The sequence below is a fragment of the Drosophila ficusphila genome, unplaced genomic scaffold (assembly GCF_018152265.1).
Source record: "Drosophila ficusphila isolate 14025-0441.05 unplaced genomic scaffold, ASM1815226v1 contig_286, whole genome shotgun sequence".
Classification (NCBI taxonomy): domain Eukaryota; kingdom Metazoa; phylum Arthropoda; class Insecta; order Diptera; family Drosophilidae; genus Drosophila; species Drosophila ficusphila.
Window position 1 is genome coordinate 7,091,813 of NW_025064189.1, and position 263,580 is coordinate 7,355,392.

The 263,580-nt window shown below is 42.7% G+C and overlaps 6 protein-coding genes across 13 annotated transcripts; 3 read left to right on the forward strand and 3 right to left on the reverse strand.

The window, feature by feature from the left end:
• The first annotated feature begins 319 nt into the window (after positions 1 to 319).
• LOC108100386 (glucose transporter type 1) lies at positions 320 to 77,555 on the forward strand. The gene is given in 17 exon segments (XM_017204241.2): positions 320 to 1,734; positions 31,086 to 31,272; positions 48,823 to 49,139; positions 54,549 to 54,707; positions 56,100 to 56,219; positions 56,510 to 56,672; positions 61,978 to 62,143; positions 62,676 to 62,813; positions 63,541 to 63,797; positions 63,887 to 64,011; positions 64,076 to 64,354; positions 64,465 to 64,742; positions 64,875 to 64,997; positions 66,612 to 66,815; positions 67,339 to 67,478; positions 69,211 to 69,314; positions 72,033 to 77,555. Coding segments are annotated over 15 exon segments (4,794 nt in total). The 5' UTR covers positions 320 to 1,734; positions 31,086 to 31,272; positions 48,823 to 49,129; the 3' UTR covers positions 74,561 to 77,555.
• A 222-nt stretch (positions 77,556 to 77,777) lies between these two features.
• On the forward strand, positions 77,778 to 79,518 carry LOC108100192 (divergent protein kinase domain 1C). The gene is made up of 5 exons (XM_017203964.1): positions 77,778 to 78,004; positions 78,071 to 78,223; positions 78,284 to 78,421; positions 78,556 to 78,764; positions 78,826 to 79,518. The coding sequence occupies exons 1-5, from the start codon at positions 77,855 to 77,857 to the stop codon at positions 79,400 to 79,402; spliced, it is 1,227 nt and encodes a 408-aa protein (XP_017059453.1). The 5' UTR covers positions 77,778 to 77,854; the 3' UTR covers positions 79,403 to 79,518.
• Positions 79,519 to 81,005: 1,487 nt separating this feature from the next.
• LOC108100350 (kalirin) lies at positions 81,006 to 122,751 on the reverse strand. 5 transcript variants are annotated; one of them, XM_017204177.1, is made up of 17 exons: positions 122,613 to 122,751; positions 121,515 to 121,944; positions 116,562 to 117,105; positions 113,674 to 115,779; positions 111,718 to 113,610; positions 111,404 to 111,607; positions 93,958 to 94,252; positions 93,832 to 93,889; positions 87,806 to 87,899; positions 87,476 to 87,727; positions 83,389 to 83,454; positions 83,222 to 83,317; positions 83,039 to 83,154; positions 82,859 to 82,975; positions 82,604 to 82,793; positions 82,156 to 82,536; positions 81,006 to 82,088 (listed from the first exon to the last, which is right to left on the reverse strand). In XM_017204177.1, exons 2-17 carry the CDS (start codon positions 121,691 to 121,693, stop codon positions 81,882 to 81,884), a joined length of 6,798 nt encoding a protein of 2,265 aa, XP_017059666.1. In that variant the 5' UTR covers positions 121,694 to 121,944; positions 122,613 to 122,751; the 3' UTR covers positions 81,006 to 81,881. The 5 variants fall into 5 exon arrangements, with proteins under 5 accessions (XP_017059666.1, XP_017059667.1, XP_017059668.1 ...); XM_017204178.1 differs by lacking the exon at positions 122,613 to 122,751 and adding an exon at positions 122,455 to 122,552; XM_017204179.2 differs by lacking the exons at positions 111,404 to 111,607; positions 111,718 to 113,610; positions 113,674 to 115,779; ... (1 more) ...; positions 121,515 to 121,944; positions 122,613 to 122,751 and adding an exon at positions 104,959 to 105,660.
• A 506-nt stretch (positions 122,752 to 123,257) lies between these two features.
• On the forward strand, positions 123,258 to 124,660 carry LOC108100660 (oxysterol-binding protein-related protein 11). Of its 2 annotated transcripts, none has more exons than XM_017204671.2 (3): positions 123,258 to 123,630; positions 123,864 to 124,260; positions 124,379 to 124,484. In XM_017204671.2, the coding sequence occupies exons 1-3, from the start codon at positions 123,543 to 123,545 to the stop codon at positions 124,380 to 124,382; spliced, it is 489 nt and encodes a 162-aa protein (XP_017060160.1). In that variant the 5' UTR covers positions 123,258 to 123,542; the 3' UTR covers positions 124,383 to 124,484. The 2 variants fall into 2 exon arrangements, with proteins under 2 accessions (XP_017060160.1, XP_017060159.1); XM_017204670.2 differs by having other exon boundaries at positions 123,260 to 123,630; positions 124,404 to 124,660.
• A 78-nt stretch (positions 124,661 to 124,738) lies between these two features.
• Positions 124,739 to 185,328, reverse strand: LOC108100129 (protein bric-a-brac 1). Its single transcript, XM_043207773.1, has 6 exons — positions 183,135 to 185,328; positions 128,525 to 128,582; positions 128,038 to 128,465; positions 127,379 to 127,652; positions 127,135 to 127,250; positions 124,739 to 127,070 (listed from the first exon to the last, which is right to left on the reverse strand). Exons 1-6 carry the CDS (start codon positions 184,692 to 184,694, stop codon positions 126,618 to 126,620), a joined length of 2,889 nt encoding a protein of 962 aa, XP_043063708.1. The 5' UTR covers positions 184,695 to 185,328; the 3' UTR covers positions 124,739 to 126,617.
• Positions 185,329 to 228,245: 42,917 nt separating this feature from the next.
• On the reverse strand, positions 228,246 to 257,162 carry LOC108100450 (protein bric-a-brac 2). Of its 3 annotated transcripts, none has more exons than XM_017204377.2 (5): positions 256,819 to 257,162; positions 252,325 to 254,222; positions 231,517 to 231,595; positions 231,019 to 231,446; positions 228,246 to 230,562 (listed from the first exon to the last, which is right to left on the reverse strand). In XM_017204377.2, exons 2-5 carry the CDS (start codon positions 254,110 to 254,112, stop codon positions 229,585 to 229,587), a joined length of 3,273 nt encoding a protein of 1,090 aa, XP_017059866.1. In that variant the 5' UTR covers positions 254,113 to 254,222; positions 256,819 to 257,162; the 3' UTR covers positions 228,246 to 229,584. The 3 variants fall into 3 exon arrangements, with proteins under 3 accessions (XP_017059866.1, XP_017059863.1, XP_017059864.1); XM_017204374.2 differs by having other exon boundaries at positions 231,019 to 231,449; XM_017204375.2 differs by having other exon boundaries at positions 231,019 to 231,449; positions 256,808 to 257,162.
• Positions 257,163 to 263,580: the final 6,418 nt, after the last annotated feature.

Below are 263,580 nucleotides of genomic sequence, written 5' to 3' on the forward strand. Positions count from 1 at the left end.
AGAGCCAAAACAAGTTGTTAAATCGCTGGGAAATCGAGGAAAAACCACACAGAAAAGCGTTCGCTCGAAACTCAGCATGTGCTTTGGCCCCCGGGGGGTGGTGGGTGTTGGGTGGTGGACAGGGCGGGTGTTTCTGGGGGATGTCCTGCCACAGAAAGAGAGAGAGAGAGAGAGAGAGAGAGAGCAGCTCGACTTATTGATTGAGCTTTCCGCCGCTCCGAAGAATACTGGTACTTTTTGGGGAGCGCGGACGAGCTTTTCGGTTTTCCCGCTGCCACTGCTGCTTGCCTTGGGTGAATTTTTCAGCAATTTTCATTTTCAGTTTTTCTCCCGACTGTTTTAGGGCGGTTCCGCAAGCAGCAGCGACTCCTGCGATTCAAGCACACTCCTCTCGAACGCGTATGAAAATTCCGCCTCGCTCAGAAACACAATAAACTCATCTCAAATGAATTAAATCAAGCCAAGCCGACCATCAACAAAACACAGATCCTTTGCCGAACAACTAAAGAACTTAAAAACAGTGTGGAATATGAAAGTCAAAACTTGCTGGATAATATGAAAATATTATGACAAAAAGTGTTGTTATTGTTCGAGTGTGTGGCCTGCTTCCATCCGTGTGCGTATGTGTGTGTGAGTTTGGCTCCTTTGTGTGCCAGTGTGGTTGTAAAATTCAATAAAATGCGAAGGATTGCAATTGCCAAAATGGCAAATTACAACAAAATGCGCACATACACATGGAAATTTGTCAGAAATTTCGTCTGTGTGTGTGCGTAGTTTTGATTTTCTCTGCGGGCTCTGTGGCTTACTCTCCTCTGTATTGGTGTGTGTGTGGGCCTCTGTCTTTGTGTCTGTGTCTGTGTCTGTGTGTGGCTCTCCGAGTCCTGTGTGGCTGTGCGTCTGTGTGCGTCCGTTAGCGTATCTGTGTGAATGTCCTTCGCTGCTTACGTACGCAGACTGAGTGACTCGATTGAGGCGGCTGCCTGAATGGCTGGCAGGTCCTGTGCTCCTTTTTCCTTTGTGAAATGAATGCGTATTCAATGAGCAATGAAATCCGTGACACATTCGCGCCTTCTCTCCGTCCGTCTGCCCTTCGTCCTTCGTCCTTCGTCCATCCATCCATCTTGCCGTCTCTTTCGCCCTAGGACTCTCTGTGCATTTTCCATTTAATTTATTTTTTATTACTCGACCCGCCTTTGTTCTTCGTCCGATATCCGTTTTAAATAAAAGCGACATTAACACCATAACCTCTGACATTTATCTGTCTCTCGGTCTTAAATGCTCACTCAGACATGGCCGAAATGCCAGAGAGAAACAGAAACTTGCCACATGTGCGTCCTTTGTGCCCCGCTTTGCGTCCTTTGTGCTGCCTCGAACATTCCTTCGGCCTATTCGCCTGCGAATTCCTGCATACCCATTGTGTTAATTTCAGCTCGAAAGTTAACCCATTAATTGGCTGGCAAAGTGCTAAGATTCCCCGGGCGTTCGCGTGAGTGAGCCGCAATAATATCAATAAATTCCTTAACAATAACTATGCCACCAACTGCAGCACGGTGCCTCGTTCGCTCTAAACTAAACTAAACTAAACGAAACGAAACTAATCCAAACTAAACCAAGCCAGAGACCAAACAAAATAGAGAAAAACTTGTTGAAATACTTGATTGATGTGTGTGCCCAATTGGCTGCCGAATTGAGCGAGCAAAAAACGAGAAGGAGTCTCCGCTGCCTGGCAAAAAGGTGAGTCAACCGACTGTCTGTTTATATTAAGATTGGGGAAAGCTTGGGGAAAACTAAGCTGGCAAAATAGCTGGCTTTTTCTGCTTTGCAGCAGTTTGAGTGCAGCCAAACCGACTTTTCAAGATTTAAGTCAAAAAAATAACGAAATAAGTTTTTTGAGGTGATATCATAATGGATTGCTTTCTAAATGAACCAACCGAAGTTTTCATTTATCAAAGTATCTCCATCATTGAGGTTTTATTTATTTAAAAAAATGCATGTTAAAACAAATTTTATATAATTTTATTTAGGATTAAATAAAAGTACAATTTAACTTCCCAATGAAATAAATACTTTGGGAGCTCATTAATCAGAACAAATTTAAAACAATTTTTTGAACCCTAAATCACTTAATCAGAATGTAAGGCCACCGCAGAACGGGTTCTTTTGATGAGACCCCATATAGAAAGAAATATAGACCTCATTTCACCCGCCCACCGAAAGCCAAACACAAGAATTAATTACTCACTTCCCAGGACCATCACTCCGGACCAAAAGTGAACCCGAATTTGGGTCTCCGTTCGGTTTTCAATCAGCAATCAGCGGGAATAAAAAGTTGTGAACTCCCCGACCATTTCGTTCCCCCTTTCCCTTTCCCCTGTAAAAATATCCATTTGCGGATTAGGCATACAGAGAGCTGAATCCTCGCCTCCTCGCCAGCAACTTATCCTTTATAAACAGCCGCTGGACCAGCACACACACACACACAGAAGCGTGGAAAAGGGTTTTCCGAGCATGTAGCATAATTTGAAGTGCACACTTCCGTCGGCCGAAAATATTGTTTGGCATTTCACAAAAAGTCTATTAATAAAAATAAGCAAAAATCACTGGGCGTCCGAAATTGACCCGGCCAAAAGGCGGGGAAATAAGAAAAGCCAGCGAGCAATTTCCCAGCCAGCAAACTTCGTCGAATCAACTTGGCCAAGAAGCGTTTTTGCCTTCCCCGAGTGCGTTTACTTAAGCAATCAACTCGACCTCAAACACACACACAAACACACACACTCGCTGGCTTAGTCCTGTTTATATATATTTTTTCGTTATATTATAACAACTAAAGGAGGCCGCAAAGTTTGTGTGCACACAAAACAAGGGAGGAGGTCGGGAAGAAAGCGAAGGGAAAACCCTTTGCTATCGAAACGAATTTGGAGCAGAAATCGCAGTGCATTTGTGGGTATCTCCCTGACATCTTCGCATGTGTGTGTGTGTGCTGTTTGTTTGTGTGCGGCAGACAAATAAAACATTTGCTCGCTGGCAAAGTTTGTTTAGTTTTTCAATTCTTGCTTTCGGTTTGGAAAATGGAATCAGAATCCGGCGAAACATTTACACGCGTGCATAACAAAGGACGTGCAAATTCTCACGTCAACACACATAAACCACTCGCAGCACACACACACGCAAATACGCTACGCACACACACGCACTCACGCGGGCAATGTCAACATGTGTAGCATACTTTTTGGGGCCTGGCATTATTTGCACCTTTCGCCTTTCGCTTCTGTTGTTATCTGCCGCTCGTCGCTATCCTTCGCCATCCTTATTTTTTTCTTCTTTTTCGCAGTATCCTTTTCGGGCTTTCCCAGCAACCTCAATGCCTTATTCTGCACGGCAAGAAATCAAAACTTTAATGCAAATATAGTTCTTAAAGTTTACCCAAGAAGTTTTTTTTAATACTTTAAATAATACTTTCTCAACTCTTTGCTTCTGCAAATAAATAAATATACCTATTTGATAAATTATTCTTAATATTATTTGTTATGTAAAATTTCTCCGTGTGTACGACTCCTTTTTGTTGTAATTTAGTGCCTTCGCCGGTGGCCTTTATGCTTGCTCCTGCTTTTGCTCAACCTTCTGCCTTTTGCCTTCTTTTGGTTCTATATGCTTTTGGGGTCTACGATTTGTATCTGGCTATCTGCGAGATACTCGCCATCTGAATCCGTGTCCTTTCTGTCCCACCACCAATTTCGCCCCACCACTTTGCTGCAGTCATCCGCTTTTGGTGCCCCTTTGCGGTTCCTTTATGATGGGCGCATAAAATATTTGTCATACATTCTTGACAAAAATCTGCTGGCGGCCCAACGAATGGCCTCCATTAATGTTTGCCTGCAATCCTTTTAGGCCTCGGATTTTGGGGCCACGCCCCAGCGTGCATAATCCACGGATCCGTACCGAAAAACGGAACCCCCTTTTGCCATCTGCCGCATCCATCTACGAGTATCTATCTATCTATCTATCTATCTTTGTATCTAGCGTCTCGATGTCGCGTTTAACGAACTGTGTCATTTACACTTTTTGACAATAAAGTCGAGTTGCCGGGAGATCGGGACGCGGACCCACGAATCCCGAATCCCCGATTCCGGATCCCTTTTCGCCGTGTCAAAGTAAAAATATTTGCCTTCAATTCGCTTGACTGCATGCACGTTCCATCCACAGGCTGCAGGCACTCCAAGCTCCCAGCACCCAGCTCCCAGCTCCAAGCTCCGCACTCCACATTTTACTTTCGACCCACTGGGCCACTTCTGCTGGCGCGGATTGGGTCTCCTTTTCTCCGCTGTTGACTTTCGGTCGGGACGCTTTGACGTCGATTACGCAAAGCCAATAATGAAATGACTTTGGGGTTTTGATTGGCAAAACATTGCGGGCTATAAATGCGCACACACAAAGTCCTCCGGTACGTGTGTGTGTGGGTGTGTGTGGGGATGGTGTGTGTGTGTTTGCGCTAAAATTCACGCTCTATTAATGGCGCTTTGTGCCGCCCCGAAACATCCAGGCCGCCACAGGACTCGCAGGACTCTCCATTGTGACTGTACTGTGTCAACATTTGCTCGGCCGCGGCCTTTGATTTGCCGTTTTAATTAGCCACCAATCAAGTGACCAAGTGTCCACTCCTGCGAGGTAATGTGAAGGCAAATATGGGTGTTCAGGATGGGCAAGATACTATTCAGGATTGGCGAGAAACTCAAGAGACTATTTAATATACCAACATACCTTTATGTATAGCAAAATCTTTTGGGTATTTTTATGCATATTTAAATAAATTATTTAAGTACTTATCTTTTAAAAATAACTCTTTTTATGCTTCTCAGTTTTAAGTAGAAGTTGTTGTCGTAAACGCTTTTTTCCCAAGTGTAACCTTTACCTTCTTGACCATAAATAAATATTCCATGTTTGCTTCTTGAATCCGTTTAAATTGTCTCATTATTTATGTGTTTTGCACAAGGTGCGTTCGCTACTCGCATCCTTTTCTTCTCTTCTTCTTTTACCCCCTTCTACCTCCTTTTCTTGGCCAGAATCGCTTTTGGCCATAAACAAGCCTTCTTTACCGAGTCTCTGCGACTGGGCGCTTAATAAATATATCTCAATCGCTTAAACGCGGCAAACGGCGCCTGTCCCGCCCTCAACCTGCCACGCCCTCTCCCCCCCACCGTTCTTTTTTATTTATATACATATATATATGAATACATATATATCTATGCATGGCATGCCTGCTCATTGCTGGCAAGCGATCCGATGCCCTGAATGTTTACATAACGCCGTGGCACAAAAGCTGTAAGCCAAAACCAAAAGTCGAATGCCTGAATGGTCGCCGTCTGAGTTTGTCTGTATTTGTGTCTGTCTGTGTGGCCATCTGTGCGGGTGTGTGGGTGTGCGGCATATTTAGTTACCTATATGAGCGAGCATGATTTGATATCGCATGAATTTTATATAAAAATAAATATAAATATAAACATAAATCGCAATTGGCTTGCACACAAAAGTCCAACGATTGGCGGGCTCAGCACTTCTTTAGCCCCTTTGCAATTTGTTTAACTGGTAATTTTCGAGGAAGAGGGTATTTCAGATTGTTGGTGATCTAAGTAAAATAAAATAAAAAATTATAAAAGAACATATGCAAACATTTATCATACAGGAGATAATTTATGTGGTGTTGAATTTTAAGTAATTTAAACTAATTAAAAACTAAATCGTTCTTATTATTTTGCAAATACTGGGTACCATATAGTCGAGGTATGTTCCGCTCCTGCTCCCTCCATATTCGCCTGGATTTTATAAATAACATTTATTTGGCTCATTTGGCTGTTTATGGGCAAAAACATCTCCGAGCTCCTGGCCGACTCGCTTATCGTAATTACAATCTCATGTAAGCGATTCGCGCGATGCTGTTGCACAACGCTGAGGTCATAAAGTCGGGCTACTTTTTGGCCAGATATAGATATGGATATATGGCAATTGGTTGGAGCAAGGACCGCACAATGCAGCAGGCAACTAAATTAGACGGCATTTGAATGCGGCTCGTCCTCAACTTGGCCCGAAAGTTGCTCTAGCTCCGTTATTTTTCGACATTTTTTTTTTGGGGTTAGTTGTTGGTCAAACGCTTGGGGAATAATAAATAAGTGTGTGTATGGGTGTGCGGTCTTTGTGTCAGAGCGGGAAAATAGAAAATAGAAAAAAATATGCATGTTGTCCCGGCCATTTTCATAGTTCATTTGGGCAGTGGACACAGCCTCCTTTCGCACAGGTCAGTCAAGCGTGTTTTTGGGTTGCAGATTGTGTTTCGGTTGCTTCGGTTGCTTCGGGATCCCCAGTGCTCTCGTCGATGAAGTGTGACGTTTATTAAACTCAATTTAAAAGAATAGCGGCTCATTTATTTTATTACTGCTCCTGTCAAGTGCGGCTAAAGTTACCAGCGAGTGAGAGTCTCGGAAAAGGCAAATGTTGATAGTGGCCCATTTTCCGGTCCCGAAATTAGTAAGCCGACCCGTGTGAGTGTGTCGGTTTTTCCTCTCTTTTTTTTTTTTTTTTTTGGTTTTTTTTGCCCCTCTCATGTGTGTGTTTGTTCGAGGCATAACAACCATTTGTTATTGATATTGACAGCTGCAAATAAATGAGCAATTTACCGGGGGCCATTTTCTTTGCTTGCCTCTGCTAAATTTAGCATTCTTCAAGCTGAATTTTTATGCCCACTACGCTTGGAGTGCAAGGGTATTTTGTGTTTGCGAGCAGCTTACCCGTAAACAGTAAATATTTTGCTATCAAAATTGATAGCCATTCAGGGGCGTTTCCGAAAAATCAATAAGTTCAACTAAATTATTTATGGGCTGGAATTGGGCCGAATGGAAAGTAACTTGCTTAAAATTTTATTATACCCGTACTGGCCGAAGGATAATCTTATTATTTGTTGTACAAAATGTTTATTTTATTAAAATGTGTTATGAGGAACCAACTCCCTTTGACCTTAGAATGAAATTACTTTAAGCCATTTGTGAGTATTAAAAACGAATAATTCTGAGTGCTGGGCGTCTAATGGCCTCAAAGTAATTAAGCCGAGTTGACCCCGTTTGATGTGTCTAACTGCCGTTCGAATCCTGCTGGTCTTGTTATCTCTGCGAATTACCAATTCCTCAGTGGGCAGTCAACACTTTTTTGCGGCCGGCGCTGTTTTTGTCTGCCATCATCTCGAATTGTCAAAAGGTTTCTATGTGCCACTGGGGGTGGCGTCCGTGTTCTTTTTTCTCCTGTTCGAAGGGACACAACACTTTTTCAGGCTCAAGCTCGTTGCGCTGCAAAGTATGCAGCACTTTTTGCACTTCGCCAGTCGCGCATTTTGATAGATGAGTCCTGGCGGCCATTATGCAACACATCCACACATGCACATGCACACACACACATGTACAGTGTACAGCGTACACGGCGATGTGTGGCGATGTTGCCTCGTTTATCTGTCCGTCTGTGTTGGTGCGGTTCTTTTGGCATAACTCACATTGCTCACTGCTTACTTATTTACCCGAAAATGTACAAAATGTAAAAAATGGTGCAATAACAACAGGCGAGAGCAAGCAAAACAAGCAACGCCAACACCACCGAACAGCAACAATCCTTGCAACAACAGAAGCGACAACAACAACAACAACAACTGTGTCACTGACAGCAGCCAGTGTGTGTAACAATTTCTCAAACAGTGCCACACATAAGTCTGTCTACCAGCTGCTATAATGTGTTTCCTGTTTGTGCTCAACGCTCACACACCACCGGATATGAGGCGTCCATCGGAAATGTGTGTTTCAATGGGTGTTTCTGGCCCCCCGATCCCCGATCCCCGATCCCCCTTGCCGATGCCCCCGCTTCCTGTTCTGAATTTTTTTCCATATTTGGTTTTTTTTATTTCGGCAAGGTTGCATTGCATTGCCGGTCATAGAGGAGCACTTGACTTAGTCGGTGTCCTCTTATCTTTGCGGACGACCAAGAAATATATGACCGAGGGTGCCACGGTGGCCATTAAAAAAAGGGATACACCAGGAGAAAATATTCTTAAAATTTATACGAAAGATATGAAGGCAATAAAAAATTTTCCATACAAAGATAGTTTATAATTTGTTATTATGTTTCTTGGGATTTTTTTTAATGGAATGCCTTTGCAGAAACAATTAAAAGATTTAAACGTACATATTCAATTATGAACTTGCAGTGTGATTTATTTCCTCTGCATTCCTGAGAATTGTGGGTGGAAAGGTGGATGGGTGGCATGAGTAAACGTGAGGTGACGGAGGTGCCACAGAAAGCCACGTCGACTATCCACTGTTTATACTGCTTTGCTTTTTGTACCTTTTTAATTTTCGCAGCAAGCATATTGCCAGCATCCTGCTTCCGCCAGCTTCCTTCGCTGCACCCCCGCCATTCTGCACCCCCTGCATCCTGCATCCTGCATCCCGAGTCCTGCGTTCAGCGTCCTGCGTTCTGCCGTTGTCATTGGCAGACCCCCTATGGCCGCGCACCCCCACGTCTCCACTTTCGTGGAAAATTGAAAAATACGCGCGATAAAATGCTTGACATGCCACGTAATGCGTTGCAAATATATTGCCAAAGTTTTTTGCCATTCGCCGCTGTTGTTTGCTGTTGTGACAGCACAGCGGGCTGCAGAGAACGCGGGGCAGAAGTTTTTAACTCGGCCCCGTTATTATTCATTATTGAACTGCCAGTTTGCCCTGACACACGCCAAACGCCATGAGAAAGCGACCGAGTGGCCAAAACGGCCAAAACGGCGTACTGGCCAACCGTCCAACCGGCCAAATGGCCATCTGGTGAAACTGAACCCAAACCCGATTCCGAACCCGAGACCAAACTCAACTCAACTGAACCGAAAATGCGATTGCCACTGTCCAATGCTCAGGCAGCGCCCCCGCTGCATTGATTTTTTAGTTGGTTTAATTTTGAAAGCGCAAGGCTAAAACTAATTTCGAATTATTTGGCATTGAACGCTGACTGTTCATCGATGCCGGGCAAAAACCGTAGCGGGGCGGCGGTAAGTTTGCGGGTAATGGGGAGCAGAGCCCATTAAGTGGTCACAAAACTTTGTCCGTTGACATCCAATTTTTGGCCTTAATGGCAGCCAACTAACAAAGCAGTTAATAATGCAGCGAACGGGAAGTGGAACAGCGCGCAGATGTGGTTTAATTTGGTTTATAAGTGGTTACTATTCAAATATTCGCCATAGGGTTCTTGCAAAACATAGAGGTTATTTTTTGTAAATATATAATTGTTCAAAATAACAGACAGAATGCATATAACATAGAGCATATATAGTAAAGGGAATTTGGTTAAAAAACTAATTTTAATTGTGGAAAACTTTATTTGTGTAAAAATTGTATCATGATATTATTCTCCGCTGTTATAATATATTTTCTTAATAATTTATTTTATCAATTTAAATTGCTGAACTACTTTTAATAAATATTTTTAGAAATACCAGATTTATCCTTTAAGTACAGTTAGCTGAAAATGCATTTTTCAGCACTTTTGAAAGCACTTTTCTGGCCAAGTGTAATTGGTTGATTTAGCGATCGAACCGCTTGCTGCGCCCCATATGCTGCGTCTCCTGCTGCAGCCTCCGAGAAAAAAGCCCATAAATATGAGGCTGGCAGTGGCAATGGAGAAGGCATCGCATTGCTGCTTTCTCCGGCTCGAAGGCTCCAGTGTGTGGCTGCCTCCTTTGGCCTGCGCCTTTCGCAGTTCGCAGTTCTCAGTTCGCATTTACCGCCTTTATCGCCTTTTGGCGCTGGGCTGCCTTTGACGTCACCTTAATTAATGGGTTAATGCGACGTCGACGGCGACAGCGTTTGGTAATTAAGCGACTTTGTCGCCGGCCCCTTTCTGTGCCAAATGAATTATGTGTCCCTGTTCCCAATTCCCAGGACTCGGGCACTCCGGCAATACGGCAAACCGGCACTCTGGACCCGGTTTTGTGGCTCGCAGAAACTAAAACCGTAAAACAGTAATTTGGCATTGATTTAATATTTTATTTTAATTAAAATTTCGCACATTGCCAGCGAGACAAAACGTGACTGTGGCGGCATTATCATGCTCGAGTGTCATAAATTAATTGTACTGCAATTTGCCAGTGTGTCCATGCCATGCCATGGTGCCCTCATCCGATTCGCAGGGCGAGGGCAATAAGTTTTGCATGGGCCGGCGCTGCGTATACGTAATATTCTAGCGCCTTGATGACAGGCCGCGATAGAAAGGACGAAGGAAGCAGCAGGAGGAGCAGCAAGAGGAACAGGAGCAGTATCATGAGCAGTAGTTGTAGAAGCAGCATCGCAGGACAATGGATACGGCTGCATTTCGCCTCTTCATTTACGTAATGTAAGCAATTTGTGGAAATTGCTGGCAATTTCGCAGATTAAACTGGACCCAAAGTGCAATTGGGCGCAAATTTCCAACCTCTGTTTGGGCCGGGCAAACTTTTGCGGCTCTTCGAAAAAGGAGTAGATTAAGATAATGAAGCTGCAGCTTAGATCAGGGTCCTGTGGAGGTCCTATGAGGTCCTGGGGTGATGGGGTCTCTTTTCCAGGGAGCGGACGAGTTGACTGCAGTGGCAGCCACTCCATCACTTGCAAATTAAAATTAAGATGAGTTATGAGTTATGAGCCTGCTCCCAAGGCGGCGATGAGAAATTCAAGCTTAATGCCTGCTCCATAAATCAGTATCCGTCGCCTTCGCCGGCTCCGATGATCAATGACTGGCGATTGAAGGAGATTGAAGGCACGTATCGAGAACGAAATCGAGTACGAGGACGAGGACGAACAGGATGGCTCCACCCTTCAGCTTGAGTGGGGCAACAAAGTGCCGGGACAACAGCTTCATCACGGAGTGTGTGTTCCGGTGGCAAAGCGGCGGTGTCAGGGGCTGGCATTTATGGCAGGGCAAATATACCAAACAATCTGCTGGGTGATAAAACAAAAGTCGACTTTGAGACTTATAAATTACTTGCCCTTCGGCTGCTGCACTGACTGGAATTTGATTAGGTCAAACAAATACTAAAGGGTTAAATATTCGAAACCTTGCATATTTAAATTTATATTTATATAGTACCAATTAAACCATCAGTTTGCCTTGCATACTTAATAATTAAAGGGATTACTTTCATACAAACAATGCCAATCATGGGATATTCCGAACTGTATTGGCCGCATAATAACAACAGGCTTTCGGGAAAACCACTTAAAAACATACTCCATAAATCAGCGGGCTCACTCCTTTCAGCCAGATCCGTTTTATTTTAAAAGCGCCTGGGGAAAGGGCTCACCGAGAGAGAATCCCCGTTAAGGCTTTAAGTGCGAACATTGATTGGTAAGACACTAATCCGTTTTTGGCAAGTGCCCGGGTCCCCGACTTGGCAAGGTCCGATGGCAAAAAGTGCAATAAAAGCGGGCCGGCTTTGCCATATAGCCATACCATATAGTATATCGCCCCCCGCCCCCTTTTCGGCTTCTTAAATGGGGCCGCCCATTTGAGCCAGCATTGCACACTATTAGTTGCAGCTGCCAGAAGTGATGAATGTGTGAAATGTAAACTTTGTTACCGAGGAATAACAGCGGCGAAAGCTCAGCGCCAAAATGGACGGAGATATGGAGTCAGTTCTGCTGGGGATGGCTGGATATAGAGCCTCCAAAAACGAAAAAAAAAAAAATCAGGGGGGAAAAATACAAAAAAGGTGGGGGGAAGCAAAATGCGAATCGAAACCAAAGCGACAGACGCCTGTCGAAAATTGCAATTCTCCTTTCGCGGGTTCTTTCATTCGAGTTTTCCCTCCGATTTTTTTTACAGCCATTCCTCCTTTTTGTTCTGCGGCCGCAGTAACGAAAATCCAATTAAAGCCCCTGTCGCTGCGTGGGCGTGGCAGGGGCGGTAGGGCGGCGGAAGAGCGACGGGATTGTAGGGAAAACGGGATCAGGACTCACCCTGATTGAATGTCAGACGCGCTGCGATGTATGTGTAATAAAGCGGAGATTGTTTAGCTTAGCCGAGCGGAAAGATGAAAAGTCTTCGAGCTGAAATATCCTTTGTCAAAATTTCATATTGCATATCCTTCGCACTCGCGGCACTCATGGCGAAATAAAAGGTATTCGTTAGTTGGATGTTTGCTCGTAATTGGATGTATTTCGAAACCGAGCAGAAAAAGAGCCAACGGAAAATATTTAAACGGCTTAAGTTTATAAAAAGCAAATAAAGAGTTGAGTTTATGAAACTGTAAGCCGCCATCAAAATGGCGAGGGAGTGAAATACTCTACTGCATTATTTAAGCTGCATTTAAAGAGCTTACTAAATTTGAGCCAAGTTTGTTTGGCCATCAGTGAAACCCTTTCGCAGGTTGAGTTAGTTGCTTTAATATGTTCGCGGCTCATTAACTTTTTCATTAAAAATTAATTAAAGTCGCCAGTTAATTAGGTCTAAGCGTATTTATCATTTCCCGCTCGAGTTCCACATTCCGCGGCCTGACAGCCCAGCTCCAAAACTGAACCGAAAACTTTTGCCTTGCCAATTTCCCCACCCCCTGCCCCCTTTTGGCCCTCGCTTTTGGCCACCCCCGTCGCTTTTGGCCCGTTTGTAAAGTGTCATTAGTCTGGCATAAATTAGTTTCGCAAAGCGGCGGGAGGAATCGCGGGTGAGCGCAACATTTTTGTGGCCTCACTTTGAGCCCTCTGGCATGTGATTATTGATGAACGATCCGGATGCCGGATCGGAGATGGATCTAAGAGTGCCTTAGTGCCTTAGCTGCGGCACAAAGAGCCCCTTTGAAGTCCGGGCAAACAATGGGTGGGTAGTCGGGTGGGTAAGACGCTTATGCGGCAACAAAAGCTGGGCTAATATTGTAATAACAAACAATGGGACAAGTGCTTTAATCGCAGCAGCTGATTATGTTGCCAGAGGAGGCCAAGTGGTAGTCAAGGGTCCTACCAGCTTATTAGCCGGACTGCATTGTCGGTTGGGCCAGGTGAGCCATTGTCCTGCGTTCAGAGTCACGCCTTCCCGCCTCCCCTGAATCCTTGGAATCCTCAATCTGTGTGACACGACTTTCACTCGTGCCCAGAAGTTTGGCCCGCTTAATGGGGCGCTGAAGCCGAAGCTTAAACGCTCATTAGACGGCCTGGCATTAAATTAATTGGAAGCTGGAGCTGCAAAACTATGCACAAAACAGCAGCCGGCTGAAAAAAGGCTCCCCCTTGGCTGAAAGGCGAAAACTTTACAAAAGGCCAAAAGTTTGATGGCAACTTTTGTAGAGCCAAAGCACTCGACTTGCATTCATTGCTAATTTGGCTTTAATTGCATAAATGTTGCGCTTTTTGTGCTCTGTACACGAAAAAGACCGCTGAAGAGGGGCGGTGAGGAGTGGGCCATAAATCTACTTTGTATAAAAATGAACGAAAAATGGGAAATTCAAATTGCACACACCGAAAATAATTATAAATGTGATGGATTATCAAACAGGTTTTCAGGTGAATAGTTCGATTTAATTTATTGAGTGGAAGCTAATTCTAAAATGTTGATTACATTTTTCATTTGAAATATAACCTTGTTCAAACATAATTTGATTTGATAATGTTTTAAAATAAGTTCAATAAACTATTAAATTTGTTATTTTTGCTTAAACTGTAGCCTTTAATTTATTTCCTAACTGATCACATGTTATATTCCAAGAAACACCTGTCAATCTGCTTCTCAATTTGGACAGTGGTCTTCAATCTGATAGCGATCTCTGTTTCTCGCTGTGTATGACAAGCTTTTCCTGCCATTTTTTGCGTATCTCTGACAGGCGGAGAAATTTTTGTGAAATTGTTTGGTGAGTGCTCTTGAAATTGAAATTGTTGTAGAGTGGGCGGGGCTCGGGGGCTCGTTGGTTCGGTGGTGGTCAGCAAGATAGCTGCCAACTAACAAGTTCGTTTCGTCCTTATCGGAGGGCCGAGAGCACCTGAATGGCCGAATGTCCGAATGGCCGAATGTCCGAATGGCCGAATGAGTGACTGGCAAACCGGCAAGCCGGCCAACTGACAAACTGACAAACTGCCCGATTGACAGACTGGGCTGAAGCGTTGCACAAATATTTGAAAAAGCACAAAAATTTGCTACTTAAATACGAGGCAAAAGCGAAAAGTTTTCGGGGGGCGCCGAGAGATCTGAAAACTAAATTTAATGAATGCTGCCGGCATACAAACAGAATTTTCCCCGCTGTGCTCTTCATATTTTATGAATTGCAAACTTCACAAAGCCAAAAGCCCTTTCAGACAAATATTATATTCATATGTGCAAGACTTTTTATTTTCCCCTCAGTCTGCTCCCCATTTTATTTTTTTGTTTTTTGGGTAAAACAATATAAACTTTTGCTGCATTAGGCTGCATTTTAAGTGAACCCATGTATATGTGTGTGTAGGTCTGGAGGTCTAAAGCAGAGGGATACGAATGGGTCCTGGCTGGAAACTTATTGACAAAACTGTCATTAGCATGTCCAACTGGCAAACTTTCAACGAAAGGGATTTAAAGTTAAGCGACCAAACGCAAAAGTGTATTCAAATATGCAGCAGGAGCAACAATAAAAACGACTCGAAACAGGTGTACATGAAACGACATCATTGTCTCTGCCCCGCCCCCTTTTCTCAACGGCCCCCGCCCCCCTGCCGCCTGTTTTTGGTAACTGCGTTTTTGGCTCACGAAAAATGTTTTCCCAGGCAAAGTGGCAGCAGGAGTGGTGGGGTGGGAAAAATTTATAATGCGATAAAACTTTAATAAAGGCAGCCCAGCATCCCTCCACCCTAAGCTGCTTCTTCTTCTTTTCGTTGGGTGTGTGTGTGTGTGTGGGTGGAAGGGCGAGGGAGGGGGCGTGGCATAAAGTAGTTATGAATACAACAACAGTTAGACAGCTGGCAAAAGGAGCCAGGCACGAACGCACTCAAAATTGTATGTAATTGTGCAAGAGTGTAGTCGGTGCGTGGAAAAGTGGGGAGGGGGAGGCGGATTGTGAGGGGGAGGGGGTGTCAAGTGGGGGGAGGCGCAAAGAGAGTGCAAGACGTGCACTGCGAAAAAGTATCAGTAATTTAAATAAATTTCTTCCTTATAAATCATTGCATTTTAAGTAAATCCATTACAAACTAAAACAAACAAAAGTTACCTAAATATGATAATTTATAATTATCTTAATATAATTAATATCTTAAACTCTTTTATTAAAAAAGTATAAAATAAAATACACAAAAATAAAATGTTATATATTACTAAATTATTTGGTCCTTTCAGGAGGATAAAAATTGTTTCTTTGAATACTTTGTTGTATACTTTCAGGCTTCTCGAAATACATTGATATGCAAATAATTGAAAATCATTAAGAACCTCTATATTTAAAGATCTTTTAATCTTTTAAATAATTTTTTGCCGTGCTGGCAGCTGATGTATGTGCAAGTGTGTGAGAAGAAGACGCGGTTAACTAGAAGTAGCAAAAGTAGTTATAGAAATGACAGACAGCTGCAGACTGATGAAGAGCGGACCGAGGGGCAGGGATCCCAAAGAGGGTGGCTGGGTGAGTGGGTGGCTCTGGGTGGTGGATGGTGGGCGGTGGGTGGATCTGAAATCCTTGCGGTGGCCCAGACCCATGAGGTGTGTGCTAACGAGCAGACGACGACGACGATGCCACTTGACTGACAACCTGGGAGCAACTCTGACAGCGCTCAGGGAAAAGATGGAGAAACGGAGAAAGGACGAGATACATCTTGATGCGGAGGGGGCGGAGATGAAGGACGGAAGGGGGGAGGGAGGGAGGTAGGGGGAAAGGCAGCGCCACGCACGAGAATTGTTTTGAAATGCAAGGTGAGGATTAGAGAAATGTCGCACAGAAATTGCATAGAAACGAAAGTTTTGCAACTAATGTCTCACCGAGATATGAGTCAAGTAAAAAGTCCAAGGGGGCTGCAATTTATGGAGATGCATCTGCTAAGTGAATGAAGCGAAATCTTTCAGCTTTGTTATTTATTTTTCAATTCCAGTAGAGAAATGCAGGGCATGCATGTAAATAAATATATAAAATGTCCCTTGCGAAATAACGAACGAGGAATGCATATTTCTGCGCATGTTAAAAGGCTTAATTACGTTACACTTTTTTGAATTCCTTGTTAAAGAATTTTGTGAGAAGGAATTTATACATTTATCAATCCAACAACAAATAATTAAATAAACCTTTAAATTTTCCCTTGCTTACATATCAGACTTCACCTTTTTAAATGGCACATTTATCAACTGATTTAACAACATCTACCACATCAACTCGATTTGAGCCCGTGATCATACCTTTTATCCTTTATCCCGGTGTCCGAGTGACACTCCCGGTTTAAACGGCCTTTTAAGTGTTAAATAAAATGCCAGCGCCACCGCTTTTAATTTCGTGTTAAATTGTATAGGCAATTACCCAATGCAAATGCAATAAACACGGCGAATTTATTTTCATTTTGGTCGCGAGGCCCGAAGGCGCCGCGATTATCAACACGTTGGCGAGGACTCCCTTGTCCTGCCAAAGCTTTTTTACGAAATGAAAATCGCCCCGGCGAGGACTCCCCGGCTGGCTAACTGGCTGCTGAGTGCATTTCGCAGGACACGGACACGGACTGCAGAGCTGGCTGGCTGGCTGGTTGGCTGACTGGCTGGTTCCAAGTGTTTGCCATCAAATTAATTGGCACTGAAATTAGCACGAGGCATCCGGTCGCAGCTGATTTAGCCGACTGCGTGTCCTTCTGGCTTCCAGTGAACGGTGTCCTGGCCCCGCGGCCCTACTCTATTTTCCCATTCGCACTAAGTACACGGATTTTGCATTAATGCAGCACTCACATGAATCATTCATTGATTTAATTACAATGATTGCAACGGGAGCAGCGGGAAAAGCCGGAAAAGCGGTAGCAGGTGCCAAGTTGCAAGGTGGCTGCTGGCAAGGTGGCAAAGTACTCGGCGGTTCTTTCAAGTGGCGCCCGAGGAGGGACAGTTTAATTAAAAGTGCTAATGCAAAATAAATAAGCGCAGCTGCCGACAGGAGAAATCAATTTGCGCTAATAAGCAAAGCATCGATTCGATGGCTGACTGAAAGGTGAATAGAGTCGGAAATTGCAGGGAAATAGCAGAGGGTTACTGAAACTCTAGCAGGATAGGCAAATTAACGCTGCTCCAGGAAAATCGAGCGGAGCTTGCCCTTCATCACAACCTGAAGTGCTGTTTTTGACAGCTCGCATTTGGACGCCTCAAAGAACTTTAGGCACACACTCTCTTCAATTCACTCAGGAAAGAGTTTGTAAATATTGCGATATAAATTTTTAGCTTATTAATAAATAATTAATAAATAGAACATAATATTAATAAAAATATTTCAAAGTCATTCATATGTAATAGGTACCCTTTGCATTTGCACAAAATCTTTTTCAAGTTCTTTTTTTCGATTCAATCTTTTCTTTAAGTGCATGTTTTCCAGCCACTCAATGACATTTTCCTAGTGTCCCTTGGCACCTTTGATGGTCAAATCCGTAACCAAGTCCCACATACAATAATATTTTTTTGCAATTTCGTCCTTTGTGTCGCCTCCGTCGCCTCCGTCGCCCAATTCACCCGTTTGCTAATAGTATTAGCCGCATGTTGCAAAGGGGTTAAGCTATCGTTTTCATGTTCCCTCCAGTAATGCCCCTCCCCACCCCTTTCTAACCCCCTTTTGAACGCCCTTTGACCCCCCGCCTCTGGTCGTCGGTGCGCTTTCATGCCACTTTGATTTCGCTTTGTGCTCTTGCCACGGACGTTTAATGGTTGAAAGGTAAATTGCACAGTATTTTCCTGCTTGGCCTTCCTTCTTCTGTGGAATCGGGGAAAACACTTCCGCTGCCATGTCTTGGCCTCGTTTCGGCTGCTCCTGTTGTCGGCCAGCACGGAAATCATTTGATTTTGCCCCGTTTCGTGCCGGCTAAGGCGATCAAAGTATTTTGCATGGCCCGCGCGGACTAAATTGGATGAGGCGGCCAGTGGGGAGCATTTAGGCCGATCTTTATGGGGAACGAGTCGGTTTTCAGCCATCTGCCCGCCGATAATGCGCTTAACTCTGAGCTGTCAATTTTGTGGGGCAAGCCTTTATTGTGCCACAAGGGATCCGCTGATGCGGGGATCCGCGGCAACGGGGCACACATACTATACAACATACATACTATAAATTGCATTGACAGTTGCCGTTCGAATTGGCAGCGGGCAAATTATGGACGTATAATTCAAATTAATAGCAGCTTATGGCACTCGACCGGTTTTAACGGCCAAAAAGTCAGTCGAGCAGCAAAGCGAGTGCTGCCAAGTGCCAATTGCAAGTGCTGCCGCCACGGCCCTCTTGCCACGCCCCCTTCCCCCCCTACTCTTGGCCCTGCCCCTTTGGACCATTTCAAAGACCGCACGCTGAGCAAACACAGAAAAAGCGAGGCGAAAAAAATGCAGCTAAAGCCATTCGAATCGCTATTCATGAAATGTTTGATTTAAAAACGAAATTATGACATCTGCTTGCCAGAGAAATTTAAATATCGATTAAATCTGTGCGGGTTAAATTGATTGATTTTAATCTTGAACAAATGGCACTCCAATGTGATTTTTCAATAAGGCAATAAAGAAAACGGGATTATATTGGTTTGGTTCTCTTTTATTTCGTTAAGATTAAATCGTATAAATGTCTGTTTCTTTGTATTTAGTGGTACGAAATTTATAATGGTTTTCGAAATGTGGAATATTTGTTGAACAAATGAGAAAGCTTAGGCTTGTTTTCCTGGCAGGATATAATAATAATATTTAAGTTGTTTGCTTTCCATACTCAAAACGAATTGCATTTGTTTATTTGGGGCATTCCTAATTTTGAAATATTGGCTAAAATTATTAGTATTTGCATGAATTATAAGTTGGTATCCGTATTCGTGTGCGTTCTATGCAATGAGACTATTATGATAACACATTTTTTGCCGTAATTTGCTCGACAAGAAAGCTTTCTGTTATTTAAATGATAAATAATATCCAACCTCAGAAAAAAATGAATAATTTCTCTCGCATTCGACTGCTCTGCTAGTGGGCTGTTTTTGGATGGCATACGTGGCGTATGCGTAATCCGCGCTTAGCCCGTCAGGCCGCGTGGAAAAGTCAGTCGTAAAATGGCCATCGGGCAACCGAGCTGAAAAAAGCCGCGAATCAACTGCTTAAAATTTAAGCGAAACAATGACCTAAACTGCCGCGCAAAACGAAAGCGAGAAGGATGGTAGATGGTAGATGAATGCATTCCAATGCCGCACGCAAGTGACGGCCATGAAAGCGTAAAAATGTAAAATTAACACGCAGCTTCTGGTTTTAGTTTTGTGGCAACAACAGAAGGGAAGGGAAGATGGGGGCACTCGCCCAGGGGGGAGTGGCAGCTATGGCAGCTGGACAACCGCAGCCATAAAAACCACACAAAAGCAAGAATGAAGTTGTTGCCGCTGCTGCTGGCCACAAAAAGCGCTTGAAAAATATGTTAACCACAGTTAAAACAGCGCCAGGTCAACCGTGCTTACTCACACACACACACACACACAGGGGATACTCGGGCAACACACACACATACACAGAAGCAGTCGTGAACAAAAGAGAGTGTTAGAGGGGGAAAACTCGAGTGAGACACGCTTGGCATGTTGACAAATGTTGCAGAGACTGCTGCAGCTTCCCCACAAATGAGCATCAACCTGGAGCTGACCTCCTTGCCTGCCACGCCCCACGCAGCCCCCCTGCATTCGCGACCCCCCTTCTCACCCCACCCCTGGCAGACAGTTTTAGTTGCGCTTAAAAGCGTGCTACACTTTCTAATGCTCGAAGCGTGATAAGCTGGCCCCAGCTGACGTTCGTTTTAATGCGGACGTCATCCTCCAGCAACCTTCGCTTCGCCCAGCATTTCCCTTCCCCCCTCTCCACCAGTTTTCCTCCCCCTGATAGTGGCGAAAACTTTAGCAACAATGACATTATCAAAGCCAGAGACAATGGAGACACGAAGAAAGCAAGAAAGTTGAAGCATGAAAATTTCAGCAAAAGCTTACGGTCAACTGATTGATATCTACAATGCAGCGAAATTAGCCAAATGGAGGTCAATAGTATACTCCTTTATTTCAATCAGCTTTGATGGGTATATGCAGCAGCTGTAGCTTCTTATGAAAGAAGGGGAAATACTTTTGTAGCTTAGTGTTAGAAGTTAACCAAATGATTTATAAAAGCAATTCATTTTAGTCTTCCCATTTGAAAAGCAATTAAGATTTATAAAACAACTTCAATAGATCTCAATTTATTTTGAAAGCCTCCCATAAGACAGCAATAAAGTCGAAAACTTTGATAAAAAGGCTTAAAATTTCTCCTGGCACCGAACTGATATGCGATAGCTTCTACTTTTCCGAGTTTATTTGAGCACCAGCTTACCGCACGTAGTTTTTCACACATGTGCCTGCGAAGAAAACTCTTATTTCGCATTTGCCCCCCCCCTTTAGAATTTCCACGCTCCTCCCCAAATCGCATCGCATTTCATTAGTTGCACTCATTTGGCATTCAACGAGCATTCGCATTCAGCTGCAATTTCGCATTCGCAGGCGATTTTTATTGACGTTTTTAATCAGCAGATGCAGTTGCAGTTGCTCCAAGTTTTAAATCACTCTGGCAAGGATTCCCTTTCCTGCTCAGCCGCATATCCGCATATCCGCATTTCCGCAGCTCTGACATCAGCATTCAACTTCACTTAACTTTTATTGCGTTGCTCTCTCACACCTATTTCATTAACAAAGTTTCACACTGATGATGCATGTTCCCACTCTGCCACTCTGCCACTCTGGCATTCCCATCCCATTTGCCACCGCCGTCTTTGAGATGCCTTTGATGTCCTGGCCAGGATGGCAGGATACAAGGATCTGCCCGGGATCTGGCCGGGTAGCTCAGCTCCTCCTCAGCTCTGCGTGAATTCAATTTGATTGACGTTACGAGCTTCTGCTACTGATTCCAATTGCAATCAATTTACTTTTGTGTGCCCGCTCCGCATCCGAGTTGCAAACTTCATTAGAAATTTTCCTTTTTGCCAGCTGCAGCTGTAGCATTTTTATCCTCGCTTTTCCAGGCCAGCAGTACGAGTATCTCCGTTTGGAATTTCCCTGGCTCTTTCCTCGCTGCAGTTAAGTAGCCCAAAGAAAGTGCAGAAAAGTGGAGAAAGGGGAAAAATGGGGGAGAGCAGGCTAAGTGGCAGAAAGAAAACTTGTCGTCATATGTGAAAAGTTTGTCTGCGGCCTGGGTTTATTTTGATACGGCCAATGAATTGGGGAAAAAGTTTGCGCACCGCCTTCCTTGAATTATGGTAAGCCCCGAAAAATTATCTGGCCATAATGCGATTTCGATTGCAGTACGGTTAACACCAAACTTTTATTTCGCAGCACTTTGCGGAGCAGCAGATGATGATGACGGATTGCCGCTTTTTTGCGATAAATCTAACTGCATTCCAACTAATTAATCGAACTTGATGGAAAGCGAATGCAATTTATTTGACATCAACGATTTGTGATAACAAATTTGTGAGCTTAAACGCTTTGATAAATAACTAATTAAAAACGATTTAAAAAGTATGATTGACGGTTTTGGTTAAAACAAAATCTTTTTAATGGTTTTTTTGTTGTAACAATTTTTTAAAATTTTATTTTATGCTTCTTAAGATCTAAGTTAACGAAATATATCACTTTCTTCTCCCGCTTTTTTCGAAAATTGAACGGAAATAAAGAGTTTAACATCGATTCATTTTGAAGTTCCTAAAAAAGAACGTATTACTAGCATAAAACAAAGTATAAATGAAATCTTGTATTTAACTGGCGTATTTACTTTTAATTCTTCGTGCACTTCCATTAACGAGTCGGTCCTGTTTATTATTCATCTCTTGGATAACTTTCGTAATTTGCAAAACTTTTAATTGAACTGTTGCCGCCCGCGCCCCCTTTAATTTTGCGTATTTTTTTGCTGCAGCTGGCTTTCGCATACTTGCCGCACATACAAAATGTGTTGCAATCTGCTGGCGCATGATTTTTCACGCTCGTTAGTCCAAAAGTATTGTGTTGCCCATGTCCTGCAGAGTCCAGGACCTTGTTATGACCGTGTGCGATATGCATAAATATACACTCGCGCCAGCATAAATATACACACACACACACACGCCCGAATATACGGCGTATATGTGTACGAATTCTTTTTAATTAAACAACATGTGTTGGATTTTAATTTGTAAGGCAAATAAAAGTGGACACCGTGTAAAACATTTTCCGGCTGAACGGCGGCGCTCCTTTTGTTGCCGGGTCCTTCGGCCAGGTGTCGCATCAAATTGAGCAAGGCTCGCAACATGCAGCAATAAACGCGCCGCTGCCACTTTTTCCAGCCCTTTGTTTGGCCGCCTTTTTTCGGTCCTGCCCTGCACTGAAAAGTGGCTCTAATCTGTTTAAACTGCAGTGGCAGTCGAGAGACCGGCGATTGACATGCCCCTGAACCATCAATCACTTCGGGAGTCCGTTTTCGCTGCCCCTTTTCTGGTGTCCTTGCAGCAGTGCTCTCCCCACGCCCTCTGCATTTTTTTCAATCACTGGAAAAAATATACATATTTGTTATTGCTGTAAATCAAAAAACAATATATAACCCTTTAAACTGTAGGTGCCTTAAATTTTTAAAAACCCCGAACAAAGGCTGTGATGATTAATAAAAAAGAGAATTATCGCTATTAAACATTTATATATGTATATTTGAGTACACAATTTTTTCGTTGGTGCAGAGCCCTCTGAAGTCATTGAACACTCCCGCCATAACCAAGGGCTTAAATTCTGACAATGACCAGAAGCTGTCTCGACTTTCCATTTACCTTTGCCCTTCTCAACCGAGAGAAATGAAAGACCAACGCTCAGGATCCTTCGAGGGCATTTCAAAGGGTATTCAACATTTGGACAGGGCCTGAAGTCTCTTATCGAAATGGTTTCTGGACCACCGCAAACAATGCAAATTATGAAAGCAAAACGAACGTTTATTCCGAGTCCGAGTCTGCTTCCACTCCCCCCGCAGTCCGTGTGTTTCAAGTGTTGACAGGCCAGGCATTTTTGTTTTTTACATTTTTGGCCGGGCCAACAGCAATCAGGCCATTCTGCTGTCAATAAAATTGTGACCGAAACAGAGGGGAAGACTGTCAACGTTTTGCAGTTATTTTATCTTTAACTCGCCCACAAACAACTGGCCCTCAGGTGACAGAAATGGGAAGTGTGCGGACCGGAGACAAACATTTCGGACCTGGGACCAGCCAGGGCTTTTATTTCGCCTGGCCATTTGACTTTTTGCAACATTGCGCATACGCACTGTTGCATTTTAATTAAGGTCCAAATAGATTTCAGCGCCGAAACCAAACGAAAACATACACGCATTTGCACACAGACGAAAACCAATTAAACCAAAGCAGCGACTATGGCCAAATAAAATGCAATTACTGACCGGCCAACTGGGCCACTAAATTAATAGCCCTCCGACGGGTCACGCGGCGTATGCGTAATGCGAGATGCGAGATGCGAAATGCGAGCGGGTCTACTCTTCTTCTCTATGGGAAAACAAATGGGGAAAACTGTGTCAGGATTCGACTGCTGCCACCGTTAGTGCACTGCAAGAAAATTCAAACAATTTCTGTTATTTCGTAACATAAAATAAATAAATAAAATTAAAATACTATTGCTCAACATATGTTTTCATGGACTTAAAATATTTTTTTTGGGCAATATATAATCTAGGATTTGTGCTAGATTTTTTTCCACATGTGCTGTTGTTGCTGGCGCTTTGCTAACCACAACAAAGGACACACAATTTGCAGCGTTAATGTCCTGGCCTGGTTCTTTGGGGCGAATGAATGCGGGGACTAAATGTGCCCGAGAACGGAGGACCTTGCAAGTAATTGCAATTGACGACGCCGCCGCTGATGGGGAGTCCGTGCCATCAACCAGCAGCCAGCCAGCGAACAGCAGCAGCGTGCAACGTGCAACCAGCTACCAGCAACCTGGTGGAAGCAACCTGCAACCTGCAACCTGCAGGCAGCTACCCATTCATAAATGCATTTAACGTGTCGTGGCTCAGGTTGAGGCTGAATCGCAGGGCTCAGGATCTGGGCTCAGGTGGCAACTAACAAGGAAACAATTACGCGCTGAAAAGGGATGGCGAATGGCATTAGGGGGCTCCTGTTCCTGCTCCTCCTGCTCTGCAGCTCCTCTTGCTCCATTCTCGTTCTCGTTCCCATTTCCATTTCCGATCGGCTGTTCTGCATGTGGCCGCAAACACGCACTGCCATCTGCCATCTGCCTAATGAGCAAATGAAGTCGATTAAAGGTGTGTCGGTTGGAAAGTGGAAAATGTCCCGACTGCGCTCGCTGTCCTCGCGGATGATTATCACGCGTTGCGAGATTCAGATGGAAATGGGGTCCACTGGCAGAGCTAGTGCTAACTGGGTTTTCCATCCCCAAATGGAATTGGTTCGCTTCGGGATGGGGAAGAAAGCTGTATGAGAGTTTATGAGGTTAGAGAAGGCTTTAGCTATAAGTATCCCGATAAGGTTAAAACCCTTGGTAAATAGTAGTTGTATAAGTATCTTGGATATGAAATCTCTCATTTAAAATTGATTAGAAATTTTGTTGTAAAAATAAACCCAACCATAATTGCAGTAATCAAATCGATTTACTGTAAGATAATTTAAATCTACATACATAACCCCTTTAAAGTTCATAAGGCAACCTTCCATTACTGGCAAGCAATAATAAATATTCAAGCATATGGCTTCAGGGTATTCGCCAGTTAACTGCACTCCATGCAGAACAGCCTAAATGAGAGCACATATGCGTGACGGAGGACACAAGGAGTGTCCTTGGCCAGGACGACGACGCATAGCAACTGCATGGCGAAAGTATCTATTGTGTTTTCCCCAGCCGCAGACACGAGGATGCATAATGAGCAATAACCGGGCTGCTCCAGTGTCCTCGGATCACGTCAGTCCTCCCGGAGTTGAATTTGTTTTGCTCTGGAGCGATTTGTGATTAACTCGGGGACGTCCTTTTCCTAGTCTACCATTCCTAGTTCACCTCTAATCGCATCGCATCGAACTTTATGTGGCCAGCCGAGGAAACTTCGTTCGTAATTATGCAAAAGTTTCCCTCTTAATTGGCCTTATCGTTGGCCTCTCTCTCTCTCTCTCTCTCACTCTGTTTTTCCAGCAGTTCCTAGTCGCCTTGCATTAAAGCCAACGGCTTAAGTTCAAGCCAAAGCAGATAAAGGCCACAACTCATTTAACTGTCATGCACTAAATAACGGCACACGAAATCTGCATGCCGCACATATATGGCTTGGGGCATTACATAATGTAAATACACACACACACACACCACACACTCATACACACACACAAACATCTCAAGCGTTGGAGTTTTGGGGCAGCCATAATGAGATGACATGACACATAATGAGGTGAGCTGCCAGTGTGTCCGCTTGTGTGGCTGCAGTTTGATGGCAGCGGCGACTAATTGCACAGATGCCAGCGATTCGAATTCAATTATTCAGGGAATTCCATTAATGCCAAATTAGTTGAACGTGCCACAGGACGACTTGATACCGCAGCTGCTTGGGCCCAGAAAAGTATGCCACACTTTCCATAAATATCCCAACCAACACACCCACACACCAACACACACATACACTTTAATCGAAAAACCAAAGAGCCACAGCCAACAATGAGCAACAAAAATCCTTGCTGTGCGGCCAGGACAACGTTTAAACTTTGTTTTATGCAAGTTTTTATTGTTTAATAGTTCGTTGGATCGCAGGGGGCGATGTAATGCTCAAATCGAAGATGTCCTGCCAGGTGGATGACAAGGCGGCTTACCGCCAAACGACCGCAGCCTGCTCCTGGGGACGGGGCCATCTGGGGATCCCCGCCCGCCCCTTCCAGATTGCAAATTGCAGTGTGTGCAGGTTCACACAGAAAGCTTTTGTGCAGCCCCCCCCTCTTCCATTTTCCCCGCCCCTTCCACCCTTTTCCACCGGATATAAAGTCAGGGCGGACGACAGCGGCCATGTTGGTCGTATTTAAAGTCTGACCATGTGCTCCGAGTGCGTACACCTTGGGCAAAGATAATAGCTTACGGCTTTATTTATTTAAATGGTTTTTCGAGTGGCTTAAAACCTGGCACATAGTGCGTGGCAAAAGAATATTTGCACTCTTTAACATCAGTTTATTTTCAAGAGCACTTTATTTACTTTGGGAAGCTGTGAGACTTTTAACAAACAAAAAAGTAAACATAAGTTTTATATTTTCATTGCTAAATTTCAGCAGTTTTCGTTATTTTATTTCAGGAAAATAGGAAAGGAGTGTTACTTATAAAAATAATATTTCAGAAAAAGTATTTTAACTTTTGTGAAATCATTTCTTTTTATAATTAAGAATAATATGTAAAGTAGTTTTCCATTAGCACGTAATTAAGTGCTCACTGTTTTCAGCGCTGCTGCTGTGACCGCAGCTGTAGGTGGGAATTGGGTGGCTTTCGGGTGGCTGAGTGGCTGGTCAATTCCTGAAACTGGACGCGGGTGGCAGGTGGCAGCTGGCTGGTGGCTGGTGGCTGGTGGCAGAGGAGCGGCAAAGGAACCGCGGGGGCAGGTGGCACGCCCCACGGGCCGGTGGCGTGTGCATTTTTTATGCACCCACATATTCACAGCTGTGGGGCAGGCTCGGTTCGCTTCGCTTCGGTTCGGTGTTTTTTTTCTCGGTGCAACAGAACCGCACCCTCAACCCCTGAACCTTCACCATCAGGTGTCGGAGCATGCAGAATTTTGTGGCTTTTGATTGGCTTTTTCGGGCGCTGGGAAAAAGTTATAAATGGAGTTTAGAGCTGGTCGAATAAAAGGGCGGGGACTTGTCTGCGGTCAGCTCATAAATACGTCAAGTGCGGTCGGTCCCTGCATTATGGATCAAATCCTTAAAGTAATTTTAGCATGCGAGGCGGGGAGAAAAGTACAAAAACAAAAAAAAACAAAAACAAAAAAACGGGAGCAGATGAGGTGGAGTCCCTCTACATTATTTGCTCACGAACTGCGGCAGTGCAATGGAAAAACACACGGCAAATGTAAATAAAATCGCTGGGAATACATTGTGGGAATGTGTGCCAAGCCGCAGATAGCAGGAGAAAGTAGGGAAAAGGGGGGAAAAAGAGGGGGTAAAAAGGGAGTTCCCCGAGAACTGAGGGGCTTCCCCACAGCAGTAAAAAGCAGCAGCGCCAACGGCAAATAAAAGCGTGCAAATAAAACTAAAGCAAGCAAAGGCAACTCGCGTTATTTACTAAATTTTGCATATAAAACAAAGCGAAACCGACGTGGAAGAGAAGACGGTGTCGAAACCATAAACAAAACCAAGTACAAATTGTTGAAATAACGCTGCTGGACTAAAAAAATGCTCTCAAATGAAGGTATAACAATTTTAATTTAAAATTGGGAAAAGAAAGAAAGAGTAAGAGATTTGCAAAAAGCAAAAGCGAAATATATGTAAAAGGATTTGTAGCTATTTTTAATAAAATATACTTAAAGAGCTAACAAGGCTTTGAAATAATACGATTTCAGCGAAGGGAAAACTAGGACTTGAAGGCATCTTTAGGTGCATTTTTAAGCGTACTTTGTGGCAAGATCTCTCGTTACCAAACAGCCAAAGAAGCCACAGCGGTTCGCAAATAAAATAGTATCTGGTGGAAAAACAAGGGGAACAATAAAAATTTACAACCAGCCAAAACAGGCAAAATAAGCAGTTACCAAGCCGAGAAGGAGCTGGGGAAAACCTCCGAGAGACAAAGGAAAGCAAGGGGAACTCAATAAATTGTCATGCAGTAAAATGAAGTCATGGGCGGGGAGGGGGGAAAAGGGGAAGGGGGTTGCGGAAGGAAGGGAACCACGCGCGACTTTGTTTCGGGCGATGAGAAATGGCCAGGGATTTTCCCCGGGCGAAAGAAAGGGGGTTTTGAATTGGGAAGGGAAGTTCTGGCGACGGGGCACGTAAAATGCCAAGAAAGTAGCAGAGTGCAAGTGGCATGCAGATACATGCTTATACATCCTGCCCCTATTCGGTGTCAGACCGAAAATCACATGTTCTGCTGTAGCGGGAAGGATGTGATTTAAGTTGCAGTGCAACAGCGAACGAGTACAACCGACAACCTACAACAAAAGCCACCAAATGAGGAGGTCCTGCCTAAGGAGCCGTGTGCCATGCGACATTTCGGCTTCTGCCGTGGCGGCCTGCTGAATTTTTCATGCCCGTCGCGCGGCATAAACTTACCTCGACCACTGTTTCTCGGGACTGTAAATTAAGGCGACTCTCGCTTTATTGGCTCTTGCTTCTGATGGCTTTTATTATGCTCCTGCATTGTGTGCCACAAACTGATGCTCTTAGCCACGAAACAGATTAGGCCTTGTTTTAGGATTTAGTTTTCTCGTAACTTAAAACTTAAAACAACTTAAAAATCTAAAAAAGAGTAACCAACTTTACTATAAATTTTAGATAAAATAGTATTTCCATAAGTTAACCATCAAGATTATCCAAGTTTAGTTGGTAACAAAGAGCATCCGAAAGTCCATCGTTTTGTGGCCTAATTTCTGTGGGTAGTGTCGCTGTTATTGCGGCTTCATTTGGCTTTCAGGTAAATGGTCTCTTAGCCTGGCTCTGCCTTTCGAGTGCATTAATCCTTTTTTATAGGCGGAAGCGAGATTGGCGCAAATTAAGTATACGTAGTGTGGGACCTGGTCAGAGGCCATTTCTTGACGCGGCGTTTACTTTGGCCAAATTGCATTAAAGTTGCATAAGTGCACACGGTTTTAATATTTAATTTAGCAAAAAGCTTTCCCAACACATTCGCATTCGCATTCGCAGGATCTGTCTCCTGGCTTCCCATCCGACTGTTTGTCTGACTGCCGGTCCTGCTGTCCTGCTGTCCTCTTCTTCTTCGTCCTTCTATTTGGTGTCCTGCACTTAGAGTTGCCCTGGCGATAACGCCGCTGACATCCACGCTTAATAATATCCCTTTTCGCGCTGGAAAAACAAAAGCGCAGCCTTGTCTCTGTGATTTTTGCCCCCTCCCCTCCCCATCCCTTCGCATGGCCATCCAACCACCGCGCTGCCAAGGGGAAAATGGAAAAGCGCAGCTCGCAAATGGAGATAAAAATTTGCGATGGCAAAGCCAAAGGAAGCGACAAAAAAATAAAGCTAGAAAAAACAACAGCAGCAGTGCAAGCGGCAAAGTGCAGCAAAAGTATTTACAAAGCGTTATCACGCTGTGACCCCCTGTCACCTCCCCCCCTCGTCCCCCTTCCCCCTTAACTCATGCTTTCTCTGCCCCTCGCGGCACGCCCCTTTGAACTTTGAACCCCGCCCCCTTTCGCCGCCCACTCAACACGTTCGCTTGTTTATTTTCGCCGCTGGCGTTCGCTTCTCTAATTTCTGATGCGCTGCACTTTTATATAGTTAAATAAAAAGGCGCTTAAGCAGGCGATAGAGTGTAATCATGGCCGAGAATGGATTTCAGATGTGGCCAGCGGGGAATCGGGAGCCAGAGATCTGGTGGAATTGAAAACTGCGCGGGCGAACGCCAAATTAAACGCGCATTCATCTCGCGTGGGAGTAATGCAATAAAAGGATTCCTTAAAAATGCCGAGAACTCACCGAAACAAATGCTTCCTCGAATTCGGTTTGATTTTAAGGCTCTTGAATCCAACAATAAGCCAGAAGCTTCGTTCGATCGGGGCTTAAAGGTCAGCGGTTTGTTTACATATTTATGAAACCAGTGTTTCGTTGCGAGGATTATCTGTAATCCAAAGGTAAAGTCTAGAGATTTACAGGTGATTACTGTGAAAAGAGTATAATTGCTCTTTGCACTTTGTAGTTATTAACATAAAAATGTATTAAAATATAATGAATGTTATTAATTATTTAGGTCAACTTGACCTCTTAAAGTTAAAGAGTCCCCGGAATATTTTAATCGCTTATCTTGTCCATCAATGCTGGGGAATTCGGTGGATCCTGTGGAATCCTTCGCTGCGGGAACGCTTCCTACTTTATCGCTCCATTCCGCGCTCCTCTAAATTCCGCAGCTCATCTCCTATTCCATTTGCGCAAGCTTTACGAGCTGCTGCTCAAATTTAAAGCTCATCAAGGGAGCTGGCTGGGAGCTGGATGGGAATGGAAATGGGATGGTTGTCGAAATAGTTTCGCATTTTATAACTCACTTAAAGGCGCCGCCAGGCAGCAGGCCAATTAAAATGGGCAGACGAGCTGATTAACCTTGGCAGCTGCCGCCCACCCATGCCACGCCCCCACCTTCACACATACAGAGACTCACACACTTATATATATATATATATATATATATGTGTGTATATTTAAAGTGAAGCCCAAGTGACCGTCGCCAGGTCACGTCGTCGTCTTTCGCTGTTGTTGCAATGGTAATTGTGCGAGTGCAGCAATGACGTCAGCACACATACACTCGAAGAAAAACTAAGTAGGGGGAGGTGGTGTCGGTGGACGGCCACGCCCCTGCCCAGTGGTGGGCGGGCAAACTGAGTTGCCACGGTAATTGTGTGCGCTGCTCCACGCTTCGGTTGGCAATATTGTTATGACCAAAAAACCAGGTCACAAAGGATCCAGCGCCCCCCCTTCCCCGACGCCACTGTCTTGGCCTCAGCTTTCAGCGCGAACGCGCGCATATTTTATTTGATTTATTTATACAAGAAATGCAAAAAAATAAAAAAACGAAAACGAAAAATACGTCATAATTTAGTAAAATGTTTAGCAAAGTACGCGAGGCGAAGAGCGAAATTCTAGAGGCGAAAATCCCTGCTGGCAGTTGGGGATTTCTCAGCTTCAACTCTTGCGCTATTTTGCATTTAATATTTATGCCACTTTTCCCTCTGTTTTGCAGGCATGCATCGGGCTCTCCGGCCTCAGCTCAGCTGCTCAACTTGTCGACTTTCGGCCCAAACCGCTGACCAGGCCAGGACCAGAACCAGGAGCTCCCCGGATCCCCGGATCCAGGACGAAACAGAACAGAACGGGACACGGTCGGGCCAGTCCTCAGCCATGGCTGCTGAATAATTAATGCAGTTTCGGTAAGTGCATTTGAGAAATACGTTCCCTTTTTGCAGTTTTCGGTTTTCAGCTCACAGTTCTCAGTTCTTCGTTCTCAGTTCGCCTCAGTTCAGCTTGGCCAAGTCAAAATGCAGGGCGCCTCATTTAAATGCGCACTGAGAAACTCGAGTATTCTATAATGCCTATTAGTCTGAATAAGAGTTGGAGAGGAAAAAGTCAGTGCGAAAATGTATGGCATTAAATTATGTGCAACCAGGCCTAGTGCAATTTCAATTTGGACTGCGTGTTAAGTCCCCCACAATCCAAAATCGAATTCTATTATTCCATTTCAAAAGAGCTTTAAATTCATTTTGGTTTTGACCACTACATTTTGTTGTTCTCTGCCAGAAATACATTTTCCTAAAATAATTACCATGCGGAAGTTGCATTTCCCGAGCTTGTTGAAAATGCTAAACTAAATTCAAATTCTTTTCAGTTATTTCATGTGTTTAAGAACTTTAATAGACATTTTCTAAAATTTTTAATATTAAATAAAAGGATAAAAGTATAAAATTAACAATCTTAATTTTAGGCATTCCTTTTTATAGAGTGTTTTTTCCAAGTGCAGGCTAGGGAATCCCCTCCCACTCTCCCCATATTCTCCTTTTGCCAAACTAAGCTTGACAAATGAAGTGTTCACTGCTCACAGCCTTCGAGGGGGCGTGGCCCATTGTCGCTCAGGACGGGGCTCATGCATAAACCAATATGCGACATAGCTTCGCTTCTTCACTTCAGTTCAGTTCAGTTCAGTTCGGTTCAGTTCGCTTAGCGCTTCGCTTTTTCTTTAGCTGCGTTCACGCGCCGGAAGCGGAAATTGTCCAGCAACAATGGCAACAAAATGGCCATGGCCAAAAGAACGGCCACCCACAGCAAATGGCTTGTAAGCGGTGGAGAGAGACAGGGAGAAAGAGGGAGAGGGAGATAGTGGACAGGCGGCTTGGAAAATTGTCCACTATTTTCGCACATTTGCAGAGCTCATGGGGAGTGGGAAAAGGAGGTGGAGGAGGGGGAGGTAAATGACGGTATATCTTTTTTGGGTCACCCTCGAACCTAACTCAATGTAGTTTAGAGGTTGGTAATGACTGGGGGAGGGTCTGGTTTAAAGGTTTCCGTTTTGATGTTCCTGAAATGTAAATATCCGAGGCATTAGAAGGGCTTCTCTTATTACAGAACCAGCTGAACTCAGATCTATTTATACAACTGAATTCTCGTTTTGATTCTATCGTTAGTTGCGAAGTCGGTCTTAAAACTCTTTCATGTTTCTTATTCTTTGTAATTGGGGTAAAAAGATAATAAATTAGCTTCCCTTTGTCAAATATTTGGGTAATTCACTACCTTCTTTCATTTTTTACATTTTTTAGCCAGCGATTTTTTTCGCTTATGAGCATCACATCCTTTTCATGAAGCTCACCAAGCTTATCTCGTGTTATCCTCTTCTTTGGGAAATACCTTACCAATTTGGAGGTCCTTCTCCATCTATTTTTTCCTACCGCCAAGGATCTCAGAAAATCGCCGAGTTCGTCATCTACTTCGCTTTCCCGTTTCCCGTTTCCCTTTTCCCTTTTCCCACCCAGATCTGCGTTATTTATGCCCTGATGCTGTTGCTGGGTTTATCTTAATGCTGTCCTGATACAACGTTTTCATCGTTGTCGTCGCTCATCGTAGTTGTTGTTGTGTTTACACGCTTATTGCTGAGTGCACTGAAAAAAAATTAAATGAAACATAAACTTGTTTTCCTTTAAATTAAATTCAGATTTATATCAAATCTGATTGGGTTGAAAACCAAATACATATTAGTTATTGATTTTTATTAAACTTTATATATTTATGTTTATAAAAAATTGTTATACAAAAATGTGTACCTAATTTTTGTCTGTGTTTGTGCACTGCTTATCCTTATCCACAACATTGCCATGTCCTTCTCCTTCGCCTTGCCTTTGCCACGCTGTCCGTCGTTTGTTTTGTCATTCAATTCAATGAGGCTAATGTCCGTTGAGGCCCCTGCCCCGCCCCCCTCTCCCCCTCGCCGTACGCCCCTGTTCTCGGTTTGGTGGCTCTTCTCCGTCCATTGCTTCATGCTGTTGTTGAAGTGCCATTAAGTTTAGTTGTCACTTAGCCTCTTTGCTTTTATATGCCGTTCTCCTTCTCCTTCTCCTTCTCCTTGTTCTTCTTCTTCTTTTGCTGTGTCCTGTCTCCTGTCCGTTTGTCGGTTGTCGTCTGCCGACCGTTGTTGTTATCCTTTTGGCTTGAACGTCTTAAGCGCCTAATGCCAGGGCCATAAAAAGTCCAACTAATGCTTTAAAGTGTGCCACACACACAAAGATAGAACGTAAGGGAGACGTTGGGGTGAAAGAGACAGAGGTAGTTACACCGAAAGAAATTACCCCAGTGATTGACCAACCAAACTTAATTATACGGAAAAAGATTTGAGATATTATAATCGTTTCATCAAATCAATAAATATATAAAATGATTCCAATAACTATTTCAATGAAAAAGAGGATCTTGCAACAATGCGATAAAAAATCATTTTTATTGGCTTATTTTTTCTCGGTGCATCGATTTCAGCTCTTGGCTGCAGGACAGCTAAAATGCCAACTCTTGCTTCGGTTCGCAGGACCTCTCTTATCTGGCCGGCTTTATCGATCGTTTTGCGTGTTGTCTTTTGGCTGTTTGATTTTCGGCGAGTCCATCCTTCCCTTTGCCACTTGTGTTTTTATTTTTATTTTGATTTTTATTCGCTTCGCTTTTCGCTTGTCGGCCTGAAAATTGCGTGTTAATTTTCACACAAACGGAGACAGTCGCATTTTCCACGTATTCTGTTTGTGCTTTGCGGTTTTCCCAGTCGAAACGTTCGTGTTTGAGCCGGCTTTCGCTCAAATATTTGCATTTTTATTGTCTCCCTTGGCTTCATTAGCCGCTTTGTCTGTGGACACACAGCTTGCTGTGTCGCATTTTGTATCCCTCTGCGTATCCTTTGGCGTATTGTGGCCAAAAGTTCATCTAAATTAAGTGCAAGCCATTTTCAATTAACTTTCGACGAATTCAACTTGCCCAAAACTTCCAGCCAAAAATGCAAAAACTTTTGCAGCAACTTTTCCGGCACTTTTTTCCTTTCCGCTGCCGATGAATTTTCATTACGCTGCATATTTGTTCTCCTTGCCAGTTTTTCTTCGTGTTTTTTTTTTTTTTTTTTTTTTTTTTTTTGTTCTTGGCTTGCATGTAAACAAGCCGCGCCAATTTGTTGCCCTCTAACAAAAGCAGGGAGAAAAATTTTCGACTTCAAAACTTGTCAAATTCTGCAGAAACAACAAAACCGATTCTGAGTGGCAGGACATGGGGGGTGGAATAATTTAGAGGGCAAGTGGAATACATTTTGCCCTTTAATGGTAGGAAGAAGTGCATTAAAAATGCAGATACAATGCCCCGAAAAATGCCTGACAGGCCAGAAAGGGGAAAATCGGGCGGCGAGATGGGGGAAATGGCTTTGAGGGCGGTTCTCTGTGTGCTTGTGCAAATTTCAAGTTGTCAATTTATGATTATGGCACCTCATGAAGCGAGGCAAAATGTAAATTATACGCCAGCGTCGCTGCGAAATGAAAACTCAAGCGAATAACAAGCCAAATTGCATGTGCGATGTACCGACTGGTGCAAAAAAAAAAAAAAATGGGAAAAAAATTCGTATAAGAGAGTTAGCCGGCAGACTTAAAGTTGGCTGGTTACATTTAACGCTTTTTAACGCCGAATCGACTGCACTCACTCAATACACTTACGAATTCACTCGCTGCGGAGTCGTTGTTATGTAAATGAGAATCGCGATTTTCCACCTGCCCATTTCACTCTATCGACAGGCAGCGCAGGTGCAATCAAATATTACGTATACGCCGCGTTGTGCACAATAGTTAGCAATAAAGTTGGCAGGGCAGAAGGAGCCGGCTGAAGGGCAGCCGAGGCAGTGACTTGGCTAGCAAACTGTCAATTTGGTCGTTGTTGTTGCCTTTATTGCTCCTTACCTTATAACAACGTTAAGGGGAACGAGAATATTGAATTACTCGAAATGTGTGGAAAATGAGCGGAAAGAAATGGCATTACAAGGGCCAACGGGACTCCATTGAAAGTTGCGGAAACTTGAGCTTTAAAATGCAATCATTGATGTGGGGTTTTTGTATCCTTTAAAGAGGATTCCTGTAAATAAGAAACAGTCTTTTAATTAAGAGTTGTTTTGTTGTGACATGGTTAAAGATATGGATTTTTTGGATATTATAATCATAATCCATAATTCTGATTGGTTATTCTTTTATCACCACAAACTTTAAGAAAACTTTTCAATAACATTGAAGGAAAAGTAATGTTCACTTATACATCTTTTTGAATCTTTTCTGTTTTGGCAAGGTTCCAATTTCTTCATAACTTTTAATACATGATGCATTATATTTGGATGAAAAAAAGAAAGAAAAAGGAGGAAGCCCGAAAATTCTTCAGGAGTATTTCATTCCAATTCCCGTCCTCACTTTTAACAGAGCTCATAGGATTTGGGCTCTCAATCCTTTTTGTGCAGCAAATAGGTATTGTACTTTTGGTGTGGAAAGCGAGAGGAGCCCGTACCGTATGCACTCGTTTGCGTGGAAAGCTCTCCCGCCTGCAATGCTCATGTGTGAGGGGCATAAAATTTGATTGAGATTGAAAGGTGTAGCCTACTTTCAGGCGCAAATAAATGCATGTAATCAAGCGAAATGGCAGTGGGGCAAATGAGATCGTCGGCAGGGGCGTGGAAATAGGAAAAAGGGGTCATTGCATTTGAATTTGCATTTGCAAATAACGCCCCTTGGACAATAATTGAAATTTGATTTGATTAGTCTCGATACTGCGGTTGTTGTTGATGTGGCTGCCTCTGTAATTTCAGTTGTGTCTGGCATTTCGTTAAATGGAAATGTCAAATTAATTTAATTGTATTTTTGCTGCCGCGCTTAAACGCGACGCCTTTGCAAATCCCTTTATAATTAAGTCGTCCGCGAATGAAAAAGAGCGGTGGTGGAAAGAAAGTCATTTAACAATATGAAAAGCATCTCCACTCCCACCATAATTGAACTATTTGGTTTTCATAATTGAAATTTTCCCCAGACAATTCAATAATAATTATACAGAGATGCTCTGTCTGTCTCCTGCGGCACGTGAAAAATTTAATTAAGTAACTTATTGCTATTATTTGCATTCCTTTCTGCGGTAAGGATAATTCATCGAGTTTTTTCTGCACAACTTCAGCCTTTGTCCTCGACGTAATTAAATATATATTAAATATTTGGCGAGCGATAGCAGAAAAAAACTATAATTTAATATGTTGTTTCGCCTCTATTTTCCTCAGCCAAAGTGGTTCGATATTATTGCCGAGATATTTGCGCATATTTGAGCGCTTTAATGGGGCCATATTGATAAGCAGGTGAGGGGAAAAACGGGGACAGCCCGAATGGTAAATGATGAAAAATGCTCTGCATTTTCCGCACCTTTTTTGTGTGGCCAACCAAAATAAAAAGGAGCAAAGGAAAAATCCAAGAAATAAAGAAGCCAACGCACAAATATTGGTTCGCTATTTTTTCGAATGAATTATGACTGCGCCGGTTGGTTGGTGGTTTTTCGAGGGATGAGGGGGATGGGGGATGAGGGGGGAAATGGGGGACTTGAAAGGAACTCAGTGGCGCGGAGTGCCGGAAAAAGAAATTTTCAAGAGGGTCGGTGATTGGACGAGTGGCCAACCAAAAGGTGTTCGGAGGTAGTTGAGCAAATAGTTTTATTGAAACCGATATTAGCATATGGCAGGAATCGAGGGAAGCAAACAAAGGGGAGCCGAGAAAATATAAAGGGAAAAGCTGACAGATGGCAGAGAGCTAATCAGAAGGGGAAGGAATTTCCATTTACGAATTGTTATTTTAATGGTGTTTACTAGAGATTTTAATATTTATTCTGTTTCTGGAATGATTTTAAACCATTTTTACTTGGATATTATTTTTGTTGGTCAACATTAAAATAATGTTAGTAATATCTGTAGCTCACCAAAATAATAATTTAAACAAATTTCAACAGTTGTCTTTGGTTATTTTCCTCTTCCTTGAGAGTCCTTTGAGTTCTGCCCCAAGGAACATTTTGTAAGATATTTCTTAAGTCCCTCAGATATTCCTCGCTGATCCTGCGCCTCTGATTTCCTTACTCTGCTCCCATTTCTGCGTTCTTTTTGTTGTTTTTCTTTCGGCACGCGTTGGCCTCTTTGTTGATTGTTCGCCTTTCGCCTCCACCTCCCTTTATTTTCCTTTTTCCGCTTTCTTCGCTTCTCCCCAGGATTTTCTCAGCTGCTCCTCCTTCTTATGGCGAACCATTGTTGTTGGTTTCTTTACTGACAACATAATAATAAGTTTTCTCGCTCTCCCCCTATATGGTTTATGTTGTTTTTCCCCCGCCGTCGCTGTGTTGCGGGCAACACTTTCAAAGGCCAACCTGCAGCTGCTGCCGCTTCTTCCTTCCTTTCTCCTTTTGCCTTTCTCCTTTTGCCTTTCTCCTTTCTCCAGATGTTGTTGCTGTTGTTATTGCTCTTGTGGTATTGAGCGCAAAAGTTTACGGAAGGCGGGAGTCGGGGGGGAGCTACAAAAATATAATGCACGCACATACGGGACACTAACCAAAATGGGTAGGAAATAATTTCAGGGGTATTAGTATCAATAAAAAAAACCAACTTATTATGACAATTTAAATGTGGGCACGAGCGTTTTTTGTTTATTATTGAAAAAGTATACACGCACACATACAACTTAACTAAAAAAGAGTTAAATGATTTTAGATCCCTCATAAAAGTGTGGAAAGTAGCATGTGCGGTTTTGTTCAACACACTTTCAATTGATTTTGCATAACTCAGGATTTTCTGTTTGAGGAGGAGAAGTAGTTAATTTCGTCGGAGCATCCATATTTCTTGCCGTGTAAACAGGGCAACTGGCCATAACTGCATGCTTTCGCCTCTGCTTGTGTGCGTGAGTGAATGTCCTTTATGAGAGCGTGTGTGTGTGGGCGTACCGCTGCCATTCCGCCAACTTGGATTTCCCTTCCTTTAGCTCTTTATGGCGATGGCCGCCCAATGTTTTTCGCAGCCGTGTCCTTTACACACACTTTAAATTATTTATTTTTACACTTTTGCTGTAACACATTTTCCGCTGTCCGTGTGTGCGTGGGCCATTGTGTGTGTGTGAGTGTACGAGTCTGAGTTGTTGTTGCAGCCTACAAGAGCGGCCAAAGTTGCTCGCTGTATTTGTATTTGCACATGTTCACGCTGGCTATCCTCTATCCCCGCCCCCTTCTTACGCCCCCTCACGGCTGCAGAAACTTGTAAATTATTTGCCTTTTGCCTTTATTCCTTACACATACGCGCACAAATTGTCTTGAGTTTATGTGTTAAACTTTACATCCCATCCTTGGCGGGGGCGGGGGGCGGGGGGCGTGGAAGTGGGTGCCTGGATTATGGGCGGTTGGGGGTTGGAGGTCGTTGGGTGGTGCGTCATTGTGGTGCTCAGTGTTTCAGCCGAATACACTTAGAAACTTCGTTAAATTGACTTTTGGATTTTAGCTTTGAACATATCACATGAATAAAATTTTTGTTTTGATTTTTAATTTTTCTGTACTTCAACATTGTTAACGGAGCTATTTTCTTGTAAGTGAAATCGAAGCAATATTTGCACTGCTATTTTCTCACAGTGAGCTCTGCTTGGCATGTAAATGATATGTTCCCTTCGGCCACGTCCAAACTCAGAAGATGGAAGCGCAGAAGACGACGAGATGGTTGCCTTTTATTGCTCCTACGCCTCTGCATTGGACACCCCCACTCGCCCCTCTGTTTTGTTCAGCTGTCGTGCCCGTTGAACAAATGAACAACATAAATAATTGCAAAGGCATACAAACACACACACATACGTATACACATACACGCGTTCTGGGGAAACTCGCACGCACACTGACGAAGAGTGGGAAAATCGCAAGATTCCCCAAGAAACGTTTGCAGCCTTCGAATTGAGATAAATGAGCAGCAAAAGTGATTCAAAGTCAGCATCCTCGCCAGCAACAATTTGTGCCCCAGAACGTTAAACTATGGCGCTTTATCTTTACACATTAAATGGATTTATTGGGGGGATAACTGAAAACTACTTCCAAAGATAGTGGCTACTATGTTGCGTTTAACCAAGGAAATTGTATATCATCGGGATACATATTTTAATTTATTCTTTAATATTTAGCTGCACCGCAATGGAGTTTGATTCGATAACCAACCGTTTACTGGATTTGCCTTTTTATTTATTAGCGGTTAAAGTGAGTCATAAACAAACAAATATTGGGTAATTCTGTATGGTTTATCTTAATTGGTTGCTGACGCAGTAGTATCGAATCATAAGCTGGAGTGCTAGCTGCTATCAATATCCACATAATTGCAAATACTCCAGAGGCACGCGCTACTGGCAACTTCCCACTCCGATTTCGATTTCGATTTAATCGGCACTCGAGAGTTGACACCCCGCACACTAATTGCCGCAACACCCTCGTGGGTATTAAGGTCTTACCTGCCCCAACCCCCTCCACCAGCCCTTGCCACGAAACTCAACTGATAACAGACCGCAATCGAAACCGAAATCGAAATGGGAATCGGAACTCGAACCGAATCGCAATCCGAATCACAATCAAAAGCCCGACAGTCGTGTAATTGCAGATACAAATGCGATTACACTAAGTAGCTTGTCTCGATAATAAATGTGTAGTGGGTAGTGTGTAGTGGGTAGTGGTAGTGGGTGGCTTGCACCGTTACCTTGTCTATGTCTATGTGGAAATCGAGTGTGAGCCTTGCTTTCACTTTCCGCTCGCCTTGCACGCCGAGCATCCAAGTTCGTTTGTTCTCGAGTCGTATACGTAATTAGCATCACGGCGTATGCTAAATATATTTTCCTAGGAAAACTTGTTCTCCTCTCCGCTGCTTGTTCCTCTCTTTTTACTGGCTCTAGGTATCGTCAAAGTGTTTTGGGTTTCTCTGGGGTAATTATATGCCAGATTTAAAAAGTGATTGCCTCGTAAAAATAAAATGAATGGCTTGTTTGCACTAACGTTAATGTTACTGGTAATCTCATGCATATTGCACTAACAGCAGTTTTTTACCTACTATTTACTTATATAAATTTTAACGAACTTATAAAAGACCACTTGAACTTTTCTCGTTCTTAAGAATTGCATTTCCACAGAATCTTTGTAAGCGTTTTCCAGTCTACGCCTGGAACTCTCTTTGTCTCCCTCTCCCGCAATCGCTCTCTTCCTTCCACTCTCTTCCCGTTGTTTTCACCTCTCGCTCATCCCGTAAGCATATTACTAACAACTCTGGTCTGGCCGGTTTTACGGTTTAATGGCTCTCAGGCTTACGCTCTTTCAAATCCCCAATTCTCCACTCTTCTCGGCAGCTCTCTCCCCCACTCCCATTCTCTGCTTTTCTTCTGGGCTAACGCTCAGTTTTATCTGGAACTTCGCCGCCGTCAGTCAATTCCAATTTCCAGGCGGTTGTGTTTCGTCTTCTTTTTTTCGTGCAGGTGTAAACAATCTTAATTAGTATTGTTTCTAGTGCTGTCGTTCCCTTCAATCTTCAGTTGTTATCAGTCGCGTAGTGCTAATCGTCTTTATCTCAAGTGCTCGTGCCCCGTAAAAAGTCGCCGAAATTCTTTTTTCGGCCAATCACTTGTATCAATAAATAATTAGAGGTTATCGCTCTGTGTATTTTTAAAACATAAATTAATGCGACTCAGCAGAAAGTTTAATTAATGAGAGGTAAGCTGTAAAATCGGTATCTCTCTTTCCCCCTTACATTCCCTGACAAGTGGCAATAACATGGCATGAGTGAGCGAGAGGGAAACAGAGAAAGGCGGTGGAGTTGAAAGAACGCGACAAGATAAAGCAATAAACGAAAATTGCAACAAGTTTGCGCGTTTAAAAACAATTGCATTTCCATTTAATTTTAAAACGAAAATCTCGATGCTGTAGCATCAACATCAGCAGCAGCAGCAGCAACAACAACTCAACTCAATTAAAAACCTTCGGCGGCCGGCAAAAAAAAAGATGAATTGAATTGTGCAAACACAGTGAAAGCAAAAACAACCAACATAAACTTTAACGCTGCGCGCCGTTACTCTTTTTTTCCAAAGCTTTTTGCTCATATATGTAAATCGGATGTAATTACAGTAAATATCAAGTAGCACATACAACCGACTACAACAAAAATTTTTAACATCATTTTTAAGCTTCACGGTGACCCAAATATGAACAAAATAATGCTCAAGATAATCTTTACTTATATTTTTGAAAATAATGAAAAAAGTAGTTAAAATCTGCTCCACAATTATCCTATAATGTATAATACTACTTTATGGTGTTAAGTGGTAAACCATATCAACACCAACTGATAAGTTAAATTTACAGTTCCAAAGTTACAAACATAAATTTTATGAATGACAAAGCTTTCGAGCATTCCAAGTGGTTTTTTGTTTGCTAGAAACAAATACAATTACTGATTGCAACTAGATTGCACCTTGTGGTTTATTGAGTAAGGTGTTATCACATCAGTGCCATTCTCTTGAACAACGTGCCTTAAAATAATTACACTCGATTGAATTACTTTCAAAAAAATCCTCTTGAGATTTAAATCATTTACCTTTGAACATGTTTATTAGGAATTTAAAAATAGAAAAACCCCATGATTAAATTATTTAGATAGTAGGATCTTGATTTGCCATGACCAGCAAATTTTTTGCTTAATCTTCCACCTTATAAACTAATCAGTTCAAGTCACTTTGTTACGTAAGCTCTTGAAGTTTATGCTAACCAATATTGATTGTATCTCGACTTTTTTATTTTTTCGTTAACTTTTTTGCTACTTTCTCGCTGTTTATGATTTTTATAGCCCTTCCACGCGACTAAACAAATTGCATTTATTTTATAGGTGAATCTATCAAAAACAATTCCCTGCACAATTTTCAATCAACTTTATTATGCGATGTTTTTGGGGGCTTTATATGGCCAGGAAAAAAAATGCAATTCAGCTTTGTGCTTCCATTTTTAATGCGTAATCAATTGAAACTCGATGACGGTCAGATGTTGAGTGTTTGAAAATTAATAAACCGAAATTGGAAACTGTCGTTGAGTTTTGAGAGGGCGGTTAGAATTTCATGAGCTGCAATGAATTCCCATTAAAAGTGCCGATAGATTGGCTTAGGGAACTCTGGGAGTTTGACTATGTTTTCAATTTTGAAAAACCCATTCAGGTATTTTAAGTGCTTGGATACGCATCTAAATGAAGGGGAGCCATATCGTTGGGGCTAGTTTCTACACCGAGAAAAAGTGAAAGAAAAAGTATGCTGGAATAGTTGATTAATTTTTTATAGAAAGATATAACCACCTTAATTTCAAAGTTGTCAAATGCGTAAAATAAATTCTTTGTCCCCGCTTGCTTTGCGTTTTTTAATTAAAATCAAAATCTTTATTTATTAAGCTTTTTTTTTTTCTGTTTGAAACAATTTCCTCGCTTTTGGCGCACTTGCTAAGGTGAAGAGGAGCGAAACTGCAGCAGTTTGCCCCAAAACATCGAATCATCAAAATTGCATTGAAACTATTTCAACTTTTCCGAGCAGAGTGAAGGCGGCTTGGAAAAATGGAAAAGCGGGAAAGTGGGAAAGTCGGAAAGGGGACGGGGACTTGGTGTTAGTTGGTGTTTTCTGGCAACTGCAGAGATGCCGCTTAAAAATTCATGAGTGCGAAAAGCCACAGCAGGAAAAGTCGCATATAGAAGCAGTTGAGAGGGCGAGCAAAGTTTCGACAGGCAAACGAAAATCATAACGGAACCAAGGAGGATTGTGCCGACGGACTTTCCTTCCCCTCGCCCTCCTTTAGACTCCTGGACTATGGGAATGAATGTTTATTGAAAGACAATGTCACTACAGAGGGCCAAAGAAAAGCTGGAAAACAGGCGAAGTGCAGGAGGAGTAAGGACGAAGGCAAGGACAGCGGAACTCGCGACCAAAAAACCTCAAAAAGGCATAAAATGTCAGAGATTTGACGCTCGGGGAGATTCGGGTAGTTGGGTCTTGTGGTCCCTCCAGGAATTGCTAGCTGCTCATATGCAAAGCCGACTACAGTGGAAAAAGTACTTATTATTAAGAAATGCTCTCCGCAGCTGGCAAACTCTTTGGTTATTTAACCAACAATTATGACAAAGTCTGGGCGTTCAAAATTGGTTTAACAAGGCTTAAGGCTTTTTTAAAAGATATAAGTAAAGAGTTTTGTAACCCAGCTCTTTGTATCAGGTTTTGGGTTAAGTGTAGGCTATTATTTTCTGAGTTTCCACTGTAGGCAAATGCGAGAAATTGGACTGAGGACTTCGGGCTGCTGTCATTGTCGTTGGGCAACAAAACCTACTGCAGCAGCGCAAGAAAACACTGCAGAATACGAATGCGAATACGAAAACTGGTCTCCGGATTGGAGTTGGTCTGGGGAAATGGGGCTGGGCCAGACTTTTGCTTTTCATTCATACGAAATTACCTGCGGCCAAGAGCTTAATGCCAGTTGGACTGCAAAATCCACTTAGGAAGTTGATACAATCAGTTCCTCTCCGGCCAGAGATGCAACCCATCCGTAGCAGCTCCATCCCCACATCCTGCTGCTGCTCCTCCATTTCCCAGTGCAAACTGTGGTCTGCATGAAGGACGAGAACGGAGATGTGGATGTGGATCTGGCTGTGGATGTAGATGGATTCATTAAAACGAATTGCTGCGAGTTTTAAGGCCTGCCTTGCAACGAATGGCAGCCTACGTTGTAAATACAGAAAAAAATACTTTTGGAGTTTAAAATTTTAATTTCATTTAACAATCGATGAACTCAAGGAACCCACTGAAACATTGGAGAACCAAAATTTTGGAAGGGAATAATAATTATGAATAATAAATTTAAAGGCTTTCTTGAAACTTAATGCCACGTTACAAATTATTTCTCCAAGTGCACGTTTATATCTTTGTCTGAGTGTCTGGCAGGCAGCTTTGTGTGTGTGAGTTGTTTTTGGGGTTTTGTTTCGGGACTCATTGACGTGCAACATATATGGCGAGGGGGCGTGGCTGGTCTGCGGCTACTGGGGATTGGTTTTGTTTGCGCCGCAAAGTATGCAACGGCTGCTGGTTGCAAGTGCCCATGGGAAAGGGGGGCGTAAAATGGGTTAAGGGGGTGGGATGGGTTTGCGGAATGAAATTTGGCTTTGCTGCCTTATGTCGGTTAAAACTTTAGGCCCCCATCTCTAACTGGCCACAAGTGGAAAACGCATTAAAACTGCAAATTAACTGGAGAATAGAGCTGATGGTGATGGTGATCTAGAAAGCGGCCTAATTAGGGGAAGAGGCTCCGCCCTTCGGATTGCATTCGAGAGGCCAGTCATCTGGGCTCCGTTAATTATTTATGCTTTACATTTAAATGCACAGCTTAGACTAAAACACACACTCCAAGCCGGGTGTGTGTTTCTATGCCTTTGAGCCGTTCCACTTTCGAGTGGAGGAGGCAACGGCTGGGGCAACACTTCCGCATCGGGAAAAAGAAAGCATAAAGCACAGCATACAGACGCCTCCGCACTCACACACACTCACACTCGTACACACACTCGTACATCGAGAAAGGCAGATAGGCTGACATATTGTGCTTACGCATACATTTGCACAGACAAACACAGACCCAAAGAGCATCCAACAACCAACATCCTGCATCCTAAATCCGAAGTGGAACGGAGTCGAGTCCCCAGACCGACTGAACTCCATGTAACATGTTAATGAACTGCGCCAACTGTGTTTGCACAGAACTTAGTGTAATGTAATCCAGCCTGGGCACAGAGCCTAGCTGGGAACCCTCAAGTGCACTGAAGGAAAAGAGGGTTTATAATGTCAATAAATCAAAAAAACATGTCAATAAATCAAAACTTTAATTCCTGAAGTTCTTGAAATTCTTAACAATTTTTAAGTACCAAATCTCAAAATAGTTTGCTTTGTAAACAATTGTTTTAAAAGACATACTGATAATTTTTATTTTCCAAGATGGAAACCTTTTCTAGGCACCCACAATGAAATATTTTCTACGGTGTAAAAGTGTACCCACGCACACCCACGCACACCCACACACACACACACACACACACACAGGGACCCACTCACACCTCAACGCCCGATGTGTCGAATGTTACGCTAAGGAGTAACTTTGACATTTACCATTCAAGGCTTATGAGTGCCACCACAGCGGGGGAGGACCTCAAAGGGGGAGTGGGAGGGGGTAGGGGAAGGGGAAGGGTCCTGAAAGGGGGACGGATATGTTGTAACCCGCCCGGGCAATTGCCTTATGGTTATTTTCATAGCCCTGGCCTGGCCACAAAACTGCGAGCCAAGTGTGACACCGACATGGACAGGGAATGGCAAAGGACCAGCAACTTGAATGGAGGCCGGGCGGATTCGGTGGGTGGCAAAAGGACGAAAAGCGAAGGACGCTGGCTGGGTGGCAAAAGAAATGAGTTTGCAACGGCGACAATCCAGCTGGGATTTTCTCATTTTCTTCTTCTCGGCATAGAGGTTTTTCCTGTTTTTGCTTTTGTTGTGCTACGGAAAGGACACGTAAGTGCAAAGGCCCTACACATAGGACATCATCAGGTGGAAAATTAAATTGCATTTAAGCCAATTGACAGAGGAGGACGTGGCCGCATGTGCTGATGAATACGCCTAGAAGGTGGCAACTGCCTTCGTAAATTATTGGACGCAAATTCAGCAAAAGGATGTGCGCACCTTGCAAATTTGATAGGATTAAATTGTATTGGTTGGAGAAGTCAGCACAAATCGGAAGAGAATGCACTTAAATTATTGCTGCGTTGAAAAACAGAAGTTCGTAAAATGAGATGCATAATAGGACAATAATAAATCATATTTTATAGCATTTTTTAATGACATTATTTAAATGTAAAAGAGTTCAGCATACGTAAAGAAATGAATTTGTTCAACTGGCTTTTAACAATTCACCGCACAGGAAAACATTTTAGCATTCAATTTCTGAATTTAACTTTTGCAAGAGACTTTGTTTTAATTGAGCTTAATCTGGGATAATGTTTTGTTCCACCCGTAATCCCTTTTTTTAAATTCTTTATACCGAAATTGACATAAACGAGAGCAAAGAAGATAAGTTGAATTTTTTCTATGTGCAAATCGGGTGTAGTTGTTAAACGTCATAATTATTCATATTGTTGGCTGAAAGTCAGGGCGAAATGAAGAGGAGCAGATAACTGTGGGTGGGAGAGGACAGGTCCAGGCCACTTGCACTTGCTGCAGTGTCATATTAATTTAGTCAAGTGGCCACTTAAATTTTGCCACGACAACTACAACAGAGCGAGACGGGTGTATTCCGAGGGATAGAGACGCCTATACCACAGAGGAGGACGAAAGAGAGGAAGCGAGCGGAAGGAGAAGGACGTTAAATGTGCAAACGGCAGTGCCAGGATGTCCCGTCTGCCGTCTCTTTCTTCTGCTTTATCACCACCTCCTGCCGTCTCTTTCTCTTTGAGGTTGGAGTGTCTGTGTGAGATTTGCATAAGTGCATGGGTATTAGTTTGGGTAGAATGTCACTGACTTTTGTCAGCCGCCTGTCAAATGGGCGCCCAAAAGTGTGCAAAGCGAAAGCGGTGAAAGTGGAAGGAGACGGGGGCGAGACCGCAAGACAGAGATAGCAACAGCAACTGCGACAGCGACAGCGGCGGCGGCAGCGGCAAGAATGCCTAATGATTACAAATTGCCAGTGGCAATTTTAATAACCGCCACGACCGCAGAGCAATAAATAAAACTCACAATAAACACATTGCAACAAAGGAAGTGCGGCGGGCGGAGGCAGGACAATCTAGAAGCTAAAAGCGGCTTTAACGCATAGCTGCGATTAATATTAATTTCATGCGGTGCAGCGCACAGTTGGAGGCCATCCAACAGCCAAGTCAAGTCAAGTTAGCCCGTCAGCGGGGCTTTAAACGTGCTATAAAGCCCGGCAAAATGCAGTCCTGCAGTCCTGCAGATGAAGATGCAGATGCTGATGCTGATGCTGATGAAGTGAAGTTGATGGGCCTGAAAAAGGGGCAGGGAAATGGGGCACAAAGACGAGGACAATGCCGCCACATCATGCGCATCATTAGCCGAGAAGCGGAGCCAACTCTGCAGGGAATTCAGTTTGCACACAGAAAAAAATAAAAAATAAAAAAGGTTAAAAAATAATAATTACCAATTAGTTACATCTCAGAACACCTTTCTATAAATATTATTGTGTTCTCAGTAAAATAAGAATAATATATACTGAAAACCATCGTTGGCTTTCACCTTAGTTTTTTTTTCCAAACCGTATCCCTTCTTTTTTCTGAAGTGCACTTTAATTCAGTGCAAGCTGCTTGGCAATTCCCCCCTCGCATTTTCCAGCTCATTTCGGCTGCAAGAGATTTCCCAGCTCAGTTTTGTGCTCTACCAGAGGACTTATCCCCAAATCGTTGCGCCGCTCAATGCCAGATAACCAGATTCTAATTGGTATCCATAACTGTGGGGGCGCAACCCCAAATTTGATACACTCGAGAGCTCTCGTCTTGTACGCAGCCACAAAACACCACTCACCTAAACACACTTGCACGGTTTTACCCCATTTGCATATTCATTTTCCACATAATCATCATCATCATCATCGTCGTCAGCCCCGTGTGTGATCCGCACTGATGGAAAACTATCAAATTCATGGAGTAATTAACAAAGCTGCGAAGGGGGGGAAATGGAAAATGAGGAGCGGACGGGTTCGCCAGCATTTGGCCGCCTAAAAATAGAATTTAATTTGACTTTTGCCAGTTGGCAGCCGTACACCTGTGGGGAAACGGATAGGGCTTGGGGATGGGGTTCCCCCTCCGACGTGCTGACAGCATTAATTTCAATGCGGTTGTGTGATTTTGCCGCTTGCCATGTCAGCCAGTTGCTTAAAGCCACGAATAAACATTGCAAATTAATTCGGAAAAGCCTTTTAACCAGAGTGTGAATTTTCCCCAACTGAAATGCAGAGCTCAGTGATTAAACCGGAAACTATTTAGCTTCTTAATAGTATTTATTTTTTTTTTAAATTAGATTTTGTCCTAACTTGTGGATGCTTCTTAGTTCAGTAACAATAATTTTCCATTTTCAAAATCGTAGAACAGCTTTGCACTTATCCTTCTCCAGTTTTAAGCTCGGCTTAGAAGACAACTGAAACAGTAATGTATTTATATGAAGAACACTTTTGCTAAAAGCCAAAATAAAAGCTGGTGGGCTAATGGAATCAGGTGATTAGTGCTAGAAATATGTACAGACCTCTCTGAGGATAAACTTCAGTTTAAAATGCTGCAGTCTGCAGAGTTAAGCTGCCTTCATTCCCGCATTTCTGACCCATTCTTTCGTTTTGCTCTCTCTTTGCAGCTCTTCGGTGCACGGCAAACGGCAAAACTAATTTATAGCATTAAAAATGCATATTTTCTAGCAGTGCGTCGCCGGTTTTTATCATTTGCCAGCAAAGGCGAAAGGCGAAAGGCAAAAGGCGCATTCCACCAGCAGCTGTGCCAGAAAACGAGGAGAGGAAAGCGAGGCTAAGACGACACGTCGGTCGACAATTGGACTTAACTGCGGAGGATTTTGAGTCCGAGTCCGAAAGTTCTTTAGTCATCAGCCGAAGGAGCGTAGGATAATTCACATTTTTTCACGGCTCTGGCAACGAAATGGCTTTTCTATGTGCACCGGTAAGTTTCACTTTATTTCGCTGGCTCCCTCTTTCTCCCTCTTTATTTTCCCCAATGTCCCCCATACATCATGTCCCGATACTGCAGTAAAAATTATAAGGAAATGGTTTGCACTTATGGCGAACATCATTCTTAACGTGCCATACGCTGCGTATGCGTGATATTTTTCCCCCATTAAACTTTTCCGCGCTCGTCACTCATCGTTCGCAAGTGATTTTAATAATGTGAAAAATGTCAGATCGTTATGTTTAAACTGCCGCATGAAGCGATACGGTCCCAAACTCCCGCATTGATGGATTGCACGTTGCGAAATTAATCATACGCCGTGTGTGCTGCAACCTCTTTATGCCTCTTTAAGTGCGCCGGATAATGGCGTTGGATCGCCTGGGAGTTCGCTGGGGTTTCGGCCGAAAGTGTTGACAAATAAACACATGCCATAATACGTGCAAACTCTGGCAGGAATAACGAAAACAACAGCTACGGATGGATAGATAGAAGCCGAAAATGGAGAGTTTGCCTTGTATTAACAGCTGGCCGCACTGTCAATATTCCTCGAAGACTCCAAGGATCCAAAGGATGCGGGGCGCGTCGAGCTGGTGCAAGCAGCCAGCAATGACAATGGCGGCACCCCGAAAGCCAGCAGCCAAGACAGGCTGGAGGCCCATCTGCCAAACTGTTCGACAGTGGAAACGCCCGCTGATTGGCGAGCCCCTTCGGAAAGTCCTTCTGAAATGCAAACTAAATTAAGTTTAAATTAAATTACATTTATTTAATAAGACATAAGTTTCCACAAAGTGATTCCAGGAATGCTGTCATTGATGGTGTTTGTAATGTTTTTGTAAGCTGAAAAGTAGGCAACGTTTTTGCGAATTTATTAAATGGCCTTAAATTACCTTAAATGGCTTTGTATATTTAAGTAAAATCTTGTTGAAAAAAGGGAAAATATTTTTAAATACTGACAGTTTTGAGAACTTACGGGTTTATCCACTTTTGTAAAATAGTTGTCATGTTAAGCTTTTAAGTTTATCTTATTAAAATTCCTCACCGTACTGTACTGCTCCTTTTTTTTTTGTTTCTCCACTGCTCCACTGTTCGAAGCCCGAATCCTTCGTCTGTCTATCCCTTTTGGCCGTGCCGTCGACTGCCGGCTGTTGTGAGTGCTGATTGTCAAGTGCTCGACCCAGACACGTGCTTACACAGCTATCCACAGTTATCCTGCAGCTGCCACGCCCTGCGCCCCTCAATATTTGTTGAATTTCGAGTTAAGCAAACGTGCAAGTGTATTTCATTTGTGATATCATCGAGGGCCAGGACTGGGCAGCTGTGGGCAGCGTCCCGGCAGGAGTGGGGTGCCTCGGCTTACCCGATCCTTGGGCAAGGGTTTCCTGAGGCTTACGTGTGTGCGGCCATTAATGCAGCATTTAAGGATTTTGCGGTCGGAGCTGCATGCACTTCAATCGAAGCAGGGGGCGAAACAATGCCACATTCAAGTGCATTTGAGCAGCAATAATTTTTGCGGTGAGCAGAGACAAAAGCCTATTAATGAACACACAGCAACAACAACTTGAACATCCTGCATTCTATCTGCGGCTGCAGGTGTGTGCGTGCATTTTGTGTTCGAGGGGCTTTTATTTCATTTAATCAATCATGCATTTAGTGGACAAAACGTTTAAGACAAAAGCCCCCAAAGAAGCCGAGTTAAAAGGCTTTTCATCATTCAACTCGCACATGATTATGTCTCTGAATGGGAGTAATATCTCCAAGTATATATCGGGCAAAGTGGGTGGTTTGGGTTTACCCTTTCAGTTTGTGCGTCTAGTTAATTGAATTTTAAATTACTCCCCTCTCGAAAAATGATTAGCGGCCTCTCATGCATAAATAAGTTTTCAATTCGGTTCGCTAATTTGATTTGCCGTCGAGAGGCGGCTTCGAAGCTGACAAAGAGTATCAATTATCGTGGCCAGCCTAGAATTATGCCACAAGGATGGCATAATGCCCGACTACTCCCGATGGGCAGGACGAGAGCTGTGCGCCGAGTTGGAGGCCACTTGTCATAACTGCCAGAACCGGCCAGTCTAGAGACTGCAGGCAACTTTTTGTCAATGGCCAGGCCTCAAAGTTGCTGCACAATGAGAAAATTGGTGAAATAAAATCAATAACTTGTGAAGGAAATCATAGGAAAATGGAGGCAGAGTTAGTATGACTTACTAAGTCAGTATAAATGAACATGTGAACACTTTGTCATAAAAATTCTAGTAGTTGAATATTAAACTTACTATAGAAATACACCTTTAAGAAACTTTTATCCAAATTATTGCGGAGATATTTAATTGAATTTCTTACCTCCAATCAGAAATTCTTGAATATTCATTTATAAATACTTCCTTAATTGTATCTATCTCTCCGAAAGTAAGAATACAATTTTATAAAACTGGTCCAAGTCATCGTCCTAAAGCTCTTTACCGTTATCCTGGCTAATAACTTTTGCCTTTCTGACTTTATCAGCTCCAATCTTGATTGGCTATAAAGTTTGGACTCCAGCAGGTTATATATGTGTGCTGCTTATGCGAAATTTGTGATATTTTTCTGTGTGTGGAGCCGGGCCCTCACACACACACACACATACTCACTCGCCTATGAAAAACTGCTCAATGCTCGCACACACACACATACACAGACACACACACAATAGCCTGGCTGACTGCTTGCGTCATCAGCATCGTCAGTGGAGTATCAGCCTTGGCATGCAGTCAAAACGCAGCTTCTGGCCCCCGAATGCACACCCCCTTCCGCCTCTGCCCTTCCCCCCAATTCTTCCGCACTTCCTCGCCTTTCTCCGCAACTATTTTTCTATGTCAGGGGACGGAGGACATAGGGCACAGGACACGGGACACAGGACAGGCGAACTGAACTGGCGAAGCTGATGCAACTGCCCCAGACTGCGGCGGAGGCCATTGGATGTCATCAACTTTGCTCTGCCGAGAGCCTCCGCAAAGGCAGGGCAAACAAAAAGCTTAACCTCAGCACAAATTTAAGCAAATATTTGCCAGGCCTCCACCTTTCCCCCTCATTTCCCCAGCTCTCCTGGGGGGAGGCAACTCCTCCTCCTCTCCGTCCATTCGTTCCATTGATGCAATTGAAGCCGGAAGCAGTTCATTTTTATTTTGCCTCTTTCTGCGGTGTCAGCAAAGAGTTTAACATTAAGCAGGTGCAAGGAGGCGACAGAGAAAGAAATAAGCGATTGCTTTATAGTTCGGAAAACTATTAGTGGTAGTAGAAAAATAAATTGATTTGTTATTGAGACTAAGAACAATCTCGTTCGTGTGGAAAACATAGTTAGATAGTTGGATGTCGGAATTGTATTTAAACCATTTCCTAAAATGGTTGAATAAGCCTATAAAAAGTTTGGCTTCCATTTGAAATTTAAAATTGAATTTTGTTTACAAATCGCACCAAATAAAAGTTGAAATAAAACCCCTGTTTTATTGCATTTTTTCGCGGTGTCAAGGGATTTTCCCGAACTTCAGGGAAATGGCAGTCGCTTGATGCATGCACGATTTTAATCGGTTAAATGCCAGGGGAGAATGCAGGCCATATCTTCCGAGCAGTGCCAACTAATGATGCGCAAAATGTTTACAAATCATTTTGTCAATAACGAGGAAGGGCCAAAGGACGAGGAGGATCCCTTTGCGGGGCCCATAATTTGCCCACATTTCTTGCATTCATCCGTTGGATGGAGCGGCCATGAAAAGGTCATTAGTGTGTGCGTGTGCCTCTCTTTTTCCCCGCCAGTGTGTGTGTGTGTGTGTGTGTGTGTTTGTGTGTGACACAAATGGCCATTCAATATGCCAAGATGGGGGGAGGGGGGAAGGACATGAGCTAAAGCCAAAGCCATAACAGCCACATGCTTTTTTCCACAACATTAACGCAAATTGCAAATAATAAAAATTCAAAATACCGAACCGTAGAAAAAGCAGCACGTGTTGCTGTTTTTGTTTTTGTTGTTGTTGTTGTTGTGTGCCAACTATAGTGTGTTTGCCCGGGTGTGTGTTGTCTGAGTGTGTGTGAGTATGGGTCGAGGCTCAAGTGGGTGGTTAAAGGGGCAAAGGGTTGGGGGCCTAAGGCAAAACCACAACAACGAGGAGCCATGGGCACATTTATCGCAGCCAACGAGGCATTTTTTAAGTCCTGCAAAGGTTTACGTATGGCCAATGCGAAAAAAATGGAATAGATGGGGAAAAAAGCATGCACCATGGAAAAAGGGAGAACTGTGTGAGGTTTCCCAGGGTAAGTTCTCGGCCATTGAGCCCTGATTGATCCTTTGCGGGAAAACCTTGCAAGACTGCAGCTTGAACTTCGGAATTGTCCGTGCAGACACTGAAGCAGAAATATTTCAAAGGGACACAGAACTGTGGCTTGCAAATGAATAAAGCAATAAGCAATACAGAATCATAATAATTTTTTAATGTTGTTGGAATAACAAGTTTTTTGCCCCAGCAAAAGGTATCCACCATCCACCGCAGGATTCCTTGAATTTTTCCCCTGCCTGCGAATCAGAATGGAAATCTATTTTATGCAGTGGCACGCGGCCTGGCCAAATCCTGCGGATCGCCCGCCCACATATGTGGCTTTAGGAGGCGGGACTTCGAGCCACCCCTCTCCCTTCCTCCCCTTCTCCCTTTCTCCAATTCTCTGCTCCCTTTCTCCGGTCCGTGACTGTCGAGGCGTTGGCGTAAATGCTTTGCGTATGCATCCATGCATGCGACGCCATCTCGTGCAGCTGCCTTTTGGTCTCCTTCGTCCTTCGTCCTTCCTCGTTGTTCCTTGGTCCTTGGTCCCTCGTCCTCTTTTGCCGGACTCGGGCATCCAGGGCTGGCATACAATTTATGTGCGAAATATGGCGCCGCACACCTTTTACTTTGCGCTGCCTGGCTTCCACTTCCCTCCTTCTTTTCCTTTTCCATCGCCTTCATCCTTCTCCCACTCCTTGCCGCACTCCTTTGCTGTTATTTGTGACCGAACTGCCACGTGCGGGACAAAATTAAAAGCCTTTGCATGCTCCATGCTCCACTTCGAATCCTGCCGGAGTCCTGCTGATTTCGCATTGAATGCAGCAAAGGCGGCTGCACTGGGGAAATTTAACTACAGGGTCCTTGAATATTGATTTCAACTATTGCAACACAACCATTTTATATTCAAATATGAATCAATTTTTTTGGAATCAAACATATTGGGTATTTTACTTGGGATCGCAGATGATGTAACTGACTTAAGTTACTTTCTTATAAAAAGATACCCCTCTTAATTAATAAAATTTTGCGTTTTTTGAACAAAGTGCAGATTCAAGCTAATAAAATTGTACTTTTATCCATTTCAATTGCATCCTTCGCATAATGGTCAATGGAACAGCTGGCCAGAGTAATGACATGGCGACCATTGGTGACATATCGATGATCTCACCGCCCACGTCTTCCATCTCGAACGATCAAGATCCGTTTGGACAGCTGCCACCGCTACCACCGCCACTGCGTTCCACCCAAGTGCTCCAGCCGCTGAGCGTGTTTCCAGGTGCCGCCAATTATTTTCGGATTGTTTGAATTATTTCCCGCATATATATGTATATGTATATTTGCTGTACATATATGCGCCAATTTGTATTTGTTCTCCTCGTTGTTTGCCTGCAGTTCTTTCCCTTTTGTTTGGCCGTTATTTGTTTGTTCCCCATTTTTATTTTTTTTTTCTGCTTCCCATTGAGTTTGCCCAAGTTTTTGTATAGCCTTTTCGCCCATTATAAAGTTACTGTTGCACCTTTTGTAAAAATTCTTATTTGGTTTTCTTTTCTGTTGTACCATTTCCAATTGATTGCAACTTTAATTGGTGTGTAGATTGGGTTCTTTGATTGGTCGGTTCGTTGATTTGTTTTTCTTTCACAACAGCAACAACAACATACACACACACTCACTCACCCACTCACACATACACATACGTCGCCTGCATCACGAACACACTCATAGCTCACCTGTACAGGTGTAACCCTGTACGAATACCACTAGCTACACTCGAACATTGCCACAGAGAACCGCATTTTGTCCCTAACTTTTGTTTAGCATTTTCAGCAGCACTCGTCAATCAATCAATCAGTCAAATCTCAAAAACCAATCAGTCAAACAGTCGTCCATTAATATATCGAAGCTGATGCTATCTCTCTCTCTCTTTCCCACATACATACACACAACTTTTTTCTCTCTGTCTCTCTATTTGTCTAGTTCTCGTATATTTGCTTGCCGTTTGTATTGCCACTTTTTGACTATATAGAACAACAGTTTTTGTTTGTGTTGCCACAAAACCGAATCATTTCAAAGTTTCGAATTTTTCAAGTAGTTTTCAACGCTGCTCTGCCTCTGCTCTCTGTGTGTTTTTTACTGAAATTGTTTACTAGAGCGAAGCGAAAAACAAAAAAACAAAATACCAAAAATAACCAAAGGCTGCGACAGCCGCTTTGTAACGATTTTTTGAACGCAAAAATTACCTGTGTGTCCACCTTTAGCTGCCTTTTTGTGTGCTGTCCAAAGTGAAAATCAAATTCCAGCTAACAAATTGCCACATTTTGTGCTCTCTATTCTTCCATACAACCAACAACAACCTACAACAACAACTACAACAACGAACTACAATAACAACAAAATGAAAATGACAAAATCTCGACAATCTAAATATTTGCCTTGGTTCTTATGTTTATTTTAATGTTTGTCTTATTTTTAACAATATTTGTGTATCATATATAATGTGTAGAGTGAGTATACGAGATAACGAACAAAGAAACAAACAGCTTGTGATATTATTTTTGAGTTTGGTTTAATTTCGGTTCAGTTTGTGACGCTCTCTGTGTTTTCGTTTGCTCTTAAGGAGTGCATCCTTTAAAAAACTTAATTCTTAACAAAATTTCCTCATGCCTGGCAGTGTCCAATTTGAGCGAAGATTCCTACGATTATGTTTTTGGTGGTCGACGTAAGACTCCGCCCACAACAACGTCAACACAACTCAAGCTGACCTCACCGCCTGTGCGCTTGCGACCCGAAGGTGGGTACACCTTTAAATAGAGTCCTGCATGAGCACTATTATTATCTAAGTTGCCTAAGAAAATGAAGCTAGTTTATATGGTCACTACCTTTGTAGGGTTTTAGTTTTTTAGTAGGTTTATTTATGATAATTCTGCTAAGCGAACGTTTGGCGAAATTAATTAGATGCATTTCTTTATTAGCATAAAAAGGAAATTATGGTTTATAGATGTTTCATGCAGGACTCTACCCATAACACTCCTTAAGATCACAGATATAATTATCTCTATCCACAACAACCTGCAACTGTAGACGCCTATCGTGGAGGTAACATAAACAACGGAAGGTTCTATCGCCACTCCTTCAGCTACGCCCCCAAGAGGCAACGTCACTCGAGTCGGGATGATCGAGACCGCGAGTCTAGGTTGAGATGTCATGGCGAGGACGAGGCCACACTGCGCCAATTGCTGCTCGAGTACGTAGAAAGTGAATCCCCGAAAGGGTTTGGTTTGGTTTGGTTTTCCAGCCCACAGCACCCCGATCCGCTGCCAAGTGACCTCGTAATGGACTCGATGGCTTTTCGGGGCCAGGAGCTCATTACGGGCCATTAATTTGCAGGCGCGACCGGAGGATTGCCGGCCATAAATATCCGCATTCAGTTAGACAAATAAACACAGCAATTATTTGTGTGCGCCATGTTTATTTAATTTATTAAACAAATAATGAACGGATATATATTTTTAGTTTCGGGCGTAAATAAATTTTAATTTCCATTTTAATTTGTGTGTTTTCGTGCGCTATTACTGTGGGTGTGCTTACGAAAACAAGGATAAGCCCCCCAGCCCAATTTTTCGGTTTTAATTTCTGTGGCTTGTGATATATTAACGAGCAAATATGCAATGTATATGTTTAATGTTCTCCTCCCACACAGATTTGCGCAAGTTATGTTCAGTTAAGTGTCCTGCGTGTGTCCTTAGACTGTCAATTATTCATTGAGGGCCTTTGTGTTGTGTTGTTTTTGTTGCGCAACCTCCCCGACAAAATCAAACGAACAGATATCATAAATAAACCCCAATAACTCAGCCGCGGCCACATACGACATTCACCAAACCCCGAAAAGAAAAGAAAAGAATTGAAACGATAAGCGAGAAATAAAAGCGAAGAGAAAGCAAAGCAACTATATGTACCAACTAGAGATATAATTATATAGTAAAAGAGACTCTTTAACTAAATCGATTTACCGACGGAGTCCAAAGAAAAGCCAACAAAATGATGGGCACAATGCCACCCAGGTACATAACAATAGAGTTAATCTAAAAATTAATTAACTTTAACATTAACAATAGCGACAAGATCGCGATGCGATTTAATACAATTCGAACATCACTCATCCGCCATGTATGCCGAGCACACTATTGGTTTTGTTCTTTCGTTTCATTAACCATCATCCATTCGAGCTGATTGTGTGTCATATTAATAATTATATTCGTGCAACTTAAATGGCTTCTCATCGTTAATTAAAAAATGTTAATTAGCAGCGTTTGTTTGCCGATTTCTGAATTTTTGCTTTCACAAACCGCCTTTGTTGCTATGTCACGCGCTGTACAAAATTGCCACTCAATCGAAACGTATTTACTTTGCTTAAATGTCACCGAGTGATTGAGCACAGGTGTCTGTAAATCCATTTCCACAATATCTGTCAATCACTCGTCTATATACAAGGGATGAAAAACTAAGAATAATTGGAAAGATCTTAAAAAAACAAAATAATAAGTATTATAACAAATGGTAAACTATATAGAGTAAATAAATTGTACATTTGTTTATTAGCAACTGTTATTTAAGCGGTATTTTAGTATCGCTATTTTTTTTAATCCCTAGTGTATACCATTTATGTATTTTCTTAAACTGTGTAAATGTCTGCAATCGTCAGAAATGCATTTTGAAGGAATCTGCCTGGAATTCTGACTAAATGCATTTCTGAACCAGCACTTAAACCCCTTGCCTCACATGTTGTACAATGTCTATACGTGTTCTTTATCATCCAATCCCCAAATGACCCTTGAACCACAAAAACTGCCACAATAACTCAATGAACTCCATGAACAACAACAACATCTCAACGATACAACAACAGCCACACGCAAAGTGGCCTGGTATTCACGCCACTCAATGAGTATGCAATTACAACCAACTAACTTCAATTACGAATCTAAATATTTTTGCTCTTCCCCCCTCTTTACCCCCCTCGTCATGTTGTAATGCAATAATAATCCAATAACTATGCCCCTTTTCTCTGCACTCTGCACTACTCTCTCTTTTTGGCACTCGTAGCCCATCAAATTGATTTGTTAATTATTAGAATATTTGCCCAAAAACCAGACACTTCGCTACCATTTGCATGGAACGCAATTACAATTCAATTATGTTCAAATAAATTAACTTAGTTTCCAAAACGTGCTCATCATTTGGATGGGAAAAATAGAGCGAGAGAGAGGGAAGATTATGGTTGTGTGGGTGCGAGTGTGAATTTCCCATTTGGCACTACTCAAAAGGCCCTTAAAACCAGTCACAACAATCTGACGGCTTTTCTTGCACAGAGGCAGAAAAATTACAAGGATTTGTTAAGAACTTATTCATAATTAAATATTGATTAAAACGAAATATAAAAGAAAATGAGATGACTTAAAATTTGGAAAATAAATTGTTGTTTATTATTTAGACCTCGAATAAATGTTGTTATGACTCCAGAATGATTTATTTTTCTCTGTGCGGCTGGCAGAATGTTGTGTTTTTTACGACATGCCAAAAAGTGTTTGAGGGCCATTAAGTCGCTGTTCGCACCACACACACACACACGCACACTCGCGCACACACTCACCCACACTCGTGCGCAGGCATGTAAAGCCATTGACAAACATCCTTTGGCCGGGCAGTCAATCAGCCTGCGGTTGGCCACTTCAGCAGCTCTCTCTCCCCCTGTTTTTCCCCCCACCAGCCACCCGCCTCTCCATCCGCCCCTCCACCCGCATGTCATCAAGTTCATAATTAGCTTAACCCCTTAAACCCTTGAAAACCCCTTTTCGTGCGTAATCCCCTGCCCAATGCATCACTCAGTCAGTCAGTCAGTCACACAATATTTTCAGGATTTTTAAACTCGTTTAATGTCCTCCATTTGTGTTTGTGTTGTTTGTGTTTTCGGTTCCATTTGTTTCGTTGCTGCAATGAATTACTGTACACTTTTTATGGTTTAATGCTCGATGTTTAAAGTTTGCATACAACAGACCCCAGACTAATTGGCGTAACGGTCCCTTCACCAAAATTACCAACAACAAAATCAAATCAAAAACTGAGCGAAAACTGTATCAAACAGAAACTACAGTCACATGACGTTTGTAGAGACATTTTTTCTGTTCATCCGTTCATTTGGCTTTGCATATCTGTTCTCGAAGCGAATTTAAACAATTTCATAAACCAAACAAAATGTTAATCATGCCAATCATAAAATATTGCCGTGCAAAACGAAATCAACGAGACCACAAACAAATTTAAATTGATTTACAAATGTCATCGCAACGTGGGCTCCAGCAAAAGTTTATAAGAGTCAACAAAAATAGGCTGAAAAACAACAAATTGCAACGTTTGGTGAATGTCCTATATGCCAATTGGTTTGAACACCCCCCTGCATCCCGAAATCCCAACAACCCGACTTCCCGACTCCCCGAATATCCCGATTCGATCTGATTGATGTATTTACATACAGCTACATGAGATGTATGAGAACAATCGATTTTGATTTTAATTTATTCGCTGAATTTATTGTGTGCACTGAGAACTGAACTGAACTTTATCTGTAAGTGAAGCGCGAGTCTGAAAATTTGACGGATGCCGGGATTGCCGAGCTCTGGCTGTGGACTTTTGAAGGGTTAATGTGATTGAAATCCTGCCAAAGAATAATCCGCTGAGGGCATGAGAGCTTTTTGCCTTGTCAAAATTTGATATTCCTAAAACTGCGCGCAGCTTTTTGACAAAATGAACAGCCCGAAAACGGAATCCTTTTAGCCAGCCGACGGATGCCGGCACGTACTGCTGACTTTAATGAATGCACAAGCCATGGAGAAATTGGCAGAAAATTTATTAAATGCTCACGTATACAAATCCCTTACACAGAACCGAAAATTCCTGCAGCTGACAGACGGAGCACAGCCATGCACACATGCGGCAATTGTTTTCGCAGAGAACAATAACTTGCACAGGATGCGCTCGAATCTCTCGTCCTGGTTCTGGTTTTGCTCTCGATTCTGTTTCGGATTCGGATTCGGTTTCGCTGCCTGATGTATGCATAAAATAATCCTTTTATACTCGGCACAACAATGTCCGTGAAATGCAAAACAATAACAGTACTAACGATAGCAATCCCCCCTCTTCCCCCAGAGGTCCAACCCATCCCCCCTCTTCGCATAGGCGTTGCATTAACATAATGCGCAGGCAACTCAAGCACGGCCTCGCCCGCCGTGGCCCACGTGTCGTATGCGCAATGCATGGAAGGGTGGAGGGGAAAAGGGAAAGGGGGTGGATAATCGGCACATCGCCATCCGCCGGCAACTGTCGCCCACAACTTTTGTTGCGTTTTGATTTAGATGCCACCCCCGAACAAACAAAGCCCAAAGTGCACCTTCCGATTCGAGCAGATATTCAATAGGGATACATATAGATATACAGTCAAGCTTATCAATATCAAACTTAAATAAGCCAAGTTAAGCAATACTACATGATCAAATTGATACAACAACTTGGAATTGTTTTCTGCAGTAAATACTTAGTCAGTTTTACATTTGCATAATATTGTGTATGTATAAATGTTACTTTCTTGAAATATTTTTAAGAATGCAAAAAGGTTTTTATTAAAAATAAAAGCGTTTTTAGCTTAACAACTGAACGTATAGTGCAAGCAGCATATCCGATTTACTTTCACCGGCTTTTGCGGCTGCTAAAAATGTAAATTTGATGCATTTGAAAGGAAACTGTAAATACAGAGGATTAGAGCCACAACTATGACAGGAGCTATCCATCCATCCATTCCGGCGAAAGAGTTGCCAGCCAAAGAGCAAAACAAATGGGGCGGCCATCCCAGCCAGAGTTCAGAGCTCAGCCTGCTTAAGTATATATAATGCCGTCAACTTATCATTCTCGTGCATTGCACATTACTCTTGCCTTAACCTTAACGAAATATGCCAACATTTTGCTTTAAGTTACTTTTTATGTACTTAGTGGCCTGGCTCGGTTATTATTGTTGTTTTCCCCAACCGCCCGACGTTGAAATCCTTTCTTGGACCTCTGCCCAAGGAGCTGAGTGACTAAGGAACTCGACAACTGGCGTGCGTTTTCTGCTTCTGTTTCTGTTTCAGTTTCAGTTTTTGTTTCTGTTGCTGTTTCAGTTCAGAGCTGTGGCCCATAAAATTTATGTTGCTTCATTCCTCAATAATTGCATAGCTCAGTAAATTTTAATGCAAGCGGTCATAAATAATTTCGTTTTGTGTGTGTTTCGTTTACGTTTTGCGTTTACTTTGCGCCAGAGCGAAATAAATTACGTATACGCCAAGTAACTCCGTCTCAGTCTCAGTTTCGGTTTCGGTCTTTGTGTAGTAGCGACCGTAGTGCAATAAGTACCTTAAGGAATGAACCCAATGGCATTTCCAAGGAATACGTACGACTAAAATGCGTTTTTCCTTAATATACTTTCTTTGAACGCGATCTGCAATCGGCGGAAACTACTGCAGTTTGCAAAAGCAAGTTAGCGTGATGAGCATGAATCTGTCAGCGAAACTCGATGAGCTGCAGCGCGGAGATCGACACCTGGAGACGACGGTCGCCCTGTGCGAGATCCGCACCCAGCTCCAGGAGCTGACCAAGTCCGTGGAGAGCTGCCAGAGCGAAGTGTCCGAGGTGAGTGCTTAAAATATAGTAAATTGTAGGGCTTAAACGTTGTAACAAATTTCTGAAATCAGAGATTATAAAAAATTAATAGAATCGAAAACATCCTATCAGAAAAGAGTTTTGTATATTTTCCCCATTATTGGTAATTTATTTATAACACAATTAATGACAAATTTAAGGGGTCCAAATTCAATTTATTTCCTTTAATTGCCAATAAATAGATTCTGTTGAATAGGGTAACATAAGCTGTTTATAAAAGATTAAATAAGTAATTACAAAATTGTTGTTTCCATAAATTTGGTTTATGTTTGAACATTTATTGAAATTCATAAATTATTCAGTTTGTGAAAATTTCTTTAAAAAGGTGTTGTCTCTAATTTATAAGCTTGTTTAACAGAAAATACATTTAGGTTGTTTTTGAATGTAAAATCTTTACACAATCTTGTTTTAAAAAAAATGATAAAAATCTATATAAAACTACAAGTATTTAGGGATTTTTTGTCAAAAAACTTTATAAATAATGTTTGTTTATAATAACCAGGTAAAGCGCGACATGGTGGCGATCAAACACGAACTGGACACCGTGCAGCAGGTGAAGGAGGAGATCGAGGAGCTGCGCGAATACGTCGATCGACTGGAGGAGCACACGCACAGACGGAAGCTAAGACTTTTAGAACAAGTTTGTAGCTTAAATTATTTGCCATGTTGTGTAATTAAATACTTGAATTTCATTTCTCTATTCATGAACAAACCGAAACACCAAGAACCAACTACCAACAACCAACAACCCAGAGCCAGACAACCACACAACCAAGACCAACCAACCACCCAAAACCACCCGAACATCCATTCACACAGCAACACTCGAACCACTGACGGCAAAAACTGCCACCATGATGGACAGATGCAAATGCTCTTCGAATTGGTCTCAGTTTTTGCCTGCACTCAGATAAATTTGTCATATTTAAAGCAAGCAATTAGCATAGATTTATCTGAGTGTAGTGCACACGTACAGACGGCTTCTTCATCAACGTAATTTAAAGGAACTTACGATTGTTTTTAGCTCTTAAGTTTTGTAGCAAAAATGGAGTAAATGTATATTAAAAGTTGTGATGCCTTTTTATTTGGTTTGATTTCTTTGATTTTATGTATGGTTTCCAACATCCAAACACTCTCATTCATCAGATTTAATCTTATGGTTTCTTAACTTTAAGTTTCGATTAGATAATTGGCCTTATCCAAAGAGAAAGCTTTGGTTTCCTTGCCGCACACTCGATTGCAATGCGTTTGATGGACCCGCCCGCACAACCCCCACCGAATCCCCACCGTCCCAACCCCCTAACCTTGACCCCCGACCCCCCGCAGAGTTGTTCACCACTAATGGGATTCGCAATCCAAACTTGCAGGGTCTCACCTTCTTCCTCACCTACTCGATATTCTCGGCGGTGCTGGGCATGCTGCAGTTTGGCTACAACACCGGCGTGATCAACGCGCCCGAGAAGAACATCGAGAACTTCATGAAGGACGTCTACAAGGACCGCTACGGCGAGGACATCAGCGAGGAGTTCATCCAGCAGCTCTACTCGGTGGCGGTATCCATATTCGCCATCGGCGGAATGCTGGGCGGTTTCAGCGGCGGCTGGATGGCCAACCGCTTTGGCAGGTAAATTATTATAACAAAATATATTAATTAATAAGTTAAATAATATATGATTTAAATCTTTACTAATTATACTATTCTTCGAATTACAGAAAAGGCGGCCTACTGTTAAACAATGTGCTCGGAATTGCCGGCGCCTGTTTGATGGGATTTACCAAAGTTAGTCATTCCTATGAAATGTTATTCCTTGGCCGATTTATAATTGGTGTTAATTGCGGTTAGTACTGAGCTCCTTCTTAATATATTTTTTATCAAATAATTGATCTGTATTCTGTTTATAGGCCTCAACACGTCGCTGGTGCCCATGTACATCTCTGAGATAGCGCCACTGAATCTGCGCGGTGGCTTAGGTACTGTTAATCAATTGGCTGTGACTGTAGGTTTACTATTATCCCAAGTGCTGGGCATCGAGCAGATCCTGGGCACCAACGAGGGCTGGCCCATCCTTCTGGGCCTGGCCATTTGTCCGGCAATCCTGCAACTCATCCTGCTGCCCGTCTGCCCGGAATCGCCCAGATATCTGCTCATCACCAAGCAGTGGGAGGAGGAGGCGCGCAAGGGTGAGATGATTTTTAAATTTAAATAATCACTTTTAAAAAGAAAACAGTACAGTTTATATTTTCTGTGTATTTAAATTTAAAATTATTATACTATATTATATATTTTCTAGCCCTGCGACGACTGCGAGCCTCTGGCTCCGTGGAGGAGGACATCGAAGAGATGCGGGCCGAGGAGCGGGCCCAGCAGTCCGAGAGCCACATATCGACCATGGAGCTGATATGCTCGCCCACCCTGCGTCCTCCCCTAATCATCGGCATTGTGATGCAGCTGAGTCAGCAGTTCAGCGGCATCAACGCCGTCTTCTACTACTCCACGTCGCTCTTCATGAGCTCCGGATTGACTGAGGAGAGCGCCAAGTTCGCCACGATAGGCATCGGTGCTATAATGGTAGGTCTATAGGGTTTTCTTTCTAAAAATATAATTCAGAAAAGTATATTTCAATGGTTTATGGTAGATGAAAAGATGTAACTCATAATGTGCATAATAATTCGGAATAATAATTTGTTTTCCCACCCACAGGTTGTTATGACCCTCGTGTCCATTCCGCTGATGGATCGCACGGGTCGCCGGACCCTGCACCTCTACGGCCTGGGCGGAATGTTCATCTTCTCCATCTTCATCACCATTTCGTTCCTGATCAAGGCAAGTATAGGGGCTTCCAGGACACTGCGCTTCTGCTCCCGCAAGTGTAAAGAGCCCTGCCTGCGAATGCGAATGCGAATGCTAGAGTGCCTGCCAGTTTGGGTTTGCATTTGTTAATCCCCCGTCCATTTAGTGATTTGCATTTGGCTCTGAACTTCTAGAGACGCTAGAACTTATCCCATTTCCCGAAAACTCCCCACGCGTGCGTGTCTTTATAAATATTTGAATATTGATATAAATATTTTATGCATGAAGTTGTGTTTAACCCCGTCGAGCCCCCAAAACCAGGTACAAAAAAAAAAAACAGCCACACACACAGCAGCACAAAAACACTCTCACTCACAAACACACACACACACAGTCAACACTCAGACACAAACACACAGATACAAAGCATGACAGTTGTCCCGCGCGTATTTCTATAAATTATTGATGTGAGATATATTTGAATTTATAACAAGTTGGATTTATGACTCTCCCTCAGCCATTAAATGTAGCTTTTTTTCCGTGTTTACATTGATGCATTGCATTTAAGTCATAGACGTGTTTTTGTGTTTAATTTATAGGCCAACACTTGGTCGCTTTAGTTATTAATTATGTCCTGTATCTGCGAGCTTAAAATATGCTCACGCAGATTGCGGACCATGCATGATTAGCTTTGGAATGCTTTGGCATTAGTTGTGATTATTTATGAATTTTTTACTGAGTTCGCTTTTTTTTAAAACACTTTTGCACGATGCTTGCCGTTGGATTTATTTAGTTTTTCAGTTGCCTAGGCTAAGTTGTTGCACCTGAGAGCTGGCCTTTACATTTGGATTTATTCAGGCAGTTGTGTTTTACTATGTCAAGCATTAAAACACAGCTTCCCGATTTAAATTTCCCCGCCAGCTGTCCTGTGCAATTGTCCCGCCCCTAATTAGAGCTATTCTCGACTTGGCAGGCTTTCGCCCCACAAAACACTCACTCGAATCAGTTGACGAATTCGTTCTGTTTGTGATTTATGATTTGTGATTTGTGTGCTTTATTTTCGCTAGAGGCAATCCACACAGTTTCAAAGGCAAGCAAAAGTTTCGAAAAACCAAAAAACCAACACACTCAACTCTGCAAAAGTTTTTCGGGCACCAGTTCCACAGCTCCCAAAAAAAAAAATGGAGAAAATAGAGCAGAGCACCGCGCTGAAATCGCTTTAGAGGTCACCACCTCTCACACACGAAGCCCACACACAGAAACAACACTCTCAATGAGACAAAAGCCTTCATTTAATTTGTTTTGTTTGGTAATTGTGTAAGATATAGCTAACTTACGTACAACTAAGCATTCCTAAGCGTTCTTCAGGCCCAGAAAGACTCGAGCGGCAGTTCAAAGGTCAACTCTTTGAGAACCAAGAAAACGAGACCAGCGCAGCCGGCAAATACAATCCACTTTATTTACTACTTTCGATACGCTAACCAACTCATGCATAAAAGAGACTAGGTTTTCCAGGGGGTCACCATTTACCATTTAAACGTATTATTTCGAAGACAATTCGTTGAACGCGAGTAGAGAAAAATAAAAGCCTACATCGAGAATGCGAGTACTATGCATTTTGTATAGGAGTTCTTTGGTTATGTGCAGGAAATGATCGACTGGATGTCCTACCTCTCGGTGGTGGCCACCCTCGGCTTCGTCGTCTTCTTTGCGGTGGGACCCGGCTCCATTCCGTGGATGATCACCGCCGAGCTCTTCTCGCAGGGACCCCGGCCCAGTGCCATGGCCATCGCGGTGCTGGTCAACTGGATGGCCAACTTTGTGGTCGGCATCGGATTCCCCAGCATGAAGGTCAGTGAAACCTAACTATATAACTATACTATTACATTTAAAAATGGTTTATTTAATACCAATCACAACTATTTATTTGGAGTCTAAGCTATCATTCTTGAAAGAAGCCAATATATTGCTTATTGTTTTGTAAATCCATTATATATCTTAACATTTAAAAATGGTTTATTTAATACCAATTATAACTATTTATTTGTAGCTTAACCTATCATTCTAGAAAAAAGCAAAAACATTGTGCTTATTGTTTTATAAATTTATTATATATCTTTACGTTTAAAAATGGTTTATTTAATACCAATCACAACTATTTATTTGTAGTTCAACCTATCATTCTAGAAAGCAGCGAATATATTGCTTATTGTTTTATAAATTCATTATATATCTTTACATTTAAAAATGGTTTATTTAATACCAATTATAACTATTTGAAGTTTAACCTATCATTCTTGAAAGAAGCGAATATATTGCTTATTGTTTTATAAATTTATTGTAAATCATGACCATTCTGGAATCCTTTTCTCAGACTGCCCTGGAGAACTACACGTTCTTGCCGTTCAGCGTGTTCCTGGCCATCTTCTGGATATTCACGTACAAGAAGGTGCCCGAGACGAAGAACAAGACCTTCGAGGAGATCCTGGCCCTCTTCCGGCACAACAACGGCAGGTACGTGGTCCTTGCACTCGCCCGCTCCCTAGTTTTAATCTGCACACGAATCATGGCAATATGTCGAACAGTTCTTCAGCTCATATACGTAACTTCAGCCCGATTTCTAACCCAAGACACAAGAACTAGAAACTCAAAACCGAATCTGTATACTCTGCCCTCGATTACCATTACTTGGAAGTTTATTATGCGGTTTGCATAGCCACTGGGCCAGTGAACCGATCGCGATCTGTTCTCAGGATCGGTTCAGGGCCCAGACCTTTTGATTTGTTTTGTTTTGAAATTTGGTTACTCTTTCGTTTCGTTTAAACGCACCATAAGTTCGAAAATAACCCTCTGACTTGAAATACGTTCCATGTATGCCCCAAGGACCTTTCGAGATAGTAGACTGTACGGGTAAGTTGCATGCAGCCACCGATGACGATCGATCAGACTCCCAAACTCCGTATTTAAATGCCCCACAATCAAAAATCCAAAACCAATCCGATGCGTTTCGCTCTTCAAACTTCCACCCTTAAAACGTAGCTCGTATTGCTGTACTTTATTTAGCCACTTTATGTACAATTTTAACCGAACAAAAAATTTAAAAAAAAAGGAAAGTTAACCGAATCGAATTTGTGAATTTGTGAATTCCTGCGCTCAAAGTTTCTATGAATTTTTCGGCATGTTTGCTTAACTTTGCCTGTACTTTGTTACAACTCGTTACTTTGTTACTACAATCTACAAACTAAAAACTACAAACTGCAATCCATAAACAACTGGCTGCCGTAAAAGCGAACTAAATAAGACTCATTTTAGCCAACTATATAAATACCCAACTATTTAATATCAATTTTAATACTCTACTCTCCAACTCTCTCTCTATGCATAGCTATACCGTTACCTATACTTACTTACCTATACTTAATTAAGAGTCGCATCTCATGTTTTTCTGCCCCATATCACGTCATCTGATAAATCCGAATCGCTCTCCCCTCATTGATCATCCGATCATCTCCGAAGTAAATTTGTTAGTTTAAAGTGGTCCAGTCCATCCATAGCCCATAAGTTCATTTGACAACCAAACAGCCACAGCCACACCACACGCACACTGATTTATTTGCCCGATTTTCGACCATATAGCGAGGATAATGCCAACGACAACAGTGTCGCCACCGCGGACATGGAGTTGTCGCAGGGCGAGATCGGTGGCACTGAGAAGAGCTCCGCGCACCCGAAGGCGCAGTGAAGCCTCGCTAAGACAGCTCCATCATCCCAGAACCAGTGACACCCACGCGTCCGACCCTTCCAAATAATTTATACACACCAGAAACCACCTTCACTCATAGCAATTCCTGGAAGATTCCGGGACGAAGGACGTGGGAGCCATATTCCAATTTAGACTAGTGCTAGTTTAAACCAATTTAATTTCACGTTATATGTTTGATTACCAATAAATGTTACTTTATTATCATTTCTATTTCGTTTCGTTTGACTTATGATTTTGATTTTTGAGCCGCGCCTAATAACTTCCAAGCAGCCTCAAACCCATACACTAACTAACTACAGAGAACTCCATTCCAAATGTCAAAGCCAGCCGCGGTATATCCTTAAACTCCAACAAACAAAAAAAAAAAAAAACTAAGTAACCAGAACCCAGACAAAACTCTCGAAATTGCTCTCATTAGTTGCAAAGAAATTAAATTAAATACGTTTACACTTAAAACATAATCGTAGAGTGTGCGAATTTCAGGAGTATGCTAAACTGCACAAATAGCTTGGAGCCACAAAGTATGAATTCTGGCATCGAGCATGCCGCCTTGATGGTATCTGAGGAGAAGACCCAACATGACTCACGTAAGAATCCAAAACACGCAAACTTTCGCCCACCTAGAACACCCACCGAAACCTAGAAACCCCCACAATCCCCAATCCCTAATCCTCTCATCCGTCAGATGTCCTTGAGTCCTGAAACAGAAACCACACCTCGATTGCGTTTCAGGTTCACTTTCGGTATCCGTTTGAGTTTTTAATTTCCTCGTTATTTGTTGTGCAAATTGCTCGAGCCACACTTTCAATATTTGCATATCCATAAACACAGGTGGTGTGACGACCACAAGACAGCAAATGTCCTTTCGGTGAACATGAAAGAACCCTAATTCCGAGTCCACTTGTTAACTGTTTCAACTCCGCAAAGCCACACAATCAAACAAAATGTATCTATGTAAATTGCCTTATGAACAACGCTTGTTCGACGTGTTGCATAATTAATTCTTTGTTTGACAGAACCAACCTAATTTAAATCTGTGGGGATTTTAAAACACTTTTTTGGGTGCAAATGTGGGCAGTGAAAAATGAAATTAGAAACTGTAATTCTTTCATTACAAAACAATATAAATATTTTTAAATCTTTCGAAAAGCTGTTTAGGGTGAATAATTGGATTTCAGTTATAATTTATGGCGTAATCTGCAAACAATAATTTTGGCAACAGCAAACTGTACACATTAACGAGCAATTAGTCACACTTTATTTTCGTTTTGCATTACAAAATGAATTATGCATTATCCCGAACCATTCAACTCTCCTACTAACCTCAGTCATCTCCACTCATTAATATAAATGTGTGTATATCTGTAAATTTCCGACTTTTATTGTTTGCCTAGAACTTCCGAGTTAAGTTGTGCAATGATTTTGTAACTCTCGTCCTTACTATATAGTTGCTTGTTATCGTAGAAATTCGATCTGTACTTATTCTATTCTAATTCTATTGTAAAAGAAAATCTGATGCGATGCCCGCGTCTCTCTGAATAAATTAACTATCTTGCATTGTTTATTTCCATTCGGATTTATGAATTGTGTTTTGAATCAAACAATTTTGAACATTGGAAACTATCAATCAATCGATCAAAATCAACCATCAACTGGGCCCAATACACAACCAACACTCTCAACTATTGTATGTAACCAAATCGACAACAACAACAACAACAACCAATATTGGCGACTATCTGAATCTGATCTTGCATGAAACGAAAAACAAAAACAAAAAACGATTAAAAAACAAATGAAATACCGAGAAATCCCTTACCGTACTCTGAAATAATAATCAAGTGTTTGGTACGACCTCGTTTTCCCTGACGGTTGAAGGCATGGGTCCCTATCCGCTGAGCGATAGCACCAATCTCCTGGGCCCCGGATCGAGCAGCTACGGTCCGGGCGGAGTGCTCGGGCTGGCCGGATCCGGGTCCGGATCGGCTGCGGGTCGGTGCTACACGAACTACGGCACCAATCTGCAAACGCCGCAGGCGGCTAGAAAGTGCCACTACGACGAGGCCGACGACTACAACTTCCGCCGGCACTCGGCGCACGGAAGGATGTCATGTAGGTTGACCCCGCACCGCTAACTAATAATAAGCCACCACAACCAAGCTAGTCAGCCACTGAGCCACAGCGCAGCCACTGAACCACTGAATCACGAAAGCATTTACATGAAAATGCCCGAACCAAAGTGCACCCAAATAAAATATATAATATATTCGTATATAGTTGTATCTTAGGCTAAGGCTCAAGCTGGCGCTAAACGAACCACCGACCGTTCGGATCTGATGAATCGTAGCTTATCCTGTTTTCCTTTCGTTCCTTTATAGTACGCAAGTGAAGGGGCAACTACTGAACTTGGGACCAACTATCAAAAAGAATCAAGCGAACCGATTGGCTAAGTAAACAAAACTCGCACCACCACTCTCTGAGTGCAAAAACCAAAAAGAACACCCAAAAAACACACCCACTTCACACACTCGCTCAAGGATCAGAAAGAAAAGTGCCAATAATGCGAAGGGAAATAAGTTATACAAACAGTTCAAACACAAATTAAACTCCCATCATGACTTTCTCACCTTAAATCATTGTGAATAGTTTTTTCATTTCAAAAGTCAGCCTATTAGACCGCAATCAGTCATTTTCATGTTTAATAACAAGACCACTAGGTATACACATTTTTTTCTAAACACAAATTAGCTGAAAAAACATTAATTGGCTTTGATTCAATTAAACACAGCTGCAGTGAAAATTAAATTTGAAAAATAAGATCAAATAAAGGTATTTCGCTATCATTTTTACCGCAGCTGTGGACAAAAAATTGCAAGTGAAAATCATTTTAGTAAATTAATTAATCCATCAATCTGGCCATCAATCAAGCGCCCTTTTCGGCATCATCGACGCCATGTGAAAGTTGTGTGTTTTGTTGGTTTTATAAACTCTGCATGACTGTTTGCAAATGATTGCAAGCGTTTTTATCGCCCCCCTCGATTGCATGCGTATTATTGGCATGGACTTTTTGCATGCACTGTTTTAATTAGCAGCAGTAGTGAATGAATCGCAGCTAAAAACGCCCAAAACAAAAAACGAACCCCCCTCGACAATAAATTAAATACTAACGATCCAGAGAAACCCACAATTTGGCCCGCCATATTAATTGCTTTTTTCTCTCGTATTCCGACTTTGGTTTTTCTCGTTTGGTTTTCTTCGTTCCCAATTTTTGTTTTGTTATTGTATTTATTTGATTGCGTGGGCAGCTGCATCCGAGCGATTTTTAGAAGGCGGCCGAAGTACACACCAGGGCCGGAGCGCTGCCTCTGCGCCCCATCACCCTCGTCAGCCTCCACCTGTCTGCCCGAGCAGCGGGCCTTGACTGAGGAGCGCCTCGCCTCCTGACTCTGCCAGTGTTCGTTCCACGAGTCGCGCTGAGGAGCCGCACCACCATCAGCAGCAGCATCCGCAGCAGCAGCAGCAGCAGCAGGTGCACCACCAGAACCGCTATCCCACACACGAATACGTACACTGTAGCTATGAGAAGGAAGTCGTTTGTGATCAGGCCAATCCCTCGCTCGCTGAACCACCAGTTGCACCACCATCATCGCAGCCAGCGGCCGTTCAGCAGCAGTCCACTTCGCACCACTGCCAGCAGCGCAAGCACAGCCACAGTCCGCACCACAGTCGCCACACATCGCCGCATCAGCAGCAGCAACCGCAGCACCACCATCACTCGCACCACAGTCGCCACCACAGTAGGAGGAGGCGGCAGGGCAGCGGGAGTCTGCCGGGGGCCAACCAGGCCGCCTCCTTGCACTCGGCCAACCACTCGGTGGTGCGCTCCTCCATCTGCACCAGTCGTCGCCACCGCTCCGTCACGGATATATCCTCCACGAATATCTGCCACGATCCCAGCTGCACCGATAGGGAGGTGCAGGAGATCCTGGTGCGGCGCACCTGCTGCAACAACACGGCCACCAACAGCTCCTCGCGCACCGAACTGGCCCAGTGCTTCGCCGAGGAGCTGTACGGCTCCTCCCGCCGGCCGAGCAGCTGCTGCACCAGCTCCGACTACTGCTACCAGACGGACTCCACCAGCTTGTACGGCTCCCGCTCCTCGCTGAGCCGCAACAACTCGATCAAGTCCGCCTCCGCGCTGGTGAGGAAGCACCATCGAAGCCAGAGGAGCCTGCTGCCCGAGCACCGCCAGCCCAGCTACACATCCATTTCGCTGAGGGGTCTCAACGCCAGTCGCCCCAACAGCCAGTTGGGTTCCCTCACATCCATTTTCGATAGGGCCAAGAGCATGAATCCGGAGCAGGGATCCACTCTGGAGCGGCAGAGCTCCAAGGGAGCGATGAGCAGCACCGAGCTGCCGGAGTACGCCTGCTCCCCGTCTCCCATTCGCTGGAGCTTCCTGGCCGACGGTCGGTCGCCCTCGGAAATGGAGGGAGCCGTGGGCGGGGGAAATCGGGATGACGAGCGGGAGGAGGAGAAGCTGGATGCCTGGCAGGTGAGCGAGCCGGAGCCGGAGAAGAAGCCCTGCAGGAAGATCACCAGCAGCAGCGCCTCCGTCTACGACGAGGGACCCAGCACCTCGGCGGCGGCGGCCAGGAAGAGGCGTGGCAGCAGGGGGAGTCGGGGGAGCAAGGGCAGCGGGAGCTACCACTGCGAGTTCGAGGACGAGGCCACCACCACGGTGATGTTCCACCAGGACGCCGGCGAGGCGTACAACAACTGCTGCAGCAACAACTACAACTACATACAGTGCAACAGCTATCTGGACCAGGACCTGCAGATCACCAGCGAGGACATCCATCAGTATCTGTCGAAGGGCGATGCCACGGCCAGCGACATCCTGAACAACTCCAAGAACTATCCCTTCCAGCCGAGCAACGCCCTAGAGTTCCAGTACAAGAACAACTTCCAGCAGGGCCAGAATGCGAGCAACAACAACAACACGAACACCACGAACACCGCTTCCAGCGATGCCGCCGAGTGTTTCCAGAGCTACAGGGCCAACTCGAAGGAGACGAACCTCAACCAGAGCTCCACGGAGCAGCTCTCGCCCACGAACATCAACCTGTCGACCAGTTCGAACAACATAAACATTGTGTTCAGCAGCAGTCTGGAGAGGAATGCCAACGAGGTGAAGTTCATCAACAACAGGAGTGGTGGTGGTGCCACCGGAGGCTCTGAGGTGGGTTGCGAGGGCCACCACACCGGCTACTTGCCGTACACCTACCCCAGCTACGATTACACCAACATGTCGGGCAACTCGCACTTCGACAAGCCACTCGGCATAGACGAGCTGCCCAAGGAGTTCGCCGGCATGGGAGGATTGGAGGTGGGAGGTGGAGGTGCCTCCACCACCAGCGAGCACTCGTCGTCGCTGCCGTCGCCGCAACCGCTGACGCACCACCAGCAGCTGCACCACTTCGAGTCCTTCGACGCCGCCTCCGAGCACAACTTGCTCACCCACGCGAACATGTCGCCGGGATCGCCGCTCTCGGGTTCGGTGAATCCCGCCGGGGATGATTTCGTGCAGATGCACCACTACCATCACGCAACCACCAATGCACCGCACTCGCAATCGCAAACGCACCCGCACCACAGCCACGCGCACACGCACACGCCGCACGGCCACGTGCACCACATGCTGAGCCACCCGAATGCCGCCGCGTCGCACCACGCCTACGATCTCAACGAGGAGCAATTCCGGTTGGGATCGGCCCTCAAGCGAGTGCGCAAGCGGGCACGCAAGTACACCGACTTCCTGCGCAAGAAGTGAGCGGCCAGAGCGGACAGAGATTCACTGCCTCCTCATCCGCCTCCTGCATCCCCCTTATAGATTCGCCCTATTTCGGCCGCAAGTATCTGGTGGTCTCGAAGCGCCGATCGCAGAGCCTGGACGAGGATTAACCAAGTGGCTAGTGGCGACTGGACGAGCAATATCCGAAGTCCGAATATCCGGAGCAGCGGCGATGGACAGCCGAACGGGAACCATGTTTACATTTACTTACAATTTTTACACTGCCAAACAAATTAAGAGGATTAAAGTTAATTTTGTGCTAAGCCAAAACTCTGTTTAAAGCGAGGATCACACAAGAACACGATGAAAACACAAAATGCACCATGGGGAATACAGATTTCAAAGGGGTAACCAATTAGAGATGTTAAAGCAAGGTTATAAGTAGTTCTGAAAAATACTTCCTTCAAGATTTAGAGGGTATTTATTTGAAATGATCCTCAGATATTTAAAGAACATTTTTTTAGGATTCCTTTATAGCCATCTTTTAGCATCTGTAATTAAGTTAACCCTGAAGAAACTTAACCCCCTAATGCACAAATCACACATACGAATCACACCAGCTGCAAACACAAGAGGAAGACGAACAACGACTATTTTAAATAATGAAAAGAATACTTAAGCTAACAGTGCGTATACATAATAAATACAAGCGATAGGAGAGAAGGAGGATAGGAGGTTAGGAGCGGAGAACATTTGTATATTCAACTTAAACATTAAGCGAAGGTTTTGAATTTGCATATTTAAATTGACTAAACCCATATACATAGTTAAGAGCCAAGGCAAATGGAAATAATAATGCACACCTACTCAAGCCTAGACGATAGACAACCAATCTAACATACCAGTTAAAGCTAGCTATAAGGATGCGACGGATAGGATCGGAGCAGAGCCACAAGATTTAGAGTTTCAGCAACGCAACTGCAAACGCAACTGCAACTAAGTAATAATATTAACCATTAATTAACAAGAACAAGACAAGACAGCAAGACAAGACGACAAGAAGAGCAACTGTAGTTTGGCACCTAAAGGCAACAAGTTTAATGTTAAACGGAAAACAAATAACGAAAAACGAAAAAGAGTTAAGATTACACAGAAAAGTGAGAGTTTTGTTAGCATTTATTTGATATGCGCGTTTTTCAGGGACTGCTTGCGATTTTTGTATTAAAGCAATAAGCCGTTTTGCTCAAGGAATAAATACGTTTCCGTTTCTCACGACCCCCAAAAATCCTTTCGATTATCCCAGATTCCAGATTCGTTCCCAATGTACTCGTATTATCCCCAACAACTGTCTTCCAATTATACTTTTTGTAGTCGTATCTCTCTGTAGCCTCAGTTGCTTTCGATAACTTGAATAACTAAATGTAAACTAAGCACTCGAACTTAATTTAGTAGCCGTTGAATCAGACGTACCTTGCGTGAGAACAAAACGAGAAAATTGTAAATAACTGCTGTTGATTAATTAATAACCTAATTTACGAGTAACTAACTGAATGAACTTCATTTCGTAGTCGTTAGCCGAGGCGAATCATTATGAATTAGTGAACCGAAAATAATAAATATAAATGCACTGCCAAAAACAAAGGTTTTAAACAAATGAACTACAAACAAACAAGAACAAAATCGAAGTGGAGACTCCAAAACAAAAGACAAAAGACAAAGTTCGCAAAACCAAATCGAAAATGAAAACTGCTGTAAATATAAGAATGAATACATATAGAGAAATCATAGACATTTTTTAAAGGCACATTAATTAACGAGGAGCATGCAATTTGCAGATTTTTTACATTATTTTAATGAACTAAGCAAAACAATAATGAGTTCAACGGAATTACGAAACCGAAGCAAACAAAATTGAAAATGCCAAGCGGCCGCGCGATTTTGTAACAAAATCAAAAGAAAGAATGTTAACATTGCGTAAAGTTAAATCAAGCAAATCGTATAGACATACAAACAGACAACACGAAATGTCAACCAAAAAAAAAAACAAAAAACAAAATAAAAAACAAAACAAAAAACTGGAAAACGGCACCGGAAACGGAAATAGAAACGGAAACGGAAACGACTACTTGGTTGTGAGTTCGATCCGATGGCCGGACTGGTCTTAAGTTGTGTGCACTATTCGAACTGTAAATAACAGTAACAGATCTGAAGCCGTAACAATTAGCCGTAATGACACCCCCGAACACGGACCGAGTTATAGACATTATCCAGTAATAGGAAATCGACTATGGAAGTAACTAAATCCGAGGCAAGCCCTTTTAAAGTTCACGTAGCGAAGATACAAACTTACCAGTTACCCAGAAAATCCCTTGGAATCGATGATTTCGAGATTTCGAGATTTCGGGCCACGATAATCACACACCAAAAACCAAAGCCAGCAGCTGCAAGAATTAGTGAGATGCCGTTTGAAATATATAGCTGAATTAACACAATTAACAATGACATTATACCCTAGCGACTTTTTTTTACCTGTTTGTACTTTAGTTGGTGGTTCGGATATGTTATAGCATTTGCATAGCCACATATAGTTGTGTACATAACTAGTTAAAATTGTGCATACAGAACGGTTATCTTAAGTATATAAATACACGCAAAGGTGAATATTAGAGAGAGACCCCAGAAACACTCAAAACCCCCTACAGACTTGACACATATTCGAATCCAGAGACACGGAACACTGACGCGGCCCCAATGCGATTGAGGGGCTGGAGAGGACAATGCGCGGAAAGTAATGCGAATTAATAATTATATTATTAATATACAACAATAAACTTGAACCTAGGTATATGATTCTGAATTTAAATAATTTTTAGTAAAGCAGAACAAAGAAACCCAAACCGAAAGCAAAAACGGAAACTCTAAACACTTGAATGAAATTAAAAGACAACTTATTAAAAATACAAATAAAAATTGATGAATTAAGTAAAGTAAATTGCTCAATTTAGCAGAGAGTATAAATAAAGAATTATACGTTAAGTAATAATTTCAAAATATAAAATCGTCTTATTTTTGGGAGGGAATGGAAAGGTTTATTTGAGAATATCATTTAGGGGAAAACGTAAGGAATGCTTTTAAATTTTATGGGGGAAGGCTTGAATGTACAAAGGATAACCCATATTTTTTTCGATACTCATCGATAGTCAGCAGTGCAGTGCGCATGTCGTGGATGTGTCAGATTTAAATGACAGTCCTCCGGTCTTCAAGTATATATACCCGTACCTTCGATGGGGTGTGTAAACGAATCGAACAAAATGGAAATTTCAATCGTTTAAAATGCTGACCGCCCTGCGTCGTAAAATTCGGTTTGGAATGCAGCGCACGGTTCTAATTGCGGTCCTGCTGGCGGTGGGCATTTTCAGCTACGCCTTTCTCAACCTCAAGTTCTGCTTCAAATTGATGTCCCATCGGAGCCTCAACTTGATGGTAAAGTATAAAAACTGTTTTCCTAACTTGTTAACCAATATTGATATTTAAATCTATAATAAACAGTGCCAAAAATTTGAAAAGCATGAGTACAGCGGCTCTCTGTGTGAAGAACTTTGTGGTTCACAATCTTCCTTCGACAACTTCCAATGTCCACTTAATGACATGAAAACTATCCTTTTTACTGCTGAAAAGAACGGAGATACTTATGCGGTGAAGGTAGGTCGGGTTTTTTGGCTTTGGTTGTCATGGTTACCATTCAACTTTTTCTGGTTTTAGTTGGCCCGGCACAATGAAGACGAATTGAGCTGGACAAATAGTAAGGGGGAGTCCATATATCCCAAGATCGAGGAGTTCCATGAGATCGTAAAGCTGCATATCATACTGGCCTATAATGTCACGCTGGATGATAATATGGTAGGCATCTCGAAAAATACCTGGTTACCTTTTTTTATTACTTTATTGGATACTTTGATTTTTATTTTAATCCCATCAATATCTTTAACGTGTATATATTTTCTTTTAATAAATTTTGTATAACTACTCTTTAGATCCGCGCTCTTGTTAACCAGGAAATAGCAGATGATAATTCTCAGCAAATGGTTAGTTTTTGGAGACTCTTCAAAGACAACAACTACATGATGGGCAAGCTATTCGATGAGGAGTCCATATTTCCAGCAGTTCTGGGTTCATGTGGGCCCTATTATGCCACCGAGGGATTGCAGATCGTTCAGTCCAACCCAAGCATTATGCAGTATCTGTGGGTGATAAGCTTCAACTAAGTTTAATTTTTGATTACCAATCTCCATCAATCTTTTTAGGGCCTCCAATCGCTTGCAGCGGCTAAAGCACGCTCTGAATATTATGGAGTATATCTTCCGGCTGGACGAAATGAAGCCGGAACCATTGAAAATGTGCAAGATGCAGGTGAATCGCTTCGGAACCGCCTCTGAGCGAAGGCTGAAGTACCAGAGTGCCGAGCATGTTTACGTGGAGAGCCAACTGGACAAGAAATTGTCGAGGGGCGTCAAGTGCCACACCCACCAGGACTGTCACTTCCACTCCTGCAGGGGAATGTGCGACGAGGAGAAGCAATCCTGCACGCACATCCAGCAGAACAACAACTTCCAGATATTCTGCGAGCACATCCTCCTCGGCGGAGGGACCTTCCAGCCCGGTCTACTCAGCGGCGTGCGCCTCTCGAAGGCGCTCCAAAAGCTGGTGAAGATGTGCGTCCAGCCGCCCAAGGAGCACCAGGTGCCAGGACGCCAATGGGCGCCCAACATGCAGCTCGCTTTGAGGCTCTACAACGAGCTGAAGCAACTTCACCAGGCTGCAGCCGCTGGATCCGCAGGAACAGAGATTGCAGACGACGGACAGGCACGTCGGGGAGTCTGAGGAATTTATGATGACCGGCAATCGGCAGAAAGTAGTTCAATTAGCGCACAGCTGGCTCAAAACTGATAGCATTTTTACATTAGTCTTAATTAAACCCAAGTAAAACCGAAAATGCTTTTTATTGACTACATCCTATTTAAAATAAAAGTGTTTTATTCTTTGGTTAGAATAATAGATTACTCATGGAATATTGGGAAAATGGTTCATTAAATTAAGCGAAGTTAAAATAGCTTACTATTTTAGTGAAACGAAAAGAAAACTAGTTTTTACATGAGAAAGCAATTTCTACATGAAATGTAATTTACAGGGCTGCAGTTTTAGCGTAGGACCACGACAAAAAGCTCGCTGCCACAGCACCGTTCCTCAAATTTTAAAAACCTTTCTGTTGAGTATGTTAAGTTTATTCAGCTACTTTTGCTTTATTATTATTCACTTTGAAAATTGTTAAATTCAGATTACATGCTTTGTTGGTTACATACAATTTGCATATTGGTTTCTGGATATATTTATATTTGCAGCCTTTGGCCGGGCCAACTGTTGATCTCGACTGGCATTTTCCGAGCGTTTTCCGAGGGAAAAGCCACTGGGCCCCGGCTAGCTGGTGCTTACTTGGCTAAAACACAGATTAACACGTTTACTTCATGCTGTTCGCATTGCACTGGCGTACATGATGTCGTATATGTAGGTAATATTTATATTTAGTTAGAGTAATTAGATAAACTAAAACACACACTTCAATTACCACAATTATCTAGGTTTTCGACTGGGATTTAAGTACAACAATTAGTTAATCAATAGGTGCCATTAATATAATCGAAAAGAATTCAGTATGTTACATGTTAAGATCGATCGGTTGTGAGTTGAGTAGCTCTACGAGTAAAGTGCAAAAATGTAGAAAATGTTGTGGCCATTTGAGTTCCTCTCACTGTGCGTTTGCTTTTCATCTGATCCATCGATCCAACGATCCAATGATCCGATCCAAACCGATCTGATCCGTCGTCGCGACTTTAACATTTAATTACGAGTTATGCCGGAGGTTCGTTTCACAATTTTTGTAAAAAAATACATTTCATGCTCGCATCCTACATTTAGCTATGCTAAATCATTATTGTTACTCTTCGCATTGATATATTCAAATTGCAATCATATTCATGTTCCAGACTGTATCCGTGTGTGTGTGTGTGGGTGCTTTAAGAGACAAAATCGATTCGAAAGTATCGTGTGAACAACCGCTTAGTAACTTTGTCTCCTGTTTTTTACATTTTATCGTTTAATCAAATCCTGGTCCTGGTTGAGTACTTGCTGCGAGAGACACGACTGCTCATTTATCCTGACTGACTCTGACTTATCCTCGTATGCTACACTGTACATTATCCTTACTGCCTCCTGCTTCCTGCTTACCAACTAACATAAACGCACAGACACCAAATAGAAATATGCATCGAAAAATTGGCTTGGGTATACAGTTGGGCTTCGCTTAAGTGGTATCTTGAAGGTAATGGGGTTCCATTTTGATAACTGCTTAGTCTATATGTGTTGTGTCCTTTTAATATAAAACGAAAAACTGAAAAATGGGCAAAGGATGCGTGAAACCATAATAGAATTACAACTGAGCAGGCTTTTGTTTTATTTTGGGCATAATTTAAAATTATAATAATTAAAAACTTATCGGTTCTGTTTTTGATTACGTTTAAAGCTTACATATTTTATTTGTAAAACATAAAGTACAAATACGCTTTGCATTGCATTCGTAAACTAAATTAGGCTTAAATTATTTCACGAAGTTGTCGCACTCGAATTAGTGCCGTAAAACGAATCTCTGCTTTCGTTATCCAAAGCAAATCAAGTACTATAAGTTTAAACTATGATTAACACTTTAAGGTTAAACTAAAACTAGGTACCGAACTAAGGCTAGAATAGTTATACTCTTACTTTGTTTAATGCGAATACAAATACGAAACGAAAATGTAAATTGCTTTTGATTCTGAGTAGTTTTCGGCTGCCGTTCGCTAAGAAATCAGATGTGGAAAAGTAAAACTAAGAGAAAACTGTCTAATTAAGTTAAAAATGCACACATTGTCAAAGGTAATCTTGAGCATATAATACTTTGCGTTTCATATACACAAATCCGGAAACGAAACAGAATAATACAGTATACAGAACAGAAAGGCGGCTCAAACTAGAAACTAAAGGTAGCCTGAACGGAAACTCAGATGATAACGAATAAATAAATTACATTTACATGTTCCATACAAATTAGGAGTGAGTATGCGTGTGTGTCTGGGTGTGAGCAGAACGATCAGTAAACAGACGCACAGACGGGAAAAGAAGTGCGAGGCGAATGCTCACTTGGGTGGCGGAAAACCCTTTGCCCAAAACACATTACAATATCATTTTCTCATACTTTCGTTTGTTTGTTGTTCTCGCTTGCTGTCAAGCTTTGTTGCTAATTCATTTGGAATTCTTCCCCGAAAGGCGTTCACTTGTTTTTGGTTTGCAGGGGATTGGAGAGCATCCAGATCAGGTCGTTCTGCTGCTGCAGGATCTTGTTCAGCATATCGATCCATCCCGAATAGTTCTCCTGCGACGTCGCCTGGCAGACAATCGTCATTTCCGGAATCTTGGGGTCCGTCGACCTGATTTGAAAGCGATAGTCGCCCAGTTCCTTCAGTTGCATGTGATTGAGCTGTCGAGGAGAAGGCATAAAACATTATAACATTTGAAAATATAAATAGAGAGGTTTATTTCCTCACCTGAATGTGCGATCGGTACTTGAATACCGGGTCGGTATACTGACCCTTCGCCTTCTCCACATCAGCGAAGATGATGATCTGCTGGAAGAGGAACACTTGCAGCTCTCGCTGCTTCTGTGCCGCATCCACTAGGCAGCTCATGGGGCCCTGCATCAGCAGGCTGCCTTGGGCGCTGAGCTCCCCATCGAAGTCTTTCAGGCTGCGCAGCACCACCATCATTTCGTTGACCGCGTTGACTACCACCTTCATCTGCTGGTAGGCCTCCTGCAGCATGGGCACCTCCTTGTAGAGCCCGGCTCCCTCGGTGTACTTGATGATCTCCTTGATCAGCAGCTCGTATTTGGTGATTCTCTGCACAGGCTTGATGATCAAATTGCTCAGCTGATGGAAAGAAAGTTATAAAGTTATTTTATCAAAATAACTAAACTGATTAGAAAATTTAACTTACATCCAGGCGATGTCCCAGCTTCTGGCGAATGCAATCGAAGTACTGACAGTGGACGCCGACAATATATTCGGACAGCGGTTTGTTGCTGCAATAGGTGTAGTACAGAGCAAACTTGGTGGCTGAGCGCTTGATGAGTGGACCTAGATCCGCTGGGGACTTTTGGCAGTTGCGCAGGGCCCTCAAAAAGTAGCTAAATATGGGAAAAATACACGGAGTAAGCCTGCCATTTCAATCGTATCCGTTTTGTATACTCACTCCCTGTGCCACTCGTAGATGTCCTTGATGTTGTTGAAGATCAACCTCATTTTGCCACCCTTCAAATCCTCCGGCATTGGTATATCACTGTTCGCATTGTTGATCTCTGTCATATATCTGAAAAGGAAGTACCAAAGCTAATCCGTTTTTTCCTTTAATTAACTTATTCGCTTCACATACCCATTGACAATCATGTGGAGATCCTGCACATACGATTCCTCCGTGGAAACCAGCTCCGCTAAAACGCACTGCCGCTTCCTGAGAGCTTCCGCTTTGTCTGAGAGAGCAGAGTGGCTCTGTAAGAGATATCAAACAAAGGATTTAAAGCCAAACAATGGGGATAAATCTCTAATCATCACTCACCTCCTCGTCGTTGTCGTGGGAGCGTCCGTGGCCATTGGTGCTGGCATTCTCCGCTCCTCCGCTTCCGTCGCCGCGACAGTTGGACTCGTGCTGTTCCTGCAGATTGAAAATTCAGGGAAATGGGGTTAATCCCGCTCTCAACACCGCTCGTCGACTGCAGCACTTACCGTTGTCGTCTTGACAATTTCTTCTATTTCCGATAGTGGATTGCCGTCCATTTTGCCGGTGCTGGCCTGCAACAGGGGAAAAAGGGGTCAAGTACATAATGAAAAAGTTTTAGCAACGATTATTGCATTATCCCCTTGGGCGGCTGCTGGCTAATTGGAAAAGTTTTTTGCCATCCGTGCGCTTGATTCAATAACGTTTTAAAGCAAACACCCTCCATTGAAATTGAGTAAACTATGAATAACCTGTGCATATATGGTATTTAATTATTCAGACGCCCATCTCTCATACGCCCCGGTGGCCGCAAATAGAGTTGAGGCAAAAACCTCTATCATTTTGCGGCCATTTTCAAAATAAACATATTCTAGACGGTTGCATGTTCAGCTCAAATTGAATCACTCGCTTATTTTTGTTTTCCCACACGCGCAATCGCGCACAGGGCCCAAATTAATTTCAGTTGCATAAACAACAAACTTAACCGAACACAAACACCACTCTCGCCAACTGTTAGTTTTACTAAATTTATAACTGAAATTTGCTCTGGGGTATAATGTTGAAAAGTTTGCCCAGTCATGAGATAGCATTGTTTAACTATTGGCTTCTTTTGTGCTCAACTTTTCATTCCCCGTTGGTACTTTATTTCTCTTTGCGATAAGATTAGGATCGGTCAGCTGTTTGGGCTTGGCGAAAAGCGGAATTTGTCATCGAAAACGAATTACAACAGCGAATGCGAGTGCAGCTTACAAATAAACGGAAGAAACAGCTCATGGCACGTGTTGCTTAAAATTCCCGCCGCACAGTGGAATCTTTTTATATTCGTTTTCCGACAACCGCTTATGGAGAACTGTCTTTCGAAAATGTGGCCTTTATAAGGACTTTGCGACGGCGACGCATTTTGGCAATGCGAATGCCCGAGAATCTCGAAAAGCGTCTGAACGCCGAGCGGTGAACGGAGCGACTGACGGACTGGCCTAATAGTTTTGCCTGTTGCCCAGCATGTTTTACATATGTAGGCATAGCTCCCGCTCCCCCAAGCACCACCCAAGCAGCACTCAGCCCATCCACCCACTCACGCACACACACACACACACACACACACACACACACACACACACACAGAGTGCTTCTCCTTGCGACATTAAAAAGAAACTCTCAATCAACGCTCCGCCGCCAACAATTTCGTCGCAGTCACTTGAGGAAAGCGCTGAAATAATTGTATGGCACATATAGTATCGAATGAGCGAAAGCTAAACAGAGAGATATAGAGATATAGATAGGAAAATCGGGGAAGCGAGGGAGCTCTCTTTGTATTCCCCGTGTTCGCGGCAATGTGTGTGTTTTTGTGTGTAGCTTCGCTTCGCACTGTTGTTGTTATGAATTCTTAAATACATAAATTAATTCGCATTTTGCGGCGAACATTTCTAGACGCTGCTCACTGATCGACAAGGAAATACCTCCGGTCATAAAGTCTGGAAAATAATTCTGTTGTAAATTTACGAGATTTTACGGACTAATAATTATAATGAAATTATAATTTGTTGTGGTTGGAAAATGGAAAGTAATGACTTTGTTTTAACGTCTTTATACTAAGAAATTCAAATTATCTTTGGGTGGGGATAAATTTTCAATTAAAACAAATACATTATTTTAGATCAGATCCGGATAGCTTTCGTAGAACTAATTTTCATGATTTCTGTACAATTCGCATTTTTTTTTAGCACAATTTCTTTTTCAGGCTTTGCTTTTTTGCAAAGGAAGTCTGATATCAGCTGGCATTGAGTTTTCATTAGAATTTCATCAGCGGGACAGGAAAACAGCAGAAGCAACAACTAAAAGGAAAACAATAAAAGCTAAAACCAGAGGAACAACAACTCGGCCACGTACCCACGCAATGACGTACCCACATTTAAGTGGTGTGACATTTAATTAGCCTGTTCGAAAAATATGGAAAGGGAGCCGACTTGCAACGGCTGATGTCACATATATCCCCACAAATATACATACACATATAGTATATGTACAGGGCGCGAAGTTCTACAAGGAGAACTATTAAAAATTAATGACAATGCAAATAGGCGAACTAAACAAAGGTGGCACAGGAATACGGCCAAGACCCGAATGCCAAGTAGGCCAAAAAGTTAACAGAACCGATATGCAAAGCCCTAACTGGGTTAAGAAGTTCGCACCCAGGCGATACAAAAAAGAAAAAAAAAAATACCGAATTTGTAAACAGGAAAGAATACAATTAAATGTTGACGCATCAAGGCAAAACAACTTGTACGAGGCAGCCGAAAATTTACATGGGCCAGCGAATTCGGCTAATAAGCCATCATCATCAGCGGAATAGAGAACTCGGAGCAGAGCACATCCGACCAGACGACATTCAATTTATTGACGGACAAAGTGGCTATAGAGATGGCGACGTTCTGGCGAGGGACACATCGGGATGGAAAAAGCTTGAAATGGATGCGAGACAACTAAAATGGGGAGCTCACCAAACAAAAAAAAAACCGAAAAAGAAACGAATCATTAATCAAATTGAAGGGACTTTAAAACCCCTGAAGTGCATAGTGCGATAAAAAACAAACATAAAAAAAATGCAGCACTCAGGGAATTACGAAATCGCAAATGAGTGGGGTGAAGAATATATTTTCACAATTTTTGACTTTTAAATGACTGCCACCGTTGAGTAGCTTGCTTAATTAATCAACTTTCAGAGGTGCGCAAAAATAAAACTGATTGTTCTTTTTTCACTTCCCAAACAATTATACTTTATACTGTTCATTCTGTTCATTTAAACATTAAACTTTAGTTATTGGTTTTAACCAGTTCCAGCTAATCTCGTATATATTATTCATGAATTACAAGCAAACAGATGGTCAGGAATCCATTTGTTACATTAAAATATGTAAACCCTTTTTAATGGTACTGCAATTATTTTTGTACTACATTAAAAGGAAAATTCTAACGAAATTAAACTTAATTAAAATGTGAAAAAGGGTATTAAAGGATGACCAATGAAAAAAATAAGTTATTTTTTCTTGTAATTATGAAGCTCAATTAAAATATTTTAAGATTCAGTAAAACGACTTCCGTTTCTGCTTAAGCAAATGTAAATTAAACACTAATATGTATATCCTTGCCATTTTAAGTTAAATCCCTTTATGTCGGCAGCCTTGAATTATTGAAGCAAATACTTCTTCATTTAACTTAAAACCAGAGAAGTAGAAACACTGCATCGAACTCTGCATAATTTAAGACCACATTCGCAACCATGAATCAGCCAGCCAGACTCATTGGCTATATCCTTTCCCTGTAATTTTCTCTCAAAAGTACCATCCAAGTGGAAGTCCCGCCCCCACGCACAATCATCCGACAAAGTCTGTGGGCTAATTTGACTGTCGAAATTTATGCGTTGTATCTGCGAGGAGCTCGAGTATATTTGTATCTGTGGCGTGGTCTATTCACTCTCCTGCTTTGAGTGTAAACAAAATAAAGTGGCGCATTTATGGCAAAGGTGGCTGGCCCGGAGAAACGAGAACCGGCGAACTGTGGAGGATTCCCAGTCCCCCGGAGAATGGGCTCTGTTCTCTAATTGAGCAAAAACCGTGCTCGGATTGCCGATGACGTCGATGGAGAAGAGTCGAACGGGCCCAAGTCACAATAAACCGCTTTGATTTGTGTGGGAAACACATATTAGGGGAGCTGCGTGCTAAGCAAACAAACATCAAGCCAGCGGATCGGACTTGAGGCACAGGCAAAATCATTCACGTTAAAGTGGGTCAACATTTGGAAAAGGTTTATCTCAAAGAAAATATTTAAAGCGTTGTTAAAGAAAAATATTTATAACAACTGGTGGCATCTAATATAACAGATAAAAACGGAAAAAAAAATCTGAGTAAATATTTAGATAAATTCCTAACTGAACTTGTAATCCTGTTATAAATCAGATGAGATTTATGTAGCGAAAAATTGCTCAATCATTATAAATGATATCGTGTACATTTCCTTTTGGCCTTGAAAAATTACCCAGCGCCATCGAAACCTGGGGGAAATCTAAGCGAATCCCAACCGGACTTAGCTACTCACCAAATTGGCCGAGTTCTCCTTGGCGTCCTTGGTAAATGCGGGCGGTCCGTTGGCAATCAGGTGCGGTTCCTGGATGGGTTTCATGGGCGGCGGCAGCTCCAGTCCGGCCTCCTCATCGGGCTCGTAGTCCCCGGCGCCTCCCGGCTGTTGGGCGGAGCTGGGGAAGTGGGACGAAGGCACCGCGGTGGCGGGACTGCCACCTGGCTGCTGGTTCTGCTGCTCGGCGAGCTCCTCCGCGTGCTTCTGGGGCGTCTAGAGGGGCAAAAGAAAAGAAAAGCGATGAGAGACGTCAAATGATATAAATAAACAGTCGTTAAATCAAACACTCACCCTCAGGTTCTTCTCCGACGGCTTCTTCACCAGCGGTTTGCTGTTTGGCGGCTTGTCCGATGCCTTGCGATTGATCAGCGGCAGCCAGTTGCGCCTGCAACAAAAAATTCGAAACAATTCCAAAGTTAAATGACAGTTTGCACACTTGAGGAGGAGCACTCGAGGTGCGACAGCCTACAGGAACTTGCGAATGGTCGTTGTGGTCTGAACAAGTTCCTCCATCTCATGACGTGCCGAGTAGGAGAACAAATACGTATAGAACAAAAAACGAGGGAAATGCTTGATGGCTGTCCAGCTGCGTGGCCAACATCAGACTGTCGCCAGCATCGGCTGCTAACTTGGCCAAAAAGCGCCCGCTGTTCGGGTGTCGCCGCTCGCACAGTGGGCATAATTCATTTTCCCATTAGCATTTGGCCTTTAAAGGGCTCCCCACAATTGGTTTTATGATTCCGCAATTTTAAAGCTAAATTTCCGTTTATGCGTTTTTCATTTGGGCTTTTATGCTTCAAGTTTTTACCGCATTTGCCGTAAAAAAAATATTTCCTTCAAGGCTCCTTTGATTAATTTGCAGCGAGAGCAAAGTTTATGGGTCAAGTTTCGAGTTCTCGTGAGCCGAGCCGAGCCGAGTCATTAATCAGCCACAGTGAACACTGTTTTGGGGAGGACCTCTGCAGCAGATGGCTTAGGTTTCAACAGCTCATTTGGGGGCGGGAAATTGCCGCGGGCGGCAGGGAAGGATTTCTGGTCGGTGAAAGTGCAGCGGAGAAAACCGCAAAACCGCAAACTAAACTCTGTTCAAATGTGCCATTTATAAAATATTAATTAAGCTTAATTAACGAGCGAACGGGTTCACTTAAACGCTTCGAAAATCGATATCAATTAAACAAAAAACAAAAGGAGTGATGCAAAGTGGTTGGGAAGAGGCGAAACCCAATGGCATGTAACATAATTCGAAGTAAAAATAAACATTGACACAGACGACAAAGAACGGGGACGCGGTTTTCGACAGCAAGGACAGCAGCAACTGGTCAGTCAAATTAAACGAACGAACGAGAAGCGTTCGGTTCCAGGAATTGTATTTAATTTATTATAAGCTTGTCCACATTCAAAATTCATTTGGCTGATGTAATGTTTTAGGCAAATAGCCAAAGTGTCTCCTTCTGTTCGAGAAGTACTCGTGTTTGTTTGGGTGTGTATTAATGGGGTCGCCGCAAAGTATGCAACAAAGCTAGCCGGCAAATTTGCAGTTTCCGTCTCCTGCTGCTCGAAAACAAATTGTGCACGGAAAAAATATTGTTTGGAAAATGTATACAATTCTTAAACTTATTTTGAACATTAGTAATTTATTGGATTTTGATAAAAGCCCACCACAAACAAATTAGCAATACTCTAGTGAGCTATAACAATTTATTCATCATTTAGATTAGGAAACCAAAATAATTAGTAAGCTAAAACAATTTATTCAGCATTTAAATTAGGAAACCAAAATAATTAGTGAGCCAAAACAATTTATTCATCATTTAGATTAATAAACCAAAATAATTTGTAAGCATTTCCTAATTTTAAAACCAAGTTAATCGTGGTTTTCGAAAGTAGTTGGTGACTTTCATGCCTGTGCAAGTCATAATATCATTTTATTGTGTAATATTTACACACATTTTCCTGTGAAATTGCGAAATACTTTTCCAGTGACTTTGAGTGTGGTTTGAATACATATACCAATGCAGGGCAAGTCCACTTAGTTCATTGGACTTGGCAGCACGCGCCGCTGAGCAGGATCCTTTTACCCCCGTTTCTTTGCATATATCCTGGACAAACACACGCGCATATTGACACAGTGCTTGAGACAAAGAGTCCTGACCAAAGTGACAGCCATAGAGAGCGACGGAGGAGGAGAAGGAGATTGTGGGGATTTGGTGGGTGACTTGGACAATAATCTATATTCATGTTTGGTCGGAATAAGGCGAGGAAGAAGCAGATGTGGCGCATAGAAAAAGAGGAACTACCATCACTTAATGCTCACTCGAGTGAGCCAGCGGCAAACAAAGAGCCCAATTAGTGAGCAAATATTGAAAGTGTTGTTGGGTATATTCCACGGAGAAACGAAATGAAAGCGAATGGAAAAGAAATATAGAATAGTTCCCAGGAGAACCTGCCTGTTGTTTTTCCCGCATTTAATGGTAAGCGCGATAAGATTACCGAAAGTGGAAAAGAGCTATTTAAAGTAAAGTTTCGCCCGAATGCGTAATAATAAGAAACCGCTGGCAAGCAATTGGAGCGGTCTCGATACCAAAACAAATCAAAAGTCAATCGGGCAGCTCTCTTTCTTTGCGGGCCCACGAGACGTATGATTAATACGCGCGGTCTGTTATCGTTCAAGTATTTTCCTCAGCCGCTTATCTTCCCAGCCATATTCACAACTAATGACGAAGTCCAATGCTGAGTAAGAAAGGACAAAGGCAATATCGTGTGAATGGCAAGGGTATCACATTAATAGTACTTTTCATTTGAAGACCTCACAGAAATTAATTTAATCGGTTCCAGCGCTTTTGCACAACAGGTTTTCGATCGAAGCTGTATTAGATGATTGCGCAATTAATGCACATGCCGGTGGGAAAAACGGAACCGGTTGCTAAGCTATAGAATGTTTTTGGGTATTCCCTGTTTGTTTCGGTGATTAACATGCGAGTGGGGAAAAGGATGACCCAAAACAGAGCAATCCGTTTGTTTTTCATAAGTCTCCCAAAAAAAAAATATAATAACCAGCAAAATAAACATTCCGCAAACATTCGGAGCAAAAGATAACGCTGCGGGGAGAGTCGCAAGTAACGACAAACCCCTCATTCTCATTTATCTCACCCGAAAACTAATAAAGCTCAATTGCTGCTGGACAAACAACAAACAACGTGTCTATTTCACGGCAAACGAACGTGCCGGATTTGTGACTGCAGCTGCATAATGAGCGATATAGTTATCCGGACCGAGCAGACGGACTCCTGTTACGTTGATGTCGATAAATCAAGCCCAGTTCTTAATCTTCTTTTGCTGGGGCTTACTCATTCCAAAACAAACAAGCCATCAGAAAACGAAAGCACAAATATGACACCCAGCTATTGAAACATTAAATACTCTGCCAGAAATTATTGTTAAGTTGGCTTACTTTAAACTTTAATAAAAAACACAATAACTGTCGAGAAATGATATTTCAACCTCGGAAAAGCAGTAATACTTTAGTTTAACGATTTAAAAGTCGCTTTTAGCACATCACTGCTGCGTTAAATCAGCGATTCGCAATTCGTTTTAAGTTTATGAGTGCAGTCGTAAAAGATGTTTCATACGAGGCTAAATCTACATTTAACAGTAGCTTTTTGTGCTTGGAAAATTGTAGCTTAATCGGTATACCCCTAAAAAACAAGGTATGGCAAAAACAAAAACAGAATTAAAGCTGATTTAAGTTGGGCAATTGAGAAGCTGATGAGCCGCACGAAAAACATGAGCCACATGATATCCAAGGAGCTTGTTATTGCAATTGAGACGAGGGCGACTAATTGAACATGAGGCTAACTGAAACCAGACATATAATTTCGGGCTGAGAAAGATTATTTTCTCCTTTGTTCTAATACAAGTATTAAATTATCTTGGAAAAACATTGAAACCTATACTTAAGTAAGAAGCTGAACTAATCCAAAGAGTACTTTATTTCAGTTATAAGACAGAAAGTAAATCAAGCATTTGTTTTTACTCTTATTTGCATAATGAATATAAATCTCTAGGCTTTTGAAAACTTTGGCATCATGAACTATTCAAATATTATAAATAATCTGTCAGCTGTTTCAACAAACACTTCTTTCTAACCTGAATATAAATGAGCCTCGCTTGGAGCTATGTTTCTTATCGGCGGCATTTTCGCAGCAAACACAGGTGAATCCCGACTTTTCGCCCAGCGATTGCTGGTGATGGAGCACGGGGGCGGATCCGTTTCCGCTTTCGGAGACCCTCAGCGATATGGACTTGATCAGCTTGGGTATCGATTTGGATCGAGTGCGGGTGGGAGCCGAACTGCGTTTCATTTGGAGCGTATGGTAGAATTGCGAATTGGAATTAGGATTAGAAGTCACATTGTTGTTATCGCACTGGTCACCGCCACAAAAGTCATCGGTTTCTGGCACTGCGGTGGCATTTTCAAAATGAAATCCGTTTTCGGCCATCTTATCTAACCGGCTCCGGTGGCCGCAGTCACTGTTGTTATTGTTGCACATGCCAGATAAGCGAACCGCCGAGGTGAGCACTTCAAACACTGTGGCGTTAATTGTTTTAACCCGCTAAAATACCGGCACCGCAAAACGAAAGACGCTTTCAGTACTGTGTCTAATCATAAACTGAGCCAAAAGCCGACTGCGAGCAGTAATGTAAAGTAAAGGTTCTCCCTGTGGGGCTTTCGATTTCTGGAGAAAAAGCAACGCGAGCTCGCACACCCACGAAAAAAAACTCGAACTTGGGAACCACATTATGTGGTGAGAACTCAAGGGAGAGCACACTTCAAAAATAGTTAACTCAATAAGTTTGTTTCCATTTTTGGAGAATTTTTTACAATAAATGGTTTCATAAATAAACAAATTTTTGTAATCTTAAATACAATAAATTGATAGGTGAGTGCTTAATAAAAACCTTACCCAGCACGAATTAGATTTGTTGAATGCTTTTATTGGATAGATTATTACTTTTTCTGGGCTTTTTCAAAGTGTAAGAAACTCGCCTTCAAAGAGCGGAAAACAAAAGGCAACAATAATAAGAACTGGGAGCAGCTGAGTGATTCCGAGCTTTTTTCCGCTCAGAGCTAAACTTCTCATAACTGCTGTTGATATTGCTGTTACTGTTTCGCACTGTTCAGTATAAATGGGTTTATATCTTTATGACTTGCGCCTGAGCTATACGACACGCGATTAAGAGGCCCAGCGCAAAATGTTAGTATACCTATATAACTCACACGTTTAATCGAAATTCATTTTTACAATAACAGTGGACCATTTGTAGTAGTTCTTATTTTTAGAACCATTATCAACTACTCGGCATTTAACTATATACGAAAATGTTTATAAACGTAAATTATAACTTTCCACATTTTAAATAAGTCAAATTTTTTACTCATCGACGTATTCAAGATAGTATGGGAAATCCCTACTCATATATTCGACTTTTATCTCCATCCTCCAAGCATGAGTCTCACTGCTCGTATCATGGATTCAAATGAGTCATTAGATCAGAGCAACTTAATCCAAAACAAAGTGGAACACGAACCCAGGATAATTTCAATTTTTGTTTACTTATTTTTTGAAAAGTTGGACAATGAGCCATTGAAAAGTGACACCTAAGAAATGGATTAACTCAAAGCATTCTTCTATTTATGAGAAAAATCATTTTATGGTAAAAAAAGTATACTTCATGGGGTCTGTGGTGTCTCCTTCAGTGCATTGCAAACTTCTGACTGAAAGGGTATAATAAGTGCAATGGGCAAATAGACAATTTGTTTATCTGGTTCCCCAACTGACGAATTCGGACTACGGGTTGATTTATATTATAAAAGGATTCATGAATTTGTTTTTGCGCCTCTGACCTACTAAACAGACAAGACAGATAAAGGGTATGCTTGTTGTTATAAATAAGCAACTGACAATATTAGGAAAACAAATTGATTTCCTAGTAACACAAATCTTAATTAATTTAATACACAGACTTGACTTCAAAGCTTCAGACCAGACTTATTTTTTGATTTATTATATTATAAATATTTAAAAATCTTAAGGGCACTTTTGGAGTTTCCTTATCTGAAGGCAACATTTTTTGAAACAATCAAAAACTTTTAAAAACGGTCGTGGAGCATTGTGTGTATCAGAAAAGATAAGGGTAAAAAAAAGCTTAAAAAATAAACTTTCGTGGTTTCAGAAATTATAATTCTAATATTATTTCATGTTGTATTTATCATTTTTCACAATCTGGAACTTATTTTTTATGTTTTCATTACTCACCCGCTAAAACCGCGTCGTTTGGTGGACGATGATAAGGCATCCGCCTTGCTGCGATTACCTAAAAACAAAAAGAACAAAAAATTAGTAAAATATAAGAAATTAAAAAACAAAAATCAAGCGGCTTACCCTGATCCTGCATGTCGGATTTCTGTGAGCCCGCTGCTCCGGTTGCATTCGATCCGGATCCGGAACCGTGTTTGTGTGCGCCCGGCGGCGGTTTGAGCACTGAGACAGGAACGAGTCCTTCCTGCACGGCGGCATCGTCGTGCTGAGGATTGAGGCGCACCAGGCAGAAGTCCGGCTCGCCGGCGGTGGGCGGTTCGATAATCTCCACCTGCTGGCCCTTGCTCACGCTCAGCTCATTGGTGCCCGAGCTGGCGATGTAGTCCGCCACCACCCAAGTGGCCTCCTGGTTGCCCAGCTGGAAGGGATAAGAGAGGGGACACGAGGACGAGATGAGTATTCGATGCCGCTTTTAGATATTGGGCAGTTAACCCATTTGGGCCAAGGAATATATGTACATTTAATAATCCTAAATAAACCAAATTGTAAATAACCTAGGGCTTAAAAATAAATACATTTAGTGGCAATTTCGCAAAGGAATAATAGTTTATATTGCTTTTAATTATTGCTTACAATTTGTGTTTTGGTTAAACACTCCCGACTTGTATTTTCGTCAATAAATGATTAGCCAGGGAGCCGGCTCTAATCGCTTAAATGAATTTTGGGAAGCCAAGACTACCGCTCAACTATTTAACCAATGGAAGCCGTATTATTCACAAAAAGCAGCTAGTACGTATAATCGCCAATGCCGACAATACCCATCAGCATGCTAATGATTAAACGAGATTTTATGAGCCCTAATGGAGGCATCCTGGTATGCAGGCGTCGTGTCAAAGGCGCCTTCAGAGGGTTAACATGCTCGGGTCGAGGTCGAGGCCTGGCAAACCTTATTGATTGACCGCCAGAACAAAGGCCGAGGACTCCGAGGGCCTCAAGGATCATCGTCAAAGCGAACGAACTAATTAGAAAGCCATTCGAGCCTAGCGCACGTCCATTGTGAAGCGGAAAACACAGGAAGGCGGAAGGAGGAGCACTTCCGGCGGATTTGATTGGCGGCGGGCCACCACCGAGCCACCCACCTAATCAACTCGGAGACAGCCTCCTCCCTTCTCGGCTTGTGTGCATTAAAAATTTACAAGTTTATTAATTTACATGTGGCCTTGCCGTGGGTGTCGAAGTGCGGCCGTCTATCAGCTCTTTAAATCCCAACGAGGATGATGGCTGCACGGAAAAATTGTGGTTAATCGTCAATCGATGCCACTGGATTCCTCAGAGGAATAAGGAGTGCACAGAGCGAACGGGTCGATGTAAAATCAAATGGAAGATGTCTCTTGTCAAGAGCAACTCAATTATAGGAAATCATTGAAACTTGCTAAAATGCATTGAAATATTAATAACGATTCGCTTAATAAAATACTTAAAACTGAAAACTCCTTTGGTTTTCTTACTTATAAGAACCAAAACCAGAACTAGTTATTTATTTATTGTCTCATAAACTTAAATTTTCTTCCTGGCGACAATTAAAAAGGCTGCATGCACAGCTATTTTTCCTGTGCACGTGTGAGGCTGAAATATTTCAGCTCTATATGAAATTCCCCGAGCGCCGCGGGATCATATTTATTTCACATACAATATTTATGTGGGACACGCCATAAACTGGCTGAGGAAGCTCGGGCTGGATGGAAACACCTGTCAGGTGGGTTTGGGGGCACGGGCCAAATGGCGAAATGATGTCGCCAAGGCAAGCGGCAGCTGACGAGGGGGTGGTGGGTGGAAATGGCTCGGTGGGTGCGGGAAACGATGATGAGAGCAGGGGAAAAGGGGACGGGGAGCAGGGGCGCTCATAAGCGCAATTAAATCAACTTCATCAGCGGACAGGAGCAAGAGCAGCGGCAAAGAGAGCTTAGTTTATTATGCTCGCCTCGCTGCCCTTAGTCACTGCATGTGTATGTGTGTGTGTGTAGGGCAAAGAGAGCTGTTCATTTAACACACTGAAAACAACTTTGTTTGCGAAAGTTTAATATCTCCAACTATCATAGATTTTTTATTCACCTTTAAGAAAATTGTTAAATTTTATAAGCATGCTTGTAAACTATTTACAGTGAAAAAGTATGCTTAACAAAACTGTATTATTTTAGAAAGCATATAGCATAGCCTTTTTTATTGCAATTTAATAGGCATCGTTTACTAATTTTAATCGAATAAATATATTTATTAAATTTCAATTTGCTGTGTAGACGGGGCACACATGCACAGGGACTCAGTTTCCTTTTAGGATCCCAGACCGTGGCGCTGTTAATTAAGCAGCACTGACACGGAAACGTGCCGTGCTCCAGCGTGCGAGTATTAGTGAGAGGGCGTATGTATGTGTGCGCTGTGTGTGTGCACGTTTCCGCTTGTAATGCAATTAGTTGAAAAGTTTCCGAGGAAAAGTTCTGAAAAACTTTTTCGACAACAGCTCTCGCAAGACGAGGCGGGCAGCTCCTCAGGGGGCGTGGTAGGCTGCCAAATTATTTTTTTATTTTTATTTATCTGAGGCCCTCAAATTGCCACTCAGCCCCAATGAAAATTGATTGGCGGCCCAAATAAGAAAACAAATCAGTGGAAAACGTTTTAGGCTGACGCTAGGCAAGTTGACTGATGCTGATGCTGCAGTCAAAAGTTGTCCCATAACTGCTGAAACCGGTGGCGTATACGTAATGCGTATACGCAATGTGGCCTTCATCATCATCATTGTGGGCTGCAAATTGCTGCAGTCACGCACAAACACCCGCACTCACAATCGCACTAATAACCTGCCACTAGGCAGAGTTTCTCCCCTCATTTTCCCCGCCGCCTAATGATTTTCCAAGTGGGTGGAAAGTTAAAACTAGGAGCAAAAGCAGCTGTCAGAAGTCAGGAATTTCAAGCTGAAATAGAATACGTCATTAAAGCCACCATTTAAAATCGCCCCATATCCTTGCCAGCTCTAATTCCTCTCAATTTTCACCGAAAATTAACTTGGCTTTCTCCGACCGAATTTTCCTTTTCATTGTAGCTACAAATTAAGTTCATGTTCGCTTTCGTTCTCCGCTTTTGTTTCGCCTTTTGACCGGGTCTTTCATTAAAATAATGAAGGGATATTTGAGGGTGAAGCAGCGGGAAAATCGAGTAAGCGGAGGGGAAAATCGCACCAGTTTTTCCAGCTGCAAAATGCAATCAGCACTGCCTTGTTGGGTTCCGTCTTTGCCGCCTACGTTTTAGCATAAAAATAATTAACATGGCTTACAGTTTCTTTTGCGCATTTCCATATTTAATAGGGCGGCTCAAGGCCACCTACTAAAAATAGAATTTTATCTGCCGAGAAAGTTGAAAGCACAGTTTTAAAGCCATAAATTGGAAGTCGCAAACCTCATCTATTTTCCATAGGCAATTGAAAACTTTCCAGGCAGATTTGCATAGCTGAAAAGGGGAAAGCAAACTGAACGGAAAGACAAGCCCGAAATGCAGGCGAAATTGAGGAAAAGTTAGCAGATCGAAGTCCTGGGAGAAAGTCCAAGGACGAAATTCGTTGACAGTCCCGGCATTTTGCAGTCGACACTCGCATTACGAAGGCAAAGTTTTCCCTGTGAGTTTTCCTTCTCTCGCTGCTGATTACATGCTGATAACAATAATAGCTCAGACTCGGAAAGCAGGCTTGAAAGGAAGGGCTCAGCCGGAAAATGTGCGCCTTTCTTTTCCTTTCTGTTGGGCAAATTGTAAAGCGATTTGGGAAAATGTTTACGTTATTATTGATGGGCTCGCTCACTCGCTCGCTCGCTCGCTTTTCCCTCTGACAAGCAGGATTAAAGGGCGTTGGGGTAGGTTTTCCGACGTTCGATGTAAGCTCATGTCTTTGCCTTTCGAGAGCCATCGTAAAAACGCAATTGCTGCGACGACGACCCAAAAAGCCATCAATTGTTAAGTCATTAAAAAATATGTTTAGGTAACAGGGGGCCTCGTGAGGGAAGGGCACATAAAAGCGAACGTCAGGGTTGTCAAGTGAAATTACAAACATCATTTAACTGATTGGAATAATGGGGCACCAAGCTGTTCCTTGCACTGAGAAAATATGGATCCCAAAAGCATATTATTGTACCATATCAAAGTTTTTGAGGTTTGCAAAAAAAAAAGAACGGCGAATATTTTTTTGAGACCACAAAAACGGATGTTTTGCAATTCCATTATCAAATTAACAATACTTTTTTATAGCGCAGATATGTCAAACATATATAACACGATACTATATGTGGTCTTCGTCTTTTAGCCTATCGGGTTCAGAAATCCAGTTCCATTTAAGCTCTTGTTTAACGCGGTTGTGCACAATTAAAAATTTTAAAGACTACTGAATTTATTATGTTCACGATTATAACTCTGGGGCTGCTTTGCCTGGCTGTATTAGGCAACACAACTCAGCTGGACAGGATTGAAGAAAAACTGAGGAATGTGGATCTAAAAATAAACAACATTGAAAATGCCCTGCGTGACCGACAGGAGATTTGTTCTAAGAACATCCCCCCAAAATTCGAGAAGATTCGTTCCAGATACTTTTACATCGAGAAAACTCAACTGAAAGATTGGGACTCTGCCGACAGCACGTGTCGCCAAATGGGAGGTTATTTGGCTTCGTTTAAAAACCAAGAGGAACTTGACGCCGTTCTACCTAAGCTTGAAGAGTCAAAGAATTACTGGCTCGGCCTTCGATTAAAGGACTCTCGCTTTGAATCTACAGCCTCGGGCCAGGTAGCCAATTTTTTGAAGTGGGGAGCATATCAACCAAATCCGGACTACGACCACGTTAAATTGAGGAACGGTGAAATGAGCACTTGGACACCACGCACTTTGTTTCATTTTATCTGCCAATCGGACAATGATGTTTAATAAAAATTAAAAGAAATCTATATGTATTCCAAAAATCTGTATGTTTTATATAATAAACTACCACAGCACATTTAACAAATTGTGTTTTCAAAACTAGTCCAGAATACGTATTCCACATTTACAAACATAATCACCAAGCTGTTCCCTGCATTGTGAAAAAATGGTTCCCAAAAGCATATTACTATATCTAAGCTTTTGCGATTTGCAAAGTACAACGGCGCATATTTCTTTGAGTCCACAAAAACGGAAGTTTCGTAAGTCCACTATCAAATTAAAAATACCATATTTAGCTCAAAAAAGTCTGGGCAAAACACTCAAACGTATATAATATGAGCCTAATTGGTGTTCATTGCTTAGCCTATCCACTTCAGAAATCCAGTTCCATTTAAGCTCTTGTTTAACGCGGTTGTGCACAATTAAAAATTTTAAAGTCTACTGAATTTATCATGTACGCGATTATTACTCTGTGGCTGTTTTGCCTGGCTGTATTAGGCAACTCAACTCAGCTGGACAGGGTTGAAATGAGACTCATAGATATGGATCGAAAAATAAGCTACATTGAAGGTGTACTGCGTGCCCGAGAGGAGATTTGGTCGAAGAACATCCCCCCAAAATTCGAGAAGATCGGTTCCAGATACTTTTACATCGAGAAGACTCAACTGAAAGATTGGGACTCTGCCGACAGCACGTGTCGCCAAATGGGAGGTTATTTGGCTTCGTTTCAAAACCAACAGGAACTCGACGCCATTCAACCCAAGCTTGAAAAATCAAATAGTTACTGGATAGGCATTCGATTAAGCGGATATCTCTTCACTCGCTTTGAATCTTCGGCCTCCGGCCAGGTAGCTAAATTCCTGAAGTGGGAACCAGAAGAGCCAAACAGAAATTACGGCCACGTTATATTGAAAGACGGCGAAATGAGCACTATGGTACCACGCCTTGTGCTTAATTTCATCTGCCAAGCAGACAATGAAGTTTAATTAAAAACTATCTAAATATATTTCCACATTTTAAATAATAAACACATAAACACATAAAATAAATTCAAAAGTACAACTAATGGATCTGAAACATTTATTTTTTGAAAGAAATTACGAAACTTTTTTTGATGTGGAATTACGGGTCTTATCAAATAAAGCTTTAAACAGAAAAAAATCAGTAAGATGCTGAAAGGGCAGCGGAAGAAAAGCACTTCCCCCTCGATCCATTTGATTCGAAGTAAGATATTGAGTGGTAGAGCGAAATTTTAGACAGATTTTGTATGCCAGTTGTTGCTTTGGTGGAATTTGTTCGGCTAAATGCCCTCATGGGCGCCATAAATCACACAGATATGCCAGCGCATACACAAAATTGTGAAAAGGCAGGGAGGGCCCTCAGATATATATATGTACATACATATTCCATACACATTTGTGGCTGAATGTAAATGTGGGTACACTTATAGATAGCCGCAAACTGGCTGGCTGTGTTTTCTGTTTTCTGGGGTACATAAAACATAAACGTCTATTATTCAATTAACTCGCACAGTGGGTCCGCCGGCAGGTGCAGCAGTCAGGGGTCGTTTCCCGGGTGCCGGGTCCCTGGGTCCCGACATCAATTACGTTGTGGCAAACACCCAGTCGACACAAGATGGCAAACAACAGGAGCTGGAGAAAGGAGCTGGATTCCATCGACGAGGAGCAGTAGCTATCGCTCTGCGGTCTGGTAATTGTACGACAACATGTTAACACCCAAAAGCAGCCACATTCCCCTCCAGTCCACCTCCACATTCGCATTCACATCCACCCACTGATAGGCTCATTGTCTGACCCGCCTGCTAATGTTCCCTCATGGGCTTCGGATGGAGATGGGGAGGATGTGCCCTCCAAGTGGGTGTAAGTGCTGAATGAAAGTCATTTACAGCGCAAATCGAATAATATTCTAAATCAATTACGTGCAACTACGACATGATCGATAACGCAAACTAGCGCAGCAAAAAGTTACCTAAGTACTCCTCGTACTCGTAATGTCTACGAACTTTGTTGATTGCAGTCTAAGATTTTAATTGATTTACCAAGCTTCTGGGCAAACACTTGCTAAGTCGATTATAATGGAGACATTTGCCATTCCCCAAAGAGTTTTTGCTGCTCAGCTAAAATTGGGATACATTTTGAAATAAATGAGCTAGGCCAACAACCCTTTACCCCAAATCAAAGATTTGTAGATTCTGACTAGAATTATATGTCCATTGATTAAGCTTTTTAAGGCTTGTATTAAAAGTATTCCGGTTTTTGCTTAGAACTCACTAAATGACTGATGCAAGCAGAAATTAATGGAATGCAGCAATGGGAATTTTCATTCCTTATGGACAGTTTACCCCATGCCATAAACACCCAGAAGTGGACCAGCAATTTGGTGCGAACAGCGGGCAAACAAAACCAACAGCCGACGGCCGACGGCCCGAAGCCTCGGACTTTGAGCCCCGGCCTCAGGGGCTCAGCCTTGACCAGCCCAAATGCTGTTTGGGATTTTAAAAGAGTTGGCCCCATGTCAAGTTGGGCAAACCCCCCGACTGAGCCCCTCTTGGAGCGCAGAGAGCAATCGATGGGGGACCAGAGGACAAACTTTTGCGGGGCGGCAAGAGTCAGGACATCGGCAATTTGTGGCCGGCAGAGACTCGCTCTTGTCCACCGGATTGGATTGCGAGCGGGAACTGTGGATGACAGATGGGACATGGAAGGTGCCGCCCACCACCACCACGCACTCCCCCGACTTTCCCTTCCATTGGGAGCAATTGTCCGAGAGGCGGCTTTTGGTTTTTAAAAAAAAATACCATGTCTATCGATGGGCGTGCCACAGCATTTGCCATTGATTTTATGGCCGAAAATGCGAAGCGTTGGGCCAGAAGGCGTAGGATAAAGTCCCCCAAAAAAGAACAGGCCCAAGGCATCGAATTCTGATGACCATCCCGTAAGCCCCATTGGGATTACGACTCAAATAAACCGGGGAGCATTTAAATTGAATTATGCATGATAAAATCTTTGGCTCTTCTATTTGCTCTATTTTATTACATTCAAAAGAGTCATACTTTTTTAGGAACTTTTAAAGCCTTAAAGGATTTACTTGAAAACGGTTTCGCTTTAAATTTTATTGGCGATGTTCGGTTTATCAGTTTGCGTTCGTTTTTCGCTTTCAATCTGTGACTAGAATTTTGATTTTCGTTTTAATTTATGCACAGTTGTGTACAAAATGGATACATTTGCCTATTTCATTCCCTGAATTCGTTAGCTTTGTTTGTTGTTTCAGTTCCAAATCCAAAACGAGAAGACGTATGCAAATATACGAATTTTGAATTATCATCACTTTTAATTCTCTGAATATAAAAGTTGTTTATGTTAGTTTTTGGTAAAATGGTTTATTTTTTTTTTTTTGTATGTTTAAGCAACATATCTGCCATAAAATGTCTTTAAACGTTTTTCCTTCGTGCTTGTACTTGCTCTGCGCTACCAATGTCAAGAATCCAGCATCTTTATGTGGTCCAGTAGTTAACATCTCGAGTTCTGCTGTCATAGCACACTTCTAGGGACAATTTAGTAGCAAATTTGTTTGGCCTTCTGCCTTCCAGCGGCTTCCCAATGCTTTGTCTGCAGTTTTTCTTTGCCGTTTATACTTTTTTTTTAGCTCGCTTTCCATCGCAATTTGCATATCAGTGTTGCCATTGAGGGAAAACGACAAGGGCTAACAGTGCTTGCTGGCTTTGTCTGTTTGCCATGTTCTTGAAGAGCAAAGGCAGCTTTTATCCGCAGGTAACTTTGTCCTCAAGTATTCGGAATGATGAGATTTATTAAAATTGTTCTACATTTTCTGCACTTTGTTTGCCTGCATGTTTCCACCATCCCAACTACAGGACTTATCAACGGTTTTCCCAACGTTTTCTCATCCGACTACAAAATGTATTTTCCATTGTTAGAGTGCCAGCATTTCTCGTGGCTCTTAGAAATAGGAAAAATAGAAGGAACCCAGTTGAAGAAGCACTCGACGATGCAAGCCAACTGCAGCTGACAGCGGCAAGAGACATATTTTTGTGTGGCAGCAAATTTCCTTTTCAACGCGCCAACTGAGAAAATTGGGGACGGGGAAAACTGCATCTCCACTTGGCTGGTTTGCGATTTATTTTGCGTGTGCGCTCGGAAGTATGCCATAGGAAAATGCATAAAGCATACGCCCCGTGGAATGCGCTTCGCAACTGGGCAACTTTCAATGGCTGCTCGCAAGTAGATGCCCCCGGAAGTTTATGCCCTGGCGCACATTTGCTTGGGAAATATTCAACGAGCGCATAAATATTCTTGAGACATCAAATTAAAATCTTGCAGCTTCTTGCAGAGGCACTGAGAGAAAGTTGTCAACGCAAGTTAAGCAACCTCACCTTAGTTAATTGTATCCTAGATCGACTTTCTAACTAAAAATTACCTTTACTGCAATTCTACTTTTGAAATAAACACGATAATATAAGTGAACTGGATAGAACATTTCTCTGTGTAAAAAACGTTCTTCATGGTTCTTAAATGAACTCCCACGGCAACAGGAAAACTTAAATGAAGCAGAAATTTATGAAAGGCCGACAGCACAGCATCAGCATCAACTAAATTGAGTAGAAAGGGCAATGCGATTATGGGGAGGCCAGAAAGCTGTCTACTTCGCAGAGACATCACTCAAACCCCGAAACTGACAAAAGAAGTCAAGGGAAGAAGCCAAGGAAGTGGGGGCAGGGGCAAGGTCAGCACAAGACACAATGCAGCACAGGAAGCAGAGTGAAACAGGGGAGACAACGATGATGATAAGGCTTACATGGCTTGATGAAGTGATAAATACATTATGGGATGTGGGCAAAAGGGAAAGAACTAGTTAGACACTGGGCCAAGGGAAGCGGGGACAGTAATTTCAGGCAGTGACAATGGTGAGTAGAGAGAAAATAAATTAGCGCACCACACTGCGTATGATTAATGGGCTTATTAAACGGCGTCGCTGCTGTCTGCTCGTCGGGTCAACAACCATTTTACAGGCGACGCGAGCACTTCCACAACTAATCAAAATAAATAGCACAGCACACAAGAAAGTCAAAGACCCTTGGCTAAAGACTTAAACTGTAAATAGGAAAGGAAAAGTGGTAATAATCAGCTGGCGAGGGAGATTCCCTCTGGCCATATTCAGACTAACTTCAGGGTCAATTATTCTGTCTTTATGATTATCAAATAGCAGTTAAGATACCTTCACTGAATGTTTGGACAAGAGAAATGGCTAAGAGAGTGCATGAAGCCTTTAAAACAAAGTTTTTGCTTGAATTTCAATTATTTATTGATTAATTCAATTTGATAGCACACCTCAAATATGATTTTCGAATATTAATCCTTTTTGGTTTATATTAAAATGAAAAGCAAGCATATGCAAATTTCCGAATTATACAAATTAAGCTGAATAATTTGCCAACGGTCCAACTAACATTTATCGCTTTAAGGCATCCACAATTTAAATTCGCAATCTCTGCTCCTCTCAATACTTTTCCCACAGTGATTTCCATTCGCAGAGGAAAAAGCTCTGAGCAACATTAATCGCAGGTCAAGTCACGGGCGCACTTATCGAACCGCATTCATGTCCCATGATTTGTAGTGGGAGGTGGGGGCAGTAAAGCCAAGAATATCTCAACCACTAGGAAATCCATGCCGCAAGCTGGCGACCTTTGCACTTTGGGCCGCCGAAGGAGGCGGGCTGGAAAACTTTTGCCACAGCTAAATAAAAGATAAGCTGGGCAAGTTTCCGATAAGGTCAAGGCAATCGCTGCCATGTTTAGCATTAATATTTGATGACCCGTCAATCCGAGCGTGGCATCAACCGAACCCTTATCAGGAAATAAGTACTCGAGGCATTAAGAAAAAATTTTGTCGAGTTCTGAAATGACTTCCTGGAATCCTCTTCAAAGTCTTAAGGTGTTGAAGCGATACACAAATATTTATGCAACCGAATAAAAATATTTGCTCTCATAAATAAGATGCTTATTTTGTCGTTAATATTATAAGCAAGGTCACACTTGGTTTCAGGTAATATGTTATAATATTTCTATGAGTATAAGGTAACACTCTTACCCTTTCTTATTCCAATAAAAAAAATAGATATTTAACTTGATTGTACCTTGAGTGCACTGTTGCTGGGCTGGCGAAAGAACCGAAAGGAACTGGGCGTATCGATGGTATGTTGGCGGGCCAGAACTCCATGCCCGGTCACGCTGGACTGCCGGAACCAAGGCAGCGAGATCTTGCGGCGGCTTTTCCGCTGAACAGGAGCGGGATTGGGGGCGGGATTGCTGGAGGACGGGGCCACAGTGGGAAACGTGAACGGGGACTGCTCCTGCTGGCTGTGGCCGTTCTTGCCAGGAGTTCCTCCTGAAGCCGGCGGTGGGGAGGTGGAGTCGTCCTCCTGCAGGGTGCAGAGTGGAGTGTTTTGAGCTGAATCCGCTATGGACGGCGACGGCGAAGGATCTCCCACGGCGATGGGAGCGCTCATCGGCAGTGGAGTGTTGGGCAGGGAGACGAAGCCCTTGGTCGGGGTATCCTCGCCGCACTTGAGCCGCTCCAGCGAGCTCTTCTTCCCCCCGCCGCCAATACCATCGGCGGAGTCCACACTGTTCATCCGCTCGTTGAGAAACTTCTTAACACTCTTCATGATTCCTGGGCTCGGGTTCTTTTGTCTCCTGCTTCGATTCTGGTTTTTTTTATCCAATCACTCTCATTTTTCGGTTAAATCACAGTCCAAAGTAAAGCGGGGCGGTGGGCTCTTTTATTTTTAAAACAAATTCGAGGCTTTGTTAGCAGCCAGCCGCAAATCGATAAAGTTCTCCGACTCCTAGGCCAAAATGTATTATTTTTATTTTTCAGCGAACTTGTGTGTGCGTGTGTGTGAGCGAGGGAGAGGGGCTGATTGGATTTTACATCCTGCAGGATGTTCGCACACCAACACACTCACACAGACGCACTGTGTATCTATATGGATTTCACTTGTGGCGGTGACAGTTTTGCCGCGGTTTCGGTTTTCGCTGTCTTTGACTTTCAATTAGTGCACCGCGGCGTATGATCAATTTTAAGCTCACGGCCTGCATTTTGCATTTTAATTAATCAACTTGTTTACGCAGACTGTGCTGCCTGAAATTGTGACTTTAATTTGATTGAATGTTTTAACACAAAAAGAGTAAACTGTTCGCGCGTAAACAAACAAGGCTGCACAGAGAAATATATTGATTGCATGCTACTATATATTCAAAAAGGTCAGGTATAGTTTGGGTTTTTTATTGTTTTCTACATCTTTACATACAATTTAAGGTAAAATAAAATTGTTTTCAGTGCGGTTTGTTTGTTTTCGTAGTTTTACTCCATTTTTTTTTTTTTTAAATTTATTTTTGGTTGATAATGATTGGTAATGAATTGTTAATTTAATTGGTTTAATTACCGTTCGAAATTCAGTGAATTGAGTAATTTAAGAAGCCGTTGGCCTTGTCTTGTTAGCATCATACCACAGCCACTTATCTATAGTTTTTCTTTTTAACCACTTCTCCCGCTTCTGTTTTGATTTCACTGTTTAGTTATGCACGCATATATATTTTATTTATTTTATTTGCATAGATAAAAAGCTGGCCACCTACAAACGGCGCAAAATTTATCTTGAATTTTCTTAGCGCACGTTTGTTTACTCAGAACTATGTCCGTATATACGCCTATACCTATGCACATGGGTTTGTTATTTTTACACATTTCTGTTTGTTGCTCTTCGGACGTTGCCAGGCGTTTAGCGCGTGTTTCCGAAAAAAAATGCCCACGATTCGGAAGATGTGGCAGGTGCGCCATAGCGACTGGCACTTCACCCGGTCCGCAAATCTCGGAATCGCGGGCGAGCAATTATGATTGGGTTTTTCTCTGATTCTGTGTGCTTTTCTCGCTGCGTTGCCATCACAGTCTTTACCTCTGTAATAGTTCAGGGGAAAGCAATTTGCGAAAAACGCTCACAAGAGAAAGGTGAAGAAATTGCCTCAAGTGTAATGGGAACACTCTTTTCGAAATCAGAAAGCCGATTGGTTTTGTGAAACAAGAGTTCCTTATTGCTTGTCAATAAATTATTTTCAATTCATAAATTTCCTTAAAATCTCTTTCAAAACTATGAATTCAATAATTTCCGGTTGAGCCGTCAATAGGAATTCTTACCCGGCTCAATAGAAAAACATTTGATTTGCTTAACTTATTTATAAATTTTTTATTGCTAAATGTATGCAACATTAAGCCACAATGGTAAGGGTATTTGCAAATGTTCAGCATGAGCTGCCCCTAAAATTTGCATATGTTCGAGGAAATTCGCAGCGGCCATTTGTGTGATTGTGTGAGTTTTCGAGCAGCTGCTGGCTAAGTGGCATTGCCATCACTTTTGGCCAGATGCTGATGGCTCGTTTTGTACTCCTGATGCCGCCAGTGTTTCAGCCGCGACTTTGCGTCTTAAAACTTTGCTTCTTTCCCTGGTCGTGGGTGTGTGTATTTACACCCACTGTAAGGACTCGTTGACATTTTGTGGCGTTGACAAAATGCCAGAAATATTTTCGTTTTCTTTGGCCTAATACTTTCATTTCATTCACTCAAAAAGCTAACCTAATTCAATTTTTGCAAATGAATGCACACTGAGGGGGAAACTGGAGCGAGTTAGAGTGATGTTAAAGCAAAGCTCACATTTCAAACTTAATTAATTTAATTTAAGTTAGCAACTTTGGCTTACTCCCTCCTTGGTGGTAAATAACTAAATTTCAGGTAGCAAGTATTTTGCCAGCATCTTCAACAATCTTGCTTGGGATTTGAAGTTTGTTTTAAAGAAAAACAAAATTATACAAGGAACAAAAACTCGTCAAAAGTATACGAATTCATTATTTAAAGAAAATATTTTTACTTTTCAACAAAATGAACAGAAAGTAAGGCCAAAAAGTGGGGTTTCCAGTTAGTTATTATCCTTAACGTCTAAAAAACACAAAACTGATTTAATCCCGTCTGCTAAACTTAGAACAAGCTTTGCAACTTTCGCCCTCTTTCCTAAACGGGATAAAAATAGAAGCAGGGAAAAACTTTATCTGGAAAAAGCATCCCACCGCAATTCGAAAAATGTTTCTAGTCAGCATTGGAAATGTGTTTCCTTTGTTCGGTGTTGTTGGGTTAACTAAGCGGTTTCCAACGACCACAGTTGCAAATGTTTGTGTTGTTCGTATGCTGTTTTAATTGCTTCCGGGCTGCAAATTGGATTAGATTAGGCCAAACTGGCCTTTGGCAAAGGGCCGGGTCCATTATGGAAATGGTGAAAGGGAGGGAAAACTAACAAGGAGCACCACCGACCACCGACCACTGACAACTGATGGATATATAGGAAAGTGCATGGGGTTGGACACTGGCACTCGCCACTCGCCACCGCTGTTTGCCGTCCACACAACTGGCACTCAAATTAAATTGCAATGCATCGACTCGATAATTATAATGACCAAAACATGTCGTGTCTACATCAGCCACAACTGAATAAAAAGTACAAAACAGAACCCCACTGCAAACAGGGAGAACCGCAGCCGCATTAGCCAAACAACGGAACCGCAACCCTATCGCGTTGAAATAAATATTAAAATGCAATAGATAAGCGTGAAATTAATGGCCCCAACTCGGGTGAGTCGACTCAACTCGAAGCGTGCCCCCTGCAAATGGCCAATTCAAGAACAAAGCCCGGGGTGGCGTTAACCATCAGATACTCTTCAAAGTGGCTGGGGAATTGGGTTGAAAACAAAAACCAAATATGCATTTAGATAAAATCTCTAACAAAGCGCGAAATAAAAAAACTAAGGCAAAGAAAGTCTAACTTCTGAATGCTCTTTATATATGTATTTAGAGTGTTAAAAGATTTAATCATCAAACAATTTCTATGAACACCTGAATCGAATGATAAAAGCTTTCAAAATAGAAGAAATAAATAAATTCTTTAAAATATATATATGTTTTAAATACAAAATAACTCTGTATTTGTTCTTTTGATTTTTAATATTTGAACTTAGACTGATTTCTCTGCATTATTTTGAGTGTTAGCGAAAATTTTAGAATGAAAATAGGTAAGGAACAAATTATAGAAATATTTGGCACATCATCAGACAGAAAAATAATGTTTAAAACGAAACGATTGAAAGTTAATGTCCAAGAACGAAATATAAAATGCATAAATTATAAATATTTCAACACTAACGTTTGGAATTGATAACAGAAGTCCCTCTATTCGAGTGTATCTCAAGGAAGGCTACCGAAAGTTGTTCAATTCGAGATATTCTGCTGATGATAGCACACACTCAGAGTGCGATCGCTTTGCAGTTGACAGCAGTACTCGAGGGGTTTTTCTTTTCCAGGGGGCAACGAAACGTCTAAATGGGGGGAACGAAACTGCTACTCAAGTGACTAAAGGCGTGAAAAAGGTCAAAGGCAGCAGCGGCGGAAAAGTGGGTGGCTTTTCGCCTGCGGCTGCTGCAGACATTTTCATCCTCAGCTCATTTTTTTGCGCTCGCAAAAATGCTAAAAAGGGTTCCCCCCCTCTTGCTTGCGTAGTTTTTGGCAGCAGAAACAGCTTTTTATCATATTTATTTGCGTTACTCGGATTGTTGTTTCACTTTTTTTGTTTCTAGTTATTTATATAAGCCAGGTCTTTGTTTACAACATTTTTGGGACAGTTTAAGGCCTAAACAAGAGGCCGCCTTTTATGTAATCTTCCTTTTTAGGCATTGTTTAAGTTTTTGGGGCATTTGAGGTGTTATTATTCGTTGACTTGACGAGCCAGCTGGCTTTCTTTTTACTTTTGAAGGGGAGATTGTAGTTGAATCTTTATCTTTAGAGTGCACTGCTATCACGGTTGTCCTTATCACTGTGATTATGGTCGATTTTCAATCACTTGACACACGAAGGTGTTTGCTTTTCATACAAATTATGGATGTTGCCTGATGAATGCGACTCTGCTCCTCTGAAGTATGTTCACTCAAAGAAAAGGAAAACGTAAGCGCAGTTCCAGAGCGAAGAAGAGGAGATTGCTGCGGCTGCTGCTGCGTTTGGCGTTTTTTGGCCGGGCGGCGCGCATCTGCAGGCAGCAGGCGATGGAAAATCCGAGAGGAAAACTGAGGAAAACCCGAGTTACCCGGCGGTGAGCGAACGAACCTCTTGGCTGAAACTCTGCGGAGCAACTGGAGCAGCGGCCCCACACGAATCCACGATTCCACCGAATCCACTCCGCATATAAATCCACGAGCACACGCAGCGACGAACGCACCGAAAACATTCGCAACAGCAATTGCCTTAACCCACTACCCTCCAGGGGGTTAAAATTGGCGAAAAGAAAACCGAAAAGCTTTCCAGCGAAACGCAGAGAGCGCTTCTTCCCAGAGCTTTTCCTCTCTCAGCTTATTAGCGTTGGGGTCTTTGGGTTTTCAGATGGGCGGGAATTTCGTTTTTGATAATGAACCGTATTTTAGAGTTTATTAATTTCCCATATTATTGTTATAGGTTTTGTTTTATTGTATTTATTTAGTACATACATCAATACAATCCAAATATTTGTAGGAGCAATGTAAATACAATTCAATCTATGCCTTAAATGACTAGACATTCAATAAACTGAATGATAGAGCTGTTGTTTTTACTCTTCATTATTTTTGTCATTTTCAGTACAGTATGGTAACCATAAAATATAATCAGATGGAAATAAACACTGAAAATAGTTGTTGAGAGCTGGGAGGATCCCGAAGGCATATAAAACTAACACAAAGTGAAACCCTTAACCTCAGCAACCTCCTGCACATAAGACAAACGGTTATGTGGGTCGTAAAATCGCTAGAAATCTGCGCTCTTTAGTTTCAGTGGCGTACGCAGGCGAAATCTGGCCGGGAATGCCGAAAATGTTGGCCGTTGACAGTTTGGCAGACGCGGGCAGACAGACCTAACTATAAAGAAGTGTCACATAAAATTTACATTAAGCAAATGTAACGAAAGAGCGCTAAAAGCAGTCATATATAATCCGGCACACACTCGACCTACAGCAAGGATCCATCCGTGTGCGAGTACAGGCTGCTTGCTGCTGCAAACTGACGACAGCCAGCGGTCTTGAAGAGTTCCACGCACCAGCGAGGAAAATCTCATTAAGCCCTGCTATGAATTTTAAACATGTTGCAGGACCCCGAGCCGAACGGATCCGAAGTCGCGGCAAGTGGGAAAACTAGTTCAGCTGGCCAATGGCAGTGGCAGCAGCCTTCCCAATCCTGGAGAGAGGAGGATGTGTTCGATGGGGATGGTGCAGGTAAGCTGTTTGCAAGTGAGGTAGGACCGAAGGGAAAGCTGCCTAGAGAGCTTAAAGCTAACCGCTAAATAGCGGGAAACTCAGTAATAGATGAAAAGCTTACACAAATAACGGGAATACTTTCTATGAAAGCGTTTCAGAACGAAAGTTTTTTAAATTGCCACTAAATGTAGTTACTCTTACATAATATTCTGAGTTAATAAAGTTATTTTTAAGATTGTTGTGAGGAAATCTCTTGATGACTTACCTTATTATCACTATCTGTGGTATTACCCGATCCGAAACTAGCTAGAGAGCAGCGATCATGATCGTTCTCGGTGAGCTGTTCATCCAAATCCCTAGAAGATCTTTGCGAGGAGCCCGAGTGTTTGGCTGGAGACTTTGGCAGGGTCAATGAGGTACCCGAGAAGCAGGTCTCCTGCATTACTTCGCGCAGCTTCTTCACCCAAATCTGAAAATAGAATAAAGGGATTAAAGTAAAGTATTAAGATATTTGATAGACACATAAGTAAACTTTATAGGAAATCTATTTTTCGATTAGAACCATCTTAATTCACTCACCTGCTTGGTTTCCAAGCTCGTTGCTTTCAAAACGATCCTGCAATCCGAGAGCATGGGCGAACGACCAGTCCACACTGCGAACTTGGTCTCATCGCCCTCGATGTGCTCCGTGATGCCCATGTCGGTGGTCATGAGCTTGCTCTTAAACTGGTACTTGACTACGCTGGACTCCTTGACCTCCTTGGCAAACAGGAGATACAACTCGAAGAGGAAGACACGTCGTTCCCTGCCCTTTCGGATGATTTGCTTGGTGTCCCAGGCCTGGAAGGCGTCCTGCAGCACAACTTCTCCGAGTTTGTCCACGGAGACATCACAGTTTTCCAGCAGCGAAAGATGCATGGCATCGTTGGCCTTTTTGGGCACATTCAGCATTACTTCGAGACCCTCTTTGATTTCGCCATGGCTCTCCTCGCAGCAGGATAGGAGATCCTTAAGTAACAGCTGGTATTTGGTGATCCTCTGCACGGGTTTGATGAGATAGGCGGGCAGGGGATGGTCCACCTCAAGGCGCCGCTGCAGCTCCTCAAAGTAGCTGCCCGCGTGCTGGACTAGCAGATTATTCGATGTGGGTTTGTTCTTGCAGTAGTGCACATACATGTCGAACTTGGAGGCCCAGGTCACAAAGCAATGGCCCACATCCTCCGGCATCGTTTCGTACTTCTCCAGCTCGCGCAGGAAAATCTTCTGATGGAAGTGGTGTATTTCCCTAATATTGCCGAATATCACATCTTCTTGACCAATGAGTGCAGGAGGCACATTTCTGCCACCTCTGAACTCCTCCAGGAAACACTTAATGCAGGTGGCCAGATCGTTGACGTAGGCCCTCTCTGTTTGCATGAGTTCCGCCATGATGAACTCTTTCCTCCTCGCCGACTTGCGCTTCTCCTCGTTTATTTCCTTGTTCTCCTTGTTGCTGCTGTTCAGCTTCGCTTCCAGCGTGGGATCCGAGTGGCGATCCCCACTGCTGACGCCCGAGGACGAACTTATCGAGCTGTTTCCATCGCATCCCAAAAGTAACTGCTGCTGGGACATGCCCAGGGATTTCTCCAACTGCTCGCAGTAGCTGTCCATTCGGTTGCTGAAATCCTTGTACCGCTGGTCCACAGACGCCACCCATTGCTTGATATCGCTGGCATGGGCGTGACCCTTTTCCACCAAACTATCAGCCAGTTGGATGAGCAGCTTCACCCTTTCACGCGTCTCCTTGGCAGTGCTGCGGAACTCGTTGTGCTCTTTGAGCAATCCCTCCGTTTCCTCCTTGCTTATGCCCACCAAGTTAGATCTCGAGGAGAGGTACGCTTCGCCGGTGTTGTGAATCCATTCGATGGCCTGTTTGGCACTCCTCTCGAAGAGAACAAACTGCTGACACTGATCCAGCGATTTCTTGCGCAGCGTCCAGTAGTCTAGAACTTGATTTTCCTGGGTCAGTAGCTTGTCCAGCTTGCTCTTCACATGGGCTTCGCAGTTTCCTTTGTACTGGTAGCACTGCTGTGATCGATTAGCGTATTTCAGGAAAGTCTCCGCCGTGCGACGAGCCAGAGTACAGGCTTTCAAGAAGGCCTCCTTCTGCTCCTGATGCTTCGAGATCAGCTGCACGATGGTGGGAGCTTTGTCGCTGCCTCCCCCGCCGCCACACCAGTCATCCTCCCGCTTGTATTCCCGCTCCAAGCTGTCCAAAACCGAACACACCTGCTCGGCTGTTTTGTAGAAGTTTATCGAGGCGGTCACCAGTTTGTGGCGCTCCTCGGCGTAGGTAACCAACTGCTGCCACTTCTTGGTCACATCATCACTGATCTCCCTGATGGATTGCGGGTCATAGTGGTTGGCATTGATCAAAGCGTCCGCCCGATACTTAACCTGCACCGCCGATGTGTGCGTCTTCTCAATGGCAATCTACATGGAGGAATAGCATTAACAATCGCAATACAAAAGCCTATTTATATTCGTTTTGTTTACCTGAAACTGCTCGTGACCCTTGCGCAGCTGTTCGGCCTCCTGCAAGCTGTTCGGTGTGACGAAGCTGGCCACCAGCATGGCTTCTCCATTGCGGATCCACGAAATAACCTGGTTGGCATCGTTCTGGAATTGACATAGCTGCACCGCTTGCTCGAGCTTTGCCCGCTTCGCCTCGGACATTTCCTCCAGATCGATCTCCCGTTCGCGCAAGAAGTCGAGCAGATATTCAATCCTAGCCTGAGCCGTGTGCGTGCTATCCGCCATGGAGATGAAGCCAGCGTTCTCGAACAGCTGCAGCAGGTCCTGACCCTGCTGCAGGATCTCGTAGGTGGCGTTCTGCATGTCCGTCACCGATTCGTTGTGCATGCGTATGAGCTGCTCGGCCTTCTGGTAGTCCCTGGAGAGGTCAGCATGCTGGAGAGACTCCGACCAGATCTCCAGCTGGGAAGACAGCTCCATGGCGTCCCGCTCGAAGTAGCGCAGGCGCAGGATGAGATCGGCGCGAAACTTGCGGGCTGACCAGAGCTCCTCCAGCTCCACTTTCTGTTTGCTCAGCTTCTCGAGCGTGGCCTCCAAGGCGGCAATGGAGCCAGTATTGTCCGCATACTCCAGGGAACGCATCTCCTGCAGCAGAGCTTCACCCTGGGCAATCGTCGTGAGGCAGACATTAACGGAGCTCTCCTGCTTGTCCCTCTGATATTGCTGCAATATGCATTCGATGCCCTCGAGATTCTCCTGCGACAGCCGCGTCTCGTCCGTGCTCACATCCTTTCTCAGCTTATCTATCCAGGCGGTCACGTCCTTCTCGTGGGTGTAGAAAATGACGGCCATCTCCAGGCGGCGTCTCCTCTGCTCCACTCTCTCCGCAAAGCTGCCCACTTGCAGTTCCAGCTCTCTGGCCACAGAATAAATCTCATTGGGGTCCGCTTCGCCACTTCGGGCCAGCTCATCGGCAGCCGTCAGAAGTTTCTGGGCATTACTGTAGGTGTTCTGGGCAACGTTCTCGAAGTTATCGTGCGAGGTCTGATACACCCTGGCCTTGTGGAAGTTCCGGCCAATACCTGTATTTTTCCGCAGGAAAACTTCGCCGTGATTTTTCAGCCAATCCAAGACCTGCTTCACATCTTCCTGGAAGAGCCTAAGAGCTAGGGTCTGGTGCAGTCGCAATCTTTCCTGGTGCCACTTGGCTTCCAGAGTGCGATGGTGTCCCAGGATCTGGTGAATCACAGCCAACACATGACTGGCGCCCTCGCTGTAATCCGCCGCCGGATTCTGTCTCTCGTACTTGTTAAAGCTGCCACCGTTGCTATTCTTTCGATGATCCGGGACACCAGGTGGCGGCGGTTGATTGCAGACCTGCACCAAGTGATCCAGTTGATACAGCAGCTTCTTGCTGGTGGAGTGAACCTCCGTGTAAGCCTGGCACATGGCTTCGTACAGAGACTGGTGTGTCCGGATGGCCGTCTCCAGGCTCTGGATATCCGATGGAAGTGGTTGCGAGGCCTGACAGGCGGCTGCCCAGCTGGCCACGCTGTTGCAATACTGCTCCGCCTTGTGATGGAACAGAACACTGAGCTGCAGGACAGCCGTTCTCTCGTCCAAGCCCGCTGCAAAGTCCTTCCAGGTGCGGTCCAAGCGTTGGGCCAGCGTTTTAATGTGCTGAGCTGCATAGTGCTGGCTCTCAATCAGCCGAGCTGCCACTGCCAGGATCCTATCGATGTTCACGGACACATTCATGGAGGCCACGGCGAACTTCTGGTGCTCGTCCTGCAGCGATTTGGCCACAGAGTAGTTGTGTCCTATCTCCACGTAGCTCATCTGGAACACATCGCGGTTGTGCAGGATCCAGTCGAACATCTTCTCGCAGTCCTGCTCGAACAGGCGCCACTGGAAGCACTGGTCTAGTTTCACCTTCTTGTGCTGCCACAGCATCAGCAGCTTCTCCTGCCCGGTGTGAATGAGGTCGATTTGCCGCAGGGCTTTGTTCACGGCGGCCGACATGTCCGGATTGCCGCTCACCGAGCGAGATTGCTGCGAGGGTTGAGATTGCTGTCCGGCAGAGGAAGTGCCCGAGTCCATGTCCGAGCCTCCGGAACCAGCAGGGGGCTGGAAAACGTAAAGGCATGTTACAAAAGTTGATTTTAAAGCGTATTAAATTTTATGAAATTCGCAACAGAGTTTCAACTTAAAATTTGAGAGAAAAGACATCCTCAAATATCTTGATGTTGCTAAGTGAACTGCTGTATAGTTTGCGCTATATTAATATATTTATATATTTGCAACACCTAGGCGACTTTAGGAAAGCAAATCAGGGCAGGTGTTTAAATATTTATGAACAGAAAATGTATCACTTTGGTTTATTGTTACGAAATTGATGGTTAAATAATTTATGTTGATTGGTTTTAATTAGTTTAATACAAAGAAGCCCTTCTATTTAAAACATTTATAAACAAATGTAACAAATAAAACATCAATTTAATTCCACCTGTTGGCAAACAAAAGAATTCATTTTCATGAAAAAAAAACCCGAATGGTTCCGGTTTAAGTTTTTTCGGCATACATTTCAGTGAAGTGAATGCTAGACCAGAGGCTATTGACTTTTTCTGTTAAATTTGTGAGTGTTTATTAATCAGAAACTCGTAATACTTTTTTATTTGTTTACATTTTATATTCACGGAAGAAGTGATGGACGTAACCAGATAAAGATCTTTGTTAAACACTTAACGATTCAGAGATTTATCACCTACTTGTATACAGTAAATATTTGTTTAATAGATTAAACATTAAAAAAAAGAGCAAAAAGGCCTACAAGTAATATTTATTACATGAAGATTGAGGAGTTGAAGTTAAACTCAAATTGCTATTTCTTGAATGGAATCCATGCTCACCTGACCGCCTGGCGGAGCCACTGCGTTGATCTTGGCCAGCAGCTTCTTGCCCTGAATGTCGAGATCCTCGATGGGCAGCTTGGTGATCTTCTTGCGCATCTCGTTGTGATGATCGATGGCGTGCCTGGCCAGCGTTACGTCCTCGGCGAAATCGTTGCGATTGAGGTCCTCCTGCAGATCGTCGATGCGATCGGCCATATCACCGGCCTGCCAGAAGAAGTCCTCGATGGCCAACCGGGCGTCCGTCCACTGCTGATGATCGTACGGCTGCTGACCCTCGAAATCACCCGTCAGTTGGTGACTCTCAGCGATCTTGTTGAGGGACTCGATCGACACCGTCGTCGTCTCGAACTTGTACTTGTGCGAGGAGATCGAGGCACGCTGCTTCTGCCAGAAGTTGTCCGGCTTGATGATCACCACGTTGTGGATATTGGCGCTGAAGTGTTCCTGCAGCACCTTCAATATCGTCTTCACGTTGGTCGAGCAGTTGCCATTGCCGCGCATGTCGATGATGACTGTGAATCCGAGGTTCTTGGCGGCGTCGCTGCAAAATAAGCCAGGTGAAAGGTGTGTTCAGTTAGAGAGAGCGATCAGAAGAGAGCTTAGAAATGGTAGAAATACACAGAGAAAAATAAATAAAGAAGAATCAATATTTGCATATCTGCATACACATATGTATGTATTATATATTAACTATCCAAAATATTGTAGTAGGCATTCTTTTAAATGAGATTCGGTCGCTAAAAACACCTTTTTAGCTTTCCTTAATAAATGATTATTCATTAAAGAATATAATTTATACTTTTTGCCTGAATCTTAATGAATTTCGCGATATCTTATTTCGAGGTTTTGTTTTAGAGCTTAGAAAAGAATAGCTGCTTTTACGTGAGGTTCTTTCGACTGATTTTTCTATATAGCATAGGAGCTATTGTTTCCAGAATGTTATATCTATTTCATGAAATTATTCCACTTTTTTCCGAGTGCAGCGTCTTCCCTGAAGTACGTGAGTGAGAGTGTCGTGAATCGCTCATGGTTCGTTGCTCTGTTTACGTCGCTTGCATAAATTATGACAGCACGGCTTCGTTTGGTCTGAGGTCGGTTTCTATTGCTCTGACACCGATTTTAGCTAATAATTTCCTACACACCTCCCCGCAAACGGCCCGGCCGCTCAACGCTCTGATTTGCATTCCTTTTGAATTTTAATCGCTCCATTAACTATAAATATTTCTTTCATTGATGTGTGCGCAACTCCGCCTCCTTCAATTCCGCCTATTATTCCTATTATTCCCTCTGTTCTGCCGCTATTTCTTGGCCCGATTGTGGCCGGTTCTGGAGTCTCAGTTCCCGGTTTTAACCACGTTATCTTCTCGTGTTTAGACATATGTACGTATGTCGTGCGGTTGATGGGCATTTCTAGGGGTTTTGCCCCCGAAGAACAATGCGAATGTGAAGAGGCGTCTTCTCAAATGCATTCTAAATTCGAGTAAGTTCCATCCAACACGAAAGTCTGTCTTTGAGAGCGCAGAACTTTGGTGTTACCAATGGTTAAGAACCCTATAAAAGTTCTCAAAACCCTCCCACCACTTCTTATCGTGCGACATATCTGGAAATTTGTGTATTTTTCTGGAGAGGCATGGGCAACTTTTTTGATGACTAATAAAAACCCTCGAACGGGCTATTAAAAATCGAAACCGAAGCCGAAAAAGAGAGACAGGAAAAAGTGTCGCCCGCATTTTAAATTCGAGTCAAAAAAAAAAAAAAAAAGAAAACCAAACGCAAAGTCCAATCAAAAATCGTTTATTTAACCCATAAATCCGAGATTTTTTGAGGGAGCGGGGTGAAATAATACCCCAAAAGGAAGTCCAGCGAAGGTACGTGTCTAAAATGCTGAGAGCTCCCTCGCGATTCACTCGATTCACGGAATTTGCATTGACGACAGCAGCAAGAAGACGCCTGGACTTCAGTTGCCAATTTGGCCGAGTCTCGGGAACCGAGAGACAAAGGAACAAACAAGCGCAGAAATAAACAAAAAGTGTTTCACGCCAAAGCAAATAAACAAAATGAAAAGCGAAACATAAACGAAGTCAAAGCAAAACAAAAAGGAAAAAGCACTGTTGGAGACGCACTTTGGAATACCCTTTATTAATAAAATTTAGTTGTATAAGCAAGCAGCATTTGTTTTATTTAAAGTTACTTATATATTTCGACCCAGAAAGAAATAGTAATAAGTTTTTTTCATTATTTGGTTTGGTGTACTTAACTATGCTTTTTACTTAACAAAATTAAGGCCTTAGTTTTCAAGCCCTATTTTAGGGCAGACTGAACATAAAAAACCAAGTCAGGGAGCAGCCAGAGAACCAAAAAGAAAGAAAATCAGCACAGTGGGCAGACTGCCAGAACGGACCACAAATTCCATGGATGGCGGCGATGAGATAAGGGAACCCCAATACCATTTTGTATATTTGGAATATGGACTACGACGTCGAAGGCGTCGTCAGCGAGACGATTTGCTTATCGGCCGAACCTGAAGTGTCTGCTATGGTTCCATTATTTGTGTTTTTTTTCCTATTTCTGGTCAGGGGATCCAGTGAAATGTGGGACACTGATAATACAACGCTGTGCTTGTTACCCGGCTGATAACAACTGAATGGGATACGGCGTGGGAATTTGCCTCCCAGTGATTCATGTCTGGCGAAAACTTGTTAGGCGCTACATTTTAGCTGAATAACTCTACACCTTTCTATGATTGCGCCAATGAGCATGACTAAATAAGCGGGGAACGTGCGTTCCTCCGTTTCTCAATGATTGCAGAACGTCGGCTGCGGCTTCTTTTCAGCAGATACTATTTTTCATCAGATACTCTTGTCGTGTGTCGCAATCTGGGGTCGCCATCATCATCAACTCCCGGCCCTGATTATCATTCCGAGTTGGTTGCCGTTGGCAGCCATCTCGATGGTAGTGTCTGACTTCGGGAAAAGGGTCCATTAACTTGGCGATTCTTTTGGCCCTTGCGTTAAAACAACTTATTAAGTTCCAATTTGTCTATGCATAAATTAAGATGTTAAGTTCTTGAGGCTAAATCCGATATTTTTAGAAAAATGACTACATTAAAACATGTTCAACCTTAAAAATATTTGGTGTAGCATCGACTGCAAAAATCGTATTAAGGTCGTGTTTAATTAAATTGATCAATTAATAACTTTCGCTTTAATTTTAGCATTTGAGGTTATTTATATCTGAAGTTTATTTCTATATCGAAGCATCACTGTGTGTCCAAATTACCCTTTCTTTTCTTTCTTCTTGTTTTATAGCTCATTTTGGTTTTTGTTTTGTTTTTTTGGTGTTTGGGGCAGCAGCAAAAAATATTCGCATTCTTTGAGCTGGGGTCTTAAAGCCTTTGAAAGCCGGTCCCCGGTTTTTGCCCATATGTATGCGTTCGTATCTGTGTTTCAGCTCTTTCTTCTGCTGCTTCTTGGTTCTTTGTGCTTTCTTTATCGCACGGATTTATGCAATTTTTGTTGCTGCTAGTTTTTATTTAAAAATGTTTACTTTTATGACTTTTTGCCACCCATTTTAACCCCAACCTCTGGCGATTCAATGTCAATAGCAGCAGCAGTAAAAGAGACGGGTATGCCCGCGGTGAAAGAGAAGGGACCACACTGAGTGAAAGAGAGGGCGAGGCAAGAACAATGTGCGTGCTGTTCTTGCAATCGTCTGACGATGATGATTCATAAAAATGCGACTGCAGGCGGACGACTATAACAGGAAAATCAAGTGGAATGTGGCACTGCAGCTGCAGCAGCTGCTTCCCCCTCCGCCATCCTCCACCCCCGGCATCCTCCCCCCACTCGGAATATATATATATTTACGTGCAATATATAGGTGCGGGTGAGGCGACGACGTCGCGACTCTACCGAAATTGCAAACGAAGCGCAGCCAGCGACGTCGCGACGTCAGCCGACACAATGGGTACCCATTGTGCTGGTACAGTGGGCCCCGGTAACACGAAACTGCTGCTGTGAGGTCTTGCGATTTCCCCGAAGTGAACTGCCCTACTGGGCTAAAAAAGCAAATGATCAAATGACCATAAAAAATAAGCAAAAATTAATTTTTCTGAGTTTCCCAGCTTATAATAACATTTAAGGACTTTCCAAAAACCGAGAGATCACTGTGCAATAAATACAAAACGAAAGAGGCTGGAGAAATTTCATACAAGTGCCGCCAAAGGCAACATTGCTGTATAAATATCTAGGAACTTGACGTTTTCAATTCTCACAAATTGAAACTAAAGCTTACATACAATCGTGCAATATACTTTAGACGTAAACTTTAATTGCTTGCTTAGTGCAAAGCTGGAAATTCTTAAAAATAAAACGTGATCTAATAAAATATATATCTGTTGTCAACTGAAAAAGGTGAATTTTCAGTAGGCGCCACATGATGAGTGAGTCATTATGTGTTCCCAGAATTTTCTGGTGATTATTTACAGATCGTTGATACGTAGACTGATTCAAAATGTCTATAAAAATCTTTAAGTTTATGCTTCTCGGTAAGTCAACTAGATACATTTATAAGAAAATAGATATTCAAATGAAAAAAAAGTAAAAACAAAGTTTACCCCAAAATTCTCATATTAGGAAATACCCACTCCACATAAAGTATTTCTGTTACATTCTTATCTCACAGGCCTAATCGGTGGGTTGTATTATATCATCGTTATCATGTTTAACGATTATTGAACAATAACCTTACACAAATAAAACAAGCATGCAATTTCCAATAAGAAATGCAGCCGCAAGCGTTTATTTTTACTCTTTTATCAGACATTTATTTATATTCGTTGCACGGTCGAGGATAACATATTGGTTTCAATAAGAATTTTATGCTTCAACTGAGTTGCTAATCGTAATAAATTTAAATATAAAGATGTCGACTAATTGTGATAATTCTCACCTGGGAATGCTGATCAGGTAACTGAGAAGTCGCCGCAGATCCTCTGGCTTTAGTCGATCCCTGCGGGGCGTGGCCGGGAAACAGAGGAGCGGCCCGCCCCTCCGATCCCGTCCGCCCGTCAAGAAGACGACGCGCTCCTGCAGAAGCGTTAGCAAATCCCTGGCCCGCTGACCATCCATTCTGGCGGCAGGGGGTTAAACTAAAAGCGAGGGTTAAACACTGGAGGCGGGGATTTTTGGATCTCCACCCGGTTTTTAATCCAATGATGGGCACTGCAGCATAACGAATTCCAACCTCGAATTTCACTTGGTTTAACAGTATTATTAGTTATTATGATCCGCTGCTCGTTGCTGTTGTTGTTGTTGCTGTTGGTTTTTGGCTTTTATTCATTGATTTTCGCGAATTTCTCGCTCGCATTTTCATGGTCACTCTTTTGTTGTTGTGTTTGTTGCGGTTTGTTTGTTTGTTTGTGTGGGTGGATGGGAGGAAAATGAATGGATAAGCGTAGATACAAATTAGTAATGGGTATTTTTCTTGATTTTCTACAATTTGCACAATATTTGCAAATATATGCGAGTTTCTCTGGGTTGTATTAACTTTTTTAGATGAAAAAGTGGAGTTTTTCCCTTCAGTCACCCTCGCATTTTCACACGAGTGGGAGTGAGAGGGAGATACAAACAGACAAACACACGCAAGGAGAGGGGGTGCATGGTATGTACACATATGTACTCCCGTTAAATGTCATAAATCACACGCAAACATAAAAACATCAAATAAAACACACACGCGCATATATAAACACACTCCGTTCTTATTTTTAAATCACACACACACACTTTTGTTTTTGCAAATGGGCAAAAAATTCACGGTTCTTTCGCTTTTAATTGCCTTAATTTGAACACAAACTCCAGATGTATATATAGTATGAATACATATATACATTTGTATATATCTGTATCATCACATCATCCGCAAGCAGTTCTCTTGCGTCTTGGCTCTTCTTCTTGCCACTGCTTGTGCCACCAAATTGATTTTTTTCACTCGCGCTGCCTTCGTTTTCCACTTGTTTTTTCTCGTTCAGGCGAAACCGCAAGTTACCGTTGCACGCGTTTTGCAGAGCATCGAGCGCTAAGTGCTCTTATTCATTTTTAAAGAAGCGGCGATTTTCCGAAGGCCCTCTGTTTTTTTAAACAAATTGGTTTTGCGATAGAGGTGGGGAAACACCGATGAACAAGGATTAAACAGTCGAATATCGATTACATATACACTAAGTATCGATATAACATCGATGGAATGGGTTTCTCTGTTACTGTTAACATTCTGTTGGATAATGTTAAAAGTTCTGTAAAGGCAATGTAGCGGCAAAAAATTGAAACAGAAAAAAATTGAAACAAATAAAAATGTTTTCGTTATCTTGCTATATTCTTGAATACGAATGAAATTCATCCTTTGATTACAAAATAATGCATTGCTAAGTAGATCTACATTTTTGCGTAATATCGCAAATAAATATTGAGCAATTTTGTGTATTTCAGCTCATGATTCGAAATCACAGACTTTTTCATAGATACTGTTTTAAAAAACAATCTCTCTCTTCTTTTTCTTGATTTTCTTTCGGATTATCTGTAAAATATGACATAATCTAGTCCGAGACGCTCTTATAAAACTAAGTCGTAAACCCTACTGCCAAGCAGTTCGCAGCTTAATTCTAGTCATTAGGAAAGGAATACCCCTATTAACAAGCAGTGCTCAACGGTTTTTGTATGGTCACACTGATCACTTTGTTGTTTTGCTCTGTTGAATTTCCATGAAAATAAATAAATAACATCTGCAAACATTTTACGCAAAATCAAGAACTCGTTCCGACAGCGCAAGAGGAAGAACCGCCCGAGGCAGGCCACGCCCCCACGGTCAGCAGCCCCAATTTCCGGAAGTTCTGCCAGCTCCTCGAATTTTGTCCCGCGGAGCACCCAATTTCCGCGGGAGGAGCACCCGGACTTTAAGGATTCCAAGGCCACCGCCATCAAAATGGAGAGCAACCTGAACAGGATTATCCGGGAATCGGCCAAGCTGAAACTCAGCGGGCAGCTCAGCAAATACACAAATGTGATGAAGGGTAAGATTGGGGTTTCCAGAAAACCAGTTGGATAACTACAACAAAGTAATCATAATTCATCTTCCTCATCAGTTTCTAAACATGACTCATCTACAAAGATAACTGGCCCAAAACGATAAGAAATGAATTGTACATTTGCCTTATAAATCTGTTAGAAAAGTCCAATAACATTTATTCCAATAGGAATGTTATAGAAACCTATTTGATCTTCTTTCCCTCAATCCCTTTTACAGGATGGCAGCCGCGCTGGTTCACGGTGGACGCCAAGACGGGATCGCTGAGCTACTACTTGTGCGACTCCTCGACTGTGGGCGATGACATAGCTCCCTCGCCACATGTCCTTGCCAGTGCTCCAAGGGGGCAGGTTCAGCTGGCCGGCGCTGTGGTTTATCCGAGTGACGAGGACTCCAGGACCTTCGCCATCGCCTGTGCCTCGGGAGACACGGTCAAACTGAGGGCCAACGATGCCAGGGCCCGGCAGGAGTGGGTGGATGGCCTGCGGGCGGTGGTCGAGAGCCACATGAAGGCCATGGACATTAGCAACTCGTCGCCACTTCCGCCGCGGGAGCTGCTCGCCGCCTCCGACGCCATGGTTTCCGCTCGTCAGGCTCTCTTTCTGACCGAACAATGGTATTTATACAATAGTTAATAGTATCTTATGGCGTTAATTTTGTTTTAAGTGATCTATTTGATTTTTAAATCAGACGTCTGTCCGAAAAATAGTTATTTAGTAACAATTTCATCACAGCTAACGTTTGCCGAATCCTTTGCAGCAATGCTTCTCTGGCCAGGGCCATCGAGAGCATCGACTGTGCTTCCTTCTCGCCCACGGACCCCGATCTCCTCCTGCTCAAGGCGATCTCGACGGCCAGCACTCAGTGCCTGCATCAGTGCTTGGGGCTCCTCCAGCGCCACCAGGAGATCAACCAGCCGCCCCCAGAGGCGGTTCCCCTCGTCCTCTGAGATCCAAAGATAATAATTCCCAGTATCCACTTTGATTTACCCCAATAAACACCAACAACAAGCCAAACCGCATTCCGAGTGAGGGTGATGAATGGGTTGGTAAGCAATGAAAAGACTTTCTGGGTTGGGTTACTTTTCAATGTTTTTATAAAATACTTTTGTTCGTTTCGGTTTTTCATTTTTCGCATTTCGCTTTTTGTTTTCTTGGATTAATTAGAACATTCATTTCGACATTTAAAGTTAATTTGAACATAAAGTTTGCACTAAAGTTGATAGAAAATGTTGAGTTTTGGACTTGGACTTGGACGCTGGTCCAGATCGTATAAAGATACACATATCCAGGAGATTTTTAACCGCTAACTCTTGCTCTTGCCATTGTTTATATTACATCCTATTCCGAAAGTAATTCGTTAAGTTTCGATACGTGTGTGGAACATCAAAGTCTATTGGGGGGACCGGGGATTACATAGATACTTATATATCGTGTGTGTTTATATACGGGCTATGGCTATGGTAGATGTTTTTGCGTATGCAAAAATAGTTGTGTTTATCCATTATCGTAATTAACTCTTGTCCGATTAATCAATTGTGTGCTTGCCAAACGAAACGCTGCCGAAAGTATGCCTAAAGGGGTCAAACTAAGTATAATATATGTGTATGACTTCTCGATATTCAATCCTCATAATGTCGCCAGACTTGTCAAATAAACCAACGAATCCTGCTGCGAGACCGCGGACTGACTTTCGGCCGGGACAGAAGTGGAGCAGAGTCCAAATTAAGGCTAGAAAAGGCACTTTAGAAGGGGATCTAGTGGGGGCTTTAGGGGGTTAATAATCAGGGACTACGTTGGGGATCCAATAATCTCAAATCAAGGGCCGCAAGTTCAATCGGTTCGCAGCAGCAGTCGTTATAAAAAATTTTGCTTCTAAATTTTGTCTAAAAATTTCGCTTGTATAAATATGTTTAAAAAACGTTCACTTGTTTTGTTTCTTGTTTCATTCTTTTTACAAATTTTGTTTGCGGTGTATTCATCGCTGAATTTAATTCCGAAAGGCATTTTTTGTGAATTTCTTTTTTTCGTTAAGCCTAAACATTAAATTTAGTTGATTCCATTTGCGTTTGAAGCCATTCCAAGTGCTTCGTTTTTCTCTTTTTCAATAATTTTGTACATTTTTTCATTCTCGCTTCGTGTAAATTATAGACTAAACAAAAGTCGGGCACACAATTACCAAGTTAAATACACTTAAACTCTTTTGATTTCTTGTTCATTTAATTAATATTATGCTGCTGGGGTTGGTTTCTGTTGCTATTTCGATTTCGATTTAAATTTAAATTTCATTACCGTTTGGTGTGTGGAATGTTCCGGGTGTTCTCCTTTCACTTCCGCTGCTCCTTAAAACTAAAGAGATCGATCGCTATTTATTTAGTTAGACTGATGGACTATAACATAATAATACTTTCAATTTTGATTCAATAAGTACGCTAGGAATATAAACTAAGTGACGAAGATCGCGTGGAAACTAGAGGAAAAGTGGCATATGTTCACATATATCTCGGCTAACTTGAATAATCGTTTAAAGCTTATGCATAAATTCGTTTACATACCAATTTTAGGAAATGTCTGATGTCAAAGGAATACATTAGTTGAAGGAAGAAACCTTTTAATTTGACTTATCCCTTAAATTTAGTTTATTTACATGTCTTTCACATTAAACGGAGCGGGTTAACGAAATGCGGATATATTTTGAACCATGGTTCCCCTTTTTTTTATGAACGATTAAGTTTATATAATATAATTTGCTGATTTTATACGGAATAACTTGACTTTAACTCAGCCTTTCAGACAACATAAAAAAAACTTTACATTGGTAATCGTTTCACAAATTAAAACTAAGTAAATTAACCAAGTTATAGGTGCACATATGCCAAGTGAAGCTGCTAGAGCTTCTGGTTTTAGTTGGCCTGCTTTCACTCATTGTCCTTTCATAACTCTCACTTATCATTCGCTTCATTTCATCCGCTCTTTACTCGCTAGTGGTGGTGATGGGCTCCACTTTGATGCCACCGCTGCTGGAGGAACTGGGCGCATCGGCGCCCGCTGCTGCCGAGGATCCTGCCGCCGACCTTTCCGGTGGAGCAGATCCCGCCGCCGCCGCCGAGGACGAGGAAGATGAGACACTGGCGCCCACCAACTCGGCCAGGTCCTCGGCGAAGAGGCGGCTGGGCGAGAACTCCCGCTTGTAGCCGGCCATGTTCAGGCCGAGATCGCCGAGCGGGGAGTGGAGCAGCGGCGTTTCGCTGCGCAGCGGACTGCCTTTGGCCTTGGGCGGATGCTGGCCCATCGAGGAGGAGGTGGAGGAACTGGAACTGGCACCGAAACCGGCCTTGTGGGCCACCTGGTGGCCCTGATGATGCTGCTGATGATGGTGATGTGGACATGGCCATGGGCCAAAGGGACAACCACAAGGTCTACGCTCCTGTAAAAAGCAGAAGGATTGCTTATTGCTTATCTTCTTAAGAGATGGAGCACTTGTGACGCACCTGTTGCTGCTGCTGCAGATGGAGCTGCTGTGCGATGTGGCCACCTCCTTGGCTCCGCGCCTGGAATTGCGCTTCTCGGAGGGCGGCAGGATGGGCATCGCGTTGCATGGACGAGGCTGAGGCAGAAAGGCTTACATTATTAAATATCAGAATAAACAGCAAAACTAAGGAGCAAGCGGAGCAGGAATTATAGCACTCGCTGCCTAACTAAAACAAGAAACCCCATAAATGGGTAAAATAATACCTGGTATCGCACCACCCACTCCAGGATGGGGTGGTAGATTAAACAAGCCCGGCGGAACGGGCTGATGCTGGGATCCCTGGTGCTGCGCCACCGCTGCCATCTGCATTTGTTGCCGGATATTGTGGGCCACCGCCGCGACCGCAGCGGCAGTTTCCTGCGACATGTGCTGCTCGCCACCCACGCCCGCCTGCGGACCACTGCCATTCGGACAGGCCAAGGAGCTGGGCGTGCCTGCCAGGGCGCCACTTGCGCCGGGATAGCTCAATGGCAGGTCCTGCAAAGGAAACGCGGGCTAACCCGTGACAAGTTAGTTCAGTTCAAGGAGAACGATTCCCAATGCAGTATACTTCGAAAAGCTGTCTTGCTGCTTAAACTCTTTAAATGTATGATTTATCAAGAATAATTAGTTCAACAACACAAACTGTAAGTTATGCTGATATATAGATATATAAGAATAAAATTAAAACAACACTAAACAATTCTTGATAAGATGAAGTATACTGGACGGTCATTTCCAATTTACTTTATTTAGTTCTTAACTTCTTATTTATTTGATTTTGTTTACTTTGTTCTTAATTTCTAATTTGAATGTTTCAGCTGCTCAAGAATCCCAAATTTTAATGGACAGCTCTTCGAACTAGACTGCAGTAATTACCTACCGAATGTCGACCGTAGGGCGGCATGTGAGCGGCCAGGCTGTCGTCCTTGATGTCCTTGGTGTCGCGAAAGACCACCGTCTTGATGACGCCCTTGATGTGCTCGTCCGGCCAGATGCCCAGTAGGATCCTCTGCGGCCTGCCACGTCCCTTGGGCCTCAAGTCCGGCCCGCCGTCGATGGACGGACCCAGCATGTTGTGCACCCGGTTCGCATAGAGCACGAACGTGGGATACGGGATGTCGTACTTGCGGGCGGCCTGCGACAGGGAGAGTCCCTCCTTCAGCACGCTGAAGATGGCCTCGGCCATGGTTTCGGGACGCCAGGACTTGAGGGGTCCCCGCTCGCGGAAGCGCATGTGGTGCATCAGGTTCTGGTTGGTGTTCCAGCACTTCTGCCACATCGACTGCAGCTGGTACTGGTAGCTGTCTGCTGAAAGATCAAGACGGAAAGATCAGATCAGGCCACCCAAAAGTGGTTTCTTTACAAACCTGCCAGCGTGGATCCGGTGGCGCCCATCCAGGCATGCGAATTCTCTATCATTTTGGCCTGCGAACAGAGAGAAATATATTCAAGAATCAGCAAAAGTGGGGAAGAAAGAGCTTAGCGGGGTAAGTGGTGCTTCAATTAATTGTGTGACTCGCTTTGGTTAGCGCTCGATGCGCCGTCTCCACTTGTCTCGTCTTGTTTCGAGCTCCCGCCCACCTTTTGCCATTTGATTGACATGCAAAATCGACCTATTTTCGTTTAATTTCATTTTTTGTGCTATGATATTTAAAGGGTAATAGGGGCTTATTGCTTCTATGGGTTATTTCGTACCAAAAGGGGTGCGCTTTTGTCAACTTAAAAAAAGTAAGAGGAGCTATAAATTTAATTGTTATATTTATTTATATCTTCATTTAAATTCTTTATTGAAAATAACTTTAAACTCAATTTCTGATTGTTATGTTGTGCATTTTGTTAAGGGAATTTTTTTTAACAAAAAAGGTGATTGTAAGATTCCTCTTTAAGTGCTTAACTTCGTGCCCAAACAATACCGACTTTTATGCATCGATGTTCTAATTCAAATTGCAACGTCAACGATACATTTAACTGGCTGACTGAACCTTCGAGTGGCGACTTGGTTGTCGTCGCTGCGGTTGTCTGTTTGCCAACTGTCGAGTGGCTGGCATCGAATTCACTAATTGCATAACAAAGTAACATTTGCATATTGTTCTACATATGTTAGTGGCTGGATTCGGATCCACCTTGTCGATAACTTCATTACAAAAATTTCCATGCACTGGGAGTGCAGGAAAAAAAAAAACAACAGACTGAAGTGGTACTGGCTCAGGTGGGCACTTGTGCCCATTTAGCGTTAAGTATTACTTGTAACTTTTTGCCATGTGACTGACTGAGAGTCCTCCTCTCCACCTCGTCCCATTCTCCTCCTTCCCCCCTCCCTTCCCCCTCTATATTTCCACAGGCTAGACAACGTGGCGATGTTCTCAGAAATCGTTGCCTAGTTTTATGTGCTCGGAACATGCAATGGATGGATTTACTTTTCAGCTCATTACGCCGCAAATTATATATTATTCACAAGTTTTTCTTTTTCGCCATGTGAAATTGCTTTATTTGGGGAGGGTGACTAATCCCGAAGACCTCCGACATCCCCATTAATTCTGTAACAGTACATATCTGATTTTAGACCAATTATATAAACATTGTTTTCCTTGAATCAATTCTTAGGAAAACAACAAAGTAGAATCTTGAGATCAAAAACACCATCCTGTTTAACAATTTTATATAATACGATTTCTATTTGAACTGGACATTTAATAATCTGTTTCGGAGCAATGTCTACTGTACTTCCCTTTGCCAATTTTAAGTTAGTTTCGCCCGCTGATTACGAGGCTGTTGTGGCTAAATACTAGCGACTATTGAGACTAATCACGCTAATGCCCAAATCTGTCTCAAAACGCGGACGACAGATGGCGCTGCTGTGCGTCTGTGTGTGCCTACTGGCTGAGTGTTTGTCCGTGTGTGTGCTGCTGCTCTGGTTATCCAGCTGCAGTTGCCTTCAATAATACGCCACGCCAAATGCCAAATAATTTATTTATTATATGTGCAGCTGACCAAAGCTGACTGGACCCCACACACACACATACACACACGCTCATACACATACACACATAGGCGTAGGTATATGTATATCCAGAGTCCTGAGTGAGATTTCATTACAACTCATTTGACAGTCTTGGTGCACTCGACGCTGCCAAAATGTCATAGCTGAGTGGCATGCATCGAAAGGGGGTTGCGGGGGGGATGGCACGGGGAGTTACCTACCACCCACCGCCCGTCGACCTCCCGGATTCCCCGCATTCCCGATTCCCGATCCTACAGCCAGCGGATTAGCGGACACGCATCGCGCAACGCCCCTCCACTTTATTTACAGTCAAACTTTTAGTTATTGAACTTTCATAACTTGCATTTACAACAAGTTGATTCTGTAACTACACACTTTTATAAAATCACTTATAAACTTTACAGTTACTTTTATTTGAAAAAAATGATTTAAATTTAATTCATCATATTTTATTTATTTATTTGAGTAATGTAATATATATCTTTATATTTAATAAATGTAGTAATTTAATAAATCAAGTAAAATTAAGAAAAAAAAACCCAGTATAAAGATTTTAAAGTAAATCGAATTTCATTGCTTCTTGTTATCTTAGTGAAAATCTTTTCCATTTACTGAATTTTTACTGTAGCTCATTTGTGAGCCTTAACACGAAATTAAGCGAAATGAAGTTGACCACGCTTCGATTTTGGCATCAAAGCGAACCGTTACCGCTTGCTGCTTGACCCAACCGCCCACCGGACCACGCCCACCCTTTTACCCCCTAACACCCCCTGCCTTTGCTGCAGCACTTGCTGCATGCATTGTTAATACAATTCGAGTCCAACGTCAATAACCAAGTGCCACGAATGGACCATTAGTTGAGTTGCGTGGAGTTGAGTTGCGCTTCGCCTGATGCGGGCCCAGTCTATATGTCTATATGGGATATCAGAAACACACGTTCGCAGTGTGTGTTCACTTGCATTTATGTATTCTCTATATAATTATGCGGCTTAGCGATTGCTTGTCTTGGCGGAATCCTCAATCGGCCCCAAAAACCACGGCGCTCACTGCGTTTGATGTTTGCGACAGGTTGCGAATTTAATCAATAGTCAAACTAGGTTCTTAAAGCAAGGATTTGTTTCCCTCCAACAAGAAGACACAATCACAATGGTAAAATTAATGCGGAAATTATCAGCAAATTTCAGAATTATCAATATGGAAATGGCTAAGTTCAAAAACTTTCATGCTGATTGCGTTAATTTATTATCAACTACTTTAACTGACTTGCAAAGTAGAACAACATTTTCACAAAGTGCAATTGAATCATTCTAAGTCTTGACTTAAAATGGCAAAATTAGAGCAACAGTGAATGAAACTGGTTTATAGCATTATCGCGTTTCAAATATTGTCTTAAAATATTTAAAAATTTAATGTCAGGTTAAATAATATTTTGCTGTTATGAAAAGTCCAATGGAAATCTCTTGTATTATTGCAAAAAAAAAACTGTTAAAAGACGCATGATCCCCACCTTTTGAAGACTCTTTCCGGGTCGCCCCAAATTGAATTATCTAAAAACGATGGGGCGTTCGCATCTTCCGCCATTTTCTGTCTGGAAACGCCCCATGTTAAAGAACCGGGATGAAGGCGTTCCGTGCGAAACCGAAACCTTCTTTTTGTTGAGTCAACCTCAGCCTTTTCGAGACTGGCTTTCGACCTGAGCCCTCTGCCGGTTTTCTGGCCTCTAGTCAGGCGTTAAGACCGCATCAATTGGGCGTGAAGAGAGGGGAGAGGGGAGGGGGGAGCGATTCCCGTCCACTCCCCATCCTTTAAAACAGTCCGAGTCAAGCGGCACTTGTGCGGCTCTTCTGAGGTTTTGGTTGCGGGGTGGCTGCCACAATTTCTGATTCGCTCATGCAACAAGCCTCAATCGCTTCAGACGCAGTTGTTGTGGCAATGCAATTTAGCCAAATTCACAGCAGGAAACGCCAGCGGATAGGCGAGGGCAACAAATTCTCTAATGTCTAATGTGAGGAGAGTGTAAGAAAAAATAAATAAAGAGGATGCTTAAGTGGGATTCGAATGTGGAATACCCAGCATCTATGAAAGGTGGATTAAGTTTTGATCTACAGAATATTATTAATACTTGCTCTCAATATCTAACCTGATATCGTTATCATGATGATGTTAGTTTTTAGTTATTCTTATTCAATGACTACAAGCATACTTAAAATTCTTTGAATATCCGGTTTTACAAGTATCATCTTCTAAATATAATAAAACAAACTTGTTAAATTTTGGTCTAAATATTGTAACATATTGAACTCAATGTCAAACATCCCCCTGTGTTTATTGAGTACCCATAATAAAATCGAATCAAGTTTGCTGGGGAGGAAACGAATTCTCCATCCCCTCGAGTGGACAGATTTTCCGTGAATCACCCCCGCCTTTTTTTCAAGAAATTCCCAATCTTTTGACGCTCAGGAAATTGTCAAGTGCCGGTCCAAAGTGTGTGGCTGCGATTGTGAGCGGGTGTGATTGGGTTCGTGTTTGTGTGAAACCGAAAATTAATTAGCGTGAAAAGCATTATTGAAAGCCAAGCCAAACAGAGGGGGTGGTGAGGCGAACGGGGTGGCTGACAAAAACTTGCATTAGTTTTCGGGTCTAAACCAAAGTCGGGCTCATTTCCTAGGCTTTTCCTTAAAAGCAGGAAGAAGCACATGTGGTTTAATTTGATTTAGTCGCAAAACTTGCAGCCAATACTCGACTTCATTAAAATTCTGCAGCAACTGAATCAAAATCAACTTGGGCCTCGTAGTTTTTGGCGCGCACTTTGCTACTTGAAACATCAATTACATCGCGGGGAGGTGGTCGGGGTGTTCCCATTTATAGGAATATATTTCCTATATCCTCTTGGTGAACCCCCCACCCCATTTTCCCCATCCATCCTGGCGATATCCTGCAATGCTCAGCCCTTAGGCGCAGCCCACGAGTCGTTGTGAAGTGTGCTAGGATTTCACTTGAAAACTGCAATCAAGTGAATTTTGATATATATACACACACGGAAAAAATTATGAGGTTTATAATTCAATATGGTTTTTCTTTAAACAAATATCCTTGAATAACTAAAATATTAATCTTATTATAAAGGGTAAACAATGCGACCTTCATGAAACAGAACTTTTTGAATGCAAATATTTAATAGGTTCGTCCTTAAAAATATTTGAGTAAAATGTTATTGTCTCATAAAAATTTAATTTATATTTTATTGATCTCTTGTTCTCGCAGTGCATCTGCATGTGGAAAAACTTCATGGATTTAATAATCAAACCATTCGATGGTTAAAATGTTCCTCGAGCCGCTCTCCAGTTCCCTCATCAAGCTTTCTCCGCTCTCGACTTGTTCGTCATTTCCTGTACAATTTTATTATATTTCATACATAACTGTTACCCGTTGTCCCGCCCTTTTTCGCCCCCTCCCCTCCCCCTTCACCTCTTCCCAGCAATATATATATCTCGACGGATATAACCCGGCGATAACAACAACACGAACAGCAAACGGCAAACGGCGAACGGCGAACGTTGCCTGTAAAATTTATACAAAATACAAATCGTTCGCAACATTATGAGGAATACAGCTCATCGGGATGGGAATGGGATATTCCGAGGGGACAGGAACCGGGGCAGGATAGTATTTGCTCATATGTTTGTTGCATTTAGCGTTTCGCTCTGGGTGAGTGGAAATAAAGGAAAAATCAACGAATGCCGAGCATGGAAGTGTTCAATAAATTTTTACCGCTGAGTTAAGCTTGAATGGGAATCAGGGGTGTGGAAACTGTGGAAAGGGGTCAGCCAGTCAGTCAGTCGCAAATGGGGTTTTAAATTAGCATTTGAAAATATTTGTAAGTCGTAAACTATGCAGAACAAAATGGTTAGAAGTCGCAAAAAACATGAAAGAATAATATTTGTTAAGTATATTTTTGGCTTACTAAAATAATACAACCAAAACTAATTTGCATTTAATATGATGCTCATTGTTAGTTACAATTTTATGGCTAAATATTTTAGGTACCCATTTGGTTATATAGGTTTTAATTTAAGTAAACAAAACAACCATGCAATTTCTACTTTTTATTTAGGATCGTTCTCAGACGCTAATTACCCATTCAGCTCTTTACGACCTATAATTGAAGTTGGGGCCTCGACTCTGCTTTGTTTTAAATGCGTTGTACTTTCCAGACTAATTGCGGCAATCGTGTTTAGCCAATCTTCACTGCCCCCCCGCCAACTGTATAAACTTTAATTTTGTTTTGCGCACAATTTTTTATCATTGTTTTGTTAAAAACTGCAGTAATTTATACATCGGGCATAGAAAAAAGTTTCGCAAACGCAGGCAAAAATGGAGTGGAATCGCATTGGAATGGCAGCCGGCGATCAATCGACAAAATAATGCGTTAACTTTTACGTAAAACAAACAACAGGGCCAACAAACACACGCAACTTCCAGCAGACCAGAAAAACAAAAACAAAAACAAAAAGGAGCTGATGAGCAGCGGGTGGGAAAAGAACTTTCTGCAGCTCAAAACAGGCGGAAAAAAGCGATTAGAAAAAATTATTGCATACGTCGAGGCCTCGATAACTAACTGGTGCAGCAAAAAGCAAAAACGAGCAAAAAGTTTAAAATATCGCTGAAAGTTTGGACACACGCAGATATAGTACGCATTTTATAGTTTGCTGCGAATGAAACTTTGGTTGCGAAACACGCTTTATCTGGGAGTTATTTTTAAAGGTTTTACATTCGATTTGATATCTGATTGACTCGTTTATTTGCGATTACAATAGATTCATTAGTTAAGATCCCAATTTTTATACCACCACTTTAGAAAGGGAGACCGGATTACCTTAAAACAGTTTCAAATGACAATTGAATTAAATACAATTCAATTTGAAGTGATCGATCCGTCAATTAGCCACCTTAATGCAAAATGCTCGTAAAGTCCGCCAAACTGACCAATCAAATCCTAGCCAACAGCGACTAAATGCCAATTAATGCAAATATCCATAAAGAAAAATATATTCAATTATTGGCAAATTAAAATGTAAACAAAACGCAGCCAGTTTGGGTATCGGTTTCCGATTCGTTTCGGCCGTCATAAATTGTGGCACCTAATAAATTGACACTCTGTCATTGTGCGGCATTTACAGTTTATAGTATGTGCTGTCGCTGTGTTCACACAGAACCACCCACTCCTCCTCCTTCCCCGGGGGCAGGACACCCTCCCCCTACCCCCCGCAGGATGTTTCCCTTTTTTTGTGCAACACTTTGGCAGGCTGTGTGTTGCATGCAACAATTGTGTGTGCAGCCGAACATGAAAAAAAGACCAACAGCCAAAATGCAAAATCCACCCCGACTCCGAAATCCGTTCGATCCCTGCACCACTACCCCTTGTTGTTGTTGTTGTTATTCTTGTTGTTGTTGTTGTGTGGTGGCTGCTGTGGTCGAGTTGCGGTGCACCGCAGCGTTTAAAACGGTTTGCCAGTCATTTTTTCACATCATTGATTGCTTATTAGATTATAAACCGCGCCACTGACTCGGTCCCCTTTTTTTTATGCACATTTTATTCCGCTCGTGGCACGTGCTTCGATGCCTCCCTACTCGTAATGTCCTGCCAACAACATCGCAATCAACATCAACAGTAGCTGGAAAAGTGCAAAAAGGAGAATATACTATAGATACGGGTGTGTATGCCACCCTGCATCTGTTGCAATTTGTGCGCCCGAAAATAGGCAGCTCCATTTTATATTGGCCAAATATTTTGGCATGGCTTTGGCATATTTTTTATGGCCAGCGACCATTAAAGATGCGTGATTTATAACATCGAACAGGATCTGCATCCTTTGGCGGCCGTTGTGTGCATTTTGCGGGGTGAATAAATAAACTAAGGCACAGAATTTCGCGGAGTAATTGAAAGTGGACAGGTGAAGTCAATGAAGCACAGCTTTTCAATTTACTTGAAACATTTTAAATAAACGAAGAAGAAAACTAAGTTGGTATATACTTTTCAGTAAAGTTAACAAGCTAATTGAAATAGAACATAATTGCTTATACAAGAGCAGCCAAATTTATGCACATAAAATACAATTGAAATAAATTATGCCGTACCGAGTTCATAAACCTCTTGGCATTTATATATTTATCTTGAGCTCCGTCGTTAGCCAACTTTATTTATATAAATAAATTAAAATATGCAAATGCACATAACTCTGGAGAGGAAAACCCTAATTCGGGGCTGCTTTCCCGCTAGTCTTGTGATTAAGGACCCGCTACCTTTGCGGTCTGAGACTTGCTCTTATCTTGCCTCGATTTTATGTCTGAGAAACGGCGAATCGTCTGCGGGAAAATGTCTACCCAGAGCATTTTCCTCTGGAGCGTGGCTAAATTTAATTTTATATTTTATGTGCGCACATCAAAAAATCCTTGGCGGGGTTGTCTGCTCCGGAGAAAGTTGTGTGGCCCTAAAATATGAAAAACAATTAAGCCGCCGTCTGGCTCTAAATTCGGGTGGGTTAAAAGGTGGGCGGAGGTGGGTGGGTGGTTGTGGAAAATGGCTGACTGGCTGAGTGGCTCACGGCTGGTTCATTTTCATTCCCAGTGCAACATTCAAATGCTGCAACAAAATGAGTATTATGTATTTCAATTCATAATGAATTATTCAGCATTCGGCTTGCATTTTTCATAAGACAGCGCGGCAGAGACTTCACCTGGAAAGCGGGGGCAGAAGCGGCAAACTGGGTAAAGAGCCAGGGACAAGACACTTGCTGCAATTTAGCCATAAAACGAAACGAACAACGACAACCAACACAACAGCAACACCAGACAACAACGAAGGGCAGACAAAACTGACACTGGCAGTCTCAATTTCTCTGCTCATTCTATGGTATCTCCGATTCTCAGACTCGCTCTCGTTCTACCTGTCGTTCGGCAATAAAATTTAATAAATTATTTACGCTGGCAAAATGCATATTTGTTGCATTGCCAGAGCGGAAACTGGGGAAAAAAGCCGAGATTTTCTTAAAGTCTCGCGCAACTCAATAGTTTTTGGGCTTCATGCAATGGATGATTGCACTTATCGAAACTATTGTTTATGCAATGTTGTTTTTAAGCACTAACATTAAATAATATATTTAAATATAAATGCTATAAATATATTTCAGAATTTTAAGTAGAGGAAAGACTCAAACGGCACAAACCTATTAAGAATAATAAGTGGAACTCAGGGCAACAGTTATTATTACCCAGCAAATGTTCGTTTCAACTGCGTTTTGATTTATTTATAACTTTGATTTCTCGCCGTGTTTTTATTGTTTTTACAGTAACCCACTCTTGGCCCGATTTTCCGGCGAGCGCACTTACAAAAAGTTTACTTCGTTAATCTATGCAGGCGGCGAGCAAAAGTATTTTGCATACGGGGAAAGGCGGATCGTTGTTGATGGTCTTTGGCTGTCCGTCAGTTGGTTTGTTAGTTGGTTGGCCGCTTTCGTTGCCACTTTTCAGGTCATAAGACGTTGCGCCGAAAGACCGAGTGCACTCCCCTCCCACCTCCCACCTCCAACCAAACCCACCTCCCACGAGCGAAATCGCAGGGGAAGTCCCAACATTTCGTTCTATTTTAAAGACATTTCATGTTGTTGCCACTGCCGCCGTCAGTTCTCGAGATTGGCACTTGATTGGCGTATATTTCCTGTTGCATATTTAAGTTTCAGCTTAGTGCCGATAAAGTTTTCCAAGTGCATTTATATTTGTATAGCGAAACCAGGGCTATTTCCCCTTGGAAAGGGGTCCCGCATTTAAAGCCGACTTTAACCCGCCGCGATCGAAGTGCGATATCTTTTGGGGTTTTGTTTAAGCCCATTTAATTAAATAAATGAAATAAGTAGGAGACGCCTGCATTGACATTTCATCTGTCGCGTAATTTATAATTTCTGTTGCCATTATGGTTGCGACTCCTTCTCGCTTCTGCCCTCTTACATTGTTGTTGACTGCGCTGCGAATATTTCGCATTAATATGGCGGAAAATCCATAATCGAATTATAGCTCTGCGGCTCTTTTGTTTACCATCTCACTGTATCTGTATTTCCGCGTACGTGCGTGTGTATCTCTGTGTTTGTGTGTGTGTGTGTGTGGTGTGTGTGCGTTCGGGTTTGTTTGTGTGTATTTGTATCGCTTTAATTGAATCCTTAACACTTTTGAGCTACTTACGTCCAACACGTTGCGTATGCGTAACTTGTTATTATTGCCGGCTGAATTGTTGGTGCCATTGATCTAGGGCTGGCGAACACATTGCCTCTCATAAAATTGAATAAATTGTGTCATCAATAATAATGTCAGTTCAGGGATTATCCTTTAAGATCGCATAAATTAAAAGTTGTATTGGTTTTTATGCTTGATTTCCCCTTTCACGGTTCATTTCATTTATAAAGATAAATATACCAAATCGATTCTGTTTGTTGGTAACCGTTTAAGTCTTTCTTTCTGATTGGTACAAAAATATTGGGCGCTACTTTTTAAAAATAGTTTTGAATTATTTTCTGCATTTTCTATTTCCTTTCCAAGTTATACTTCAACTTTATGAGGTGGTAATTATATTAAATTATAGTTAAATTATCGTTTGCAACTTAATCTTTGATTTTTATATACTCCATTTTTTCGAGCCTTTGCATCCCTGAACCGCTGGCTCTTTTCCGATTGATTTCTCTGCTTTCAATAAACTGAAACAAACAATCACTTTCCCCCCTCAACTCCTTTTTCCTTTTTCTCGTGCAGTTTTTGTGCAGCTCCAGGTTGGTCGCTCCTCCCCGGCATTCGATTATTTTTATATATATTGCCACACGCAGCTTATTGGCATATTGACAATTACACGGGCGATACATATAAATTAAGCAAACGGCAGATCGGTTGAAAAGGGGGACAGTGGGAGGATTTTCGGGGTCGGAGGTCGGAAATGGGTAGCTGGGTGTTGGGAGTTGAGACTGACTGACCAGAGACGTCGGCAGAGGCAGCGGCAGCGCCAGCAGCAGAGGCAGCGACAGAGGCGGCAGCTTGATGTGGCTGACCAAATTTAATTGACAACTTACTGTTGCATTGACCAGTGGGGAGTGGTGGAGATTCGGGGCGGGAGCGGGGGCTGAAGAGCCGTCCCGGCAATCTGTCACAGCTCAAAGATACACTCACTCACACGGATGCCCGCTGACCTGCGCCAGGCTTACAAATTAAAATTCAATATTAACGACTCACACCAGCAACCAAAAAAACGGAAATATAAAAATTAAATGAAAATAATTTAACAGCTGCAGCGGACGGGCCTTTGCTGATGGAGTGACTGGCAGTGAATTTCCATAATCGCGGTGACTTCATAAAAATTAAGCCGCGATTTAAATATAATTGCAATTGGGGCCAAGGGATAACAATTGTGGAATAATGAACTTGAATTTCGGGAAATTCAATTTATTTAAGTCTTAATTATAACATTTGCAGTTGATCAAAGGAAATATAATGTGGAAGATTTCTTTAAATTATTAATGAGCTCTGTCTTCTGCTTTTATTATTTATTTATTGCTGTTAATATTGTAAGAAGGACTTGATTTAAATTTTTTTCTTAAAGAATATATGTTTATTCGACAGTAATAAACGACCTGAACACCTCGAAAATTCGCAGCCCTTCTCCTGTTTTTCAGATGTGTTTTTTAAATAATTTTAATACGCGTCGCATCCAACCGCAATACAAGGCAATTAAATATTTCGAAGCGGAGGCAGAGCAAGTCCTTTTCCCCCTGCATTTTCAGGACCTCGACGTGAGGCAGGAAAATGCCTGGCAGCGCATAAAAACGCGAACGGCAAACAGTTTATCCTGCTCCTGCTGCCAGTGGTCGAATTCTGTTCTGTTTCAGTTTCAGTCATCTGCATCTGATTGTTGCTATCTTTTTGTTTTCACTGCCGTTGTAAGAGGTATCATAAAAAGCTAAAGGTGTAATATATGGTGGGTCAAAATAACCACTTTAAAATCGCTAAGATTTGTTTCTACAATTTCCAAAATAAATTGTGACGAATTATAACTGAATATGAAGCCTTAAAAATAAAGTTATGAGTGTTTATGTAGGATAACAAACTTTCTACGTAAAAAAATATGAAGTATTTTATATTTGTAGCTATGAGCACAATTTGTAGGGTATTCTGAATTCGAGATAATCAAGTAGCCCCCGCTTTTCCTTAATTTTCCGGCAATTTTTTTTTTTTGTTGCTGGTGAAGTTGCATTCGCATCCGCAGTCGCTTTCGTTGTCTTTTGTTTTAATTGGCGGCCATAATAATCAAATAATTTGTTTATTGAAAACATTTTTTACAATTATGTAAACAACAAATTGATATCCGAAATGAAAAATGGTTTCACTTGGCGATGGCAATATTCTTGTTTAATCGTCTGCGGATTGTCAGTGGAAAACCCGGCTTTCCTCGGTGGGGAATGCAATTATTATAATAATGCCATCTCTCTGCCTTTTCCGTTTGCGCCGCCCGGCCTTTCCTCCCCAGTTTTCCCAGCTTTCCCAGCCCTTCCTGCAGTTGGCTGCCTGGCGTCAAATGTCGCACTTTCGGCTGGCGTGGAAAATTCGTCGCGTGTCGGATGCCTCAAGTGTCAAAGTATGCGGCGGATGATTAAAAAATTCCTGTCCTGCGGCGTGTCCGGGGACAGGAGGTTAATTAAATATTTATCGGCGAATTATCAATGCAGCGGATGCAATTGATTTGTGTTATTACTTAATGAAGTCATTCTGCTCTTTCCTTATATTCGGTATTTGAGAAGAACAGCCTTCTTTTAGGCTGCTGAAATGTGTTTATTATTATTAGTAAAGTACTATTTATATAAAATGATATTTTTATTTCTTATCTGAAGTTTATTGAAATTAGGACTGTACTTAATCAAAATGGCTCCTCTTTAATGTTACTGAAATATTACCCTTCTCTCTTTGCTAATTAAAAATATACCTTGGCCTGCAGTAAAATTAGAAAAGCCACAATTTTCCGTGGTTTTTGTGACGTCCGGATCCCCCAAAAATAGGCGGCAGGCCAATTTGAAACGCTTCTAAGTTTCGGAGTTTGGCCCTTGGAAAACGATTTTAATATCAAATTACGGGCAAAAGTATTCATCATGCATACGGGCGACAATCACTCGACGCAGATTCGGAATAGTTTTAGTTTTTGGCTTTTGCACTTGATCGAATTTCCCCCACCCACCACCAACCACCACTTGCCGCCCCCATGGGCCACGCCCCCTCCATCAGCTGACAGTTTGTTGCCCTGCCATGTGCCAAACAATTTGCTAGCTAATTTGTGCTATGCGTCCAAAAAGGGGGTGGGAATTTGGGGATTGGCGGCTGGTGGAGGAGGTTTGGGGGCTTGGGAGGCTGGGAGGTTGGGTATGCATTTGATAAACTGTCAGGGAATGGCAACTTCACTTTGGGCATATTTAATGAAAATGTTGCCAAATGGGTTCCACGAACTGTGCACCGGAAAGGGGCGAGGTGGTCTGATTTTGACGTAACACTTTGGATGCGATTTGACATGACAAATATGTGCGTTGGGCGACGGCAAACAGCAACAAACTGGTTCGCTCTTCGCTCCTCCCCCCTCCCAACAGGTCCCCCAACCACCCAAAAACAGAATCATAATCATCGTCATCTTTCGGTGATTATCGTCATTATCCTGGGCCCGAGCGATGATTATGGTGCTTTTGACTAACGGGCAACTCTGGTACCCATCCTGCAACCTGCATCCTGCGGAGCTGCAACGTTTCGCATTTGCGCATTGCATGATTCAATAATGATTGAATTAATTGCGTTAATAACTGACACTAGCTTGGTCGGCAGGAGGATCCTCCAGGACCCCCCTCCCCCCACCCACCGAACATCCTGTCCCGCTCAAAGGCGCTTTGTGTCCCCACAGCCTCCACCTTCGACTCGATGTGAACCCATCTTAAGTGTGCGCGTGGCAAGTCGTAGACAGAATCCGAGCTCGCAAATCGAATTTGTTGCTAAGTAGCCGCAGCCTTAAAGGGGTAGCCCGAATGAAGGATGGGGGACGGGGTTAAATGGGGCTGCAATTGGAGGTCTCGAATTTCTGATTTTGATTTGCGCATTACGCATACGCCGTGTGTGTGGCATGCGGTCTCTGTTCTATGCAACTCGCCCACCCCTTCGCTGTTTGTACGGGTCAGACTGCATAATTGTTCCACTGTGGGTGGCCCAACAATTGGGGTTTCACATTTGTTGTACGGCTATAACTTTGTTAGGAATTTTTAAGATTACTCAAACAAGTTTTTTTGGTGCCTAAAACTAGGCAATGAACTATTTCACTTGAAAAATGTTGAACTTCGTGAAAGGTGACTTCCATTTTTAGTGTATCATCAATTAAAAAAATATGTTGCATTAAAAAATGATTGCTTTGCCTGCATAATATGTGTATGGTTTTGTAATACAATTATTTCCATAAACTTTAAACTCATAGCTTAGTACTTTTAATGACTTTTTAAAATAGTTGTAAATCTTTTCTTCCAACAAGAGCAAGCTCCACTGCCCTTGCCTTCGGCTAAGTTTCTGCTCAGTTTCGGGTTTTGTCTCTGGACACTTTGTGGGAGTGACACTGGCAGTTTGTAGTTGTTGTTTGATTGATAACATGCGATTAATAAAATATTGAACGCAGAGCAACACCCGCACACCTCCGGCACCGAAATTTGCATGCGACATTGCAGCAAAAATGCATAAATCACAATTCAAGTGGCGAGGGGACTCCCCGCGCCCGTGGCCCGCAGCAAATCTATAATAAATTGATGAGCCCTGGCCAGTTTTTGTGTGCGGTTATTATTAGATGACTAATATAATTTGTTTATTTGCCGTGCTCTCGCACATTGATGGATCTGTTCCGGCTGTCTGGCTGCGAGTTCGATGGGAAAAACGAAACAGCAGCGAGTGCTGCGAGCATCTTGTCCTTTGTTGCATTTTAATCAGGCAAATGTATATGTTGTACGAGTATATTAACATATATGCACTGCACACCTGCCGACGCATCGAAGTATTTCCTCGCTTTTGTATCAATGATAATTATTTTTCTGCCTCGTCGCCGTTGGCTGCACACACAAAAGGAATCAAACAAAACTTTGTCCTTTGTCTAACATTGATATAAGGGGGCGGCGAAAGGGAACGGCGTGCCAAATTAAAAGTGAGAAACAAATGCGAACACACAAAGGTGCCAAAGGTTTACCCAGCCCCACCCCCTTCCATCTGTCTCACTTTTTAATATTTTTCTGCAGTTCGCGAGTGAGCGAGTTCTGCTTTTTTTTTCGGAAAAACTTATATGCATATGCGCGACAAAAGCAAATAATAATCACACAGGACAATAGGAGCAGACAGGCTGAGTGGAGAAAACTCCACACTGTCAGCAAAAAGTGCATAATGTGTTTCTTGTAAAATATTAAAATTGACAGCTATTTTGTTCATCGGCTAGATATATTTATTTATCTTATTAAGGAAAAAAACACTTATTTTTATTGGAGTGATTAAATAGATTATCAATTTTATTTGTAGTAATAATTTATTTTAAGCAACAGCCAATTAAAAAACAATTCAACTTTTTTGCGGATAAAGTAAATGAGATTGTTTTATACTCTTAAAACAGTTTTTGCATTAAAGAGCGCTTGACAACTATTAATTTAACAGATAAAGATCATTTAAATTAGTTGTTTTGATTGCTTACATTCTCTGTGCATTCAAGAAAGTAACGTTTTCCTAAGGAGCTGCTTTCCTCTGTCCAGTTTTTCTGGCCGCCCAGTCGGGAGTGCAGCAAATGTGCAGCCCCCTCCCCTCCTTTTCCTTCTGCCCACTTTCTCCGCCCGCCGAAGAGTGTGCAATGGCTTCGCCAAGTCAGAGTTTTCCCAAGACTTGTTCGGCTTTGCAGAGGAACAGAGGAATGCAGCTGCTCCGGCCACTTATTTATTTCAGCTTCCCTTTTGGCCCGGCACTTTTGCACTCGACTTGGCTTTAAAGCACCGCTAAGAGCAAGCTCAACAAGTGTTTTTCGAGGGGTTCTTGTGGCTTGGGAGGTGAAGACAGCAAAACAACACAATACAGCACAGGGGAGAAAAAGCACAAACAATGAAAGCGTGAAAATATCATGTCGACTGTGGCAAGTCAACCTTTTTCAAAAGGACGCAGAGGAGTTGGGTGCTGGGTGCTGGGTGGCTGAAAGTAGCAACCACATTAGAAGCCCCTCAGCAGAGCGCCAAAAGTAACGCCCCCTTTTGCCCCGAAAATCCTGCTCAAGGGGGCGGTGGTTGAGCGGGTGAGGGAAAAAGGGGGGTGGCAAATGTCTGCGATGTCTTTTCGTGTCCTGCGTTTGTCTGCTCTGCTGGCTTTTTTATTTCTCCTCTTTTTTTGTGGGGGGTTGCTTGGCTTGTACTTGACCTTGAAGCCACACAAATGCAACTTCGGAGTGTGTCTGTGTGTAGCACACTTTTTGGGGCTGCCTTTCGGGGCGGAGAAAATGTTCGTGTTACTTGGACTTTTCGCAGCATCCTTGCTGGCGAATCCTGCTGCCTTGGTGGAAACTGTTTGCGTTGATTTCGGCATATTTTTGCTGTGTGCGTGTGCGTTCCAAAGGCCTATGGCAGAATTACGCAATCGAACAATTGTCCTGTTAAAGCATTTCTCTTTCTATCTCTCTCTCTCTCTCGCTCTTTCTCCCTCTCTCCCTTTCGTTCTGTGTGTTTCTGTCAAAATATTTGTGGTTTCCGGGTTTTGTGGCTTTTGCCATCGGCTACAACAGATTGAGTCCGGGCAACATGTTGCCGTAACTTGTTGCTTTGGACAAGTGCAGAAATTTTAATTTGTTGATTTACTGATGATATTAAAAATGGGCAACAAAAAATATCCACAGTTCGTTGTGTGTTATTTATGTTATGCATATTTAATGGGCTCTTTTTTCCACGGCCTCTGCCATTTGTCAATGTTAAATAATTTGCCAGCATTTAGTTTTTGCCCCGCTTTATTCACCTCGTGCGTGGGCTGAGTTTATTAATTTTGTAATCCGATTTTTTGCATGCGCTTTGCCTCTAATTGCCGGCAATTGCATTTGGCCTAATGCGACATTTGACTTTTGTTTGGGGGCTGTGATTTGGCATTTATGGTTTTTGTTATTTACGCCAATTTGTCACATAAAGACTAATGCGATTTGTTGATCAGGCTCGAAAGTAATTAATAGAAACCGATAGCCGATTATTTATTTTCCACTTCCGAGTTGGGTGTGTAATTTGTATTACTTCTGTTTGCACAAAATATTGTTTTCATATTTATTTTGTAGATAAAAAACGGGGATAAGATCTTATATAGTAATTTTTTCCGATTGCGGGGGCAACTCTGTTCCACCCACCGGATTGCACAACTCAAAAAGTAAGGCACTTCCTGCAAAACGTTTGAATAATTCATTCCCCAACTCCCCAACTATCAATTGCAACATGCTGATGAAAAAACGCTTACAAAACACTGCAAAAATAATGGACGAGCGGCAGGCGGCAAGCGGCGGCAGCAAGTAAAAAGTGTTTCTCTCTGTATTATAATAATAAAGTGGCAAAGTAGCAAGTGGCATAAATTGCAACCTCATTCAAGCGATTCGAGGCCGAGGCGGAAGTTGTCGTCAGTCGTGGGCCAAACTGAATTGCGTAGACCCAGTACACTGTACTATATGTATTTATAATAATTGTTTTTCTTGCAGCCCGTTGCTTCTGCACTCGCCTTCTGCTAAAAACCCAACGTCAGAGCCTCTGATATTTATCTTTTCCATACGAGTGTAAGTAAGTAAGACGAGTTCCTCCGCCGTCCCTTGTCCGTTGTCCGTAGTCCGCTGTCCGCTGTCCGTATGTAGATTTGCAATCAACAGCAAAAAGTGAGGAAAGCAACATGGTACTCACACACTGCAAAACACTCATATAAAAACATAAAAAACTAAAAACTAAAACAAAAAGGTACAAGCAAAAAGTGTTGTGTCCGGAAAACGAACGTTTTTATACACTTGAAAGGTAACTTTTTGAATCAAATGGATTATAATTAGAGATAAAAGCTGTATTTTTATGTATTTATATATCTATAGGAATGATTGCATAAAACTTTAAAAGGTTTATTTGATTTCATTTCTATATTATTTAAATAAATATCATGTTTATATTCTTAAGTTTCTTTTAAAATATCTAGAGCTCTCTCTTGAAGGGTATTACAAAAAGCGGCAACAACAACAAGTGTAATGTGCTCTGTTGCGGCAATAATCACTGCCTGTTTTTGTTGTTGCTGCTGGTGTTTAGTTTTTTTTTTTTGTTGCTCTGTGCCACATATGAATGAATGCCCCGGCATTGTTGTTGCTACACGCCACTAGATGTCGGCATTTAACTTCTCAACTTTTTTTGCATTTGACCGCGTGTGGGAGGATTTGGAGGGTGGGGGAATGGTGGGTGGTGGGTGGTGGGTGGGTGGTTGACTAGTGGCCGTAAGAAGAAGCACAAGCAGAAGCAAGTGCAGGAAACTACTTTGCATTTAATTGTCTGTAATGACGTGCAATATAAAATGTTAAAAATCTGCACTAAAATCCAAACACACAAAGTTTCGGGGGGATGAGAAAAAAAGAGAACCAGAAGTGCTTTCTTTTTCAGAGCTGTTAATTGAGTGAAAGACGGCGAGAAAGAATAGAGGAAATAATCCAGACAGCACTTGGGTTTTAAAGAAAAAAACATTATTATAGGATAAATAGTAACAAGATTACTTCAAGTTGGGGGTAATTTATATTTCGTTTTGGATTTCTTTATAAAAAAAAAATATTGTACATACAAGAATTCTTGTGAACTCAAATTAAGGGTTTTTTATCTTCGCCTTAATTGCCCGCCACGAAATTGAAGTGGTAACCTTGGCTGTTTTCCTAACAGCTGCCATTGTAAATTCCAGCCAAGTGTTCGGCCCAAAGTGTGAGCTCCATAAATAATGCAGGGCCAACCCTTGCCGATCTCAGTTCTCGAGTCATCACCCCCCGTCAAAAATCTATACGTGCGCAATTGTGCGCTAAAACCAAACATGAATATTTTCACTTATTATTTTCATACATATAAAAAGTGTGTGTGGGCGCGGAAGAGGACAGGGTGCACGGGAAATCGACGCACTTCGGCTCTATTGAGCCGTGAATATGTTGGAATATATAATCAAGTGCCGCCGCCGAGGGTTGTGCTCGTAAGTCAGCCCCGGAATGGGACACCCTCCCCCCTTTTACCCACTTCCAGTTCCACTCTCAGTCTCGTTTTCAGTTTGAGCCTGAGTCTCAGACTCGAAGCACTTGCTTCGTTTGGCGCACAAGTGTATCATAATAATATTAAATTTGATTTCCAGGCTCAGGCTGCGGTAGGCGAACGAACTTCGACTTCGACTCGACTCGACGTCGTCGCACACAAATTGCGCTGATTGCGCAAAAGTATCGATGACTTCTTGACAAGGCGTCTCGCGTCGAGTAGATAGGGACATGGAGAACGGAACGGAGTGGCGGGCTCCGGCGGGTCTGATTAATCAAATTTGCGCAAAACAGTGGAGAAATCAACTCCCCGGCTGGCACACACACAAATAATGCAATTTTCTGTTTTCTGAGCAGCAGTAGAGGCAGCAGCAGCAGCCGCCAACATTGTAGTTAAAACACAGCAAGGACTTTTATTATTGGGCCAGGCCAAGGAATAACATAAATAAATGGCGAGCGTAGGGGGCTCCCTCGGCCGCCTGCATTTTTATGGTTAGCTTGCATTTTATATAAAAGCCGGCTTGCCTTTTTACGGCTGCACTACCAGCCAGGTGAAGAAGGTACACATAGAGAAAGGAAAGCTTTGTTGAAACATTAATACAATTTTACAATAATGAAAAAGAAATAGGAGCGAATTAATGGCATATGAAATTACAAGAGCTTAACTTGAGTTAAGATCCTCAAAACAATTTTTCTGTTACCAAATATTATTATTTATTTTTGTATCGAACCTTTTTTCCTCAGTGAAGTTGTAGTAAATTTGATTGTAAATGAAAGCAAGTCGGTTCCTGCAACAATGTTGCCTGAATGATTGCTTCTGAGTCCGGACGGATCCGATTTTGGGCAATTCCCCGGAAAGCGCCGACAAAAACTTTAAGGGTATATTCCGTGTTTATCGTAAAAGTTTCCCACGCAGCGTTCTCGGGAATACTCGTGAAATTTATTGCCTTGTCACTTTGTCCAGCGTCATCTGCTTAATATTTTTTGCATACTTAATTATCTCCCCCACGTCCGCTTTCGGCTGTCGTGTTCAGCTGCATCAGCAGCAGCGTTTGAACATTTTATTATTTAGCGGATGTTTAATTGTATCTATTTAATTTTCGCATGCCGCTGCAGCGGAGCCAGCAGCCGCTAGCCGTATGTTTTTAATTTTTTCGTTGCCATTCCCATTTTCATTTTCATTTCCATTTGCAATCGCAATTGCAATTGTCATGTTTTTTGCTTTATTATTTCTTGCCGCAAAGGCAGACCCCAGCAATCGGGCTACCGGAGAATAACAATTAAACTAAATTTAAATTATATGTGTGTGTAATGCCTGCAGTTGGCTGGCCCATTTTTTTCTGCCATAATTATACTAAAAATACAGCCGAGCGACAGCAGAAACAATTCGTCAATGTTGAGAGTTGAAGTCGAAGGCACAGCGAAAAATAAAGAATTGAAAGATTTAGTTGGAAATTAAGTAAAGATTTTAAGACTGCTTTCCCATCTTAATGATAAGAATTTTCGTAGACCTAAATTAAGAATTTCTTTATTTTTATTGTAACTACCTTTTTTTATTTTTGTAACCAAAGATTATTTTCTGTGTAAGCCCGACTTGTGCTTGTTTCTTATTTTATAGAGATCGGGTAACGTGAGTCAGAGGTTCGGGCTGCAGCTGTTGATTGAGTATCCGCGATGAAGGGTATTCCAGTCTTCGATCTCTTGATGTATCCGCTATTTCTTGTTTATTGTTATTTGTGGGCTGTGCGTTGCTTTGTCGGCCCGTTCGTTAAGTTGGCCTTTTGCAGTTGCTACCGCTGTTTTTATTGCATTATAATTTCTACTTAGCCGCGCCGAGGATGTGATGCAACAATCTGTGCCCCTCTGCTGCTTTGATTTCATTAAAAAAAATGTTTCTGCTGCTGCGGTTGTTTCCCAAATAAATCGCACACATTTTGTATGCAATTATTTGTTTGTTTCTCCGTTTTTACATTTCGTATTTCGCTGACAAAGGCAGCGTAAGTCAATGCGAAGAAAAGTTGCCTCGGCTGCTGAGATTTTCGCTGTAAAAAGTCATTTGCATAATGCAGCGCCGGAAATTGTTATTAGTAGGTTCGCTGTATCTGTGTGTTTTTTTTTTATTATTACTATGCCATGAATTGCACTTTTAAATGCTGCCTTTGACTCGGCGTTTTCGGAGTTTTTGTTTATTATTGTATTGTACACGAAATTTATTTATATGCAAATTGAATATGCAAATGGGCTCGAAAGCAAACAATAAGTGTCTCACTGTTTTTCACATGTGATAGCGATCGCGCCAAACCAAGCAGGCTATATTTAATATTATTTTAACTCACTTATTTTTAAGCGCGATTCGTCTGTGGCAACTTAATGACACTTAATTGCCGGCTTCCTCTTGGCCTACCTCAATATCGGCCTTATCGCCCTCACGGCCACTTTGTCACATGACACGGCCAAGTGGGCGAGCATAAAATAAAAATCCATGCTCAAACAAAGAGAAGAAGGGCCACTGTGTGAAGCGCAAAAAAAAAAAAAAAGAAAAAAAGAGGACAAAGTGGCAGCAGTTGGCGCCATCAGCGGACTAAGAAGTCGAGTCCTGGCGAAAAGTCCGAGACCGAGAACGAGTCCGAGTCCTGGTCCGAACAAACTGTGAACAAAGCCTTAACTTTACAGCTTTCAACTAAATTAATTTACGTTTATGGCCACGATGGTGGCCAGCGTGGCCAACGTGGCGTATGAGCGCTGTGGAAATACTCTGAAACTTAGAAACTTAATGGTGATTGTAATTATTTCAATTAGATTTTTAGTTTTTAATTTGTATCCATTAGGTAGTTTTTAACTACAAATTAATTAGCTCTATTTTGATTCGCCTACAATGTATTACTAATTTGAAATTTTCAATTAGCCAACAAATAGATAAAATTGATTATACTTTCTTTATAAAAAAATTAAACAAATTTTCTTTTTAACATTCAGCGGAGCATCTAGGGATCTGATTCGTAATTGGTTTCTTTGGTCTTTCCTTTTTGTTACGCAAATTGTTATTAATGAAATACAATTAAATATCGCAGAGCCTGGCAAGGCTAAATTCAGATTACGTATACGCCGCGTTGCGCTGAGCTCAGGCTGGCAATCAGAGCTTCTGCTTGGCCAGTTTCAACGGCTGCTTGGCTGCCTGGCTGCCTTGCTGCCTTGCTGTTGTCCTGGTTGTCCAGGTTGTCCTGGGTCACAACTAATGCAGTCGGGCAATAAGTCAACGAGGAGCAAACAAAAGGCCACCGCAGTCCGCAAGCCCACAAAGTGTCCGCAGTGACGACTCCGACTGGCGACCACAAAAACACCGACAACAACACCGCCAACAACACCAGCAACAACAATTGAGGGGCTGGCCGGGGGAGAGGGGGCGTGGCCCTAGGACCACCGCTAAGTGCGAAGTGCAAGCTCTGACTGCCATTTTTATTATTTACTAAATTGGCGCCAAATGCAAAGCAAAAGTAAAACAAGGCAACAAAAGGCGGTTGGATGGAAAACCGAACTGTGGAATTCACTGCCAACCTAATAAATACAATCTAAAGCTGGATATATAAAAAATTATAGTAAATACTTTTATAAATAATCAGAAGTATTTACTTAAGATATATTAGTAACAAGCATCAAGCTTGAGCAAAACTCTAAATGCAATTATTTGAAGGGTATTTGCATAAGAAGAAAGGATCCATTAAACTGCAGTTTTGTTGTTACCTTCCCAGCTTAGTTGAGTTTTACAGTGGCTTTTCTTTCTTTTCCAAACCCATCCCCATTCCCATCCCCCTTTTTCATCCCCATCCCCATCTCCCAAACCGTTTTCACATCGCGTTTCCTTCTGCTTGCTTCGGTGTGTGCCAATAAATACGGGGACAATAAAAAATGCAAAGGAAATTGCAGAGTAAAGCAAATAAAATTAATTGAATTCCAATCAACTAGAAATTGCAGCAAAAACAAGAAAAAACCGAGAGAAACAAAGCCACAGGGAGAGGAAAATGTATAAATTCAGCTGCGAAACAAAAAGCCAAAGGAAATGCAATTTAATTGAGGGGGACTTTGGGGTGCGACCAACTGACGCCAGCATAATAAGTATTTTTTATTATAATGTAATTTTATGATTTCGCCGCCATTTTCTTGCTAAATTAAGGCATAAATAGAAATAGAACAAAAAATATACAAAGGAGGAACGGCGAAGGGGCGGGGGGAGGGGCAGCGCAGTCAATTTGCATAAAGCCGATCGATATTTTTGATTACATTTACAATACGGAGAGACCGAGAAAACCCAGAGACAGTCGACGGGTGAAAGGGGGTCTTCGGCAATCTAGAAGGTTGTCGGGGCACTAAATATATAATTTTGTCATTTAAATTGCCCAGGCTCTCCCCGGGTTCTCCTACTTACTTGCGACTTAAAATGCGCTTAAATGTAAAATAAATACAATTATATCCGAAGAAAGGCCAGGGAAAAAGTGCAAAATTAGATGGCAGGGGGAGCGGTGTTGCGGGGGCGACAAAGTGACGGCATATTAATTATTACACAAGGCATAATTTATGTGGGCGTGGCCGGCAGGCTGTAAAATTATATAAAAAGAAAGAAATAAGAAAGAGGGCCGGATGTTGCTGCCTCATCTTCTTATTATTATTACTACAAAAAAGGGAAAATAATAAATTATAATTGAGCTCGGTGCGCAGCGCAGTGAGAAAAAAGCGAAAGGTCAATGGAAGGCGCCAAAGGACTAAAGTCAAGCCAGATGGGCGGTCGGGGGTTAAGGTGGCAATGGGGGGGGAGGGGGGAAGGACAATGGACGGGCAGAATGGCAGGAGCAGAAACAGACCAGAAATTGAAGTATTTAAAAATAAAAATTGTATTTTAATAATAAAGAAGGTCGAGCGATGGCCGGGACGGGCTAGTCCTTAGGGATGAGGAAAGAAAGCGAAGAGTGGAGATTGTTTACAGTGAAATCCGCTTAAAAGGGATGAATTAAGAGCTCAGCATTTTCGTTATTTAAATGTGTTTGAGGGAATACAAACAAAATGTATCTGTTCTTGGGCCTTCAAACACCTACTTACAAATCTATTTTTGGATCTACATTAATTTCTTATTTCATAAAACTGAACTGTAGTCAAACTGTTCCTCTTTGCACGTCGCACTGCACCTGAATCGCTTGGCAAAGCAACCGGGAATCAATTATTAAAATTCACTCATTATTTAATTTATTGATTCGACTTGACCGGGCTGCTCAAAACATTCTCGTCCATCGCTCTTATAAATGGTGTCTCCTCCATCTGGCCCTTGGCATTTCATAATGAGCTTTCCGTGTTCCCAGCTCCGCCGGACATCTGCATACCGAATACCGAATGTGGCGTGCTTTACTATATATCCTATACTATATGTTATACGGGATGTGTGTGTTTCTATATCTATAACTGTTCACCTTTTCTCCGCCGTGGTGCGAGTGTGTTGTCCATAATTATATTTGTGCTTCTAATTACATTCACTTTGCCTCGGTGTTCGTGTGATCGTTTGTGTGTGGGTGTGTGTGTGGGTGTGCGTGGTGTGGTGTGTGGGAAACAAATTTAAAAATTCAATATAATGAAATTTACTTAATTGTATAACGCTCGTAATTAATTCACTTTGTATGCTAATTCGTGCCTAAGTGGCGTATTAAATTTTAAAATGTCTTCAATATTTATGTCCCCCGCACGTGTCGATTATTGCACGACCAAAAATTGATGTAAATCTATGTGTGCGCATCCATCGGTGTTTAAGCCCGATTTAATGCAAATTTTGGCACACATTTCTTGGGAGATTATGCAATTTAATGCGCCCAGCCAGCAATAACTATTCTCGCTCTGCAATTATTTCGTGTTTAATTAAATCAATACAGCTCCTCGAAGAAGAGCCCGTACTCGAGGGCCACCTGGGAAGGCCAAACAAATGAAAGCACTTGGATTAGGCTGCAATCTAATTAAATGTAGGATTCGAAGGTTCTGAAGTTTTAGAGGAGGTCTGGTTTGCCCCACCCCGCACATATATGCATGGTCATGTGCCACACTTCGACTGACAGAGGGAAAAGGACTCTACACCGAAAGAAATAAACGCGTGCAGTAACAAATTATTTTGGTGTTTTTATGACTTCAATTATAAATAAATTGTTGAAGGTTAATAAGTGAAAAACTACCAATATTTTAGGTTTAATACAGTTAATACAGTTAAATTAATATTTACAATAAATATCTTTATTGAATTGGTCAACATTGTTTGTTTCCGAATTCTTTCCGATTGTTAGCCCTTTAATTTCGTAGTGGAGCTGTGAGCACAACTCGAGCACCGTAAAACTGCAGAATTTACAACGCAACTACTCAGGTCTGAAGCGTAATAAAATATTTGCGTTTTTGCCGAGTGCCCACGTACACGTCGCGGAGTATTCTCGCCGTGCTGGGTCTTACGAGGGGGTCTTCCGAGGAGTCCTTCCTGGACAAGCCCATGCGGCCAGGCATGACTCAGGCCTGGTCCTCTCCAGACCCCTTGAACCCCGAAACCCCCTCCTCTTTTTCCCCGCCCCTGTTCGCCTGTCAGCCAGTTTACAATGTAAACGCGAAAATGCGACAGCAGTGCATAAAAATCCTTGGTCCTGGGCGATGGCGATTTTTATGCGTTTAAACATTTTCATTACAAAAATTGCATTCCGAGGGGGTGAGGTGGGTGGATGGGGAGATGGTTGGCAAGTTTTTCGTTGTCATTAAATCTGCTGCGATAAAATCAATTTATGTCAATTTCCACTTTCGGCTACAACTACGGCAAACAAAGACACCGCCATTGCTTTTTAATTAAAAGTGAAAACTTGAGTGACCAAACAAAACACGGTCCGAAGAACGGCAGACAAAGCAGCGCCGGCCACCCTCATGTTTCATCAATTTATGCAATTTATAAAATAAATATAAAAATACAACAATAAGTAAACGAAACGAAACGAAACGGGGACGCGGCCAACGAAAAATTATGGCCAAATGCACGGGCAAGGAATTTATTAATAATGCAAATACATAAAAACAGAAATCAACCCCTGATTATACAGATACTTACTACCGCGCCACCGTTTCCCGAATCTACCACCCGTCAACGCCGGCACTCGCGGTCTCCTGCCCCGGCTTAATCTATTATTTAAATATGAAAAAAATGAAAATAAAAATGTGAATAAAATGGGATCGTTCGAGAACAAAGAATTCAACACACCCTTGGCGATAAAAACATTATATGTGCGAGAAATGAAAAGCCGATCTAGCCGCAAGGTAATCTTTTGGGAAATCCTCGTAAATCCTCGGTTATGATTGAAGGTTAAGCCCTCACATATGAGAATTATAAAATTTATTCTCATACATTTATTAATAAATGTGTTCATATTGTGTTTATTAAGGATAAACGTGAAATGTGTTCGAATCTATAAAATAGCAACTAACCCTTAAGTAGAAAATTAATGTGATCGATGATAAGATTTATCGCGTGGAAAATCTGTGTATGTCATTTAGGGGTAAAGGTTTTCATCTTGATTATACATATTATAAATAGAACAAAAAAAAAATAATGTTGGCTTACTAAAAAATCTATTGAAGAAAAATTATTTCATTCCAAAAAGTGGTTTGTGCTGATGTTATACGAAGCATATATAAGAGGATTATAAAAAGTTTTAAAATTAAATGGGAAATGTATAAAAAATAGTAGTTGAGGTACAAACCCAGTAAAAAAGTCCTTATACCTCTTAAAAGGAAAGAGTCTCCTGCTTGACTGGGGCGCAGTGAAAAATTGCCGACATTGCCACATCTAATATTTATATACGTAATATAAAATATAATGATTCCCGGGCTAGACGAGCTCAGCCGAGAAGCTGGAACCCTGGAAGCCAAGCGCCCTGCGATTGCAACTTGCCGAAATGCGACGCGGAAAATATTCAATAATTTATAATTTAAATAATACCCACTACAAGGGGGTGGGGCAAAGGGACTTGAAAGGAGCTGAACTCAGCCCGCCGCAAGGTGAACTATGCTGCCTTCAATTTGAATATTCGCGACTGCGGCAGCGACGCCTTTTATAATTTTTCATTAAACTTGGCAATAAAAGTTTTCGTCTTTTCCCCATGCGAGCACAAGGAAAATGCAGAGACGAACGAGAGCGCGACAAAAAATAAAATGAAAACGTATATAATAAATGACATTATGGCATATTTATGACTGCTAATAATTTATATGCAGCCACGGACTCCGCCGCCCTCTTTTCCGCTTTTTTCGCCCAGTCTGTCTCAGTTTTTCCCCCACCTCGAGAGAAAGTTGCTTTCCTTTTTCGTGTATATTCTCTGACGAGCCCAAGAAATTTAATTTTGGCACACATTTTGTTGCCAGACGATGACCGCTTTAAGATCTCGATTCGGATAAAAAATAATTTATTTATTTATTTATTTATTATATTTCAATGGGGCTTGCATTTGCGGACTATTGGCTTCAGTTGTCTGCCTTCAATATGTATATTTAAATGCAAACATAAAATTTATGTCAAATGTCTGCTTGACACGAGATATTTAAGCCAAATGAGCCGCGCTACCAAAAGCCCAGACAGGGTAAATACAATGTTGAAAGTGACTTGATAAAAACAGCCAGGTAACGAAACGGGAAACATACAATAAAATATGGCAAAGGCAAATACAAAAGCTCGGTAAGAAGCCCTAATTTGAGCTGACGGTGAGCTCGTGATCGAAATGAAAATAACCTACCCAATATCATTTTATGTGTCATCTTTTAATGCCAATAAAACTTTACTTTATTTATGCAACAATATATTTTGGGATTTGTAAACGCAAGTTGTGAGTTGTTCCTTTTTTCTGATCACGATCCCTTCTCTAGTACCAAATATAAATAACAACAATCATGTGACCCTGTCGCATGTTTAATAATTTATTGTAATTTGTGACAGGCGATGTGGACCTCTCTTTTTCACTTGTCTAGAACAAGGTAAAAATCGCCTGTGCATTAAGTTTTCCCCTGGTTTTCTATTTGCTCTTCTTAGTTGATTTTTTTCGCTGTTTGTTGATTGTCATTTGGCTTTGTCCGCTTTTGTTGTTCTTGCAATATAATTAACTCAAATATGTGTATAATGTTTATACTAAATGAGTCTTAATTTGTAGCTATGTGCATTGTCCCCGTATTTAAACTAAATGCCACCATTTTGGTTGCTTTTTATGGGTTTTTTGTCATTTCCGTGGGTTATTGTTATTATTGTGCCTCTATGCAGTTTGTCTGCTCGCTTTTAGGGGGTTGGCTTATCTTCCGATTTTCCCGTGTGTTTTTTCCGGCTATTCGGTGTAATTGTTTGTTGTAATTAGGGCTGAGCAAATAAAGTGCTTCCGTTGATTTGTTTCAAAGGCAAATAGTTAATTGCCAGCCATAGGGAAAGTCATTCTGTCTACGCAGCGCATTGATTCCATTCTCCCGCCTTTTCCTCCCCTCGTCATTTTCCACCTTGTTTTCCTCTCAAATTGTTGCACTTGTTCTTGGTTTTCCTAGTGGTTAAGGTTGGGGGCAGCGGTTTAAGACAGATGCGTAATACAAACTAAAAGGTATTTACAGGCAGCCCATGCAAGATAAAGGTGTTGATTCAAAAAACTCGTATTTCTTTAAAAGATTTTATAATTTTTTTTCTACTGCTACAGAACCCATAACTTTGTCATTTGTAATCCGATTTAAAATGGTATACTTCTAAACGTTTGTAATTGCATCCTTGATACAACTCCATTCAAAATTTTGAATTTTTCGATGGTCGAAATTTTGACCTCTGTTCATTCCCAATTGTTTAATAAATTTGTTAGTACTGCAAGGGGTATAAGCTTCGACTCGCCAAAATTAGCTTCCTTTCATGTTTTTTTAAATAAATCAAAATTTTAAAAGCTGTCAGAAATAAACATTCAATTATCTCAGAACATGTAACACAAGACATAAATAACTATAACTTAATGTGCGACATTTAAAAAGGATTTTAGCGGTAATAAATTTTTTAGTAAAGATTAAAATGTTTTTAATTAAAGGACTTTTTATTATTATCTATATTGTAAATGTCAGGCCAATAAACACTTTTATGATTGCTATAAACATCACGCAGTTCTTTTTTGCAGTGTGCAATTTCGTTCTCGTTCGGCTTTGTTTTTGCAATTTAATGCGACTGCAGCGGCGACAAATAAAAACTAAAAGACCAAATAAATGCAAACTTAAACTATAAAATAAACATTAAACAAGCTAGAAATGCTTTTATGACCGCCAAGACGCCCGACGCTCGATGACGATGACGATGGCGATGAAAATGAAAATGGGAATGACGATGTGGCTGTCTTCTGTGTGTTTTCCTTTCGACCAGAAGGCCAGTTGCTCGAGTTGCGTTTACAATGCTGGGCGGGTATTTTGTTGCAAGACTTATATGTGCAGCACACACAAACACTAACTCACACACACACACACAATGGTTTTATACTTTAATGAAGTCGGCGTGCAATAAAAATTGATTAAATATAATTCAGCAACAAAGTATGTTTTATAGTTGCAACATTAGAAGTGGAAAGGCCATAAGCTGCCTCTGCACTGCATTGTAAAAGTTTAATTGTCTTGGGGGCCGTGTTGGTTGGCCGAGATGGTTTTGCTGGCTGTGGGGCAGGTGCAGCTGCCACAAAGTTACAGCCAACTATGTGCCCCAGCCCTTTTCCCTTTTTCCCCTTTTCCCCCGATGGGCAATGGCACTAAAACGTCTTCGATATACTTTCAGCATTTCCACATTTCATTGGGATTTATTGCGCCTAATGTCAAAGTCGGAGACGGTTATCTGCACTTAATAGAAACACAGAAGCTCTTAAATAGTTGCAATAGAATACTTTGGGGTTAGATTAAAATCATTAGATAAACTTCGGGTTTTTTGTATTTATTTTCGATTTCAATATATTCAGTCAATTTCAATTCGAATGTTTTTTTTTTTTTTAATGTGGCGAAAAACTTTCTGAAAGGCTCAAAAAACCATTTCAAGTTGATCCATCGAACTCGATTGATATTTATTTAGTTTGCGGTACGTACGAAAAATTTCCCTTAATAAAGTTCGGTTTATTGAATTGGGACTGTAGATATTTGTGTTTGCTCGCACACACTGCCCTTAATTACATGCACAGTGGGTGGTTCTTGGGTAGGGGCATGCCTTGAACGTAAATTTATTTTAATATTGGTGCGCAATTTATTTTAATTGGAATAATTTTATTTGTCTTTATGTTTATTCATTATGCAGACTAATGAATTTTCCTCCCAGTGCCCAATACATCGACGCTATCTCTATTCGCATCTATTGGGGCGGAACAATGGACGCAGGGGGAAATGGGGGAGGGGGGAGGGGGGCACTATACCATTAGTGGGTCTGTTGTGGGTGCTTGGCTTTTGAATAATTAACGAGGGTGCCACTCTCGGCCATTACACATGCACATATATTGGGGCCGAGCGTGTGCGAGGGTGTACGCACGTTATGGCACATAATAATATTATATGTTATTTACCAAGAAAATGCTTAGTCAGCCTTATACAAATGTCTATGAATGTTCAAAATATAATTATAATAATAATTGAATTAGATTTATTGATTATTTGTATTGGACGGCAGCACGAACACGACATCGAACAACAGCCATGGACATGGACATCGAATAGGGGCAGTAATTTGAGGAGGGAGGAGGCAGGTCGACTGACGACTGCTGGCCGGGTTTCCCTTCGGTGGCACTTTTAAGTTTATACATTGCTTTCTTGGTTAATTCCGTGACGTAATGGGGCAGGTTACTTTTGCTTAAAAATTTATGCTTTCGATTTTTGGGGGAAATTAATTGAATCATATTTTTGAGGGACCTCAAAAAGGAACTTTAAAGGCATGACCTTTTATAGGTATAAGAATAAAATTGTATGAGTCTTCTTTCCTATTTAATTATTTATATTCATGAGAATACCACTCCCTTTCATTTCATATTTTTTTGTGCTTTTTTACACATACCTAATTTAACTCAAAAGACAAACGTAACTTTAATAGTTTTAAAGTCCAATTAATTGTACCATTGAAGAAAATTCAGAGAAAGTGAAAACCCGTCTGTGCTGCAAGCTTTGCTGTCTCCTATTTCTTTGTGCGTTGCAAGTGCGTCAGAGGACCTCACCCCAGTAGCCCCACCTCCAGTCCCGAACGCATTCAGTCAGAAAACTTGCCCCAAACTTGGGCCACACACAGATACTCACAAACACCACGACACGCTCCACACAAAAGAGGCGACGCGAATTTGCGCGCGCTTTTCTCCGTCTTTTTGGCGCACATCTTCGGGGTTCGGCGACTTCGACTTCGACTTGTACTTGCCACCGTACTTGTGCCCGTACTTGGGAACTTGGGACCTCAAACTTGGCACTCGGAACCTGGAGATGCAGCGGCAGTGCAGCAAGAGCGACTGGCGCTGCCTTCTGTTTTCTTTCTGCGATTTCTGGGCGCCTGTTCCCGGCGCAGTCTCTGCATTCGACTGCATTTTTGCAAAATGCAGCCGTTCGGCGGGGGAGCAAAAAATTCGCACAACAGGAGGGTTGGCGTAAAAATGCATTGCCGACGAAAAAAATTGGGCAGGGGTGCAGGATTTTTGTGTAAGGATGCAGCTCCAGTTGCTGCAGCATTCCCATTTTCCCCATTTTTTTCGGCAGTCCCTGCGTGCGTATCGATTTTATCCGCTGCTCCTTCGACTTGCAGGTGCCGCCCTTCCCCATTTATTTTCTTAGCTCCTTCCCCGAAATTCTTTCTGTGTGAGTTGTTGAAATCCCCCGTATTTATGAGCGCGCGTTTTCAAATTTATGCGTTTTTTTTTCGGCGAGGAGGTTGGCCGAGGTGATCTGGGGGCAATGTGTGAGAAAGTTTCCCGAAAAGTTGCAATTTAGATGCTGCGCATAGTGTTTTTGGTACCCTTTGTTTACTGCTCTGCCAATTTCTTTATGTTGTTAATACCCTAACTAAAAGTGGGTTAAATGATTTCTAAGAATAATAAAATTATATGTTTATGGAATGCCATGTTAAGGTGTCTCTCACAAGAAAATCTAGGATTTTATTTTACTTGCTTCCTTTACAATCTAAATATTTTATTTTAGTTACAAGTCATAGCGAGAATCAGTTCGATTTTATTTTTACTTAAAAAACAAGTTAAGGGTATTTTATACTTTAACTTTGACAAAACAAAAGTCGCTCGTTAGTTTTCTAAGTTGAATTATTATATTTGCCAAAGTTTTGCTTATGAATTATTGGCTCAGTGGGTGGCAGATGGAAAAATATATATTGAAGGCAATGCACTTTATGAGCTCATGGGTTCAGCGAAGGTCAGCGAGGGATTTTTATGATCTGACTGAAGGAGAACCAGCTACAAAGTTGTAAACTTCTCGCAATTTGATATATAAACATTTTAAAGTTCCATATTAAAGCAATTAAATACAAGAGACAACTGGACACATGTGCCAGAAATATGTGCCCAACTGCTTAGAAATTCATACCCCACCAGAAGTGGAGGATCGGGTTGCTTTTGATGATTGTGCAAACGAAATACATTTAAATATTACACATAATAAATTCACAAGTGCAACCACCGCCTCCAGTTCGTTTGTGTCGTATCAAACATCTCTCAGCCATCTGTGAGGAGTCACCGGCATTTGTTTTGCAGGCGATTACTCTATTGAAATATTATATTCTTTTCGTACACCGAGAGAAAATTGAAACAGTTGTATGTCTTGAAATGACTATCATAAGAATGCTTATCACTTGCAAAGAGCCAAAACACTTTTTGAAAACTTCAAGTTATTACATTTCTGACAGACAAATATTCCATCAATGATGATTCCTTTGTTCTTTGTGTAGATTGTTGGATGTTCCATATATTCCTGATACCAAAGCTCAAAGACCAGCCCCGAGGGCTTTTGATCCCCGTTGCGTGGCGGTTTTTCAGGGGTTGTCCAGCCCCCTCCCCCTTTTTAAGAGCCCCGAGTATCTCTGTCAACTCCGCGCTGGCTTATTTGCGATTTCTACCTCTCATATTTTACATATTTCACACCCCTAACTTGGCTGAACCCCCGTCCACCTAATTACACATGGTTATTTCTTTCATTGCGAACGCAGAATGAGGAGCAGAAAAAATAACGCAAATTACACATAGATTTCTTAGAGTTTTGGTGCATAATCATGCACCGGATATGAATTAATTTTTTTGCCCCCTCCAAAGCTCGCTAGTTTTGCTTTGAGCTGCCCTATTGGGAAAGGGTATAATTATTTTCCTGTTTGCAGTGGAGCAGGGTTAAGAGAGGAGTGGGAAAGTGGATAGTCATCGGGTTTGGTTTGGCAGGGTTTGTAATTGCCAGGGTGTAGAATTTTTGGTGGGTTGTTGAAAGTTTTTAAAAAAAATGTTTACTAAGAGTCTTTAAGTAAATAGGTAACTATTGCTGTTTAAAAACTACGCTTAGATTATTTATTCAATAAATATTTTTTTAAAACTAAAACTACTGTTTTGAATTATTAAAAATAAATAAAGTCAAAGGGCATTTCGAGCTTCGTTCACGGAAACTAGACCCATTTTCTTTATTCATTTGGCTTTTCCGCTGTACCGCTCGTTGTAATTTGTTATTAGTTTTCTGCAGTTGTGGACGTAGTTATAGTTGCGGACAAAGCTCAGTGTTGACTGTGTTGGGCTTCCATTGAAATCATTTACATATCGCATTTAGACCAGCCAGTAGTTAGGATCGACGAAGGGCTTGTGGATCTGGGTTGTGTGCAGCTTATTGCATTTGCTATCGACCTCGGTCGGCGATTTGTTATTATTATTCTTGCTTCTTGGCGCCGCTGTTCATTAATTTGCACTTACAGAGCCCTTTGCTCAGGTCTTAATTGCTGCCCCTTTCGGGACTTCCACCTTTTCTCATTTGTTCCTTAGTAAACCCATATTTAACCTGACCAATTTGCACGTCAAAATTTTAGTTGAAAGTGTGCAGAGTTGTCCCCGATGAGAGATTATTAATACGAATGTTCCGTACTTACGTTATGATGGTAAAATTAACTCCGAAACTTACCTGTAACGACAGAGGAAAATAGAAAGGATTTTAATAATAGAAAAATATTGCTGCCTTTTTTTGGGCGCGGATTTTGTGAGTGAGTGTTAGTGTGTGTGTGTGCGTATGTTTGTGTGGCTGCTGTGTGTTTGCATTCTATGTTGCGTATACGCAATGCGAACAAAATGCCGTTGCCGTTGCCGTTGCTGCAATCGGTTCTATATACTCCAGACTACAGACTATAGCCAACAGTCTACGGGGCGACTGCGGCTTGAGCTCCAGCCCTTCCTCCCAGAATATCCCCGATTTTCCCCCCGCCGGCAGGCAAATCCCCGGAATTTTTCGTTGCGCGCCTGCCAAAAACGAGACAGAACCCACCTCTCTCCCTCAGCTGAAGTTGCAAATTCGTGCCCAGGCAATAGGCCGAGATAAATGCATTTTCCTAACGTGAACGCTATCAAATATATGTACAGTGGTAACTATTGGATGATGGATTGTAAGTTGAAGGAGGCAATCTTCAATTTATATCTATTAAAAATTAAAAACTGTGTTCATGTGTATCTGAACCATTTTTAGTTTTGTTGGTCTACACAAGACAATTAAATGTATATAAAATAAAATGAAATTATTGTTTTCGAAACCTTAAAAAAATCAGAGAGAGGGTTTTTGGTGTGACATACTTTTTTGTGAGAAAAAAAATGTATTTGCTAGATTTCCGAAAATATTCTTACAATTTTCTTGATCAAGTTAAGAGTTTGTCTAGTCTAGAGTTGACTGTATATAGAAAACGCAGCGCCGACAACGCGTTGCTGACGGCGACCGCAGCAGACACACGGCTCGATTTGGTTAGGCGATGGCTCCTAAACCGCCCACTCCCAACCTCTACCGCCCCCCTCTTCCGCACCCCCTTTCCCTAACGATGTGTGTGTGTGAGTGTATTTGCATTAGGTGCATGTGCAACTCGAGGCTTTTGGCAAAAGGCGCAGAGAAGAGAAGCCATATAGAATCCAGGACCTGGCCAAGCCTGTTGGCCATGTTCAAATAGCCGACACGGAGGGGGTGCGTGTGTGTGTGTGTGCGTTGGTGGGTGGGTGGTGCACACACGCACACACATGCAGATACAGAAGTTGCCAATAACAGGCGCAACGTTTTGTTCGTTCAGCTTTTTTCCTTTGACCAGACTGGAGGAGCACCCCCGAAACCCATTTCCCCCCCGGGTTTTTCCAACTTCTCGCACTAGCCAGACGCATTCATTTGTAAAGCTAAATCACATGGCCTGTGAGGGAGGGAGGAGGGGGGAGGGAATGAAGTGGGTTGAGGGCTGGATTGGAGGCTCCTGGCAAAGGCTTTTACGCACCTTTGCCAACGTGTTAATGAAACGCATTCGAGAGCCATAAAACACGCAGCACTCGCCACGAGACGCCCCTTCAACTTTCCCTCTTTTTGAGCCAACTTAAAGGAAAAGAAGATCCGTTAACAATTGCCCAACACATCACTGCAAAAAATTAATTAATCAATAGAGGAAACTCATTATATTTGCAATAAAATTTAATAACAATTGATCGGATGTAGTCCAGACCAAATCCAAGATCACCTTAACCAACTTTAGAATAAACGTCTGAAAAGACGGAAAGAATTTCCATTTCCCCGTTGGAAAATTCTATTATTGGCATATTCTCTTTGTCCTTCGTCCTGGACAGGATATATGCCATCCGCCGGCATATAATTTCATTAGTATTTTTCTAAATCTGGCCAGCCAAGAGCCGCTTTTTTTGTTAGCCATTCTTGACCAAGCTCAATCCGCATTTTTTCTTGGCCTACACAGCCTGGCAGTTATTGCCCCTCCATCCATCAATGTGTGTGGGTGTGTATCTGTGTGTTTTGCCGGAGTGTTGAACATTCCAGCAAGTTGCCAAAGCGGACGGCTACGAGGCAATGGCAAAAACGCGGCATAGAAATCGAATTAGATTTTTCCGATTGAATTTTCTACATTTTTAATTGCTTTCGACATTTCAACTTGTCGACGAGCCGGCAGAGAAAACCCCCCGCACACACCCCCAAATTCCCCCGTGTGCCCATAAATTGTTGCCGGTTTTCCAGGCGATTCTGTGACGTGGCCTGACATTTATGAGCTTTTAAGGCCTCGGCATTCGGGGGCCGGCGCATATTAAATGCAAGTAACTAAATCAAATATGTGCGCTGCGCCTAATTTGCGTTAGTTTAGTTGCATTTTTGCCAGCTGCATATTTGATGGAAAATGTATTTGTGCAAAAGGGCAGAGCGCTGTAAAGTAATCAATAAAAAAATCTTTAAAAATTATTTACTGGTTAAGAAACAAATTTGGTTAAGAGAAATGTGAAGTGCAGACTTTAGATTGCATCGATTATATCGTATAACAACCATCTAAGGTTGTTCGTTAACTAATGGTATCGTGCTTAAAGTCCATACTGAATAATAAAATTAATTCATATTCGATTAGAGCACACGACTGTTTCCATTCGCCGCCGACTGATGGATCTGCGGGCGAATTATCCGCATTATTTCCCCATCTTTGCACCTTCTAGGAGCTGCACTCTTAATTTCCCATCAGCATCGCGATGCGAACTTCAAACGCTGCCACAGCTCGTGGCACATCTAATTGATGATGAGGTGCAGCAGGCACTCGTGCGGCATCCCATTCCCGCCGCCAGTTCCCTCCGCCCTGTGTCTAAATCGGAATACGTGTATCTGGATCTGGATCTGGATGTGGCGGGAATGAATCGAGTGCCAGATGAGTTGCACGTATGCCAAAAAGGGTTTCGCGCGCATTAAAAATGTATTAAAAGTAAAGTAAATAAATAATTGAATCGGTCCAAAGGAGGAAGTGCAGCCGAGGAAAGGGGCGAAATCGAAAGATATTTATCTAAAAATAATAAAGATGCGCGTCTGGCATTTATAGGCCCTATGGCCACTCCCTAAGCCAGCTGCATTAATTTGTAAATCATTTCCCATGCGAGCGAATGTTGCTGGTGGCAGAGAGATATTTTTTAATATCAAAATCAACTTATAAATACTTTTGGCCGCGGCGCGCTGCATCTTCCGCATTTGTTTGTAATTTACTTTTATGCTTTACTTAATTGCATCTAGATGCATTTTATAAATTACAACACATAGTCTTCGCTCCGCAGTCAGCAGTCCGCAGTCGACAATCCACCGATCCACCGATCCCATGGCCTCGAGTTGAACATCAAATTGACGCCGCCGCTGCCGCCGAGCACTTATGATTTTTATTAAATTTTATGTTTTCTAATGACTCACTGGGAAAAGCAGAGAGCGGCAGCAAATGAAGCGGATAAAGCTGACTTGGAAAAATTCAATTAAATATTACAACAATTTCTCTTGATGCCTCTGCACCACCACCCCCCTTCTTGCCCCTTCCCCCTTCTCCCACCCAATAGCCCCGCCCCCTTTTCGGGTCTTTCGATGTAGTTTTTATGGCCCGGCTCGTTTGCATTTCCCGACATTAATTACGCCAAATGTAACTCACAGCGAGTGTATCTGTAGCTGTATCTGTATCGGTATGAGCGTCTGTGTATCTTTGTATCTTTGCATCGCGCAACATGCTGCATAATATTAATTTTCGTTGTACATTATTTCTAAGAAAGCAGCCAGCAAGCAGCGGCAACGGCAACATCATATAATAATAACCATAATGAATCCAGATACAGATACAGAAACAGAAATGAAGCAAATAAATGAGCAAAGAACAGGCTTTCGTCTATTTCTTTCTTGGGTACGAGTTTGTTTTTCTTTCTCCACGCTCTCGTGGGGTTCTTTTGTTGTTCTCGTATCTTGCGGATACTTGCGCCGCGGCTCCTACAACAAAAACAATTAGCCTACTTTAGTTTGTTGTCTTACAAGTGGAAATAAAATTAAATACGAAGTGCAGCACTTAGTTAAATGCAATGTATCTCCATCTGTGTCTGCGTGCCAGCTGTTTCGGTGCTTAGCGAGGGGATCGTGAGAGCTTTTTTACCCTATCTAGTAGCATCAATAATAAAAATCTATTTTATTTTCTTCATTCTAAGCAAGAAACCCCGTCACGATCACATCTCTAATCAGCAATTGTTAGATTTACCCACGGAATATGCAATACAAATAACGACTATGGTACAACAGTCACAGACACACGAATTTAATTACAGCGTTTTGTTGTTCTTTTAGTTTTTCCACCTTTTTTGTTGTTGCTGTTGTTGTGTGTTCTGGATTCGAAGCGTTTCTTGCGCCGCCTGTCATCGTGTATCTTTGTATCTGATGGGTGCGCATTTGCCGGTCGTCTCGAGTAGTTTTTAGTTATTATTGTTATTATTTCTCCATTCCTACGTACGTGTACCGCTCAGATATTGAAATTTATCGCCGCTATTTTGTTTGAAATAATTGTCTGCCGACTGACTTGCTGACTTGCACAGTTCGATAAATGTACTTCCACGAATATGTATCTGTATCTTTATCTGCTGAGCTGGCGCGGCAATAGTGACAGATACTCAGCCGCACTCACGTATCTCGTTCGCCTGTATTATTTTCTATATCTTTGGCCAGGCATCTTATTATAATTTTAATTACAAGCTGTTATGGGGCCACGTTAATTGCTTCCGTTTACGAAATCGTATCTCAGTTCGACTTGCGCAGATAAACATTGCGAATATGCCAGCTAATTAATGGGGAACGGGGAGCGGAAGGGGGGGAGAGCGGTCCACCTGATCACCTGTCCGCAATTAGCCAAAAAGCTCAGCTCTCAGGCGGTCTTGTGGGCCAGCTGATGAGATGCGCTCTGCTTTCTCGGCCATTTGCTGCAGCTCGCATAAAAATCAGCAACAAACTTGCCCTAGCCCCATAAAAAATTGCAAACAAAAAGAGAACAACAGAATGGCTGGAATAAAATTTATATGAATAACAAAAAGCAGCTAAAAGAAACAGCAGCAACAACAACAGTTTACTGCCCTGGCTCAGCACTACACAGAGGAAAATACTGGCACTATGTTTTTATATCAATAATAAAATTCTTTCAAGTTATTGTTACAACTCAATAAAGATTGAAAACATTGCATTGGAGGAAAGAACAACATTGTAAATTATGCTTAAAAGAATAATAACCTTTAATAGCCCCAATAATTTGTTATAATAAATATTGTTTAAGCAGCTGGGCAACCACATTTTTCATTAAAATGAATTTGTATCTATAATACAATTATTCATATCATACTGTTAATATCAGTGGTGTAAAAAATATTAAAAATAACAAATTCCCAATTTGTTGAAGTGTACAGTAAGTACCCGAGAACACGAATGCATCTCGGGTTCATCGGCGGGTCGAGTTTGTTGCAACACCCGAAGAACTTGCAACGTGCGTCCGGCATTAAAATTGTGTTTATGCGTGTTTGGTAATTTTATAAAAGTTAAATTAGTTTTGAGACCATAAATTCAGCTCACTCTCTCGCACCGACTCTGCCATTTTAACTTTTATTACTTTTAATATAAAAAAGCTGGCTAGAAGCGGGCCAGCTGTAAAAATGCACGCCGTCATAAAAACTTGCAGGGGGCATGTTGCTGGTTGCCAAGTTGCCGCTTGCCGGTCGTCGGTTGCCTGCAACATCCACAGCAAAAGCAGCAACATCGTAAAACAATTTCTTGCTCTGCGGTCTCCGTTCGGCCGCAACAATGTTGCCGCATTTATTCGTATTATTATTACATTTTAATGATTAATTCTAATTATATGCGACTTGAATAAGGCCGCGGCCGGAGCGAAAAGCCAATAAAAAGAGCCAGGGCAAAGTGGAGTGGATTTTGGCCGTGTGGCGCCCCGCGCGGCTAGTGGCACATAAAAATTGGCGCAAGTTAATTGTGGTAGTTATTTGCTGTTTTGCCATTTGGCCATTTTACAATTTTACCATTCTGCCACAACTTTTCGCATTGCTCCGCTCGCCTGTTGCAACAATGTTGCCGCCGTTGCCGCTGCATTCCCCTCCGCACTTTTACGAGGCGTTTTTTATATCACTTACTTAGTTGATTAAGGGCGTGGCCGATGGGCCAGATATGTTTAGATTTGCTCTTTGTATCCGGCTCTACATTCAGGAGTGGGTTGCATTTAACGACCCTCATGCGGCGATCGAAACGGAAAAGGAAAAAATATGGAATGGTATTCGGTAATCCGCTTATGGGTACAACAATTTTACAGACACTTCGATTAGCTTTGAGTAACGATTTAATTCTATTCTATAATTTATTGCTTGCCTTATTAACGGATTAAATATGAGATTAATGAAAAATACTTTTTACCATTCAATCATGTGATAAATGTGGTTCCTATTATGTTTTCACTAAGTAGGTTTTGATGTGAAATTCAGATACCTCCGCATCGATTTTCCCGTGCCCATTTTCAACCCATTTTCCTTGACTCGCTTAGCCGCATGTTTGTTCTTTTATAACGTCAACGCGTCGCTAACCGAGAGAGCCTCATAAAGTGTTCGTAATAAAATATATTGTGCAATATTTCGCTATAGTTATATAGCCACTCATATACATTATATATATGTGCGCAACTATATAGATGTCTATATAAACTGCCATCCCATTGCTTATCGCCTTTATAGGTAGAATGTAATTTCGTTTTATGCGCAGTTTTGTCAACGGCTTTGTCCCCGTCGTTTTGGCTTTGTGGGACGAAAGGAAGGGGGGCTGCGGGGGGAAAGAAGCCATAAAACTTTATGCATTTTGTTAGAAATATAAATAATAATTATCTTGCGACTTGTATTGGATTTCCAACCCCCTAGACACAAACAGAAACAGAAATTCAAATAACTAGACTCGACGAGCTTCGCTTTGAACTGTCGCAAGCAGCAGTAATATCGTTATTAATGTTATTGTTATAATAATAATTTGAAATCCGTAACTTTTGCCATTTTATTAATGGGTCGAACGTGTACGAGCTTTTGAGTTTCTTCACAGTGTTTTTTTTTAGTTTTTTGTATGCCATTCGGTATCATTACATTAACTGTATGTAGGCCTCTGGGCTGTCGTAATAGGAAAACACACAAAGATACACACGCATAGTGGCTGGCGATGTTATTTACCCGCGTTTCTATTTAGACAATAATTTTAAGTTTTAAAACGCTAGTGGGGCAAATATTTGATCAACCCGATGGCAAACTAGACACAAGGCAAATAGCTGGCGTAGTCGGAGATATGGGTACGGAGATCGAGGGAGGTCGTCATCTCTGTGCCATTTACAATATTTACCCGAGTGTTTTTAACTTATTATTTATTTGCATCTCATATTTATTTTAACGCTTTCAATTGCGCCCCGTTTTAAGTGTTTTTATATAGTTAAGTCGCTTTGTTTAGATGCCAATGGAAACTTTTTAACTCTGTCGCAAGTCGGAGTTTACTTTGGCTGTTGGAATGTGGAGAGGCAAAAGATGAGCGCGCAAATTGAATTTCGACTGCGTTTAGGGTTTAACAAACTGAACTGAAGTCATAAGATAAATTTATAAAGTTTATTATTCTTTATTTTTTGCTTGAAGTGTGAAACACATTTTATATTTTTTTTGTGTATATTTAAATTTTTGTCAAGAAATTACGACCATCTCTAGCAGAAAACCCCTGAGTTATTTTGAGGAAGCTCCATAAAGATTGCTTTGTTGTTCGCCCATCCAATGGCCAATAAATCGAGCTCATAATTTTTCATGGCGAGCGCTCCCTCTTCGTAAATCGAATTGGGAAAACATAATAAATAAAATATAAGTAGTGCCCCAAGTACAAGTAAGTCGTTAAGAAATTGCAAATAAAATTTAATGCACCCGAAAATGATGCGAAAACTATTTGAGGAATTCGCTGTGAATATGCTGTGTGCTGTGTGCCCCTGCGTATGCGTAATTTATTTCATAAGCGCATAAATATAAATTCGGGCGAAAAACTAAATGCAATAAAAATGCGAAACGGCCAAAATACATATTTAAAATAACAAACCAATTGCGCACAAGTAATAATTTATCAAATATATGTATCTCGAAAGAAATCGAAAATGGGGAAGCTGCCCCGAAATTTATTGGGCCACGTATATTCCGCCAGTAGTACTTTGGCCAAAAGGTAACGAAGCTGGTCTAGAAAACTTTTACGGACCCCAAGCACCAGGCACCGCTGCAGATACAACTACAGATACGGGCTGCAGCCGCAGATACAGATACATTTGAAAACTTTTATCCACAAAACAAATCGCACAAAGTCGAAACGTGCGGACCAACCTCGTCGTTGTCTCTTCTTAGCCCCTTTTGGAAATCCCCCTTTGGTTTTACTGGCCATGTCCTGCGTTTCTTGGCTGCCAACTGCGGATGGCGTATGGATAATAATTTCTGAATTCCTGCTCATTTTGATTGCCCCTAATAACTGAGTAGAGTTGCCGCCTCTGCTCTCCAATTCCGCCGACTTCTCGGTTCCCGGCCAATTTGTTCGAGTGTGCGTGTCCCTGCCTCTCTAAGATACCCGGCTCTAAGATCCCAACTCGTTCTGGCTCAGCGTTATTATTGTTACAAATATTTTATTCCAATGCCATATATTTTATTCCGCCGCTCCCCGCCCTCCTCGCCTCGATTCGGTTCTTTTATTTTATTGCATTGTTTATGCGGCCCAAAGTAAATTATGTTTTCTGTTTTCGCAGTCGCAGGCATCGAACTTGAGGTCCAACTTGGCAATGCAACCGAAGAAAGACAAGGCACCTTGAGGTTTTTCTTTTGCACTCAGGAAAGTGTCTTTGGTTATTTGTAGTCTTTCAAATTGAAAACCCAGTTTGATTAATTTTCTAAAGATGGCTTTACTTGATACTTAGATTTACTGCTTCTATAAATTAATCATATAAGTTTAAATTATGTGTTTGTAGCCTTATTAAAAACCAAAACTTTTTTATTTTGGAGATTATTTTTTCACTTTTAAAACCTTTGGTTTTTTTTCACCAGGGTATCTCCACTTCGTCCTCGGCCAGCTGCTCGCTCCTTCTGGCCTCTCAACATTTTTTGTTTGTCCGCTGTCATTTCAAAAGTTATTATGCCAGTTGCAGCGGCTGTTTCTGTTTCTGTTGATTGTGGCCACCGGTACAGTTGGCCGAGTTATTGTTTCTCCCCCTCTGCCCCCCGGCTACTGATGTGTGTGTGTGTGTTTGTGTGCCACATTTTGAACAATTGCTTTGCATATTTTATTGCTAAATAATAAATGCCTATTAAGTTAATTGGCAAATTAGGCAACAAACAGCACAGAGGCGACTGCAACTGCCACCGCGATGGCGATGGCGATGGCGATGGCGATGACGATGGCAATGGCGAGTGGAATTGCAGCCGAACTGCGCTCTACATTTTAATTGAGTGAGCCCTGAGCAGAAGAAACAGTCAGCAAAATGCCAGTGCAAAAAACGAGGCCACCGAACAGGAGCAAAAAACTAAAAAAAAAAAACAAAGAGAGAAAAAATGATTGTCCATTTGTTGCATGCCTTAAACTTTAATGAGGCGCCCATTACGCGCCATTTGCATATGGCAACTGCGAAAAGTGTAGGAACGAAATCGATCGAATTGCACCCACCTAAAAAGGGGGTTTCCCCCTCCACCCCACCTCCCCCATCTTCCCCACCTCATAACTCAGTATTTCGCCTTTTGGCCCATTCTTTCGGGAATGACGAGGCGGAAAGCGCGTGTCTGCCGGTGCCAAACAAGCAAACACAATTAAATGTTATGCAGATGCAATCTAAAATGTCATTATATCAAATTCATTAATCCCACCCCCTCCGCTCGTCTTCGCTGCCAACAACAAATGCCCCACAGCACAGCACGGCTCACAGATGCAGACACAGATACAGATACTTTGGCCGGGCTCAAAGGCAGCGCCCCAGCAACATTGCAACTGCAACTGCAACATCGTCATCTGTCCCTGCACTCGATTTTTTCTTACACCGCGGAAAAATTATGAAGGGATTACGTCTACATTGTCAGAAAACTGCTCCCATTTCTTACCCTCGATTACACCTTGCAAAATAGTTATTTAGTAAAAGTGTTTTAATTAACTTCTTAAGAAAAAAAACTTTAAAATCTATACTTCCGTTTTCTAAAATCTATAATTTTTGTTGTTGCTTACTTTGCCATTCTTAATTTTTAAAAAATATTAGAGAACCTTCTTGGAACAGGTTAAAATATATAGAGTTTGTTTGCATTATCACCCGCTTCTTTTTACCATAGATGCATAATTTTTCCGAGTGCACTCCTTCTTTTGCTAAGCTCTGCACATAGAGAGCCTCGTGTTCATATGGTTTTTTAATAATTATTATTTTTTTGCATAGAGAACTGAAGAGTGGCGAAGGAATGGGGCGAGCTAGCGATTAAAATCGCTGCATGCACCGCTCGTGAATATTTTAACGTCAGTCAATCAAATGGCTTAAAAATGCTTTGTCATAGCAGCCCGTACCCGTGGATACTTCAGCTGGAGCAAAAGGGGCAGAGATTCAGATACAGATACAGATACGGATTCGCACAGGGATAGGGATACGGGGATGTGTGTGTGTGGGACTGAGCACACACACTTCACATTTCGCATGTGCATGTAAATCGTCTTTGATTCGATTTCGTTTGATTTGATTAATCGTGCGACGTCACTGCCGTCTGATAATGAGATAGCAGCGGCGACTTGCACGCAATTAAGCCAAATTGCAGCCAGTCGCTGAAGATATAGAAATATATATATATTTAAAACGCGGCCATGATTGTGTACTTTTGTTGGCTTTCCGCCGGGGAGGGAGTTCAATGCGCCCAACATAAGTTTACAGCGCTTAAAATTATTGTTTGTATTAATATAAATGGTTGTGGTAAGCACACACTCTCTCACACTCGCACACTCAAACAGAAGCGATGTGTGTGGGGAGCAGATATAAGAATAATAATAAAAAAAAATTATTCCATTCATCGTCATAAACTTCAATTTTCGAAAATCATTTCCTTAGCAGCTGCGCATTAAAAAAATACAGAAAGCAGAAAAATAAAGAACGGCAACAATAAAAATGAATAAAATGAATTAAGGCTCCACACACAGTGGGCATGATTTGCAATACTTTCCCGAGATATTGTAAATCAGATAGCTACCCCGTTCGCAATGCCGATTCCCCCCCCGATCCGATCCGCCTTTCCGAAGTCATTTGTCAGCTGGCAAGCTGCTGATTGATGTCCAAGCAAAGCACGAGTTAGGCAAATATGTCGGAGCTGCAAGTTTGGGAATGGGGGCAAATAAATGTTGTCACTATCGGTCGCTAACTTGGAAATTGGAGAGTCAGTTGTGGAGTGCTTTGGGGGAAATTTACATTGGTTTTTAGAAATATAATAACTTTGAACATGCTGTTTTTTAACCCAATCTTCATTTTGAAGCTTACAGTTTATGAATATATTTTTTGTATACCACATATCGTTTTAGCTTTTTTTCCTTTCTAAAAACCTTAACAAACTTGAAAGCTTTGTTACCCACTAATTAATCATTACATTTTATCCACATTTTCCCTTGTTCACCCCACTGTGCCCAGCTTGCTCAGTTTTTGCCCTTTGCACATCGTTAAGGAATATTATAAATTACTACAACAACAACAGCAACCGCAACATCGGCAGCAGGGGCAACAACTTCAGCGGCAGCAGCAGCAGCAGCAACAAAAACAACAATGTGAGGAACAACAGCAACCAAGTCGAGTTTCTTGAAATATTTATTTTATATTACGCTCTTCGTTTTATTTTTATTTCCCCTTTTCTCTCACTCACTTCCACTTACTTCCCGAAGAACAGGGGCGCGGTCTAAATTAAAGAATATTTCTTGTGCCAGCGTCTTGGAGTCCTGAGTCCGCTTCTCATTTTTTATTTTATTCACATCTTTTTTGTTATTTTATTTATTATATGTATTTGCCGTGGCTGCAGTCCCGTCTTCATTTAAAGTGCGGTTTCTTGTCTCTCTCCATATATATTCATTATTATGGCCGCGGCAGCGACGCTGCTACACATAACTTCATCTTTGTATCTGTATCTTTGTATCTTCGCGTCGGCGAGTGTAGGTCTCTCTGTGTTTGTGTGTGCTTGCCATGTATTTAAGGAAAAAGAATGATGCAAAGACGATAAAATATAATTTCGGCTTTATATTTTATTTTAATGATGAAAAATGTTGAAACTTTATTACGAACTCATAAAAAATTTAAACGTAGGTACACACGCACACACAAAAAGACCGCGTCGAAGAAGAAGCAGAAAAAGAAGAAGAAGAAAGAGCTGGAGACGGCGGGGGGTTATAACTTCTTCTCGGTTTCTTCGGCTTCCCTGCCCTCATAAATAACAAACCCAAATGCGCTGCGAACAATGTTAAATGTTATAAAAATCCAAAACGTATTTACTTTTATTGCACAATGCAGCCGTGGATTTTGTGGCAGGGGCATAAAGTATCTCGCAGATACAGATACCCATACATGGACAAGCACGCCAGCTGTCGCACCGAAACAAAACATCAACAACAACAACAACAATAATTAAAGAAAGCGCACAAGGTGTGAAAATACATGTCATAAGATACAAATGTATCTAATTGAATGAAAGCGACGTAGCGAGCGATTTCCTCTAAACACGCAGCCGCAGCTCACTGCCCATTCGCCACCCCCTCGGCCCGTTCGACCCCCCCTAATGCCCCTCTGGGGCCACCTTAACCCCCCGATGCCCCACCCCCGCTGTTAGTAGAGCGTGCGAATGAATCGCATCTCGGTATCCGTATTGTGTGAACGACGCGAACGAAGCGTGCGGCCAACGCGTCAAAGTCAAAGTCGACGGCACTGCGAATTTTGATTTCCTCCTTTTCGGTGGGTTCCCAATGCCAGCAGGGTATATTGGCTATATTGTTGGCTAAAAACTAGAAAATAATTGATTGTGTTTCTGATTATTAGATCACCGTAATTGGAACTACCATTTTGTTTCAGAGATGCTTTAATTATTTAATCGAAACCTGCTGCCCTCTATTCTTTAAGAAATATGAGTTGCAACTAATGATCATCATTAGTTCCTTTTCCTAAGATCAGAAAAAGCAATCCCCAATCTCCCAAAAATATTTCCATAATTTCTTTTACCTCTCTGAAAAATATGACTTCGAATCACTTATCAATTATAGCAATAAACCACATTTTATTACTTCTTGTTCGATTAAACCATTTACCCTATATTAGCTGATCTTTCTTCAAGTCATATTTTGGGGTCTCACAAAAATCTTATCAAGAAATAATTTCTGGAAAATTATTTCAATACGTTTTACTGCCCCTTTAGTACTACTTGTGTTATCAGTGCTATCAGTTATTCATATTTTATGGCTAGTTGGTCAATTTTAACATTTACCAAAGATTAATTGATCCTTTTCTTCAAGTCATTTTGATAAAAGCTGCTTATCAATTTTATGACATTATTTTTATTGGTTTAATGATGAAATTAAATTTTATGTTTCTTCAATTATTGCTGAAGTTAAAACATTTCTAGATATATCTTCTTTAATATAAATTTTATTGTAAAAAGAAAGTTATATATTTCGGTTGCTCTTTCTTCTTACGAATCCAGAAACTCTGTATCTTTTGGTTACAGTTTTTATCAGGTTTCTGTCTGATTTTAAAGGAGTGTATCGTAAGATCGGTTCTGGATTTTTTCGGCCTCTGCCTACCGCTTCTGGCGCTGTGTGTGAGCTTTCGTGTTGCGGCAGGTTATGGCCCGCCACAAGCACACTTTGGCACACACACAGCGCGTCACTCAGTCAGCCGCAGATACAAAACAGCGAACGGCGGACACAATGGCCAAAAGCGAGGTGCGACGCGTCGTCAGCAGCTGTTGAGGATGATGACGACGACGAAGGCGACGGCGACGGCAACGATGACGATGACACGGGCATGACGATGACGAGGGCGACCGCAAGTATCTGAGCGGTTGAGTATCTCGGTGCCCCGGTGCCGCAGCACCCGAGGAGGAGTATCTTTCAGTCGTCTTAAGTGGGCTAATCGCCGGAGGCAACCACCTGAAAACCCTCCGCCTTCCGCCCACCGCCTCCCGCCGCCGCCTTTCCTAATCAATCAGCGTGTGCACTTCAGCCAACTTCTTGGGTTACCCAATCTGCGCACTATCTTATCGATGCATTGCCGGAATGACGGGTCGAAATTTGAAATTCCATCGATTTCTGATGACAATCACGTGCGTGCTCTATAAATAAATAAAGAATAACAACAAAAAAAAAAAAAAAAAAAAGAAACCAGCCAGCCGGCCGCGCAATTATTGTAAATAAATAAATGCAATTATAAAAATTGCCGATGCCGCCGTTGACTCAGTTGTCTTTTAATAAATTACAAAACGAAAACAAACTGCACAAAAAAATATGTATCCGCCTGCCTCTGTCCGCTCGACTGCATTTTTAATTAATTTATTTTCGTTCGATATAAAATTGCGAGGGGCTGAGGAGCAGAGGGGCGGAAAAGGGGAAGTGGGGAAGAGGAGGGGCGGTCTTGCACAAAGACAAAAGCCAAGACAAACTTGTATCTTCCAGATACACATGATATTTGTGCCTCCTTCGAACGGCAACTGCTGATGAAGCCGATCTTTGTTGTCGGCCACGCGGACTGCCATTTATTTATTTATTTAATACTTTTTCGTATTGTGTGCCTCTCGCTTGGCTGTGCGTTTGATTAATCGGCCGCTCATTGTAAATATTTGTCTTTAGTTTGTTGCCGGGGACCTCGAGTTTATCCTCCGCCTCCTCGAACGAGAAGGAGACTTTGCTTTTCAACTCCTCGAGATTTTTGCTTTGTGTGTTTTTTTTCTTTGCCAAGGGAGTTGGGCGCGGCCCGCTTCGTCTTTTTGAACATATATTTAAAATGCAAAAAGGAAAAATGGCAACGGGATTAAGGCATTCACACCCGGGCGGGATCTAATCCGGGCTCATCAATAATTGATTGAGAGCCTGCATTTCCATTATGGCTTATAGAAACGGCGGAGTGCATGCCCCACATCAATTAGAGGCGATCTCCCGCTCTCGCTAAATCGCCGGTCTCCTCCATCATTTATGCACTTACCGCTCCTTTCTCCTCTGCATGTCCTTTTCGCTTATTTTACAATGTTAATACACGGGAAAAAATACTTTTAATTTGATTATCAGATAGTAAAATGCTGGGAACAAAGAAAACCTTTTGTATTGTTAAAACGAAATGAACAATATTTTAAATATTCAAAGGAAAACCCCTGAATATTTTATTGAATCTTAAAACTTCTTTCTGCTTGAAGTATTTTCCACATATTTTTTCCCAGTGTAACAGCTCCATTCCACTCGCTAATCCTGACCGCACCTTCTTCTTTGCCACACTCCATCAAGAATGTATCTCTGCAGAGCAGCCGCTCCCTCGCAGCAACTTTGTTATATTTTATACGGTAATTTATAATAAGTTTTTTTCACGCACCTTTCCAGAGCCTCCCCGCCACATTTTCCCCCTCCCCCGACCCCCGCACTTCAAAGAGCGAGAATCCAGAATCCAGAATCGAGAATCGGGGGGAAATCGGGGAGCAGGAGTAAGACACTCAGCAGGCCACAAGTTCCCCAGATGTATTTGAGTTTCAGCGCAGTCTGGGTCTGACTTACAACTAATGCAATATAATAAATTTATACAGGGTTACAAATAAATGTGGGCAGACCTCTCCAAGTGCCTCTCTACGGTGTGTGTGTGTGCCAGTGAGTTGAAAAATAAATAAATAAATATTTTTAGAAGGATACATGAGATTGAAAAGGCGACCCGCTCCTATTTCACGTTTCCTGCTTTCGGTGTGTGTTGTTTTGCCTTACGATGATGCCTCAGAGGGGGGCTTTTCGGGGTTATTTATCAGCATAAATTATTTATGCCGCATTACGGGCATAAAAATAAATAAAATAAATGAAGCCGGCCAACTAAATCCGATTAGAAAATGCCCAAGGAGGCCCGCCAGTAATGGGCTACAAGATACAAACACACACACGCACACACAGATAACACCGAGTCCATAGATACAAATTTATTTTTATAGATTAATCAACGAATTACTTGTGCAGCTGTTGCCGCAATCCCATTTCCCATTTTCATTTCCACATCGTATACGATTTATTTGGCTTAGCCATAAAAAAGAAAATTTTCCGCCAAGTATTTGAAAATATAAACATTAAAATCGCCGTTATGGCCTCATCGTATTTAATTAAATGTTTATGCCAAGCATTTAAACTAAATCGAGCAGGGCCAATTCGGCATTCGGAATTCGGAATTTGTACGTCTGCTTTTCAGCTCTTTATGTGTAAGATGCTGTAAAAACTACTTGGGGAGTACTTGAATGGCCCGCTTTTGTGTATTCTCCATGTGGGGATCGCCTCGGTTCGGTTTGGTTCGTTTCGGTTTTTGGGATCGGTGGGTGCGCATATATAAAATATGACTGAATAATATAAAACAGAAGGCGATACATCAAAGCGGATTATACAATTTATTCTTGCTTTTATTTCTCGGTCGGGGATTCGTTTTCATTTGTGTTCTTTGGCTTTCGGGTTTGTTTGCCTGTTCTGAAAATATATTCTTCATTTTTATTTTATTTATTTACTTTCCACGAAGATGTTGTAAACAAAAGAAAATATAAAATGTTCAAAAGATAGATGCAACAGATGCAGCTGGCTGAACAAAAAAAAAATACAAAACACGCTGGGCCACGTAATAAATTGTATTATTTATATTATCTTATATAATGCAACCCCCGATGTTAGCCACGGGAATCCGGGGAACGCAAAAGTATCTCGCAGATACCGAGACACCGAGATACAGCGGAAGCCGTGAGCTCTTTCGTCTGAGAGTGACGAGTGTAATGACTTTTGTCGATTGGGTTAAGTGGCTTGTTGGCTTCCTTTGCCCACAGACACTCACTCACTTCGAGATGCGAGATTCCTTTTTCGAGCTGTGCATCTTTTTCAATTTTTATGCACGCCACTCGCTCCCTTTTCCTGATTCCTCACCTTTTTTCCTGTGTTTCGCTCAAGTAGTTTGAATGTGGCACGTTTAGCTGCTGCTTCCCCTCCCCTGCGGTAATTTGTCTGCAGCGTTTTTTTTTTTTTTTTCATTTTTGTGGCAGTGGCGGGCTGCAGTTTTTGCCGGCTGGAGAAAAGGTAAGCGACACACGCTAATCATGAGTGTGAGATTCTCGCAGATTCTCTCCCTTTTTCTCCGGCATCTCTGCCCCTTTCTCCCTGCGGTTTGGCCCTCATCTGCGGACTAATTGAGTGGGAAAGTGGCTAGGAAATCGAAAGGGAAAGGGAAAGGGAAAAGGCTGCGGGATGTGGAATTGATTACAATCAGAATATTGTATCTCAATTGTAATCTTTATTTTCGGGAGGGTTATTTCTCATGGGAATGTGAATCTTTTTAAAATTATTGTAGGAAATTTTAAGTTAAAAAATAATATATAGTATATTATTCTTAACCCCTACCTTTTTATATAAATTGTTCTTTTGAAATTACAAACTCAAGAGCAATGTATTTCCCCCCAAATGAGTTTCAGTCGTCTTATTGCGCCTAATAAAAACTTCCTCTGCGCCCACGCTCTGCAAAAAGTTCAGTGAACCGATCGAGAAGCCGGAGAGGAAACCAATAATAATATACAACCTCTAATGATGCACACTCGCACACACAATCTAAATGCGCTGGCAATAAAATATGAAAAACCGAAGAACAAAAAAGTGCGTAAGGGAGAAAAAATGATTTTTAACAAAGGCGAAGGCAGACAAATAAAAGTGCAATTAATCACCAGAAAGCGAACAACCAGACGGCCAGAACTGAGAGCTGAGAATCAAGACCCCTGGACCACGGCGACTGACACTTATCGGCTTTATCTGCTTATGGGAAGGGGAAGAAAAGGAGGTATAAAATCGGAGGTGCATTCACACAAACATATAAAAATATAAAGGGAAAGGAATTATAAATATTAAAGAAGTTGGCCGAGGATGCTGCCTGTCAATATTTGATTTTTATATATGGCAGTGGCTTGATGCGATCCGATCGCCGCGCTGCCACCAAAAATGCATCAGTTTTTAATAATAAATGAAATGTGTGAATAAACGTTGGGCAATTTTGTAGGAAGGGGGAAATGGGGAGAACAATCGGAAAGGCAAACAGCAGGAAAGCATAAACACGGCCGGCAACACTAATACCCAGGCAAACAAACAAAGATGCAGATACAGATGCCGCAGTGGACTCAGATTCAGATGCAGATGCAGGCGGAGATGCAGATGCATTTTCCAAAGAATTTCTAAGCACATAAAAAGCAAAGCAAACGGTCAGTTGGGAAAATATTTAAAAAAGCATAAAACAAAATATTTATTGAAAAGAGACGCTAACGAGCCAACGCGCCTTGCAACGCCGCGGCGATGGGGCAAACAAACGGCTTCAAAAATCGAACACATGAGCGGGCTAATGCACGCGGCTATATTCATATATATATGGCCGGGCCGGCTATTTGATTAATGCACTCGAAAGCGACAATAAACACGGAACATGGCCGAGAATCGGAGGGAATATCGTAAGGAGTCTTGCTGGGATTTCTTCTGACTGCACACAAACAAATATCGCATTCCGATTGATCTCGGAACTCTCGGCAAAATGGACATGGAACCGGGACTGCGAATGCGAATGCGGCTGTGAATGGAACTCCATCGCCGGAGATCTCGGGTTCTTGAGTGAACAACGTCGTCGACGTCTATTGGATAAATAAATACAAATTTTTATTAAAGTGCGAATTCTGCGGTGAGCTCAGTGCTAATGCAGTCGAACTCGAACCGGTCGTAGAGTTTGTCCCCCCGAAAGGAGTTTTGCTTCCCCCTCAGCGATCTTAACTGACAGAAAATATTGTATCACTTGTACTCCCCACAAATTATTAATATAATTATAGTAGATATTCCTTTTAAAAGTAATGACAAAAACCTTTCGATTTATCTTAGACTTGCTTTTAATTTTTCTAAAATTTATTACTTTTTAATGAAGCCACGGAGTTCAGCAGTAAAGTAATAAACAAAATCTTTTGATTGATCACCAACAGTTTCACTATGAGGATCATAAATTTAACACATTTAAAAAACTGTTCTTCTTAATAACATATTAAAAAATTGTTTAAATGGTCAAATATATTAGGAATGAGGGTTTTTTGAAAAAAACAAAATATACATATGTACAAATCATATGATCCCCATATTTTCACTGTGCAGATATCTTTCGCCGTTGGCCTAATTGAAGCACACTTAGGGAACCACAACAAGTCACAAAATGCTCTATAGATCGAAATCAACCGCAGGCCACAAGAATTTCAATCACCTCCTGGTCACCGAGGCAGCGTTCCAGTGACTGCTCCCCAAGAGCCCGAGAATTGGGGGATCTGACCACCTCGGAATGGGGGAAAATATCTGGAACAAATCTCCGCGGGGGAAAAGAGAGGGCGCGGAGAGCGAACAATGGACGACGTGGAGCACGTGAATGCTGTCAATCATTCCAGGGAGTGGGCACAATGGAGGTGGGGAGGGGGCTCAAAATCTGTGGGACTGGAGCTCCACATTCCGCGCTGTGACGTCACGACACGAGGCGAAATGCCGCCGGCAGAATTCGCTGCCGAAGATTGGGGATCGCCGAAAGGCGCGCGAATCGTGAATCAAAACAAACCAAGCGAAATGATCGGAGAGAGCAAGTGGAAGAGATACGTTCAATAAATGGAGCCTATGAGCGGGAGAAAAGCAGCGCTGCAACAGAGCAGTTGCAGCGCAGTAGCAGCAGAAGAGAGGGGACCCCCATGATCTTACACTCTCTTTGATGAAATGTTCTTGAGAAACTGAAGAGTGTTCGGAAAGAGTTAACTCTCTTAAGCCTTTAAAATTGTTTAAAAAATTTGATAGATAAATTCATAATCAAAATTTTCATAAATTGAAACTGTTAACTTTTAGCTTAAGTCCCATAAAGTAAATCATTTCAGCAAATTGTTGTTTATGACATTAAGTCATTTCGTATGGCATTGAAATTAAGTTTCATGTTAGAGTATCACAAATTTTTTTAATTTTTTTGAGGTATGACATGTGAATTTATAATCTTTAAGAAACTTATAATGCGTTTCAGGTTTTCTCAATTAGTTTTTGGTTAAGTGTAAATGGTAATATTAACATTACAATTTTTTCAAGAATATATTTGAGCTTCTTTAAGTTGATTCTAAGTGACCAACTACATAAAGACTTTTTGATTTTGATATCTTAACTAAGATCCTGTTGCTCGAACCTAACCATTTTTTTTTAATTTATCTAAGATAAAGATATATCATTAAGTTTACTGTGTTTGTTTTTTGAAATATCGAAAGGATCACAGTTTGGAGTTGATATCTTTTTGAATTTTATACATAAGTATCTGTAGTTCACTCACCCTTTCTTCCTCTCGAATCATCTCGGCGATTCCCGGCTTGATCTCCATGTCATCGGCCAGCGACGATCCTCCGCCCGCGCCCACTCCCCCGCCTCCTCCGACTCCTACTCCGCCCACGCCCCCGCCGCCCACTCCGCCGCCGTGGTGGTGCGGCGGTGGGGGCGGGAGGCGTGGCTCGGCGGGCGGCCCCTGGCCCAGGCCGCTCAGCTCCATGGCGGCGGCCATGGCGGCAGCGGGTCCAAGGGGAAACCGCGAGTCTCCGGCGGGCGAGGGCGGATGGTGGGGCGTGCCCGAGGCCTGGGCGGGATGGGGGGCGGGCGGGGCGTGGTGGTGCGGATGCAGGGGCAGCGGCAACGGATGCTGGGCCTGCTGCTGCTGCTGCTGTGGCTGCTGCTGGGGACTCTGCGAGTGCGGACGCGAGGATCGGGATAGAGGTCCTGGCGTGGCGGCCGGCGAGGGCATGTCCAGAGCGTGGATGGCGGTCTCCAATCGCCGGGCGGCACTGGCCACGCCCACAGCGGAGGCGCCACTCAACGGTGGCTTCGGTGGCGGCGTCATCAGCGAACAGTCCCGCTGCCGCTCGCGCTCCTTCTGCTCCAGTTCCATCCGCTCGGCGGCTATCAGGCTGCTCAGCGGACTGGGCGGTGCGGGCGGATTGAAGATCGTGTCGGCGGAGGGCCACCGCCTCTTGCGCACGTTCCTGCCCTGCTGCCGCTCCAGCGGAGAGAGTCGCAGCTCGGCGGGATCCCAGTCGGTGCGCAGCTTCTTCTCCGGCTGCATGAAGGCCAGCAGCTCCTCGGCCTCCCGCTCGTTCTCGGTCCTCGAAGTGGAGGAGGTGCCCTCCTTGGGGGAGGTGACCCTTTCCGAGGAGGCCGCTGCCGCCGCCGCCGTGGCCGCCTCCATGTGGGTCACGTCCGCCAGGCCGCGCACCTTCAGCATCTCGGCGATGCGGAGGAGCGGACCGATCTGGTCCTGGCTCACGTTGATCTCGCCGCGGTACATGAACTCCACGATGGCCTTGAGGTCGCACCAGTTGACGTCCCGCATGATCACGATGGGGTGCTGGCAGGGCGTCTCGGCCAGCAGCGTTTGGAAGTAGGGCGAGCAGGCGGAGAGGACCATCTTGTGGGCCTTCATGGAGCGGCCGTCGCAGGCCAGCGTCACGTCCACGAAGCACTCGTTCTGGAGCAGCTGGTCGAAGATGGTGGTCAGGTTGGTCTGGTAGTTGTTCCATCGCAGGCAGAACTGCTGCGACGTGGAGCTGGGCGACGCCGCCGAGGAGCTCCTGCCCTGCGGCGAGCTCACTGGTGAGGATCCTCCACCTCCAGCTAACCCTCCTCCTCCGCCACCTCCTCCTGCTCCACCTCCTGTTTCCTTATCCTCATCCTTCGAAGCCACTCCACTTGGAGAAGTGCGATCCTCGCTCTTCGTGCGCTTCTCCTCCTGCTGAGCGGGCGAACTGCGATTGCTCTTCGGGGAGCCCGATCCCGATCCTTTGCGCTGCCTCGGATTAACGGTTTCCTGCTCGGACGCCTTCGTTTCCGCCTGCGCCGACGCCATTTTGTCTACAGCTGATCGTTGATCGTTCAACGGTTAACGGTTAACGTATAACGGTAGACGGTAAGCGTAATACGTATAACGCGTTTCGTAACGCGGCTCGCTCTTCACATAGCGTTTGATTTCTTCAAAAGAATTCAAAAAACCGCGACAATTACGACGCTCAACTGAGAGTGGGCATGTACATGTGAGTATCTGTGTGTGGGTGTCTGTGTGTCGCTGTGTTAATGTGTAAGTGTGTTTTACGTATTCGTTACGTTACGCGCACTACGTGGCCATTTGGCAATTAGCCCGTCTCGTTCTTTCAATTCAGTTCCGTTCAGTTCAGTTCGTTTCGTTACGTTACGCTTCGTGTGTCCAGAGTTTTGGTTTATAGTGTGTTCAGTTCAGTTCAGTTCAGTGGCGTTCCGTGTTCTCTGTGTTCTGTGTGTTCTATGGCCAACAAACAGGGCCAAAAGTCTTCTCAGCACGAGCGTCTGAATTAGACTGAAATCGTTTTGCACATTTTGATACGGAAAAACTCAAAACAAACTTAACACACGACGACGACGATGGCCCACGACGCCTCGGTGCGGAAAACTGAGGGTCGCCGAGGGGCTATGACTGTGGCTCGATGGCTCGATGGCTGGATGGCTCTTTGCCTCGATGTTTCGATGGGCTATATGGCTCGTTGGCTCGCTGGCTCACTGGCTATATGGCTGGCTATATGTGGCAACGGGCACGCTGATGTTGCAGGCAACTGCCACTGCCGCTGCCGCTGCCTTTTTGTAGTTGTTTCTCTCAGGCGGCGGCGACTGTGAGTTCGCGACGAAGTTGCGAATAGTTCGCGAACTGCTCTGCCGGCGTTGCGAAAGGCGAAAGGAAAATGCGGCGCCGCTGAGAACTGAGAACAGCGAACTGCGAACGGCGAACGGAAAACTGAATGCCGAGGCAGCGAGGCGGCAGCGAGGCAGCAATGCAGAGACTTCGACTGAGGCAGCGTGGCAGAGGCGGCAGAGTCGGCTGACAAACGGCTGAAATCGGCGAGCTGTAGGCGCCAAAAAACGCCGGCTAACGGCACAACAACGTTGTTGCCACATTCCTTTGCTCCTGCGCTGCGTTTTGGCTCTCCTCGAGCTCAAAATCGCAATCGGCTGTCGGGCCGAGTCCTTCGTCCTGCCACTCGTACTCGCACTCGCACTCACAATCGTCCTCGTTCTCGGCCTCTCGCCGTTGCAACCCCCAAAAATTTTTGGCGCTTTGGCGCTGCACAACTACCATTGCGTAAAAAGGATGCGTCGCTGCAAGTGGAAAGTGGAAAGTGGGAAATTGGCAAGTGTGCGTGCGTGAGGAAACGGAAGTTGCCCCGAAAATGCAGCGAAGAGCGAGCTTAGGCCTAATATTTTTCGGAGGCGCTGGGCAGGAGAGGGTGGGGCCATGCCCCACCGACCAATACCCCCGGTTCGAATACGAGGAGCACATTGCGGGGGGGCGGGGGGAGTGGGCTTAGCAAGTGGGAAAATATGGTTGATATCGGCAGCGCTTTTGCCGGTAACTTGAATGTGCATTGCAAGTATTCAAGATAATTGAAAGGAATTGAAATAAATAAAGATATTTATGGGTCATTATATTCCAATAAATACATAAATATATTTTATGAAATTATATGTATATTTAAAAAAATAAATATTAATATCTTAATACACGAATATTTCTTAGACAATATTTTAATAATTATTTACAAGATTGATCATAAATTAGGAAAAGATTTATGATAGTGATCATTAGGCAATCTTCTCTTTCGAACCCTTTACTCTTTATCTATTTCCTTCACACGCATTTCTCGCCGAACTGAGGAATAAAACTCGGTTGAAAGATGCTTCATTAATTAGTTCCGTTTGTTGGGGCCACCCTTTCCCCGCACCCACGAAACCCCCCGCCATAACCCAACGAAAAACTCTCTTTGCCCGTCGCTCTCAGTGGCAGAGAAGTCGGCGTCTCAGTCGACGGCGCCGTCGTTCGTGCATTGTAAACAAATGCTTAGGCGAAAAACAAGATGTGCGGCGAATTTGACGACTCGTGCTCTTTCTCTCGCGAGAGGGACGGCAACAAGCGGACTCTTTGGCGACTAAGAGACGTTTCTCTTTCTTTTGCCTGCACCTGCAGTTTTCCACTGTTTTTCTTCATTTTTCTCGCTCTTGTGGCAGGGGGGAGGGGGTTTCTTTGGGGGTAAGGGGTTAAAAAGGCGGAGGGCGGGGCACTATCGCTTGAGACTGGTCAGCCTCGATTTTGCGCCTCTGTGTGCGAATTCCCCCTATTCGTGTGTGTTTGTGGGCATTTTGATTATTTTGTTTTTGCCTTGCGCATTTATAATATGCATAAAATAACGAAAAAAATACAAATCTAGCGAAAATAAAATTCGCACAAGAGCGAGTGAGACGAAGCTATAGCCACCTTCAAGGTGAGCGAGCGAGAGGGGGAGAGACAGGTAGAGGTACCCCAGCCAGTCATAAATTATGCATAATTTTTTTCGTGACTGGCAAATGGCGGCTGCTTTTTCAGTTGGTTACATTGTAATAAACATCGGCCATGAATCGCCGCGAAAAAAAAGGGGGAACAAAATACGCGATCGACAGGTATTTCAATCGATCAAGTTGCTCAGTATTCAGTATTCACCTGGCAACTGTGAATGAGATTTTTAATGCCTTTTATTCAGCCATTTCCGTTGTGTTAATGCCTCCAAAGTGATACTTTTGCTTATTAATGGCCAGCCTTCAAAATAGTTATGAGGAATTGTACTATTATATTTTTTTATTATCCGGTGTCTTTATATTTGTGTGAATTTTGGTTATTAACAAATTTAACGATTCGATTTCCTTTGCAAAAATTGGTTGAAGATATTTTTGTATTTTTATGAAGACATTTTGCATTTGTATATCGCATATTACTCATCTACATATTTCATCCAATTTTTATTTTAAACTATTTACATGTTCTTCTATTCAAAAACCTTTAATTATTTCCGAATTTGTTTGGTTTATAGCAACCAGTGAATTGCAGCAAACAAAATTTGGATCAAACGCAGAAACACGAAAATGCATCACGCATTCTCTAAGTTGTTTGTTGCCGGTCAGGGACAGGGGAAATGGGGGAAAAGCGGGCACTGGGAAACGGAAAATGGGAAATGGCTGGTAGGCTCGCGACTGCAGAACGCGTTTATACGAAAATTTATGTATTTAACTGGTGACGACGACGCTGACGAGCAAAACGATGACGCGGACGCGAAAGGACATCGGAGATGTGGACGCGGGACGCAGGCGGCAGGATCAGGGGATAGAAAACGGCGGAGGACGTGGGCACTGGATGTGGATGACCAAAAAAGCGACGAAAGCCTCTGCGAAAGGCCGAAAGTGGGTGGTTTTGGGTGGAAGTGGGGGGTTGTGGGGGGTGGAGTTCGTGTGTGCGGGGAAAGATGACAACATTTGAGCCAAACAGACAAAGTTGCGGAAGGGGTGAGAGGTCGTCGTCTGACCCACACACATGAGTGAACGAACAAGCAAACAAACAAATAAAACGGTTGCCATGAGTGTGATTGCACTGCCCAAAATATCTGTTAAAAGCAGCAAAAGAATCTCCGCCAAAATCATCGAGTAAAACCAATTGCTTTCTATTTTTTTTTTAGTACAAAACGGGTTTTTTTTCAATAAAGTCTACAAGAATCTCTTATCTTTGTCAAAAAACTCACGTCTTCATTTGTTATCTGAACTAAAACAGGTAACATGTCAAATTATCGATGTTTTTGTTTTGAATCAATTGGGGATTTGCCCAGATAGAAGATAGAACCGAAAGGTTCCGAAATCAATTAATTTTAAACAATGCAGCCACAAGAAGAGACAACTTAGGTAATTGGATGAAAGCTTTTTGTTTTTATTATTTTAAATTTAGAGTCACGCGTGCGTAGACGATAATAAACTGATTCAATTGGAAATAGAAAGACAAACTTATTTTTTAAAGTCAGCAACATTGGTGATGAAGTCATTTGGAGGAAATATAAAAATACAATTAAAGCACTGATCAACTGTTTTAAACAAAAATTAAATTGAAAGACAAGAAAATATCCCAAAAGTGTATACATTTTCTTAAACCACCTTTTAAAATGTGAAACTGTATATACATTTTAGATTATTAGATATGTAAATATATTAGACTATATTAGATTTTTTCTCAGTGCCCGAAGCTGCGACCATGGAGGTGACCAAACGTACACAAGATGGGGAAATGGATACTGGGGGCATGGGGCATCGCCGGCGGGGAGATCAGCGGGAAAAAATGTTGCATATTAAAACGCCAAATAGAAGAGTGCAACAGCGACAACGGCGACGCTGCAGCTTAGAGAATGCAGAAAATGGGCGAACAAGGGTTAGGTTGGCCCTTTGCCGATTCTTCGTCCTCAGCTGCTGCTTTTGCTGCTGCCACTGCTGCTTTTGCTGCTGCTGCTGTTGTTTCTACCTTCGACCATGTCTAAAAGTTGGCTTACACACAAAAGCGATGAGCGATGATGCCTCAAATATGCAAAAATGCCTAGCGCAATAAAACCCCCTCGAGGGCGTATGGGCAATGAAAAAGGGCTTAAAAGGGGGCTCCACGGGGTGGGTGGTGGGTGGATTGTTAGATTGGTGGGTTGGTCAGCTGGTGGCAAGAGTGGAGGACGTGGAGGAGATGGAAGTCCGAGCTGCTGACCATCGGGGTTGCAACGAAACTTGGAAATGCAGGCGAACTCCGGAGTCGCGTTGCGTTGCTAACGATGCCGCTGGCTGTCTGATTGGGAAACGAGTCGTGGATTGGGGGCAGCAGGAATTCTCTGCTCCTCGGGTTGGGGCACTCCGAGGGCCTTCTGCATTGGGTGGGGCTGCTGGCCGGGATTAAGCAGTCGGGGTTCAGGTAGAGGGGTGCATGCCACAGACACAAACAGATAGACAGCCGCCCGAGAATGAGAACGAGATGGAGGACGCGCACGAGGATGTGGAAAAGGACGAGGACGAGGACGAGAACGAGAACGAGACCTACGCCTGAGTTAGAAACAGTTGCACTAGGAAAAAGCATAATGATCAGGGATCTATCATTGAACAGATCCTCTCCTCTAAAAAATAAACAGAAATTAATAAATATTTATAAATATTATTTATTGTATTATAAATATATTTATTTTATAAAGTAGGATTCCAGTTTATATTTTCGAATGACATTCAATAACTGAATATATTGAATATACAGAAATATATAAATGTACACAAATATATGATGTAGATTTTGAATAAATAGGAGAATAAAGCTTTCCAAAAATGCAGAATTATTTAGTAATTTATGACATCCTCCCTTTTAGTTATTAAATTCCCCCTTACAACCACCCCTTTTTGCTCGCAGTGCACATCCCCATTGGGCCCGCATTGATGGACAGTTAACGCGGCAAAACGAACGCGAAAACATGGCCAGAAGGGAGGGGGAGGTGTGGGTGGTGGTCAAAGGAGGGGGAGGGGGATTCCCCTTTCAGCGGATGCTGCTCCTGCTGAAGCCAGCAGGCTTAGACGGCGCAACTGTACCGAGGATTGTTTGCAGGAACAGGAATAGGAATAGGAATAGGAAGAGGTCCTGGCGGGGTCCTGGGATACAGGCTGCCGACTGCCGACTGCTGGTTCCTGGCCTTTCCAGTTTCCCGGGCGCCCCACTGGCAAGATTTTCGCGTGCGTTGCAAGTTGTCCAGGGTCCAGTGTCCTGTGTCCTCTGACCGACCGCCTTCCCCCTCCCCCTTCCCCTCCTTATTGCATGTGTGTCCATCTGCTGCCTGTATTTGCAGATGTATGTGTGTGCGTGTGTGTGTGTGTGCTTGTGTTTTTGTAGATTTTGCGCGCTGCGCCATTTGATTGCATTGCGTCGCTTCCGCTTCCACTTGGCCATTGTCGCTCCTTTGCCCGCCACACTCCCTCACTCTCCTCCCCTTTCGCCTCCCGCATTCATTTATATACAAATGAACGCCTCCGCTGCCACGCCCATTCCCCATAGTTCAAGTGCAGACGCAGGCAAATAATTTCTTTTTTTTTTTATTGTATTTGTCGGACGGCATCGACAGACGACGACGTCTGTTGTTGCAAGTTGTTAGGCCATGTGGTTGGGGCGTGCGTCCTGCATCCTTCGGCCAAGGATTAGCTGTCAGCAGGCGCATATGTGTCCACTTGGGAGCAGCAGTTGCATCTTAAAGCTGCCAGCCCCTTTAAGCTTTCACTGACATAATTTCCCCGAATAAGCCGTGATTAGTGCACCAAGGAAAAGCGCCACTGATTGAAGTCCTGCTCAAGGAATTGTCACAAAAGCGCTCAAAGAATTGCCAGACTAATTAAAAGCGCTACCAGAAATATTAAAAACAAAACAACTGCGCAAAATATTCGGGCTGCAAATCTTTGAGGCTGTGTTCATCCTGCCAAGGGGAAGATTTCTTATAATTGCCAGCGGTGTTTGACAATGCACGATTATTATAAGAGGCGGAAATCTAGAGAAGACTGGAGGGAAAAATGGGGAGGGTAGAACAACAGGTAATTGTCAGGGGATTTGTTTGAAGTCGGGCCAGGAATGATTAAGAACTCAGTGATTTTTGTTTAAGAAACGTATTTTCTTTTCGAAGATATAGGAAATGTGGCAGGTTGAAACAAAAATGTATCTTGATTATTTAAGAAAAGAATTTGAGTTCGTGTTGGTGTTTGTTTATATCCTAAAAATTAGCTTGACAAACTACATTGTTTATTTTAGAAAATCTTTCCAAATAATAAATTAAGAGTACGCAGTTCCTATAATAATAATTTTTCCAAAGGTTGTTGGTTCCTTAAAAAAAATTGATTTTGTTTGGTGTTTTAGAAAATCCTTCCAAATAATATGTTAAAAATATTTCCTATAATTTTAGCTCATGAATATTTTTCCATAGGTTGTTGAAAACATTTCCTTATTGCTGTGTGGAGTACATAAGATTTTGATTAGCTCTGCAAGTTGTTTTTGAAGTAACCCCTAATGCGGAGAGCACTCCTTTGATTTCACACCTGTGTGGGCCGTCGACACCTGGCCAAAGTCAAAGCCACAAAGCGGCGTAAAAAAAACCCGCTCTTCCCCCCAAAAAAACCCCCTCCGCTTTTCGCATTCCCATGAATGAGGCATTGAAACTGAATGAATTTGCTCGCGACGCACACACAAAATGCATGAATGAAAATTTTCCCGGTGCAACTGGGGGGAGGCGGTGGGAAAAAAAGAGGCAACGGGGGTGTGGCAAATTGGGGGGCTGGCTACATGCAACGCCCGCCGCTGCGGCTGTTCAATGGGCCACGCACGAAAACGCGACCCAAAAACGGGGGCCGTGCCCCCGAAAAATGTTGCTCTCTGTGTTGCAGGTTGCCAATGACAGCGAAAAAGAGCGATGCATCGCGGCCAGAAAGTGCAGCCGGAAAAAATGGAGCGGGATGCTGATGATGATGATGATGACGCCGCCAATTTGGCTGTCCATTCGATTGTTCAGTTCAGCATGCGGCACACGCGTCAAGGTCGACTCGACTCGATCCCTCCCCCTGCTTTTTCCGCGCCGGTTGCACTGTTGGTCGATCAACAGTTGGCAGCCCATCGCGAAATGGGTGCAGAAAAAAATGGCCAAAAAGGCCACACCAAACAGCAACGCAACTCCTTTTTCCCCATTTTTCCCATTTTCACTCCCCCGCTTTCCCGCCTTCCCGTTTTCACTCCCCCTTTTCTGCTGCATTGCACTTTGATTGCACTGGCCGCGATTATCCTGTGCTGCATATCAATGTCCTGGCCATGTTGGTAAAAAAGCGTAAAAATCAGTGAAGGTCATTTCCATTCAGGCCGCGCTCTTCTCCTGCCCCGCCCCCCTTTCCCCCCTTTTTCGACGCCCCCATTCACCCACTCGCCCACTCGATATTTTTGCATTTTTTCCAAACGAATTTCACCGGCTTCCCGGTTGTTGTGCTCGTTTTTTATTTTTTTTCGTTTGGCAGAAGTGCATTCAACGCGATTATTAGGGATTTCAATCGACGCTGCACTCGGCGGTTTTTTCACCCTGCCGCGCCCCGCCCCCCTTTCGCTGACCCGCCCCTGGCCGCTTGTTTGCGGTGGCCGTTGCATTGATTTTTTTCCACTTTCCACTTTTGCACGCGCCGATTTTTGCATGAATTTTTGCAGTAGCAGTAGGCTTCTCATCTCGTCCCCCGCGATGTTGGGCCATTTGAATTGTTGCACTTTTTATGCATCGGCCTGTCGCCTTTTTTTATTTTTAGTTATTTTTTTTGGATTTCGTTTGGGCTCCCCTCGTTCTGTTGAAGTGTGAAAATGCAGCCGGCAAAAAAATGATTTTGGAGCAGGGTCAATATCGGGAACGTGTGCTTATGTGGCAGAGGCTCCACTCGCGAATGCGAATGGCTTTTTGGCCCCCGTGCGTTGATGCATTTTTGTTGCACATTGCAGTCCGTCTGTTTGTCTGTGTGTCCATTGTTGCGGCAACATGCCGAAACCCAATTGACCGCAAATTTGTGGCTCACCTCATGGCTTTTTCAAACTGGTTTTTATCGCAATGTTGTCACGGTGGGCGGTGCCAAGTGGGCGGGGCAATGCAAATGGATGCAGGACACATGATGACCGCCTGAAACCGTTTAATTTTTTTTCGTTGGCCTCTAAGCTCTTTTGATTGCCAATGCATATTTAGGCCTACTAGATCGCTGGGTGATTAGAAGAGGAGAAGGGGAATGATATTTCATAGATAGATAGATAAGTATTTTATTAAAATTGATTTAAGTTTAAGTTAGATTTCGTAAAGTATATTTTTTGAATAAAGAGTATAAGCCAACATTTACTTACAGTTTAAGAATTTTTATTAATTTAAAAATGAAATTAAAATGAACTTAAAATTGTGTGGAAAAAAAGGAATAGCTTTGTTTAACTCGATTTAAAATAATTAGTGTCTCAGTCTTAAAAATTAAATGCATATATTGTTATATTATATTTCTGTTAAAATGGGTGAGTGAATCCTTATCCACATTATAGTATTCCCTATTGGTTGCATTCCCATTAGCCTTTTAGCCATCTTCACCCATCTAAAAAGAGGATCAGCAACATGTTGGTCCTCGCAATTTAAGTGGTCGTTTTATGAATGAAAATCGGTGGCACGTGGAAACTATTAGCCAGTGTATAGCTATTAAATGTCACAACAAAAGCCACCAGCCACTGCAACAGCAACAGCAGCAACACTCGCACACACACACACACTCGGGGGCAGCTGCACAAATTGTGTGTGAAAAAGTGCACACACATGGCCATGGAAACGAACACGAGTGCAAAAAACACGCGTAAAAAGTGTTGCTGTCATGCGGTTGTTGATGTTGCTGTCGTGTTGTTGCTGTTGTTGCTGTTGCTGCTGCTATTGCATGCAACAGTGCGTTTTGCTGCAGCATTGCTTCACACAAACACACACACACACACACACTTCGCACATGCAACTCACCCACAAATGCAGCTCTTTATTTTTATTTTTTTGCAATTCACGCGAAATGCGTTTGAAAGCGAAAGTGTTGCTGGCACCCGAACACTCACACACACACACACATACACACACTCGCACTCGCACAAACGGATTGTTGGTGTTAACAGCATGTTGCACGTGTCAACATAAAGCTGTTGCAGGTGGGCGAACCAGCCCCCCAAGTGCCCCTCCCCCTTCTGCCGCCCATCAATGGACAAAAATCCGCGTGTAATTGATAGCGCATTTTGGCCAACTTTATCACTCACTCTTGTTTGTTGCCACTGCTGCACATTTTATTTGCATTGCAGTTAGTCAGTTTGCGTTTCCTTTTTTTCACCAGCAGTTGCAGCAGCAGCAGCAGCAACAACAACAACAACAGCGACCACAAATGTCAGGGGCGGCGGGGTGGAAGGGGTGACCATTAATTAGTCGGCAGTTCAACTGTGCGCTGTTGGTGATTAAGGCAAATGTACCTACTATATAACACTGACGTTGATCAGAGGTCGATTTGTGTGCATTTCGCAATCGAATCAAAGCAAATAAACACTGGATAATGACACTTAAATAGGGGTATGCGCAAAAGCACCACAATAATTTATATTCGGGTGACGATGTAGTTTTGAAGGACAATGCAAGTTTCAGAAGCAATTACATTTCTCTAACAATCTTAAACAATAATTCTCTAACAATCTAAACACTTTTCTTCAAAACATTGGAAATAAGACAAATCAAGTCTTCTTTGTAGGCATTTCTTTTCTTGAATTTAATTTTAAATGTTTTAATTACACTTTTGACACTTCCAAATCGATTATAAAGTTGGCAAAATGTCCTTATCTTTAAGGCAGCCCCATACAAATTCTAGTTTAGAGAGAAGTCTCTCCCTAAAAATCCAGATCACTTCAAGTTTCCATTTAAAGTCGATGATTTTTTAAGGTCTTTTTCTTCGGAGCTCTAATCATAGATTTTGCTTGGGCGCTTTTCGCATTAGGATCTCCCCTCAGATTAATCGGAATCGATGCCCGTGGGCCGCCTTAAAGTTGGAAGTGCAGTAACTACGGACTCGGGCTCAGATTCAAAAGCCCAGGCTGCTGCCTCTGCCGTAACAATTTGTAGTTCCCTTCGAAAAATGTGACCAATTTCGATGCGCTGCCTTTGTGGACGCACCCCATATGTCCCCCGCTATCCCCCCCGATATATATGGTATAGTATAGAATAGTATTTCCCCTCGGAGCCCGCTCCTTTTTGAGGACAAGTGCCTGCAAGAGGAGATATCTGCAGGGAGACAAACACAAAACACAAACAGACGCCCACACATGCAGGGATGTCCTTTCCACTCTGTCACATGTCAGGCCCTTATACTAAATGCGTTTTTTGCTTAGTTTTATTGCCGCTTTCCACCTATTTTTTTTTTTGTTTTTTCTTTTGCTTTTGCTGCCTCCTCCTGCAGATGCGTCGGCATAGAAAATCGACAGGCAGCAGGCGGCAGGAGCAGCGGCGCTTTTTCGCTTTTTCCGAGGAAAAAGGACAAACGGAAAATGCAGACAGCAACAGAGTCGCAGGCGGCGGCTCGAAGCCTGAGTGCAGTAAAAATCAAGCGAAAATCTATCCCCGAAAAAAAATGTTGCGAATCAAAGGATGGGAAATCAAGAGGGCCGGGAGGATTTTCTTTTTCTATTGCTTGTCCGGCTTGTTTTTTTGTCTATCGAGTTTCAAATTTCCCGACGTACAATGCGTCGAAGCTCCTGCTGAAGCTGAAGGCTTTGATAAAAAATTTTTTGGCAAATGTTTTCTGAAATCCTTCACTCCCACATCGCCATTGCAGCAGCCTCGTCGCATATAAATGGCATGTTTGACACATGGAAGGGGTTGGGTGCAAAAAAGGGAGAAGGGGTGAGGGGAGGGGGCCAGCCCAACTGCGTTTCAAACAAAATAATATGCAAAATGTTAAAAAATTAAACCAGGGGTGTGGGGGTGCGCAGAGTTTAGAGGGAGATTGGCACAAAAGTTGTCCAGCGTAGAAATTCGCGAATTTTTAGTTGATTTTCTACATGTGCCGACAAAAAGCCCGCTGTTCATGGGTGGCGTTTTTTAGAGGGGAGAATGATGGGGGGGGTGGGGGTGCCCTGCACATGTTTGCTGTTATCTGGTTGGTGGGGTTGGCCAAGAGGGCCAAGGCTTAGGGGGTGTGCATGCGTTTTTGTGTTTTGATTTTCTGTCGCCTTGCAAAAGGACAACGAGTCCACCATCCATTTGCTTGAGTCGCCCCTCAAAGGGAAGGGGTGTGTGCTGAAGGGGGTTTGGGCCATGGACCCCGTTCGACATTAAAAATAAATCAAATAAAATTAACACAACTCCGTCCAAATGTACTACACATACGACAGCCACATAAATTAATATTTTTTTCGCTGGCAAAAATAAAATGGGAATATTTAACGGCAACTTATTTTGTTTTTTTGTTTTTCATCATATGTACATATTTTCAAAGGGCCAAATGAAGGGTAGGTTTTTCAATTGAAGCGTGGAGCTAAGAACTTTTCAGGAGGGGTACGCTTTTAATAATGTTTTTGAATCGATCTGGAAAGTAGAAAAACTGTTCAGACAGGAAATGAATCTTTCTATATTTAGATATTGCAATATTATTCTATGGATTCCCTTGCCTAAATTCTTTTTTCATTTTCTTGCAAGAAGAGTTAGTTAATTTACGATATTAAAAGGTCTTTCGATTCAAAAATATTATTCAGAGCTCATGCTACCCCCTGCAAAGTGGCAGAATATAATTGAAAATCCATCCGGCGACAGACACGACAAGAACAAAGGCCATGCAGATGTCGGTACAAATAATAAAGTATAATAAACATTGGCGATTAAGTGAACGGCTGCAGAAATGTCCAAATCGAGACTTGCAACATATGACGACGAAAACGACGACGCCACGTTGCCATAATATGCGAAATATTAACAATAAATGCGGGCCATGGCGGGTGGAAAAGGGGGGAGGGAGGCGGGGGGGCCACAACAAATCATGCCCAAAACAATGGGCCACATTTTTAGTCGTTGCTGCTGCTGCTGCTGCTGCTGCAACAACTTATATCAAACAATTACACATATTTTGCATGCGGTAGCAGCTCGAAATTTGAACAATTGCCGTAGACGAAGACGAAGAAGAAGTCGAAGCAGGAGACTCTTCCCCTTTTTCTTGTGCAGCAACAAGTTGCTGCTGCAATATGGTAAATCCGAGGCAGCAGCAGCAGCAACAATAAAAGCTGGTTAGCCACACACAATGCCAGATGCAAGTAGCTCACCCGGCGTCCTCGTCTTCGGATGCTGAAGAAGTTGTAGCCATCATTTGTGGCAACAACAGCAACAGCAAGGCAGCAACAGCAGCAACAACAGCAGCAACAACAACAGCAACATCATCATCTCGGCACAGCAGCAACAACTGCGACTGCTTTGCATGCATCGTTGGGCACGTTGATGTTGCTGCTGCTGCTGCTGTTGCAGTTGCAAGTTGCCAAGTGAGACGCTGGCACAGTAGCAGCCAAAATAGTTGTCTTCGACTGGTAGTCCCCATCCGAGTAGCATCGCCCACGAAGAAACACGACGCGTCTGCGGTGGCGTCGGAATCAGAATCGCCGACTGTGGTGCGGTGCGATGCGGTGCCTGCTCCTCTGAGAAAACGTGCACCACCGCCGACTAGCAACCACCGAGCTGCAACCACAGCGGCGGTGGCTGCATCGCGCATCTCGTCCAGCGCCAACATGGCATCTTTCCGATTGCCCTATGTAATTGATCATACCCTGGAGATCAGAATTTAGCGAGGGTTAGGTTAAATAAGATCATTAAGGTCGGAGAAGGATTCTTTTTCAAACGGTTAAAAAATATTAAGCTATATGCCTAGAATTTTATGTTTGCTTCGTTTAAATATTTCATCTTTCGGATCCAACAAAATCATTAGGAAAAACCGATATGTATAAACATACACAACTTTTTAATAATACTGATTTAAATACTCGACAACTTTAGATAAAGAAAATGGTAGGTATACGTTTTTAAAACTTTATTAATTAAACATTTTTAAAATTAAAATACCAACTTGAATTAAAATGTATAAAAAGATCTCTTTTAAACAACTTACTTTCCACAGTAACTCAAACTTCGTAGCCAGATTCTTGGCTAAATTTATTACTGATATTTTTGTTGTATCCCTGCCTTCGCCCATAATGTCTTTTTTACGCGAATCGCTCTGGCCGGGGGGCGTGGAAGGGGGCGGGACTGGGGTAGGGGCGGGGCAAGGGATCAGGGGGCAGTAAGCGAAGTGAAACTAAACCTAAACTTCATATGTTTGGCTGGGCGCTGGGCTGCCGAGCATTTCTGCAGTAGCAATTGACTTTATTTGCAATTGTTAGAGCGCCGCCCCCGCCCCCGAATTTTTCCCCTTGGACAGGTTTAATAAATATGTTCGAGGAAATGATGTTTGGTAATTGTTCGTTTCGTTTCGTATCGTATCGTTTCGCTTTGCTTTTGCTTTAGCTTTTGGCTGAGAGTTGGGCAAAACAGGAAGCGCCGCACTGGACCCTTACTATCAATCGTGAGATCTTTGGGCTTGGACCATGTTTGGTAAGTGTGTTTTAATATGCCGAAAAGTCTTTCGGCCAGTTATGTAAACATTTGCATAACTTCGTCCGACGACTGTTTCCTTCGTTATTAATCGAGGGAAAAGGGCTGGGAGTTAGGGAATTGGGCGAAGGTGTAGTCTCGAATCGAATCGGAATGAATTCACGCATTTTGACAGCATGGCGGGGCCCATGTGTCGTATACGCAATGTGGCTAAGGCTTTTCCTTTACCTTTGCCTTTGCCTTTGCCGTTGCAGTTGTCGTTGCCATTGGCGCAGGTCAGTAAACCGCCAATAAAAACAACCGTTGCCAGTCGTTTCCAGTGTCCTGGCCATCCTGCAGTTGCCTCTGCCGAAATGAAAATTGAACTCATATTTATTTAACTGGGACCTGCAGCTCGCAGTCGGCATGGCAACTGGGCTTCTCCTGCTCCTGCCACAGCTCCTGCTGCACCACCGTCCGTTGCCACCTCCGAAAACTCGGGTCCTAGGCCCAATTCATCAACAGACGTCCTAGCTAGCAGGCTAGTAGTTGGCGTCCTGCGTTCTGCACTGAGGGAAATCGGAACTAAAATACTTGAAATTGTTTTTGTGTACCCAGAAATATAAAATAACTTTCTAGAGGAGTATAAATAAATTAAAAAATATTTATAAGTGATTTATATTTTTAATTAAATGTAGGTCTTTCTTTAAAGTAAATGTATTGTTGATAAATAATTTTTTAACTTAAGTTAAGGGTGTCTATTTATCATTTATTTAATGAATATACAAATTTCTATGAATGCCATGATGATTGTCATTGTAATGAGACTATAAAATGTGAAATCGCTATTTTAGGAAATTTGAGATCCAATAGTATCAACATTTTCTCTCTCTGTTTCCAGGATCCTGCCTAGTATTCTGATTCTGCTGCCGGTCCTCCTGTGTGTACTCTTTTGTCTAGGAATTTTTGAGTTTTGAGTTTGCATACAAGATGAGTTTCTGTCCGAGGATGGGTGTTCGGATGGTGGGTTTTCCAAAAGGGGGGAAGGGGGTGGTGCCATATAAGCCTAGGCCCACGTCCACGCCCACTACCACTCTTCGACATGTGCGTGCCCCTCTGGGTGCCGTAATAAAATGTCATTCGTCATTTGGTTTTTGCGTTGTGCGTTGCCGGCTTCCCAATTTTCCTGCCACCCCCCCTTCGCCAGCACAGTTTTCCCGCCCGCTTTCCTTCACCACCCATCTCGGCAACTGGCTCTTTTGCTCCAGCAGCAACGACAACGACAACTAATCGCATTGTCTGCGCTTTTTGTATGCACCACGCAGCCAGAAACGAAAATCCATATATACTACTAACTACCCCGCCCCCCAAAAAAGGTCGCCCACTTCCCCACCCCCTCACCCCCTTGGCGTTCCGCCCATGCCGGTATTCATGGTCTCGTAGTCGCCACATTTGCCTGTCACATTTAACAATTCTATTAATTTGTTTTGTTCTACATAAAGCTCTCGGCTCCTGATTGCATTCCCTATCCGGCAGGCTTCTGCGAAACCCACTCGTTTTCACCTGCTGAATAAGGCATGGATTGTCGGCCATGCAGTTTTATTATGACAATTTTGATTTGATTTTGATTTCTTATGCAATTCTCGGGCCTCTTTATTCCGTGCGTAACTCATATTTTTGTTTAGTTTTGCCTTTGCATTCCGTATTCATAGACGGGCTTTCCCACTTGGTTTGTTTGTTATCAAGGACCGAGCAGGATCTTTGGGCTTTTGTAATGGGGAAACGGACAAGTCGTTCGTTCGAACGCGGATATTGCCAACTGCGTCTCTAAGCCCTTAACCCGTACCCATTCCTCTCGTTAACCCCACGATGACCCTGCCCAGATATTGTCTTCGCTTGGCTGACGTCGCCGCAGCAGCAACAATAACAAATGTCGAACGGCGGTTGGCATTTGCGAAATTCTACAAAACTAAAATATATCACTGAGGGACTGACCTCGCTCCCTGGTGTCCTTCGTCCTTCCCTTCCCAGCCCTTTTATTTCCACATTTCTCTGCATGCGTAATTTAAGTGCACAGAAAAGAAAACTATACAAAACCTTATATAATAATATTTATTGAATGGTATAAATATAAGTAGTGTCTTTTGGTAATTAAACAAAATTACTGGAGATTACAAATCCATCATCATGATTCTCTCACTTCTCTTTATTAAATTCTCTTTTATAAATTACTTAAAATATACCTCGCTTTTCTCGCCGTGTCAATTTTGTGACTGCAAAAGGACTCTGGTTTCTAAATCGCAGACCGCTCCTAACTGAAAATAATGATAGGCGCAGGCGACATTTCTCCACGAGAACGGCTGGAAATCGGGGGAAGGAGGGGCTGCAGTCTGCATGTAATTGTCAATGCATATTTGGGGGCTTCTCCATGGAGGAGGGGCTACCCACCGATGGCTGGGGATTGTTTGGCTTGGTTTGGCTGCGTTTGGCCACCCGACCATTGTCGCTCGATTTATGATTTATTTTTTGCATTGGTCGCAATGGATGCGCAGTGGTTGGCCGGTGGTTCAAGTGGATCCGCAGTGACACTGCTAAATTAAAAGATTGATCGCAGTTCTGATGGATCACTGATTGATGGCGGCGTTAATCAAATTAAACTGTTTAGACAGGAACACGCATTTGGTGGGTTGTTCGACCTTGGTGGAATCTCTTAATTTTAGAGGTGTGGTGGTAATTATGGGAGGACTGCACAAATTTTGCTACATGAAAAGCAATGTATATTTAATTAATTATTGCAATAAGCTGCAAATACCTTTATTTACTATTTGATTCACATATCTCTATTGTTAACAAATGATAAGATTTCAATGAACCCTATATCAGCTTTAAGGCTTTCAGAGTCCTTTATTTTCCAGTGTTGTGTTACCCTAACGACAACTGTCATCAGCTGCATTATCGGAGCAAAGGTAACTAAGAGCCTGCCAAAGGTCACAGGATTCTCTACTGCCTTTCACACAGGGATTCCCCTTTTCTGAGGCTTCTCTGAGGCAGCTTCTCCCCCATTTTCTCCCCCATTTCCCTGCTTTGTTACCCCGAATCCTTTGTTTTATTGTTATCGCCTGTTCCAGGCCTTCTGTGTCCCAGACTCCCCAGTTTGTTGGCTGAAAATCTGGCCAGCCAGCCTGATAATTCGAATGGTCATTATTTATATTCTTTGAAAGTGTTTTTGCGTATTCAAAAATTCTATTAAGGAAGTTCAAGTACAAAACTTTTGTTGCCTGCCCGCCTGCCGTTGTTGTTCATGCATGTCGAATGCATCGCAGGGGGGACAAAGGACTCACCGAGTGGGCGGAGTGGGTGGCTGGATGTCCTGCAGGCTACAGTGTCGTCGCAACGTCATCGGCATCGTCATCGTCATCCTGAACGTCATCATCTGGTCCCCGAAATCCATCCTCCCCCTATTTTCCATCCAGCGTCGTCGTCGTTTGCTGTTGTGTGTAGTTTTTGCGTTTATTGTTGCATTTCTGATGTGATTTTTAGTATTGTCCAGCGACGAGTGCAATGTGCTCAGCATTTTTGCATGTATCCTGTGGGTTGCTGGTGCTGCGTGCTCCTGTGTTAAATTGTTTGCTTGATGCTCGATCAAAAATGACAAATGTAGCAACAGTGTCCAGCGGAAGTCCGTGCATCCAGCCCAAAAATGAGACAATTCGATTGGGGAGTTTATCAACGATAAGTTATTTTTTAGGGATTGAAATAACATTTTTCAAATTAGGAAAACGTTTAGAGGTTAGTTTTAAACTAAACGATCTTAAATTAATTAATTATCTTTTGTTATTTCACTGATTTTGGTTTATTTTTCAAAGATTCCTTGAAAATTAAGGAAAAAGTGAAATTGAAATATTTATATTGAAATATTTTATTTACTGTAGGTTTTTGCTGTATTTAAAAATCATTACTCATATTCGGGAGTAACATATTAGTTGTAGAGAATATTCAGAAATAACTGTTAAATTGAAATCTTCTATACACTTTTAGCAGTCACTGTGTGCATCATTTTGGGCAATACTCACAACTGCAGTTTTGGAGCTTCGATGTCGCTGGGATTGCTGCAAAATGTTAATTTGAATTTGTGAGCATGTCATTAACACAGGCACACACTCATACACACTGGCACACACTGGCACACACTCGCACACACTGCACGCACACCAGCGCAGATAGTTGGGCACACATGCCACGCCCATTCGGAGGAGGCATGCATATGCGTTTGACAAATGCGTTGTTAATGATGCAAAATGCAATTTTCGAAAATTCAAAAAGTTTTGTTTTCGATTCGATGCACTGAACGAAAAACGAAGAACTGTTCACCTCCTTTGGGGGAATTGTGTGGCAACTTCTACTCTATGACTTAAAGCACAAATTATAAATACAAACAGACAGGAGATGCAGGAGATGTGGAGAGGGTATAATATCTATATAAACAAAACATAACTAAACAATCTGCCGCTTTAATCAGCGCCGCCCTAGACAAGCAACCGCAGATACAGATACAAATACAGATTGAGATACAGCCGAGGCAACAACTCAATTACCAACAACAAAAGAAACCGTCGGCCAACATTCATCACCACAAAATTAAATGGCCTTTGTTTATATACATTCTCCTCGAAAAGAAAAAAACAACAACAATCAGGAAAGATCGTTGGGAAATTTAGAGAAATGCTGCGGTAAAAGCAATGGTACAATATTTTTTCAACGCTAGGCATTTGTTTAATTATAAATTTCTGTCAAGAATCTGCCTGGGGTTTTTTTTCTTCCTCCTTCATCTGAAAGAAGCGCCGCCGTCGTCAACACGTTGCCTTCGTCGCCCTGGAAAATTCGAGGGGGAGGGGTTGGAAAATGCACACAGGGAGAGACAAAAACAAAATGCAAACAAACAAACGATTACAGAGGAGGGCTTCTCCTACAACTCCGGAGTTTCCATTCCCATTCCGAGATGCATTTGCCAATGTTTAGTTGCTGTTGGGTTTTTGATGTTCCACGGGCGGGAAAAAAAAATTGGGGGAAAGGAATGGGTAACGTTATGCCGATCTGTTCGGTTTTGTTTAGTTGAATTCAATTTTGATTTGTTTGCTTAAAATTTATTAAAGATCAAAGGCGAGGCTGAGTCAACTTGTCAATGCCTGGCAACGGGCACAAAATATCACAAAATATCCGCAGGCAGGGGATTTGTCAATAATAAACCAAAACAAATAAACCGTTGATCCATGAGAAAGATATGGACAGGAAACATCAGAGACATGGGATTAATACTCTGCAGGAGATCTCTACACTTCTCAGCTGAAAGAAAACCTTCTTTATGAGAATATATGTAAACACAATAACATAAGTTTTTCAATCAGAAATTTCCTTTCTTTATTTAAAATAAATATTTCATCAGGTAGTTAAAAAAGTTCTGAAGAGAAATAAGTATTTTTATGCCGCTTTTTGGTAAGAGCATTCACTTTGCAGCTGTTCGGAATTCATCCGTTCTTTATTAATATTTCGCTGGCAATTCTAAACACAATTATAATCGCCGGCCATAAGCAATACAATGAAGTCGGGAAGAGGAGCGTCGCCTCGTTAAAGTTCCCTCTCCCATGGAGGCGACATCCTCGTCTTCCTTCCTCCACCACCCCCTCCCTTGATAAAACCCCCCTCTCGGCCATTCGCACTGGTCGTATACAAAACAAAGTCGCCAACTATAAAAATTATAGTTAATGTATAAATTTAATGGCAACTCGTTTATTAAAAATTTTATTTGAATTCTTTTATTTATACGTTTTATACGCTCTCTTGCACTCGCAAACTGGCAAACTGGCTGGCTGGCTGGTTGGCTGCAACAATGTTGCACAGCATAGGATGGCCAAGAATCAGACGATGGGCTCCCACTGCCTCAAGCCCCAAGTCCCCTGCTCAACCCCTTCCCTCTACGTCCCTGCCATAAATCGAAAGAACAAATCGCCGCAGCAAAGGCAGTAAAAGCAAATAAACCCAAGTGCAGACATAATAAACTCGCTGGTGTTATGCGAGGGATTTTGCTCGAAGGGCGGGGTTTGCCGGGGGAAAAGGGAGGAAAAGGGGGTGGAGGGGGAGGTAAAGGGGAAACGCGGAAAATGCACTTGCCCAATTGGGCAGCAGTGAGGTCATTATTGCAACTATTGAAATTATTCCGTGGGTGGCGGCAGCTCCTCCACTCGAGCTGCATTTCTAAGCTTCAAAATTTTATATGTACATGCAATTTCCGGCACTGCACTTTTTATGGCCCTGATTATGGCCAACTTTTTCTCCTCTTTCCGCCTGCCTCCTTGTACTACACGCAATTTAAAACTAAATGGGCGAGTGGAAGTGGCCACGATGTTCTTGCAAATATTAAATGTTCTAGCAACAATGTTGCCACAAAAAAGGTGGAGGGGGGCTCCAAAACAATTTTAATTACAGTGGAACACACAGGGTATATGCGCCTGAATGTCAAATCAAGCATTGCCCAATGATTGTGCCACTATCTGATTAATTTCGTATAATTTCCGATACCCTCCGACGCTGCTCGCTCTCGTATCAGCAAGCAATTAAAAACAAGTTTATTTTACAACAATAAAATGACTAATTATTATTATTATCATCATCGACGGACGACTGAAAGGCGACGACGTGAAGGAATGCCTATCAATATCAGGGCGGCAAATAAAACTTAACATAAAATAGGTAAAAATCAAACGGCGGGTGGTGCCTGCCTATCGAACTCAACAAGTTTCAATTATGTGCTTGAGACACATGGCAAAAAACACAAATGTGGGGGAAAAACTACAGAAACACTTTCGTAAGAAGTGCTCACATCGCATCGCGTTGTTCTTGTAATAATTAATTGACTATTTGTTGCTGTTGTTCTGCGCTCGAGTGTCGTCGGCTCCTCAGGTGCAAACTTGGGCGAAAAGGGGGCCGCCGGCTGGAGCACGTTATATTATTAAATTGTAATTTTATTTATTTTAAGTGAAAGATATGATAACAGCACACACGGCGACAGACAACAACGCTGTCCGTTGTTGATTGTTGATTGTAGCCTCGCTATCAAAGAATGCCGACTGCACTGTAAAAAGAAGACAAAGTTGCATTTATTAATTTGTTTTTAAATACCCACATCAAGATTTAGTAGTACAACATATCTATCTATATCTAAAACCTGTTTAATGATCAGTTAAATTGTCTTGTGAATTTATTTATGAAATGTATATATATATTCACATTATTCTCCCAGTGCAACTAAGCGCTCTTGAGCACTTTTCGAGGTGACGAGGTGAGGGGAACATCCACTCAAACTACAGTTGCTTACTAAATTGCAACATTTCTATAAAGCAGTCAAGTTTATGACACTAAACTAATGCAAAGGCGCATGCTAACTGTGTCCCCTCGATTCGATCGGTTGTGTGTGTGTGCTGGTGTGTGTGTGTGTGGCAAACGAGTTGCTGTTTCTGCAACTTTGTTGCGCGAATCTAGAACACCGTCTGCAGCCGTATCTTGAACTTGTTCCAAGATGCTTTCTGCATTTCGGCGGATTATCTACACAGAGAGATAGATTAGCTAGGCTTGGCCTGAGTAGTTGCATAGAAGGTGGGAATGCGGGAATCAAAAATGAGTATCGTTAATGACTCGTGATTTATTGGACAATTAATTATGGCTCTGACAGATGTGGCTTTTATTTATTTTAGATTTCTAAATATATGTATATCGTTAAAGCATTTTTATAAAACTAGTTGGTAGTCAAGTCTGTTTGCCATTTGCTTTAAATTTGAATAAATTAGCAACATTTGTTATTACTTTGTAACTATATAATAGTTCATTCGAAACGATTCCCAATTAAATAATTTAATTACTCTGTGATTTATACATGTCCGACTTGCGATACATTCGAAAACATCACGCTTTCCTGTCAATAGCTGGCACTCCTCGTGTTTCCCTGATTCTGTCAACAGCTTGTGGCTAAAAGTGTTACATTAACCCAAACGCCACTCCAGTTTTAACCCGTTGGTGCCCCGCGTCCCCCGAGGAGTTCGATTGCGGCCCACACCGTTCCTCAATTAGTGGCATAATTCATGTTTCGCAGCTGCCTTGCACGGGGCGAGTTGTTTACAGTCGCCACATATTTTGTCATTTAATTAAAGGCCAATCAAAAATGCAGACGACTGCCAGTTGCAATATTCATGTGTGTACGTATGTATGTATAGTATGTGCGAGTGTGTGTGTATGTATCTGGGCAAATGACGGAGCATAAACAAAACTTTGGACGCGTCTAAATTATTTCCGCTGCTCCGAGTCAACGATCTGCAATCGACCATCCACCATCGACGATCAGCGTTCAACGTTCAGCGATCGACGATCCGCAGACGATGTCTAGCGGTAAACTTCCTTATATAAATTTCAATAAAAAGCATATTGACAGACAAACTCACGCGACAAATAATGCGTAAAAATTATTGAATTGCAAATTGAAATAAAAAACGGGAATGCATGGAGCGGAGGTTTGTAGAAGTTGGGAATACCCTCTATCTGATATCAATAAAAGGAAAAAATATTTAAAATATTTTTGATTTAAATTTAAAAATAGTAAATATCTTCTTAATATTTAATATAGTTTCTCTTGAACTTGTATGTCTCTTAAGACTTCTTAAACTGATCGAGCGATGAAGTAAAGAATAAAACCTCAATCCTTTATATTTGATTTCGTAATTTAAGTACCCTACAAATCTATATCCTCTGAATATATCTCTTTATTCATAGACAACTAAGTGTGGAGGGCAGAAGAACCGACTCCGGAGTTGTTTATGCATTTTGCCAGCAACTGGACTTGGACTTGAGTTGCAGTTGGATTTGAAGTTGGAGTTGGAGTCTCCGACGGGCACGTCTCCGTCTGTTTTTCAGTGTCAGTCTGCGACTTAAAAACCGACTCCTTACCACTGCCAGTTCGCATCCACTTCCACAGCCACATCCATATTCACATCGCCACATCGCCACATCGATACCCGCCGCCCAGACATGCAACATTGTGGGGCAATGTGTGTGACAACGACTCTGGCGAACTGGTTTGCTGCAACATAATAAAATATTTTATTTAATGTTTAGTTTATTTTGTGCAGTCTTCAAATTTATGGGCTACAAAGTTGCCCCGGATCGGGGCAATGTCTTGCAGTCTGTCTCGGGTTTGCCCTTCTCCGGCGATTTGTTTGGTTTAAATCTGAACTCTTGTGTTTGCTTTGGCTAAACATTGTAAAAATATCGGCAGCCACATCTGGGACTCAGCCGGGCCTGAAAATCGTTTGGATCACTTGATCTGCCAGCGTCCATCGATCGACTCTCCGGTCATTAAAATTGCAACGTGCTGTTTACTGTTGCTGCCGCAGTTGCAGTTGCTGCTGCTGCAGCTGCTGCAGTTGCTGCTGCAGAACTTCTGTTGCTGCTGCCACATTTATTGCACTCGCTGGGATTTGTTGCTCGCTTTTATTAAATCAGCGCAGCAATTGCAATTTAATATTAAAAATAATAACAAACAGCAGCAGCAACGGCAGCCGCCTTCGTTTGCATTGCTCGTGTTGCATTCTTGCAGTTAATTATTTGAATGGGGAACAGAGACCAGAGACCAGACCAGAAAAAATCGAAGGGGGGAGCGGGTGAGAAGGGGGTTTAGTTGCTGTTTGCAGTTCCATTGAAAATGTTTTAATGCACGCTTCGTCGGTCAATGCATGTCAGTTGTTGTTGCCGCTGATTTGCTGTTGCTGTTGCTGCTGCTGATGTTGCATCTGCGTCTGATCTTGCAGCAACTTCCTATTTCTTCGTGGCAGCTTGCGCGAATGTAAACAAATTAATTAATTGCCTTTAGTTGCGGTCTTCGTGATTTCGATGTGATGTGTTCTGCTCAAGTAAATGCAATCGGAACAGAGTTGGGAACTTAATATATAAAATCAGAGCACGAATACCTTGCCTCTTAATTATAACTCAGAAACTCTGTTCGTATTCAGTTTCCCAGTTCAGCAGCAGTAATTGCAGTACATACAAACAGAAGCAAATACAATAATTTACTAAATAACTACTAAATATAACATTTCTATTCTATATCATTTGCAATTTACTAAGCCTAAGTTATTATACACATTCGGGAATGGGGAAAAGTTTTGCTGTTACAGCGTTTATTTCACCCCTAATAGACCATAATTTAAGCTGGCAAATATTGAAATAGCTGCTCTCTGTGGACAAATAACGGATTATCCAAATGAATTAAATAATCAGCACTGCGCCAGGCATCGCACATACGCCCCGTGCGCCGGTTCGCCCCGTTGGCAAAAGGACGAAAGCAATCAAGATGCGGCCATTGCCGCACACAGGACTCGACCACTCGAGGACTCGAGTAGTGGAGCACCCTTTGCTTAGAATGGATACACATGCATATTCCATTCCTGCCACTGCCACTGCCACACCCCCTCGGCTGACCGCCCACGCGGAGCCTGCTCGTCGGAGATTGGCTGCGTCAGCCAACCAAAAATCTTTACTGTTTCGAAAAAGTTGAACATTTTCGCACAAAAAGGCGCGGCATGGAACTCTCCAGGACTCGCAAGGAGCAGGAGCTGGCAGGATCTAGCAGGAGGAGGATGAGGAGCCAGAGAGCTGCAGCTGAATTTGAAATTCAAAAAGCCCACACTCCGATTCGGAGGCCGTCCGTCAATGTCCGTGTCCTGCTGCTGGACATTGGCGAAAAATGCGTTAGCCAGCGCTGCTTTTGCCGCCGAGGAAAAGTAGAAGGCAAAACTTTTCGGGCCTGGCAAATGAAATGAAAGCACCGCGCCACCACCCCCTTCCCCTACCCCCCTACCCATTCCCCTTCCCCAAAAAAGAAAGACAGAGACAGAGCGAGGAAGAAAGCCGAAAAAGCAGGACCCAAAGAGTGAGAAGGAGCGCCTAATGCGCAAGGATATTCGTAAAATGCAAATGTGCAGAAAACAAACACACACACATACACACGCACAGCCTCTCTGGTCCATTCCGTTCTGTCCTCCACTGTTCTGTTTTGGACGCAGCTAAAAGGACGCAGGACGAAGGACGAAGGACTTGTGCTGGACACTCCATCTTGTTGGGCTGAAGGTGGCCCAAGTTGACGGTGGCGGTAATGGCATTTCGGGCCACGTTCGACGATTTCGGACACCCACGACAGCAACAACACCGTCTCCTGGGTCCTTTCTGTGTGTGTGTATGTGTGTGCTTATGCGTATGTATTTGGGTATGCATCCTGACTGCGTGTGTGTGTGTGTGCACTTCCGCCAAAGTCGCAAAATGGCGGCTTGAAAAATCGCCACCCATCGCCATCATCGTCGTTGTCGTCATCAGGCAGGCAAAGTGGGAAAAAGCAACTTTGGCAGGAGCGGCGGCCAAACAAAAGGCGGCGAATGAAATTTCGGGGCAAGCCTTTTCAAATAGCGCTCAAGCCACGCGTAGATGGATTTTAGACGTGTGTGTCTCCCCGCCGTTCGAGTGTGTGCGAATCTGGACAAGATGGTGGACACTGGGCCGACAAGGCGCACAGTGGGCCTGATTTATGGCAGGCTGGCTCTGCTGCAAATTGATTAACGTCCTCTTTACTCTTAAAACAGAGAAACAAAGTTAATTACGTTAAACATTTATCTTCGATTTTTTTTTGTTTATTTAATTTCATGAATTAATTTATTTGCATTGTAAATTTAAATGCTAGTTGATATATGCAGAAAAGTTAATCACTTTGTAGATAGTTATATTATACTTTTTTATTAGTTAAATGCTTTTATTGAATATTGTAATATTTAGAAACCAAAACTTAGAGACCAAAACTCACTTATTCAAAGGCATTTCTAATTTGCATCCGATTTTGATCATCAAAATGTTTGTATTACAATTCCCTAAGGAACTGCATCAATAGTTATTTTATTATATTTTGGTCGATTTTTTTCATTTTCAAAAAAAGGGTTTGCTGAAATTCACTACTTCTATGGCCTAACTTTTCTAATTTTAATCTGATTTTGAAGTGGCATACCTCTAAAAGTTTGTATTTTAATTCTATATCGAACTCCACCATTAGGATTTTTTTTTCACGATTTTTCATAAACTATCTTTTTAAATAGCTCTCTTCCCAGTGTCTCCTATTTCTGGATCTTCCTGCTGGGTGGCGTTTCTCCTGGGCGACTCCGTTCGATGCCTGTGTCGCTGTTTGGTCATCAGCGATGTTTGCTGCGCCGTTATTTTTGCTCCTGCTCCTCTGGTCACCCCCTGCTCCACCCCTGCACCACCCACCGCCTCCCGATGCCACCCCCTCCTCTCTTGGCCTGCTCCTGATCCAAATTCTCATCCTGATGCTGCAGCTCCTCTGGCTCTTGGTTGTTGTTTTTCGCAGAATTTTCGTTTCCGTTTCCTGGGCCCAAACGTGCGTGCCTCTATGTGTGTGTGTGTGTGTGTGTCGTGTGTGTGTGTGTCATGTACGGTACGTGTGTGTGCGTGTTTGTGCAGCAGTCTAACCCAAACCAGGCTCGAAAAAACCCCGCCTCCAAAAAAGCCTCGCATGCAGCAACGACTGAACATAGAGAAAACAAAAACAAAAATCTTTCAAAATGAGAAAACGGATGCCAGCTTGCACATTTGCACAACGGACCAACAGCCGCCTCAAACTACTAACTACTCGGGCCACCCACTCCGCCCCTCCCCCTCCCCCTTCTCGTTTCCATTCGTAGGTCCACGGATGTGCGAGTGTTTTTGAGGCCTAAGCTCGATGCAGGGGCTCCGCTTGAGGGCGCCTCATCTGGCCAAAGTCGCAGGACTTTTCCATGGGCCCCAGCCGTTATCGATGACGATGGCGTTGACGACGTTGCCCCAAAGCTCCTCCACCGGACACCGCACCGCACCACACCACCTGGCACCACACGGCATCTGCATCTGCGAGGGCACCTGCACCACCCCCACACCCCCGCACCACTTGCACCACCGACAAAACTAGTTGCCATGCATAAAATTTCGTTACCTCAATGCCGGAAATGACGGAGCCGAGGCCGGCAAACAAAACGAAATTTCCAGGATTGGGCACCGGACCTCTGGATTCTGGATTCGGGATTCTGGATACTCGATTCTGGATCCTGGAGTCGGGAGTCCTCAGGTGAAGAATGATAATCAGTTGCTCAAAGGGTTCGTTCAACTCGGATCGCATGGCACTGGTATTCGATGAAGAAAAATTGCAAATATACTTGGAAATTAACTTGAAGCTAAACAAGATTTAAGATCCTTGAATACTTTAGAAGGGAAAGCATCTTCTGTATACTTAACCAAACTATTAAAATATAAAACTTTATAGTACGTCAATTAATCTTTTCAGTTGTTAAGGTTCATAAAACTATTTATAAAAATACAGAGAATCATCAGAATTAATAAATAATATTTACCTAATCAGAAATCAACCAACTAAGCAATACATTAAAACTGAAACATAGTGTTGTTAATTATTCTCTAACTATATTATATGTTATTTCAATATATTTTTATCTCAATCATTTTTTTTTAAAATCTATTTAAGTTTATTTTTTTTTGCAAAGTGTACAAAGGACCGGCTTAAACTTGCCGAAAAGCCAGCGAGTTGCATGTGATATTAAAAGTCTGACCCGATGGCCAATTATCAATACCGCAATGCATTGGCTGCGTTTTTCCCACTACAGGCGAGCTTTTCTACCTCCTCCGCCCCTCCCCCCTCACCGTCGGATTTCCCACCCGGAAAACTAAGCCCGCAGTTGCATCTGCGGAGCGGAGTGGACCTGGTGTTCTCTGTTTTCTGTTTTCTGTGCCTGGACCGCCTTTATACGCCTTCCTGCACTTAATTATTATCAGCAAATATGCAGCAGGCAGATCGACCGACTGCACCACCCACTCTCGATGCCACCCACCGATGCACCGCCGCCCGGTGAAACCAATGTGAATGCCGCGTTTGTCGCGCCTACAAGCGAAATTTTCTCTAAAACAAAATTAATTCCAATTTTTGTTTTTGTAGAAATTTTCGGCGTTGGCAAACATTACAACAAGGCAGGAACCGTTGACGACGACGACCGCAGCGCACAGCAACGTTAGTGACGTTGACTTTGCCGGGACTTCCCTCTAGGACCACTCCCCCCTCATTTCCCTCCACCCCTTTGGGGGAAAAGCCACCCTGAGCCCCCCTTGGAAACTCTCCTAGTTCGTCTACGCTTACGCATATGCAATTTTCGCCTGCAGGCCTCCAAAGTGGGGAGCGATTGGCGGGTGGCGGATGGCGGATGGCGGATGTCGGATGCCCTGGGTGGGGTGGCTTTCGGGGATCGGGCGGAGCTGAAGGACCCCCGATGCCAATACATATGCAACGGACCGAACCGAACTGAACCAAAAACCAGACCGGACTGGACCGGACCGGACCATACGAAGCCCGAAAAGTTTTCTAGGTGCAGCAGACACTTTGCATGCGTATTTTGCACGCATTCTAGAATTTCAATTAAAAATAAATCACAAAAACGTTGCCAGGGCCCCGGCCTGCATCCTGTCTACGCCGGGCTCTCCGTGTGTGAATGTGTGGAGATGCACTTGCAAAAATAATATTATAAAAATAAATGTTTAGAAACAAATATTTCGGAAAATCCAAAATGATTTTAAATGAGTTTTAAATAAGCGAAGGATCAAGGTTACAGGTTTTATAAAAGTTCTTTCAGGACTTAAGATAGATTTTTTTAGAATATTTTTTTTATTCTTTATTTATTCTAAAATTAATTTCAAAACTAGATAAACATTGTTTTTGCCTAAAGCTTTGTCTTGTTTTCTTTTCACACAGTTAATAGTAACTAAGAGGGATATTATTTTAAACGTTTTATTAGTTTTCCTGAATTTTTCATTAGTTTACTTTTTAAGCTGATTACCCTCCCTTGGTGACTGTTATTTTTTCGAGTGTAAGTGTGTATCTGGACTGTGAGCCGGTGCATTTGCATCTCGCGCTGCGTCGTCGTCGCCATCGCCATCGTAGCTGTGTTAGAAAATGCATTTTGCACACGCATCCAATTTCTCTTCGCCTGGCCCTACGCAGCGTAGTCCTGTTGCACCGCCCACCGCCCCATAAAGCCACCCCCTCTCCCCTCTCCCCTTTCCCCTTCCCCATCCCCCTCCGATTTCCTCACCCCGCTGCTTTTGCAGTTGCAGTCGCCGTTTTGCAACCATATCGATGACGCGATGACTTTGGCCTCGACTGTTGATGCTCCTCGTCGGCCGAGTGGGTTGCCATGTGCACCGCCCAGCTGCGCTGCATTTTCTTTGCCACCAGCCATGTCCGCCAACAACAGCAATGCCAGCCAGCGACAATAACAACAATGACCCGGCCAAAGTTGGCAGAAAACTTAATGCGCCCTCTTTCCATTATGGCCTCCAATATCCTATATCTGTCTCTGTCTGTCGGTGGACTTAGGGGGTGGTGGGTGGAGGGGGGAGGGGAGTCCTGCCTCTAATGGTCAATTATATGAAAGACTCGGCGCGAGAGGCGATGTCAGCGAATTTGTGGTGTGATAACCTCTGCCTGAAAATCGAATATCTTAACTTCGGCTTGGGTGTTTAAACAGGTTTTATATCTTAGCTTATATGAAATATGTTTGATCCTTTATTTTAAGTGTGAAATGAAGAAGAAGGTGCTGTACAATAAAATGTTTAAAAGAGAACTAAGGAGAGTATATTAATATATTTTAATAGATCCTAAAAATGTACACAAAAAAACATTTTTGGTTCCTTTTTTTAACGTGGGTAACAATTCTAATTATCCGTCCTTTGCTCAATGCTCAGATATTTAAGCTTTACTTTGACTTTGTAACTAATCCTTGCTCCTTCTTTTCCAGGACCCCTTTTGGGGCAACGCTATCTCTGTTCCCCAATCGATACTCCAAACCCCTGTAAATAATGAATTCGAAATCGTTTTTGTTGAATTGAAAATCCTTTTCGTTGGCGCGCAGTGATCTCCTCCTGCTCCCATCTCTGCTCCTGCTCCTTCTCCGGCGCCTAGGACATCGGCTCGGGCAACAGGAACCGGGCAACCCATAACTGCGGCCAACATCTACAGATACACATGGAGAGGCCAGGAGAGTCCTACAAAGCGAGGAAATCATGTATAATGGTCAAAACATACAAATACGCATACGCATACGCAATACGCATACCTATGTGAATTTGAAACGCACACACGCACGCATCTCGGGGCACATATATGTATGGATGTGTAGGTGCATGTATAATACTTAGAAATGTGTCCCCCCCAACCACCCCCTTCTTTCCCCGCTCCACTCCACTCCACCACTCCACTATTTTATGTGTCCATTGCGCCTCGGCACCGAAAATGCAGCAAATGCCACATAAGTGCCCCTCGCCGGGTGGCCAATGCTCCATTGACAGCTCAAGGGGAGCGGGTGGTGCTGCAAGTGGGTGGTTGGGTGGCAGGGTGGTTGGGTGGCTGATGGGCAACTGGGCGCTGCATTAGAGCCGCGATTGTGGGTGGCGTTGGGCGGATTGGTTGTGTGTGCGTGGCGAAAATTCGTTGCCACGATTTGCCTATAATTATGTGTGTTATATAACAAACTGCATTCTGCCGAAATACTCAGCATTGCATGCAGGATGGGTGGTGGTTCACTGGGTGGCCACCCAGCCATCCAATTCGTTTTGGGGGTGGTTGCCCCCCGTTCGCCTGCATGAATATTCAATAGCTCAAATAACGCATACGCCGCGTTGCCCTCCGCTGCCAGCGAAATAGTTGATAATAATTATTTAATTTCATAATGCATTGCCGGACTCTAAATTGTACCCCTCGTCGCTCGATTCCATTGCCGATTCCCCGATTCTCCGATTGCCCGATTTCGATTCTGATTCCGATTGCTGTAATTGCAAACGTCAGCTCGGCCTCAACTTTCTTAATGGGCGATGATTTCTGTTGTGTTTTCTGTTCGCTGGTTCTCACTGAGAACTCAGAAAGTCTGAAAGTCTGAATGTCGGAGACTCTGGTGGAAACTGGACTGCGAATCGATCCGATCGCCCGGCTACTGTTTAATTTCGATTCGTTTTTTGCCCAAGCTGAGCTCGCATTACTGTAATTACGCACAGAGGCAACAAAAAAATACAAAATAATTCCGAGGAAACTCATAAAAAGAACCAAAACGAAGTCATTACAGTCACACATTCACACACAAAGTAAGAAAAAGAGAGATCCATTCCCATTCCCGGACTGCGCATGCAAAGTGAGGCAAATTATGGAGGGAATTCGAAAAATATGCGATTTGAATAATGGCACTGGCAATAAATGATTGAGAATGCTGAGTTTGACTTTAAAACCTTTTTTTGTTTAACTCCCCTCTGAAGTGCTCTAAATTGTGTTTAATTCGGTATTTCTCGCATTGTGTAATTGCAGTGTAACCCGGTAATTTTAGGGGATCGACAAGTGCTTAATGTTTGATATTCCAAAGGTAAAGGTAATTACCACGAACCCTTTTGCTTTTATTTTAATCATAAAAGGTTTCTCTTGTGCACTTTGCTTTTTTGCATAACTTGAGATTATAATTAATTTAATCTGCGCCAACATAATTATTTAATAATCCCCTCACACACTGATTATATGAGGCCTTCGAAATCATAGCTCTCGAGTGCTCCTTTTTTTTTTGAGTTTCTGCAATTTAAATCTACAGCTAGTCGAATAAGAAACTTAATGGCAATTGCGGCTAATGCTGCATGCAAAACAGAAGCAACTTTGAAGATAACTCACGAGTTTTTCAGATGAGTTTGACTTTTGCAGGAAACGGAGTTGCCGTCTCCAACTTACAAACTCGCATGCACAAATATATATTTTCATAAAAGTTATTTTTTCTGATACCCTAACGAAAGGTATATTGAGTTTACAGGGACACAACAATCTAGAAGTTGGAAAGACATTAAATTACAGCTTGTAACTCCTAATTTTAGTCTTAAGCTTAAGTTTATAAGTGACTTGATCTTCCAGAACAACTTTGAAATATAAGAAATCATTGCCCATAAGTAAAACCCTTTTTCATTTTATTTGCAAGAGTATTTCCTTGAGGCCTTTATTCCTGGCTGGCCTTTTGTTTTATTTTCCTTGGACTCCGCTTTCGTCTTCGTTTTTGTTAAGCTGCAAATCGCGGCAATCGTTAAGATCACGAAAAACAATTCAAAATTGATGGTAATAAGCAGTTTGCCAGGCGAAGGCCTCGGCAGCGGAGTCTTCCAGCGAAATTACTGCGTACAACAGAAGCCGTCTGGCAAGGGGCCGCTCCTCGGATTCCTCGGGCTCCTCGATCGCCCCGACCGCCCTGAACTCCTCGATCTCCCCCCTTCCCAGCGGAAAGAGCAAACAAAACAGTAGTCCAGGTCTGCGATGTTGGGGCGTTCCACATTTGCCGGCCTGGGACTCAAACTCGGGCCGAAACTCTGCCCTCATCCTCGGATCTCTGATCGATGGATGCTGCTGGCGTCTTTTCTTTTTATTAGAGCCACGGCAGCAGCAACGGAAAAAAGCCGCAGTAGCAGCAGCAGCAGCAGCAGGCCCGGCAATCATAAGATATTTTCAGCATCCAAATTATTATAATATATTATTATTAACGGCTGCCGTGTTTTCGCCAGCCCGGCTGTTCTAATTGTTGGCTGGTTAGGCGCACATAGGGAGGAAGGTCTGTGAACCCAGCAAATGGGGAATTGAACTTTGTAAAATAAGTGAACATATGTGAAAGTAATCGAGTAAAAATCATAAAAAAGCATTATATTTATTCATCAATAAATATTGTATATAAGGTAACTAAAAATTGGTAAAAATAATCTTTTACTTAAAAAAGCTGCAGTACTTCGTTTGCGTATTTGCTTTTCCTGATGGGCGTTTTGAATAAATGAATTTGCGAGTGGCCAAGCTTTTCCGCTAAAAGCCTGACGTGAAGGAGTCGCCAAGTAAAGAGCAGCTGCCACAAAAATATATATAGAAAAGTGCAAAACAAGCAGAGGCAAAAAGGGGAAAAAAAAGAACTGTGGCATCAGAAAAGGACGCTGGCAGCTCGTGTGTTATTTTTTGCAGCTCTCCTTTTCCCACTTGTCCAGTGTCCACTGTCCACTGTCCAGTGTCCACGGCACTCGAAGGGTGGACAGACACGCACTAGTCTCGCCCCAAGGCCTGGCCACTACTGCACCAATCGAAGCTCGCCGCCATGATGGCCCAAACCCAAACCCATTCTCAAAGTCCAAGTTGAAACCCCCGTCGCACTTCTTGGCCAGCTACTATGTTTGCCTTGTCCTTGCGTTTTCTTTTTATATACATTTTTTAGTTGCACGCTTTTTGTTTTGTTTTATTCGCTACCGTGGAGGAGGTCCGACGCATGCCTGGACCTCTATTCGCAGCCCATTCCCCGCCATCGGGAAGCCCGAGCTTTATATCAATGTCTGAGCTGCCATGTTGTAAGTTATGCTGGAAAAAAAGCAGCGATGGCAAGGCAAAGAAATACAGGCAGGCCTAGAAAATTGTTTTCTGCCACGCGTGTGTGTGTGTGTGTGTGTGAACGCATCAAGGCAAATTCCCATTGAAAGCTGCAGCGTTCCGTGAAATGCTTTACGGCTTTCCCATATCCACATCCACTGCCACATCCAGTGCCACTCGCATCCCAAAACCATTTCCCGGGACTCCACCTCGAGCGCATTTGTGACACCTCTGCAAAGAGAGCAGCTACGGCAGCTGAGGCAAATGGATTTTTATGGATTGACATGGGACCAGGCCAAGGTAATTGGGTGCACTCCGCCGGCTGACCTCGACCCTCAGTCTCAAGCTCTCGAGCCCACTTTCTGCAAGTCCACACTGAGGTGAAAAACAGAGGGCCAGCTTAAGAATTCGAAGCTGGACCGCGGAATTTCCAAAAAAGAAGGATTTCATGTTTTGAAATTATTAAGATTTATTGCTTTACTTCATTTTATCTTTAATGATTATATAAACTTTCCTGAAACAATTCAAATTTCTTATTTTTTTCTAACATATAGGTTAACATACATTTTTTTCGGTGCCAGCTCTAAGCGTAGATGAGTAAAAGCCTTCTTAATTGCGCCCCTGCAAGGATCTGGAGATGGATGTGATGTAAAGTGCTGGCCAAAGGCGCTGCTAATATGATATTAGGCCTGGAAGATGGGGGAACGCATTTAATTGCAGCTCACACGATGCAGTTTTTTACATTTTTATCCTAGCCTCCGTAGCCCCGAAAATTACCTTTCAAAAAGCTAAAGAGGTGCGTTGTAATGGACGAGCCAAAAAACTAGTTTGAGGCCTTATTAAGTTATTGCACAAAGCCGAAGGAAACCCGAAACAAAACTGAAAGTGCAGCTTATTATGTTCCCGAAAAATAAAAATTTATGGGGATAATAACATCGAACCCCTTTAATGGGGTACAAAACCCTTTGGGCTTACTTACTCGTTAAGTTATTAAATAATATATTAATGTTTTACAACTATAGGTAAGGCCATTAAATTATGTTATATTACATGATTACATGATGTAGTTATTATAATAAATTATATATTATATATCTTTTTAATAATGGCATGTTGTAAACCTATAATTATCTTGTTATTCTTAAAGTTTAAAATATGAAAAAGCTATATAATAACTATATCATTATCGAATTCCATGAATTTTTTTTGTTGGTTCCAAAGGGATAAATAAGAAACCTTTTTTTGAACATTCGATCATCCTGCGAGCATCTTTGCCACATATTTCAGCATATCGGAATCATGAAATATTGAAGGGACCAAGACATATGGCAAACATAGAAACTAAATGAAAGCAAATCCCCACCAGGGGGTTGCTATAGAGGATGGGGTTGCAAAAAAGACGGGCCAATGGACGTGACGAACAGGCAACTAAAACAATTGGGAAACGAAGAGCAAAGAAAACTAAAGCTGGGAATTTATATATGCGCTCGTATATAGCGGTCTGTGTTCCCGCCTCAGTGCTTAAATTTACTTAGAGTTATTTATGCAAGAAAACCAAAAAAAAAAGAAAAGTAAGGAAGGGAAATAAAAACGGGGAAAGCTGGAGGAAAAACGATTGGAACCTGGTCAGGTGCAAGATATATTGTAATTACTTGCAGTGCTCAATGAAATTTATGCAAAGCCAAATCAATTTCAATAACAAAAAATGGGTTCTGGCCATCCGGCAGCTCTAATTAGACAACGCCCCATCAAGGAAGGATATGCGAGTGGGGGGGCGATATATCCTGGCTTCGAGTGGGTGGGTCGCGTAATGCATCAATGCCTTTTGGGGGGGAGGAGTTGCAGGGGGTTTGGTTCGAAGAAAGGAGGAGGAGGTGGCAGATCCTTTGGCTGGCTGCGCAGAAAAGTGCGCCGTCTTTTTCGCACGTCCTCGCAGTTGACTGGCCAGCTGGATTCCGGCTCTCTGGTCTCCGGTCTCTGGACTCCGGACTCCGGACTTCGGTCGGCAATTTAGTTTCGTGGTTTCCGTCAACTTCTTCTTCGCAGTACATAGGCCTCCGGTATCCATCCCTCCTCCTCCTCCTCATCCGGATCCTTCATCTTGTCAAATGCGGGCCGCCTTTTGCCGGCGCCGAAAGTTTCGAGAGCCACGCCTAACGCGTACATACATTACTCCCTAGAAAGCACCATTTCCTCCCTCGCCCCCCTCCACTTTCGGAAAAGCAAAAACAGCCGAACAACACCCACACCTCCTCCTTGCATTTTCCTGCAATTTTCGTTTGGCCAAAAATGCATTTTCCTCCGGCCTGCAGCCTGCGACTAAGGGCGAATATTTCAAAGCCAGGACTCGTTTATCCTGGCTGCCCATCCCGACCATCCCGTGCCATCCCGCCCATCCATTGGACTCTGCGCCTAGGATCGACTAGGCCCGGTTCCTGGTTACGTTTCTAATTAAATTTTATTTTATGCCACCATTTCGGCGCCTTCCACCCGTCTGAAAATTTATAGCACTGCACTTGGCTGCGCTTATCCTCCGAGCTTCCAGTTTCGAGTTTCGAGTTCCTAGCTCCCAGTTACCAGTTCCCAGCTCCCAGCTCTTAGTTGTCTGCATCGGTTTTTGGGCGGGCACAGGACATTCCCTTTTAGTTAAGAACGCGTTCGGTGTGCGAAATTTTGCCTGATTGCTCTTTGATGAAAACTCAATTATTGCCCGTAGTGCGTAGGACATGCGAGGCAGCCAGGCTGCCAGGCTTTCCAGGATTTCTCCTCCGCTCCTCCAATCCTGCAGTCCTCCGGTCGCCTAGTCCTCTCCAGTTCGGCAGGGTCCTGGCTTAAGTAACGCTAGTCTGCTGCATCCTGCTTTGAATCTGGCCGGTCGGTTCTGGTCCTGTTCCTATTCCTATTGCTGTTTCTGTTCCTGTTTCTGGTTCAGGTCCTGCCTGCTCCTGCTGCTAATTGAAACGCAGTCGAATCCGATGCATCTAACGCCACCCGTCATCGATCAGAAAACCAGCGACAGGGGAGCACAAAGTTTTAGGATTTCTTAATTTCATATGCAATATAAGATGCAAGCTATCATGTAAATAAATTTTACTTAAATATGATAGCCATACAGCTATTTTAATTAGCATGTATAAATTCGTAATTTCAGGTGGTTGTTTAATATATTACAATTATCATGGTTAACTATTGAATAAATATAAATAAACAATCAAAACTAAATTGTATTAAATTACCTATACAGCACAGCAATTACTCTTTTTATATTTAAAAGTCATTGCATTACATTTACATTACATTACATAGCATTTAACTACTTTTCAATTAATTTCAGATTTAGGTGAATTAATGTTATGGATTTTATTTTAATGACCTCGACTGTAAGGCAAATGAAAGGGGCACTGGCTGTTTGTCCCCTAGTTAGCATTGTAATCTTATGCGAGCAGCAGAGCCAGCGGCTTTTGGCATATCCTTAATGAGTCTAAGGTGATATGACGAATGAATGATTGATTTTTTCCTCTGCGATTCCGTTGGTCGTTTTCTAGGCTCAGTTTTCGCTTTCCCCCGGCTATCGCCTTGCCCACCCTCAGAGTTTTCCTTTCCCCGATTTCTTTTGCCATACATTTCGATCTGCCCCACACTCACACTTACACTCGCACACACACACACACAATCGAAAGGGGAAGGTGTTTGCAGGGAGTGGAAAGATGGGGAAAACTGGCCAGCATCATCAGCGCCGCCATGTTCGTTTTTAGTTTGCTTTCCCCCTTGGACTTTTCCCGCCCGCACCCCCTTCGCTTTTCCCCCCTCCCCTCGCCCATCGCCCCTTGCCCCTTGCCCCTTGCCCCTTGCCCCTTCGTTACGATTCGATTCGATTCGAGTCCGAGGCTCCTGGCTCCTGGTGCCTGGCTCATGGCTCATGGCTCCTTTGCGCCTCTGCTCCTCTCTCTCTCTCGCCCATACATAGTTTTCTCTATTGAACATTTTACATATTAGAAATTTTGCAAATGGGCGAGTGTGCCTATGCCCCCTCTGTTTTTCCCCATTTTCCGCCGCCGCCGCAGCCCGTCTGCCTTTTGCATGCAAAAAGTTATGTGCCCATCGCAGGGGCGGCGGATGGTGGAGGGGTTCCAAGGGGTCCAAAGGGGGGCGCTTGTAACGCACACGCATCCGAGTTTAAATTTCGGCGTCGTCATAGCCGGAGAGCCACAACCGGAGAACCGGAGAACCGTAGTCCGTAGTCCGGAGTCCAGAGTCCGGAGTTTGGGGCCATAGAAATAGGAACACAGGGCCCAACGTCATTTCTATTTCTCTGTCGTGGCCAGCGTCGTCAGCAGTGGCCTGTACCAACTGCCCACCCACCCACACACCCACTGGACCACCACCCACCACCCAACGACCACCGGGCACCCACTCAACCACCTCCTTTTGGTCCTTTTCCCTGGCCCTCTGTTATTGTTGTTTTTGTCGTGGGCATCGGTGCGGCTTTTGATGCTTCTATACGTGTGTGCGGTACCCCCGTTTGTGTGTGTGTGTGTGTGTTTGACTGCTGCACTCGCAGCGACTGAGGCACAGGACCTGCGAGTCCTGCCCCACCCCACGTGCCACTCACGATTGAGGAACCGCAGCAGGAACAGCAGCACCCACGCCCAGTCATTCCATTTATGCGTGGTATATTGATAAAAGGCACTGCAAACAATGGGTGGGGAATATTAAGATATTTATTAAAAAATAATTAATATTTCAATTAATTAAGATGATTACTTGATATTTTATTACAAATACATAATTTAATTACTAAAAAGAAGGGCTACACTTTTATAACATTTCACTTGCATATTTTATTTATCTTCTAGCTTAAATTGAATTAACACATTTTGATTTATCCTATTATCTTTAGCACGTTCTTTATTTGTATTCCACATTTCTGTCAGTGCAACGCAGCAAAAGGCATCAAAAAAGCAGTCGCCAGTGTCGCCAATCGTCGTCGTCGCCGCTCCTCCTTTCGCCTTTCTTCTGACGACGGTCCTCCGGATTCTGCTGCTGCTCGCACTTTTGGCTAAGCCATCGCTGCCGTTTGATGCGGCACCCACACATGTGCGAATACATAGAATCACGGCCTAAACAACGATGGAGGTTTGGGGGTGTTCCTCCTCCTTCTGCCCGTCCAGCCATCTCGACCACCCGGCCACCCAACTCCGCAATATCTAGCTGCTAGCTGCTTGCTGCTTGCTGCTGTTCCGAGGCTGGAGCTCCGGCCATTGTATGCATGCATATTAAATTCAATCGAATGTATTCTCTCCACTCGATCCACTCTCCACCTCCAGCTCCAGCTCCACCTCCACCTCCACTCCCGCCTCGTCGAACTCCTCCGATGGCTGCGTTCCTTTTTTCCCGGCGCTCCACTCGGCGTATACGTAACGATACCGGAGCGATACCGAGCCGAACGAAAGCAAACGTTACGTATCCGTCGCACATTCGTTAGGAATAGGAATAGGCGGAGTTATCAACGTTTTCAAGTTATAATAAAAATGCAACACATTTTACAGACATGCCACTATGTATACGATGTGTGATTGTGAGCGCGCGCTTGTGTGTGTCTGTGTGTGTGTGAGTGGTGTGCATACATACATATCTCGGTATCCTTCCATTTCGCCCCACACTTTTCATGGTCTGTGCTTTGGCTCTGGCTACTTTCCATAGATTTTTTCCTTCGTTATTGGTTTCGAGTGGCGCAACATATTCTTTTTCTTTTTTTTTGTCATTCTGCATGTTGTATATACAACAGACTTGGTTTTGTTTTTTTTTCCATTTTTATTCAACTCGTTTTTTGTTGTTTTTGTAGCGATTTTTATTATTTTTCAATGCTCAAAACTCGACGTCGCATAAAACTTGTGTTTTTGCTGCTGCTGCTGCTCCTGCAGGATCCTCTTGCCCCCTTTAACTCCTTTACCCCCTCCTATGGAGCGACGGACACTGCTCGTTACAGAGTTTCCATTTCTCGCTGAGAGCGAGACATTTTGCTAATGCATTGATTAAAATTGAATTTTTAATTAAAATATTGTAGCTGGAAGGGGGCACTCCGGGAGCTCCGAGTGTTTGTGCACATAAGTTTTTGTTTGATTTGTGCATTTGTATTTTTTTGCCATCCCTTTTTCTTTTTTTTGCATTGAGCAGCTCAGCGGATTAGTTTAAAGCTCGGGAAGAGCAAGTTTAATTGCTACAATTAAGGAGAGCAGGGAAGATTTATGCACCGCCTTTCACTTTCGATCTGCCATCTCAGGCCCAATAAATCACAAGCAATTATGCAAGCCAAGCATCCTCAAGGAATTTTCACACTTTCACACGTCGCCACAAAGCCAAGTCGGCAATCCCAGGCGTGCCATCTCCAGACTTCGATTCCTATTCCTATTCCTAGTTGGAATCCGATTCCTATGTCCCCTCTGTCCAGAGTCGATTGTCCATTGTGCGGTGACCAGAAAGCCACAAGTGCATTATACCAGCATAAATCTCTCGATTGCTTTCTTATGCAGTTCCGAGGAAAGTGCATGTTTACACAAAATATTTTCTTTGCATTTATTCGGCCTGAAAAATGTTGTTGTTCTCCGTAGGCCGAGGGACGCACACGCCAGAAGGGCGGAAGGTGGACAATGGACAGCATAAGTGAGCTAATAAATGTACGGAAAATTCGACAGCAAACGTTTACTTAAGCAAACGGCAAATGAGAAGGCCAAGGTGCCAAGGGGGAAAGGAAGCTGAGACGTTCAACAGGAGTGAATGAATAAGTGCTTCTACACTTTGGAAAATATAACAGAAAATAATATCCAAATAAATAATTTTCAAAGTAAAATTCTATGAAATAAATATATTAGATACAAAATACCTATCACCATAGATTTTATTGGTGTATTCAAATGTTAGTTAATGGATGGGTTATCTAAATGAATTTATATCCATTTCAGATCATGTAAAACAATTCAAGTTACTTGTAAAGAAAGGATTGTAAGGCATTTCCACAATTATTTGATATTTGACTTTAATAATTATTTGACTTTTTCGCTGTGCATTTGTATAAGCATTATATTTGTTTCTTGTGTGTGAGTGGTGTCAAGCCACAAACACCTTTGCGTAAAATAAAGCAATCAAGCAAATAATGTTGCCACATTACACTATCAACAGCTTCCTGCTTCCTTGACACAAACACACTCTCACACGCACACACATGTGCATTCAAGGAGCAGGGGAAAGGATGAGGAGAAAGTAGCCACTCACAAGCTGGGGAAATTCTTTAATGGCTCACACAGACGCACACACTCAGGCATTCAGGACAAAATGGTTGTGCAGACTAAAGTAAAATTGAAACAACCTTGAGGAATGCCGGAGCAAACACACACATACACACACACTCACTCCAGCAAACACCCTCACACACAGACAGAGATGCAGACTGAGAGGCAAAAGTGTCTGGCAAAATGTCTCGACTCCTGAATTCCCCCAAAGCCCCCGACTCCTTTTCCTGTCTCTGTGACCGACTCAGTTGAAGTCAAGGCTTTGAGCCAACGACGACAAGGTTGTCCTTGTTGAGCAGCAGGATAAGGAAGGAGTCACCAGCCCCTCAGCCAACCAGCCCCTCGTCCTGCTCCTTGTGCACTTTCGCTTTTGGCCAGGCCAAAACTGCACATGCTGCTGTGCCATATTTAACAAATTATCTGTAATTTCTCGAGAGCAGGCAACAGCAACTTGGGGCTCCCACTAAACTCAGCCCGACTCAACTCGACTCAACTCGACTCGACTCGGTTAAGCTCAGATGCATCTTGCCGCAGAGCGTGAGGCCGATTGCTGGGTCACAAGGATTTCCCTGCCATTAACCCATTGCTTGCCCAAAATATATAAGTGTCTTATAAGGAATAACTGACAAGCAAGTTAATATTGTTGAGCCCTATCTTTCATGATATTAAACGATCATTTTAAGTACAGTATTTACGTCTTAACCTCATTAATTGTATTGTTTATACAAAGCAAGTGAAGAAAAAAAAATATATATTTAGTTATAATAGTTTACTTATTGTTTTGTAAAGATTATAAAGGTTGTATGAGCAAGGATTTAAATGCCCTTTGGTTTCATCATTTTAACTACATAAAAACCCCTTCGAAGGCACAAGTTCCTTTCCCACTAAAATCTCTTAGCCAAATCCTGAGCCTCGGCGGGTTAAGGCGGCGCCAAACCACTTGTCAAGATGGCTAACGGCAGAGTGGCTGCTAACTGTTGCAGGGCGAGTGGTGTCAAGTGGGCAAGGGGGAAAGGGGAGGGGAAAGGGGGGCCAAAAGGAAAGGCAAGGCAGCCAACAACCGGCAAACCAACCAGCCAGGATTTTGGGCTACAAGCAGCCGCAAATGCTTAACTTCAGACACAACCAGTGGTGGGTACAAAGGGGAGAATCGGGACGATTACAAGGACGAGAACGACGACGACGACGACGATGAGGAGGAATAGAAGCAAGACAGACAGCAGGCGGCAACCACAGGCGAATTGCTGGCAAGGACGAAAGGCAGGACGAAGGCAGCAGCAGCAGCAGAAGCAGCAGCAGCTGCCGTGGCTGGAAGGAAGTTGTTTGTGGGTCGCAATTCAAGGCTGACCGAGAATGAGAACGAGAATGAGACCCAGACCCAGACCCAGACCCAGACCGAGGACGAGACTCGACCCTTTGGCACTCCTGTTGCTCCTCTGCATCCTCCTTTTGGCCCCCACCCAAAAGCCAATCCCCAATCCCAACCCCACCAACCGACCGACCAACCAACCACCAAGTGGGTTTGTGTGGGTGTCTCACAAGATGAAAGCCACTTGCCATTCAGGACCAGTCGAGCGGCTGCTTCCTCGTTGGCTTCCTCACACTCAAAGAAATTGTAAGCATTAAAATTAAAATTTAGTTATAAACTCAAGAGCAAAATAAAAAATATAAAATGTGTACCAAAAATCTAGCAAAGTTTCGGCGAAAAAGACTATTATTTCTTTCAAATGAAACTGTAATCATTTCTTCTTGATTTCTCTCAGTGTCGGCTTAGCTTGGTGGCCAAAGGGTGTCCAGAAACTGCTCCGGAATGACCTTGAGCATTACAACTGTTCGCCTGTCCCCGCTGCGGACAGTGTTTGGGCAGCCGGCCTCCTTGGGTCCCTCCTCTTTTGGAGCTTTGGCTTCTCCTATTTATCTGCAGTCTGCAGCTAAGGATGTTCAGGATGCTTCCGGGGGGGAGCGAAGGACCTCAGGAGGGTCCGAAGTCATGAGTCCTGCGAGCAGACCGAGTTTTGCATCAAGTGCAAAGTGATGTGTTAAGCTGTTAAGTGCCAAAGTAATTGTTTTCTTTCACCGACAACAGTGGCAGCCACAAAGGGCGGCAATGACGTCGCTTTCACTTGCCACTTGACCTTGAATTCGGTCTGTGTGTAAATGGGTGTGTGTGTGTGTGTGAGTTTTAGGGGGAAGAAGGCCGCATTGTTGTTTTCGTTCTGCCCCAAGTTGCACTTGCTTTCGAGGGGCATTAAGTGAATTATGTCTTCGGAATTGGGGCCGTTGGTTTTCGAGGAATTGCAATTGCCGAAAGGGGGTTAATTCAAAGGAACAGACCGAAAGTGCACAAAAACCCTTTCCTTTTCTTTTCCAAATTGGCTTTATCGTGTCCTATTTTGGGTAAAGAATTTGCATTTGTGTACAGCAATTATTTTTAGTAGTAAACGTTGAGAGTCCGAGCCAAATAAATGCTGACATGTTAATTTCTGTGAGTTAAAAAAAGACCAAATGGTATCCTTACTTTGTTTCCGGATCCTTCAACCATTAAATAAAACACCAAGGCAGACTGGTTCACATTTAGTTTTACAATTTGTTTTTATTTTCAGTTTATTGTTGTATAATTTACGGTTTAACTAAACTCAAGAATGCCTCTCGCATCTTTTGGGATAGATAATAATAATAATCGTAATAATAGGCATAATAATAATAATAGTTCACTCACAGAGTACGGACAATACGTATGCATATCTGACAGGCGAGTGTATCTTGTGCGATGGTATTGTATCTGTGTATCTGTGTGTCTGTGTGTTCGGGTGTGATTGTGTGGGTGATGTTTACATAAAATTAGCACAAATTTAATGTGATGCTGCCTGCGTTGTTTGCTCATTCGTTCATTTACAATACGATTACCATAGAAGAAGTGCTGCGAAGGGCTTTTTGGGGTAAGTCTAAGATTAAGTCGAAGCCTAAAGCTATGGAAATTTGTACATTATTTACAGTTACATTTGGAAATACCATTAATATAAGTATATGTATGTACGTGCGTTGGTATGCACCTCTATCTGTGTGTGTGTGGGTTTATGTATCTAAAGTGTTTGCATATATAACTATATATATGTATGTTTGTATATATATATAAAGTTGTAATTACCAGATTTGACAACATTCAGTGTGTTTTGTTTTTGTGAGCTATTCTAGGGTTAAGCTACATTTAAGAAATGCACAAGTCTCTAGTCGTAAATTTAATGGTTTACGGTTACGGTTATCGTTACTCCTATTTATTATTATTATTTTTCGCGTGGCAAAAAAGGCAATCAACGCAACGATTTCTCTCGAAAATAAATAAGACAAAGTACGAGATCCTATCCTTACAGGAAAGTTCCGAAGTATGTGTGTGTGCGTGTGTGTGTGTGTGTTTGTGTTTGTATTTGTGGGGGTTTCGGGTTGTGCTTTAATAATAGATTAATACTTTATACCTCCACGTTACGCTCTAAAACTAGCCTAGGCATAAAAACCAGTTAGCAACTTCAACTAAGCACTAAACACTAAAAACGTTGGGGTTCAAGTAGCAGTCCAAATATATTTTTTTTTGTGGTTCCTAGGGTGGCTTTTTATTCAGGCAAATATTTCTGAAGGGAAAGTAACCTTTGGATATTTAAAGTGGACAACATTTTTAAATATATTGCATGTTTCCCTTAACTAAAACATTGTTTTTTTAGGTAGCAAATTAGTTACTATTATTATTTTGTAGCTAAGAAATCATACTTAAAACAAACTCCTTCTTTATGGTTCCAAAATCATAACTACTTACTGTCATCCAAGGATTACTTTGCCCCCGTTTGATTTCACTTGCTGTTTGGGTTCTTAAAAATTGCCCCACCCCGCCACGCCCCTTGCCCCGCCCCTGCCCAGGATTCAATCCTCGTGCGGCAGTTCGGGGGCGTGCTGCTGCTCCAGCTTGATCTTCATGAGCGGCGACTCCCGGATGGAGCCACCACCTGCACCACCCGGTGGCGCGTAGGCAGCCGCCGCAGCGGCCGCATCGGGATTGGCGAAGAGCTCGCTCATATCCTGGCCGGGACCCGGGAAGAAGTCCTCGAAGCGCGGGCTCTTGTTCACCGACTTCTGGAGCAGGCCGTTCGCGATGGCCTCGAAGTCGATGCCAGCGGGCAGGCTCTCCAGGAAGCGCTTGTTGTAGGCGCTCGCCTGGTGCTTGGCGTAGTGGGCGGCGGAGTACGGCGAGGCGGCTCCGGGTCTTTGGCTGGCGTTCAGGGACTTGGCGCTGCCCGAACCAGAGCTCGATCCCCGCGACTGGCTGCCGTACTGGCGGGACAGCTCCCTTTCCCTTTCCCGCTCCCGATCCCGCTCCCTTTCGCGGGACAACTCGCGGGCGTAGGAGGCGGCGCTGTTGGGAGCAGAGCCGCCACTGCCACCGCCCGATCCCCGCGAGGGCATCACGTTCAGCCCGGGCAGACCCATCAGTCCGAGGGCACTGAGGTCGGGCAGGTTCTCCGAGCCCCGCCGCTCACCCTGCTGCTGCTGCTGCTGGTGTTTGGCAGCCGCCGCTGCCACGGCCGCCGCGGCGGATACTTGATCCTCGATCTCGGAGCGCTGCAAGTAGGCCGGCGACTTGTACATGTTCATCGACTGTCCGTGCGGCGACTGCTGCTGGTGGTGCGAGGGCTGCTGCTGGTGGTGCGACTGCTGCTGGTGGTGCTGCTGCTGTTGCTGCTGCTGCTGCTGCTGCGACAGGATCTGCCGGCGCAGGGTCTCCGTCATGGAGCTCAGCGGACTTCCCGCGTCCGGAGGAGCCAGCGAGGCGTTCTGGGCCGCCATCTTGGCCGCCGCTGCACTGTGGTAGCCATTCGATGTCGTTCCTCCTCCAATATAAGGCTGCAAAATGGAGAAAAAGAGGAGAAAGGGGGAAAGATATATGTTAAAATCAGATTGAATTAGATTCACTGAAATATCCCCATGATGTGCTTATTTAAAAGAAATAACAAATCAATTGGCACACTGTTTACACATAGAAACTAGACCTTGGCGCCTCTAAAATAATATAATTACAGTTTTGTTTACTCAATCCGATTTCCACCTGACTGAAATAAAATTAGTGCAGTCCATTACTCTGGCCAATGGGAAATGTTTATTATTATTTAGTTATGGGGAATAACATTAAATGGGCTTATAAAACGTGTTCCAGGGAAACCTGTTCCTTGTTTATTCCTTACTTGTGTAGACTCTCACTTTGAAATACAAATAACTAAGCAATTTAATTACTTCGTATTAATCATTAAAAACTGAGTAATCTCCCCCATAAATATTATATATTTAAGTGGAAGTACTTACACCATGGGCCTGTCCATTGGCGTATTGGTGGGCACCCATGTCCTCCTTGATTTCGCGATAGTCCCGGAAGACCACCGCCTTGATGACGCTGCGGATGAGCTCCTCGGGCCACATGCCCAGCAGGATCCTCTGGGGCCGACCCCTGGCCTTCGGTCGAGGATCGGCGCCGCCATCCAGCGAAGGACCCAGCATATTGTGCACCCGATTGGCATACAGGACGAAGGTGGGATAGGGGATGTCGAACTTGCGGGCCGCCTGGGAGAGGGAGAGTCCCTCCTTCAGGACACTGAAGATGGCCTCGGCCATGGCCTCCGGACGCCAGGACTTCAGAGGTCCCCGCTCGCGGAACCTCAGCTGCTGCACCAGGTTCTGCTGGTTGGTGTTCCAGCACTTCTGCCACATGGACTGCAACTGGTACTGGTAGCTGTCTGCTGGAAGGACACGTCACGCGGACACAATGAAAAGGCTGAAAGGGAATCGTTTTTAGCTGGAACTTACCCGCCACTGAAGCTGCTCCAGTTGCCGCAGCTGCGGCTCCCATCCAGCCACCATGTCCTCCACTCTCGATCATCTTGGCCTTTAAAAAAAAAAGGGGAAATAAATTCAAAGTTAGTTGAGTATTTTTGAAAGGTTTGCGAGATACAAATGTATATTATATAAATAGGTTTTTGTATGCATATTAAGCTAAGTACACGAAATACATTCCCCATCATAACCTTTTACATTTCCTACTTTCCGACTTTTAAATAATTAGAAAACTTAGCATACCAGGTACTCTCTCTCTCTTTGCCGGAAAACTCAAGCCAATCGCTAGTTTTTCCGCGGCTTAGTTTGGGCCCTGTGACATTTGCACACGAATTGTGGCTGGCCGTAAAAGTTTATGATTGCCATAAATGTTGTGAAGGCATTTTCGTATGCAAAGAGAGCCGAGGAGCCACCGAAAGCAAATTAGTATACAAAGTGGGGCTATCCCGGCCCCATTGTCTTGGCGGCTTTTTACGGCCCGGCTAAAGGCTGTGGCTTCGACTTCACCTAGCGGAATGTACAAAAAGCCATTTATTTATTGCTATTATTAGGAATTCAGGGGGAAGCGCTGTGCCGCTTAATTGAGCCCGCCTTTAACCCCTGGCGGCCGTATTAATCAGTTGCGCTGGCCGCGGCAAAAACCTGGCCATTTAGGGGTTAACCGGGAGCTGCGACTAAACTGAGACTGAAACGGAGAGGATCCCCATTTTTATTTTTCCTATTTTTTTTATTTTTTTTTCACTCCACGGAGGCATAGGAAAAGTTAAATTGATGCACGTTTCGTGCCATGGCCGAAACAGAGGCTCTGGCCATAAAGCCTTCCTTTTGGCCAGTTGGCCAGTTAGCCAGTGGCTGGCCACGCCCCCTCCGCGCACGTAGCCATGCATTTTATATGCAGGGGCGTAATACAAATTATGTGCAGCGAGCATGGGCCGCCAGAAAAAATCAGCAACAAAAACATACAACCTACAAAATACGAAACAAAGCGCTGAAAAAATGCAGCGCATAAAGAGAACATATAATGCAAGTCTTAAATATTTGAGGAGTAGGCGCCGAGAACCGGAGAACTCCACGCAGAGAAAAGCCAAGGAAAAGGGGCATAAAACGTATGAATAATTGAAATTGAAAAGTCGGAAGCATTTTTACATTTTTACAGGCCGTCGTAGTGGCTGTAACTGTAACAAATGCGGCCGGGCTGCAAACAAAATGGCGTTAAAAATGCTATTTTATGTAAAACACTTTGTTAATGACGCCAGAGTTTGTTGGTGGGCGCTGACTTACGGCAGGCAGTGTGGACACCTCAGTCGGTAGTAAATAATAAGGTTACTAGTTTGTAGCTAAAGTAGATTAACTGGGGGATTTAAGTTACTAATTACCACAGATTTGTCTTATTTACTACAAATGGTGTTTAAATACTCAGGCGAAATATTAATTATTATTGTTTCTAAAAACTGAGTAACTTATTCAATTTTTTTACACTAGTAATTTTCTTTTTGAAATAATTATGGGAACACATGTTTCAAATTCTTGACAAAGCAAAATAAATTTCAACATGAGACGGGATTATTAATTCAAGTCGCCATCGACAGTAAACTTAATTATAGAGTTGCACAAGTGTCTAATATTTTTTGCTCGCTGTAGAGGTCGTAAAATGTTCTTTTCTCTAGCATTTGTTGGAGATTAATCAACCCCCTGTCAGCCATTCATCCATTCGGAGAGGCGATTATAAAAGTCTCGCATAGTACAATTCATATAATAAAATATTACGAGCTCTGCTCGAAAATGTTTAATTAATTAAATTTTCAATTCCCCCTTAGCTGGCAACAACAAATGCCATTTCCTCCCAGCGAAGACCCCCTCAATCGCCCCCCTTGCCCCACGCCCCTGCCACGTTGCTCAACAAAAACAAATTTGAAGTGTGCGCGCATTCAACTTTCTTTCAACTCATTTAATTTAATTTGCGGCGCTTCGCTGCTGACGTCGCTGCTGCTGCTGCTGCTGCTTCTTCTTCTACCGCTTCTTCTGCTTCTTCTTCTTGCCAATTACTCATCGTGTGCACGCCCCATTCACATAATAATTTATTTAATTAACTTTTCCGCTGCTACAAATTTCTATAAAAATTTATTGATTTTTGTTTTCCCTGCGAAGAAAATATTTTTCGTAGCCAGGCCCTGGACTTTTTCAATACTTTTTTATTTGCACCCACACACACTTGGAGATCCGTTCACATACTATATATACGTATATGGATTTCTATAACTTTGTGTGTGTCTGTTGGCAATAAAATATAAATTTATAACACGCCCTCACACTCGCATTTGCCATCAATCCAAATGCATAGACTACCCCTTCCACGTCCCTGGCTTTCAACAGCCTTCAAGTTTTCACTACATCGCGGGTTAACCCCTCCCCCCCTCCCCCCTCCCCATCCCCTTTCAACCACCACCCCCCTTGGCTGTAATACCCCTTGGATTCTAATGCAATTTTAATTTTATTTTTCAAGCGCGCACATAAACTCAGTACTGCCCGTTTCCCTTTCCCCGCTGGAAAAGCACTAAAACTACACCATTTTCCCCACCACTCCCTGCATGTCCTTTATCCTTAACCCCTCCCGAAGCCCCAAAACCCCCTGCCTTCCTTAGAACTTTTGCTGTAGTTTTCTTCCTACCGTTTTTGCTGTGTATATTTCTTATATTATATAACACTTTATTTATTATTCATTTTCGATTCGTGTTCCACCGTGGTGGCGTCTCAAGTTTGTTATTTCTCTTGTCTGCAACTTGCTCACCACAAAACCCCTCCGATTTCCCACTCTTAGCCCACTGAACCACCACACCCCCCGCCGCCCACAAAAACCTTCCTTGTGCGTCACAACTAACAGGAACTTTGCGATTTCCTTGGCGCTTTCGTGGGGCAGCTTTTACTTTTGCTGGGCGCCTGTTCGCTTTTAGCCTTCACTATTACTACTGCCAACTAGTTTTCTCTCTCTAGCTCTCGCTTTTCCGCACTTCCGCGTTTCCGCTCTCTTTTCGGCAGCCAGAAACTCTCCCGTTCATTCATTTATTTGTATTACTCAGCCACGCATGCCGCCCACTTTTCCAACCACTTTGGCCCCATTTTCCGGCAACCTTGGCCACGTTGTCTCCTTAGGAAATAGCTACTTGTATTACTGCATGGCGAAAAATTGTCAACCAAAATGAGCAATTATTAGATTTAGAAATCTTGGGGAAAATTTTGAATTCTAACATTTTTTTTAACCTATTCTATTTGATATTTTTTGGATATATTTTATATTTTTACTATAATATGATTATAAGATTTTTCTCTGTGTGACCACACCTTCTCTTAAACAGTTGTGCCCGTGCTTTTCATTAATTTTCTAAGACGGCAGGAATAATTCATTTAAGAATGAAAACCCCGGTGACTACAATTATCGTATCGAGTCCAGAGGACTGACACTTTTCATTGGGGATACCGCGAATCGATTTGCATTTTTATAAATCCCATTCCCAGGCCCCCGAATTTCTAATGACCGGGCGGGCGGCAGGACACCCAGTTGCTCCTTCGCCTGCCCTTTTTCTTTGCCGCAAGACAAAAACGCCGACGTCGGCGGCAACTAAATATTTAATAGTATTTTATTGCACGAATTTCACATAAAATATGCATATTGGCCCAATGCATTATTCATGGGAATAATGTGAAAAACACATTTCGCGAGGCGCAGGCAGCAGGGAAAGCTACTACTGTTGTGTGTTGGGCGAGTATATAGATACTTCTTGGCTGCGATATCTGGTTTCTTTCTCCCCATATACATATATATATATACTTACATATATATATTTATATGGTGGTATCGGAATATAATGAAATGCAAGAGAGCTAAACAACAATAAACAATTGCACTGGTGGAAATGCTGTCCAAGGAATTGCAGGGGCCACAGCAACAGCAGCAATAATTGTAGCAATCATAAAGCCAAGTGCGAGTGCATGAAGCTCGCTCTCTACAACCGACAGCCGACAACCGACAAGCTGCCACCGCCGACCCCCCTGAAAGTTTTGTTTGCCACAAAAACAACAATAAAAATAACAGCAACAGCAACAACAACAACAGCACTACAAAAACTCACCTCACAACAATGGCAACAATAATTTAAATGTAATAAATAATTATACGCCAAGTGTTGAGTGCAACGTGCATTGAGGTGTGTCAAGTTGCCGACTAACCAGCAACTGCCAACTGGCAACAGCAACAACAACACCACTACCATCAACAGCAACAGTAACAACAACAACCACAAGAGCAACAGCAACATCAACCGCAGCCGACAACAGAAATTGCTATAAAACATTCAAATGGGCCGCCGACTTCTTTCAGACCCTCGAAAATACCGCGATCCGAGGCACCCCTTTCGGCGTGTCCACCCCTCCGCCACCCGCCCCTGACAACCCCCTTGCTGTGTGTGCCCTGTGCTGGTTTTATTTTATTGTTGACCCCTCCCAAAAGTTGTCTTGCTCGGCTGTCCTGCGAACTCGGACGCAACTTGGACTTTGGAAAAGGGCAATTCAAACTGAGATGACATCGTGACACGATCTATTTAACAAATTGTTTTTAAATGTATAAAAAAATAAATTATTATATTACAATAAGATATAAAAACCCTATATAATACCCCTATTTAACTTCCTTTTAATTTTATTTTATTTACTTATATATATAAAAATATATATCTCCATCTCTAAGGAGCCACACATTGTACGAGTTTTGCTGGCATTTCTACGGAGTTGGACCCCGGCTTTTATAGTATTTACTTCAGCTTTGGCCGACATTGTTATGGTTGTTGCAGTTGTCGGGCAATTGTAACTTCTGCTGTCGTTGCTCATGTAATTTCTGTTGGCTCGTAGTTGCAAAGTAAAAATTAACCTCTTGCAAATAGTAATTTATTGTTTTTAGCATAGGGGATAATGAGGATATACGGCCATCCCCGTTCGCCGGCGCTCCTCCGCTTTTTTTTCCCCCGAAGCCTGCGCATTGTTGGTTACTGTAATGACTTGGGACTGGACGGAGAGCCTTGCGTGTCCTTTGAGCTGATTGAAAGCGCGCTTTCACTGCGAGAAAATGGAGGGGGCTGGGCCAAAAGGGAGGGGGGAAGAGGGACGGGAGAAAGTCTACAAAGTGTTAAAACGGCTGCACACAGTCATTAAATATTAAACTTGTATAAGCTGCCAGACTAGAGCGGAAAAAACACGCCTTCTCCATCAGCAGCAGCCGGAGAAGAAAAGCGCCGGGCTGACTAATTATTCATGGGCGCGCAAATCTCGCAAGTTTAAATAAAAAGAAAAGCCAGGAAGCGAAAATCCGACTTCGGTCAAGCGCTCGAATGTATGCTACGCTTTCGCTCCTTGTGTCCCCGCCAATCGAATGGCTCAAAGGCAAAACGGCACTTCCATTGCAATTGCAATCGCAATTGCAACCTGCAACCTGCAACTGCAACGGAAAGTGGGTAAGAGGTGGGTGTGCAACGCACTGCAAAGCCTTGAAATAATATTTAATATTTAGAGAGACATAAATATTAAATGAAGTCCAAAGCTATGCAAAAAGGTAGCACAACTTTTGCAACCTCGCTACCCGCGTCCATTCGGCCGTATGAAGCTAGAATTACAGCTAACATTCCGCCGTTGTTTTTGCAAAGCAAATGGGGTATGATGGGCTGGTGAGGAAATATGACCGCTATGAATAAATTTAAAAATTAGAAAGAGTTTTGTTGAGGCTTTAGAAAGCCAATAAAGCTTATGGTTGTATCAGTATATGCATCAGTTTCGAGATAGAAAAATAAATAAAATATTAATATTATTTTAAAAACAAAGATGAAGTATAACTTTACTATTGAGCTTTATAAATTAGGTAAGCCTTTCCTTAAAGTCATTTTATATTATTTCATATGGTATCTTATAGTCGTGATAGGTGACTATTGCCATTTTGCTTTGAGGCGGAAAACTGCAACTATTTTGCAGCCGTGGCACGCTTTTCTTTGCTTTTGGGCCACAGTTTTTCCATTTGATACTTTGGGGAGTCGAGCAGAGGCTCTCGCTCTCCCCTCTCCCTCTCTCTTCAACCTCCAACCTCCAAGCCCCCACTCCCCTCCCCTCCCCCGCCCCACACTTTTCTCAGTCGAACTCTGAGCCGCGTCGAACATCGCCGGCGCATACGAAGTCTTATGAAATATGCACGGCCTGTGTAATTTCTTATTTAAAATGCCATTAAATTTTTTGAATAGCATAGAGAGGAGCAGCGGCCGCCCACTGTCTAAAAACAGAGCGCAGCATGCACTCGGGCACCCGGGTCCTGGGTAAATATAGAGGCCCGTGGACCCCTCGAAAACCCTCTTTTCCCCCCCACTCAAAACCCCTCCTCCGAAAGCCCCCTGACATATGTGTGTGTGTGCGGGTGTATGTGTGTGTGTGTGGGCCCAGGTTAGACAAATATGGTTTGGTCTGGGCTTTGGCTGCTGTTTGAGTTGCAGGCCATGGGGGAGTCGGATCGGTCCAAAAACGAAACTAAACCTGAACCAACTGAAAACGAGGCGAGGCGAGTGGAGACTGGAGCTCCGAGTCCAAAGTCGGGCAACTTTTAAAATGCATATTTGATTGTTTTTTTCAACGGGCCCCCCGTAAAAGGAGCAGAGTTGAGCCTACGGAGGTCCAGGCGTTCGGTGGTACTTGTAATTAATACAAATCGGGGGTAAAAACCAATCCGAGTGAGGCCTCATTAAAGGCCAGTGAACAGAAGTCCAGGCGGCCTAAATCTTTAATGAGGCGAAGGGATGCAGATCGATGCACATTAAAAAAAATGTTAATAGGTTTCGAATTAAAAAAAATATTCTACAAAACCCGATTAATCAAAACTTTATTATTTCTTGTTTGCGATTATTTATAGTATTATTTAATCCTATAAATAAGTTCTCAATCAATTAAGATGTTGCTCCCTTGAAAAGTAGTAAACCATCTTGAAAGTACTGAAATCTTTTTCTTATTTTTAAGTGTATTGATTTTTCCCAGTGTAGCTAAACTCCCCTGCATATATATTATTCCAACTTATTTCTAATGCCCTTTCCCGGCGACCTGTCAAACGTCTGTCCACTGCAAATGCATTTGTATCTGTAGCTGTATCTGCAGATGTATCTGTATCTGTAGCTGTATCTGTGTCTGCAGCTGTACCTGCGAATGTATCTCCAAATGTATCTGCAACTGGCTCTGCTGCGGCGATTGTTTCTATATTCAATTCGGTATCTAAATCCGAATAGCTGCGTGTGTGTGTGTGTGTGGGAGTGCAACACCTTTATTAGTCAGCCATAATATTGATTTAGTCGAGCGCTGTCTGCTCAAGATAATTATTATAGTCCTGGCGTAGCTGTGTGTGTGCACACACGAGACCATTACATATGTAAATAGACACGCACACAGACACAGACACAGGCGGCGAGGAGCAGCTGAGATTGCAGTTGCAACCTGCAATTGATTTGCAGTCTGCGGACGGCGAAAATAATTCGCAACACACACGGATTAAATTTGCATTAGGACCTCTGGCAATTAGCGGATCTGCAGGCCCGGCAATCCTCTGTGAGAAACAGAGGCTTTGACTTGGGCTTAGCACACAGGCTTAAGTCGGTGCATCCTTTGTTGGATCAGCCAAGAAATGCCAGGAGCATCGAGCCGGATATTCCCAATCCCAGTCCGCTCCGAGGAAAATATATGGCTCATATAATTAGCTGTCGTTTTCGGTTTTCGAACTTTAATAATACTCGTACCGCTCTGGCATTCCTCGGATTTGCTTTTCAGCAGCAGTTGCTTTCGGGCGAATGGAGGAAAAGCCAAGAGCCAAAGTAGTGGGGATCGCAAAAAGCTGCGTCACTTTTATTTGTTTCGCTTGAAGTGCAGGAAATTGTCTGTAGCCCATTTAAAAATAAACAACAATAAAATAAATAATTAAGAAATACGCTTTCTGCGTTTAATTATAAACAAAAAGGCAGCCACATTGTTGTGAAATGAATTTGCTCGCTAAGGCAGCGCAACGAAAAATGAAATAATAAAGACGGGCATTACATAAACGCTCGAAATAAATATTAAACGCCTGAGTATCTTAATAAGTGAATCATTTTCAATGGCAGCTACAAGAAGCAGCAGCTTTAGAAGCAACACGCGCAGCACAAATTAATAAAATAAATAAATGCCAAACTAGATTTTTATTTATTTGCGGTATTTATTTTTGGCCTCGCTGGCAGAAATAAATCAAACTGGACGCGAAACCGAACGCAAAGACTTTCGATTGCACTGGGAGAAAAAAAGAAGCTTAGTTAGCAAAAACCTATTATAGATTTGATGGTTTCAAATTGAAAATAAATTAAGGAAAAAGATCATCATCATCTCTTAATTTAAAATCTCCCCCGAAATTCATTTGGTTATTGTTCATCTCAAACTAACTATAAACCAACTATAAATTTTTTTTATTGGTGTAACAACTGAATAGCTATTTGGGCCTTCCATGGGGGGGCGTGGCAGCCATATAGTTGGCTTTAGAAATTTACACGACCCCCATTGTCCGAATGCGTGGCCGAGCATTTTAGCAGTCGCGCCTTTACTGTTTGCTCTTTGAATATCCGCTTTATTTGTGTTTTGATGTGTATTTATATATTTTTATTTATTTAACATCGTTTTTTCAACAAGCACCCAAAACGCTTCTCGATTGTTTTTAGTATCTGATTTTTTATTTACTTTTAATGAGTCGCCCGCCGAGCGGAAATTTCGGATGCTGCCGCCGACCACTAAAAGTTTTCTTTATTTATGTGGTTACTGAATAGAAAATTCAAATGGATCCGGCCGAACTCTTCAGAATATTTCCCGATTTCAATTCCCTTCTCTTGTCTTGTCTTGCGTTGTTTTCCTCTTCTCACTTGCTAAGATGTTTTACTTTTACGTTTATTTTCTTTATAAAGTTGTGTTTTTTTATGGCACGCAAATGACAGACAATGAAAGCGTCAAAGGCGGCCGGCAGTTAAGTTGGCTGTAAAAGCGATAAAAAGAATAATGCATAAAAAGTTGCTTATAAACTTGGGCCCCAGATCCAGCTTAACCCTTAGTTGGCTGCAGGGGGCGGAGGCAATTACCTTTTCCAGGGGGACTGCTCAGCGTCGAGCTCATTCGCTCGAATAAAACGAATGGGAACTCTGACTTATCTGCAGTTCGCAGCTTCCAGTAATATATTTAAATTTATCTGTGTATCTGTGTATCTTTGTCTTCGTCTTCGTCTGACTGCCACATTCACATTCGAAATTGACTTATTAATTAATTTATGCAGACACGTTTTAGTTTTATTATTTTTAAATTTGTGTAATTTGCTCTTCGTACCTCTTATCTTGGAAGTGGGCATTTTGGACCACCTGTTGGCCGGTTGGCAGGTGGATTAGGCCATGGTTCTTTTGGCTCAGTGGGTAAATCTTAGTCGAAGACTCGGATTTGCTGGGGCCATCGTTTGTTTCACAAGAAACTTTTGTTGCTGCCATTTTATTATGTCTTTTTCGGCCATTGGGCATAAATTATTTCGAATTTGTGTTTTTCTTTTCATCTATATTGAGATATTCGACTGTTTCCTTTAGATTGTGCGAGTATTTATTTTTTTTAGCCACATTTGGACAATGTTTGTGATTTGATTTTTATGTCCCTCTATGTGAGCGTTTGGAATTTAAATAAATTAAATTTTATTACTAAAATTGACGAGAAATATGCCGCGCTCAATGGCAATAACAAACAAGATAGTTTTGATTAATAAATGCGCCATCCATGAGTTTGGTGAATACACAAAGTTTATGGTGTAGCCAGCTGGCCAAGATGGATTTTATTATGATGGTCTCCGGATAGAGGGATCGAGGGATGGGGCGGCGGGGATGTTCTTTGATATTGCGTACAAAACACTTTTTGTATACACTTTTATTATTTTATTATTATTATGATGAATACATGGGCTGTGTGCGTTTATTATTGTCGCGTCACGCGTCCCCCAAAACGACTGAGGGAGTGGGGCACAAAGGGGTTAAGCCGGTTCAGGGCTCCACTATTGTTCGGCTGGATTTTTGTACCGGGGTTAGAGGGGCTTTCATTCGTGCAGACAATTGAAATGCTTTCATTTAGCTCTTTAAATGACCGCTTTGGGATGATGCTTTGGGATGTCTTGGATGTGGAGCTTGTTTTTTGGGGCTCATTAGGTCGCCGGCCCCCGGAGAGTTGTATAATTAGCTCCCAAAAACAACAGTATTTCGGTCTTTTAGCTCAAATAGTTCCAAAAGCGAATCCATCAGTCGAGAGCTATTTTTAAGCCCTGCTAAACTTTGTATTTGGTTTTTCACTCGACAGCCGCCACACGCCGTCCGAAAAACAACTTTAACAGCTGATAGCCACTAATAAAAGTGAAAAAAAAGAAAAAAAATAAAGATCCAAGATCGCTGGCCACGGGCGAAATGTATTAAAATTAAATTCAAACATTTCGACGCCGTTTCTCGACTCTTTTTGTGATTTTTGTTGTGTTTTTATAACATTTGCGCATGCGCAAACTGCCAAACGAGCAAATTAATAATTAATGCAAATAAACACACAAAGCGACACGACCAAAAAAAACGAGCTGCTAAAAAAGATACAAAGCAACAGCAACAACAACGGGGATTCGCACAAAAGAAGATACAAAATCAGAACGCACGTGTAACAGAGCTTTGATTAATAAAGTAACCATTTAAATAAATATTATTAATAACGCCACTTTCGGTGGCTATAAATAAAGCTCCAGAGGCAACGCTCGAATGTTGTATAAATCTGAAATCTGAATGGCGAACTGGAATTTTTGAGAGTCGAGCGATCAGATCGGCAGGGGATTACTTAACAGAAGACTAAAAAACGAGTAGAAACGACTTTTCATTCATTTCCGTTGCACCCTGCAAATGGAAATGGACTTGGAAACTCGATTGGGAGTGGGGGAAAATGGTTAAGGAAAATGCCAAACGAAACGAAATGAAAACCCCTCCGTCACGATGACAAAGGTGAAAAATACCTTCATATTGCGGCGGCTTACAATAAAACTATATAATTACGAATGTGGCTCAACTGACCGACGAAAATACATCCGAGGCGAATGGAAATGGGAAATACATGCGATGGGAGGGCGAGACAGCGCTCTAAGAAAAGCCATTAATTAAAACTATAAAAAATTACACGATCATATTTTATTGTATCCCCCCAGTGGAAGTTGAGTACAGAAACAAACATTCGTTTCGGATTTTTTTCGCTCTTTTACATTTTATATTTTAATTGCCGGCTTGCCAGCGCGGGAGTCATCAACGTAAAAGTTTTCCCACTTTTTATTATTATTTAAATTTCTGTGTAATTACAGCGAGGATTGTCGTTCCTTTGTCTTCGCTTTATGCATATGCGATTAAGTATATTGTATTCTTTTTATATTTTTAAGGGGCGGCGGTCTGAAAGGGGGGAGTGGCAGTCGACAGTGGCTTTTAATGACCATGGCAGGCGTTGGCTTTCGATTGACATGAGCGCCTGTTCCGCGGGGCACCGTGTAAATTATATATGTATTTATTAGTTTGGCCGTTGCCACACTTAATTGTTGGATTCAATTGAACTTTTTTTTATAATTCACCGGCGTATTAATTACAATTTATGGCTAATAACATGCAAGACGGCTGCCCAGGTGCTTAATTAGAAGCCTTTCGAGGAACAATAATCATAAGTTCGCTTCGTTACTCACTAAAAGGGAAAATTTCTAAGATTATCTGGAGTTCCGCTTGTAATTCTTGAATTTAAGTTGTGTGTTTAAATGAGAATTTAATAATGAAGCAGAAATTCTTTTGTAGTGTTTGATTGCTCAAGCAAAATACATTGTCAAAATAAAATAGTTCATCTTCATTTAAACGAAATTCAATTAAGACGCAACCGTTCATCATTTCGGACAACATTTGCTTTCTCCATATAACCCCGAAACGAACTCATTTCCATTCGCACTTTATCCGACAAATTTATTATATCATAACTCACGGCTTGAGTCATCTGACTCCTGAGTAAAGAATGCCACTCCCCGGCAAACAGCCCGAATTATCACTAATAAACCAATTTCATTATAATCTGATGACATGAATCAGCCGCAGCATCGTTTACAAATGAAAAAATCTAAAAAAAAAAAAACGAGAAAAAAAGAAAAACACAAAGTCGCACCCACGACGGCTCCGAGTTGTCTCTTAGTCACTTCTTGATGCCTTAATGCTAACTATAAATTTAGAATTTAATTTCGAATAATTATGCTCGTTTGCATATAGTAGGTCCCTCGAAGAGCAAACAAAGCCAAACAAAACAAAAGGCGGGTATCTTGTATCTGGCGCACATGCGAAAACAGTTCAAAGACCTGTTCGGCAGCCAGAAAATGTATAAAATAAAATAAAACTAGCAAAGTGCCCCAAGTAAATTTCAGAGAAATAGTCGAGATTTCAAAGCAGCAGAGCACACACAGCACACAATAAACAACAACACACAACAAATGAATAATAATAAGTACAGCAATTAATCACTCGCAGAAATGCATTGAGATCTGTGGGAACTGCTAAATTACAATCCACTGACTCGACATTTTCCCCCCCCGGCATTGTGCAACATTTTAATAAATTAATATACATATAAATAAATGGAATAAAGACCCGACTTCGACTTAACTGCGGCCACAGACATAGCGACATAGACCATTGACCAAGCTGGCGTCCATTCATCGCACTCGAAAATGACTCAGCCACATAAATTTAATTATAGCCCGGCGCGAAATTTATTTAGTTTTGCTCGGCCCATTATAAAGTAGGCAAACACACGGGCTATGAAAATATCTAATTAATTATGGTATGGCGAGCATGGAAAATAAGTATTCCTGGAAATGCGCTCACAAGGCGAATTAATAAATTTGCCATATAGATATTATACTCGCATGTTGATATAGTATATAGTATATAGTATGGGCCATAGGCTGGGTCACCAAAATCGAGTCAGCGCTTTTCGGTTCCCCAAGCGCGGCAATTTAAAAAAATTAGGCAGCATTTAGTTTCCAATTTTTGTCGTGTGTTTTCCGAAATGAGCGGCACACATTTGCGACTCATTTAAATTTATTGCTGCCGGTTGCCGCTGCTGCGGTTGTAATTAATAAAGTAAATTTGACCTCACACAGATGCAGAGACAACTCGAGGCGACAATATAATGAATGAACGCCGAACGGCGATGAGAACGGCTGTGAAACTAGGAGAATGACAAACGGCAGCGCTGGCAATTAGCAGATACAGATGCAAATGCAAATGCAGCAGCACTAGCTGCTGCTGCAGTTGCAGTTGCAACTGCAGACTTCGTCTTGATAAATGTCTTTGACAGCGCGCAAAACAAACTGTGCAAATATTTGACAAAATACAACTATAAATATTGCTTAAGAATTAATGCGACGGCTGCCGTTGTCTCTAAAGGTTCTCTGCATCTGTATTTGTATCTGTATCTGTATCTGCAAATGTGTTTGGTATTCTGTGTATCTGCATCTGTGTTCACTATTCTGCCGCTGCCGTTGCTGCTGGCAGGCAAATAGACACGTACAGTGACACCAAAAAAGTGCGTGGCCCGCTGACAACTGGCTGAGACGCTGGGCGCAACTGCGGCTTGCGGCCTGTCACCGCCACGCCGGCAACATCTCAGCCGCAGTAGCAACATCCCCGCTGCAACATGCAACATCCCAGCAGCAACAGCAGCAGAAGTAGCAGCAACAGCAACAGGCGACAGAAGCCACCGCAGAGAATCCGCGTTGAGGAGTAATGGTGTCAATTGGACGACCGCAGATACTCGCATCCATCAGATACAAGTTGCAGGGCGTGGTCCACCACGAACTTAGCGTTTATCTTTTGTTTAAGCACATCTTCTGTTGACATTTCTGTTAACCGTTAAATAAATATTGAATGGAAAATGTATTCGTTGAGCAAATATTGTAAATACGATAGTTTCTGAGTCGCTGTTTACCTGGAAAAGACGACGACGACAACAACAACAACAACAACGAACGCGGCAACGTTTGCATTTGCATTTTTGTGCTCAGGTGTCGTCGAGTGTATCTGGCGGATGCATTTGCTATCTGCCAGACCTACTTGGCCATTTCCAGATGCTAGGGCCGCGGCAGATGAACTAAAAACCATCTGCCGCAGCCCGGCTATTAAAAAATCAACTTTCAATGGCTTTCCAAACAATTTCTTAGCCCGCGCTAAGCGGGGAGCATGGAAAAATAAAGAAAATAATACCGCCCCATTCCACTCCTCGAAAACTACACACATTCAACTAATAAAATGCACAAATAAAAGCAGCAGCAGCAGCTAGAGCCAAAGCAGCTCAAAGTAGCATTAAAAACTAAAATGGAAACATATGTTTCGCCTTACAAATTATATATCCAATCGTAATAATTACACGCCAAAGAAGAGGAGTGGAAATATGGAGGGTACACTTGGAAAATATACTAGAAGTACTTTTCAATATTATCTGATATGCTACAGATGATCTAGATTTGCTTAATGTTGAATCTAAGAATATTATCTGAAAGGATCTCAAGGAAGATCTCAATCTTTTATTTTGGTAACATTTAAATAAGTGTAACAAAAATTATTTTATTTTTTTTTTCATTATGATATTTAGGTATACTGAATATAACAAGTAACTCTTCTTTTTTCTATGTGTACAGCATATGATTCGATTTGGAAGATCCCCACCCCCTCATTCTCGATCTCCTTTGTTCAGTTCTTCGCCGGCCAAGCGGGGGTGCACCACGAAAAGAACAATTGCAGTCGGTGGAAGGAAGGACGGATGGATAGATGGAAGGAAGGGCGAGGGAAGGGGGTGAAACACAGACGAAGCAGATGAAGAGGAATGGCTAAATTAAGAAATGCATTGCAGAGGGAGAATAAATAAATGAAAAAAGAATTTGTTCTACGGCAAATGTACACAAAGTAATAAATATTGATGTGCGCGCGAGGAGAAGATGCAAGGGTGGGGGTAAAAAAAAACCGAAAAAAATAAGGAACATTCCGTTTACATGTGTTCGGCGATGGCAGCAGATACAAGATACATTTAATAATTCACAGATGCATTTCCAGCAGATGTGTTAAAATTCGTAGAGTAATAAAATAACAAATCAAATGCAGGAAAAGGCAACTTCAAAGGCCCATTCCTCAAATGCAGTTGTGTTTACAGATGCGACTCAACCCGTCGAGATAAACAAACACCGAAGCTGCAACACCGAAAACGCATCGCATCCACTGGATAGATGGATAGATGGATGAACTCCGCTCGGAGTCGGAGTCGGAGGCATTTCCCTGTGCAGGAATCCCACTCGATTTCGCTCACTTTGCTGGCTAATTTCACGCCGAATTATCCGCCTGCCAAAGGATGCACAAAAGGACTCAAGCGGCTGGAAAAAGGAAAACCGCATGGAGTGCAGTTGCGGCAATCGAACCTTTCCAGCAAATTGCGTTCGCATAAAGAAGAAACTGCAGTTGCACTCAGGCCTCAAGTGGGTGGTGCCGAGTGGGTGGTGCGGTGCGGGTGGTGCGGAGTGGGTGGTAAATGACTAGTGGGTGGTGCCAAAGCGGCACCATTAGGCCCAAGTGCCGGCAACTAGAGGAAAGAGTTTTTTTAGTTGATTGCCAAATTAGAGGCGTTTACAGTGCGCTTTCCTTTTTTACGCATTTACTGTTGTACTTCGTATTTCTCATTATCCTGGCTAAGAAAAAAGATGATGAGCGTTTGATGTGGGACTAAAGGAAAGTGGGTGTAAATTGGACTAGTTTTTCATAAACTCAAAAAAATATTAGTAAATTCAGACAACTTTCTGTTATAGTGAAACCAACGGATACCAATATCAGTACTTGAAAATATAATATTACTTGCCAACATTTTGTTGAGTAATAATAACACTTATACTTGAAGCACCCTAACTTGGCTAATAACAAAATTACTCATTTCACAACTGATAGGGTGACATTTTGTTTTCGGTGTAAGTGCCGTCGAATTATAACACATTATAATGCCATTTGCGGTGGGAGAGAAACTACCAGATACCAGATAATTTTCTTTAATTTCGGTTTTCATTTACACCGTTATCTGTGCTCCCTTTCGCGAGTGCCCCTAATTGTTACAGGCTGCGCCTCGAGTATCTGTATCTGCAAGATGCACACGTAGTATCTCTATCTGTTTCTCTTGCCGTTGCCGTTGCCGTATCTGTATCTGTATCTGCAGCTCTCGTATCGCAGCGGTTATAAATATTGTATCTCCGGGACGGTCGCCCTGTGTTTGTCTGTTTGTAATTGCGTAAACAGACTCGTACATATTTTATTTTATATTTTATTGTTTCGCTCCGCTGCGCTGCGCCATAAGGGCAGATACCTATAATTTTCTTATGTCTTTCCTACAATGAAAACACACCGAGGCAGCAGCAAAAGCAACAGCAACAACAGAAACAGGCTATGGCAATAATAACCATCGTGATCATCATCATCATCATCATCGACGTAGTCGTAGTCGTCATAAAGACAACAGTCGCGACTGCACTAACGACAGAAAAGTGTGTGTCTGTAGCCCACAATAAATGCGGAATAAATAAATAAAGTGTAACAAAAAGGCAGCCAAATAAATGGAAATATAACAAAACTTAACGCGAGGAAAACAAACGAAGGAACGCAGCTGGAACATCAAACAAATGGAGGGGATGGGCAGGAAAACAAGCTGAGTGCAGGAAAATTATCCAACTTGCGGAGGGTACAAAGTTCTAACTCAAAATGGATTTCAGCACTTTCCGAAAAAAACCGGTTTTTCTTTTAAATGTGAAGATCTTGATGCATATTAACTATAAACACAGAATAGAATTATAATTACCATAACCTAATTCCAATAAAAATCAGATCATAAGAAACTTTTCAAAACTACACAAGGTCGAAAGTCCCAGCCATAAAGAAATAAGACTATTCGAAACACGTAAACCGATAAAAAATCAGATTCCAAAGGTATGTCGCCATAAACTTACCAATCTGATACTAAACCCGTACTCCACGGCCAATTAGCCAAATATTTTTCTATAATTACCCACCTGCAAATGCACGGACTCGTCCCATGATTCGATGGACGTTGAAAAACCCATATATTTGGTATATGGTATAGTGTTATAAAAATTCTATTGTCCCCCCGTATACGATAATCGTTTTTTCTTTATTTAAACAATCACCGTCGGCCTGTAAATACAAAGATGATTTGGCCAAATTCACTCGACGCGCCGCGTCACAGTCCGCGAGTCATCCAGCTAACTTTATCAGTCTTTAATATAAGAACTACAAGAGCACTGATCACGTAGCGCCAATACTAGAGAGAATTAAAAATAAAATAACAAAAAACCGGGGCAAAAGGAACAGAAAAACGAGGACTGGGGAAATCTTATCAGGGAAATTACCAAAGCCAAGAGCTGGCATCGACGCGACTTAAGATTACAAATTGTTATTATGATTATATTGTTGTATTATTTGCGCGACGATAAGATCTATGTGGGTTTATGGCCAGCTCGGGTCTGCCATAAAATAAATTACTTATTTATTTCGAGTGCGGCCCGGCCGGGCACCGAAAATTCCCTTTATATAACCAGAAGAGCCAGAAGAGCCAGAACAATTGCTGCAACGTTTATGGCCGGGGCCACAAACTAAAGAAATTATCGAAATTGCCTCGTAAATTATAGAATTCACATATAATTCGGGCGACTGAATTCCAAAGTGCCGCCCGCCCGCCTTACGAAATCCTTTAATCTAACAAATGGAAAAAGCCTTTGGTTTTTGGTTTTAACCAGATAAGAGGCCCAGCCATTTCCATTTTCCCATTCAGCTCTCCATTGGTGGCCAACAACGATCGGTGGCTTTATGTTAAAGGCGGCGGACATAAATTTGATTTATTTCCCGGCCCCGGTTCGAATCAATCAAAGGCCTCTAATGAGCTGAGCGGACCGCACAGGAAACAGCCGATGACATTTGGCTTAAGTCGGTGGTTTTTGACTCCGAAGGAAAGATTCACACGGTCAAAATGGGTAAATGGGTAGAAGAGCAGAGGAAAACCCCGCACCATTTCCTCTGCTTTCGGGGCGAGTTCAAGCAACCTGCTTTGCATAAAACCAGCTGTACGAACCCGAAAACAGATAGAGATACACATGGAGCAATTATGACTAACGCCGGAGACAAAGAGATACTGGGAAAGTCGAGCGGGAAACCAGGGAAACCCAGGGAAAACCGAGTAGATGGAGATGGGGGCCCGCCCTTGGCTGTCAAAGAACTTTCAGCACTTGGTAATTTCAGCAATTTTCTTGCAAAAACAATTGGCAAACGCACAAAAGAAAAGCCAAAGTCAAGGAACTCGGACAAAAGTAGCGAGGGGCGGGAGAAGCCCTTTGGATTGCGAGTTTCTTGCGACTTTTCCTGACTGCTGGGTTTCCCCAACGCTGCGTGTGTGTCTCCGCATCTCGCTCTCTTTCTCTATGTGTGTGTGACTTTTCCCCACTCTCTCCCCCAGAGTGTGTGTATGAGTGTGTGTGTGTGTGCGAGGTCTATGAATGAAAGTGGGGAAAACTCGCAGCGGGGGAAGCTCGGCGAGAGAAAACTCTCGGAATTGACTGAGGCAAAAGTTGGACTCTATTAAGTAACAGGCTCTCAGCCGCAGCTTCCTTCTCGATTTTTGGGTGGCACTTGCCCCCCAAAAGTGACGTCGTCAAATTTTGGTGGTTTGTTAGTGGAGGATGCGGAGGGGGGAGAGGGGGGTGGGGAATAAAATGAGCTGGAATGGGGTGCCAACTCATACTTCCTGCTTTTACTGCCGTCTATTTCTTCTTGATTTTATTTCTCATTTCATTTCAATAAATTAACAAAGGAACAGTAAATTGTGCGAGCAAAAAGCAGAGAACTACTATACATGAGAAAATCAGAAGGGGAATATCTAAGGGTTTTTGCACGCATAAATATACTGGCAATATCTTTAGAATTTTAACTAAATAAGCTAGTTTACTTTCAAGTTTTTTCTCTGCCCGTTTAAGTATTAAATTCATATGCATTTAATGCGCTCATTCATTATAACGATTTATTTACACAAGTTTAAATGCATTCGTAATCAAGTGGAGTGCTAAAGTAATGTGGAAAAATATTTCAGCTCAAGAATAGTGCCCAATGTCAAACATTAAGTGTTTATCGCAGAAATAACAACAACCAGAGCCAAGAATGCAGCCAAAGTGCAAAAGTGAGCGAAAATCGGAGGCGCATTAGTTGCAATTATGGAGAATCAGATGCACGAGACGAACAAATCAAATATTTGTGCGACTTTTGTTTGCCTTGCCATCAATTTCTGCCAATTGTTTATAATTTTGTTGATTTTCTCCCTCTTTTTGTCTCTTCGCCTCGGCTTTTTCCTTCGCCTTTATGTATGCGTGCATTGTGCAATTTTCGTCATTAGCATTAAATGTTGTTGAATTATTTTTCAAGTCGCTGACGCACTTAATGTCGCGACCTCGCCCTCCGCCCTCCCGCCATCCACCTTGGTTGCCCCAGCGGTCTGTTTTCTTATACAAATAGTAAATCAGCTTTAATTTGCAATCTAATAGAAATAACAACGGAACGAAACGAAACGGTACGAAAAGGTAAATGCGACGGGGAGAATGCAAAAGATTTCGTTAATATGCATGCACCGAGTGCATTTCCCAGCGAACCAACTAACTAAGTGAGCGATTGTCTGAGTTCCAGTTGCACGGCGGCGTACGCGGCGTATGCGCATTATGCAAAGCTTTTGCGCAGCCTTCGGAAGGCGAAAAGGGGTCGTCGGGGGTCAAGCAGAGCTGAACGGGGGAAATGGGAGCCCACTCCATGGCTCCATGCTTGGTTAGGTTCTGTCCATACGAAGAGATCGGTTCCATATAATGCCAAGTACGTATTAATGCCACACAATGCCGTACGGGTAATACTATTAATTCTTATTGCAATTATTTATCTATATTTACGATCATAATCCCGATCGTGTATCCATTACAATTTGTAATTTCAGAAACAAATGAGCCAAGCTGTTCCCCAGATCGGTGGCAATATGTTTATTTGCATGCAAGTGGAACACTATTTCTGAGTCACCGAGATCGCTGATCACCTGCCTCGTTTAATGACTTCATGATTTTCTCAGCTAAGGTATCCATTATTTACCTCAAAAATATACTTCTTAGCATTAAAATTATTTTCCGTAATCGTCTGCTTTTATATATCAGCAATTCAGGAAAAATCTAATAATCGCTTTGCTTTCTTCTTCTTTTTTTTATAATTTTCCAGAAACTCAAAGGGGAAACTTTTTAATTGTTTAGTTTATTAGTCATTTCTCTTTGATGGAACTCAATTTATTTTTTTCCATTTCTGGGTAATTCTTTTGGCCTCCAGCAATTTCCAAGGAATGTCTGTATATCACTTAACTTTTTAATTTACCTTAGTCATTTCTTGTGAGCACAATCAAAATAATTCAGTCATTGCTGAGATCACTAAGCTTTTTGTAATGTATATCTATTAATGTTTGTCTTTATATGATATCATTGTTCTTTCATTTCCTCTTTAATTTAAATATTTATAACTAATTAGAAATAGTTATATTTGATGTAATATTTTAATTAGTTTTTTAACTCACCCTCTCTTCCTCGCGAATCATCTCGGCGATTTCTGGTTTGATTTCCATGTCATCGTGATGGGAACCCACCGAGGAAGCGGATGCACTTCCCGCTGCTCCGGCTCCGCCACTGGGGGCACTTCCTCCCGATCCGCTTCCGGATCCCGCTCCGCCCGCTCCTCCCGCTCCGGCGGCGGCGGCGGCCAAGGCGCTGGCCATCGCGTGCGAGTGGGCCAGCTGATGCTGGGCGGCCAACTGCTGGGCGGCAGCGGCGGCGGCATGATGGTGCATGGCGGGCGGGGGCGGGGGCACGGCGGCGGCATGGTGGGCGGCGGCTGCCACGGCGGCGGCCATGTGGGGCGGCAGGGCGGACTGGGCGGCCACTGCTCCCGGCGGGGAAAGCATGGCGCTGCCGGCGTTTCCATTGCTATGGCCCGATGAGTTCGGAGGCGGGGAGCTCCTCTGATTTCCCCCGGCCGACGATCCGCTGTTCCTGCTCTCCAAGGTCTGGGGATTCGGCGAGGCGAACGGGTTGCGCACGATGGTCGAGGTGGTCATGGCCAAAGGTTGGCTCTGGTTCTGTCCCGGGGTCGAGGAGGAGCCCCTCTCCGAGATCTCCGACTCGCCGCCCTGCAACGAGGGACTGGGCGTGGCGTAGCTGCCGTCCCGCGATCGCTTCCTCTGCCTCTGGTTGAGATCCAGGGCTCCCTCGGGGAGCAGCCTGGGTCGCTTGGCCTTCAGCTCCTCATCGGGATCGGCTTCGTCGTCCTGCCGCAGGATGGCGGTGGCCGAGGCCAGCTCCTCCTCCTCGTCCTCGTCGTCGTAGACGGACATGGGATGCGCGGAGGCGCCCCCGTCGCCCCTGCCCGCACTCACCTCCGCCAGTCCGCGGATCTTCAGGGTTTCTGCCACCTTCAGGAGCGGATTGATCTGATCCTGGCACACATTGATCTCGCCCTTGTACATGAACTCCACCAGGGCCTTCAGATCCGACCAGTTGACATCCCGCATGATGATGATGGGGTGCTGGCAGGGATTGTCGTAGAAGAGCGCCTGGAAGTAGGGCGAACAGGCGGAGAGCACCATTTTGTGGGCCTTGATCGAGTGGCCCTCGCAGGATAAAGTGACATCCACGAAGGACTCGCTCTGCAGCAGCTCGTCGAAGACGTTGGTCAGGTTCGACTGGTAGTTGTTCCAGCGCAGGCAAAACTGCTGATTATCGCCACCGCCGCCGCTCGGAGGAGCCATCTTTCGCCTCGGCGGCTTCAGGTCGGGATTCGCTTTGATCTTGGCCTCCACCGGAGGGGGTCTCTGGCCGAATTCGAAGAGAGCCGAGCCAGCCAACTTGAGGCTCTGCTGCGGCTGCGGGGAAACCGGCAGGGAGCGCGATTTCTTGGCCTCCAGGCGCAGGCGCAACTCGGGATCGTCGGGATCCCGGAGACCCACCACTTCGCTGGAGGTCAAAGGTCGCGGTGGCGGGGTCAAGGGTTGATCGTTCACCGAACTCTCCTTGGGCTTCACCAGCACCGTTTCTGTATCTTTATTTTCTGGTGAATTAACGAGTGCCACTGGCTCTGTATCTCCATCTTTGTCCATCTGGGGAACTTCCTCCCGTTGATCCTCCAAAGTGGAGTCTGCCACCCTTTCGGGGGAGTATTTTCTGTCCAGCTCCTCTGGCTCCTCCAACTGAGGCTCCACCGCCATCTTGGGCTCCTCCAGGGGAGCCATTGTGTAGTCACTCGGCTCGTACTGCTCCACCTCGCCCTCCGACTTCAACTCGAAGTCCACGATCTGTTTGGTCATGTCCATGGTGCTGAGAGAGTTTCCGCTTTTATCTGTTTAAGTGCAGGTTTTCTGCCGGGGTTCTTAACACATTTTCAGGGGCGTTACGAGAACTTTTCCTGGGAGCAGTTCAAGCGCTGGAATTAAAGAGAATTTTCATGTGATTCCTTGGGAAGAAAAGGTAACCATTAAAAGATGGAAAGAGGGGCAAGAGGCTTTCATTAATGCATTTTGAAACTAGAAACTACTTTTATGGATAATACTTTTCATTAACAAATAAATGAATACCATTGCTTGTCAACTAATAAATCTTTGAAACATATTCATATATTAATTATCTCTTTTCGAGAGTTGTTTTTCTAAGAATATCAAGTATGGCAAAGAGACAAAACATTTCCGGTTTGATTAAGTATGATTTCTTGGAAACAGGCTTTAATAATATTGGGCATTCCCCCTGCCAATCGAATGTATTCGAATCTATAACAATAATGTATCTGCAAGTGTTTTATCCACATCAAGTTGAATCAGCGAGCGCATTTGCTCTTAGTCATAACTCTATTAAATAAGCCTATTAATCTTGCCCCTTCCCTCCGGCTGAGCCGAAAATTTCCATGAATTTCTATTAATTTATGTTTAGTATTTCGCAACCATTCCTAACCATTCCACCCACTCGAACCACCCACCACCCCCACCGCCCACTGAATCCGCCCCGGCCAGAAATGTGCTTTATTAGCTAAAAGCTAAGCACACATTTATTTATGTTTAATTTAGCTTAATTTATATTACTGAGCTGCAATTATTTGTAGTTTCCTCTGCCCATTATTGTTATTGTTGTTATTTTTGTTATTGTTGTTGTATTTGTACGCATCTATACGAAATCGCTATGTAATTGTGTGTGCGATTATTGCTTATTTTGTATTGTTGTCTCTGGATCTACTTGCATGCGCACAGCGCCCGTCTATAGATTTATATTTAATTAAATATTATTATTTATGGCAGCGTCGAGGGGACAAATACAAAGAGAGAGAGCGAGCAACAGAGAGAGAGAGAGGCAAAAGTAATTATATTTATTTAAATATTTTGTATAATTTTAATTTATGTCGGTTTGGTCGGGCTTGTTGGGTTCGCCTCGTTTGAGGGTTGCAAAAGTTGCTGCTGCTGCTGCTGCTGCCGTGCAGCTGCCATAAAATTTAATTATATTTATTATTATTGTTATTATAATACTTCTTCTTGCTACTTTTTATGTTTATTATTATTTCATTCCAATTAAATCTTGTGGCTGTTGCGACTCGACTCGTCGTCGTCGTCGACTGTTATTATTTTTGTTTATTTTATTGTTGTTGCCGGAGAGTCATCGTCGAGGGAGCTGAGGAGCTGAAGAGCTGGGAAATGGGAGCTGGAAAGAGCTGAAGAGCCACCCCCTTTCCCCCTCCCTCTCCCCCTCATCAGTGCCCTTCGCTGTCTGAGGGAAACACTCTGCTGCCGCCTTTCCTCCTCGCTCCTTTTTGGCAACTTTTGGTTTATTGTTATGGCCGCGCTCTGCCTTTTGTTATTCCTCTTATTTATTCATGTTTGTTGCTTTTATCGTGGCTGCTCGCATTAAATTTGATGCTTCTTTGGCAAAACTCGGCCTCAAATAAATAAATAAGTAAATTGCCTAAATGCCAAAAAAAAAAATCGGAGAACTTCATAATCGGAACTCAAAACTCAAAACTGATATTTTGACTTTTATAGTTTGAAAATGCTTGAGTTTTCATATTATGTTTTTAAAGTCAGTTTTTAAACATTTGTGAAAATACACAAAAAACATTTTGTTCTTCTAGAAAAACTATTCAACTTCAAACTAATTTTCTAAGTGTTTACTTCATTATATTAAAATTATCATTGTAAGCAAGTAAGAGTATAAAAAACATCATTGAAACCCCAAACAGACAGAAAAGCTGGAAGCTCCTAATTCGAAACTCGCCTTTTTATACTTCTTCCTGTTTCCTCGTAATTTATATTACTTTTGTTTAATTATTTATAGCCAGCGCAGCTGTTGACAGCAAAAAAATACAGAAGGCAGGCCACTTTATTTATTTATTATTTCTGTATTTATTTATTTAATTCAGTCTCGAGGTTGTGGATCCTTGGAAGTGGGCGCACACACACACAGACACACCCGCACACACACACACACACAGAGAAGGGCCCAGGAAAAGGGGGTGGTGTGTGGGCGTTCGGACACATTTATATATTGCATATTGTATTTATTTATTAACGCTTATTTATTATTTATGCAGCAAGTAATAAATTACACAGGCAGAGCTCGTTGTTGCTGCTGGGTTTTCTGTCTGGCTTTTCTCTCGCTCTGTGGAAAATGTTTACAAACTGTTTTTGGCGCGTGCCACCCACTCGGAAAAGTCGGAAAAGTTGCTCCTTCGAGTGGGTTTTCTTCTTAATTCCTGGGCGCCCAAAAGACGAAGCAGAAAAGCAGCAGCAACATTGCTTTTTACGACCTTTTCGTTGGGTGGATTGTGTTATAAATTAATAAATTACAATTTCTTTGGTAGCGCAAGCAAAATGCGCGGAAAATGTGCGAGGGGAAATGGGAGGAGGGGCGGACTTCCTCTGGATAATTTATATATACAAAGTAGTATATATAGTGGAGGTACAAAATCGATTTTCATTGCAACCCAGTCATTTGTCATAAATAATACACTATAATTAATATAATAATCACCGCACACATACACTTTGGTCTCGTTTATTTTGTTGTTTTTGTTCACTTTTAGTTTTAGTTTGCCTTTTTCTTGCTTCAAATATTAATAGAATACTTGTGTTTATGTTTTCTCCTCTTGTTTGGTATTTTGTTCACTGCATGCAACACATGCTGCTTGTTGTTGTCGTTGCACGTCACTTGTTGTTGCTTTTGCTGTTCTTGTCTCACTACTGCTGTGTTTTTGTTTCAGTTACTGTTGCTGTTGTTGTTGTTGTTGCTGGCTCTTACTAAAAACACGTTGCACTCACGCCGAAAGTCAAAACCGAACTGAATCTGAATCCCACAGATACTCTGAATCCCACGGACACTCAAACTGAAAATCGCTTTGCGATGAATGAAACTCAATGCCGCTCAGCCGACGCCGGTGTCGCTGCCGACTGTGCTGCCGACGAGGGCGTTTTGCCGAGAGAGCGCAAACGGCGAATTCGAACAAAGAGAGTGGTGTTTTCCGGTTTATGCCGCGGACTTGATAAGAGATAGATTATTCCTTAAGAGAAGTGTTTGGGGGCTCTCTTTATATTTTTTTAAAGATCTTTCTCCGAAATCAACTTAAGAATTTTTTAAATTTTTAACAATTTTGGAAAAAAACAACCAAAACAAAACTTAAAAATTAATAATTTTGTTGACTTAAGAAATTAGAGTTTATACTTAAAAAATTGGACTTTAGTTCAAAATATAAATTTTTCAAGATATTTGTATGGCGCATTTTGTTTGTTTATTCAACCTTATACTTATTCATTAAAAAGATTTGTTTCTATTAAAAACAACAGTTTCCAGGCGATGATTTTATATTGGTTTTATTACATATCACAAAAGCATACTTCGAAATAAAAAAAAGTATTGTGTACTCCACAAACTTGGATATTAGCAAAACTTGTGTCTTAAATTTTCTTAGCCATAGGTGGACAATTTTTATGTAAAAACAATCTTCAATAATTTTGCTATAGTGTATGTACATAGTTATTGTAAAAAATTGTTACCTATTAATCCAAAGGGGCATTTTAATAAGTCAAATCGAAAAAACATACAAAATCTTACCAATTCACTATCCCAGCCAAGAATTGCAGGCTACACCTGCCACTAGGAGAGAAGCAGCAGCAACTTGCACCTCAGCAGCAGCAAATACTACAACACAAGCCGCAGCAGCAACAACAACCAGCAAGAAAGAGAAACTGGCCAATGTCCAGTAAGAAAGTGTTGCCAATAGTTGCCAACCCTCTTTTCTTCTTCTACGTTGGCCTTTGTTGTTGCTTTTGCTGCTTAGGCAGAAACTATGGCAAAAAAGAGCAGAGAAAAAGTGGCGACAGCAACACACACTCACTTGGCCACGCCCCTTAAAGTTCCATATGGGGGCTCAAGAGCAAGAGAGACAGCGAGCTGCTTGCTCCTCCACACACACACATACACCAACACGAGGAAGGGGGAGAGGCAGAAACAACAAAAAAACTGCTGAAAGACGAGCGAAAACGAACGAAAAGCTTCGGCTCCACTCTCTTCTCTGGTTCCTCCTCCTCTCCCCAAAATGGATACTTGGAGGTGGCAACGAAAAGAGCAAAAAAGAGAACAAAAGGAAAGAAAGAAAGAAAAGGAGGCAAAGACGCAGCAAGTGCAGCAAGTGACGTCACTTGGTAGGCGGTGCTACGAACGCATTTTTAATATCAAAATGTAGTTGTTGTTGCCGTACACGCACTATTGCAATAGTGTTGTGTCTTGTGTGTGTGTGTGCCAGTGCGAGCGCAGCCAATAACAACAACTAAAATAAATCCCTCTTTGTGTTCGGCCGTATGTGTGAGTGTTTGTTTGTATTTTTGTGGTGCTATTTTGTATATTTTGCATATTTTATTCCATTTTCCCTCTCTCTTTTTGACCTTTTGGCATTCGGGCGCCTTCCACGAGCCTCTCGAAACTTCGTGCTCAACGCCGATTGGCCCGACCACTCGAATATATCTATATATATATATATAATAATATATGTGTGTGTGCGGGGGGCCACATGAAATACTTTTATATAGATATCTGCATATATAAATCGGGGGTGCACATGGGCTAAAAAACGCGTATCACTTCGCAAATTATTTTTCGAGGCCTTCGTTGGCGAATCGCCGACACGAGGCTCCAATTTTCCCCATTCCTTTTGTGCCCTTTCTTTCAGGAGCTTTGACATCTTAAGATGAATATTTTTTCGCAGGTCAAAGAGAAAATAGGGTTCTTTTTTTCTGATTTATATTGTCACCTGTCATCTAGTTATATCTGGATTTTTCCATTCAGCATCCTTGTAAGAAATAATTTCATATATGGAATGATAGGAAAAAAACAGATTGCAGAACCAAAAAGTATGCTACAAAAATTATTTAAGAAGGTTTTAGCAAAAGAGCTTTTAAAAGATCAATAAGATCAAATCAATATTTTCGATCAACTAGAACTATTTCTTTACCTTCAAAGGGATGTTTGCAGTTGCTGTCCTCTTTTTGGCAGTCAGCGAATCGGAAAAGGAAAAAACGCGGCGGCTCTTTCGAGGCGGAAATGAAGGCCCTTTCCGCTTTGACAAGTCCGAAGATGGCGAACTGTAGCTGAAAAAAAAAAAACAAGGAAAAACTAACCGGTCCGCTGGGAGAGGAAACTAGCGCGCTTCCGTGCAGCAGAAAAGCTGCGATGAGGAAATTCAAAGTGAAATTATCGGAGCAGCGTGAAGAAAGCGTGTGGGCAGTGGCAAGGGCAGCGGTGTGGAAACCACGTTAAAGGACATCCGCTGGCAAAGCGAAAGAGTTCAAATTGCCAGCAGCCAATGTGAAAAGAAAAAAGCCGTTACACACTTACAGTCAAAGGAGAAAGCAATGGCGACAGGAAATGACCAAAGCCACTGAATGGCGGAGCTTGAAGTTAAGCCTTCGATACTGGAATTACTCTTAAAAGAAACTTTGAATCAATTATTGGCTTATTATAAAATAATTTTTATTAATTTTTTAGATATTTACGCTTCTTAAAATATCTTATTTTAAAGTATACGGACAGATCTATTTGAGAACATAACGTACACAATTTTAAAATGTAGAGACTCAAGATCATTACTACGATGTTAATTAAGTGATAGGATGCACAATCTTCTGGTTTTAAAATGAAATATGTAATAATGAATGAGATGATCAGTACTTTTAATAAAATGCTCAAATTTAATTTTAATACTAGATCTTTTAATCCCTTAAAGGTTAAATATCTTCATAGAATCTGAATTTATTTACCGAAAAAACCTTTTGGAGAGGGTATGGATTCAAAATGAAAATATAAGTAAAGGGACCTACCGTATGCCACTGCCAACGGAAGAAGTAGGACTCAAAAGAGTGACAAAATGTGGGGAAGGGATGAAGGAAAGGCCGGAAAATGGTTGAAAAGCCTTGCGCCTTTCTGCGGCCATCCTTAGAAGTGGACAAAAACCTCACATTCGTTGCCAGTTTTTCCGAGCTGCTCTTGAACGCTCTTCTAAGGACCTTCAACTCTTCCCTGCTGGAGAATCCGAAGTAGAACAAACAAAGACTGAAGAGCTGATATTGACAATGTCCCTGAAAAACTAGAAAGAATTCAAAGTCGAGCAATAAAAGAAAATGTGACCTATAAACTGAATTATACAAGATAGTTTTCTACGTAAACCTTACAAGATCGGTTTAATTACGAATAATAATTACGGATTCAGGAAAGGTAAGCACTTAGTTTTTCGTACACAAATAATCCCGATATAGCTTCTAAGTATTAATTTTATTGAAAGTTTATTTGATAAGGTGGTTACTTATTAGATGTGGTTACTTAAGATAGATCAAGGCTCTGACAACTTCAACTTTAACAAATCGCTTAGTCAGCGCTGCAATACTGCAGATTGCAGTCTCCCCAGTCTCCCTGGCATTCCCCACATCCTCCAGCCGCCCCTCAAAAGGATTTCTGCTGGCGGCCACTGCGGCTAAGGCTGCTTAAAGTGTGGATCACGCAAAACCAACGAGTGGGGCAGGAAAAAAAAAGACCAGCAATGCCGGACTGCCGGGCACCACAGAAAATGGAAGTGGTGGGTTGAAAAGAGAGGGGATTCCCGGGCAGGAGCAACCACCAGAGGGGGGCAACAAAAGAAGTAGCCACATCAGCAGCAGCAGCGGGAGGAGGAGCACCACCCTCTAGAAACCACCATTCTGTGCCCTGGAGGTCCTTGCTCGGCCTCGGTCAATTGGGTAGCCAGCGCCTCCTCCTCGTTTTTTTCAGAAAATTGCGCATACGCGACGTCGCCGCTCCTCATCCTCGTCCTCGTCCTCATCGTCGGCGAAAAAGGAAAATGCCTGCGTCGGAGGAGTTTTCTCTGCCGTTTTATTTCCCCGACTTTGGAGCCTGCAAACGTGCGCCAGCTAAACAAAAGAGTTTCTAATGATTTTTGCGCCATGTTTGTTGTTGCCAGCAGTATTGTTGTCCTTCCAGTTTCTGTTGTTATTGTTGTTGTTGCTGTTGTTGTTGCTACTGGTGATGCCTGGAGAGGACACGGAAATGAAAATCGAAAGAATTGTTGACCAGGCCTCTTTGGCAGCACCCACCACCCATCGCCTCGTTCTTCCCTTTTTTGGTGGCCATGCGAAATGCAAATAAATTCACTCGATAGCCGGTCCAAGTTGCCATTGCCAGAGTTGCCACCGCAGCTCCACCTTTGGACCATCATGCATGCGTCTGCTGCATTGTTTGGCCCACACTGAACCACTTTCCACCACCCAGTGGTTCGGGGGGCTTGGTGGTGCCTCCTCGAAGTTGCCGCTCGCGAATCCTATTATTTAGAAAAGCAGAGGAGCACCCGGCGAACCCGGTTCAGTTCTAAGCTGCGAAATGAAAATCCTCTTCGAGGGTTGCCCGGCAAACTGGTCTGGGGGAAATGGAAAATAGAGAGGGGGAGGGAGGAGGGGAGGAGGGGGCGGCGAACCGGGGGACACATGCTCAAGCCCAAAACCAACACAGAACAGCCGCTGCCTCTGTCCGTTTCTCGTTCTCGAATTTTCCGTGCGATTTGCAAGCGCAAAATTTCCACCAAAAACTCAAAAGCAAACAGCCGCAGATCACTGAGGGAAATACTGACCAAACAACACGATCGTATAATCAAAAATAAAATAAATACTTTTATATAAAGTGAACTTAAGATTTTGAACCATAAACTGTTAAATTTCGAACGACTTAAATAATATTCTACTGGTTTCTTCATTATTATCTAAAATAGTAATTTAACATACTTACTTAGACAGCAAGTCAATAAACTTTTTAAAACGATTACAACAAATTTTTTTATTTTCTTTTTTTTGGTGTGCAGAGACCCAAAGGAAATACTCGCTTCTTGATCAGGATTTTCAGCTAGCATTTTCACAGCATACTTCGGGAATCGAAAAGGGGGTCGAACCGAAGGGGGGCGCTCCTCAAGCGGAAACGCAATTTCCAGGCCTCCAAAGACAACAAACAGAAATTTGTTTGAGCCAAAGAACATTCGAGGCAGTTTTCCCCAACGGAACGAAAACAGGTAAATGAGAACCGGGGGGTCACCGGGTGAAAGGGGGAAGACCCCCACCTGGATTCACCTGCCTTTTTGGTTTTTCGGTGTTTGATTATGCGTTGGCTTTCCTCATTTGGCCAATGGCCAGTTTATCATCAGCATTCTGTTTGCCCAAAGTCCTTGTGCCCGCCTGTTTTGCATCTCTCCTTTAATAAGCTCGAGCGGTTCTTGACCAACTTTAAGTGGGAACTACAAAAGCTGCCAGGTTGGCAGTTGTGACTGGACCGCAAATCATCTTTAACGAGCTCTCATTAAGAGCGCATTTAACTCACCCCGGGCTAAAAAGAAGGCTAAAAAAGTGGGGCACCAGCGGATGCTTTTGGCAAGCCACAGAATGCCACAAAATGCCAACAAGTGGCTGGCTTATTGTGGCCCCGGTTTTCAGCGCCACATGGAAGTTCCATGGAAATCATAATCCGTTTGTTCTAACACAAATAAATCTGCTCAGAGCTCATCTTCTGCAAAAAGCAGAAGTGCGAAAAAGGTTTCAAAAATAAAACAACTCGACTTGATAATTCTTATTATTAGTTTAAGGTAAATGTTATTAGTCCGACTATCAATTAAAATATAAAGGTTTAAAGTTCAATTAGGGTTTTGGTTTGGTAATTTAATTGTATTTCTCGGTACTTGCATTCTTTATAAAATTGTTTTAAATATATTTGCTAAATAAATTAATTTTTAAAAAATATTCTCTGCTCACAACATATTCAAAAAGGACCTCCCTCAATCGAGGGTAGCCTGTGACCCAGCCACAAAGCCAGTTCATTTTTCTGCTCCGTTAGCCGTTTTTTGCCAAACCCCACTCATTCCTTGAAAGCCACGAGCACGAGACCCAAAAGGCATCCCAAGCTTGTCAGCCTGTCACCCAGACATTCCGGCTGCAAACCGGAACAGTGGAGACCCGCAGACTCGCTATTGTTAAATATATATATAGAAAAAGATTTCATGTTTTCACTCCACTTACTGCCTCCGCTTCCGCTCCTGCTCCTGCTCCTGCTGATGTCCTTAGAATGAACTCCTTGCACAATATATTCACACACACGCGGCGGCCCCAGACAAAAATGTAGAAATTTGTGTGCGTGAAAATATAAAAAACCCGCTGCTGTCGTTTGTCGAGGTTGCAGCTGAGTGGCTCCGCGTTTTCCCCGCAGGACCAACACCAAATCTGCGGCAC

Coding starts and splice junctions, on each gene's coding strand:
- LOC108100192 (XM_017203964.1), top strand. CDS start 77,855: ATGCTGACCGCCCTGCGTCGTAAAATTCGGTTTGGAATGCAGCGCACG. Junction 78,005..78,070: donor ATCGGAGCCTCAACTTGATG/GTAAAGTATAAA, acceptor TATAATAAACAG/TGCCAAAAATTTGAAAAGCA. Junction 78,765..78,825: donor CCAAGCATTATGCAGTATCT/GTGGGTGATAAG, acceptor CAATCTTTTTAG/GGCCTCCAATCGCTTGCAGC.
- LOC108100350 (XM_017204177.1), bottom strand. CDS start 121,693: ATGGATGGTCAGCGGGCCAGGGATTTGCTAACGCTTCTGCAGGAGCGC. Junction 87,900..93,831: donor AAACGACGCGGTTTTAGCGG/GTGAGTAATGAA, acceptor TTTTTGTTGCAG/GCGCAACTGGCTGCCGCTGA. Junction 82,537..82,603: donor AGCTGGGACATCGCCTGGAT/GTAAGTTAAATT, acceptor TCTTTCCATCAG/CTGAGCAATTTGATCATCAA.
- LOC108100660 (XM_017204670.2), top strand. CDS start 123,543: ATGGAGAGCAACCTGAACAGGATTATCCGGGAATCGGCCAAGCTGAAA. Junction 123,631..123,863: donor ATACACAAATGTGATGAAGG/GTAAGATTGGGG, acceptor TCCCTTTTACAG/GATGGCAGCCGCGCTGGTTC. Junction 124,261..124,403: donor CTCTTTCTGACCGAACAATG/GTATTTATACAA, acceptor AATCCTTTGCAG/CAATGCTTCTCTGGCCAGGG.
- LOC108100129 (XM_043207773.1), bottom strand. CDS start 184,694: ATGGCGTCGGCGCAGGCGGAAACGAAGGCGTCCGAGCAGGAAACCGTT. Junction 127,653..128,037: donor CGCCCTACGGTCGACATTCG/GTAGGTAATTAC, acceptor TTTCCTTTGCAG/GACCTGCCATTGAGCTATCC. Junction 127,251..127,378: donor AGTGGGTGGTGCGATACCAG/GTATTATTTTAC, acceptor TTTCTGCCTCAG/CCTCGTCCATGCAACGCGAT.
- LOC108100450 (XM_017204374.2), bottom strand. CDS start 254,112: ATGGACATGACCAAACAGATCGTGGACTTCGAGTTGAAGTCGGAGGGC. Junction 231,450..231,516: donor TGGAGCAGCTTCAGTGGCGG/GTAAGTTCCAGC, acceptor GTGTCCTTCCAG/CAGACAGCTACCAGTACCAG. Junction 230,563..231,018: donor CCAATGGACAGGCCCATGGT/GTAAGTACTTCC, acceptor TCCATTTTGCAG/CCTTATATTGGAGGAGGAAC.